Source organism: Triturus cristatus, chromosome 5_2 (genome assembly GCF_964204655.1).
Source record: "Triturus cristatus chromosome 5_2, aTriCri1.1, whole genome shotgun sequence".
Taxonomy (NCBI): domain Eukaryota; kingdom Metazoa; phylum Chordata; class Amphibia; order Caudata; family Salamandridae; genus Triturus; species Triturus cristatus.
Window position 1 is genome coordinate 1,077,340,890 of NC_140588.1, and position 288,358 is coordinate 1,077,629,247.

The following is a 288,358-nucleotide window of genomic DNA, read 5'->3' on the forward strand; positions in this document are numbered from 1 at the left end:
GACCAGGACTGGAGGAAAACCGAAATGCGAATCGGAGCAGCTAAGGAGGTGTTGGCAAGCAGAATCAAGCAAAGTGCAAGGGCGCACAGGTAGGAGAAATTGTTAAAAAGCACAGAGTAATTCAGCCACACATATAAAATGTAAAAAGTATTAAAAATGTAGTAGCAGGGCAGGGAACCCTGAATCCTACACCTGTAAGCTGCACATGTCCATTTACATCGGGAATATATAGGCTAATGCCTATGATGCAAACTGGATCGCTAGCGCAGCTGAGGAAGCGGAAACTGTGTGGGAAACAGGGGCTCAAATTAGATCATAAATTCAAAGGTGTCCTGAACAGGGGCCCCCAAAATATGTTTGGCCCAGGGCCCCCCAAATCCTTAAGATGTCCCTGAGTACTTTGCTGTCACTGAGATTACTTCTCCAGGCAAAAATGCTAGAAAGGGCTGTGCTAGTTCTGGCAAGTTCTTGTATCTCCTGCCCGCCCCCCCCCCAGCCCCCGTCGGTGAATATACCTCACTGGAAACACATTGTTCATCTTCAGGAGCACACAGCAAGACACTTTGTTCTTGGTGAGGGACTTTATAGCAAACAAGCCCAAAAGGAGTTCTAAGTAACTAACAAACTTGAATTCTTCTTCCGTTCATCTTCTCCCCATGGAGATACTTCAGCATCTGGCTCTATAATCTTTTTTTCTATAAATCTTTTTTATTAAACATGCTCATCACATAGTACAAGAATTAACAACATATGGCAGTTGCAGGAAAACGGCACAGGAAACTGTTGTCAAAAAAGGTAAATGTTTGCTTTACACACTGGGTCAGGCAGTTATTCTACAATCAGAATACAAGAGTGTACAATGGAATCATCTTATATTTACTCTCCTTCACATTGACAATGAAATCCAACACTGGCGCTAGGGCAGTCATCTAGTTAAATCGGTTCCCGATACATTTTCCAAAGGCCCCATATTTTCTCCCATTTTTTGGGGCAACCCCTGCTACGGAACACCACTTCCTTTGCTCTCTGCCACCAATCGAGATCTTTTACCCATTCTGGCACCAACGGCAGGAGGCGCGCTCACCACTTCTGAGCAATGTTACTTTTCGCCATCCCAGCCGCCAGCGCCAACCATATATGGGCATGCCTGGGCCAGTCCATCTCCCCCTGTATCATCAACCCTAGCCATTTTCGCCTCAAGTGAGACTACTACCAAGAGCACCTCCGACATGACTGTGGTTATATTAATCCAATATTGGCATACTAATGGGCACTCCCATAGGATGTGATAGAAGGAACCTGTTTGTCCACACTCTCTTGCACATAGGGCTCTCTTACTGCTCCCTGTTTGTGGAGAGGGTGCGGGGATAGCATGTCCTATGAAGAATCTTGAGTTGTATTCATCTAAACCGCTCTCGTATCGCTATGTCCCAGGGGCCTTGAAGGGCTTCCACTGACTCCTGGTCCGCTATGTCGCCCACATCATCAACCTAAGCTGCTCACAGGGGGTCCAACGTTGGGAAAGTTATTTAATAGTTTTTTATAAATCACTGAGACCCCTTTGTGAGGAATCGGGTCTCCCAACAGGAGAGAGGAGTCAGGCAGGTCTGTTCCTTCTTGGATGTGCACCCTTAGAGCGTGACCCAGTCGGTGATAGTATAATGTCTGGGACTCTGCAAATCAAAATTCCTGTTTAGGGTATCAAAATAAATAAAGGCTCCAGATCTCCAGATATCAGCAAGGTGTTTTATTCCTATGTTTGCCCATCGTGAGAAACCGGAGAGGTTGGAGACCTCTTTCAGTCTATCTCTGTGCCATAGGGGAGTCATGGCCGTCAGTACCTCACGGTCCCCCACATGAATGTCAGCTTCAGTCCAACACTTTACCACAGTAGACGTGTGGCTGGGGAGGCCCCCACCCCCTACAAGTATATATATAATAATTTCATAATTATTACTTGGCATTGCGTCTCTGTCCACCCTATAGGCTGGCTCATCCCAGCTCGAGTACACCCAATCATTAATCACCAACAGTTGTGAGGTCCAGTAGTACTTCTTGATATCTGGCAGTGCCAAGCCACCATTGTATATCCCCCTCTGGAGTGTCTTAAGAACAATACGATTCCCCCCCCGCCATAGTAACGTACGGAGCTCCTGGTCTATCTGAATGAAGAGGGTCAGGGAGATGGAATACAGCGTATTTTGTAACACATAGAGAAACCTCAGGAGGGACATCATTTTAAATATGGCCGCCCTTCTCAATAGAGATAGGGGGAGGGTACGCCAATGAGTCACATCCGAACAAAGTTGCTCAATCTGCGGAGCAGGGTTGTGTTCTAGGAAATTAGACTGGTCTCTAGTAACGAATATGCCAATGTATTAAAAGCCCAGTAGTTCAATCAGGGCCTCACATTTTGATGGAAGACTTGGGGGGGGAGCCCGAGTGCGGGAAAACCCACAGATTTAGCCCAGTTGATCCTGTAGCCTGAATAGCTACCAAACAAGTCAAAGATGTGAAGGATGCGGGCTATCGAAACATATGGTCGAGAAACATACAGTGGAATATGTTCGGCGTATAGGGAGAGCTGCTCCTCCCAACCGACTGTCGAGCGAATCCCCCACACTAGTGGTTCAACCCTGATCCAAGCAGCAAGAGGCTCCAGTGCCAGTGGAAAAATCAGGGATGATAGCGGGCAATGTGCCTGGTGCCCCCCTAAGTAGAAAGCATCTGGACAACGCACCATTAACATTCACTCTTGCCAATGGGTCTTGATATTGTAGCCTTATCCATTCACAAAACCCCGGGCCGAGGCCCAATCTGGTGAGGATGGCAAACAAATGCGACCATTCTATATTATCAAATGCCAGGCAGACGTCCAAGGCAAACAGTGCTGATTGTGGTGTCTGCTGTTGGGCAGTCATGTGTAGAACCCCGTACAGCCTCCGCAAATTATGGCGCATAATCCTGCGAGGCATAAAACTGGACTGATCTATGTGAATAAATGAAGCAGGGGCCGGCATCAGTCTAGTCGCCAAAATGTTGGCCAAAACCTTTGCCTATACATTAAGCAGGGAGATCGGTCTGTAAGAATTCCATTCCTTCGGAGGTTTCCCAGCCTTATGAAATACCACAATTGTGGCTGTACGCTGATCTTCCGGTAGACGCCTTAGTTCCTTGGCAGCCCTAAACATCTCGAACATTAGAAGGGCCACTTTATCTGTCATGTTTTTGAAAATTGACAAACAGAAACAGGGAAAAAAAGGTTTCTTTTAAAAACGGGGAAGCCCGTCTTCACCGCGAGAAGAAAGGATAAAATATATCACTCCAAACCACGAGGAAGTTGAAAGAAGTGGGTTTTCAGAACTATAAAACGAACAAGGGGCCAGGAATAGACCGCCAATCCAAAAGGAAAATTCCTGAAGTGTGAGACAAAAGTATGTGGTCTTGATAAAGATGGGACTATCAGTCTGAAACCATCGAAACGCGTCGACGCTGTGGATAGCTCAATCAGAGAACAAATACAGATTACGTATATACAGATTTGTCAACGTATAATGTACTGTATTTCCAAAAATTTAATCTGATGGGCACTCGTAAAGAGAAGTTTGTGAATCTTACAATTTGTGTTTTTGTCTCAACGTTATGCTGGTCATAATGGTGTTATAAAATTTCTTTCATAAAATTTCTTTTTTTATGTGATTGTATTGAAACTGTATTGTATTTTAGGAGGTTTTTAATAATTCTGATGTTTTGTTTAATGAATTTGTATGATTTACAAGGATGAATATACTTTTTTTTAAAAATAAAGAAAAATTCAATTCCCAAAGATAAACTTTCTTTCTGACGTAATACTTAATGCTCTGTTAACTAGTAAATCAAGGGAACATTTCCTTTTATCCATGTTTTTGAAAAGCTCCACTACCCTCCCAGATTGCATGGTCCCAATGAACGCCACCACCTCTTCGACCATAAGGTCTGCCTCAAGGGTCTTCGCAATCTCACTAGGGAGAGTCTGCAGGGAGAAATCGTTTAGAAATTCATCCCAATCTGTTCTTGTTCTGCTGCTAACAGGGGACTACAGGTTGTCATAGTAGTCGGCAAAGGTGTTGGCAATACTTGTCGTGTGTAGGGCTCCTGCCTCGTCTCTAACTCTCACTAACCATGCTCTGTCTCTGTCTCTTTGCTCCAGCCAGGCCAATAGTTTGGAGGCCTTATCTCCCACATCATTGTGTTGGCGCTGCCTCACCAGAGTGTAGGACCGTGCCACAATGTCAGCTAGGGACCGCAAGTCCTGTTGGTGCAGCTGTAATCTATGGTGTACCTCTGGGCCCCTGCCGCCCGCCACTTCTGCTTACAGGGGTAGAATGTCATTCTCAATGTCTCTACTTTCTATCTTCACCTCTCTTTTTCCCACCCACTAAGGCCTGGGCTTAGCCTGGAATTACCGCCTTAAATGCTTCCCAGAGTGTGCATAGGCATAACACTGATCCCTGGTTTTCTAAGTAATATAACCCTGTTGATGCGTGTCGTTTGTCTCTTATCTCTTCATCCCAGAGGTACCAGTGATCGAGTCTGGGAAAGGCGGCCTGATTTCTTACTGGGCCTCTGAGAGTGACTCCCACCGGTGAGTGATCTGATATTCCCCTTGCATAATGTCTAGCGTCTTCGAACCACCCCACCTGATCATGATGAGTAAAGAGATAATCAAGGCATGAAAGGGAGCCATAGGGGGCAGAAAAGAATGTGTACTGGGATTGGTGAGGGTTATGGCATCTCCAAAGATCCGTCATCTCCATTTCTGATATAAAGGTCGGAAGAGTCCCTCCGTTTGAGCGGCCCTGTGTTATCCCCATTCTTTCCTGAGTGGGGTCCATAACAGCATTCATACAGCCTCCGAGTAGTAGAATCCCCACCGGTAGCTCCAAGAGGAGAGCTCCCAGTCTAGGAAGGACACCTGCGTGGAGCCGGAGTGGGATATGTAGGGAGCATAAGTTTAGGGAACGACACTCCCACATACCCAACAGGACCGCGTAGCAGCCCTTGGAGTTTAGACACTACGAATGGAAACCAAGTTTTGACTAGGATGCCAACCCCTGTGAGTCTGTGGAGTAGCCTGCATGGGCCTGGAATTTATATCCAAAGCGGCCTAGTGCTAGTGATTGTCTCTTAAGTGTGTCTCCTGAAGCAGGACAAATTCGGGAGAGTGATGTTTGATATGTTGGAGCACGAGGGTGCGTTTGATTTTGTTGCCCAGCCCATTTACATTCCATGTCCATATGAGTGCTCACCTAGTTTGTTCCATCAGTTTTGGTATTGTTAAAGTCCTCGGGTGTCAGTGGAGCATCTATGTGCCAACATTCTTACTGCTCCTGCTACCTCCAATCTCTGTTCGCGATGAGCATTTCCATATAACTTTACAATAACTGCAAACATTCCCAGCAAAACTCCCCACCCTGCCTCCCTGCACAGTGAGTTGTAAACATCCCACTTCCCCAACCTGCAGAGTGCCTGTCACCCCAACTTGTGCATGGAACAGTGGGAGGATGTTACCACCGCCGTCATCACTTGCGGATAAAGATTGTCAACAATGAACACCCCTTTACATTAGTATTTTAACCACTTCACTTACTTCTGTGCGGGTTCGCTTTCCTTCTCCTTACCACCCCCTCCCTGCCCAAAGCACACCATTATGAGACATGATCTGTTAATGTTTAGACCGGTCCAGGGCCCACTCTCTGTTCCCAAGGGCTAGATTGGGATATGAGATTCTACAACTCCGGATTCTCGCCCGATCCAGGGCCAATCTTTTTGTTGAGTCGCGTTCCACTTTCCTCCAGCCCGGAAGCCAGTCCCATGCATTGTCTGGAGTTCCAAATTGATGCGACCTGCCCTCGGAAACTATCCGCAGTTTGGCCGGGTACATCATCATGTACTTTATATTTTTCTCTCGGAGGGCCTTCTTGATGGAGTCGATAGTCCGACGTTGGCGCTGTACCTGAAGTGTGAAATCTGGGAAGAACGTAACCGTCTCATTTCCGAATTGTAGATCACCATGGGACCTGGCTGCTTGCAGGATAGCATCGTGGTCCCTAATGTTAAGGATACCTGACCCTATTATTATGTCCAGGGAGGCTCCAAGCATTGCCCTTCCATTCCTTCCCTTCATGTGATCCAGCCACCACTGGGACTCCATTATGCCTTCCTGAGATAACTGTTCTAGCTCAGAGTTTCTCACTCCTCTCTTGAGGTGAGAATCCCTCAACCTCTAGAGGGCCCTGTTGTGTAGAGTACCTCGGAATGTAGCCTGAATTGAAGACAACAGGAGTCTTACTATTCTGGCCTGCTCTCTCAGCAACACACACAGTTGTTGCTGACATTGATCCATCAGCAGCAGGTTGTTCAAATAAATCATTAGTCTGATGCCCGTCTGAAATACTCCACCACCAGCAGTAGTAGCTTAGTAAAGCACCAAGGGGCCAATGATAGTCCGATCGTTGGTGATAGAAATTCATACTTCAAAACAAAAAGAGAGTGAGGAAAAGTAGGAAGGCTGCTTGTCCTGTTCCCTGGGTAATCATTAAATAAACAAATTGGACAAGTCCTTGGTAGGTGTAAAGGTCATGGTTCGTGACCTGTACCTACGCAGAAGGAGCGAAAACAACTGTTTTTTGTTTTAAGAAACCCCTCACCCACCTACCTAGTGGGTGGCATGCTTCATCATCGGGGTCCAGCTGGATTACCGAGTGTAATCCAGCTGTGCTTCTACGCCTGAACTACAGCGAAGCAGGTTTTTTTTGTGTGAAGTGTACAGTGCTATGTGCAGTGAAATTATATGCTAAAAATGTCTCTAGGAAATTCCCTTGTGAAAGTTTTATTGAAAGGGCCCTAGGACATGAGTTAAAAATATTAACAAGATATATTGAAGGTTTTTAGTTTGAACCGTTATATCTTGATTATTAAAAATGTGGGTATAGGTCTACTAGTTTCAGCCTTCAAAAAATGTTCAAGAGGCTTTCGTCAGGACCATAGGTGCGTGACCCAAAAATAGGGCACATAAGTGTGAGTATCAACGCACGCCCTACAGTGCGTTGTGAGTGTAGTGGGATCTTGTTACTTACAGATCCTCTGCAGCGTATACCTGTGAAGGAGAAAAGCATAGTAAAACTTGTATTGTCACATTTAATTTGTTGGTATATCATGCATGTCTTATTTGTGGTGCGCTCCTATGTGCATAGAGTAGTGGGGACTGGTATGTAGAAAGCATCATGCCTGTGACTTGGTGGTGGCATGCATGATGACTATTGGTGAATGACCAAGCGTGGCTACAATGTGCCCCGATAGTTTTAGGTAGATAACACAACCACCCGACTATTATATGTGAGTGATGTGTTGTGTAGTTGTTAACTGTGGATAAATTTCTTAATATAATACTCAGGATACGTTAAATTTTTGCTCCGAGCGAAAATACGCGTTATGGCACCTCATATGGTGTATTTTGAAAGAACAAATACGTAACTAGTGATAGCGCATCATGAAGCCCTAGAAAACATACAACATGGAAAGACATACGGGACGTGTTAACTGACAAACAAACAGACATAGGAATGGCCTCACTTTAGTTCAGTTAATTAACTGCATCATGGATCCGGTTTACAAAGATACGCCCGGTATTTTGACCCTGAAAGAAATCAACAGAGTACCCGGAAACAGTATTCGCGGGAAACCTTACGGGCTTTTGAAAATGAAAAGGATAGTCGATAAACGACTTGTGTCTTTTCCGGGGGTGATGCCTTTGATTACTCACATTTGTCTCCGAGCTGTAGAACCTCTGAACCTACGTTGTAGTCCGGATCCCGCCGTTGTGGGATGCGGAAGTAGTGGATTAATCAAGTAGGAGGTTTCAATCACGTGAGAACGTGAATGCGTATGTGAAACTAGAGCGCTCACATACGGCTTTGATGGCACACAGCACATGCGCATTTCGGTGCCGTTGGTGAATCCTCTTTTCTTAGCTCATTTCCGTTGCCCTCCCTCAGTTGAAAATATACTTAAAAGGACAGTCACACTGTTATTTGAAGAAAACCTTTTAAAACTAGTTACAGGGTTAAATGACCGACATGGGGGCATCAATCTAAATGTGAGGAAACTCTTGTATTTCGGCAATGTAAATCTTTGAGCACTTGTAGAGTCTAATGTTAAGTATGGACAGGGGACTGTCCATAACTACCATCAAGTGTGTTAAAAATGAGGTTGTCTGGGGTTTCTACAAATCGTTGGGTGAGTTTCATTTAGCCAGAGAAAAAGGAAAATTGTAGAATAAGCACCCACGCCTGACTATTTTCGTTGTATGCTATTCCATGGTACATTATCGTTCAGCCCATTAATATGAGTTGAGAGTCTATATACCCAGCGTTGTTCCTTTTCTAATAACAGATCTTGTATGTTTCTTGTTTCTGAGTCTAGTTGTTCAATGACAACCCAGGTCATGTCATTGGTAGTATGTCCCTCAGTTAAGAAGTGATCTGTCAGTTTTGTACTGTTGCGTTTGCAGCGGATATTGCTGCGGTGTTCACATATTCTGGTCTTTATTTCACGACTTGTCATGCCTACGTATCTGAGTTGACAAGGGCATGTGATTAGATAGACCACGTTTTCCGAGTTGCAATTAGTATGTCTTCTGATGTGCCATGTTTTCCCTTGTTCCAGATGTAGGACTTTGGTTGTTTTTGTTAGGTGGCAGACACTGCAATTACCACATGGGTAATGACCTGTGACGTTTGGTAGACCCCAGGCGTTCAGCACTGTGTTGCTTGTTGGGATCTGTTTTTTGGGGCATGTAGAAACCAAACTGTCTCGTAGGTTTTGTGACCTTTTGTAGGAGAAAAGTGTTTTTTCCCATTGTAATGTGCCAGATGTAATGATTCTCCAATTACTCTGGATTAGTTTGGCAACTTTGTTTGAGATAGCATTGTATGTAGTCACGCAAGTCAGAGGGGGTGTGGATTCTGTTCGTTCTCTTCTTTCCAGTAGGCTTTCCCGGTTCTGATTTCTAGCTCTTTTTTGGGCTTTCGTGATAATATGGTTAGGGTATCCTCTATTCTTCAACTTTGAGGAGAGGGAATCTGCTTGTGATTTGAAAACTGTTATTTCGCTACAGTTGTGTCTCAATCTCAGATATTGGCCGTATGGCAAATTTTCCCGCAGTGGTCTAGGGTGAAAACTTTCAAAGTGTAATAGGGAGTTTTTCGCCGTAGGTTTGAAATTAGTTTTTGTACTAAGACCCCCATTGAGTGCCTCTATGTCTAGATCCAAGAAAGTGATACTCTCTCTACTTATGGCATGTGTACATTTTAGGTTGGGGTCCAAGGTGTTAATCCATTTCAAGAAATCATGTAGTTTATGTTCAGTGTTCGACCAGATTAGGAGGACATCATCTATGTATCTCTTATAGAATGTTATATCATTAATAGAAGGTGAGTGGGGATTGAGGATATGTTTTGCTTCAAAATTTGACACATAGAGTCCGGCCACACTCGGCGCGAATGTGCTGCCCATTGAAGTACCGTATTGTTGAAGAAAAACTCCCTATTACGCTTCATTGCCGTTGGAGGCAGCTCTGTCGAGCGCTAAGCCGGCTTTGAGGTGCGATCGGAAGCGCGGACACTGAGCTTGTGGCCGGCCCGCTTCTCGACCAACTCTCTCCTTGACACCGCTTAGCGGTAATTTCTTCCCCACATGCTTTAACAGCGCCACCTGCTGGTTGGATTTTCTCTCGTTCGAGAGTGCTGTGTCGAGCACCGGAGAGGGGGCTGCCTAGATTATCTTTTAGGCGTTGTTTGTGTTCTCACCCTCTTGACTATGTCTTCTTCTGAAGACCATGTTTACTCCTCCATTCAGGAGGCAGAAGTGGAATGACCTCCTCAACAACTCCCTCCTGCAGTGGACCATGCCCTCTCGCAAGCCATCTCTAGGGCGCTGGCCCCCCTGCAGGATAGGGTGGATCAGTTAGCCAGAAGTATCCCAGGGATGTTTAGCGACCCTAATTCGGCGGGGGCAGGTCCCAGTGGCTTTTAGGGGGAGTGTAGGCAGGCCATGAAGCTTCAAGCGGGGCACTTAGAAGGGTTTGACAGGTTGAGAGAAACCTTCCTGAAGAGTGCGCGAATGCTCAAACATGCACCCTGCCGGGAGGAAGAGGAACTCGGAGAAACTTGCGACTCGGTCTCCCTAAATTCGGACCCCGATGGCGGTCTTTCCCTTGAAGGGGAGGGTGTGTCAGAGGGGGATATCTCCTCCGACGAGGATAAGGACTCGGGTCGTCCATGGCGCCCAGGTTCCCGTTCCTCTGAGTCCCAGGACGGGGACGGGGGCCATTCGGACATGTTTGAACCCACGCAGATTTACCATCCTAGGTCATCCAAGTTGTTCCCTGACGCCAAGGTGGCGGAGTACGTGGCGGCTAACATTCGCCAACCTCTGGAGAGGGACGTTAGAGATCGGATGAGGGGAGAATGTCCCCGGCCTTCGCTCAAAGGGAAGGTGGCGCATACTCCAGAGATAGATGAAAAGCTTTGTACATTTTTCGCCAAGTATATGCGAGACCCCAAAAAGGGTATAGATAGATCCTGGAGAAATTGTCAGGATAAACTCCTAGACATGGTGGGGCCCTTGACCCAGATCATCCAACTGGCTGAACGCTCTAAAGAATCTGGAGACCCTTTGTCTACGGATATAGTCGCAGGCTGGGCGCAGCGAGCAATTTGCCTTCTTGGCAACGCAAACTGTGCCCTGGCAGCAGAGAGGAGATGATCTCTCCTTATAAAGATTGATACGAAGCTAGGGGACTTAGCTACCTCTGAGGCGGGCCCCATGGCTCAGGGTAAACTTTTTGGTGAACCGTTCGTTAAGGAGTTGAACAAATTTGTCACCACTTTTTCGGCCCTGGACAAGGCTCAGGCCTCTATAAAAAAGATTTTTCCAGGGTGTGTTTTTGCCGGGGCAGGAAGAGGCAGGGGTCGCTCTTCCGGCCGTTCCCAGCAGCAAGGCCCCTCCGGTAGAGGTCAGCAATGACGGAATAATGGCTGGAACGACAGTCGCCAGGGAACCTTCTATCCCAGTAGAGGTTCCGGAAGAGGGAAAGGTCGGAGCAACAGAGGTGGTGCGAACGCCCCTGGAGGTCCCTCTGGTAAGGATTACCCTTTCTTCCCCTCACGATCTAGGGGGGAGGCTCCTACTCTTCCCTCACAATTGGGGAAAGATCACATCAGACCCGTGGGTATTGCAGACAGTAAGGGGTTTCCACATAGACTTCTACGGCACCCCTGTTCAGACGATGCGCCCCAGACCTTCACATTTCTCAGCAGAAGAGGAGAGTTTGATAGAGACCGAGATTTCGGATCTTCTAAGGAAAGGAGCTGTTTGCAGGTTGGTACTTCATCCGAATGGTTTTCTCAGCAACCTTTTCCTGGTAAAGAAAAAGGACAAGGGCTTCAGACCGGTTATCAATCTAAAAGAGTTCAACGAGTGGCTGGTGTACCACCACTTCAGGATGGAGGGGATACATTTACTTCAGGATATCCTCCTTCCGGGGGATTGGATGGTCAGAATAGACCTGAAGGATGCTTACCTGACGGTTACCATTTTTCCCCTCACAGGCGATTTCTCCAGTTTGCCTGGAAAGGACAGGTTTTCGAGTTTCGAGCGTTGCCCTTCGGCCTTTCTTCAGCTCCGTGGTGCTTCAAGAAGCTGTTGTGCCCAGTGGTGGAGACGCTCCGCCAAATGGGGGTGAGAATGATTATCTATCTGGACGATATCCTGATTTTGGATCAGTCTCTGGTGCATCTCACCCAGAACGTGACCATGACTATTGCATTACTTCAAGATCTGGGTTTCGTAATCAACGCTCAAAAGTCAGAGTTGCGTCCAGCACAGCTGAAGGTCTTCTTGGGTTTTCTCATAGACTCCGTCTCGGCTTCCTTGAGTCTAAGGGAGCCAAAGGTGAACAAGATATGGAAAGAACTGTCACAGGTTCTACGGAGAGACAGGATTTCGCTGCACAAGCTTGCCAGAATAGTGGGCCTGCTCTCCTCTTCGATCCAAGTCCTATTTCCCGGCCTATTGCATTACAGGGCTCTTCAGAGATTGAACGGTCAGCATCTACGGCGAGGTCTGACCTATTCAGAGATCATCTCATCATCGGAGGAGGCCAAGACTGAGCTTCAGTGGTGGATTGACCACATGTCGGCCTGGAATGGTCGGGCGATCTTCGGGTCGTCCCCGGACTTGGTGATCGAGTCGGATGCCAGCAGAGCAGGCTGGGGAGCCCGATGTGGCAACATATCGATGGGAGGCAGATGGTCGGAGGAGGAACTCCATTTGCACATCAATTGTCTGGAACTGCTGGCGGGATTCTTTGTGGTGAAGTCCCTGACCAAGGACAGGATCTCTTGTTGCATCCTCTTGAGAATGGACAACGTGTCAGAGGTGCAGTACATCAATCGCCTGGGCGGTCCTCGATCTCGGGCCTTATCCAATATGGCGAGGGACTTCTGGCACTATTGCCTCCAGAAGCAGATCTCAGTGATGGCAGAGTACCTTCCCGGCCTGCAGAATACAGTGGCGGATTGGAACTCCAGGAATTTCTCGGATTCCAGCGATTAGCGACTCGATCGTGCAGTCTTCCTGGCTTTGATGGCCAGATGGGGCCCTTGCAATCTGGATCTTTTTGCTTCACGGTTGAACCACCAACTTCCGCTCTTTGTCAGCTGGAGATCCGGAGGCCACAGCGGTGGATGCTTTTCTGCAGGACTGGTCGAAGGAGTATCCTTACGCTTTCCCACCTTTCAAGATGATACCCAGAGTGGCGGCCCAAGTTCGTCGTCAGGTAGCGTCCATGGTGTTAATTACACCAGTCTGGAGATCACAGGCCTGGTTTCCGACACTAATGGAGTTGTCGTGGGATTGTCCGATTCAGCTGCCCTCATTTCCTTCAATTCTCCAGGATCCCCGGGGGGGCCTTCATCCTCTAGTGCTTCAGGGCCATTTGCAACTCATGGTGTGGAAGATTTCAGGGGACGTTGGAAAGACGACCAATTTTCTTCAGACGCTGCAAACCTCATCCAGCAGGCATGGGCATCAGGAACGATCAAGAAGTATCGCTCGGATTGGCGACAATGGCATCATTGGTGTCTGGAGAGACAAGTGGATTCCATGGGGGCACAAGTTACTCATATTTTAAGTTTTTTGGCAGAATTGTCTCAAGAAGGCTTGGCATACCGGACGGTTAACTCTTTTCGTTCGGCCATTTCCGGAGGACACTCTGAGATCGAGGGCAGACCGGCAGGGGGACACCCCTGGGTTTGTAAACTGATGCGGGGCATCCGGTTGGCTAATCCTCCTGAGCCTAGATATTCAGGCCTGTAGGATGTCAACCGGGTTCTGAGACTCCTGTTTGGTTGGCAGGATAATCAATATCTGTCCCGCAAGGAGCTGTCCGCTAAGTTAGCTATTCTCCTATGTCACATCTCATGTAAAAGAGTGTCAGATGTCAGAGCTCTAGACATCACGGCTAGGGTTTTTACTCCGGAAGGAGTTACCTTTACCATTATACGGAGGACGAAAACCAATATCAGGTCAGTATCGTATCCCTCCTTTCCGGATCATCCTAAGTTGTGTGTGGTGAGATGCATTAAGGCATACAAGGAAATGACCTCGGAACTTCGGCCACCCGGAGAGAGGCAGTTGCTTATTGCCATGCAGAAACCTTTCAAAGCGGTTTCTTCCCCTTCCATCGCCAGGTGGGTACAATGGGTTATGTCTGAGGCAGGAGTGGATGTGAGTAGGTTTGGTGCACATTCCACGAGGGGGGCCATGGTATCAAAGGCTATCCAGGTAGCTGGTAGATTGGAAGATATTATGAATGCGGCCGATTGGTCGTCTGATTCTACCTTGAAGAGGTTTTACTTTAAACCTATCTCGGAGGCGGCGTCCCTGGTTGCAAGTAAGCTTTGAACTTGCATAATCCTCGCCTCCGTCCTGCCATAGAATGAAACATTTCCTAGCTTACGAGAAGGAAAGTTTCAATTCTATTAAGGACTAGGAGGCGAGGATTATCCCTCCCTGAGATTAATTTCATTATCTTCCCACCCTGGAGATTTTTCGTTATTAGTAGGTAAGTTCTTCCATGGATTACTGTTGATCAAGTACTTACATGTATTGTTTGTGATTCATGGCCTATGTCATTGCATTTAGTGCATTTGCTATGTTATTTTCTGATTTGGTTATGCTTCTCATGGACATTGTGAAGGTCTTGGTATATACCGGAACTGGGTAACAAGATAATTTCTCTATTTCAGGGAATGATCAAAAGTTTGAATTAGGCAGTAATCCCAGTTTAACACCCTCCAACGAAGAAGAGGAAGCGGAAGGGACGTCATTGAAATATATATTGTGGACTGTCACTGGATTGGACTGTTGTTACCATGGAGACTACCTCCCTATGGTTCATGGGATGTGTAGTCTATTGTGTTTATTGTTTTTTTTATAGGATGTTCTTTTAACCTGCTATGCAAAATAAAGTGAAGGAAGATATGCTTAATCCTCGCCTCCTAGTCCTTAAGAGATCTGAAACTTTCCTTCTTGTAAGCTAGGAAATTTTTCATTCACCAGATGCTGCTCATAGTCTGCTGCTGCACCACCATGACTGAAGGAGCAGGTGACACGCCCCCAACTCCACCCAGAAACAACTTGACACCCTTGCAGAGGGGGCCCTGAAGAACTATAGCCAGTTGCAGAGTTCAGCAGGGAGTTGGGTAAATCCCAGATATTAAATGCCCTTACATTAATATGTCTGGATTATAACATTTTTTATTTTGAGTGACTTCACAATTTCCAAATAATGTTTTAATATTCACATCACAGATATTTTTAAATATAAATAAACCTATATCTTTTCAAATTGAACTTGAAAAGCAAGGTAAAGTTAAACCATATTTGATGCTGAGCTGCTGTGTCTAGCCTAACAATAAACGTCATTGAAGAGTCTAAAATCACACTTAGAAATCTGTAAAAGAAGGCGCCCACCTTTTAATGGTATAAGCCAGTGCATGCTCAAAACATAATTAAAATATGTATCACGCACGTGTGTATATATATATATATTCACTTAAAAAACCATAGGTTTCACACATGTTATAGTTAGGTGGATATTTCACTCGTAAAAAACCAATGAAATTCCCCCGTTATAGTTAGTTCAGATAACTATAACTCGCGCGCCCGCAATCCACTGCTCATGACATCACATATTACATCACTCATGACATGGTCAGTGGCATCACTGATGACATCACTGATGACATCATCCTTGTGATAGAGTGGCGGTCGCACGAGTTATAGTTATCTGAACTAACTATAACGGGGGAATTTCATTGGTTTTTTACGAGTGAAATATCCACCTAACTATAACATGTGTGAAACCTATGGTTTTTTAAGTGAATTTGCAAGGTTTTTTAAATGCTAATTCCTAACTACAACGTGTGTGAAACCTATGGTTTTTTCAGTGAATTTGTACGGTTTTTTAAATGCTAATTTATTTATGTATTATTTTTTTTTTTATATATTTATTTTACAATAAACTACGTATTAAATTTGTTTTTGTTTTTTTTGGTTTTTCACTGTGCGTGCACGGTGCGCGCACCCCCGCGATTTAAAATAAATAAATAAATACATTTTCTGCCTTCGGGGTCCTTCAGGGTCCCCCTGACAAAGGCTAGGGGGTCAGGAACTCTCTACCCTGCCCCCTTTTCACGTTCGCCACCTTCCTTTTTCACTCTTGCACTGAAAACAAACAAAATGGCGGCCGACACTTCCTGATTTCACCGATTCGAACGTTGACTAACATGTAACCACCAATCAGAATTACGCTCGCGCACGTTAGAATGCTCGCACGGTGCGCACACGGTGTGCGCACCCTGCACGCGTATAGATATTGATATGCTTTTAAATGCTATTTTCTCAGGAAATACTGAACAGATTTACACCAGACCTGCAAAAGGCACTTCCTTGACCTTATGGCTACCTCTCTGCCAAATTTCAAGTAATTCTGTTCAGCCGTTCGGGCTGTAGCTGTGTCTAAAGGTCCTACGGGAAAATGCATGGGGAAAACGCGTTTTGGGACCCCCCTTTTTTCTCGGCCCCTACTTGACGAATCACCCCGAGACTTTCAGGGTAGGAGCTGAATGGAGCGCCCCATTAGTTTTGAAAATTTCGCGAGGATTCATCAACCGGCGCAAAAGTTATTCAAAATAGAATTTTCAGATTTCCTATGGAAACACGATCCTAACTATAACTATCTACTGGCGACCGCCAGTAGATAATCACTGAAAAAAACATAGGTTTCAGGCACGTTATAGTTAGGAATTAGCATTTAAAAAACCTTAAAAATTCACTGAAAAAACCATAGGTTTCAGGGGCGTTATAGTTAGCTGGACTTTTCACTCGTACAAAACCATTGAAATTCCCCCGTTATAGTTAGTTCAGCTAACTATAACTCGAGCGCCCGCAATGCACTGCTGATGGCGTCACATATTACATCACTCATGACATGGTCAGTGACATCACTCATGACATCACTGATGACATCTCAAATGACTTCACTGATGACATCATCCAGTGAATGTGTGTTTTTCTGAAAATTACATATGTTTTATATATGTAATATCTCAAGGTCGATGGAAGAATAAATGGGTATATAAGTGTCTAAATGGATGATTTGTTTTTTAAAAATTGATTGTATAACTGACTGATTAAGTGCATCTTAGTGAATACATGGCTTAGTGAGTAATGTTTAAATATGTAAATATCTGTATCAGTCTCTCACTTTGTGTATAAGTGGCTGCATGGGTTGGTGAGTAGCTACATGAGTGTCTATATAGGTTATTAGTAGGTTTCTTGAGTATCAGTATGAGTGTCTGTATGGTTCAGTGGGGGGTATTACGTAGTGCATAGGTGCATGAATGAGTGACTCACTGTTTGTATGTGTTGAAGACAGAATGTGTGCAGGACTGTATGGATGGATGAGTGTGTGCATGGGTGTGTTAGTGAGTGAATGACTGTTTCAATAGTGTCTTTATGAGTAATTACATATGTTTTAAACTAGTATATGTGACTATTGGTGTATATAAGTGAGTATATGTGAGAGTGAGAGAATGGAAGAGTTCCTGTATGAATAAGTATGTGTTTCTATAAGTGATTGTTTAAAAGACTAAGTATGTGTAAGTTTCTGTAGAAGTAAGTGTGGTGGTGTGTATATAACTGTATATGCAAGTAAATGGATGTTTGATTCTTTACCAGTACAAGTGAATATGTGTGTGTGTAACTCGATGGATGAGTGGCGTTGTGTAACAGGATGTATAGGTGTATGACTACATATGATGAGTGAGTACATGTATGAGTGAGTGTATAGGACTGTTGGTGAATGAGTGGATGTGTATGTGGATCTTAGAATTACTGAATAGGTTGTTGTAACTGGTATTGGTATGTCCATTGTTTTGAAAATTTTAGTTGTGTGTATCAAAGGTTATATTAGGGGGAGAGGAGGTCTGCCACTCTATCACAAGGATGATGTCATCAGTGATGTCATTTGAGATGTCATCAGTGATGTCATGAGTGATGTCACTGACCATGTCATGAGTGATGTAATATGTGACGTCATCAGCAGTGCATTGCGGGCGCGCGAGTTATAGTTAGCTGAACTAACTATAACGGGGGAATTTCAATGGTTTTGTACGAGTGAAAAGTCCAGCTAACTATAACGCCCCTGAAACCTATGGTTTTTTCAGTGAATTTTTAAGGTTTTTTAAATGCTAATCACTAACTATAACGTGCCTGAAACCTATGGTTTTTTCAGTGAATTTCAAAGGTTTTTTTTTTTTTAAAATAATTTTATTATTTTCGATTATAACAGTACATTGCATTAGTATTCGAGTATATAATTGTGCCACATCATATAACAATTTCGCACTGGACGTTACATCCCACCCCTCAACAGCACTTCTGCGCAGTTTTCCTTTTCCGACATCCACACCCCGAAAGTTCGTCCTTCAAAGGTTTTTTAAATGCTAATTTCTAACTATGTCTACAGAGATAGGACATGTGAAGAAAGAAGAAAAAACGCACAGAAAGAAAAAAAAGAAATGCAGAAAGAAGCAACAGGAGTCCTCAAAGACGAAGAAAAGTGCAGGAAGAAGGATAACGTGCAGAAAGAACAAACAGAAGAGCAGAAAGAAGCCTTGTTGCAAAATCATCCTTAACTTTTTCAGACGGATACTGGTGATAACTGAGTCTGACTGAGCAGTCCTAGAGCCAGTGCTATGTTAAAAGACACTCAGAATACAGTGAAAACACCTACATACACTAGGGAACACTATGCGTTGGGGTCCCCCTGTGATTAGCATGACCTCCTCTGTAAGCCCCTAGTATATAAGAGGGAAGGGGATTAAAACTACCTCTTAAAAAGCACCACAGGGCGTGTTTGCACACGTCACCTCTGGCCCCGTCCCCTCCCTTCCCCACTGTGTAAACACGCCCTGTGGTCATTTTTAGTTGGGAGATTAAGTTCCTTTGAATCCTGAGGGCCCCTATGGTCCAACTAGCCCACTAGGTACCTCCAGTAAGCGCCACAGAGCTGCGTTGCAGAGAGGTGTAAAAAGTGGCACGGCCTGGACCACCTCTCTGCAACGCAGCTGAGTGGCGCTTACTGGAAGCACCTGGTGGGCTAGTTAGCCCCCAGGGTCCCTCAGGATTGAAAGGGAATTATTTCCACAACTTAAAACGCGCCACAGGGTGTGTTTGCACACGTCACCTCAGGCCCCGTCCCCTCCCTTCACCACTGTGTAAACGCGCCCTGTGGCCGTTCTAAGTTGAGAGATTAAGTCCCCTTGAATCCTTAGGGTCCTTAGGGTCAAACTAGCCCACTAGGTACCTCCAGTAAGCGCCACAGAGCCGCGTTGCATAGAGGTGTAAAAAGGGGCGTGGCCTCAGAACACCTGTCTGCAACACAGCTCCCTGGCGCATACTGGAGATACCTGTTGGGCTAGTTGGCCCTCAGGGACCTTCAGTATTGAAGGGGAATTAATTCCCCAACTTACAACTGGCCAGGGGGCGCGTTTGCAGAGTGCTGCAAGGAGGGGGTGTGGCCTCCGGCGCGATTCCGGTCTTTTATTTATTTATTTTTTTTTAAGAAGGCGGGCTGTGTGACCCCCCTTCTTTTTCTAATTTATTGGCCCTGGGGACCCCATCCCCCAGGACCTGCACCCTAAATTTTTTGTTGATTAAAATACATTTGGAAGGGGGCCACGTGGCCCCCCTCCCAAGGCCTTAATCGGTCCCCGGGACCCCGACCCCCGGATCATGGCCTTTTTTTTTTTTTTATTCTTTAGGAGGGGGGCTGTGTTGCCCCCCTCCTTAGGCCACTTATGGCCCCGGGGACCCCATCCCCCGGGGACGGCCTTTGTTTTTTATTATTTAAAAAATATATATATTTATAGAAACACCTAGGACATGCTGGACAAACCGTATGTACCTATCACCATGACGATTTGCGTGATATTCATTAAAAGGCGACTATGCATACAATGAATCCACGTGGAATGTATTTACACCGCTAGTAAAGCTCTGACGTGTCTGACGCCCTACCGTGCCTAATCCCGGCGCCCCCGCCGGTGGGTACTCTCCAAGTAGACACCCTTGTCGTTTATTTATACAAACATGGGTAGCTATTGACGGGCACATTTAATACACACGCACACCAAGCCATTCAAAGGGGATGCGACAAAAATTCGACCAAATTATGCAAGAAACCCCCCTCATGGTTAATAAAACACACATCCACCGCCGGATATGTAATACTTTTTATTTTACTCTCTGGAAAGTAGACGAACCTCACTTGAGAGTCACAGCGTGCTCCTGGCTGAGCCCAATGCTGTGTTACATCCACCAGTGCCTGCCGAGTGCCACACACCTCTGTGTTGTATTCCACCAGCTAGTGCGTATGCTATGACACTCTCTAGCCCATGTGCACTGTAACACCACCCCGTGAATATGTCATGCCACACTTGCCTTCGCACGGGTTATATTGCCCAATCTAATGTGCCTTCTTCGATGCCTATGTTATAACGCACAGCGCTATGCCATACATATTACAATCTGGGATCCATATCTTTGTCACAGTGCATATGCAACATTACACTCCCCAGCACATATTTTATATTACAACTTTAGAGACTAGTTAGGTTACACAACACTGCCCTGTGCATATTACACTCCAAGGCGCATATCGCATAGCATGCGATAGTGCCTGTGCTATCTCGCGCTCTCCAATGAATCTGTCATTGCGCACAATGTATTGCATATTATATTTCACGCCCCGGTTCATCTTATATCACACTTTTTGGTGCATAGTTTATACCATACACTACATCTAGTTTTCATTTTCAATCATGCTCTCAGGACTATGTTCTATATAACACTGCGTCCACCTACCCTTTTCACGGGCATTACATTTTGCGATGGGGGTGGAGGGTCAGGGGGTGTTTCTGCCAAGTGAGCCCGGTGTCACAGTCACAAACGTCCTCTTCTTCCTGAATAAAAGTGAGATTATGCTGCATACTTGTTCATATTTTAAGTAGTTCGCACAGACACAAATTTTAAAAACAATAAAGTTCCTAATACCCACCTTCTCTGAACAGTTAGCTTGCTGCCCCATCCACCTCCTCCCTATCCTCTGTTGTCTGAATCCATGGACTAGCCTCCTCCCTCCTGCCATGCATGGTCTGATGTGCTGCCACTGCCTTCCATTTAGCATGATGTACCAGTCCACTCCTCCTGCCCTCCATTGCCCAATTCTATGGCCCATCATTGACCTCCTACTTAGCCTCTTTGCTTAGCTTGCTGCCCCTATTCTCCTTTCCCCTGACCTCCGATGTCTTTGTGCATGCCCCTGCTCCATCCTTTTTGCCCACCATGTTCCATGGACCTGCCACTCCTATCTACTCTGAGTGTTCTGTTGAGCTGCCACTCCCCTCCCACCTGCCTAGCATTGTCAGATGACTGTAACCTGTCCCTGCCACCTCCACCCTGCCTGTCCACATGCCATGCCCCTATCCCCTTCCTCCTGTCCTCCATGGTCCATTTTACTGCCACACCCTTCTGCCCTCCCTGGTCTGTTGTGCTGCAACTGCTCCTCTTGCCTGCCCGTGCGGTCTGTTGTGAGGTCCCTTCCTCTGAACTCTCTTGTCTGTGCCCAGGTCCTGACCCTCCCTTCTATCCTCCATGGTCCTTTTTGCATGCCCCTGCACCCTCCTTCTTGCCCATCATAGCCATTGTGCTGCCACTAACCCTCCCGCTTGCCATGCATGGTCTTCTGTGCTGCCATGGCCCCTCCCACCTTCCCTGTATGGTCAGCTAGCTGCCCCTGACCCCCTCCCACCTTCCCTCCATGGTATGTGTGTATGCCATCATAGTCTCACTGTTGCTCTCCATGGTGTGTCTTGTTTCTAGTGCCCATCCTGCCTGACCTCCATGGTCATCTTGCTGTTCCTGTCCTGCCCCCTTGCCCCAGCCCTCTGTTTCCATGTGAAGACCCCCTATTCCCTCCCTCCTGGCTTGTCTGTTCCATTGTAATGCCCCTGATCCGTCCCTCCTGCCCTTTATGGTCTGTTATGCTGCAGCTTTCTCTCCTGTCTGTCCATTATGGTCAGCTAGCTACCATTGCCTCTTTCCCCTCTGTTCTCTGTTGTCCATGTGCATGGTCCTGTCCCCTCCCTATTGCTTTCTATGGATTGTTGTGCTGCACTCCCGTCCCACATGCCCTGTGTGGTGTATTGTGCTGCTGCAAACCCTGATGACTGCCCTGTAGGGTCAGTTTGGTGCACCTCTCCATGTCCCTTCTGTCCTCTGTTATCCGAGTCCATGTCCCTACCCCAATTCCTCTTGCCTACCATGATCCAATGTACCATACTTGCGAACATTTTGAACTTGGTAAGAGGGAGATTTTGAAAAAAAACTGGGGTATTGATTTTCCCCTTTGAATTACATTGAAAAAGAGGAGATTGTAGACAGGAGACAGATCAAATAAAGCGCATTTGAGCTTAAAAACATTGGACGTTTCCTGGCTGAAACGGGTCTGTTGGCATGTATGGTTGTACTACCACTGCCTCTTCCTTCTGCCCACAATGGTCTATTATATTGCCGCAGCCTCTCTTGCCAGTCCTGTATTGTTGGTTTGTTGCCCCTGCCCCCCTTTCCACTGCCCTCCATAGTCTGTTGTGCTGCCACTGCCCTTCCTGCCTGCCCAGTGTGGTCAAATTGTTGCCTCTGCACTCTCCTACCTGCCTTCAATTTTCAGAGTCCGTGCCCCTGGCCTCTGCCTCTCAACAGTATCCCAATGAACAACTAGATTGCTAACATTCTATATTTAACACAAAAGTTTGGAATGCCTGACGTCATCTTGATGTAATCAAAACTGTAATACCTAGAGCATTTCCTTTAGAAATTACATATTTGAGAGGGTCTTATTTTCATCAAAATTATGGTTAGTGCTCTAAAAAACTAAAATGAGGACATATTTTCTGAGTTTTCAAATAGCAACAAAGAACTTTTAAATTATTTGTAATCTTTATGTTTTTTTATCCAGTTGACCACTTGATTAAATGTTGCACTTAGGGGAGAGGATGTGGTGTTACTTCCAGAGCTGCAGACTTTGCAACTGGGGAACCGGGTTGGAGTTTCTGCTTCAGCTCAACATTCTGTGATTCTGGTCAAATCACTTAATCTCCCCATGTCTACAACCAAAATGAATTTGATCTTGTGTGATGTAACCAATGCTCATGTAAAGCACTCCAATACCTGACAAGTCTGCACTATATAAAACTGCAAATACACAAAAAATAAGTGTTTTGCACAATTCTGTCATTGGGCTACATGTGGGCTACATCTGGGGATATTTGTACTGCATTTGGGCTCTTTTGTCTCTGGTGGCCATCTTGGGAGATTTATTTGTTATGAAGTTTCCTAATATTCTCATTTACTGCAGTCTCCTCAGTAGGAAATGCTTTCAGTTTTTTACTTTGATTCAATCAAGAAGGTATTCAGATATGTCACACATTTGCCATAAATTCTGAATGTTAGCACTCTAGTTGCTCATTAGATCACTGTAGTAAAGCTACTGCTCACCACGGAAGTCTGCTGCTGGTATTAAAAGTGCATGTTTCAGCCTGCATGTCAGAATTATTTTATGAAATAGAAGAGGATTAGAGAAGTCAAAATGTGCCCTAATTTTTCCTTCTGCAGCACTAATCATAATTTCTATGGCAAAATGAATCCCCTCATTTTGTTCCTTTGTAAATTAAATGTTTTAAGTGTTACCACTTTATTCCAATCAAGATGGCTTCAGGTGTGCCATACTTTTGTCATAAGTAAGACTGTTAGCGCTCTAGTTGTTCGTTAGAAAACTCTGGGACATTCTGTCATTGGGCTATACTTGGGACTACATCTGGGTGATATTTGGGCTACATTTGGGCTCTTTTGTCTCTGGTGGCCATCTTGGGAGATTTATTTTTTATGAAGTTTCCTAATTTCCTCATTTACTGCAGTCTCCTCAGTAGGAAATACTTTCAGTTTTTTACTTTGGTTCCATCAAGAAGACATTCAGATGTGTCACTCATTTGCCATAAATTCTGAATGTTAGCACTCTAGTTGCTCATTAGATCACTGTGGTAAAGCTACTGCTCACCAGGGAAGTCTGCTGCTGGTATTCAAAGTGCATGTTTCAGTCTGCATGTCAGAATTTTTTTATGAAATAGAAGAGGATTTGAGAAGTCAAAATGTGCCCTAATTTTTCTTTCTGCAGCACTAATCATAATTTCTATGGCAAAATGAACCCCCTCATTTTGTTCCTTTGTAAATTAAATGTTTTAAGTGTTACCACTTTATTCCAATCAAGATGGCTTCAGGTGTGCCATACTTTTGTCATAAGTAAGACTGTTAGCGCTCTAGTTGTTCGTTAGAACACTCTGGGACATTATGTCATTGGGCTATACTTGGGCTACATCTGGGTGATATTTGGGCTCTTTTGTCTCTGGTGGCCATTTTGGGAGACTTATTTGTTATGAAGTTTCCTAATTTCCTCATTTACTACAGTCTCCTCAGTAGGAAATACTTTCAGTTTTTTACTTTGATTCCATCAAGAAGGCATTCAGATGTGTCACACATTTGCCATAAATTCAGAATGTTAGCACTCTAGTTGCTTATTAGATCACTGTAGTAAAGCTACTGCTCACCAGGGAAGTCTGCTGCTGGTATTGAAAGTGCATGTTTCAGTCTGCATGTCAGAATTTTTTCAATGAAATAGAAGAGGATTTGAGAAGTCACTCAAAATGTTCCCTAATTTTTCTTTCTGCAGCACTAAGCATACTTTCTATGGCAAAATGAACCCCCTCATGTTGTTCCTTTTTTAATTAAATGTTTTAAGAGTTACCACTTTATTCCAATCAAGATGGCTTCAGGTGTGCAATACGTTTGTCATAAGTAGGACTGTTAGCACTCTAGTTGTTCTTTAGAACACTCTGGGAAGCTGCAGTAGAACACAAAGGAATCAACTGACAGTCTCTGCCCTTGTTGGAAATACATTTTTTTACTGAGAATGTCAGACTTCATTCTCACATGACTGAGAAAGATAATGTGAATTTACAGAAAATATGCTCTCAGTTTAGCTTATAGATCACCTTCCAAACCTCTATGGGAAAAGCATGAGAAAATAGTTTTCTCTCAAACATGATTCATGATATCACAGCAGAAGGCTTTTTCACATGGTAAAATCACCTTAGAACATACCACAATTCCTAAAATGAGTATGGTACCATCAACAAATGATTTATAATGTAACTAAAGTCTTAAAACCTTCTATTAACTGCAATGCTTTTTGATGAGGTACTATCATGTATATTGGTCCCAAGATGGCTGCCAACACTTCTTGGATGAAGTACTGACAGCCAATCAGATCTCACGATGAGATGTGTGGTTAGGCTCCGCCCAGATATATCTATCTTTTTAACTCTAATTTTCTCAGGAACTACTGAACGGATTTACACCATTTAAGCAAAAGGCATGAGTCTGAACTGAGGACTACCTCTTTGCCAAATTTGGTGTAATTCCGTTCAGCAGTTCGTTCTGTAGCTGCGTCAACAGGTCCTTTGGGAAAATACATGGGAAAAACGCGTTTTGGGACCCCCCGTTTTTCTCGGCCCCCGCTTGACGAATCACCGTGACATTTTCAGGATAGGAGCGGACCGGAGCTGGCCAAAAGTTTGGAAAATTTCGCGAAGATTCGTCAATCGGCGCCAATGTTATTCCCAATAGAATGTTGCGGATTTCCTATGAAAAATAGGTCCTAACTATAACTACCTACTGGCGACTGCCAGTAGGTAATATATACACACACACACATATATTTAGAAATATATATATATATATATATATATATATATTCACTGAAAAAACCATAGGTTTGACACACGTTATAGTTAGGAATTAGCATTTAAAAAACCTTGCAAATTCACTTAAAAAACCATAGGTTTCACACATGTTATAGTTAGCTGGACATTTCACTTGTGAAAAACCATTGAAATTCCCCCGTTATAGTTAGTGCAGGCAACTATAACTCACGCGACCGCAATCCTCTGCTGATGACGTCAGATATTACATCACTGTATTTAGACACTTATTTACCCATGTCTTCTTCCATTAATTTTTAGCTATACATATATTACAAATATTTTTTTTTCAGAAAGACACAGATGTCATCAGGGGAGTTTCTTTAGTAGGTTCAACCTGATTTTGACCTGTTCAATTGTGTAGAGAAATGGCTGTTTGCAGGTTCACCCTCACTTTTTGCCCCCATGTTTTGATGACCTAGGTGTTTGTTTTTAGCCCTGTAATGCCCTGAGCCCCACTGTCTGCGTCCCAGTGCAGGTGCCCTGATCCCTCAAAAGTATGTGTGCCATTGGCTAACCCCTGATTGGCGTACCTAACTTACTATAAGTCCTTAGTGTATGGTACTCCGAGGATCCAGGGCTAGTAAGTTAAGTGGTCTGAAGCATATGTGCCCCCACTGTTAGGACCAGGTGAAAACATGGCTCTATGTCTGTCACCGCAGCCTAATTGGGCAGCTTCCAGACTGCCAACTTGACATGACAAAATACCCCATTTCCCAGGGCAAAACCGTCCTTATTAATTCGTATAAGCCACCCCTAAAATAGTGAAAATATGAATTGCGTTTTCGGTGTAGCGGGGCTGGTAGTGTGGAACAGATTAATTTTAATCTGCTTGGTGCAGGGTCACCACTCTTGCCACGGTTCCTTATCAAGTAAGGAGTAATCAACAGTGGAGCGAAGTACAAAAAACCATAGGTAATTTACTAAGCATTCTGTAACGCCCTGAACGTCTCAGGATCGTTTAACAGACACGACAATGAGGACGCAACCACTAGTGAAGGGTTAGTTGTTTTAATGAAGGCAAATATAATACAAAGAATAAACAAAAGTTATAGTCACTGGAATCCTCCAGGCTAAGTACGTTACCAGCCCACAGCACGGATGGTCCTAACCGTCCTCTGCATATACGCCGGTCCCGGCGTATGCCAACAGAGGGCAGAAATGAAATGGCCGACAATGCCAATCGGTAGGCTGTGAGGGGCACGAAGAGTGTTGGGGAGAATCGAGGAGTCAGGGAAACACCCAGCCGGGGTCTCTACCTGAAGGGAGCAGCCGCTCAACCTCTTCCTCAGACTGCACCGGGACGCGGAGTCACCTCCTGGTGATGCGTCACCGATACCCCAATCACAAGCAAGAAGACTGAACCGAGAGCAGCCGCTCGATCGATCCTGTGGACTTCCGAGTCTGTAACGCGGCAAACACCTCCTGGTGTGCGTTACAGCTGGCAGTCCCTGTGTCTCTGGTCGGGCTGGGAGTTACGACTCCAACCAGCAAAAGCGCCACTGCGCTTGGACTCAGCCGAGTCAAAAAGCGAAGCTCAATGGTTGACCGGTAGAGCTTCCGGGTCCTTCACAGGTGACGATGGGGCAAGACACGGCCCAGGGAGTAACGACTCGACCTACCTCCGTTCTTGCCTTACTGGAGCACCACTCCGGAACACTGCTCTTCACGAAGCAGGTACGTCGGTGTGAACACAATATCCGACAGCGTTGTACCTCCCGGTTCCTCCCTTTATAGGGAGTGTTTTCCTTGAGTTATGTAACAGCTCTCCTGTTTACATAAGGGCGTGTTTCCTTGAGTTATGTAACAGCTCTCCTGTTTACATAAGGGCGTGTTTCCCTTGAGTTATGTAACAGCTCTCCTGTTTACATAAGGGCGTGTTTTCCTTGAGTTATGTAACAGCTCTCCTGTTTACATAAGGGCGTGTTTCCCTTGAGTTATGTAACAGCTCTCCTGTTTACATAACCTCTCAACCGCTAAGCATCCTGGGAGATGTAGTCCGTTTTCGCCGGTTACCGTTTTCCTCCCCTCGTATGACAGGAATTCTTGACAGTACATCCTCCCTCTCAGCGGCTCCCCACGGGTCCAGCGCTGGCAGGAAAACGCCGATGGAACAAGGAGACCAAGCGCGGAGCATGAACCCCTTCAGCCGGTTCCCATGAATGCTCCTCCGGGCCATAGCCTTTCCACGCAACCAGGTACCACAGCTTCCCCCTGCGCCATTTGGACGCCCGTATGCCCGACACTTCATACTCCACCTCCGACTCCACGCATACCGGCCGAGGTGTCCCAGACGGCTTGGAGGGTGCTGGTTTGAGCAATGATACATGAAAGACAGGGTGTATCCGCAATGACTGGGGCAAGCACACCTTCACGTTCACGGGACCCATACACTTGGTAATTCGATAGGGGCCCATGTACTTGGGATGGAACACACTGTTCTTTCGAAACCTCATGTTTCTTGTGGATATCCAGACGTAGTCTCCAGTGCGGTACAGTGGCCCGGGCCTTCTCTTCCTATCTGCCGCAGCCTTGTATCTTTTCTTGGCCTCTATTAGGACAGCCCTTGAGCGCATCAATGTGTCTTTTATGTGTGCCACCCTGTCCGCTGTGGCGGGAATCCTGTCCTCTCTGAACGGATGTAGAAATGGCAAGAACCTGGGATGTTGGCCATAGTTGCTATAGAACGGAGATGACTGTGTGGAGCTGTGAGTGGCGTTGTTATAGGCTATCTCTGCAACCCATAGCAAGTCGACCCATTCTTCCCTGCCCTGGTCCACAAAACATCGCAGATACTGTTTGAGCGTTTGGTTCAGGCGCTCGGTTTGGCCGTCCGTTTGAGGGTGGTAGCTGGTGGACAGGGCGGTCTTAACATGCAGCGCAGTGCACCAAGTCTTCCAGAATTGCGCAGTAAACTGCGATCCCCGGTCCGACACGATCACCCCAGGTAATCCATGCAGTCGTACCACATTCTTTAGGAGTAGTGACGCCAATTCCCCGGCCGTAGGGATTCTCTTGCAGGGGATGAAGTGCCCCATTTTCGTCAAGTAATCCACCACCACCAGTATTGCCGTCATCCCCTGGTCTACCGGTAGGCCCACCACGAAGTCCAGTGATATGCTATCCCATGGTCTATCCGGGGTTGGAAGTGGATGTAAGAGCCCTTGGGTTCGGCCATGGTCGGCCTTCATGGTAGCACACGTAGGACACTCCTGTCCCCACCTCCTGACATCCACTCTCATGGTTGGCCACCAGAAATGCCGTCCCATGCTAGCCACCGTTTTTTCAAAGCCCAAATGACCTGCGCATGGAGAGTCATGGCACCAGATGAATGCTTGTTTCCTTAGCCTAGGCGTGGGTATCAATAGGCACCTGCCCTTCAGGGGTATCCCGTCCTTCAGCTGCCATTCTCTGTGACTGAGGAGCCACCTCCGCCATGCGAATGACCTGATCCCTCTCTTTATTCCCCTCAGGAAAGTATCCGGTTGGATAACCCCCAATACCATCCTCGGGGAAATGATGGAACGCTCGGTCGCAGGCAATGGTTCCTTAACTGCAGATTGACGGGACAGGGCGTCCGCCTTTCGGTTTTCCGTCCCCGGCCGATATGTGATGCGGAAGTTGAACCTCGCAAAGAAGATCATCCACCGCAGCTGCCTGGGAGAAAGGTGTCTAGTGGCCGTCATGAACTGTAGGTTCCGATGGTCCGTGTACACCGATACCACATGTCTTGCCCCCATCAACCAATGCCTCCATTCGGTGAAGGCGTCCTTGATTGTGAGAAGCTCCTTCTCCGCAATATGGTAGTTGCGTTCGGCGTCGTTGAGTTTGCGGGACATGTACGCAACGGGATGAAGCACCCCTGTGTCGTGGTTGCGTTGGGACAAGATAGCCCCCAGCGCCACATCCGACGCGTCCGCTTCCACCACGTAGGGGAGATCCGGATCGGGGTGAGCCAACACCGGCGCCTTACCAAAGGCGCTTTTCAGGGCCTCAAAGGCTTTGTTCGCTTCAGGGGACCAGACAAACTCCTTGGACTTCCTCAGTAGCTGTGTGATTGGGGCCACCACTCCTGAAAATCCATCTATGAACCGCCTGTAAAAGTTGGCGAAGCCAATGAAACTTTGGACGTCCTTCACGCTTTGGGGCACCGGCCATTCTTTCACCGCCTTGATCTTTCGTTCTGCCATCTCCTGTCCCTCTGGACTCAGCATCACTCCGAGGAATTCCACGGATGTGACGTGGAAGTCACACTTGCTGAGTTTACAAAACAGCATGTTTTCCCTCAGCTTTTGGAGCACAGCTTTGACGTGGTGTACGTGCTCTTCCACACTGGACGAATAGATGAGGATGTCGTCGATATATACGACCACGTAGATATCCAACTCCTCTCTGAATACCTCATTCAAAAAGTACTGAAAGGCTGCCGGGGCATTGCACAGACCGAACGGCATGACGAGGTACTCAAAAAGGCCGAACCTGGTCTTAAAGGCGGTCTTCCACTCGTCTCCGTCCCTCATGCGCACCAGATGGTATGCCCCTTTCAAATCCAACTTGGTGTAGAGACGAGCTTTCTTGACCTGTTCCAGAAGTACACTGATGAGAGGCAAGGGGTACCGATTTTTTATGGTTATCGCATTCAATGCCCTAAAGTCCACACAGGCTCTCAGCTCCCCATTAGCCTTCGGGATGAAGAAGAGTGGCGAGGCGGCCGGAGACTTGGACGGGCGGATGAATCCTAGCTTGAGGAGTTTATCCAGGTACCCCCGGAGATGCACGTTTTCAGGCTCCATCAGGGCATACAGCCTGCCGCTGGGAACGCTGGCCCCTGGCACCAGGTCGATCTGGCAGTCAAACTGTCTATGTGGTGGTAGCACTTCCGCCTTCACCTCATCAAATACATCCTCAAAACTGTGATAAGCCTGGGGGAGAGCCACATCTTTTTCTGCCGCTGTAGCCACCGTCTGACTCCCGCTCTCATCTGCGTCAAGGGATTCCGTTCTTATTCCACAATGCAGGATGCAATACGGTGACGTCATTTCGATGCGATGTGTTGGCCAATCCACAAAGGGGTTGTGTTTCTGTAGCCACGGCAATCCCAATATGACGCCATATTGGGGCGCTCGGATGATGTTAAAATCGATTTGTTCCAAATGGTTCCACCCATATCTCATCGGAAGGACCCCCGTGTGCTGCCCGATGGGCCCTGTCACCAATCGCCTTCCGTCTACAGCATAGACGTCTTCGGGTACAGCTTTGGGAAGAAGCACTAGCCCTAGCCTGCATGCCTCGTTGTGGTCCATAAACATGCCAGTGGCCCCTGAATCCACCATGGCCACAACGGGTATCCACTGGTCATGCACTCCCACGTGCACCGTGATAAACAGGTGTCGTTGTCCCTTAGTGACCGAGTTGGAAAGTGAAGGGATGGATGAGTGACTCCCAGATGCCCCTTCTCTGGTCTTGGAGTCCTCTAGTTTTCCGCCGGTATGTCCACCACGGCTGTTACCGACCGGTTGGCCCGATAACGTGACGTCTTCGGTTTGGCAGGGCATTCACGTACGTAGTGGCCTTTTTTGCCACAATATAGGCACAATCCTTGTTTACGGCGTGACTCTTTCTCCGTGGCTGTGAGGCTCGCTCGTATTGCGCCGATGTCCATGGGTTCTCCCTTGGATGCGGTGGAAGTTTCAGGACTTCCCACCGTCACATAGGATGGAAGGGATTTTCCTTTTCTCCCATGATCCCCCTTTCTTTCACTTAGCCTATGTTCCAGCCGTAATACCAGGTTGATAAGGCCCTCACATGTCTTGGGTTGAGGGTCAATATGAGCCACGGCGTCCTTGAGCTCATCGCACAGCCCTAGATGGAAGAGCGCCGTCTGTTTAGCAACAGGCCACTTGGTTTCCGCAACCAGCCTTCGGAACGCGTTGAGATACTGCACCAGGTCGTTGGATCCCTGTCTCAACTCAAGCATTTCACGGTCCGCCGTGTACGAGTCAGCCCGTCTGTCGAATACCTTCAGGAATTCCTCGCGAAAAGCACCCCAATCACATAAGAGGGGGTCGTCCCTGCTCACCAGAGGTACGGCCCATTGTGCCGCGTTTCCCGCCAAATAGGATATAAGGAAAGCCACACGAGCCTGACTCGTGGGGAACGCCTTTGGTTTGCACGATAAATGTAGCGCCACTTGTGTGAGGAATACCTGCACTGTGTTAGGATCCCCACTGTACCTCTCTGGTGTCGCCAAGGGGATGGCTACCGGCATTTCCACTACTACCGCAGGGGTCTGATTCGTGAGGGAGGTGCTGGGCGTGAGCGGGTCCAATTGGATAGCATCCAGTCTGGCTTTTACATCGGCTGTTTCTTGCCTAGAGGCAGCCACTTCAACTTGCATGGCCGCTAAAGCAGCCAGCACATCATCAAGTGTTGCCATGTCTGTTATCGACCGGGAGACAGTTAGTGTTATTAAGGTCGGATATTTTGTAACGCCCTGAACGTCTCAGGATCGTTTAACAGACACGACAATGAGGACGCAACCACTAGTGAAGGGTTAGTTGTTTTAATGAAGGCAAATATAATACAAAGAATAAACAAAAGTTATAGTCACTGGAATCCTCCAGGCTAAGTACGTTACCAGCCCACAGCACGGATGGTCCTAACCGTCCTCTGCATATACGCCGGTCCCGGCGTATGCCAACAGAGGGCAGAAATGAAATGGCCGACAATGCCAATCGGTAGGCTGTGAGGGGCACGAAGAGTGTTGGTGTAACGCCCTGAACGTCTCAGGATCGTTTAACAGACACGACAATGAGGACGCAACCACTTGTGAAGGGTTAGTTCTTTTAATGAAGGCAAATAAAATACAAAGAACAAACAAAAGTTATAGTCACTGGAATCCTCCAGGCTAAGTACGTTACCAGCCCACAGCACGGATGGTCCTAACCGTCCTCTGCATATACGCCGATCCCGGCGTATGCCAACAGAGGGCAGAAATGAAATGGCCGACAATGCCAATCGGTAGGCTGTGAGGGGCACGAAGAGTGTTGGGGAGAATCGAGGAGTCAGGGAAACACCCAGCCGGGGTCTCTACCTGAAGGGAGCAGCCGCTCAACCTCTTCCTCAGACTGCACTGGGACGCGGAGTCACCTCCTGGTGATGCGTCACCGATACCCCAATCACAAGCAAGAAGACTGAACCGAGAGCAGCCGCTCGATCGATCCTGTGGACTTCCGAGTCTGTAACGCGGCAAACACCTCCTGGTGTGCGTTACAGCTGGCAGTCCCTGTGTCTCTGGTCGGGCTGGGAGTTACGACTCCAACCAGCAAAAGCGCCACTGCGCTTGGACTCAGCCGAGTCAAAAAGCGAAGCTCAATGGTTGACCGGTAGAGCTTCCGGGTCCTTCACAGGTGACGATGGGGCAAGACACGGCCCAGGGAGTAACGACTCGACCTACCTCCGTTCTTGCCTTACTGGAGCACCACTCCGGAACACTGCTCTTCACGAAGCAGGTACGTCGGTGTAAACACAATATCCGACAGCCTTGTACCTCCCGGTTCCTCCCTTTATAGGGCGTGTTTTCCTTGAGTTATGTAACAGCTCTCCTGTTTACATAAGGGCGTGTTTCCCTTGAGTTATGTAACAGCTCTCCTGTTTACATAAGGGCGTGTTTCCCTTGAGTTATGTAACAGCTCTCCTGTTTACATAAGGGCGTGTTTCCCTTGAGTTATGTAACAGCTCTCCTGTTTACATAAGGGCGTGTTTCCCTTGTATGACAGGAATTCTTGACAGTTGGGGAGAATCGAGGAGTCAGGGAAACACCCAGCCGGGGTCTCTACCTGAAGGGAGCAGCCGCTCAACCTCTTCCTCAGACTGCACCGGGACGCGGAGTCACCTCCTGGTGATGCGTCACCGATACCCCAATCACAAGCAAGAAGACTGAACCGAGAGCAGCCGCTCGATCGATCCTGTGGACTTCTGAGTCTGTAACGCGGCAAACACCTCCTGGTGTGCGTTACAGCTGGCAGTCCCTGTGTCTCTGGTCGGGCTGGGAGTTACGACTCCAACCAGCAAAAGCGCCACTGCGCTTGGACTCAGCCGAGTCAAAAAGCGAAGCTCAATGGTTGACCGGTAGAGCTTCCGGGTCCTTCGCAGGTGACGATGGGGCAAGACACGGCCCAGGGAGTAACGACTCGACCTACCTCCGTTCTTGCCTTACTGGAGCACCACTCCGGAACACTGCTCTTCACGAAGCAGGTACGTCGGTGTGAACACAATATCCGACAGCGTTGTACCTCCCGGTTCCTCCCTTTATAGGGAGTGTTTTCCTTGAGTTATGTAACAGCTCTCCTGTTTACATAAGGGCGTGTTTCCTTGAGTTATGTAACAGCTCTCCTGTTTACATAAGGGCGTGTTTCCCTTGAGTTATGTAACAGCTCTCCTGTTTACATAAGGGCGTGTTTTCCTTGAGTTATGTAACAGCTCTCCTGTTTACATAAGGGCGTGTTTCCCTTGAGTTATGTAACAGCTCTCCTGTTTACATAACCTCTCAACCGCTAAGCATCCTGGGAGATGTAGTCCGTTTTCGCCGGTTACCGTTTTCCTCCCCTCGTATGACAGGAATTCTTGACACATTCAGAATGGGTCTCCATCCAACGAGCACCATGGAGTTACTCAAGGAAAGGAGCACACTTGAACAATGGCTACATGGGTTTTTATAGGGAAGATCACAAACAAAGAACACCCAGAGGTAAATAGAACTTTGGAAAGAACACACAAATGAGCTAAGGCAAGAATCTGACAGCCTCGGTGTCTTGTGCAATTTCTACGTTTTAAGACTGAACAACAAAATGTGCTATTCTGAGTAGACTTTACTTAAGGATTAACTATTGCCTGAAAACCTTCGAGCAAGCTGACCCTGCATGTTTACACAGCCTACAATGTCCCAACCTGCAATTCTTTACCTAATGTTTATACAGATGCGGCGTCAAGTAGAGAATCAGACTGAAAGTAGGGCAGGCGTGAAGAATGGATGAAGCATAGCTTAATCAAAAAATGAAAGAATCAGATTTTACATTTTCACAGTAGTCTCATTGACTAACTTGGAGTTTCATTAGCCACCGCGCTCAGTGCTAACTTCCATATGGGACCACAAAGATATTACTTCAAGAAACCAAATTTATAGTTACATTAAACCCAACTCATTACTATGATCGGATTTCGGGTAACTTTAAATTGTAAGGGGACTTTAAAAAGTCACAACTTTGTTGCCCAAATCTCCGAAAGCCTTTTCTGTCTATCTGCAGCAGTTAGTACACAGAGGAGATTGGTGGCCGGGTAAAGTATGCGCTAGGTCGTAAAGAATCACAAAGTAAAGAAATAATTTTCTTCAAACTGCTCAAAGGATAATAAAAAACGGCCACCTAACGTTTCTAGATTTGTAGACAGCACTCTACAAAAATATGAACAATAAAGGTAATATCCTGAGCAATTGTTCAATATAGAATATAAGTCCACAAAAGTATTTCAGTAGAGATCTTCTCCAGTTCTTAATCTTGTTTATTCCAAATTCAGCATAGTTACAGCAATTTCCACCAGAGAGCAACATCAGCCATCAGAAAACAACTTCAGTCAATGCGTGTTTCGTCTAGTGGAAATAGCCACTGACTTCCCCAGGACTACAAATAAACAGGTAAATCAAAATTATGTCAAGTTAAACCTCAAATTAATATTAGTGTGGTGTCACTCCAGATGTGGCAGAAGCAGGGACGACAAGAGCAGATAAGTCACCCAAAAGTAAAAGTTGTTAGTTGTAAGAAAAAAGGTGGGTTGGTCTTCAGTGGCACTGATTGTTGCTGGAGTTCTGCAGGATAGCAGCTGAATGTCTTCAGTGGAACCGATTGTTGCTGGAGTTCTGCAGGATAGCAGCTGAATGTCTTCAGTGGAACCTGATTGTTGCTGGAATTCTGCAGGAAAGCAGCTGAATGTCTTCAGTGGCACTGATTGTAGCTGGAGTTCTGCAGGATAGCAGCTGAATGTCTTCAGTGGCACTGATTGTTGCTGGAGTTCTGCAGGATAGCAGCTGAATGTCTTCAGTGGCACGATTGTTGCTGGAGTTCTGCAGGATAGCAGCTGAATGTCTTCAGTGGCACTGATTGTTGCTGGAGTTCTGCAGGATAGCAGCTGAATGTCTTCAGTGGCACTGATTGTTGCTGGAGTTCTGCAGGATAGCAGCTGAATGTCTTCAGTGGCACTGATTGTTGCTGGAGTTCTGCAGGATAGCATCTGAATGTCTTCAGTGGCACTGATTGTGGCTGGAGTTCTGCAGGATAGCAGCTGAATGTCTTCAGTGGCACTGATTGTTGCTGGAGTTCTGCAGGATAGCAGCTGAATGTCTTCAGTGGAACCTGATTGTTGCTGGAGTTCTGCAGGAAAGCAGCTGAATGTCTTCAGTGGCACTGATTGTTGCCGGAGTTCTGCAGGATAGCAGCTGAATGTCTTCAGTGGCACTGATTGTTGCTGGAGTTCTGCAGGATAGCAGCTGAATGTCTTCAGTGGCACTGATTGTTGCTGGAGTTCTGCAGGATAGCAGCTGAATGTCTTCAGTGGCACTGATTGTTGCTGGAGTTCTGCAGGATAGCAGCTGAATGTCTTCAGTGGAACTGATTGTTGCTGGAGTTCTGCAGGATAGCAGCTGAATGTCTTCAGTGGCACTGATTGTTGCTGGAGTTCTGCAGGATAGCAGCTGAATGTCTTCAGTGGCACTGATTGTTGCTGGAGTTCTGCAGGATAGCAGCTGAATGTCTTCAGTGGCACTGATTGTTGCTGGAGTTCTGCAGGATAGCAGCTGAATGTCTTCAGTGGCACTGATTGTTGCTGGAGTTCTGCAGGATAGCAGCTGAATGTCTTCAGTGGCACTGATTGTTGCTGGAGTTCTGCAGGATAGCAGCTGAATGTCTTCAGTGGAATTGATTGTTGCTGGAGTTCTGCAGGATAGCAGCTGAATGTCTTCAGTGGCACTGATTGTTGCTGGAGTTCTGCAGGATAGCAGCTGAATGTCTTCAGTGGCACTGATTGTTGCTGGAGTTCTGCAGGATAGCAGCTGAATGTCTTCAGTGGCACTGATTGTTGCTGGAGTTCTGCAGGATAGCAGCTGAATGTCTTCAGTGGCACTGATTGTTGCTGGAGTTCTGCAGGATAGCAGCTGAATGTCTTCAGTGGCACTGATTGTTGCTGGAGTTCTGCAGGATAGCAGCTGAATGTCTTCAGTGGCACTGATTGTTGCTGGAGTTCTGCAAGATAGCAGCTGAATGTCTTCAGTGGCACTGATTGTTGCTGGTTTGCTGCCATCCGTGTGTGTTTGGACTTGGACATTTCTTCAAAGATGATATTGTTTCATGACTGATTTTACTGAACTGAAGTTACTCTTTCGTCTGTGGAGCGGCAATCTCTTATTTCATCTAAAGACTTAAGAACTGCATTCAGTATTACTCAAGGAAGTTAAAGGACTAGGTTCCACATGCATGTATCATCATCACACTGCAGAAGAGGTAGACGTGAGACTAAGATTTCACAACCCAGGCAAGCCATTCCATTTCCAAGCGCAGCTAGCTGCGTAGTGCTATCCGACTTTAAAAGGTATATCATACATAGGATATGAAACAGCGGGAGATAGTTCATTTCAAGAGAAGGTATAGTAAATGTTGCTTGTTTGTTCTCTTCAGGACTCAAATGCATGAGAAGCTTCCTTATCAGGCCCACGAGAGGGAGCTGTGCGGTGACTTGTGTCTTTCCCAATTCCCATTTGCCCCTGTGTTCTCGGGAGTGGCTTTTCCCCTCCTCAGTGTACAAGGTGGGCAAGATGGAGTAGCGTTGAAGTCCAGACATCCCCACAGTGGAACAGTGTGTCTCCCCCCTCACACACTGCCCAGGTGTCATGGATCCAAATCTTACCCTATAAGCAACATAGCATTAGCTCCTAATGCCCCACAAAAAGGTACATTTAAGCCTCAAACTGAAAAATATACTTTATGTCAGCAGTTATCAGATGCTTATCATTGCTTAGGTTCATTCCAAGCAGTTAAGAATTCTCCACCAAATGAGGAAGGTCATTTAACCAATTCCTCTGTGTCACAGTCTGAAACTGCTGCTTCAGGGCCAACTAACACGTTTCTCATACGACCACCGCAGTTACGTCAGTGGTGTCATATCTGACCCTATTGGCAGCTCCTGGAAGCATTTCTGTAGACTAAAAAATCATGACAATTCATAACTCAACGTGGTTTGTATTTTTTGGTGGGCTGGCTATCACTGTTTACTACTCCAGAGGTCAAAATGGCATTATTGGGGTCACATTTAACTTGGGGTGCCACACTTTAGTCATTGTCTTTAGTTTCTCTAACTAGCCCTTTACTATATGATGTGCAACAATTTAAGGCTTCTTGATCTTTGATAGCAGGTCAGTAGCCAAAACCACAGAGTTAGAATTACTGGAATCAAAAGAGGATTTGAAAGATTTATGAGTTATTTAGCACAGTTTCAATGCTTGATTTTCGAAACAGGATGGCCTCAGGAAAAAAGCGCTACTCTTTTTTACACACGGCTCAGTGAAGATTTGAAGGATATGTTATCCCAGGTACCGAACAGACCTTATGACTGTGATGAGGTAATAGTTTTGGTCTTAGAAATGAATAAGAGTTTGGCAGGAAATAAAGGTGGGAGAAGGCGAAGTGAGTTCAAGCAAAGAGCTTGGTACAGATCACTTTTTGATACACTTTGGAGAAAAGTAGATGTTTATCCCCAAAACCCACGCAGATTGGAACCATACATCAACAACTATCAAAGGAAGAAAAAGAGAATCATAAGACGTGGGGGCATATTTATGAGAGGGTTGCGTCACGTTTGCATCATGCGACGTGGTACATGCATGACGCAAACCTCTAAGTCAGATTTTTGGAGCCAGACAAAGCCACTTTGCGTGGTTCTAAGTGGTTTCAAGAATCTGGAGTAATGCAATGCAGAGCAAATCGCTGCGTTGCGTTACTCTCCCCTGGGAAGGCGTTCCATGGACACTGCATCGGTATTTCCATGCAACTCCCATAGATTTGATGCATTCCCAGGGGAGGCGTATCGAGGAGAAATATCTCCATCTCCTCGTTTCTTCCTTGTGCCCCTTCCTGCACAAACAATCCCGCATGCAATGGTGGCACCAGGGTGCCTGCATTGAGCTTAGGCTGCCGAAAGGGCGCCAGCTCAAGGGAAAGTTCAGGAATGCGCTGCGTTGCCTTAAATACGGCACGTTCCTTCCCTTGCCCTGTCAAGCAGCGCAGTACAGGTAGGTGACTTGCTGCGCTGCGCTGCGTGACTTGGCCATTAATATGATCCTAAGAATCTATTTTTGTAGATCTGACACACATTTTATAAAGAGTTGTTGCATGAAATCCAAGCGTCTGCATCAGGGAAAGGACAAAGCTTAGAGGAAATTGGGGTCTTCTCTGTGAGCACCTCTTTATCTTTGATCCCAAACAATTTCATGTTAAAAGCCGTTCACGTGGATTGAGCTCACCTTATATTAGATGTAACATTGCCGGATCATCAAAAGACCCATACTCCTATGACTACTCTAGCTGACCTAGGAGCGACAGGGAATTTAATAAATTGGAAGTGTGCGAAGATATTAGTGTTACATCAGAAAAATAAATCTGAAGTTAAAGCGGTTGTTGATACTAGGTTTACATCAAGACCCATCACACATTGGATAGTGGAATTAATCATGACCTGTTTCCAATTTATTTAGGGATTAGCTTTGCTGACTGTGCATTATCCAATCCTTAAATGGGAATAGGGTGGTGCACCACTGGCATATTCGCACTGCCAATCTGAATGTCGGGCAAAGTTGCAAAACAGAGATGCAGAGATGGCTGCCCCTGAGAGATGTTTGGTTCTGGCCACACTTTCCAAGGACAGCATTGAGCCGCCACGTTAGCTACACTCACCATGATGTCACTTATGTCTAATTAATATTTAGACATGTGTTTGGTAAAAAGAAGGTGGAAACACGACCACCCCATCGCCCCTTCAATTGAATGAATTTGGAACCATGAGCAGGTGTACCATGCAGCCAACTCTGCACTGACAGAGACAGAGTATCCCCACAAATATCTGAATAAATATCTGGCAAATTGATATATTCACCCATCAAAGTCCCCTGCTGCCTCCTCTTTGTGCCCTAGTATGGTGGTGAGTTACTCACCTGCATAGATCAAGGAGCCTTGAATCTAACTACAGTCAAGAATCGCTACCCCTTACCTTTAATTCTATTCATGCTTGATCAAATTTAGATAGTAAAGATTTTCACCAAGATTGATCTGAGAGAGGAATTGGGCAAAGGAACTAGAAAAATGTATGATTGCAGAAAAAGAGGTGTTTAAATCTAGAGGCCGTCCTAAGAAGTGGGAATAAAAATGGAGCAAATGGAACATATATCGGAGGGGACTTGTGTATCTCTCCTACTAAAGAGATGGAGATGACTAAACACGGTGGGTATACTATGGACGAATCTCTGTTAATCACTGTTAATCGCAATGTATTCCTGCACTTGATGTAACGAGGCTGTAATATATGAATACAACTGTTGATGATTATCAGATTTTTTAAACTAATGAAAATATCTTTACAAAAAAAAAACTTTGATCTGAGAGGTGCGTACCATCTGATACATGTACGAGAAGGAGATAAATGGGAGACAGCTTTTCATTCTAAGTTTGGCCTATTTGCATATCAAGTTATGCCTTCGGCTCACGCAACGCATCAACAGCATTACAATACTTTATTAGCAAGATCCTTTGTGAGAGCAATGATAATTTTGTAATCGTCTATATTGATGACTTTCTTATAAATAAGATCACATCCATCATGCTCGAATTAAAATACAAAGATTGAGAAAAAAACTGTTAAATGCCAAAGACAAAAAAAATGTGTTCTTTCCATTGTAGCACAGTGGAGTTTTTAGGCTTTAACATTTCTCCAAAAGGGCTTCAATTGGACAACAAGAATCTTAAGGTTATCCCGGATGGCCATTTCCTCAAAATATGAGAGATATGTAGTGCGGGATTTGTTAATTTCTACTGTTAAATTATTCCTACAGTTTTAAAGGAAATGACTCCTATCACCAGACAGCTAAAGAAAGGGATTCCGTTCAAGTGATCTGAAAAGGCAAATGAAGCCTTACTAACCCTTAAGAAGTATTTCGCCACTGCACCCATTCCACATCCCCAACAACCACACCCTGTAGAAGCAGATGCTTCAGATGTCAGTCTTGGAGTAATTCTGTCCCAAAGGTTACAGGGACGGGTCAGTTAACACCCGTTGGCCTATTTCTCTGAAAAACGAACATCAGAAGAATTAAACTAAGCAATTTAAAGAACTCTTAGCTATCAAATCTGCCTTTCAGAAATAGAGGTATGATCTTTCTAGAGCAGCATCTGCAGCCGCGCTATATACGATCATCGAAATCTTACCTTCCTCAAATCTGCTAAAACGTTAATGGCACAACAACTGAGATGACCTTTCTTCTTTGATGAGTAAGATTTTGTTATCACCCTTCACCCGGGATGCCAACATGGAAAAGCAGATGCATCATTGAAAAATCAAGTGAAAACATAATTGTAGCAAATTCTAAAAGTGAAGATCCAGCATTATGGAATTAATAAAGGGGAAATTGACTTTTGAGTTCATTGCTCAAAGGGTGGACACAGATGAACACAATAACTCAAAGGTGGTTTATTGTGGTACAAAGAGAGAATTTATGTACCCACTGTTGAGTTACATGTGGTTAGTGAAACCCATGACCCCTTTTTGCTGATCATTTTGGTATCACTAAGACTGAGGAACTAATTAAAATACATTTCTGGTGGGAGTGTTAACGACTGTAGGAATTGCTGTTAGCATGAGCTAAAAGCCATGTTGTTCCTGGCAGCCATTATAGTTTAGCCATGTGCTCACCATGTGCTTTCTCCCTCTTCCAGAGCCTTGCACATGCTCAGAAAGACCTGTAGCTGCCAGAATGCACCTGCTCCTAGTGTGTAACTGTCAGGCTGTTCTAACTGATGTCAGCAACTCATTACTCCTCCTACTTGTTGACTGTGCATTTTCTGTATGACCATCTATGTGTGTAACTCTTCTCATGTGCACTTGTACCGCCTCCTTTTGAGCCCCTGTGTGGGTATATAAGGCCCCTGTTCTCTGTACTCCTTAGACTGTCTCATACAGTGGCCTGAGGGTACTGTGTGACGCAGTCTCCCTCATGTGAGGTTAATAGATATTTATCTTTGATATGACAGCTTCTGTGCCAATCTCTTCTTTGTTGGTTCAAAGGACCAGGTGTATAAGTGAACCCCTAATAAGGTTTTTATTTCTTCAGGAGGTGTCAAGAAAGGAAGTACAAAGGAAGTACAGGAACTTGGAAGTTCCTGCCTGAAATGTGGACTCCATTTTGAAAAGAAAAGAAGATATCCATGCCTAATGATCTCGCCGCCATTTTGAATTGGGGAAGAGGCTGAGATAATTACCAGTGACTTCCGGTTCAGCACAGAGTATGGAACCTGCGTTTGTGATGTCTTCATCGATGCAGAGGCCAACCTGCCACCTGCTCATTGTTTTTATTTAGTAATAGTATAACTCATGTGCTCTTATTTCCATTCATCTGTATTGAGACAAAACTGCCTAAAAGTGTTCTCAAATGTATACATTTTACCAATATATGCTCCAACTGATTGAGGGTGGACGCTCTGGTCTGTTGAAAGCACTGTTTGACTTGCATACTTATACTTGCATACCTTTGCATTAAATGCTTGTGTTTTTTTACAGTTAGAAACCATTCTTTAAAAGAAATCTACCAATTATGTAGTTGATGGATTATGTGACGTTTGTGGTAAATCGGGTAAATACATAACTTTGTAAAAAACATAGCACAGCAGAATCGCATAAAATAAACTTTGCAGTGACTGGAGTGCTGTGGTTCCCTAGCTGTCCTATTGTAGGTATCAGTTTCAGGTGCTTTAATAATAATTTAGTAATAAAGTGAGCCAAATATATTTCTGTCAGCCACTTCCTTCCACATTCTCTGTTACCCCCAAAAACCCGAAAGTGCCAAACTTTTGATAGCAGTCTCAAGTTTGCCATGTTTATTCCCAATGCTGTAATAAAATTCCTATTTGTAAAGCGCAAACGTATCACCCTTTAAGGGTTTCAAGGCGCTGGGGGCCGTCGGGGAGATTAAGTGAGCAATTGCGCAGAGTCACATGGTGCTGAGCTGAGCTGCTGCCGGCGCCAGGGATGAACCGCGAGCACCGCACTTTGGAGTCACCAACTCTGGCTGCTGTGCCACACCTCTCCATCCACTCCGCTGTGACATTGTGAACCAAAATGTCTCAAACTTATCCCCCAGTGCGTTTACCTTAGATTTCTAACTGGCCATTGCTGGTATTTGATGTTTTTTATCTTCTTTATCCTCATGTACCTCTCTAACGCTGCTAGTGATTCGCCTTCTCAGATTTACTCTTTATCTCCCAGAAGTTTGCAGATACAGGCCTACGACCCTCCTATAGGTTTCTGACCTATACCTGTGGGTGGGTGTACTGCTCGATTTTCCCGGCTCTCTTGTGATTAAGGGGACTAATGTGACTTCAGTCTCTTTCCATCCAAGTCTAAGGGTTAGAGTAGTGTATAGAGCCTATTTATTAGGCACTTCGACATGATCCTGTGTTCTTCCCCATAGATTAGGGTTTGCACATATATCCTAGAGGATAGATCCGTTAAGTATTAGGGGTAATCTGTTCTATAGTGAGGGTATTTCATGGAGTCGTGCTGAATCCAGGCCTGGTAGGCCTTAAACGGGAGAGACTCCATCTTTCTTTCCTCTCCGGCAGCTTGGAAAGTTTCTAGGTCGAGGGTGATGTTTTAGTTATGAGGTGTTATTCGCTTGGAGAGAACCGGTTCAGGCCGGCCCTTATCGAAGGATTGTATTTTTCTTCATACCGAAGACACTACATCAGGCCGGCCGGCTGGGAACGTGTCCTTGGTACGGGGAGGTACAAGAATTTGGTGGGCGGCAGGTTACGGGCTGGAGTTTTCCATGAGAAAATGCACCTCTATATTAGTGAAAGTCTGAGGCAGATACTGGCACTTGCTTTTTAGTCCGTAGGCGGCACCTGGCCGTTAAGCAGTAAAGCTACTACTTATTCCAGGGAAGACAGATGACAAGCTCGAAGGTGGAGAAAAACCGAGAGATAGATATTCTTCTAACAGAATAGCCAAAGAAAAGAGAGTAGCCGATGAGGAAGAGGTCCCAGTGACTCGGAGAGGGAGAAGGGAGTAGATCCGTGACTGCGGAGGTGTGACTTCCAGGCGAAGCCGAGGCACAGACGAGAAGGGAACCTAGATGACCATTGAGTGCAGGCTACATACGACCAAGGTGATGTCAACCCCTTTATTATTAGAGTGTACAACTTAATCTATCGCTTTTCTTTGCAGGTCATATGTAATATGTATTATGTTCTGTGAGTGTGTATGTAGTGACTAAATAAAGTATCCAGTTTGTAGTGAATCAACATGTACTGCGTGTTCTTGTATAAGAGGGTAGCCTATTCTTCTAGTCAGTTGTAACTTGATATGAACAGATGTTAATCCTGATCAGGTAAGTGATAACTGAATAAGGGAGAAAGGAGCCCCTCGAACTGGGGAACAGGTTGTGCTCAACTAGCAGTCTTTGTGTGATCTGATACATAGTAACACTGGTTCCCTTGGTGTATGTCATGGTAATTATAGGATGAACTTGTGAAGGCTGCCGTCTGGGCAGGAAGTCCTGGGTCCATTTGGGACCGCGAGGCTAAGGCTGCCGTCTGGGCAGGATGTCCTGGGTCCGTTTGGGACCGCGAGGCTGAGGCTGCCGTCTGGGTAGGAAGTCCTGGGTCCGTTTGGGACCGCGAGGCTAAGGCTGCCGTCTGGGCAGGAAGTCCTGGGTCCGTTTGGGACCGCGAGGCTGAGGCTGCCGTCTGGGCAGGAAGTCCTGGGTCCGTTTGGGACCGCGAGGCTAAGGCTGCCGTCTGGGCAGGAAGTCCTGGGTCTATTTGGGACCGCGAGGCTGAGGCTGCCGTCTGGGCAGGAAGTCCTGGGTCCGTTTGGGACCGCGAGGCTGAGGCTGCCGTCTGGGTAGGAAGTCCTGGGTCCGTTTGGGACCGCGAGGCTAAGGCTGCCGTCTGGGCAGGAAGTCCTGGGTCCATTTGGGACCGCGAGGCCGCCATTTGTAAGAGGTCTTGGTATATATAGTAGGAATTCCCTGTCCTTAGGTGGTATATATATATGTGGTTTTAGGTGTGAATAGGCCCTAGGGAGGGGGGGGGTAACGTTTTGGCGGGGTTAGAGAGGCTCTGTTGAGCGGGTTCTATCTGATCCGAAAACCCAAGCAGAACAGTGGGTTTGATTACCTGCCTCTCCTGCCTACATTCCCCCTGTGTCTACACCCCTTCAGGATTTCATCCTTTGCCGCTCTTCACACTGGTATTTACAGCCTTGGGGTACTGAAATGTCTTTTCTCATGTCTTCCTTCTCCCTCCTTCTCTGTATTTAAGGCCTTGTGGTATCTAATCATCTCCCCTCTCCTTTCTCTTACATGTTTATACCCACTTTGGATTTCATATCTCCCCTTTCAATCTTCACTTTCGGCCTTGGGGCATTTAGATGTATCTCTCTTATCTCCCCTCTCCCTCCTTCCCTGCATTTACAACCTTGTGGTATTTAAATCTTTCTCCTAACTCACTTCTCCCTCCTTCTCAGTATATATAGCCTTGTGGTATTTAAATACCCTGCTCCCTTCTTACTTTGTAATTTCATATCTCCCCTGTCCCTTCTCCCCTTTCATTGCAGCCGTATGGTATTTAAATGCCTTTCTTTTATCTCTCCTCTTCCTCTTCTATATTGTAGCCTTGCAGTATTTATACATCTTCCCTCTTTCTTCTCTTGCATGTTTATGCTTCCTATGTAATTTCATATCTCCCTCCCCCTCCTCCTCTTTCCTTTAAGCCTTGTGGTATTTAAATATCTTTCTCCTAACTCACTTCTCCCTCCTTCTCAGTATATATAGCCTTGTGGTATTTAAATATTCCCGCTCCCTACATACTTTGTAATTTGATATCTCCCCTCTTTACTTTCGGCCTTGTGGTATTTAAATCTCATTCTCATAACTCCCCCCTCCCTCCCCTGTATTAATAGCCTTGTGGTATTTAAAGATCCCGCTCCCTTCTTACTTTGTAATTTCATATCCCCGTCCCTCCTCCATTGTACTTTCCGCCTTGTGGCCTTTAAACGTGTTTCCTATCTCCCCCCCCTCCTCCTCTATTTAAATATCCTTCTCATGTGTCCCCACCCTCATTTCCTCTGCTGGTAAACTCCACTGAGCTATGAATACTAGGATGACCAACCGGCATGGGTGCAAATTCAGGACGGTGAGTTTAAAAATTCAGGACAAGGGTCAAAATTCAGGACACAAATTCAGGACAGGAGGTCAAAATTCAGGACAAAACTTCGGGACAAAAGGTAAGTTTTACAGACATGTCAGAGGAGGTTCCTCAATAGTATAAAAGTGAGTAAAGAGACAACCACTTAAGTACAATTCAAAATAAGTTTATATTAGGTTGAGACAATCATGCACTTCACGGTTTTTCAGTATGCCCGCAGCTTGCTACCTTAGACGATTCAAAACTCGCATCTCGCTCCAGCAGGTATTAGGCACTAGACAATGGTGAACCACACCTGAATACAAGTGGGGCCACTTTTATTGTTGATTGGAAACTACTGGATATACAAGGAACTTTGCAGTGCCAGTCCCCAGTAAGAAAACCGCCCCTCCCCATCCTCCTTTCCAGCCTCCAACGGGAAACACCCGATGCCTGGTCCGGCCAGTCCGGCCTTGCTACCACCCTCCAATGTGTGGAAATATGGATTTTTCTGGTCGGTTATGTCCCCTATCTTGGACCCCAACGGTTCTATGTGCATGTTACAAGTACATATATGTTCCCTCCAGTTCCAGTTATGAAGACGCAAATACATGTGCGTCCACCGTTAACATGTCCTCTGTCAGATCCGCCATGAATAGGCCGGATATTCCATTCCTAAGTACGAAAGGCCACCGGCTTTATATGGTTCACTTATGCCATTTTACAGTCCAGGCAAGTAGGCCCTGATTCTGTCATCAAACTCTTCTTGCCTTCTGCCTCTGAAAGCTCCAGTCTGAGCCTGCAACTGTGACCATGAACTTTGTCTCGTTCTCTGCGCGGCTCACAAAGCCTGACATCAGCCTATTCTCTGCCAAGAACTGTATTTCACCTTCGAGTTATCTGCTTCCCCCTCAGCCAATGCATTCCTGCCTAGTAGTTTAAGTAAACATTCTTCCAGCTACCGAGCAAAGGGCCCGGCTTCTCTGTCTTTATACAAGTAATTCATAGCCCTGTTACTGTGGAAGATTCCTGCCCTCGCATCTAGTGTAGACACTTAGACGCTTGTACACGCACGCACAGTCAGTATAGAATAGATTCTGTCCGAGAGTCCTTCTTTTGTGGATAACATAGTTCTTTAAACATAGGATGTTAGATATGATTTGGGATTAGGTTGACTTGACCCCCCAGACTTTTCGTCTCCACATGTAGAGCTAAACGTCAAGTCCCCTTCACCCCCTAGTTGCACGTCAATCACACGTCATGCTGCTGCGCGCGCATCTATGCCGAGTATTATCTTATAGATCCACCTATATATGACATCATAACCAATTATGTTTCTTTTTACTCCTTATTACGCCCATTTTCGGTTACGCATATGAATCGTCATTTTCCTTATCAATTGTTACGCCTACCGTATTCGCTTCATTGTAATGTATGTTCTATAAAAGTCATTTCCTGTCAATAAAGTATGTACTTCACTTCCTGAACCTCCGTGGTGATGGAACTTGGAGCAACCGATTATAATCGATCATTGGAATAAAGCCCATTCCGAACCTCTAATACCACGGATTCTGCCTCTTATTTTACTGAGCTATTTTATTATGTTTCTGTATCAAATTAAGTCCCGGTAAAGAATTTTATTTACCACATGAATGGCGCCCGAATAGGGACACTTTCTCATCTCACGCGCCGGCGGTGAGTTGCAGGCCCGGTCTCCTGCCACAGCTGGACGGACAATAACGCGTACCAGCAGGATTTCCTGTATCTCCCTCCGGTCAAGCGGGGGCGACTGAGGCTGCGATCAACACCCAGACGAGGCGGTCAGAAGTGCGAAGTATCCCGACCAGAGCCTAGCTGAGAGAGCAAGATCCGAGGTATACAGAGGCCCACCAGTTCAAAGTCGAGTCCAGTTTCCGACGAATCGAGTCGAGTCCAGTCCGGTCCAAGTTCAGTTTCCGAGGCCTTCCGTTTCCGAAGCTACCCGGTGAGTACCATTACTGGGGAGGCATTTCCGACGTGCACATAGGTTGTGCCGGTCAAGACGGGTTTGGGTACACAAATCCGGTCTGCACTGTTTTAGCAGTGTATATGTACTGTTTAGCAGTATATCAAGTATTCCGAAGTATCTAGTTATTGTCAAGAATTATGCTTGGTGATTAGTTATGCAGACGATCATCATTGTTGGTTAATTTAAAGGTTGGAAGAAAAATGTTTAATGTTTAATGTTTAATGTTTGATGTGTTAAACGTCCTGCATATTGTGGTATGAATGGTTGTTCATTATTGTGCTTTTGTACTAAGTGTGTTCAAGATTAAGTATCAGATCAGTTCCCAATATGCCGCTCTTTTCGAAACTAAGACAGATCACTACAAGAAAAGGGGTACTCGAAGAAGCCGTTCCCATTCCTCCTAGGGACACTCCAGGGTACTTCATGTATCATAAACATGGCTTAGACGCTATATTATTTCTTGATTTATGGGTAGACTACACCAAGGAATTACCAGAAAGTCAGAGGTGGCCCACAGCGGGAACCTGGGATGCAGAGTGCATCATGAAAGTCGAGGAAGAGTTATGGAAAAGGAAAGTCAGACAGTCACAGAAAGATGCCGTTGAGTTATGGCGTAAAGAATCTCATAGACGTACAGAAAAAGCACGTAGACAGGAAGAGAAGAGTAAAGAGAATTCCAATAAAGTTCGAGAAAATCTATTAATTGAGGAAGGGATCCGAGTGAAATCAGAACAAGTAGACAGACAAAGAAATGCCCTTATGAATGGTATGTATCCCCTTCTGGCCGAAGGATTACCTAAAGCTACTCCAGAAATACCGAAAGACTTGCCGCCCCCATTATTCCCAATAAAGGTACATCCTAAGGGGCATCCTAGAACCGCAGAAGATGTCTTTCTCTCCTCATATTTAGACGACGCAGCTCCCGAGTATGCTAATTCCGCCCCACATAGACCGCATACCAGGGAGGTTCAACGCCAAGACCCAGTACCAGTATCCCTACAGCAACAGATCGTGTCACAAGTTCCGGCAAGCACATCTGTTTCTACATCTGTTCCCACAGCTGCTTCTATAGCTGTGTCCACACCTATAGTTGCTGTGTCACGTTCAACGAATCCTTTCACACCCGACACCCCAGATGGGGCTGCGGGAGGTGCTAGCAACATTTTTTCTACGCCACCCAGGATAAATAAACTTACCTTTCAAGAGTCAGCACATTCACGTACCCCCAAACTCATAAATGCCCGTACGCTTAAGGGTTCTTATAGATTGTAGATATGACCCTGTGCCCGGCAAAGAGGACGAAATGATCATGGCATCATTACGTATCAGACGAGCCGCAGTGTATTTAGGGAAGTTACCAGGAATGACGGCGCATCTAGATAAAATATATCATTTTGTCCAAACAGGGCGAGATCCAGAATGTATTAACAGAGCTATGGAATACCAGAAAGTGGAGATACAGGGAGAACTGTTACGTTTCCTCATAAATTGTGTGATCAGAAATGAAGACCGACCGGGGGTAGACCCGGAAGCAATGCAAATTCTTACTAGATGGAGCCAGAATATATCAGAAGGTAGACATGATAAACAAAATTGTATAATAGCCATGGGCCGAAAGATCCGTAAAGAAATCGAACGCCTACACGAAGAAAGATTAGCGGTAGACGAGTTCGAACAAAACGAGGAGGAAGGGTCTGGACTGCCCGCAGGACAGTCAGACACCATAGCCTATGTAGGTAGAGGAAGATCTTGTAATAGTAATAGATGTCCTATTGACCCGATACGTCCGATATGTTCAGATAATAACAGGAATTTCCAAATACCTATAATTAACATCAGGTCTAACGAGCATTCGTTCCAAGCCGCCGACAAACTACTCCGAGAACGAAGGGGTTATCATTTCCTCGATTCTATGGATGAACAAGATTTAGCTAGGGCAGCTGTCCATTGGGTGGACAGTCCCGGAAAATATAGTGATGATACAGTAGCACGCACATTTTTGAATCTCACCCCAGATGAACAGCGGTTAGCTGGGATTTATATGATTCAACAACTCCTCATACTATATCAGAGTCAGCATTCGGACCCTGGTCCCTTGCCTGACATATTGACTGAATTGCTCATGAATAGATGGAGAGGTTCAGGTACTAAATTAATTAAAGAAATTCTAGAATCAAGAAAGCAGTACATTCTTTTTGTATGTTCAGAACATGTTTCATTACCCATTAAGGAAAGAACCACGTTTTACATGGATAGACAGAATCCTTTACGAGAAGTACACCCAATAAAAGGCGAGGACAATGAGTTTAAACGCGTATTTGTATATACGCCCATATCGAAAATAGAATTGTTAGAAATGAAGAAAGTGGTACCCAGTCATGACAAAGATCCAGCGGGTTTTCACCGAGAAATTAAAGACATGTTACTCATGGGAGAGTATACCTATCCCGACATTATGACAATATTAAAGGTATTGATGCCTGCTGGCATTTATGAAAAACTCAGGGAAAAAGAGTGGGAGGTAGGAGACCAAAAGATAGAATGGTCAGTATTAGAAGCAGAAGAAAAGGCCCGAACTGCAGGAGCAGGACTTGGGGATAAAACTAAAGCACTACCAGGTTTATTAGTACAGGTACTGCCGCGTTTATTAACTACGAAAAAGGAAGATTGGGGTACAATTTCAGCCTGTAAACAGAAGCAAGATGAAGACACTAGTGATTACTATGCCCGATTTGAAAAATGTTTTGGTATAAATAGTGGCATAAAAGCAAGTAGCGAATCATACCCACATCTGTTTGTAACAAAATTAGTAGAAAATGCTCTGCCCCAAGTAAAGAATAGAGTATTAAAATTCGAGAGTACCTGGCAAGGTAACACTCCATCACAAATGTTACAAATGTTACAATACCATCACAATAGAATTAGAGAGGAACAAGAACATGAACACAGACGCATGAAAGACACAAAAATGAAAATGCTAGTTTCTCAGACAGTTCCAGCTGAAGGACATAAGAAGGGTATGACACATTCCGGTGATTCAGCAGGACCTGTAAAAGGGACATGCAATTATTGTAAAAAGCCAGGTCATTACGTACACGATTGTCCAGTTTTGAAACATAATATCAGCATAGGTAAAACACAAGAAAGACCACGGCCACCTAGACAGGACCAGAATGAACAAGGAGCTCCGCAGCATGCACAGGCCATGCCAGCTCCACCACAGTCTATACAGTTTGTGCCAGCTGCACCAGCGCTGCCTGTGGCTGCCACACAAACCACGACACGACAACTGTACCAGACCGCACAGTACGACTACCCTGATTACCAACGATACGCATGAACCAGCCTAGAGAGGGAAGTTGACTTACCACTTATCGAGATTCCTGTAGATCAAGAAGGACCTTATGTACATAGTGAATTATTAGGCCAAGACAGAAAAGTTTTACTCGATACAGGGGCAAGTCGAACAACCATAAAACGTAGTGAAGTTCCAGGGGCACCCCTCTCAGGCTCTCAGAATATTTCCCTTGGTTTTTCAGGAAAACCTATTGTTAATGACGTATCACAGCCTCTTCCACTTACGATAGGACCTCTGACCCGAACTACAGATTTATTGCTTACTAAATCATGTCCAGAAAATCTGTTAGGAATAAAAACACTGAAAGCTCTAGGAGCTATAATATGTTGTTCTCCGGAAGGAGTAAGATTGTTTGTACGTGATTTTAAAGGTCATTATGTGTCTAGAGACATGGATCCCCGACTACAGACTTTACCAACACATCTATGGGCACAAGGCCCTACTGATGTCGGTTGCATGAATATTACACCGTATCGAGTCACATTAAAGGCAGGAGTGGTACTACCACGAATGCGACAATACAAGTTACCGCCAGATGCTGTAGTGGCTTTACTGCAAATCATTGACGAGCTCATTGCCCAAGGAGTAGTTGTAGAAACCGACTCCAACATATGTAATTCACCGATAATTCCGATTCTTAAAAGAACAGATCCAAAGGCCCCGCCAGTATATCGATTGGTTATTGATCTGCGCGAATTAAACAAATGCATTGTGCCACAATTTCCTGTGGTCCCAGATATCTCGTCATTACTGACAGCTATTGATTCCGAAGCAACATTCTTTACTGTAATCGATCTCAAGAATGCCTTTTTCAGCGTCCCAATAGATCCGGAAAGCCAATATTTGTTTGGATTTAGTTTAAATGGACGTAGCTTTAAATTCTCACGCGCACCTCAAGGATTTACAGAAAGTCCCAGCATCTATAGCCAAGCACTGAAACGAGAACTCGACAGTATCCACATGCCAGTTAACACTGCTCTGCTTCAATACGTCGATGATCTGCTGATCACCGCGAGAAGCGAACCGGAATGTGAAAAAGCATCACTGACAGTTTTACAATTTCTAGCCGAAAAGGGGCACAAGGTGTCCCCTTCTAAGCTGCAATTCTGTGTCCAGCGAGTTGTTTATCTTGGACACTCGCTGTCCAAGGAGGGAAGGCAGCTTACATCCGACCGCATTCAGTTAATAGCCAGCATGCCAATACCCAAGACACAAAAGGAGGTGCGGGCTTTCATAGGCCTCACTTCATATTGCAGGCAGTGGATCCCTCAGTATGCATTTCTAGCAAAACCACTCATTCAGTTGACAACACAGGAGGCAGCCACATCGACTGTTCTCCCTTGGACTCAGGAACATACGCAAGCTTTTGAAAGCCTAAAGAAAGCTTTATGTCAAGCACCTGTTTTAGCAACGCCATGTTACAGAAAACAGTTTACACTCTTTGTTACAGAACGCGAAGGTACTGCCTTGTCAGTACTCACACAGGAACAAGCAGGAGCACACAAACCATGTGCTTATTTTTCTAGTACATTAGATCCCGTAGCTCAGGCTTTGCCTGCATGCCTAAAATCAGTGGCAGCGACAGCTTTAGCAATCAGACAAAGCGATGCCATAGTGTTAGGACACCCACTGACAGTTCAAGTACCACACGCAGTAGAGGTTCTTGTAAATAGAACGCAAACACAACACTTGACTATAGCGCGACTTACAGGGTACGAACTTACATTGTTTCAGCCACATATAGAAATCAGACGCTGTAACACATTGAATCCTGCCACACTTTTGCCAGTAACTGGAACAGACCCACTATCCCATGACTGTATTGAAGTTATTACTATAACGACGAAACCTAGACAAGACTTAACGGATGTCCCATTGTCTGATCCAGACCTAACATTGTATGTAGATGGTTCATGTATGAGAACAAATACAGGAGAGTTAGTGGCTGCTTACGCAGTCACAACAGATACTGAAGTCATTGAAACTAATCGCATAAATATCTTGTCAGCTCAAGCCGCAGAGCTTATCGCTCTAACACAAGCCTGTATTCAAGCCACAAATAAAAAAGTCAACATATACACTGATTCACGTTATGCATTCGGAGTTGTACATGACTTCGGCGTGCTATGGCGAGAGAGAGGTTATTTAACTTCCCACGGTGCCCACATTCAGCACGGACCCCTCATTCATGCCTTATTAGATGCAATACATCTACCCACTGCAATATCAATTATGAAATGTAAGGCTCACACGAAGGTTACTGATATCATTTCTCAAGGCAATGATCTAGCCGACAGAACAGCTAAACAGACTGCTCAAACTCAAACCTCCGACATGACAAAGACAATAGTCCCGATGTCGACACATTGTATGACAGTTAAAGATCCTACTCTTGACGTAATTGACATACAGACACATGCTACACCAGACGAAATAAAGAAATGGACTGAATTAGGAGGGATCCAAACGGACCAAGGATGGATGATGAAGGAAAAGTCTGTGTGGTTCCTTCCTGATTCAATGGTCCAAGTTATAATTAACACTATACATAGTCCAGCGCATCTAGGAGAAAAAGCTATGCTAGATAGCATTCAACACATTTGGTTTAATAAACATTTACGAGCAGCAGCCAAACAAAAGGTCCGTACCTGTATGATCTGTTGCCAGTTCAATCCAGGAAAAAGCGTTCCCGTAGAACAGGGTGGATTTCATCCTCCTGATCACCCTTTTGAAGTACTCCAGATGGATTATATCCAGATGGAACGATGTCGAGGATTCAAATATGTTCTCGTAGTTGTCTGCGCTCTGTCCCGTTGGACGGAGGCATACCCGGTTTCAGATTACACTGCCCCGACTACTGCCAAACAGTTAGTTCGAGAATTCTTCCCACGATACGGTTTACCACGTGTTGTTCACTCAGATAACGGCCAGCCGTTCTCATCCGAACTAATGAAACATGTTTCACTTCTGTTAGGTTATCAGTGGAAATTCCACTGTGTCCGACACCCCGAAGCAGCAGGTCTCGTAGAAAGACATAATCAGACCCTGAAAATTAGATTGTCCAAAATATGCAGGGAGAAAGGTGTCGACTGGGTAGTAGCACTACCAGTTGCACTCTTTTACACAAGAATGGTAGCACACTCTCGAACAGGGCTATCCCCGTATGAAGTGATCTTCGGCAGACCACCAAATATGTGGGGGACGCCTATGCCACGCAAAATAACTGATATTGACTGTAATATGCTGACAGATTACTTGGCTTCCTTGATGTCTGCACTACAATCTTGTCGTTCACAGGTAGCTGCAGCCTTTCCCGACAATACTGAGGTGAAACCCCATGACGTAATTCCGGGGGACCTCGTCCTTGTGAGGAATTTCGACCGAAAGACTCAGCTGGAGCCCAGGTGGAAGACACCCAAGTTGGTCTTGCTGACCACAAGGACAGCCGTGAAGATCGAGGGCAGGAAAGGATGGGTGCATTCAAGTCATATCAAGAAATTTCATGGACTTCCTTCAGATGTAAACAGCCCACCTCGTGTGTCCTCACCCATTGACTCAAAACTACCTTTGGCTGAAGCCACCAGTAAAGAACTTTATAAGCTGAAACTTAGACCCAAACCGTCGGACGATTTGATTGTTTAAGTCCTCTCCTAGGTGAAGCGGTTGAATCTGTCTCCGACATGTATCCCCTAGACATGAATCATGGACAGTCGCGAAAAATAATGAAACGACAGGCGTATTGTAAATCACTGCGTAGCCATTGCATAGTGACATTATTAATCTTGTTTTTCTTAAGTCTTTTTATAATTACTGCAAGTATATTGTTGCACATATATTACCCTATTGCCAGAAATGTTTACAATGTTACTGCTGAACATTCTTTTAGTGACTTACCCCCGCATGAATTGTCTTATAGACTTGCGCTGCGCAATAACACTTTCATTAGTATGTTACATCATTCCCATCAGACTAGTAATGCAACTAATTGTTGGGTGTGTGGCCGACTCCCTCCCTATCAGAATTATGAAGGAGTCCTGCCTTTCTTTCCACATCCGTTTACACATAATGGCTCCTGTGGAGCATGGTTTAGTTTAATGAATTCCATAGACTCAGATACAGCCGTTTACCAAGACCATTGGGTATGGGGAAATCTGAACCTAGTTTTATTCAAAGTCTGTTACCCTGACAAGGAGGGTCGCCCCAAAGGAACAGGAACTGATCTAGAAAATGAAGTATATGGATTAGGTAACTTTACACCTAATCTCATGATTCTAAATGTCGAATCCGAAGTTGAACTAGTTTTACCAACAATGTCAGTATTCCCAGCGAAGGGTGAATTGTGTGTAAGAAAGGTTGGTTCCATACATATGGGCCATAGTAAATGCACTACTACAGTAGAATTCAGTGATCAAGGCAAATCTTCATTTAGAGCTTCTCGCCACTCCTATTTTATATGTGGTCAGACTGCATATATGCGTCTACCTCTAGATTGGGATGGTACCTGCTACATTGCATTCCTTTTGCCACCTGTTTTCCTAGCTCCTCCTGATTATTATAGAAATATTCATTTAGTACACAACAGAAAGCGGAGAGATCTCCCAATTGTCGATTATACTGAGACGGCATGGGACAAGTATGTAGATTTTAATAAAGGCATCTTTCCCTATATAGGTACTGTTACTAATAGCAAGCTGATACGTAGATTAACTAGAACCCTTGAAGCAGTAGTGAATGAAACTATTTCCGCCTTAGGCAATTTAACAGAAGAGCAGTCTGCTATGCGGATTGTTGTGCTTCAAAATCGTCTTGTCCTTGACGTCATCCTGGCTGATAGGGGCGGAGCTTGTAGGGTCATCGGATCAAGCTGCTGCGTATTCATACCAGAAAATTCGCTATCTGTATATAAAGCCATAACTCGCCTTCATAAGATTGTAAGCCAGATACACCAGAACCCAGGCACTTGGACTTGGTCCAGTTGGTTTTGGAGTGTGATATCAGCCTGGGGATGGAGAGTTCTATCCTTCCTAGGTATTGGCCTTCTCATACTATTCAGTTGCTGTCTATGTCTACAATGTGGACCAGCGATCTGTGGTCTGTGCGCCACATCGTGTATTCCACCACCAAGATCTCATTCGTCACGGAAGAAGAAAGAAGAACAAATGATGCTATATGAACAGATCAATGGATTAATGAAAATTGATATCTCTTGACGGGCAAGTAGGGGACAAGGAGGGAATGTGGAAATATGGATTTTTCTGGTCGGTTATGTCCCCTATCTTGGACCCCAACGGTTCTATGTGCATGTTACAAGTACATGTATGTTCCCTCCAGTTCCAGTTATGAAGACGCAAATACATGTGCGTCCACCGTTAACATGTCCTCTGTCAGATCCGCCATGAATAGGCCGGATATTCCATTCCTAAGTACGAAAGGCCACCGGCTTTATATGGTTCACTTATGCCATTTTACAGTCCAGGCAAGTAGGCCCTGATTCTGTCATCAAACTCTTCTTGCCTTCTGCCTCTGAAAGCTCCAGTCTGAGCCTGCAACTGTGACCATGAACTTTGTCTCGTTCTCTGCGCGGCTCACAAAGCCTGACATCAGCCTATTCTCTGCCAAGAACTGTATTTCACCTTCGAGTTATCTGCTTCCCCCTCAGCCAATGCATTCCTGCCTAGTAGTTTAAGTAAACATTCTTCCAGCTACCGAGCAAAGGGCCCGGCTTCTCTGTCTTTATACAAGTAATTCATAGCCCTGTTACTATGGAAGATTCCTGCCCTCGCATCTAGTGTAGACACTTAGACGCTTGTACACGCACGCACAGTCAGTATAGAATAGATTCTGTCCGAGAGTCCTTCTTTTGTGGATAACATAGTTCTTTAAACATAGGATGTTAGATATGATTTGGGATTAGGTTGACTTGACCCCCCAGACTTTTCGTCTCCACATGTAGAGCTAAACGTCAAGTCCCCTTCACCCCCTAGTTGCACGTCAATCACACGTCATGCTGCTGCGCGCGCATCTATGCCGAGTATTATCTTATAGATCCACCTATATATGACATCATAACCAATTATGTTTCTTTTTACTCCTTATTACGCCCATTTTCGGTTACGCATATGAATCGTCATTTTCCTTATCAATTGTTACGCCTACCGTATTCGCTTCATTGTAATGTATGTTCTATAAAAGTCATTTCCTGTCAATAAAGTATGTACTTCACTTCCTGAACCTCCGTGGTGATGGAACTTGGAGCAACCGATTATAATCGATCATTGGAATAAAGCCCATTCCGAACCTCTAATACCACGGATTCTGCCTCTTATTTTACTGAGCTATTTTATTATGTTTCTGTATCAAATTAAGTCCCGGTAAAGAATTTTATTTACCACAAATGGTGCCCCTCATCTTCACATAGAGCCTCTCCCATGTGTATTTAATTTCTTTTATAGTGCTACTCATCCCAAGTATGTAGGGCAGGGTGTCAGAGTGTGTTACATAACACACACATCATGTAGAGACAATGACTCATGTAAACGTGAAAATCAATGTATAGGACATGTTACTTAAGTTAATGGGTGCTACAAGGTGTAATCATTCTTTTATTTATCTTTCAGTCTTCACCATTCATTCTGTCCTTCCATCTGTGTGCCCATCTATATCCAAACATATTCAACCATTTGCAAACCTATCCACCATGTATCCTTCCATCCATCATTTCACTCATCCATCCCTCCATCCACTCTTTCACTCATCTATCCATTATTCATCCATCCACCCTTTCACCCCATCAATCCATACACTCATCCATCCACTCTTCCACCCATCCATCTATTCACTCATCCATCCAGCCATTTACCCTTTCACCCATCAAGCCATCCTTTCACTTACTCATCCATCCACCCAGTCACGTATCCTTCCACCCATTCACCGACCCATCCATCTACTCATCCACTCATTAATCCATCCATTGACCCTATCACTCATCCATCTAGTCACTCATCCATCCATCCTTTCTCTCATCTATCCACCTTTTCACTCCTTCACTCATCTATCCATCCTTTTGTCCATCTAACCCCTTCCACTCACTCATCAATCCTTCAATTCACCCTTTCACTCATCCATCCATTTACCCTTTCACTTATCAATTCATCAATCCATCCATCCTTTCACTCATCCATCCACCAATTCACTCGCCCATCATCTACCCTTTCACTCATCCATCCATCCTTTCACTCACCCATCCACTCTTTTACCCATCCATCTACCCTTCCACCCATACATCCATTCACCTTTTCTCTCATCCATCCTTCCACTCACTCACTCACTCATCCATCATTTCTTTCATTATCTATCCATTCATCCTTTCATTCATCCATTCACTCTGTCACTAACCCATCCAGCCATTCACACATTCCTTCACTTATTTACTCACCCACCTTTTCACATTATGAGCTGAGCCTTTCTCTGCAGAGTTGCAGACAAAAGAGGCCCATCAAGAATTTCACCTTGCTGTAGTTCCTATAGCAAGGGGTGGGGGAGGGTTCACTATGCCCCTGCACATAGGAAATCTGAAAACTTAGAAGTCATGAGTCATGTATGATGCACAGTGCCAAGCGATGAGGTGACTGTGACATGGTGTTGTTTCCAGGGCTTTAAGTGGAATGAAAAAATCTGGGGGGACTCTTCAATGGGGGTGTTCGATGTAATTAAGGGCATGGCTTCAAACACCTAGGCTAAAAATCTGTGCTTAGCATAGTGTTCCGCATGACTGGTATTATGTTGTTTCTGTCATTGCATCCAGATATATAATACAGTAAGTATCATTACACCATCAACAAGCCAGGACTAGTGGCTTTGTCAATGGTTGTTAGTTGCTTGAAATAAAAAAGCAGCAACTATGGGTTTGTTGAATTTAATATTGAAAATGCGTCAGTTCTAAAATGATGAGACAGCGAAAGAACTATAACCCCTTCTTTTTAACTTGTTTCACCTGCTTCTTTATAAACTGTACTCTCACGTTGCAGCGTGGGCCACCTGGCATGGGCGTTTTACCTTTTATCCATCTAACAGAACGCCCTGCTGTACACTGAGGCAGGAGGAGGCCGCCACATGCTTTAACAGCCCAGACTGGCCCATTCTCGGTCTGTATGTGGCACTCAGCCGCTCTTGTGCACGAGGAGGAGTGCGAGGGGGCCCCCTCAGGGGCTGAGGCCTCTCGCAGGGGAGCAGTGATGCTCCCTGTAATGGCCATAATTACGGACAAACGGCGTCCGTAAAAGGGATCCTCACGGACAACGGAAGTGAAGGCCACATTAGGGACGGTCCGTGAAATTTACAGACGGTTGGTCACCCTAATGAATACCTCTATCGTGCCTCCCCTCTTCCACCTCCATTCTTATAGCTTGGAGATGTTTAAATGTATCTCTCGTGTTTTCTCTCGACTTTCGACACTATACTTACAGTCTTGAGGTATTTAAATATCTTCCTCGTATCTCCCCTCTCTCTTCTCCGCTGACCTTGAACCATGAATAACTCTATTATGTCTCCCCTCTTTCTCCGCCCATTCTTATAATCTTTAGATATCTAAATGTATCTCTTGCGTCTACACTCTCCTTTCACCCACTGCGCGTATACTCTCACACATTTACCCTCTCCCTCCCCTTCTCTATTTCGATCCCTTTGGATTTAAATGTCCCCTTCTGTGATGACAGCCTGAGCCTTGTGGTATTTAAACATCTCTCTTGCGTGTCCCCTCTCTCCCCTCCTGTGTCTTGTGTCCGACAATGCAGTACAAGTTCCCAGGCAGCACTGGAAAACGGCGTGGCAATAACACTCCCCAATGTTATTCCCCACTCCCCAATGTTATTCCCCACTCCAGCTGTGGAGCCGGAGCCGCCTTGTACCGGTGCAGCAACACCGCTGCTTATACCAGCTTCTGATAGCAGTACACCGATTAGCCCAGCAGAGGGCGCCATAGGCATTCTTATCATTTGCTGAACACTGGCCGCTGTTATTGTTCCTGCATGCGCCGAGGAGAGGTTCGTGGTTGCGTTTAGGGCACACACAGGGAGACATTATCCCTGAGTGAGAGATCATGTGTTTTCCATCTTGAATATTTAATCTCCTTGTAGTATCACCCTCTGACTGGGAACTCTTCAGGGCGCAACGAACATTGCGCATTGGTCCAACCGGACATGCGAACCTTGTCCAATCAATTGGACTCGAGGAATGTGACGTCCGAAAGGTGTCTAGGAGGCTAACGGCAAGCAATGTGGGCACACCCAGAGATAGGGTCTGTGACGTGCGGGGGCGGGAGGGCAGAACACTGGTCATTTCTTGCAGACAAAGGCTATCGGTGCCTGTGAGATTAATATTACTTTGATTACTCACCGGTAACCATCGCTCTAACTCAGAGGTCTTCAAACCTTTTGATGCCGGGACCCCCCCTGTCAAAACGTTTTAGGTGTAAGGACCCCCTCCTCATCATTGCCAACTATCCAGCGGCGGCCGGTCAGGTAAGCGTGGTGGAGCGAACTAGGGGGCGGCAGGGATGGAAGCAGACAGATGACGGAATAAATAGGTATTATTTCTTTATTTAATTATACCTATTCGGTTGTCTGTCAACTTCCCCGCCCACCTCACCTCGCTTATCTGAGCTGGCCGCCACTGCAACTATCGACAACCATAAATGCCCCCTGTTCCCACAGCAAATCATTTTTACATTGGGGAAATAAATTAAACTATGTTTAGCAAACCAAAGGTCAATCATGAGGGGGGGTTTCCTCTTTCAATGTGTGCTGCAGAATGCAGCATACATGGAAAGAGTACAAAACGAGGAGAAATGAAAAACATTTCTCCTCGTTACGCCTGCTGTGGGGAGGCATAAAGTTTTGGCGCTGCCTCAGGTTTACATGGTTTTCAAATATGGGGCAGCGTCAAAATCCACGGGTGTTGCGTGGGAACACCCACCGCAACGCCCATGGAACGCCTCTTTGACGCAGAGTGAGGCAACGCAGCGACTTGCGCTGCTTTGCCTTACTCCATATCTATGAGGCCATGCAAAGCCGCGCTGGGTGACTTTGCCTCGCCTCATAGATATGATTGAGACGCTTACGCCGCCAAAGTTTTTTTTTAAATGACACTCCGGCAGCACAAGCCTCTCATAAATCAGCTCCAAAGTAATATCAGACCATAAGTAATGCTTTTTTTTGTTGCATAACAGTCTCTCAACTCCTCCTCGGGGTACTAAGCGCTCTGTAAATACAGTTATGATTAAAAGCACCCACTTCACATCTCAGTTGATAAACAACAGGCAAAAAAACAAAAACACATCTTTGCCCTCACAATGCTTGGAGTGATTCGAGCAACTACAGCCAGAACCCCTCCCAAGCATCCTTTACATATGCAGATTAACTTCTAGCACACATTTGCTTTTCATTCAGGCAAGCAGGCACCCTGGAAAGAAGGCTTGTTAGAGGGATTGTTTTACCTGTCTGCTGGGCCTCTTCCTTTTACAGCACATGAGACTCAAGTTACTTCAGCTGAAGTGTTTTAACAATCGCAGTGTTTTTGTCCAAAGGAAGAGCACATGTTTTGTATACCAGGCAGAAGTTAGGCCTGGAAATGCGCGACCCCCTTCCTAGGACTCCGTGGCCCCCCTGTGGGTCACGCTCCACAGATTGAAGACCTCTGCTCTAACTGGACTTTCTAAGTCCTGTTCCTGACCTCACAAGATTTGTCAGCCCCCTGGAGACAGGCACCCTGCTTTCTGTCTGAAAGAAAGTGATGTAAACCTCTCCAGGTGTGCCTGTCAAGGACCACCTCTGTCTATAAACCTCCTGCACTAGTAGTGATTTGATGGCGACATTCAGGTGATGCATGTCCACACACAGCCTTAGCACACCAGGTTGCTTGGGATTTAGAGTTACTGGTATCAACAAGTCACTGAGAGGGGTGACAAAATGTTACTGAGGGGGTGACAAAATTGCAAAAATATGTGTAACTATCTTTTTTTCCCTTATTTTAATAATTTAAATGGGGGGGAGGGGGTGTCATGAAATGTTCCACACCGGGTACCACCTGACCTTGCTACGCCACTGAGTTTAGGCTGACTCTTACAGCCTCAGCAGTTCTTCCTCTACCTTGGGTTAGAGGTTGAAAGCCTAGTCGTCGATGTTGGAGAGCCATGGGCTGCACTGTGTGATCTATGAGGGATCATACTTTACTTCATCTTAGGCACCCAATGCCTTGGAATAAACACTGAAAATTCTCTAATAGTCCTTCAAGTTTGGCGGCGTGCACTTGGAATTCACACTGATGAGCTGTAGCACCTCTGCAGTTTGGCAGCTCAGCAGCATCCTGTACCTCCGTATGTGTCATATACGTTGGCTCGTGTGACAGTGTTGTCACGTGCAAAGGCCTGCTAGGGTAGAAGTCTTGGATGACCATATTCACACGCCCTTACTTTCATAGGGTGTACAGTTTTCCAAGCCGTTATACAAGTGCAGAGCTGCCACATTACGAAGACCCCTGTGTTGACGATGGCAATCACTGGCCTCTTACCGATCAGTACTTGACCCTATGGGGGAGAACGTGATTTAGACCTCGCATCATTGACGTGGGTCTCCCTTCCTCTTTTCGCTTCCTATCTTTTATGTTGGCTGGATTTAGATGCTCTGGGCCTTGTGCCACTACTAATCAGTGCCACAGCGCGAATGCTCCCTGTGTAAAGATGACTGTATGAATTGGGATAACCATAATTGGCTCGTTTGGCTTCCCTGTCAGTCCCTAGTATAAGTGCACCGTGTGTGCCCAGGGCTGGTAGATCAAATACTGCTGGTGGGCCTGCTGCGCTGATTTGCGCTACCCACCGAAGCAGCTTTTAAAGTATGTCTGTGTAGCATGTTCTAATAGCGAGTTACCCTCCATTTCACTGTTTACTATTATGAGGCTATCTGTTCTCATAGGCCAGAATGGGCAGGCTGAGTCTTACATTCCATAATTCTACATGCCCCCAGGAACCTGATGGGAACTTCGAGTTTGATATGTTTATGCTCAGGACATTGAGATACACCTTTTAGTAAGAACCATTTATATATCCCGTGTTCGAAAAGGCCTCTTCTAGAAATGAGGTATTTTCTTGCCTAAGCTTTCCTCTAGGCTTTGCTAGTATGTGTGTTGGCCGTCTGGTTTTGGAGCAGCAGGGTCAGCTGGGTCAGACCTGGCTGGAGAGAGAGATCGGCATTCAGAGCATGGGGAGGGGTAACTCTTTGATCCGAGCAGGGCTGCACCTGGCAAGGTGAATGATGGCTCCACCTCCCACTGGGTGTCTGATAGCAGACCCCCTGATTCTCAAAGGGCAGGATGTCGCCTCATAAACCAAGTGCTCCCCGACCCCACGGAACTGGTTCTAGCTGGATTCAGTGATTTGTGACCTTAGAGAACAAAGACATTTTAGGTATAAAACGCTGCGCTGAAATCTTTTTCAAGTGTGTTCCTTCTGGATGTCAAGACGAAACTCTGTCCGAGAGAACAGAGGAAAGGACTTTGAAACTTTCACCAAGCTTGCTGAAGAAACTACCCGAGGGCCTGAATTGAGAGCGCCTCCTGCTGAAGTCTTAGGTACATAAGACTTCACCCTGTCAGCCGTCATAATTCCTGTGCGAGGGATTCTACTTGGAGGTGAGGCCTCCGTCGAATAATCCGGAGCCTCTAGTTCTACTGTGAGGAACACAGACTGATAACCCTTGTTAACTCTGTGTGGGCCGCTGCAGCTAAGAAAGAGCTGTAGCCGCTGAGTGCCCGCCGCTGTGCCAGCCTGGTCGAGATCATCCTTTGTCCTGTGGGCCGCCGCAGTTAAGAGAGAGCTGTAGACGCTGAGTGCCCACCGTTGTGCCAGCCTAGTCGAGATCATCCTTTGTCCTGTGGGCTGCCGCAGCTAAGAGAGATCTGCTGCTGCTGAGTGCCCGCACTTGTGTCAGCTGTGCATCATCGTGACTTGTCCTGTGGGCCGCCGCAGCTAAGAGAGAGCTGCTGCCACTGAGTGCCCGCACCTTTGCCAACTTTGCATCATCGTGATTCGTCCTGTGGGCCACCGCAGCTAAGAGAGAGCTGCAGCCGCTGAGTGCCCGCACCTTTCCCAACTTTGCATCATCGTGATTCGTCCTGTGGGCCGCCGCAGCTAAGAGAGAGCTGCTGCCACTGAGTGCCCGCACCTTTGCCAACTTTGCATCATCGTGATTCGTCCTGTGGGCCGCCACAGCTAAGAGAGAGCTGCTGCTGCTGAGTGCCCGCACCTTTGCCAAATTTACATCATCGTGATTTGTCCTGTGGGCCGCTGCAGCTAAGAGAGAGTTGCTGCCGCTGAGTGCCCGCACCTTTGCCAACTTTGCCTCATCGTGATTTGTCCTGTGGGCCGCCGCAGCTAAGAGAGAGCTGCTGCCGCTGAGTGCCCGCACCTTTGCCAACTTTGCATCATCGTGAGTCGTCCTGTGGGCCGCCGTAGCTAAAAGAGAGCTGCTGCCGCTGTGAGCCCACCACGGAGCTGCACAACGAGAGTCATCGCACCACCAGCCCAGGCCACCGCAGCCGTGTGCTTCTGCCGCTGAGAGCCCGCCTGTCCCCGAGTGCCCAAATCATTGTGAGTGCACGTTGCGGACCACTGCAGTCAAGAGTTGTGGTCACTGGGAGTCCGCCTGTTACCGTCTCCGCTTCTTTGAGAAGCTGCGTGCTGTGTCCCCATCCAACGGCAGGTATCTGGTGTGCAACGGGTCGCGGAGACCCAGGCCTTGAACTCAGTCAGTGCCACGTTCTGGTGAATACGTTATTGCATTTTTAAGTCCATATTGATTTACGTGCATTGTGGCTTGTTAAAACGCTTTGAGAGTCTTGTGTTAAACCTTAAAGATACTATTTGTCTATACCTACCTGAGTTGTGTCCTTTTGTGGTGTTGTTACTGCCTTATTGTGCATGATCATAAATGCTTCACACACTGCCTCTGAGATAGGCCTAACTGCTCGTCTACGATACCACAGGGTTGAGCAGGGGTTATCAAAGGGGGTAGCCCACTTGCCCTGACTTAGGAAGAAGGGTCCCTATTTGGACATTGGCACCAGCCATTGCGAACTAGAGACCCCCATTTCTAACATTGGCGGTCAGCGGTGAGGATCAGGACTTGCATTTATGATCCACGTACAATAACTGGTAGATGCCTCTAGTGAGTGCAGACCAAAGCGCAGCCACGCACGTTTTTTTCCCCTCTTCAAATTGTTTTTGGGTTGGTTGTTCTAGTATTGAATTGTTGATCGCAGCCATGAGTATTGCTAATATGGGAAGGCCAACATCCAATGCTGCCAAAGGATCTCACCTTTGAGGAGGAAAGATTAGATACCTATACTGCCAGACAGCTGAAGTCATTTTGTAAGCAATTCGCAGTCCCCGTGATAAGTCTCTCTAGGAAGGAGGAGTACCAGAAGGCGCTGAAGGCCTGGTGGGAAGCGAGAGAGTCCGCTGGGGATGAGGTAGAGAATGTTGGAGGGCAGCAGGATGATGCAGTTGGGGGGGAGATAGAACACCCTCCAATCCAGGTACTAGTATATCCCGAAGGAGCCTGACCCCAGAAGAGCTGGAGGACAGGGAGAGAGATAGGAGGCATAGTTTGGAGATGGCTAAATTGGAAGGTCAGAAGAACCTTGAGAATAAGAAGTTAGACATTGAGAAGGATCGATTGTCAATTGAACTTGAGAAAATGAGAATGGAGCATGAGAGAATGTTAAGAGAGATAGAGATCAGGGCGAGGAGTGTCCTGGTCTCCCCTCTGGTGGCAGCATACCTTTAGTACCTCCTGAGAGTGGAGTTTATATTCCTAAGGATGTCATTAAGGATTTGCACAAGAGTGAGGATATTGGGCAATGGTTTGCCGCATATGAGTTAGCAATGGTGTCCCACCGGGTCCCCGAGAAGGATTGGGGAGCGGGATTGTGGGGACGCTTTTTGAGTGATGGCAGGGATGAGGAGAGCAGGATGGTGTATGCCCATATGAAAGAAGCTTTGATGACCCGTTATGGTTTGACCCCAGAAATGTACAGGCAGAGGTTTAGAACCTGTAAGAAGTTAGAGGGTACCACGTGGGTTGAATATGTGTCTTTTTTCTGCAGAGCAATGGATCGCTGGGTAAAAGGTAGCAAAGTGAAAACTTTTGAGCAACTGTATGATTTGTTTGCGTGGGAGAATTTTTCTAGTAACTGTTTTCCGGAGCTACGCCAGTACCTGATTGATAGCAAGCTGACTAAACCTAGGAAGCTTGCTGAGGAGGCAGACCGCTGGGTGAGCACCCGGGTCCGCAAAGGTTTTGTGGGAGACTTCGCCAGAGGTGGGCAGGGTCCCCAGCAGAGAAGTGGGGGGGACAAGGGTGAGCCAAGAGAGTTCCAGAGAGGGCCCCAAAGTAATTCCCAAGGGAACCAAGCAGTGGTGTCCCAGCCTCTCCCTGAGAAGCCAGTGTCCCCGACAGGTAGGCCTGTTCAGAGGGGGCCACTCACTTGTTTCAAGTGTGGTCAAGTGGGCCACCGGTAATAAGATCCCCAGTGTCCCCAGAGGGACTCCAATGCATCCCCTCGTGCACCACCCCGTGCACCATCCCGCCAGATTGCCAGTGTAGCCCCGGGGGGGAGGAGGTAGAGGTCCAAGGAGGGTGGGATCCCGTAGAGTTAACCCTTATCTCGCTAGGAGACTTTGAGAAGGTCCCTAACCCCACACTGACTAATTACACTAAGAAGGACCGGCAGAGGGTAACCATCAATGGCCATAGGGTGGAGGCTCTCAGGGACACCGGAGCTAGTGTGACTGCTGTCAGCTCGTGGTTGGTGTCCAAAGAGCAGGATGTCCCCCATGCATTCTGCCCCGTAGTGTCAGCAGACAGCCAGTGTGAGGTGGCTCAGGTTCCTTTCGAGTGGGAGGGGTCTCAGGAACTCTTTCAGTGGCTGTGAGGCCCGCCATGCCTGTGAGGCCCGCCATGCCTGTAGACTGTCTGTTGGCCAATGATCTAGAGAACTCCCCGTGGGCTACGGTGGATAGAAAGTCTAATTTGGAAATGTTGGGTCTGCCTGAGTGGGCATGTGTGACCACTTGGTCCATGACAGCTCAGGAGGGTGTTCAGGAGGGTCTGAAGCCTGAAAGTATGGCCCAGGCCTCTGCCTTAAAGAGAAGGGGTAGAGGGTGTGGGAAACCGGCCCCGTGGTTCCCACGGTCCCGGAGGGAGCAGACCTTGAGGGGGATGCGCTGGAACCTACAGGGGAACAAGTGGCTGAACTGAGGGATCTACCAGAGCAGACCTATTGGCAGCAGGAAGGGGGGGCCCTCCAGGGAGGAATTTTGCAAGCAACAGAGAACCTGCCCTTCTCTTTAGGGGGTGCGGCGACAGGCCGCCGCCCAGGCAGCAGGTGATCAGACATGGTCACATTGGATCTATTGGGAAAATAACCTCCTTTACAGCGAGCCTAAGGTTGCTGAGCCTGGGTCAGCCCGTGTGCTGGTTGTACCCCAGCGCTTCAGGACCTTCCTACTGGGGTTGGCTCATGATGTGCCACTGGCCGGACATCTGGGGCAGACCAAGACCTTTGAGAGGCTGGTCACCTACTTCTATTGGCCCCAGATGCGCAGGAGCTCAGATGCTCACTGCAGGACATGTGAGACTTGCCAGGCAAGTGGGAAGAGTGGGGGGAAGATTAAGGCCCCACTACAGCCCTTTTCCGTTGTAAGTACCACATTCGAGAGAGTGGGCATTGATATTGTGGGGCCTCTGGATCCCAAGACAGCCATGGGCAACAGGTTCATCCTGGTCTTGGTGGACCATGCCCCAGGTACCCTGAGGCCATCCCGCTCAGGACAGTGACGGCCCCCGTGGTTGGACGGGCACTGATGGGGATTTTCTCCCGTGTGGGATTCCCCAGAGAGGTGGTGTCCGATAAGGGAACTAACTTCATCTCCAAGTACATGAAGTCTCTGTGGGAGGAGTGTGGGGTAACGTATAAGTTCACCACTCCTTACCACCCCCAGGGTAATGGGCTGGTTGAGAGATTCAACCGGACCCTTAAGGGCATGATTATGGGCCTAGGTGAGCCCATGAGGCTTAAGTGGGATGTCCTCTTGCCATGCCTGTTGTTTGCTTACCGTGAGGTGTCACAGAAGTCCTTAGGGAAAAACAACAGTTGATGGACAGAATGCAGAACAATGTCATACATTCACCCCAGTACAGAGATCTGGGCCTAAATCCATCGTTTTTTTGCTCACCATGCCGTTCCAGTTTGAACCCAGCCATATGCAAATCAGTCTTGACCTGTGCCTCATGGGAACAGTCCAGCCCGAACTGCCAAGCCAGGTCCTCCCTGCACTGGAAACAAGCATCCTAGGACCGGTTTCGTGTTTTCAACCCTCATCAGCCAGGATAGCTTGACTTCCAGTGGCATGGAGAGCACGGGACCCACTTCTGGGCATACCCTTCCCACTCGGGGTGACAAATGCAAAAACAACAGTTGATGGACAGAATGCAGAACAATGTCATACATTCACCCCAGTACAGAGATCTGGGCCTAAATCCATTGTTTTTTTGCTCACCATACCGTTCCAGTTTGAACCCAGCCATATGCAAATCAGTCTTGACCCTGTGCCTCATGGGAACAGTCCAGCCCGAACTTCCAAGCCAGGCCCTCCCTGGACTGGAAACAAGCATCCTAGGACTGGTTTCGGGTTTTCAACCCTCATCAGCCAGGATAGCTTGACTTCCAGTGGCATAGAGAGCACGGGACCCACGTCTGGGCATACCCGTCCCACTCGGGGTGACAAATGCAAAAACAACAGACGCAGGTGAGAGCCTTCTTAGGACTCACGGGGTACTACAAGAGGTTTATCAAGGGATATGGCAACATTGTTGCACCCTTGACTGAGCTGACTTCTAAGAAGCAGCCAAAGAAGGTAAACTGGACTGACACCTGTCAGAAAACTTTTGACGCCCTGAAGACTGCCATGTGCACCGCACCCGTCCTTCAGGTGCTTGACTTTTCAAAGGAATTTGTTGTCCAGACAGATGCCTCAGAGCATGGTATAGGGGCTGTTCTGTCACAGATCAATGAGGAGGGACTAGACCAACAGGTGGCCTTCCTAAGCAGGAGGTTTTTTCCCTGGGAACAGAGGTGGAGTGCAATTGAGCGTGAGGCATTTGCTGTGGTCTGGGCGCTGAAGAAGCTGAGACCATACCTATTTGGGACTCACTTTCGGGTTCAGACAGAACACAGGCCCCTTAGCTAGTTGATGCATATGAGGGGTGAGAAAACCAAGTTGTTGAGGTGGTCCATTTCCCTACAGGGTATGGATTTCATGGTGGAACAGGCCCTGGTACAATGCTGACGGTCTGTCCAGATTTTCCTGCCTTAGTGAGGAGAACTCCCAAGGGGATGGTTAGTTCTCCCCACATTTCAGCTGGAGGGGATGCGTGTTAGACCTGGTATCATTGACGCGGGTCTCCCTTACTCTTTTCGCTTCCTATCTTTTATGTTGGCTGAATTTAGATCCTCTGGGCGCAGTAGCTAAGAGAGAGCTGCTGCCACTGAGTGTCCGCACCTTTGCCAACTTTGCATCATCGTGATTCGTCCTGTGGGCCACCGCAGCTAAGAGAGAGCTGCTGCTGAGTGCCCGCACCTTTGCCAACTTTGCATCATCATGATTCGTCCTGTGGGCCACCGCAGCTAAGAGAGAGCTGCTGCCGCTGAGTGCCCGCACCTTTGCCAACTTTGCATCATCGTGATTCGTCCTGTGGGCCGCCGCAGCTAAGAGAGAGCTGCTGCTGAGTGCCCGCACCTTTGCCAACTTTGCATCATCATGATTCGTCCTGTGGGCTGCCGTAGCTAAGAGAGAGCTGCTGCCGCTGAGTGCCCGCACCTTTGCCAACTTTGCCTCATCGTGATTTGTCCTGTGGGCCGCCGCAGCTAAGAGAGAGCTGCTGCCGTTGAGTTCCTGCACCTTTGCCAACTTTGCATCATCGTGATTCGTCCTGTGGGCCGCCGCAGCTAAGAGAGAGCTGCTGCTGAGTGCCCGCACCTTTGCCAGCTTTGCATCATCATGATTCGTCCTGTGGGCCGCCGTAGCTAAGAGAGAGCTGCTGCCGCTGAGTGCCCGCACCTTTGCCAACTTTGCCTCATCGTGATTTGTCCTGTGGGCCGCCGCAGCTAAGAGAGAGCTGCTGCCGCTGAGTGCCTGCACCTTTGCCAACTTTGCATCATCGTGATTCGTCCTGTGGGCCAGCGCAGCTAAGAGAGAGCTGCTGCTGAGTGCCCGCACCTTTGCCAACTTTGCATCATCATGATTCGTCCTGTGGGCCAACGCAGCTAAGAGAGAGCTGCTGCCGCTGAGTGCCCGCACCTTTGCCAACTTTGCATCATCGTGATTCGTCCTGTGGGCCGCCGCAGCTAAGAGAGAGCTGCTGCTGAGTGCCCGCACTTTTGCCAACTTTGCATCATCATGATTCATCCTGTGGGCCGCCGTAGCTAAGAGAGAGCTGCTGCCGCAGAGTGCCCGCACCTTTGCCAACTTTGCCTCATCGTGATTTGTCCTGTGGGCCGCCGCAGCTAAGAGAGAGATACTGCCGCAGAGTGCCCGCACCTTTGCCAACTTTGCATCATCGTAAGTCAACCTGTGGGCCGCCGTAGCTAAGAGAGAGCTGCTGCCACTGTGAGCCCACCACGGAGATGCACGACGAGAGTCATCGCCACCACCAGCCCGGGCCGCCGCAGCCGCGTGCTTCTGGCGCTGAGAGCCCGACTGTCCCCGAGTACCCAAATCATTGTGAGTGCACGTTGCGGACCACTGCAGTCAAGAGTTGTGGTCACTGGGAGTCCGCCTGTCACCGTCTCCGCTTCTTTGAGAAGCTGCGTGCTGTGTCCCTGTCCAACGGCAGGTATCTGGTGCGCAACGGGACGCGTAGACCCAGGCCTTGAACTCAGTCAGTGCCACATTCTGGTGAATACGTTATTGCATTTGTAAGTGCATACTGATTTATGTGCATTGTGGCTTGACAAAACGCTTTGAGAGTCTTGTGTTAAACCTTAGATAAAGATATAGTTTCTCTATACCTACCTGAGTTGTGTCCTTTTGTGGTGTCGTTACTGCCTTACTGTGCATGGTCATAAATGCTTCACACACTGCCTCTGAGATAGGCCTAACTTTTCCTGCTACGTTACCACAGGGTTGAGCAGGGGTTATCAAAGAGGGTAGCCCACTTGCCCTGATTTAGGAAGAAGGATCCCTATTTGGACATTGGCGCCAGCCATTGCCAACTAGAGACCCTCATTTCTAACAGCTTGGAAAATATGTACTGTCTCTTCCCCTTTATCATTATCCATGCCACCATCCTTCAGATCACCTACAAGAGGGGTGACGGCATGCATCCTGTTTGCTGAGTTTCTTTTAGGGGTCGGGGAGAGCGGAAGACTTTTGCAAAATGGTTCACAAGGGGCAAGCCAGGAGTCGCAGCTGCAACCCTTGCAACAAAACGACAAGAGTACCGTTAACGGAAGGGAGAGAATTCATCATAAAAGAATGGATTGACTCTAATAGCAAATTCTGTATTTACGTGATAATCTGCCCCTGCAACCTTCCATATATCGGCAGCACAATCAGACCATTACGGACCAGGATTCAGGAACACTACCGCAACATCCACAAGCATACTTCAGGCCACCCACTCACTGAACATTTTGAAGACAGTCACCCTCACAAAAAAGACTTCCGCTTCTTTGGTTTGGAGGTTGTACACCAAACTAAGAGAGGGGGAGATCGTGAACTCAAACTACGGAGACGCGAAAGTGAACTAATAATGAACTACAAAACCACAAATCTGGGGCTCAATAAGGATGCGGAAATGCATGTATGGTTGGGAGATGATTAGCTACTCCATGCAACCACATACAGGTTAAACCGCCTTCCTTAACCCAAGGACACCACCACCTGCCTCTCTTAACACCTTCTACCAGCGGCTCCCTTTATGCAACCAGAGAACACACAGCGTGCCTCTCTTGAAATGCTATTTATTCAAATATGAGCCCATGCCAAGATGCAAACCCTACGACTATTTGGCGTTATTATGCAGAACTGAACATAATTATGCCCCCCTTTTTGATTTTCAGAGGTAATTGATATATGTCCTGAAAATACAGAACACTAGCAAAATTCTATATGTATTACATGTCTGACACACCTTGTTATTTTTCCCTAAGGTGCCACCTAGTCTAATACTTCTACCAGCATACCTGTCTCTTCCAATACTTCCTTCCCCATTCTAATATGGCGATCGATAATACCGTCCCGCTCACCCCCCTGTTAATCTCCTTTCAGTCTACACCCCATTCCAATATGGCACCCAGCGCAAGCACCTTGTCCCTTCCGGGTTACTAGCCGGAAGTTCTTACACACGACTCCCATATCACTGCCCGCTGCTACCGGCTTTACACCACTACCAAAGCCGCAGATGCCCACAGAACCTGGCATTTAGCCGAGACCGGAGGTAAGAGACACAATACCACCAAACCCCCCCCCCCCCGATACCCTACCAGGCTTCCGCCCGTTAATACGCTTTTATAAGTTTGTTCTCCCTTGTCCTTTTTTTCCCTACTTTAGAATCTTCGGGTTCACAAACCCTCTTAGTAAGATACCTCTTTACGCGAATACCCGGTAAGGGAATCCTGATCCCACTATGCACCTTATATGATATTGCTCACTTATTCAGCTTAGAGCATGCGTATGCCTTGCAATACTCTCCACATACATTCGAATTCCGCATAGGTTAGCATTCACGATCGACCTCACTACTTACAGTTTGTCGAGAATCTAAGAGCACCTTTTACACTCTGTGATAGCTCCACTTTCCAAACCACGTGCTTTTTTCTATGTCTCAGACCGTAGCTACCGAGATGCTTTCCACTGTATAATTATATTCCCAATTGGTTTTTGCATGTCACTTCATTCATCATAACTAAAAACACTATGTTTCGTGACCCATGACGCGCCTCTACCTCGACTCACATTAAGTCACCGATTCATTACTTTTGGTGCCACGCACCGATGTACCCGCTCATATTTAGATGTAACTAATGTAAATTTCCTTTCTTTCATCTCGTGCCCGACCCGGCCACCTTGATGCTGCAATCCCATTTCATACTGTAAATATACACTTATCTCTTACAATTGCATGGCGATTGACATCTTGCCTCTGATTTAATGTATACTCGTAACGCTGGTCTGATTTGTGACTATCTGTAATTTTTCACATGTCTATATAATTGATTCCATGCGTTACATGATCGCGTCATTTCATCATAATTTTTGGAACGCATAATGACTTATCTTAAAACTGTTGACTCTTTCGACTACCCTGCTCCTGTATGACATACAATTCCTTTTCCTTCTGTCTTTAAATGACCGTTTGACTTCGAATATATAAAAAAATGTTTTCGTTATCATGTTATTTTTCGCAAATATGCACCTTGTCAACCGGTATTTGTTTTGATTCTGTCTTGCATACGCGCGCTGCTCCCTGAATGTTTACACTATATTATTTTCTCCAATCTCTGATGCGATTATGTTTCCAACTTACTGTGCTCAAACTGTCGTGTTTATGCTACAATTATATTCTATGACATGGACTCCTGCAAATGCCAACTTTCTCCGCCTAATATAACTATCTACTTGTCTTTTTCCACCTTCAATATCCGAATCACATCACCTATTCTTTCCTTACTAACTAACTATATTCTGCACAACTGTTCTATTATACTCCCATAACCCCTACCTTACCTCCTTCTATCTCCCCCACCTATATACTCTCCTTCCTACTCACACCAAAAACTTGCTGTAATAAACTTTGCCAATCCCTCGCACCTCAACTCTGATCCCTTTTTCACTTTCTTTCCCCTTTCTCTTCCCTTACTTATTCCTACTCACGCTTTGATTCTGTACCTACCACCCACTATTATGTATATGATATACACTTGACTTACCAAACCCTGTCTTAATCAACCCTTGGTGTCACACTGTCTATGTACAGCCCTGAGGAAGCCCCAGGCCTGATGACCAATTAGGGGGCGAAACACGTGTTGGCTGTGCCATCCCTTCTTCTTTTCCAGCAGACGAATAAAAACACAAATTTCTTACCCTCATCATCTGATCTACTTGCATCAATTGGATATTTTATCCTAAGTAACGGAAATGTATACTCTTGCCCAGATACACCTACAAAATCCTACTTCAAATTAGGGGGATAGGGGCCTCTCCCCCTGTTTCTGGGCCAGAACCAGTATAAGAAGGATACATGCTTATTAAATGACGAGTAAGGGATGAGGATCTTTTTCCCCTCACCTACATGCAACAACCCTTGAATGACGTCCATAGAGTCTTGAAGCTCGAGCGGACACTGTAGAGGTCTGTTTCCCCACCAACTGAACTTCCCAGCAAACGGAAAGCGATGTTCTGCCTATGGGAAAGTGAACCATTTTGCAAAAGTCTGCAGGCCTTCCCAGCCCCTAAAGGAACTTACCAAACAGAGGGTGCATGCCGTCATCAATCATGCAGGTGATCTGAAGGATGGTCACATGGACAATGCTGAGGGGGAAGAAACAAGACATATTTTGCATTCCATAGACCAAAGCACAAAGATATCATGTTCTTCCCCAAAGTGTCAAGCGCTGATCGGTAAGAGGCTAGTGACGGGCATTATTGACACAGGGCCACCATCAATGAGACAGCAAAGCAGCTGTGTGACACGTCATCTGTGCACACACCATCCTCTCCTACATCAATGGCAAGGAACTCATACCCTCCCTTTTGGACAAGACCCCAACACAAGAAACAACTTCACTGCTTGCACGAACGAAGTCACTTACTGGGGGAAAGCCAACTGGTTCAAACCCAACATTGACAAGACAGAAGTTGTGATCTTCAGCAAGAACACCTCACCATGGGACTCCAACTGGTGGCAGGACGAACTTGGACCCATACCCAGAACCCACACCAGGAACATTGATAAAATCATCGATGGCAAACTGGACATGACTGCATGCGTCAACACCATTACTGCATCCTGCTTGCAGACCCTGAAGGTGCTGGGAAAGAACTTCAAATGACTGCCAAGCAACACTAGAACAACTGTCACTCACACCCTAGTCACCAGCAAATTGGACGAAAGCAACACCCTCTACTCCATGATCACCAAGCAACTCACTAGAACACTACAAACCATCCGGAACTCTGTAGCAAGACTCGTTCTTAACCTCCCACACAGAACTCTTATCACAGCGCACCTCAGGGAACTACACTAGCTCCAATGCACAAACGTGCTCATTTTAGACTCCTCACACACATTCAAGGCACTACACAACTCAGGTCCCACCTACCTGAACAGTTGCATCTTCTTCTACCACCCACCCAGACACCTACGCTCTGCAGGATTCCTACTCACCAAAGTTTCACATATACACAGAACCAGATCAAGAAGTTAGCTGTTCTCTTACATCGCCCCTAAAGTGTGGAATGGCCTCCCCTTCCACAACAAAGTCTCATCCTCTCTTCTTGTCTTCTGTAAGAAGCTGAAGACCTGGCTTTTCAATTAACCAACCTACCATTGGCAGAGCTATGCACACGTTTTCAACACCTAGATACACTCGCTAGTGATAGCGCTCTTTATAAATACGCCAACCAATCAATCAGGGAATTGTTAAGCGCGCTACTCACCTGTGAGGGTCTCAAGGCGCTGGGGGGGTTGGGGAAAGCCGCTCCGGCTAGTCGAAGAGCCAGGTCTTGAGGGCCTTCCTGAAGATGTGCAGAGGGGGCGCGTCTGATGTCGATCGGGAGCTCGTTTCAGGTCTTATCCGCGATATAGGAGAAGGCTCTTCCACGCCTTCTGGCTCTGCGGATGCGTGGGGTTTTGGCGAGGTCGGCAGATCAGAGGTTTCTCTTGGGTGCGTGGAAGGGGATTCTTTCATTGAGGTATTGGGGTCCGGTGTTGTGGAGGCATTTGTAGGTGTGTGTGAGTAACTTGAAGGTTACCCTCTTCTCGACGGGGAGCCAGTGGAGGTTTCGCAGGTGTTGTGAGATGTGTTCTTGTCGAGGGAAGTCGAGGACGAGTCTGGCTGCAGTGTTCTGCATGGTCTGTAGTTTGTGGAGCAGAGACTTGTTGATTCCGGCGTAGAGGGCAGTTTTCAGTCTGCTGGTGATGAGTGCGTGGGTGACGGTCTTTCTTGATTTTGGGGGGGATCCATTGTAGGAGAGTAGGATCCGCTTCTTATAGTTACCCCCACTTTTTGCTGATGTTTCACTATTTTTCGACTTTAGTCTGGCTGGGGCCCTGCTAACCAGGACCCCAGCATAGCTGCGTCTTCTCTAAATTGATTACCAGTACTTTAGGTACACTCTAGATTGGATTCTGGGGTATACTTATAAGTCCCTAGTATATGGTATTCTATGTACCCAGGGCATAGGTACCCCAGAGGCCTACCAGGGGCTGCAGCATGTATTATGCCACCCCTGGGAAGCCTTCCAAAATGACACCACAGGTCTGCTACTGCAGCCTGGGTAAGGTGGTGCATGCACCCCTTACTGAGATATAGGTTCACTATATCTCCTCATATCACTGCACATGTAAACCTATCAGTCACCCCATGGCAGGCCTTAACAATCCTGAAGTCAGGGTGCTGGGTTTCATGTGAGAAGGTGCCCGTGCATGAGCAGAGCCCCTCTGCTGATTTTGGAACCTTTATTCCGGGGTTGTTTGTGATGCAGCCAGACCATATACTCTTAAGTGCATTATAACCAAACGGTAAATGCTAACTTTGGAATGGCTGCGTGGAAACATGTCGTGTTTGGTGTCAAACACCTTGGAATCATACCCCCGCACCATTAACTGGTGTGGGAGTATGATCCCACCCTTCTAGAGGGAGACATGACAGCACTGGTATACCCGGTGCCAGCTAACAGAGCCCTGGCATCACAAAATGGATGCTGCCAGCCACAGACACGAATCTGCCCTCATGCTGCTGGACGAAACTCCTGCAGGGGAGTCCTGAACAGTAGGTTTCCTGTCACAGGGAGGTGTCATCACCTCCCAGACAGGCTTTAGTGTATTGGGGCTGGGTGGGTGCACTCCAAGAGTGCGTTGAAGTCTGCACTGGGGGCACATTTGGTGTCCCTGTGCATAGTCCAGCTCAAACCAGTTGTAGGGGCTACCAGCCCCTGCTCTGCCATGAAACTGGACAAACGAAATGGGTGTAGCCACCCCTCTTTCCTGACCCTCCCATAGGTGGGTCCCTAGAGTTTGTCCCACCCCTTCCTTGGGTATAAGATAGGAACCCCTGGCTACAGGACTTAAGATTTAACTAGATGAAACTCTGATACATAATCCTGGAACTTCGATGATCTACATTGAACTAGATGACTGAAGAATCTCCCTTGGAGTAAAGGAGTTACTCCCCTGCAAGGCAGGCACCAAAGACGCATCTGACCAGTTTGCATCTTCGAAGCATCTGAGGACTCCAAAGAACTTTGTAACACAGGAGGTGGGTTTCCGTGGTTTTAGAGGTCGATCAGTGCCCACAGCAAGTCTGAGGCCCATATTCCTCGTGGTGACCGTGCAACCCGAACCCCTGGACACCGCGTCACTTTGCAGAAGCATCAGCTTTCCACCAACTCCTGCAGCTGAGCTTTGGGTTACTTGTAGCACTGACCCAGAGCAGCAATTCCACCGAAGATTGCCCGCTTACACTCCACGAGTGTTCCGTGAGCTGGCCCTTTGTGTTTTCTCTTGAGGTCCCTTTGCGATCCCTGGTCCGTCTACTGGTGGGTCCCTGTGAAGGCAATTCTAACTTTAATTGGGCTTACCTGATTGCTCCAGACGTGCCCTGACTCTCCATTGCTTGGGGAGTCCCCAGGACATTGCTGGTCCGCACCGAAGCATCTCTTCTCTTCATGCGTGGGTTACTGTTGCCAAGGCTTGTTGGGTTCAATCCAAGCACCGACACCGCAGCACTCGACATCTTTCATGGAACAGCTTGAATCGAGCCCCTGGTCATCATCGATGCCTCCTGGTCCTCGTGGCTGCAGAGTCAAGCTTCACCTCTTCGCACCTGAAACACCCGACATCGGTGGGCATTCGTCTATCGTGCCCCTGGTCCTCGGCAAGTGACCCAGACTCTGTTCCCTCTGCTTTCAGGTTCTTCTGATCTTTGATCCAGGCTTGGATCACACCGGAGGCTTGGATCACACCGGACACTTTTCTTCTTCCCGGCAGCAGCACTTTGCAGCAGATCGCCATTGAAATCAACGACGATTCCCGACACCATTTGACACCTATGCACCCGGCTTCCCTGGGTGAGGTAACTCGAGTACTCCGGTGCTCCCGTGGGTGCTGTTCCTAGAACCCCCTAAGTCTAAAGGGTTTGCTCAAATTCCTCTCCTAAATGTCCTTAACTTCTAAAATTCCAACCGGACTTTCCCATAGAATAGTATGGGGCTCGCGCCTGTGTTCGTTCTCACACTGCACGCATCCCCCGTGGGTCTCCTGTGTCACTACCTTGGGTGGTTCCTTGGGGTCTTAGCGATTCTACGTGCTCTAGGCACTGTGTCTAGTCAAGTCGTGGTTCTTATAACACTTTCTTAATATATGGTTTGGTCTGCCCCTAGGGCCCATTGTATAATGTGCTATTTACTGTCATTTTAGAACTGTATTATTGTGTATCTTGGACTCTAATCTGATAAAGAGATTAGTAGTGAGTGTTTTGAAATAAATACATATATTTTATATATACCTTGTGTGGTTCTCCTTTCATTTAGTAATTCAAGAGGTTATAATCTGGTAAACCAAACTGCTTTACACTCCTTCAAGACTTAGCCTGAAGGCTGCTCTCCATAGCTACCACTAGGATAGCTTTCAATAAAGTTTGTATTTAAACCTATTCCTCAATAATGGTTGTTTGGACTAGTACAAGGTGCCCACTATAACTAGTGGACAGCATATACCAGGCCAACTTCTCACAACTTTACACCCAGGGAAGGGGTGGGACAAACTCTGGGGACCCACCGCTGGGAGGGTCAGGACAGAGGGGTGGCTACACCCATGTCCCTTGTCCAGATGCGCGTCAGAGCAGGGTCTGATAGCCCCTGAAACCGGTTTGAGCTGGACTATGCATAGGGACACCAAATGTGCCCCCAGTGTAGACATCAAAGCACTCTCAGAGTGCACCCACCCAGCCCCAATACACTAAAGCCTGTCTGGGAGGTGGTCACACCTCCCTGTGACAGGAAACCTATTGTCCAGCCTCTCCTGCCGGAGTTTCATCCAGCAGCAGGAGGGCACACTCGTGTCTGTGGCTGGTAGCATCAATTTTGTGATGCCAGGGTCTGTAAAGCTGGTATAGGGTGTACCGGTGCTGTCATATTTCTCCCTCGAGTAGGGTGGAATCATACCTTCCACACCAGTTACTGGTGTGAAAGGTATGATTCCAAGGTGCTTGACACCAAACACGACATGTTTCCATGCAGCCGTTTTAAAGTTAGCATTTACCGCGAGGTTATAATGCACTTAAGTGTATATGATTGGCTGCATCACAAACAACCCCGGAATATAGGTTTCGAAAGCCAAAGAGGAGTTCTGCTCATGCCTGGGCACCCTCTCACATAAAACCCAGCACCCTGCCTTCAGGATTGATAGGGCCTGCCGTAGGGGTGACTGATAGGTTTATATGTGCAGTGATATGGATAGATATAGTGAACCTATATCTAAGAAAGGGGTGCATTCACCACCTTACACAGGCTGATGTAGCAGACCTGTTGTGTCATTTTGAATGGCCTCCCAGGGGTGGCATAATACATGCTGCAGCCCCTGAGAGGCCTCTGGGGTACCTATGCCCTGGGTATATAGTATACCATATACTAGGGACTTATAAGGGTACCCCAGAATCTAATCTGGAGTGTGCCTAAAGTACTTGAACAACCAATTTAGGGAGAAAGCAGATAGACTGGGGTCCTGATTAGCAGGATCCCAGCCAAACTAAGTCGAAATCCAGTAAAACACCAGGCAAAAAGTGGGGGTAACCATGAAGTCAGATTCCACCTTCCTACATAACTTCCCCCCCCCAAACGAAAGGAGATAAGGCTAACCTTGGCCAGTTGAGCCTTTATTGACTAAGTGGCATATAAAGAAGATCCTGCACTAGCCTGGATACCACCTGTCTTATGGTCCACTAGGCAGTCCCTACCCCTAAGGGTAAGGGATGGTCTCCAAAAGTGGGGATTTCTACCTGTAGTGTGTTGTGGCAAAGTAAAAGGCTGGTGGGGTGTCTGAGTAGAGAAGTGAGGCCCTAATAAAGTTGGTCTCAGCTTCCTCAGATCACTGGCCACTATGGAGGCCTTTCTTTCCATGACTGAGTTGTATCTGGCCCTAAGGGCCAACCTCTGGCTTCCTACAGCTGGGGGTTGAGTCCCTTTGGTTGGAACACTGGAGGGACATGGTAGGTTTGGAACCACTTGGTCCCAGGTTTGCCTTTGCCGAACAGAGTCCATCTGGGGGTGGTCCCTATTCAATGTTAAGAGGGATCCCTCAGTGTGTTGAGGAATTTTCACCTGGCTAGGGCTACTGGACTGGGTGCCCCTAATCTGTTGATGGGGGGATTCCTCTGGGCAGTTGGCTTTTAGGGCTCCACTGACCTCCCTGACCTCTGCAGCCCTAGGCTGATCAAGGTAGGGTAGTAAGGGGCAGGTTACCTGCTCCAGACTGGGTACCACCTTGGAAGGACCCCTGCCATCAGGGGTGTTGTCAGGACAGGCCTGACCACCTCTGGGGCAGTTCCTTCACTAGCGGTAGGATCAGCTCCCTGAGGAGGCTGACCCTTACCTATAGTCTGGGGGGAAGAAGACTTTTCTTCAACCCTTGTGCTCTCTTGTGGAGTAGAGTGGGCCATTATTAAAGGCTCCATCACTCCAAAATGTCCCTGGGGTTGGGCTGTGGCCCTCAGAGCCCCACCAACTCTCTCAGGGAGGCCTAACATCCTTAAATGGGCCTGGTATTCAACTTCAGCCCAGGCTGAAATTTCCAGATCATTACCCTACAGGCAATCTACAGACAAGTTTGGGGACACTGCCACTCTCTTTGGGCCAATGACCCCTCCCCAGCTGAGATTGACTATGGCCATGGGATGATCTGTCCTGATACCATCAATGTTGTTCACCTGTTATTTAAACTCAGGTAAAAGCTGTTGAGGGGGGACTAGTTTCCCTGTCACCATAGTGACACTAGCCCCTGTGTCCCTGAATGCCAACGCCTTTTGACTATTGATTAGTGGCTCCTGTCTGTACTTGCCCAAGGAATTGGGGCTGACAGTAAAAGTGGCATATCCCATGCCACCATCACAGACTGAGGAGGCCTGTGAGGGAGACCTTTCTAAATAATGGCCCACCTCAATGCCCCATGAGAACCCACCTAACTTTTTGGGTGCACTACTACCAACTGGGGGGTTACTACTTGTAGTACCAGGAGGAGTGGTAGTATTGCTTGGACGAACATTTTCCTTGCTGACCTTAGGGCAAATGGGATCATTTTTCCAGTGGCCAGGTTTCTTACAGACATAGGTTTCTTTTCAGGGGAGGAAGGAGTTTGGGACCCACCCCCAGAAGAGAACTTTTGGGGCCCTGTAGTGGATTTATCTTTTGATTTATCCCCACCTTTCTCTTGGGTCTTGGAAGAATCTTTCTTCTGGTCACCATCCTGATTATTTGGCTTGACTCTGGTTCTGACCCATTTGTCTGCCTTCTTTCCCAATTCTTGGAGAGAGGTCAGATCAGAGTCCACCAGGTACTGGTGTAAAAGCTGGTTTTGACAATTATTAAGGATCTGCTCCCTCATAATCAAATTGTACAATCCTAAAAAGTCATGCACCTTGCTGCCATGTATCCAACCTTCCAGAGCCTTAGTAGCACAATCTACAAAGTCAACCCAGTCTTGAGTCTGTGCTTTTTGGGTATCTCTGAACTGCAACCTGTATTGCTCAGTGGTTAGGCCAAACCCATCAATCAGAGCACTCTTCAAGACTTTGTAATTATCAGCATCCTCTTCTCTAACAGTGAGGAGCTTGTCTCTACCTTTGTCTGCAAAGGAGAGCCACAAGATTGCTGCCCACTGCTCCTCAGGGACCTTCTGTACTTTACAGGCCCTCTCCAGAACAGTTATCCATTTGTGGATGTCATCCCCACTCTGGTAGGGAGGGACAATCTTGTTCAGGTTCCTATGGTCATGAGTATGTTCTCTATCTCTAGGGACACTGTTGCTGCCACCATGGGGCTCTAGCCCCAACTTTTTAGAAGCTTTCTGAAGCTCCAGGGATTCCCTATCTAGGGCAAATTGCTCTCTCTTGATTCTGAGCTTAGCTCTCTCAAAGTCAAGCAGTTGGCACTTCTTGTCATAAGACGACTCCCTTTTATGAGAAGAAGTCCTATGAGAAATAGAGGTCCCTACAGAAGTACCAGAATGATTAGATTCCTGAGAAGGAGATCTTGATCTTCTTGGTAAACTGTTAACCCTTCCGGGTGGGGTAATGAGAGGACCACTGAGGTCTTTTCCCTCACCTTCAGGAAGAATTGGATTGTCCGGGTTAGAATCATCCTGATCCTCCCAGCTAGCATCAGAGTCCAGGTCATAGAGGTTGTCACCTCCTGGCCTTTCCTCTTCTGCTGTCCCACCCAACTTGCCTGCCTCATCAGACCCTGGGATCTTTCTGAGGTCATCTAAAAGCAAAGCCTCTTTGAGGCGCTGAGTTCTGGGGGCATTCCCTGTCTTCAGTTTCCTAGCTGTACACATACTCCTCAATTCTTAGAATGGGATATGGTCATACGTAGTGGTCAGAGCCCCACTGGGTTCTGCCCTAGAAGACATACTAGTGTTATGTGGTGTGCCACCTACCTAACCTAGTGGGAACTACTAAACTCTCTTGAGTTGGAGAAAGGGTGTGCTAGACCCTTGGCTTACCAAACTCTAAGTTCAGTAGAACTTACTTTATTCTAGTCTTGATTATATGTACCTATGTACCTATTGTGGTTTTCAGTTAGTCACTCAATGAGATTATCTGGTAAAGCAATAGCAAGCTTGAATCCCAACCACTGCACACCATTGTGAGAAGTTGGCCTGGTATATGCTGTCCACTAGTTATAGAGGGCACCTTGCACCAGTCTAAACAACCCTTATTAATGATTAGGCTTTCGACAACCTTTATTGAAAGCTATCCTAGTGGTAGCTATGGAGAGCAGCCTTCAGGCTAAGTCTCGAAGGAATGTAAAGCAGCTTGGTTTACCAAATTATAACCTCCTGAATGACCAAATGATAGGAGAACCACACAAGGTACATATAAAATATATGTATTTATTTCTAGACACTCTCGACTAACCTCTTTATGAGATTAGAGAACAAGGCACACAATATTACAGTACTAAAATGTCAGTAAATAGCACAATACACAGTGGGCTCCAGAGGGAAACCATATATTAAGAAAGCGGTATAACAAGAACGACTTGACTATACACAGTGCCTAGAGCACGTAGAATCGCTGGGACCCCAAGGAACCACCCAAGGTTGTGACATAGGGGACCCGCGGGAGACGCGTGAAGTGTGAGAACACAGCCGCGAGCTCCGTACAATCCTATGGGAAAGTCGCGGTTGGAATTTTAAAGATTAAGGACACTTAGGAGAGGACTTTAAGCAAACCCTTTCAAACTTTGAAGGTTCTAAGGCCAGCACCCATGTGAGCACCGGAGTACTTGTGTTACCTAACCCAAGGAAGCCGGGAGCATAGATGTCAAATGGTGTCAGGAATCTTCGTCGTTTTCAATGGCCTGATGCTGCCAAGTGCTGCTGCCGGGAAGAGGAGAAGTGTCCGGTGCGATCCAAGCCTGGATCGGGGCTGAGAAGAACCTGAAAGCAGATGGGACAGAGTCTTGGTCACTTCACAGTGACCAGGGGCATGATACACGAATGCCCACCAATGTCGGGTGTTTCAGGTGAGATGAGGTGAAGCTTGACTCTGCAGCCACGGGGACCAGGAGACGTCGACGACGACCAAAGTCCGCAGGATGTCGAGTGCTGGGGGGTCAGTGTCCGGATTGGAGACCAACAAGCCTTGGCAACTGCAACCCACGTGGTTAGAGAAAAGATGCTTCGGTGAAGACCAGCAAGGTTCTGGGGACTCCCCAAGCAATGGAGAGTCAGGGAACGTCTGGAGCAACCAGAAAAGCCCACTGAAAGTTAAAGTTCCCTTCTCAGGGACCCACGGGTCGACGGACTAGGGATCGCGAAGGGACCTCGAGAGGAATCACAAAATACCAGCCCACGTAACACTTGTGGTGTGTAGGCCGGTAATCTTCAGTGGAATCACTGCTCGGGGTCTGGACTACAAGTAGCCCAAAGCACAGCCTCAGGGATGGCCAAAAAGCATATGCGGCTGCAAACGTGCACGGTGTCAAGGGGTTCGGGAGGCAAGGTCCCCACGAGGGCTGTGGGTCTCAGGTTTGCTGAGAGCATGGGTCGGCCTCGGGGAAGCTGGGGAACCCACCTCCTGTGTTGCAAAATCTTCTGAGTCCTTCAGGAGCTGCGTAGATGCAAACCGGTCAGATGCGTTTCAGGTGCCTGCCTTGCAGGGGAGTAACTCCTTTACTCCAAGGGAGATTCTTCAGTCATCCAACGTAGTGTAGATAGTTGAAGTACTTGGTTTCTGTAGCAGAGTTTTGTCCAGGTAAATATAGAGTCCTGTAGACAGGGGTTCCTACTTTATACCCAAGGAAGGGGTGGGACAAACTCTGGGGACCCACCTATGAGAGGGTCAGGACAAAGGGGTGGCTACACCCATGTCCTTTGTCCAGTTTCGTGCCAGGGCAGGGGCTGATAGCCCCTGCAACCGGTTTGAGCTGGACTATGCACAGGGACACCAAATGTGGCCCCAGTGCAGACATCAAAGCACTCTCAGAGTGCACCCACCCAGCCCCAATACACTAAAGCCTGTCTGGGAGGTGGTCACACCTCCCTGTGACAGGAAACCTATTGTCCAGCCTCCCTTGCCAGAGTTTCGTCCAGCAGCAGGCGGGCAGACTCGTGTCTGTGGCTGGTAGCATCCATTTTGTGATGCGAGGGTCTGTAAAGATGGTATTGGGTGTACCGGTGCTGTCATATTTCTCCCTTTAGTAGGGTGGAATCATACCTCCCACACCAGATACTGGTGTGGAGGTAAGATTCCAAGGTGTTTGACACCAAACACGACATGTTTCAATGCATCCGTTTTAAAGTTTTGAGTATAAAGGGTGTAACCCAAATATACTACCTGACCTGGATCAATAAGTACAGTACAAAAAGTTGTGGTCGTGGTAGCAAAAAGCTTCTTTTTTGGATAGTAAATAGTAGTAGCAAAACACAAAAATAATTTGTTGTGGCATAAGTCCAATTTATTTACTTTGTGGAGAAGTAAAGCACCTAATGCGATTATATTCAAAGCATTATCAAATAAAGGCAACGCCGTTGCTCGTTATGGTTATTGTGCAATATATTACAGTGCTCTTGGTGCAAATAGGAAAAGAGGGAAGGGAATGGGTGTTAAGTGGTAACGTGTGGGTGGAGAACACGGAAAAGGTGTTTGTGACATATAAACATCAACATTGCATGATATGAACTTTTCCAGCCTTTGGTAGGTCAATTGTTCCCAACAATACACATAACTCTAATGGCCAAGCAATTATTTATAAACAATGTCGCCAGAGTTTGTGTTGTATGAGTGTTGTCGACGTTTCGACCCCTGTGGACAGGACTGAATGTTATCCTTGCGGTGGGGTCTTCATCAGGACTGGACTGAGAAGAGCACTTAGAGAAAACGACGGGAAACCTCCGCCGTGAAAATGGAAGGTGTGGGCTTATAGAAGCTCTTATCCAACTATGCGTGAAAATATGCATCAGTATCAGCTTGCAAATGTATAGGGAACAATCCCGTTGTTTCTGACTTTCAGAGCGATCGCCAGGAAAGTCAGAAACAACTGGATTGTTCCATATACATTTGCAAGCTGATACTGCTGCATATTTTCACGCATAGTTGGATGAGAGCTTCTACAATCCCACACCTTCCATTTTCACGGCAGAGGTTTCCCGTTGTTTTCTCTAAGTGTTCTTCTCAGTCCAGTCCTGATGAAGACCCCACCGCAAGGATAACATTCTGTCCTGCCCACAGGGGTCGCAACATCGACAACACTCATACAACACAAACTCTGGCGACATTGTTTAAATAAATAATTGCTTGTCCATTAGAGTTATGTGTATTGTTGGGAACACTTGACCTACCAAAGGCTGGAAAAGTTCATATCATGCAATGTTGATGTTTATATGTCACAAACACCTTTTCCCTTCCCTCCACCCACACGTTACCACTTAACACCCATTCCCTTCCCTATTTTCCCATTTGCACCAAGAGCACTGTAATATATTGCACAATAACCATAATGAGCAACGGTGTTGCTTTTATTTGTTAATGCTTTGAATATAATCGCATTAGGTGCTTTACTTCTTCACCAAGTAAATAAATTGGACGTATGCCACAACTAATTATTTTTGTGTTTTGCTACTACTATTTACTCTCCAAAAAAGAAGCTTTTTGCTACCGCGACCACACCTTTTTGTACTGCCGTTTCAAAGTTAGCATTTACCGCGAGGTTATAAAGCACTTAAGTATATATGGCTGGCTGCATCACAAACAACCCCGGAATATAGGTTTCGAAAGCTGCAGAGGGGCTCTGCTTATGAATGGGCACCCTCTCACATACAACCCAGCACCCTGCCTTCAGGATTGATAAGGCCTGCCATAGGGGTGACTGATAGGTTTATATGTCTAGTGATATAGATAGATATAGTGAACCTATATCTAAGTAAGGGGTGTATGCACCACCTTACACAGGCTGCTGTAGCAGACCTGTTGTGTCATTTTGAATGGCCTCCCAGGGGTGGCATAATACATGCTGCAGCCTCTGAGAGGCCTCTGGGGTACCTATGCCCTGGGTATATAGTATACCATATACTAGGGACTTATAAGGGTACCCCAGAATACAATCTGGAGTGTACCTAAAGTACTTGAACAACCAATTTAGGGAGAAAGCAGATAGATAGACTGGGGTCCTGATTAGCAGGAACCCAGTCAAACTAAGTCAAAAACCAGCAAAACACCAGGCAAAAAGTGGGGGTAACCATGCAGTCAGATTCCACCTTCCTACAGTCCGGTACACTTTTTTTAATTTAAAAGAGCACTGCTGTGCTTTAAAACATTTGATGGGTGGATACCAGCACTTGTGAAGAGAAAACAGGTACTCCTGGAGTACCCACACTTCTCGGCACAACTGCAGTACTTCTAAACGTACAATACCCACACTTCTCAGTACATAACAGGGAGCCCGGGCAAGTACCACGCATTAGGCGTTAGAGTAACGCATTTTAATGTGGTGGTTCGCATCACCGCATTAAAATGCATTATCACGCATTTTAGTGCCTGTTGTTCACCTGCAGATGCGTGCCCCTGAGTCAATAGAAATAAGCAAGTAGGGACTGCGACCGCCGGTTACAGCAGTGCGGCGTCGGAGAACTAGGACAGTTGTCTTTTTTTCTCCACATATCTGCGTCGTGACTACTTTAGGGGAAGAAATGAGACATAACCAATCAAAAAAAGAGATGTTTAAATGCATACCGTGACTGTACAGTGTCACGGGTGGTGCTGTGCTTAGCTGTGTGTGCCATTTAAAGTCACTTACGTGTGCAGACAGACAGGGATTTTAAAGTTATTTAGCAACTGAGCAGCTCTCTGAGCTGTAGCCGGACTCGCCACTCAGTGCTTCCTGACAAAAAGAAAAGCCTAGACATTAAATCAGAGGAACTGAGGGGCCGGAGGTGAGGCCTGATGATCTTTCATTGCACCCACCACTTCCCATGAAGGAGCACTTTACAGCTTGTCTGTGCCACTAACTGATGAACTTATGTGGTGTGTATTCACTCAGTACCTGAAGGGGCATGTAAAGCCTGTGTTCATTAGCTACTGAGACACCGCCACTGCTGCATGTCTGTCTTGTGGCATGTAGTTCCTTCAGTGATCGTCAGTAGACTACGTGATTTTTCCGGGGTGGCACCTTCCCTATTGCTGTTATTCCACAAAAAGGCGCCACCCCCATGCTACTGACCTTTCTTTTTGGTGGTTTCGTCAGTGCTTAATTTGAGCCGGTGGTTTCCGGTGCTCAGCACCAGGGCTCCAAATTATGTATTGATAATCTGCTCCGAATTTCCTGTTCCATCCATCCCATTCGTGAGGAAGTTTTCTGACTAGTAGCGCATTCAAATCCAGCGCGTTGGCTGATTGATTTGTCACTATATTGTGTGGATCTAACAATTTGGAAGGTTTTTGAAATAAACCAGTTTGAAATTCATCAGAGATGCCTATGAACCTTTTTTTTCACCAAACCATTACTTTATTTTTTTTTAAACATTTTATTTTCATTGATAAAACAATACAGAAAATAACTTGGTACAATAGGTAGTGTCTTTTGCCGTATTAATCCATTGCAGGTCAATTACACAGGTAAAGCAGTGTCACAAAATGTCGTAATTTACATATTGGGATGTACCAAAGAAAACTTCTGGAACGCCGATCCCAGCCACTGTTATGTCCCCTTCTTGGACCTAGTGGGTTAATCGCTCAGGTCTGGATCCGAGTCTGGTGCTGGAGGAGCACAGATGTTACCCCCGAAATGAATTCCACCTACCCCATACCCGTTCCCACTTTTTGGGACACCCTCTGTGTATAAAAACTGCTTTTTCGGCCACCATTGAGCTATCCATGTCTTGACACCATCGTCTCTGCTGGGGGGCTGCTGGTACTTCCCAGTGTTGTGCGATATTATGTTTTGCCAACATGATCTCCAGAGTTGCCCAGTCTTTTGCTGCGTGATTTAGGTCAGTTGGTTCCCATATATTGAGGAGGCACCGTTTTGGTTCCGGAGGAACCTGAAAACCACACACCCACGTAATTATGTCCATCACCTCCTCCCAGTAGAGTGTTATGTGTGGGCATTCCCAGAGTGTGTGGTAGAATGTGCTCCTTGCCCCACATCCCCGCAGACAGAGAGGTGTCTCCATTTGTCCCGCAGGGCTAGTGTGGGGTCTTTCTGATTATTAATATGTTTACGATAAGTGAGGGAAATGGCCCTCTTAGTGAGCTGGTCTGTAAGGAGACAATCCTCAAGTGAGGATGATTCGGGAAGAGCCGTGCCTCTAGGTATTGCCCTTGTAAGTGCATGCTTAATTTGTGTGTAGCGGAATAGTTCTGTGTCAGCCATTTGATATGTCGTCTGTAGTTGAGCAAAAGCCACTACTTCTCCCTTTTTCCACAGGTCCCCAACTCTGGAGATACCAATCAGGTCCCATTGCGCGACCCCCTTATTGTTGCGGAGTGTACCAAGTTTTGGTGTATCCCACAATGGTGTGAATCGTGTCATGACTCCCTCCCATCCGAGCGCCCGTTGCGCTATGAACCATGTGCGTATTGTGTGTGCAGTCGGACCCATCCAGGCGTCTTTTTTGTTCTTGTGCTAAAGCGCCCTCAGAGGTCCCCCAGTCCCAAGAGCATGCCGGTCGAGCCGGAGAGCCAGTTCTTCCTGAGGGGCACGAAGCCATTGGTTTACTATAATAAGTTGTGAGGCCCAGTAGTACTGCTGTGTACTAGGCAAGGCTATTCCACCATCGTACCAGCTCCTAGTAAGTTTGGACAGGGCTATGCGGGGGGTTTTCCACGCCAGAGGAGCAGTCCCACTTCAGCCTCGATTGCCTTAAAGTAGGAATCAGGGACCGGGGTGGGTGTATTTTGCAGGGCGTATAGAAATCTCGGGAGAGCCATGATTTTGAATAGGGCTGCACGGCCCAGGAGGGTCAGGGGTAGTGTATGCCAGTGCTTTACGTCGTCTTTAAATTTCCGGAGGGGGGGCCTGAGATTTTGCTCATAAAATTGAGTGGGATCTGGAGTAACGTGGATACCCAGGTATTTAAAGCCGTCCCTCCCCCGCTGTATCGACACTCCCCATGGTAGACGTGGAGGGGAACCGTGGAGAATAAACAGAACCGATTTCGCCCAGTTAATCGTGTAGCCCGAACACCTGCCATAGGCGGCACATATGTCTAGTAAACAGTTGATGGAGCGGCTGGGGGAGGACATATATAGTAGTATATCATCCACGTACAGTGATATACGGTCCTCCCACCCCTCCGCCCATCGCAGCCCTCGTATCACTGGGTCATTCCGTATCCAGGTCGCCAGGGGTTCAAGCACCAGGGCGAATAGGAGCGGGGACAGGGGACATCCCTGTCTGGTCCCGCGCCCCAGAGGGAAGTCCTCTGAGATGCGCCCATTGACAACAACATGCGCCAGGGGTTGTGTGTATAGTAATTGAATCCATGCACGAAAATTGGGCCCAAAGCCAAAGCGCCGGAGTACTGTGAACATAAAGGGCCATTCCACCCGATCAAAAGCCATGCTGGCATCTAGTGAGAGAATGACTGTGTCCTCTCGGATAGTAGGCATTCGAGCCAGCACCCCGTGAAGCCTTCTTAAGTTCATTGCCGTGTTGCGGCCGGGCATAAACCCAGACTGAACCGGGTGGATAAGTGACGCGAGGTGTGGCTGAAGCCTAGTCGCCAGCGCTTTTGCTAAGATTTTCGCCTCTGCGTTGAGGAGTGAGATAGGATGGTACGAGGCACACTCCTGAGGCACACTCCTGAGGGGGCTTGCCGGGTTTTGGGATCGTCACTAGGGTCGCTGTCCTTTGATCTTTGGGCAGTATTCCCCTATCTAGGCTATCTACGTACATTTTCAGTAAGTGGGGTCCCAGTCTTTCTGCATCTGTTTTATAAATTTCTACGGGAATGCCGTTGGGACCGGGGGCTTTGCCTGATTGAAGAACCCTAATTGCAGCAATGATTTCAGCCGCCGTAAATGGCTCTTCTAATGTTTTGGCATCTCTGGGTGTCAAAGTGGGCAACCGAATGTCTCTGAGAAATTCTAAATTCTCCGCCACTGTGGCGTTAGTGGATGGTGTGTAGACTGCCTTGTAGTGGCTTGCAAAGGCCGTCACTATATCTTGCGGGTCCGTTACGTCCTCCCCAGAGGGTAAATGCAGATGGGCCACCCAACGACAGGCGCGCTCTTTCTTGTCCAGCGAGGCCAGCAGCTTACCAGCCTTGTCCCCCGTCTCATAGATTGTATGTTGTGTTTTCCGGACTCTCACCTTAGCTTCCTCCCATGTGTAGTCCCTATACGCTTGTTTGGCCAGATCTAACCTATGTGTAGTCTTGATGGTCTGTGTTTTGGAATGTTCTTCTTCTGCCAGGCTAACCGCTCTCTCTAGTTCTAGCACTTGGTGGGCCCTGTCATGTTTGTGCGATGTTATTACAGATATTGCTTGCCCTCGTAGGACCGTTCTATACGCCTGCCATAGAATACTAGGGGAGTCAACAGAGTGCGTATTTTTATGGAAGTATTGTTCTGTGGTTTTTCGCAGCTGTTTCTTAAGTCGGGACTTTGAGGTACCCTGGGTGAATTGGATAAATGCGTTTACGTCCCACGTGCTGTGATGCATATGTCACTAACAAGGGGGAGTGATCGGATATCCCTCTAGGGAGGTGCGTGATCTCCGAAACTGCTGCTAGGTTTGTCGGGGATGAGAAGATGTAATCTGTCCTGGAAAGACTGTTGTGGACACCTGAGTGGTACGTGTATTGACGCGCCGCCGGATGTTGTGTACGCCAGACTTCTATAAGGCCCATCGCGTCCGCAAAGTCCCATAAATGTGTAGGGAGCTTCCCTAGATCTCGCGCTGGTAACCTATCCTGAGAGGCGTCAAGGACTGCGTTAAAGTCCCCCCCTATAAGAAGTTACCCGGGAGGTAGGGTGAGCAGGAACTCACCAAGAGCAGAGAGGGCCAGGGCATGCAGTGTGGGCGGGACGTATACTGAAACTAAGTTGTAGGCTCGTCCCTCCCATTAACAGGACAGTGCCGCAAAGCGTCCCTGATCATCCCTCTGAGTGTCTTGTATTATCAGGGGGCAGCTTTTACGTGAACTCGGAGTGTATGACCATTTTGAAACCCCATCGGTCGAGCCCTTTAGTAGAGGTCCCTACTAAGTGGGTTTCCTGCAGGATGACAACAGATGGGGTGTGTCTCTTAAGATGTTGTAGCACGAGCCCTCGCTTGATTTTATCGCCTAGGCCATTGACATTCCAGGATATGAGAGTGAGGGGGGAGGCAGGGTTTACGATTGTCGTCCACACTTAATTGCGAGGGGCCGGGCAACTCGGCGCCCCGGACTCTAAGGCCGTTCTGCGACACTGGACTTGTGTATGTGAGGTGATGGATTCCCTGCGTGTAACCCCAATGTACCTGGTACCAGCCTACAACAACTGATCAATTCTAAAAAAAAAAAATACAAATTCCAACAATACCAAACTCAAATTCCCCCCTTTCCACCCCCCACCCTGCTGGACGGATTTCCAACTACCCGCCACCCCAACTGTGCAGAGCGCTTTAATCCCATGAACAGTACTTGCATGTAGGGGGAGAGAGTATCCCGGGCACGCCAGACATCCCTTCCCTTCAGGACGTTGCAAAGGTTTTGTTATTGCGTTAATCAAGGCATGTCATTATCGGTTCACTGCTGTTTCGGAAGGGGTTTGGAGCGGTGCACCACCAATTTACTTATCAATACAGCACACCAAGTGGTCAGTAGTTTGTACTCAAAAAATCTTTATTTTAAATTAATTGTCCAACAAAAGCCTCAGCCAACGCGTTTCGTTCAGATTGAACTTCGTCAGGGCTGCAAGAGTATGGAAAAACATAACATAAATAAACGCACCACACAAAACATTTAAAAATTACATTAAAAGACACATTAAAAAGTAACACATACTAAGAGAATATGCACAGGACAAAAAATGGATATACCCTAAGCACTCAATACATAAACATAACCATACAGAGCAATTTTATGCAAAACAATACATAACAATGCAAATAAAATGTCATGTATATATATTATAGTATTACATTAGTAACAAAGGAGGCATAAGTATGCCTATGTGGTTCCAAAATTTATATATTCTGAAGACCCTTTTTGCTTGAGAGTATGATTCAATGAAGAGTGCCCCCAACTAAAACATAGTTCCTATATATGTGATGTTATATCTGAATGCCCCATCTAGCCACGTGTAATATTAAAATATTTCATCAGAAAATAAGGGGGGGGGGCATATGTGTGCCTATGTAGGTCCAAAGTTGAATTTCCTGAAGGGTGAAGCGCACCCCAAACTGCAAATAAATTCTTATACATAGAGTAAGCAAAAGCAAACTAATTAGGACAAAAGGGCAGGAAAAAATTATGAGAAACAGTCCCCCATAGGGAGACACGTACCATAAGTGAGAATGCGAATATAATCCAAAGGTATGACCACTGTCTATGTAGACAAATATCCGTCTCGAGAGGAGCTGTAAAAAACGTCGTACTTTTCAAGTAAACAGTCCTAATTGTGCTTCCAGTGCCACCTTGATAAGGGCACTGTACACGATTCTGTCAAGAAAACAATAACAAAAATAGACAAAAATCAAACAAAAAATAGACAAAAAATAACAGAAAATAAACCAAAAATATCGAATCAATTCCAAAGATATATGCATATATATATAAAGTAGGAAACAGACCTAATGTAGCTTTTGGGCGAAGCAGAAATAAAATACCACTGGGGCGTGAGATTTAAACAGGACGTAATGTCAGTCCAAAATGATGAATCCCACTCAAAAGTATCTGACCGGAAAGTACAATAGCAGTCCGAAAACATCCTACTTGTAAACACTAATTGGAAATTATAAACCCAAGGTTCCAAACCAAAACATGGTAACAAAAAACACGTAGTAACATAAACAACATGTAGATGGAATTGCCAATGGAACTGACATTAGTTCGACGAAGTTAACTCAGGACAAGTTGCATTCCGCCCTCGTATAGTGCTACTACACCAACGTACGTGAGGCAAAGCATCCGCCATGTTGACACATATATAAGAAGAACCGTGCCATAGCACAAAAAGGAAGAAACAAATGGGAATTCCCTTTAACAAGCCCGTAGTCACCCGGACTCTAAATGTTCCCCAAAGGAGAGTCAAAAACCAGGACTTTGATAAAACAGCCCCCAACCCCATACCGACAGATTCAAATGGTTACCAAAAGTATCACCGCATACCTGTAACTCAATAGAAGTCCGTGCTCTCCCCTCAGAGTGTCCCGTATCGTAACCGAAAAACGCGCCAAACTTTAAAAGGAGATGTACGTGTGCAAACATAGACGTGCGTCGGCAATCGTGGGCGGGCGTGTGAAAGGTGGCCAATGTGATCCCTGCATTATTGGTTTCCCTGGAAACCAGGGTGTATACCAAAGGTTGAAAAAACGGACTTGCGTTAGGGTAAAAAAAGAGCGTCTAAAACGTCAAAAAGCGTCGCGAGTTGTGAGCGGGTGTGTCGAGGGTTAGCCAATGTGATCCTTGCATTAATGGTCTCCCGGGCAATCTGGGAAGACAAAAAAAAAAAAAAAAAAAAAACAACGTCAAAGGCTCAAAGCGCGCCAAGTTTTAAAGGGAAATGTGCGTATGCAATCATAGCGGTGCGTCGGAAGTTGTGGACGCGCGTTTGGAAGGTAGCCAATGAAATCCCTGCATTGTTGGTCTCCCGGGTAAAAAAGAGCGTCTAATACGTCAAAATCGTCGCAAGTTATGAGCGGGTGTGTCAAGGGTTAGCCAATGTGAACCTTGCATTAATGGTCTCCCGGGCAATCTGGGAAGACAAAAACACCAAAACAACGTCAAAGACTCAAAACGCGCCTAGTTCTAAAAGGAAATGTGCGTATGCAATTATAGCGGTGCGTCGGAAGTTGTGGACGCGCGGTTGGAAGGTAGCCAATGTAATCCCTGCATTGTTGGTCTCCCGGGTGAGAATCACACAATAAAGTGACCTAAGAACATTCTATCACTCATGATAGAAAAACTCATTTACGCTAGCAGACTACACACGCGAAAGTAGACCATAGATATCTGGAGATATAAAAAAGGGTGTCACACGGCTACCTGGAGACCGAATCTAACGAAGGAAATGAACAAGAAAATCCGTTCTACGGTTCGTGGAGCGAAAAAACTAATAAACTGAAAAAATATACCTGAAGGATATACAGACAAACCATAGGTCATATAAATCTACAGATATATTTAAGGTTTCATAATGCTACCCGGAGACAAGAAGCTGGTGCAATACAGACATTCAAAGAGTCCACGGTCCTCACATAATTCCAAAAGGTCATAAATACACAACCCTAGTGCATATCTCATCTAAACAGATAAGCTCATGTAAGGAAGTAATGGAATTCATGGTCTGAGTTGTGCCCCATAGTAACCGACCGTAATCTACATATCCATTTGGATTCAGTTTGTCTCAGTGTGAGGTCTCTGTTCCCTCCTCGTTTGTTCACAGGAATATGGTCTATGCCACAGAAAAGGAAGGACTTGTCACCCAAATGTACTCTATTGTAATGCTCCATCATGGGGTATCGTGCGTCATTGTTAATAAGGGCTCGTCGATGTTCTTGAATACGAGTCTTCAAACACCGTGCTGTACTCCCCACATAAACCTTACCACACGGGCACTCAAGTGTGTATATTACGTATTTGGTATTGCAATTGATGAAGTGCCTGATGTGATGTATCTTATCAGTGTTGAAACTAAATTCTTTGCATTTATTACGTCCAAAAGTACATACATTGCAAGAGGTACATGTGTAAAAACCAACCGGCGGTTTAGGTAACCAGGTGCTGGGTGTCTTCTGTGTGGTCACATAACTCGGACATAAAGAACTTCTGAGTGTACGTCCCCTTCTATACACCAAGGAGGGTTTTCCACTAATATTGGGGCGTAATGTAGGAATATCCACAAGTAGATGCCAATGCTTCCTAAAGGCTTTGAAAATTTTGGCACTATGTGCAGTATAATTCGTGAAAAAACATATTTTTTCTCCGGTTTTGGAACTGGTGAGCGAGTTCCTGGAAGCCCCTCTATCAGTTTGCATAAGGGTCTGGGATCTAGGTAGTTTTAAGACTCTACGCTCAGCTCTGTCAAGTGTACTAGAATCATATCCCCTATGTGTGAAACGCTGTTTGATATCCTTAATGTTCTCCCTGAATCCTTTTTCCTCGCTACATAACCGTCTGGTTCTGACCATCTCCCCATACGGAATGTTGGCAATGACGGAGCTGGCATGTGCACTCGAAGCATGCAAAATACTATTGCATGCTGTTTTTTTTCTGAACATTGTGCTGTGTATTTGGCCCTCTTTAATGTAAAAATTAATATCTAAAAAATCGATATTTTCTTTGTTGTGTGACATTGTTAGTTGTACATTAAAGGAGTTGTTGTTGAGGTATGCTAGATATTCCTTAAGCTGGGTTTCTGAGCCTGACCACAGACACACAATATCATCTATATACCTCCCCCAAAACACGATGTAATTTGTCCAGGGGGAGGCATTCCTGCTCCATGCGTGCTCCCTCTCATACCACCCCATGAAGAGGCCGGCATAAGAGGGAGCAAACCTGGAACCCATGGCCGTACCTTGGAGTTGATGGCACCACCTTTCATCATGTTTGAAAAAATTATTCGTGAGAATGAGATCAATCATTTCCATGATCATGAGGTTATAGGAGTAATGGTCAGCCCCTTCCTTGTCTAGGTAATGGCGAACCGCCAACAGACCCAATTCCCTGCGGATGCAGGTGTATAGTCCTACCACATCCAATGTGACAAACATAAGGTCATCGGACCATACAAAACCATTCAGTTTGACCAAGATGTCCTTACTGTCTTTAAGGTAGGAGGGAAGATTGACGACATGCTTTTGCAATGTAATGTCAACGAATTCAGATATTCTTTCTGTGGGAGATCCCACACCAGAGATGATAGGTCGGCCCGGGGGGAACTTACCTCCCTTGTGTACCTTGGGAAGGATGTATATACAAGGGAAGCGTGCCTGATAGATGTAAAGGTATCTGAATTCATTGTCAGTTAACAGGCATTCATTCTTCCATTCTGTCAATCGGCCATTAATAATAGCCTGTAAATCTTTAATGGGGTTATACTCAATGGGCTCATAACATTGCTGATCTCCTAGTTGTCGTGCGATTTCCTCCATATAATCCTTGATGTCCATTACCACCACATTACCCCCCTTGTCAGCCTCCCTAATCACAATCTTGTCATCCTTCTGTAATCTTTTCAAAGCCTCCCTCTCTGATTTGGTCAAATTGTAGTGGTGTTGTGTATGTGGGCTAGTAATCTCCAATTTGGATAGCTCCTCAGTGATCATTTCTCCAAATCTGTCTATATTGGGATGATACCCCCCTTGTGGTACAAACTTGGATCTACATTTCAAACCTGTATCCCGATTGCAATCCTCAGAAATTTCCAAATCATTCAAAATAGTTTGTATGTCAAGCATTTCATCATTCTCTATGGATAATAAAGTTTGTACATGTCTGATATCCTCAATGGTTTTGTCAGTGCCAGAAACATTTGAGACATGAGGGACAGTATGGGCTGTTTGCTGTGAAAAAAACTCTTTTAATTTCAACACACGAAGAAATTTGTATAAATCAACATGCACATCCACTAAATCACCGTATTGTGTTGGACAAAAACCCAATCCTTTCTTAAGTACAGTACATTCACTCACATCTAGTTCCCTATGTGAGAGGTTAATTATTTGAAGATCCATTTGTGGATTCTGGGCAACTTTCAAACTAGTATTAACCCCCGTGGTGGAAAGTCTAGTTTGGTTCAACGGGACCAAAGTCCCATCTGTTATTAATCCTTTTTGGAGCGTAGTCGCATATTGTGACTGTCTGCTCTTCCTGTTGCGCCTCCCACCTCTCCTTGTTTTCTGGGACCCTTTCTCTGTTGTCTGTCGCCCTCCCTCAATCTTTCCAATTCCTTCTGAAAGTTGGTTGCTCCTTCCCCTAAAGGGATCTCACTATTTGATGGAACTGAGCTATTGCTTTCGTTGGAGGTGTGAGGTTGTACTGCTAGATCTATTATCCATACTCTCTTCTCTGACTCTTTTTCTATCTGCTACAGTGTTGGTATTATCATACTTTTTCGCAAAAGTATATATTCTGCCATCCCTATAGTCCCTGTCGTCTCTTTTGATTTTACGCATCTTCTTGTCTCTCAGGTATTGCTGATGTTCTTCTATTACTCTATTAAGAATAGCATAATTCGTCTCTACTAACTCCTTACATTCCATAGCTTCAATTACTTTTTCTAACTCATCAATTTCTTCCTGCAATTTCTGCCCCTTTTCACTTGCATGTTTAATTAATATCCTCATCATGGTCTGTGAGGATTTTTCCAGGTTTTGTTCCCACTCTCCCAATAGTACACCACTTAAATCCTCAAAAGTGGGAAAAATAAGGATTCGTAGCCCCCTGGGGATTTTGTTGTTGTCGATGTATTGTTGGAGAGTCACACCGTCCCACCAGCGGGCAAGTTCTTGTTTCTTAATCCTTTCAAGTTTGACAAAACATGAACGAAATCCTGTATTTTGCTGTTCCACAATGGGTGCAGAAGTAACTGCACTGAATCCTTTCCCAAATAGGTCCTGTGCGATCTCTTCTCTTCTGTCGATAAGTTTGGGCATATTTGTGTTATGTTCACTGCTGGATCACCACGGGCGATCCGCGCCAGGCCAGGTCTTTCAGTAGGAGGCGAGCAGAGGTGTCATTTTAAAAGTCCGAACTTTACTGAATTAGTGACAGGCATCCAGTGAGGGTCAGCCCTCTGCATCTGTGTGGCGGCAGTTGAGTTCCTTGTCCATGCGTCTCTGCCCATGTGTCGTTGCTTCCGTTGTTTGACGTTGTTGTCGGCCCTTGCCGTTTGCAGGCCTGTTAACTTGTCGCCAGCCTAGCAGCCAGTCATGGGCATCCTCTGGCCTATTGAAGAAGAGAGTCTTACCGTCGGCCACTACTCGGAGTTTCGCTGGGTAAAGCATGGAGTATGCCAGTTCTCTGCGCTGAAGTTCCTTTTTGACCTCTAGGAAACTCCTTCTTTGCTTGGTGACTGCTGCTGTGTAGTCTGGATAGAAAGAGACAACAGAGTTCTCTATGCGCAGAGGCGGAGCCACTCTAGCTGTTTGGAGAATGGCGTTGCGGTCCCTAAAGATGAAGATCCTGGCCAAGATCGACCAAACCATTACTTGAATAGATTTGTGAACTTTGTGAACCGAGGCACTCCTTTCAGGATAGGTTATGAATTCTGGTTGATTAGTGGTCCAGTGGCGGTGGGACCATTGAAAGGTGAGCGTGCATGAACTACTTAATTGACTAACCGGTATTACACACCAGTGCGCACACCTCCTAGCCCTCACCGCCTATTGAGTTGGATGAATATTAAAAAATGACAATTACCTGCAGCCCAAACCATTCTTATAGCTTTGGGGGCCTGAAATAGTCCAAATTGTCACATTTGTACGAGTGTGATGGTTAATAGTTGTGTTGATACTATCATTTGCAACATAGCAGGGCCAATGTGTGGTGGAATCTGCAGTGGCCTCCTGAAGAGAGCCCTGGCACTTATTTGTTTACAAATTAAGCTCTGTTCCGGCATGATTCTGAATTCTGCCTAAGAATCATGAGCGCCGGCATGATGATCACCACTGTAATACAGTATGTACAGTGCTTCTCTATCTTCGACGCCCAGAGCCAGAATGGAGACGTTAGTGCCTCTTAAGTCGGTCGGTTCCTCACTATTCAAGGTAGGCTTAGAAGCCTTTCAAATAAAAAAAACGGCTATTAATATTGTTCATGGCCACAGTAAGCCACCTGTATTACATAACTTTCTGTTTTTGTTATTTTGTGCATGTCAGGGATCATCAATTGCAGCTCTAAAGCATGTTTAAAGTGCTTCCTACATTATACCCTGAGTTTGTAGTATGTTCTAATGAGGAAGAAAATAATGGCTTTTGTGATTTTTTTTTCTTCTAATCTTGTTATAGTATAATGCGAGTTTCTGGTTGCTCATATGGGTGTTATTTATTATATTTATATGTTTGCCTGGTCTTAACTGCTTAATTTTGCTCACGAGAAATGTGTCACTCATAGTCTTTGAATGTCACTCATAAGTACAGTGAAAAATAAAGATGTCACACATCAGCAATCTGAAACCTTGGCAGCTATGAACAGGTACTTTAAATAGTAACTCAATATACTTGTATACTTCCGTTTGATGAAGGGCGTGGGGGAGAGGATTTGGCCTTGCGGCCAGAGCAGCGGAGCTTGGAACTGGGGAGCATGTTCGAGTCTTGGCATCGGTTCCGCATTGTGTGATTCTGGACAAACAACCTAATCTTTTGGCGCCTACCTACTAGAAATGAACGTGTTCTTGTGTAAGTAAGTGGTGCTCAGGTAAAACGCTCCCATACTTTCGCGCTCCCATACTTTCGCACTATATAGATCTGCTAAAAGGAATGGGTGAGCTTGCTGAGCACTTCAAGCGCAGGAAGTTATCTTCTTGTCTTTCCGCACGTGTTAGAGACAGGGTGGACGTCTAGCAGCACCATCTCAAGAGAACGCGTTTATGAGGCTTTATCTCTCCATCTGCACCCGGTGGCCTGCACCCACAGGGAGGGAGGCAAGTTTACAGGCAGTCACGCGTTGGCACGGTGCATGACGGGACTGTGTTATATCACAGGGCTGAGGCTTGTCTCCCAGGCGCTGGGAGTTGTAGTTCCCTCCATCACGTGCTTCTGTTTCTCCCGCTTCCTTGGTGCCAACAGGTGAGTTCACATGTCGTCATTTCCTGGCGTTTCCTTTCGGGATTTGTAGTTCAGTGGGTGGATAGCCTATTTGGGTGTCTCATGCTGCGGAAACTTTTAAACTACGTCTCCCGTCAAACCATGCGGCCAGTCTAAGCGGAAGTGCGTCATTACGCGTGCGTGGCCGGGCACTCGCGACCTCTTTAGTAAACAGAGACGTCAGCCAGCGGGTTTGGGAGCAAAACAAAAGGCACAGTCCGCAAGGGAGCCGGGGAAGAAAAACGGGGAGAGCTGCCTGGGAGCAGGGGTATTGCAAGGAACGGGAGCCGCATGGGTGTGGGGCGTGCGACGGTCTGCCGTCAAGTGAGAGGAGAATTCGCGCTCCGCGGACGGCTGTGACGTCACTGAGACGGGGCCAGCCCCTGGACCCGGGGTTTACCTGTGCTGGGTACCCAGGGGTCATGGGGGTGCACTTGGGCTCAGTGAGAGAGACAGACCCCATCTGAGGAATAGAGAGGGACTACAGCGCCTGATGAAGCTCAGATCCTGCCGGGGCGCTAGATCAGACCAGTCACCCTGGCTCCTTGCGCCGAACCGGAGCAGCTGTCAGATCATCGTTGCCCACCAGCACCCAAGCATCAGCTGGACCGTCCCTAGCGCCTGCAAAAGCACAGCACTCTCAACCTAAGCACTTAAACAGCCCAGGACCCAATCAGGACTTCGCCTCCCCTGGATCCAGCACTTAAATGAACGCCAGCACTTTATTTACCAGAGCCGTAGCACCTTTACAGAAGCTAATCACCGCCCTGTTGGCCATTGCACAGACCCAGAGCATCAGTGGAACACGTACATCCAACCTGCTGCAGGGGACCGGACCTCGGCCATAATCCCCTCTCTCTCTGTTGGAGTTCAGGCCCACCGTCACCAGAGCACTAGCGACCTTGGAGGCGTCCGGTGTGGAGGTTTTCCTACTTCTTGTCCCCAGTACACACTCATCGCCGCTTCTGAGCCTCCTTGTACCGCCCTAGCACAACCTGATCTCTGTAACTGGGGCCCACGGCCGAGCTGAGGAAGAGGCGCCGGAGACGTGCGCTCTGCATCCTCCAAGGTGGAGGTGTGTGTGAGATGGTGCCTCCAGCACCCTCGGAGCCGGACGATCTCCAACCCCTCTAGGCTGCGCTGAACCCACGTGAAGGATACATGTACATCATAGCCCTCGGGCCACCGTTGCATGGGGTTTACAGAACGTGACATTGCACAGATCTGCAGTTCTCCAGAAGTCAATCCCGAGTGTCTCTGATCCTCTGCCTACTTTGTTAGCCGCGTGTTTTCACCGATCACATCTTGGTTGAAGCAGGATTTATTTTGCCTCCTGGCTCAAGTAGACTGAAGTTTCCTCTCTGCTGCCATGGTGGGTCCAGCCACCTGCCATCGGTGAAGTTAACGGGGCGCTGAGGTTCGAGCTATAAACAAGCACTTGTTGCACCCTTGGTTTCATTGACGTTATCTCGAGGGTCGCCGAGATGGAGGAAGCCCTGGAGCTGGGCGGGGTGGACATTGACCCTGACTTCGAGCCTCAGAGCCGGCCCCGATCCTGTACGTGGCCTCTACCGAGGCCGGACTTGTCCATTGTGAAGCAGGAACCTCCGTCCGAAGGGATCCCAGTGGACGAAGCTCGGTGCGATGGCCAAGAGGCTGTTATCTGCCCGCAGAATGATTTGGAAAGTAGAGCCGTGGCAGAGGGCATGGCAGGGGTCGGGGGAACGACCCCTCGGAAGGGCGGCTCTCGGCGCAACGCCTGGGGCAATCAGTCGTATGCCGAGCTGATCAGCCAGGCCATCGAGAGCTCCCCGGAGAAGCGGCTCACCCTTTCCCAGATCTACGAGTGGATGGTGAAATCCGTGCCCTTCTTCAAAGATAAAGGTGACAGCAACAGCTCCGCCGGCTGGAAGGTACGCTTTCCCTTCTTTCCTCTTTTAAAAATCTTTGGTTGCTGCAGTTCTAGTTCACTGCTTCCCATGTAGGTATCCATGCTAAGAATATGTTCGTATTTATGTCAGGTTTTGATTCCTGCATGCCCTCTCCCGTCTCTGTTAAAAGCTTGGTTTACTCCAAGTGTTTCCCTGGCAGTTATGCTGGCGCCAGGGGAATAACCTAGGGATTGTGTGGATTTGGGTGCGCTGAAGCGAAACCTTTTTGGTATGTGCTGGTCTAGTGTTGCGAGTGAGGGGGTTCAGTCGCAGGGAGCAGAACCGCCCGCTGTTAAGTCACTAAAGCTCCCACGCTGTTAGGCTGTGGTCCCGCCTCGCTCGGCTTGTACTGAGTGTGCGGCCCCTGAGCACAGCAGAGATATCCATGCCAGCCGGCCGTTGGGGAGGGGAAATAGAATATCGTTTTAGCAGAGTGAGAACAAGCCACAAGTATCTAAGTGACTCCTGTATTCGGATGAGAACGGTGTCAGCGTGGTAGATTAAGACCCCACAAAGAACACACCACTTCCCTTCAGAACTACCCACCCTTGCCGTTTAAACATCCCTAGGGAGGAAGCCTTCAGGCCAGCATCACTCTGAGGGAGGCAGAGTGATGGAGCGCAGAGGACATCAGGCCACACATTACTCAATTCAGAACAACTTTAATCGATCTAGTTAAAAAGCATAGATCATAAAAGTATATACATTAAAATGACATTTCTGACCATAAAATCTACTGGGGAGTAAATATAAGAAGTACCTTTTACAAACCTTAGTCAGTAGCACTTCAAATTTAACAATTCCCCAGTATACTAAATTTATGTAATTGGTATCGTTACTCAATAAAGTGAACACAGTGCAAATTCAGCTATCACGATTCCTATAAAAATCACAATTGATATATGGTTAGATATTACAGTGAAAACGACTGACGCTGTCATAAGAACGATAAAAAGAGACAAATTAATTCTTGTATCAAATACATAGTTTCCTAAATGATGTTGATGCTTAGTTAATGAGTTATTAAAACTTAGGCTGCTATTAATTCTAAAAAATGTGTCCTCCGGTTACAAGCCCAGAGGAATGACGTGACAGAAAAACAAGCAAAAGGATCATTAAGCTTTTTTAAGAAAAACAGGGTGATGCGACATTGTGTAAACTTGTCGTTTAAAAGCTGGAAAATGTATCTAGATCTTTGTTCTTTATAGAAGTGACCGAAGAAGAAGACATGACGGTCAGATTGTTGAGAGGAATTGGCACAAGGCCAGAGTATAAGATCATTAAAGGAGAACTTTTTAGCAGGGAACCCCAGCATTAACAGGATTAAATTTATGCGAAACCTCAAAAGAATAAATCTATGCTGCAAGTTTCTAACTTTTTCTAAGTATGAGTACTCGCCCTCGATGGTGGGTGGGGGGGTCAATTGATACAACATTGCAACGGGTTTTGCATGATACCTTTCCTTTCTCTCATAACCTGCTTTTGCTAAAAATAATACTTTGAGTCTATGTTTTAGAAAATTAGAGCAGGTACTCAGGTTTGTAAATAGTTCAAGCACACCTAAGGATAACGGCATAGATTTAACATACAGCCACCAGACAATTTGCTGTACCTGATCCAATGACAGTTTTTTTTGTTTTTTTTTACAGTCTGAGTTAGGCCTACTGTGCCTCTTTTCCAGAGGCAAGTCTTATAATGTCAGTCACGTAGGGTAAGTCAAATTCTAAGTGGCAGACATAGTTTGAAAAAGAGCCAGGGTGAGAAACTACCCTCTTAAAAAACATCCTCTAACTTTTGAAGAGAATCTATTGATGCTGTTCCCCAGAGCCCTATATGTTGTGGCCGAAATAGTTTTAGCACCATAGATTTTTTTAATAGTCTCAATGGGTGTTGAGCCCATTTTCTTGGTGAAACTAGAACCTAAACCATTGTTCGCTCCATTATTAATGCCCTATTATCCACCATATGTGACCAGGGTTGTTTATTGTCCAATAATACCAGTAAGTAGGGGAAAGACTCCACTACTTCCACTTTTCGATTTCCAATATGTAAGGCTGGGAGCCTTTTAGAGGGGGGTAATCCTGTGGCTAGAACAGAGGATTTGGACTTATTTAATCTGAGGTCCAGCGATGACATGACACTCACATAGCCAGGACAGGCATAGCTCTACAGCGCCTATTAGGACAGCATCCTCCACGTATGCCAGGATCAGAAGTGTGGCCGGAGGGAAAGGGGACATCTAGTGTGGCGCCAGTCAGGGCGGCCTCCACCCCATTTGTGTAAAGGGAACATTAGAATGGGGCACATTACTCATCTTCCCTCCACAGTAGCAGTACAGAGCACCCCCACCATGAAGGGCTCGGAGCTTGTTGAGCAGCGGATTACCCCGCCTTCTGCTTCTTGACGGCCAAGCAAACAATGACTCCCAGGGAGAGGTAAGCTGAGGTTCTGGCTCGGCTCCAGGAGCCCTAACTCGAGCTGACAGCATCCTTGGCATGTAATTCGATCAGACTAAGATAAAAACTCTTCATACTTAAATGCGTATTTTCGAACACACTGAAGTATTTCCCTTTGGGACATTAGATTGCGTTGAGAGGCATTTTTTGGTAGTGAAAGTTTATAAACATGAGCTTAGAACCCCTCCCCCCTTCCCCCCCCCCCCATCACTATCCTGATGACAATGTCGTTATTGAACTAAGAGGCACTCATTTGTCATTCATGCCCTGTATGTGGCCTAGGTTCTTAGTATGGATGGAACATTAAAGTATATTAGAACATTGGAAGCTCCATTGAAAACAGCGGAGTGCTCCGGGCTTATAGTGGCTGGTATAAGCCCGGAGCTCCAACATTCCAATGTTTCTTTGTTCACAGCTCTGGCTGTGAACAAAGGCTTCAGGGAGCCTGAGAGGATTTCAGTCCCCTCGCGCTCCCTGAAGGCTTTGTTTAATTTGTTAGAACATTCTGCCACCAGAGGGCAGAATGTTCTAATAGCCTTATAGCCCTTCGTAGCAGGGCTATACCGGCTATTAAAGTCCCGCTGCTTTGTTAAAGGTCCTCGCCTTCGGCTCGGGCCTTTAACGATGCAGCGGGCCTTTAATAGCAGGTATAGCCCGCTACGGCGGGCTATAAGGCTATATTACAACATACATAAGAGTGGTTTTTGTACAGCACACTTCCTGGGCTGATGTATTTAACGTGCTGTCAAATGTGACAAACTAAAACGAGCTTTGGCAAAGCCAGGTTTGGCATTGGCTGCCAGCATTTACCATTTGTCAATGCTTGTTTTATCCTGGCACAGTTTTTAGGTCTGTGAGCCAGCGCATGCGCTGCTCTGCGAGAAATTTAGTGTGTGGGTTTCAAAGTGCTGCCACAGGCTTTTGGTGGCCTAGAGCGTGCGTTCACGCGAGCGTGCGTTCACGCGAGCGTGCACGTGTGCAGCCGCCGTCTGTCTTTGATCGCGATCACTTTCGCGGGCCGCGTGGCCGTGTCGCTTTCGCGGCCAATGCTTGTTTTAATTGTTACTTGTTATCTGTTACTACACGATTTCAATTAATTGCGAGCGTTAGTGAACATTTCGTCCTTTATTTTTTCTTTCAGATTTGAAATAATAACCGATACTCTACCGCCATCATGTGGCTAAATATCTCAAGTGCAACATAACATAGAGAGTAGGTCAAATATCCAGAATGTCTCAAACTCTTCAGAGAGTAATTTATAAAACCAAAACCAATTACTTGTCCATCACGTAGCACGGTTAGGCTAATACAGTGATAGCATTTTTAGGACCTGTGGTCGCTATATTCAGAACTTATCAGATAGCTGGTGTAAAAGTTTGCTGTACAAAAAAGTAGTAGGGAGAAATCCAACCACTTTGCAAAATGAGAACGTTAACAGATTACATTTTATGTATTTCGTACACATTGCTCAAAGTTTCTTATATCTAAACTGGTTTTGCGCCCTATGATTTATAACATACAGATGTTAATGTGTTGTCATGCAAGCATAGACGTCGATTCACCAAAATACCAAGGGTAGTGGAAGTGACATCACTTGTCCTTTGTCAATAATGACATCACAGGAAGTGACAACATATGGCCTTTCTTTACTCTTTCTAGCCTCTCCCACCTCTATCCCACTCCCATCCCACTCCCGCATCCATCTTTTCTCACATTTCGCTGTCTCTATATCACCTCTTTTTTTTACCCTATCCCCCTCACCTCCGTTTTTGCAGTTTCTTTTTCACCTATCTTTTTATCGCTTATTTAGTTCACCTTTTGATCTTTTTTTGTTTCTTTAGATTCCCTCCCCTCTCTTTCTCCGAGTTCTCACACACCAGTCTGCCTCTTTTTCACCTCTCACGTCTCCCATTCTCTAACTCTTTGAAATGTCTCTTTATGATCTGCCTGCCCTCTTTTTCTTACCTGTCTCTCTCATCCATCCGTCACATTTTTCTCAAACCAGGCTCACCCTCTCTTTCTGTCACTTATACTGTCTCTTTATCGTCTGTTATAGCCTGTGTCTTTCCCTCACCTTCTCAATCTCCCTTTCATATAGGGTTTTTTTTTGTCGGTCACCTGTCTCTCTTTCTCTCACGCATACAAACATGCACACACCTGGAGAACAAGATAACTCAGTCAACTTAACTGTGGTTTCATGACGTTTGAAACTGGGTGGTGTGCTTAGTACATGGACACTGTATTTGTCTTTCTGTCACCGACCTGCTACTCTGCAGTGTCTGCCTCCTGTCTTCTCTCTGTTTCCTCTGGTCTTCTTCCCCTAGTCATTCATTCATTCTCTGTCTCTCTCTCTCGCTTTCTGTCTCACTCTCTCCTTTCTCTCATCTTTTACATATGCTGATTTTTCATCTGTCGCCATATGTGCTTAACAGCCAAAGACATGGAGACGCTTTTTTACCAGTGCTATGTCCACTACGAAAATATGTAATTATATTGCAAGATTGTTGCTTTCTGCCATGAGCTTGTTTTCCATGCTTTCTTGTACTGCAAAGTTAGCTAAGGGACACCTCAGAGTAGAACACACCCGACACGAATGTTGTGTCATTGTCAAGTTTCAGATGGACACATTTCGATTCATTGTAGCCCTGTGTTCCACTCCTGAACGCATATCATTCTCATAAACATTCTAAGTAACTACTGGCTACTAAAATTAAAGAAGGATCACAAGACCCACTGTTTCATTTTTGTTTGTCAGACCTCTCATGCCAGGGGTCGCAAAGGCAGTGCCAGGAGTAGCAGGGGCATGTCAGGGGTCAACGCTGCAACCCCTGGCGACCCCTTAATGATGTCCATTAACGCAAGGCGTCATTTTACCAAGTTTGAATGTTGTCTACATATGCCCTTTGATGCCCGCAAATACGGATTCCTCATAGGAGCATACATCACCCTTTTGAGTAGAAGTGAGCAAGTCACTGAAAGCTTGAGCAGCAGGCCTAGCTCTCAATCAATCAATCAGGGTTGGTAAAGTGCAACTACTCATCCGTGAGGGTCTCAAGGCGCTGGCTGAACTCGAGGTCATCTTGGAATCTTGAGCAACAAGCATTGGTCTAGCTTTTGGAACCTTATAAGTATTTAGTTATGCAGCACAATATCCTTGGTGCAAAATCAACTGTTGCATGGCTAAACACTTATAAGGTCCCAAAGGCGAGACCTGTTGGCTATGCCAATGCTTGTTGTTAAACTTTATTGTTGGGCCCATACCAACATAAAAATAAAATGCAAAAAGCAAAAAACCTTTTCAGTCTCAAAAACCACAACCTGCCGTATGGTCCAAGGCACCAAAGGAAATCCCTTTGAGTGCAGATGTGCTCCTTGTGAAAGTGCAGAGTGCTGGGACTCAAGAGAAGTGGACTGACCTATACCTATGCAGTATCTGTAGTGGAGGGTAGAAAAAGGCGATCAAGACAACAGTAGACTAATGGGTGAAAAGAGAGGTGTCTGATCGCCCCTATAAGTATGTTCGGTATTGGTAACATTAAAAAAGTCTCACTTAACTCCAGACATGAAAAAAGGCACAGTGAAATTGGCTGTGGTCTAGGATCATACATTTGGTCAAGCAGGTTAAGAGAGGCTGGTCTCAGGTTTCCTAGTTACACGATTTCACCACAGCACGAGTCTCTTTTCCTCTCTCACCCATTTTAAATCCAAGGTTGATAATTTGTCTTGAATTCTTTGTGTTAAATAAATAATTGTGTAAAAGGATCCATCAAGTTGAAACCAGAAGATTCTATAGAAAGTTGATTAAGGGAGCTGGTACCACATGAGCACTCTGCCTGTTTTTGGCTTGAGGTTTCAAGAGTGCCTTAAGCTGAGCCGAGCTCTTAGCTCGAGTCTTCAGAGGCTCGCACCTATACTTTTGTACGGTAGTTTTAGTTATTGTGGGTCACGCTGCATAAGCAGCAGTGATTCTGATAATCTCACCACTGTCCTGATGTAGCACCCAGTGACCCCTCAGACTGGAGGCTGCACATGTCGTCATGGTTTGTATTAGACATACAAACAAAAATTGGACAGTGGACCAACTTCTAAATAGGCACCAAACTCAGAATATGAACCAATCAAGTAGCAGAAACAAAAATACTTTTGTGTGCAAAACAACTACAGCGCCCTCTGTCCAAAGGCACCACCCCGTTCCTCAGGGTCAAAAATGCAAAATACGTTTGTATTAAGGTTGTACCACTTTATGAATATATATGAAATGGTCCACATTTGATCCAGCAAGTAGTTGAATATCCTTCTTTATTATTTTTTCAAAACTCTTTTCTTTTTAATGAAAGAACCACTGCCAACGCGTTTCGTTCTCGAAAGAGAACTTCTTGAGGGCATTTGTAGTTACCACGGAATGTGAGGCATGTAGATATGACACTGCAATCCTGATTTCATAGATGAATGACATCCCGTGTTCCCAAAACAGCTTATTCGTTGTAGAAATGCTGATAATATTTGGAAGATAACGATGATGTCTTTGAAGATAAAGTGATACGATAGTCACTATGATATGTCAGATGAATATCTACATCTAGCACATACCGTACCTGTGAGTAAGGCATGGTTATTCCGATGAAGCGCTCGACACGTGGGGACCCGTTCATATTTTTAAACGCGGTTCCGCTTAAGCCGTGTTTGACTATTATCGTCTTCCATAGCGCCGTGAGTTCGAGAGGAATTATCATGTTCTCGACCTCTTTGAACCGCGTTTGAAATACAAATGGGTTCCCCACGTGTCGAGCGCTTCATCGGAATAACCATGCCTTACTCACAGGTACGGTGCGGGATGTGCTAGATGTAGATATTCATCTGACATATTATAGTGACTATCGTATCACTTTATCTTCAAAGACATTATCATTATCTTCCAAATATTATCCGCATTTCTACAACGAATAAGCTGTTTTGGGAACACTATGTCATTCATCTATGAAATCAGGATTGTAGTGTCTTATATCTACATGCCTCACATTCTGTGGTAACTACAAATGCCCTCAAGAAGTTCTCTTTCGAGAACGAAACGCGTTGGCAGTGGTTCTTTCATTACAAAGAGAAGAGTTTTGAAAAAATAATAAAGAAGGATATTCAACTACTCGCTGGATCGAATGTGGACTATTTCATATATATTCGTAAAGTGGTGCAACCTGAATACAATCGTATTTTGCATTTATGGTATGTATTAGAGGCTGCAAAGATCCTTCTGAAGTGAGGTGACTTCACTATCTGCTGTTAGATGGCTATAATGGACTTATATGAAAACAAAGTGAAATAGAGCGATTCTGTCCTTAGACTGAAGTGGGCCTGCACAGTATGTGGCCGCATTAAAACTATTGTAAACCCATAAAATCTTCGTCTCATTAAACATTTATCAGGACTTCCGAGCCCCTCGCCCATTGCCCACCTGCCCCACTCAACCATCTATCGTTGTGAGTTGGCCCTCTGGCCCCTCTGAGTTGGCCCTCTGAGTTGGCCCTCTGGCCCCTCTGAGTTGGCCCTCTGGCCCCTCTGAGTTGGCCCTCTGGCCCCTCTGAGTTGGCCCTCTGGCCCCTCTGAGTTGGCCCTCTGGCCCCTCTGAGTTGGCCCTCTGGCCCCTCTGAGTTGGCCCTCTGGCCCCTCTGAGTTGGCCCTCTGCAGGGCTCGAAAAATCTATTCGTCCACTCGCAATTGCGAGTAACCTTTTTATCTGTTCGAGCTATTGTTAGCACCTACTAGTTCCATGAGTGAAATTAGGCTGGAAAGGAGCAAGTGTTCTGTTCAATCAAACTGAATGAGCAATAAATATGCCATTAAATCTTGTTTTTATCTTGACACATTTGCTGTCTGTTCAAGGAGAGAGTTCAAAAATCAGTCTGCCTTTATACTAACTGCTGCTTTAAAAATGGATTTTATATTTCTCTTACTAGAGTTAGAGGTTTTTGTCCAGTGAGCTGTCTGAAGATGTCAGTTATTTTTCTCTAACACATAACATTTAAATAAATAGCCTGTTAATCAATATTACAAATATGTCCAAATATTTCCGGAATTATGAAAGCACATTTTTTCATAATTAAGGCGTGTGATGCAAACAAAGTGTTAAATAGGAGCAAAACAAACCAGAAAACTTTACTTGGTGATATGCAAATGACACATATTTGCAGAAAATTTATTTCCAAACATTATTGTTTGTAGACTATATAGTTTTATCAGTAAAACAGCATGTCCGTAGGAAAGTTTGTGGCCATTTCAAAGTAAAATTTGCTGATTACAAATGACCGTGTGTTACCACTTCATGGTATAATTATGTATTTATTAAAAGTGATAGTTTTCAAACATGATTTGAGAAACCATCCTGCCCCCTCCCTAATGACAATGCGTTAATGAATTGGGAAAAGCAAAACCAAAGGGGATGATGGACGGAGTGTTGAACATTGCAAGCACTCGCCCCCAGTCAACTGATCTGGGTTTAATCCATCATCATTCTTTAGCTCACTCAGCCACCCCAGTTCAGACATGGCCATATGCAAATCAGTCTGACCCTGACTGTTCCCATGAGGCACAGGGTCAAGACTGATTTGCATATGGCTGGGTTCTAACTGGCATGGCGAGCAAAAAAACGATGGATTTAGGCCCAGATCTCTGTACTGGGGTGAATGTATGACATTGTTCTGCATTCTGTCCATCAGCTGTTTTAGCTTTAATGAACTAAGAGGCAGGTCAGGGGTCATGTGTATCCTGTGGCTAGATTTGTATTATATATGGGAACAAAGTTTAGTCTATTAAATCAAACAAAATAGCTTTTTGTACAGTACACATGCTGAGCTTGCCCATTTGAAGGGGCTGTCAAATGTGATAATGAAGAAAACGTTGGCTCAATTAATTCAAATAGTTGCCCACGTACACGTCATTTGAAACCAGTTTATGGGTCAATAGTATTGCAGATAGGTTGAGTAAATTAATTGTCACTAGACCTGCAGGTCTAGTAACATTTTTATGGTTTTTCGAAGCCTGCTCTGAGGTGGCCCTATAGTCCCTCTGAGGTGGGAGGGTGGGCTGGTCCCTCTGAGTTGGGGTGGGGGGGCTGGTCCCTTCTGAGTTGGCCCTCTGAGCCTTCCTTCCATTCCGTCGCCCTCCAGCTGTTGAGTGCTGCATCGGCTCTTGGCCTCTCCTATACGCGTTCTCATGCCCCCTTACTGTACTTCCTACATAGGCCCCTTTCCCAGTTTTCGCCCCGTCGTTTCATTGGCCGCCCCTTAACTTCCCTTTTCTCTGATGCCCACCCACACACTGCCCCGTTTTAGTTTTACACTGGTCTGTGTTTTGTTGGTCGTTGCAAAGTAGTGTTGGCAAGTTTGCAGTGCATGTTGTGTGCATGGGCCGTCTCCTGCGCCATGTTCAAGCAGCCCCAGTGGCAGGCATGTTGTGTGCATGGACTGTCACCTGCACCTTGTTCAAGCAGCCCCAGTGGCAGGCATGTTGTGTGCATGGACTGTCACCTGCACCTTGTTCAAGCAGCCCCAGTGGCAGGCATGTTGTGTGCATGGGCCGTCTCCTGCACCATGTTCAAGCAGCCCCAGTGGCAGGCATGTTGTGTGCATGGGCCGTCTCCTGCACCATGTTCAAGCAGCCCCAGTGGCAGGCATGTTGTGTGCATGGGCCATCTCCTGCGCCATGTTCAAGCAGCCCCAGTGGCAGGCATGTTGTGTGCATGGGCCGTCTCCTGCACCATGTTCAAGCAGCCCCAGTGGCAGGCATGTTGTGTGCATGGGCCGTCTCCTGCACCATGTTCAAGCAGCCCCAGTGGCAGGCATGTTGTGTGCATGGGCCGTCTCCTGCGCCATGTTCAAGCAGCCCCAGTGGCAGGCATGTTGTGTGCATGGGCCGTCTCCTGCACCATGTTCAAGCAGCCCCAGTGGCAGGCATGTTGTGTGCATGGGCCGTCTCCTGCACCATGTTCAAGCAGCCCCAGTGGCAGGCATGTTGTGTGCATGGACTGTTACCTGCACCTTGTTCGAAGCAGCCCCATTCATGTTGTGTGCATGTACCCTGTGCTAAGCAGGCCCACTGCATATTGTGTGAATGTACCCTGTGTCAAGCAGCCCCAGTGGCAGGCCTAGTGCATGTTGTGTACATGTACCCTGTGCCAAGCAGCCCCCTCCGGGTGGCACGCCTGGCAGCGTAGCCCCTCTGCGCACCTTTACGTGCCGGGGGCTCCTGGCACAAGGGTGCGATTCTCTGCTCCTGCAGTGACTAAGCCCTTGACGGGCCGCATTCCTGGCTCCCTGGAGAAAGGGTGCTCTGTGCCCGGCTTGGCCGGGATTGCGCCGTTTCTGAGAACACATTGTGCCGCTGAATGAAGGGGGAGGAACGTCCTGGAAGGGGCTCCGCGGTGAGCGACCAGAGCAGGGCATCACATGAAAGGCCTGATATGTGAACACAAGCGCCCAGTAATCCAGTGACTGGCCGTTTCACGGCGCTGCCGCAGGCCTGGCAGGGCGGCATCGGTGCCATGGCAATGCATGGCGCCTCAGGACTTTTGCAAGATAGCTACATGCTGCCGGTTAGCTTGATACCAAGATCATCTAACTTTGGCACGCTACGAGACCGATTCCCACGGAAAGGGGAATCGTTTTCCAGTATCCCGGGGTCTGTTGAAATGAGGAGTCTGCTTGCTCAGTTGACACTCTCCCCAGCAGACCGGAGTCCTACAGACTCTCCCATGGCACACCTGCCTTCGTTCACTTCCGGTTACATTACTGGAAGACTAATCGCCACGAAGGTTATTTCTCAGAGAAACGTCCTCTGTTAATTTAAAATCCACCCAATAAACCATTCTACAAGAGCCGCCCTTTCAAGAGATAATGTCCACCCAACCGCCTCCCCTGAACCCCTCCAGGTGTCGAACCTTAGCCATACTCCCGAGAGCATCTATTGCAGAGTCCCACACCTCCTGTGTCCATCGGGAGTGTGGCGACAGCAGGGGCTTCGGCTCTGCTCTTGCTGTCCAAGCCGAGCTTCCTTGTGAACAGCCCCCGCACCTCCAGAAACCTCATCAGCCGGATGCTCTCGGAGGGGCGTGATTTAGGGGAGGTTGTGCTCTGTGTAGTTGCTGCCTAAAAGGGTTCAAAACAGCCAGCACGTGAGTCCATCTACCCAGAGCAGGGTCTTTAAAAACCGCGACGGTGCATCACGGATTAACCACTCTTAGTCTCAAACCGCCCCTTGTTTATCTCAAATAATGGTTCTGAGACACTGACCACGCTAAGAGTGATATCCAAAGAACGATAAAGCAGGTGCTGGCCATTATTAAGGCGCGTTTTTTATGATTGACAAGAAACAGATGGGATGGCTTCGAGGTGCCTCAAAAGTACGTGAACGTTATTCAAAATGGTGATGCTGGTCACTTACATCCATGAATGGGTAAGGAAGCTTTCATGCATTCAAGACTGGCGCACGGGCACAAACCTTAAGTGTTTGTGCGGCTTCTAAGAAATGTGCGCCCTTCAAATGTAGAAAATGGCAAACAATTAAAACGACGGCGCACGCCGTATATATGGAACTAAACATGTTTACTGTATTAGTGAACTTAGTCACACAAGTCCACGCAGCCTTCTCAAACAGCATCTTTTAGGTCAAACTTGTGGTCTATTCTCGTGTGTGGTTTATTGTTGAAAACCGGACCCCCCTGGTGAGCTTTACCTCTGGAGCACAATCCAGACATGCCTGTGTGGCCAGGAGGGGATGCCTGAAGCAGAGCAAACGTCTTCTGACTAGAAAGAAGGGAATCGCCCATCCTCCTTTGATCCAGGGAGACTGTGGACGCACACTCGGGAGGAGACTTACAAAAAAGGGACGCAGCACAGCACCCCAAAAGGTTGCGGGGCGGGAGCAGGAGAGCACCGTATCTTCATAGGTGTATGCATATCCGAGCACACACGAAAAAATCGTCATTTAAACTGAGACAAGTGCATTGCACAGTATAAATTGAAGATAGATTCTTGTGTTTTAATTTTCTTTCTTATCAACCAAAGAAAGAAAATTAAAATACAAGAAGCTATCTACAATTTATACTGTGCAATGTATTTGTCTTAATTGAGTCAGCGACGATTATTTTGTGTGTGCTCGGATATGAGTACAATTGTCACATTTAATTTAAATAAAAAAATAACTCTTTGCGTATATATTCAGTTTATAAGCAGATATTCATACTAAGGTTGTGGTAATATATATCTGAATGATCTGTAAAAAGAATGTTTAGTCTGGTCTGGGTTCATGGCCAAACCAAAGAGATAAACATGTTTTGAAAATTCCTAATTTTTAAATCTTTAAAAAAAAAATCTGGAAAACAGCGATTTTGTGTAGGGGAAAAGGCTGCAGCGAAAGAGATTGAAAGACTCCAATCCTGGGTTCATGTGGACTTTGAGTAGTAATACTAAAAAAGTTTAAAAACAATTCAACAATTTCCTGAGCACCAACAAGTGTAGAATACAAAAATGTCCGAGTTCTCTTGTTTCCAATTTGATTTATTTCATCAGAATTCCTCAGTTTCACAAGTTTTCATCTTCAGATATAGCCAACGCGTGTTTCATCAGAAACTATGTCCTTACATCACTGACTTCATCAGGGCTATAATTAAACAAACAAAGATATTCTAAGACCCTATTTATAAATCTTGTCTTTCCTTCACCAAACACCCTGGTGAATATAAATCCCAAGATAGTTATTGGAATTTTACAATTCACACATCCATAACCGAAAGAGGGAAAAACTCTATTAATCAGGAGCCACAGTGCCTTTTACAGGGAGGGTATTATTTACAAGGATGGACCACCTTTGTGGACATTCAATAAAACATTTCAGTGAATAGCTTCTCGTCATGCAAACCGAAGAATAAACTGTGTATTAAAAAAGACACCTGTGCACCCCAAAAGTGAATTGCACTCCATTCACATATTGATGGTCGGGCTCACCTTCGCAAATCAACATCGAGCATCAAATCTTTATATCTTTCCTAAGTAACGAAATACAAGTTAAATGTGAATGTTATGTTACACACAACTCCTCTAGAAAACGATTATTCTACTCCAATATTTTGTACAGAGTCCTCCCCTTAATTCTTTTCTGCCTTCTTTCCCAAAGTAAAGATTAGACCACGTATTGTTCAGCCTATAAATAATAAATATTAGTAAGAGCACTACTCAACTCTCCGAAAATCGCAAAAAGTCTTCACTTTACTTCACGTAACAACTGTTCTCACACTACAAATTCCACACATAAAATTTAAACAAATAGCTATTTCTATATCACACAATTATAAAAGCTACAACCAAAATCCTCCTTTAAATTCCTATCTTACCCACGCACCCATTGTGTATACCAATACTGTTAAAAGCTCGTTCGATACCATAAACACCATAATGTTTGCATATATCTCAACCATGAACGCTGACCACTCGTAACGTTCAAGAACACTTTATACTTCCATATTCAAATCTATTTAATCATATCCTGCATCAGTTCACCAAATGCGTTCACAATCGTCTTTACATACCTCTTTGAGCGGAGAGTACTCCATACATCGTTCCGGAAGGCGTGGTAAACCAGTACCATTTTTGGTTCTGCTTTACATAGGGGACAGTGACATCGATCAGTAACTATACAGAAACAGTTTTTATGTTTCACTAATATTAAAACCCAATACTTCCCATTTAAATCTGTAGTATTCCTCTAGTTCATAGTACAATTACGGCTTATTTATTTATATATAGAATAATTGTTTAACGCAACCACCTTGCCCAATATGGCCGCCGTCAACTTGTCACCAACATGGCGTTTCCATATATTTCGAGTATCACTCATCATAACTAAGTAGCATTTCCCGTTTTTGCGGGTATCCTTAATATGTCGGAAATCGAATTGAATATTTTACATGTGTGTTCTTACTAACTCCTAAATTATAATTTTTAGTTGGACGATGTAAATAACGCTACAAATAGCCATAGAAACCACAATATCTCCGTGTTCTACTTATCCAACATGGCCGCCTTTGGCTTCTTTGTGCACATTATTATGGTAGAACCAACATGGCATCTTTCAAGTATGTCCCGTATAATTATATAGATGAGAAGTTAGAAATCAATAGCATGTAGTGGGGTTGTCACAAATGGGTCATGATAATTCTTTGATTTGTGGATTTTGTGTATAAAATCTTCATAACAACTACTAAAATAACGGTCATGGTAATATTGTTTTTGGGCTGGATGCTTTCAGTCTGCATCTGTGGGCAACAGTGGCAGCCCCTTTCCCTTGGAGCACTGAATTTAGGAATTGTTCATTCTAGCACAAACAGGGAATATTTTATGAGTTTTTTTGCAAGTGACCCTGCCACTTTTTGGTTTAAATTTCCTTTAAAAAGTTTAGTTTCTTTTGTAACAGTCGAGGTAAGCCAGTTTGTGTTTTAAAGCTTGGCACCTATAGGTGCGCATGCACAGACACAGTGGCAGTTTCTCATGATCATACACCACAGTCGCGTGAAATGTGTTCAATCATGTAGCGCAGTCATATGGTGTGTGGACTATCATAGTACGGTCATGTGACGTGCAGACTATCATATAGTGCGGTCATGTGGAGTGCGGGTGATTTACCTCTTTTTGTATTTACGTCAAAAATGTGGGCATTAAATCTCATTGTCTTGCTTCATAACAGAAAGAGGTCCATGCTTTTAGGCATTCTAGGTACCCGTTAATCGTTAGGGGAAGAAACTTGGTAGACCGTGTCCTAGTGTAGATTCTAAGGATAAACCAAATGTCTTCGCTGCTGGGAATCCATGCGCCCTTCTATTTGGAGGCCTTAAGTAGTTGCTTCGGACAGCAGCACCTAAAAGTGCTTGGGCCTGAAAAACGTCACAAGGGAGTTTACCCATAAAGTGGTGTTTTCGTCTTCATATGGCACAGTACTCTACCTATGCAAGTCTTCGCTGCAGCAGCAATGCTCGTGTGGTGATGGTTATTATGTGAATGGCTTTCACAACTTCATTTGACAAAGAGATGAGAGAAAGAGCAGTGTTAACGTTTAAAAAAAAAAAAAAGAAACACCGATTCAAATAGAGAAAAGAGCAGGCTTTTCTTCCTGTCTTGTCCCTGCCGATGGAAGCCCCATTTTGGGGTGCTTGGTAATTCTAAAGAACAGTCTTGTTTCACATACTCCCTATAGACCCATGAGATCACCCACTCTTGGCGTGCAGGAATCGAAATTTAAGTCATGGACTACCTTCTTGCTGTGCCCAGAGCTCCCAACCAACCCGCTGCCGGTGCAGGGGCTCTCCCGGCGTAAGGAGGCCTTCATTTACTTCATACGTCACACTCCTGTTTATCCAGTTGCTAATCCTTTATGGAGCGTTGCCAAGTTGTTAGTAGCAGAACCTGCTACCTTTTAGTTAAGGTGTTTGTTTTCTCACTTTAATGTTTTACCTCGATCCCCTGCAGTTGTGGAACTCTGCCTTCATTAGAAACCCAGCTTCTTGGAATGTTTTTTGTGTGTTTCCTTGTGTGCAGCTATTTTCACCATGATTTCTTTCTCTTCCGTTTGCTATAAGTTTATGGTATTGTTGCTTACCTTTTTTGAGTTCATTTTCAGTGGCTACTGCACATACACTTTCTCTTCTGTCTGCAGTTTTGCCTTTTTTTTTAGGTCTCGCTGAGCCCAGCGCATGCGCTGACTCGGAGAGGCATTTTGTATGTGCGTTAAGTGCTGCTGGCTGGCCTAGCGCTTGCGTGCACGTGAGCATGCACGCACGCAGCCGCCATGCGCTAGGCCAGCCAGCAGGACTCGGGTACGCCTTTAGCGCATCATCGCGCTCTTTTTCGCTTTCACAGCGATCGTGATGACTTTCGTGTTTTGGAAAGCATGGGCCGTGCGCGCACACAACTCCCGCTGCGCGCGCGGCCAATGGTAATTGTTGCTGTACTCTTTCCTTCCACCTCTTTGTTAGGCTCACTCCTCCAATACCGCCACCCCAGCCGTGCGTCTAAACTCTCCCCAGCTCAGCCGCACATATTGCTCTCACCATGAGTCCGCGGTAGTAACCTCCTTATTGGCTACACTCCTTACTCATCTACACTATTAATAAAAGCATGTCCCGCGAAACTGGTTCCCATAATTACATATGGTGACACAATTTGGTTACCATATCGTAAAAAACCACAGTGGAATTCAAGAGGAGCAGCGGTACAAAAAAATGTTGCGTGAGATCATGCGCTCGTGATATGGAAACTGGCCGGGTGACTCATGGCGGTACTTCGCGCGCTAGAAAATGCTGCATGGCAGGTCCAATAAAAGTAAACGGTGCCCTGGTGCTCGTTCCTCACACGCTGCCTTCACTACCCTGACTAATGCCGGCTCAATGACTGGCAAACAGAAACAGATACAATTGGAGTATTTTTATCCTGGAATCACTGGAACCTGACTAGGGACAACAGGACGGGACATTTAGACGCTAATTCATGCATCATTGAGCACGCTATCAGAGCCCCACAGCGAATGAGTAACGTGTAAGCATTTCCCAACCATTCCAAAGACACAATACATCACCCAACCACAACCAATGAGGCTAGCTGACAAAAGCTTTCTAGCCAATCCAATGACATCAGTTCTTCGAAACAAATCCAAGATCGCCACACTTTCACAGGCCAAATAAGAATGTTTCCTCTTACTTAATTGGCTGTGAGCACCGATGTGCCTTGTGCCATAAGATTTGCTTTCTTTTCTCAGTAATTACGGGACAAAAGACGTCCGTTAAAGAAGTGATTACGAACTGTCCACTGAAATTCCGAACTGGTTTTTACTTTAGGAGCCTGTCATTGAAAGTAAAGCTCCGGCGAAGACATGCCTTTGTTCAACACCAACCCTTACGATCAAGATGTGGTTAAGTGCTACCTCTACAAGAGGAAAGTCTACCCCTTCCCACCCAGATGTCCTGTAGTGCCTACCACTTCATGTGAATCGCTCATTGGCTTGCGGTTGTCAGGAAGCGTAATTGCTCCCATGCCAGTGTGCAAGTATGAGAAAGACGTGTGGCTGCTGTAGTTTGCAATTCACTTTCGATTCAAACTACATTTAGTTCTTTCTGTTTGTATAATTTGCGGATCTCTAACTTTCAGAAGATGGTTCTTACTTGTACTTCGAGACCATTGTAGAAGGCCTTTCCTTAAGGTATTTGGGCAATTTCCAGTTTCGTCATATACATATGCATTAGTCTCAGTTATTTTGCTTTGGCCAATTTAGAGTGCTATGAATTGTCATTTGCTTGTTCTTCTCTTTTCACATCACAGTTAACAGGGTGATATTAATGCATCTGGAGGCGTTGACAATGTTCTTCACTCGAGCTTTGAGCTGGTTTCCTCCCCACAGGAGTGGCGTAGATCCTTTGTTTGTAATAGTGCTTGTTTCATTTGGTATAAAATCTCGGGTCTCTTTTGGTTGAGCCCTGTTTGGATGGCCCCAGTTCTGCTCTCGTCCATATGCAGAAGACGTTCAGCCTGCCAACTTTGAGGGCTGCCTGATGAATTCTATTATAACCTGTGGCCAGGGGGCATTTTGTGTGCACCAGAAAGAGAAAAATCGACATCTATGCTTCTCAAAACTCTGAAGGAGTAAGCTGCATGCCCCTTCGCTCTGCCTAGCAAGAAAATGCCTCTAAACCAGGGGCCTAGGTGGGGTGACTTTTGTCTAGCATGCTACCCCTGCTTGTAAGCTCGGTGGTGTTGGAGGAAGAGCTCTACATTCGTCTTTGTCATTCGTCTTTGTCAGTAGCGAGTCCTTACTCCCTTATGATGCATGTTGTGGTGCTGGTAATGCTATGAAAGGTTTGCGTGTCAGAGCCTACAATCGTCATCTAGTGGCTTTTTAGTGCTTTGCCGAAGCAACTGAGACATTATACCAGTTTACTCTATAAATTAATCTAATCCGAGCTTGATGTGTTTTTAGAGATTTAAGATTTTTATAAGCTTGTTGCCTGCAGCGTTCCAGAACCCAGCAGAAGAACCTATTTTTCTTATATTGCAGAATATAGCAGATTTAGAGAAGAGCAAGCGCAAGGCTTTACCAGTCTAAAAGAGTTTGAAATTTGTTGGTGTGTTCATGCAATTACACTGTCGCCGGCAGCATCGTCCTCCTGTCACGGTGGAACAAAGGCTCTCCCTACCAGCACCCTTTGACAATTTCTTGCCAGATTCTGCAGTCTCAGGAGAAATGATTTTTTTTCATATCAATTAGCTGGTTAGCTGTTCAGCAAGTTTCATTCCTGTTCTTCGATATATATCTGAAGGGATTGCTCTGTCCGATATGCAAAGCGTAAATATCCAATCAAACATTTAAGTGATAGCTGATGAGCTAGTTACTTTCTTTTTGCTTTAATAGAAAACCATAACTCACTACATTGCAGTTTTTACAAATAAGTCAGGCCCTTTAAAAAAAATGTCTTCATTTATAAATGATGGAAATGGAATCACTTAAACATTACTAATGTATATGGTGAAATCGTTTTTCCAATTCCTTGCAGCCTGGTGTCTGTATTTTAAAAAAAAAAGTAAAGTGTGTGCATTGGATACTTTAATTTATTCCTGAATAGTCATTTATTGGCAGAGTGGGCTTTGGTCAGCTCGCTTCCTGCTTACGCAAGCACTTTGTATGCTTCTGTTTCACCATGCTAACTTGGGTATCTGCAGAGTACAAAATTCTTTGTAGTCTTAACTGTGAGTTTATGAAGTGCCAGTTTCTCTTTATTCTCCGGAAGCCTTCACTTGCTGCTAATAAATGTTTTTTACTTTTGAGATATTGTCTCTAAAAGATGCCTCCAACAGTTTAGGAAAGAGACCTTTTAGTAATGGGTACAGCTTTCCTGGCAAAAACGTGCACGCGTTGTATTGCTTCCAATGGCAACGCGTGCACGTCTGGCGATTCACTTGCGGGAGCGAGCAGCTGGCGCCATATGTTATCAATTATCGTACCTTGCTGCTCGCTCCCGCAAGTGAATCGCGCAGGCCCCCTCCTCTGTCCCCTCCCCCTGCTGCCGCGCCCGCTTGTTATTAACTTTGAGCGCTAGGCGCTCGCGCTTGTCTTTACTTCGCCTGAGTTCCAGCCTGCGGTTGGGTGCGCTTCACTTCCTCATACTAAAAGTAAAGCTCTCGGGACTCGCCCTCAAGTCACTCCTGAGCCTCCTCCCTCATCACTTCTATCGACTTCACTACACTACCATGATCCCGGCGCGGGTCCTGTGGGCAGTGGGCTTGATGTGCTGCACGGGTGAGTTGTGTTTTTTTTCCAGTGCATTTCGCAAGTTTGCACTTCATTTTCTTTTTAACTTGAGGCGCGCACGCGATCTTCTTTCCGCTCCTGACTCCCTTCCTTTCCCTCACTTTCACTTCTGCTGCGCGCGCACCACCACTTTTGTTGTTGTCTCAGTTTTATATAGCTCAAACTCGATCCAAAGCTATCAGAGTGCTTTACATGAGCGCCAGTTGCAATACAGACGACAAAGGGACACTTTTTTTTTTTTTTTTTTTTTATGTACGGTGAGATTAAGTGACTTGCACTGCATTACAAGTTAAACTGTCTGCGGTAATCTGATTTAGATGCTATGTCACATCAGATGTATTGTATTATGGTGTTACTTTTAAAAAGCGTGTTTTACCTCATTGCATTATCGGATGAATTTAGATGAACCCAGGCGTGTGTACATCAGTGGCATTGAAGGTGTGCCGGGATTCATTGGTGTGAGAGCGCTCTCTTTGCCCGGTTCATAACGGTGGCATTCCACACAGTAAACGGGTAGGTGGTTACACTTACCTTGTTTGTACTGGTGCCCGTGCACACATGCTACGTCACAGCCAGGACACTCAATCCAGGCTGCCACCTCCAAAGAGAATAACTGGCGTCGACAATAGGTGCTGAGACCCGAGAGAGGACGGTGACTTCAGTAGGCAGGTCCGTTCTTTCGACAGACAGTCTCCTGGCAAAAATAGATTTACGCCATGATCCGTTCACTTCCCTCACTGTTTTTCCATCTGTCCCTCCTATTCTTTTTGTTGTGGTCTCAGTTTTATATAGCGCAAACTCGATCCGAAGCTATCAGAGTGCTTTACATGAGCACCAGTTGCAATACAGACGACAAAGGGACACTTTTTTTTTTTTTTTTTAGGCACGGCGAGATTAAGTGACTTGCACTGCATTACAAGTTAAACTGTCTGCGGTAATCTGATTTAGATGCTAAGTCACATCAGATGTATTGTATTATGGTGTTACTTTTATAAAGCGCGTTTTACCTCATTGCATTATCGGATGAATTTAGATGAACCCAGGTGTGTGTAAATCAGTGACTGTGTGCTAGCAAATAACCTTCACGGAAAACCAGCAAAACCTGTCCGTCTTACCTCCGTTTGTGAGATTATCCTCTAGGTTGTGTCTCGAAGGATTTATTTTATTTTTCAGCGAAGAATGCTTTGACAGTTTGACTCCTCAACGGCCAATGTGGTAAAAACAAATATTGGCAAAGCCAGTAGGTCTGGTATTGTATAACCACCTTTTGGCTTTGTCATGAACCTTTTGGTCTGCGAGAGCACACTGCCCTTATAGTATGGCAGTGCAGGCTGATCAATGAAAAAAATAGCCTTTGATTATTACTTTCCTGCTTGCCCAAATTTCTTGATATTTTAAAACGACTTCAACTCATTTTGCTTGATGTGCTCAATTTAACCATCTCTTGAAATTGTAAAGGTTTCAAAACTGCCTTGACACACAGAAGAACAGACAGCAGAAACCATTATGTGAGTTTATTATCTAGCAAGGGCCTCCTAACACCCTGCTTGCCTATCCAGCTGTTGTACATAGATTCTACAAGACATCCTTAAAACATTCCAAACACTGTTCTAGATGTGCAGGGTCATAGGCTAACGTGGGTGAGAAAGATACCACATGGCTGTGTGTTGAAGCTCTTGATAACTGGACTGAACATGCTTTGTTTTAGTGAGTGTGTGGTTCATGTATGTACTTTTGCCCTCATTATGTTTCATAGAGGTAATCATGTAAGTGCCTTCAGTACACTGACGTATTAGGTCTAGGTTTTTTTCAACAAAATCCCAAACTAGTAAACCCTACTTCCATGTTCGAACACGTTGTTATACAGGGCAATAACTTCATCTCAAATCTTTAGTTCCCGTATATGTCAAGTTGGGGTGATGCTTCTTCAGTCACCCAGGCCAGACCTTTCAATATCCTAATAGATCAAGGAGTTACCATGATGCCATCATTTCAGCAGTGTTGGAAATCCGATAATACGATTTATGGTCCCTCTGGAAACTGTTCCCGTGTTTGGCCTATTCTCAGTCCTTACGATGGTAGCACTGGTATTCACACATGTAAACTAAGCCCATGAAGCTTCTCTTAACTGTTTACCTGTTAATGCAATGTCAAAAATGATGGAACGATGCTGAGCTTTGATGCCCTTGTTCTAGGTTCATTGCATTGTGTCCCTGTGGCTCCTTGAGTAGTGGGTATGTTGTATCCTCAATAGGAATGTATTCTTCAAAGCATAGCCCCTCCAGAGATTCTCTGACTCTTGTGCTACAAGATGAACAGAGATGAACTGAGAACAAGCATTGGCATAGCCAATAGGTCTCGCTTTTGGGACCTTATAAGTGTTTAGCCTTGCAACAGTTGATGTTGTTGCACCAAGGATATTGTGCTGCATAACTAAATACTTATAAGGTCCCAAAAGTGAGACCTATTGGCCATGTCAATGCTTGTTTTTTTTAGCTAACAGTTGAATGGAGTGATTTCATTGAGATAGGATATTTAAGCTCCTGAGGCAGACAACAAGTATTATTCAAATCTGTACAAACATTCACTTATTAGGTTAAGTGGCAAATACAGATGATTCAAAGTCCAAATCTGTGGCTCTGAGCGCCTCCGTTTGTGCCTGAGCTGCTGCTCTGACTTAAGCACAGGTGGTGTAGCTTCAAACTCTGTCTACACTCCAGCTAAGAAGTGAGGCTTGGACCTCAAATCAAATTGCAAAAGACAAAATAGGTGCAGCACGACCAATCATCTTTGTAGTTTGCATGCTCTGTCCCTGTTTTTAAAATAATTCTAGCTTGACTGTGATTCAATGGTCTGTATGTGTTGGTGGTCTGTGTTTCGTGCTCATGGGGTTCAGAGGGGATGCTGAGTCAGCATGTCTCCTTAATGACCCTTGAGCCTACCCACATGTTTGAATTTGCCTCCTGTTGCATTGCACTGAGGTCTCCAAACTGGAGTGCTTCGCTTCAAAACTGGACGCAGAAATGGAGGGGACCCAGAAATTATCCAAAATACAGCTGAATTTATTATTTTTTTATAAATGGGGAAAATGTGCTGCAGAAGAAAGTCTATTTTTTTTTCCCCCTGCAAATGGTATCAACAAAGGGTTTGTGGTGCTGAAATCACCATTTTCCCAGCTTTCAGGGACAGGCAGACTTTTGTCAGAAAACCAAAATCTTCTACACAGTTTTGGCATTTTACTGGGACATAGCCTATTTTTGCAAATTTTTGTGCTTTAAAACTCCTTCCAGTTAGTGGTAGAAATGGGAGGTTTGGAGGGGATTCTGGGTTGGAAAACATTGGTGGATCCACACAAGCCATACCTCCCTGGACTCCCCAGGGTGTCTAGTTTTCAGAAATGTGTGGTGTTGGTAGGCTTCCCTAGATGGCCGCCGAGCCGGGGCCAAAAGCCCAGGTGCCTTCCCCCCCCCCCCCCCCCCATTCCTTTTCAACACCAGGTTGTTTTCTGATAGGTAATTTTGAAGTCTCCACAGTACAATTTGGGCCATTACCTGTTGGGGCCACTATGCCTACCCACACAAGTGAGGTACCATGTTTATCGGGAGACCTGGGGTAACGGTGGGCGGGAGGATATTTGTGGCGGCACGGTCATCCCACAACTTTCCCACACAGAAAAGTGAGGAAAATGTGATTTAAAAAACAAACTCAATTTAAGGTTTGCAGGGGATTCTAGGTATGAAAATGTTGGGAGATCCACTCACGCCACACCTCCCTGGACTCCCCTGGGTATCTTGTTTTCAGAATTGTCAGGGTTTGGTGAGTTTACCTAGACGGCCGCTGAGCCCGGGATCAAAAACGCAGGTGACCTCCTTGGAGAGAAAAACTAGTCGTTTTGTGATAGATTGGCGGGCACTTGTGTTTTTGGTCCCGATGGGGGTCCAGGGAGGTGTGTCTTGCGTTGAACCCCCTCTTCCCCCCCTCCCCCCCCCCCCAACATTTTCCTTCTAAGAATCCGCTGCAAACCTCAAATTTGGCTTAAATCAAATTTTCCTCTTATATCTGTGTGGGAAAGTTGCGGGATCACTACACGGCACAAATTTCCTACCACTCAGCATTCCCCTCAGTCTCCCGATCAAAATGATACCGTACTTGTGTGGATGGGCCAAGTGCCTATCACATGGGGGTGCCAAAGACGTGTAGAGATTTAAGGGGGCCTAAAGCGGGTCCAAAAGGGTAGTTTGTTTATACGTTTTTAGGCAGACTCTACTTTGGGTACCCACACAAGTGAGGTATCATTTTTCTCGGCAGACCAAGGGGAATGCTGGGTAGTAGGGAACTTGTTCCTGCGCGATGATCCTACAATTTACCCACAGAAATGTGAGGAAAAGATGGCTTTGTAAATAAATTTGAGAATTGCTGGGATTCTGGGTAAGAAAACGCTGGGGAAACCATGCAAGCCATACCCCCAGCCAAGAGTCAGTATACGCACACCACCATCCATTCACACCGCCAGCCAAGCGCCATCCATTCACACCGCCTGCCAAGCGCCATCCACACACAGCGCCAGCCAAATGCGCTCCATGCGCAGTAAGCCAAGCAATATCCATACACAGCCAAGCAACACTCACGCACTCCTCCAGTACAAGCGCCACTCACGCACTCCGCCAGCCAAGCAGGACAGGACTGGGAACAGCAACCAGCCCTGGCAGATTGCTGATCGACCAGACCTGGGAGGGCGTGCTACTGAAACACTGCTCCTGCTTTTGTTGATGGGGCCTGATAATGCTGCAAAACTGGCCCCCAGTGACAAAACCACCACCCGCGGCTAGAAAACTGACCCCCACCCCTCCTGCCAACCGTGGAAACTCCCGGTGCCTGCAACTGCCAGTCCAGCCCTGCAGCCAAGCACATTCCATGCACACAGATGGCCAAGCACCAGTCCACATACACCGCAAGCCAAGCACCACTCCACTCCACTCCACTCCACTCCACTCCACTCCACTCCACTCCACACACACACACACACACACACACACACACACACACACACACACACACACACACACACACACACACACACACACACACACACACACACACACACACACACACACACACACACACACACACACACACACACACACACACGCACCAATCTACACACACACACACACGCACCAATCTACACACACACACACACGCACCAATCTACACACACCGTCAACAAGCTCGAGTCCACCCACACCATTAGCCAAGTGCCGGTCCACACACACCGCCAGCCAAAGGTCAGTACACGCAGACCGTCAGCCAAACTCCAATTTACACACACACAAACTCTTCCTGGTTTGTAGTGGTTTTCTGCCCCCGCTTGGGTGGAGATGAAAATCAAAATATCACGGAAACAGTCAAAATGTGTGCCTTAAAAAAAAAAACAAAGGGAGTGACCCATGTCTATGGGGCTTCTCAATGGCATGCCCATAAACATATCCTTGGTCCCTAGTGGGCTTTCAGCCCCCTTCGCGTGGGGTCAGGTATGGGGCTATTGCCCCGATCTGCCCTTCGGGGGGCAGAAAGCCTTATTTGGCGATGAGGGCATTAGCATGCCCATTTTCGGCATTCCCCCATCCCTGTGTGAAAAAAAAAAAACTCTCTGATGCCTAGTGGGCTTTATGCCCCCCGCCCCCCACTGGAGGCAGATTAGGGACTATTGCCCCCATCTGCCTCGTGGGGGAGGCAGAAAGGCTGTGGCAATTTTTTTTGGTTGGGGTGCGAGTTAACTTTGGCAGCCCCCACCTCTATGTACAAAAAAAACCAATCCCTAGTGGGGGGGGCAGAAAGACTGGCATTAGGCGGGATGGGGGCATTGACTTGTCCATCTCGGGCAGCCCCTACCCCAGAACCAGAATGTACTAAAATAAAATCCCTGGTGGCTAGTGGGGGCAGCTTGGGGGCTATTTCCCCTGTCGTGATGGGCATGCCCATCACGGGCATCTCCCATCCAAATTATGCTCACAACAAAAAATCCCTGGTGGCTAGCGCGCTTTCGGGTAGATTAAGGGCTGTTGCCCCCATCTGCCTGCCGGGGGTGGCGGGCAAAGATTGTTTGTGACCAAAATACTGGGGGGAGCAAAAGCCCTTGCTCAAGGGGCCGCTCCCTAGTGGGTGGATCTCTGCTTGGGAATCGCCGTCCTGAGGCAATCGTCCAGCAGGGATCCACTAGGGAGGAGTACCATTGGAAAGGGGAGAATCTCCTCTTTCCAGTGATACCCCTCCCATCTGCCTTGTGCTCAGGGTTGGGGGGTGAGTTTCAGTTTCTCCAAAATGACGTCAGCGCAACGTGCGCCGACCATTTCGGAGAATGGTCAGAACACCCTTTGGAGATGGGTAAGCTCTTCGCCAGCTACAGAGGGTATTTTGATAAAAAGGAAATCCCTCCTGGTGCCCGCAGCAGAGGGATTTCCTGTGTCGTGTGCAGACGGCCGAGAGCCGTCCGCACCGAAGGAGTTTAAGTGATAGGCCTACATCAGTGGGGCATCTTGGTTTTGGAAGACTAAGCTGATCCTAGAAAGGGGAGCTAGTATCAGGTTAGTCTGCAGCCTGCCAACAAGAATGAAGAGCAGCAAGTGGGTAGGATAGTCGACAGGTAGATTTCTAGCTGAGTGTTGACTGTGGCAAGTAAAGAGAGAAATGAGAGGCGCAAGGAGTAAGCGAGGGCCTTAAAGTGTGGTATTGAGGCTGTCGATCGTTATGGAGCTTAGGATTGTGAGATGAAGCACAGGGAATATCGAGGAGTAAAGACTTAGAGGGAGGCTGTAATGGAAAGGGAGTGCAAAGAGGAGGGCAAGTGCTGGGGCTAATGATGGTGACAGGATGGAGCAAAAGATGAGCAAGCTGGTGCCTGCTGTAGAGATGGAGTGTAATTAGCAGGGGTTTATGCTCCTAAGTTCGATGCAGTAGGATGTGGCAAAGAGGTGTGGAGCGGTAATAGAGAAGAACCGAGTACTAAGAGAACCTGAATGGAGAGAGCTACAATAGACACAAACAGAGTAATAATGCCAAGAAGGATGGCCTAAGAGAGATGAGGGGGCAGAGTTAGTAAAGGAGCGGCGTGAGTAGAGGCGTCTGAGACTAAACTGAAAAAGAAGTGTAAAGAGTAGGGGCAGAGAGGCTGGGATTGAGTCCGATAGAGAGAAGGAAGGGGCGTGGAGCGATGGTGCAGAAGGTTAGGTGCTAGTACTGGAGAAGGAGCTAGAGTATAAGACAAGCGAAGGTGGAGTCAGTTAAAGAGTGAGGTAAAGAGCGTGGAGAGATGGAGACTGAAGGGTAAGGGCATGTACTGGTAAAGAAGCTGGAGTATAAGATGAGCGAAGGTGGAACCAGATAGAGAAGGAAGGAGAGATGGAACGGAAGGGTAGGCGCTAGTACTGGAGAAGAAGCTGGAATATAAGATGAGCAAAGGTGGAACCAGATAAAGAGAGAAGGAAGGAGAGATGGGACTGAAGGGTAAGGGCATCTACTGGAGAACACGTGGAAGTATAAGACCAGCGTAGACGGAGCCAGTTAGAGAAGGAAGGAAGGAAGGAAGGAAGGAAGGAGGGAGGGTCGGCGGGGAGATGGGAAAGAAGGGTAGGAGCTAGTACTAGAGAACAGGCAGGAGTGTAAGATAAGCAATGGTGGAGCTAGTTAGAGAAGGAAGGAAGTTGGAGAGATGGGACAGAAGGGTAGGAGCAAGTACTGGAGATGAAGCTGGAGTATAAGACGAGCAAAGGCGGAGCCGACCTAAAAAGAAAAGGATGGAGCGTGGAGAAATGGGACAGAAGGGTAGGAGCTAGTAATGGAGAAGGAGGTGGGAGTATAAGACGTGCAAAGGTTGAGTCAGATAGAGAGATGGAAGGAGCGTGGAGAGATAGGACAGAAGGTTTGAAGCTACTAATGGAGAGCAGGATGAAGTATGAAGAGTGGGCAGAGATAGTAATGGAGAAAGATGGAGTGTAGAGAGTAGGGGCAGTTGAGCTGTAGTGAGTAATGAAGGATGGGATTGTGTATGAATAGTGACCTGGCCAGAGGGGGCAAATATACTACAATAAGATAAGCGAGGGTGAAGCTAGTTGCCGAAGGACTACGTGTGAAGAAGAGCATGGAGGAGCATGAAGTGATAAGAAGCAGAGGTATGGAGCTGTAATAGAGAGGTTGAGAAAATGAAAGAGGGCGGTTAGGACTCTTAGTAGAGAGCACTGGACCGTGAAGATATGAGAAGTAACAGAGCAATGGCTATAAAAGACTTGTATGGAGGGCAAAGAAACGACAAAAGGCAGGAAGGGAAGAGGAGCTGTAGTTAAGGTGCCAAGAAAGATATAGTGTAAAGTGATGAAGAGCTGCTTAGATGGGAATTTGGACAAGCAAGGAGTGTGAAAAGATAAGGTGGACTGGGGAAGAAGCAGCTGTCATAGAAACTGAAGTGGATAGTGGGAGTAAGAGGAGAGATAAGAGGTAAAGCATACTATTAGGGGCAGAAGTTGAGGAGGAATGAGGTAGAACTTAAGGGCTGAAGCAATTATTGGGAAAGAGATGAACTATAAAGTGGTGCAAGAGGAAAAAGGATCAGGGATGGTAATGGAAGGATGGACTAGAAAGGGAGTAGTAGATACGCGAGGTATAGAGTTTGAGCTTGCAAGAGAGAAGAATAGGACAACACTGAACACCTTTTTAATCTCTGAGATTTTTGAAGTGAGCTGAATGCTCCAACATATCTAGACAGATCTTTAATGCCTGCTTCTCCAAAAAGCAATGCATTTGCCGAAGGACCTTCCTCTTTTGAAGCTAATTGAACCAATTTACGATCTATTTATTTTTAAAATAAAATTTCTATTGAAACAGTGATCCGCCCACACAGTTTTGATAATGTCAATCACTTACAATCAATTAGTATAAATTTCCCATATGATCCAATATATATATATAATGACTTTGGTAGTATCACATGTCCTCATCTGAGTCCCGACCCTTCTCCGGAGGTGTACAGATGTTACCTCTATATACATTCCATTTACCCCATACCTTTCCCATTTCTTTTGACATTTCCTGTTGACAAATGTGGCCTTCTCCGCTACCATGATGATATCCATATCCCTACACCAGTTAGGATCTATTTGTAGTTAAATACTTTTCCTCCTTTCAATGGAGAGAGCAGTATTCGCATTTCCAAGTAAGCAGAAAACCCTTTGAATCAAGTCACATAACTGTACCACATCAATACTGGTCTTACAGACATAAGCCTCCTCCGTGATGTCAAATATCTTAGACAAAGGACCAACAACATCTAATGATCTGTCCTGACAGGACTTCAAACCTCGATCAATCCCCTTTCTTGGGTCACGACCCCCTTTAGCAATAAACGCTATAATGTTATTGACAAACTCCGGTGTAACCAAAACCTTATTATCAATAGAAGGGCGAGGGCACTCAGATCTGAGTCTAACTCACACCTCCTTTGGTATCTCCCTTCTGATCCAGTATTGTATATACTCTGCCACATAATCAGAAGGAGACCATTCCGGAGACAAAGGGTGCTTAATGCGTATAGGATCAAACATACTCTCACCCAATGGGTCCAAAAGATTTTGTTAACCCTCCTTGCATGAGGTGTCTTCTTTTTGAGAAGCTTTATGATGTATTAAATCCTCTTCCGAATCGAAGTCTGAAGTACAACTTAAATCTACCTCTGCACTGCCAGAGGATTCATCACATAAAACAGACTTATGTTTGCGCACTATTTTAGTCGCGTCATCTCTCGGGCCTCTTTCTTGCCCATCTTTAATGCCTGAGGCATCATCAACTTGCCTGTCGGAACAGCAAACATGTTCTACCATAGTAGATCTCTTCCTCTTACCCAGTTGTACACTGGAAGACGCGTTTCCTTTTACGTGATGCCTTTTTATGTGAGGCATGAGCATTTTTATTTTCTGGCGCAGACCAGAATCTTTCCTCCTCTTGTCTAGTAGACTTAAATGCTGCCAGTAATTCTAACTTCCTTTCCATGCGAAGACACCTCTGTGGTAATTTTTTCAATTGCTTTGTTAAACTTGTCTTCCAAAGAACCCTCTCCTTGTTCCATTTTTAAATACTAAACTTCAAACCAAAAAACTGTAATTTATTTCTTACAATAGTTAAACACAATAGTTAAACACCACAAAGCTACTAGCCTACTATAAAAGCTAAAGAAACAACTCCTCAACAAATATTCCAAAATTCCTTCTTACAATATACTCTTTCACATAGATATATAATTCCTTGAAAATTAAATATCCTGTTGCTCACAAAAATAAACTGTCACCTTCAACAATAAAAGCGCTAAACACCGATCGAGCTCTTCACAAGATGTATTAGTGTGAGGAAAAAAACGCCATTTCCAAGCAAATCTATGACGCTACTACAGTAACAAAAGACCAAAACTAAATTTGATCTTTCCAAACGCGTGCGCGCACACATTCGCACTCGTGCACACACGTTCCTTCCGACCACGGAACAGGAGTCAGTATGTGGTCGTCAGAGTAGCGCGAGGTAAGAGACACGCATGCGACCCTCTGTAACCAAGGTAACCTAGCGTGAGAACATAACGGACAACTGCTAATTTTAAATTCTACTTTTAATATTCGATCATATATACACACCCGGACCAAAATTAAACCCCATAAGGAGGCCTCCCTAATGAAGACAAAACTAACAGCTTTCCATAAAAGTGAAAAAACATTGAAGCATGCACGGTCATTAAAATATCAAGCTCTGCCTCATGATTCCAAAAACGTATAACCCGTTTAAAACATACTTCAAACCCCCAAATATAATCTGTAATTAACTCGATCCCCTAAAAATTAAATCATTCTTTAAAATGTTAAATATTTAAATCCATTTTGTTTCTTGAAAATGTTAAAACATTTAAAGGGTGTCCCAGACAACAATCTTAAACTTCTATACACCCTTAAAACCAAAGAACCTTAAACTTTTCAAACTGTTAGGGGGACATGAAAATGTACTTATCTCTTTGAGCAGCAGCAATTGAAGAAGGAAGAGGACAGGCTGCTTAAGAGTTTTATTGTTTCTGGAATGTTGTTCAAAGTTATTTATTCTCTATTCTAAGAACCTTTTAACATGCTGCTGAATGGTGGCAATAAAGGATTTATTACATAATGTTGGCCTCTGTGTCGTGCCATAAAATCTCCAGGGAATTCTACATCTACCTCCAGACAATATTGAGAGTATCCACTCTCACAACAGTCCACCCTCTCCTCCGAGCTTGCGCATTCAATCAGAAAATATACAGCGGCTGACCTATGAATGAAAAACTGTAACAAAAGGTCAACATCCATCAGTTTCAGTACTGCCTCTTGACGCTGTTGCCCTTCTATGCTCTGAGCTTCACTTCCTTCTTTCCCTATGTATGTATGTTTGTGCAACAATATAGGACTGACCTAGCTACAAAACCACGGATCGCTTCACAGTTTGGGTTTGTACACCAGCAAAAGAGGGGTGTAGTGAGGGAAGAGCAGGTTGGCCAAGACTGCTGGAGGAACGACACTGGGCAGAAAAGGGGAATCCCATAGGGCATAGTGGGAGGACTTTCTCGATTCAAGTGACCGATTGATGAGGCATTGCTCTTGATAGTGAGGACCTTGCTTGAGTTCTTTTCTAAAGCACAGGATGGGGGACGCTGGACAAAGTTTTACTGTGATGAAGTTCTAGACTCTTGGCGCATAGCAGGAACACTTTGTTGAAAAAGGACATAATGCCTCTGAAGATAATGTATCACATGTCATCCAAAACCGATCCCCTGATACCCCCATGGGTAGAACATCGGACTTGGTGAAGGAGCAGTGAAATTAGTTTGAAATGATGGAGCTAAGACAGTTCACTTATCGAGAGATTGAATTAATGGCGTTTGTAAAGAGAGATTGAGTATTGAAAGGCAGAATGGATGAAGTTAGTGAAGAGGGATCAAGAGGTAGAATGGGTGGCGTTAGTAATTGGAGATGGATTAAGAAGAGCCAGTGGGTAGAACACTGAAGTTTGTAAAAGAGTATCGAAAGTAGATTTTGAACGTATAAATTAATAAAAAAGGATGAAATATTGGGGCATAGAACGGATGGAGTTGGTAAAGAGGGATCGACTATGGAGAGACAGAATGGATGGAATTTGCAAAGAGTGATCATCTATTTAGAGGTGGAATGGATGGAGTTAACAAAGACAGATCGACTAAGGTAGAGCGGATGGAGTTCATAACGAGGGATTGTGTACTGAAAGGTAGAATTGATGATGTTAGTAGAGGGATTGTCTATTTAGAGGTAGAATGGATGGAATTAGATAAGGGGGAGTGGCTCATGAGGTAGAATGGATGGAGTTAGTTACAAGGGGTTTTATTTTGAGAGGTAGCATGGATGGGTTCAGTAAAGAGGGATTGTCTCATGAGAGGTAGAATGGATGGAGTTAGTTACAAGGGGTTTTATTTTGAGAGGTAGCATGGATGGGTTCAGTAAAGAGGGATTGTCTCGCGAGGTAGAATGGATAGTTAGCAAAGACAAATCGACTATTATGAGGTAGAATGGATTGAGATCGTAAAGAGGGATTATCTATTGAGAAGTAGAATTGATGGCGTTACTAGAGGGATTCTGTGGAGAAGTTGGATGGAGTTAGCAAAGACAAATCGACTATTGAGAGGTAGAATTAATGGAGTTAGTAAAGAGGGATTGTCTATTGAGAGGTGAATGGATGGAGTAAGTAAAGAGGGATTGTCTGAGAGGTAGAATCAATAGAGGGATTGTCTATTGAGAGGTAGAAGGGACAGAGTTTATAAAGAGGGATGTAGCATTGAGAGGACAGTCAGTAAAGCAGGATGACTTAGTAACAAGTAGTGCTAGAAAAAAGGTAGTAAATAGAGGTCCAGTGTACATAGAGTGGATGTACAGTTGACAGTCTGAAGAGATGCGTGGAGAATGAAGAGAGGAGCGGTAGAATGGGTGTACCTATTAAATGGGATGGAGGGGTCTGAGGTCTTCAGTGCAACCCTCCAAGTAACAGATTGTTTCTTCTATTCAAGCAGGAGGCTTAAAGCTCTTGGGTGCTAGATTCAAAGCCTTTTAAATGGTACATAACTGAAAACTAGGCTTTGTTGGAGCTCACATTCATGTTCACTTTTTATCTGTGACAATTTTCTGGTATTCATTTCTAGCACATAGGCATATGTAGGCCTTCTCATTCTGAGCCATCCGGCAATTCTGATTTCATTGGGGATCTTCAGAGCTGTAGGGCTGGTAATCAGAATTGTACCACAGTAGCTAGAGTTTGGACAAAAACACCTGGTATTTTCAAAGGTGGACTGGAGCTATGATGCCTCCAGGCCATAGAGGTGCCTGTTGTACATCTGTACCAGGATTTTGCATGGTTGCTACTACGAGATGGCACTCCCAACCGGATGTTGTCAGTGCCCTCTGCTTCTGCTGTGATTGACTGCCTCTGCTACTTAACCTCCACAGCACCCATAGAACTGCTCGAACGGCTACGCCTGTTTATTCTTTGCAGATAATCCGTAGCCTAAAGCTCCCTGAAACCAGCAGGTGGAGCCTGTCTTTGCACCTGTTAACTTGGCATGTCCTGAAGAGCGGCTCAGGTATTTGTTTCTGTTGATATGAGTCCAGGAGATCAGGGCGTGGTGTGGGGATTACCTTTCGCTTCACCCTTTGAGGTGTTCCTTGCTGTCTGTTCCAATACGAAAAGTAAAATGCTGAAAGTCCTGATCGCTGTAATGCCAACTGCACTCAGATGACTGAGTCCACTGAGCTAAGACTGAATAGAGTCCTATTGTTGTGTGGCCGTGTTTGTGCACGCGTTGTACATCCTAAAAAAGTACATTTGTTACTTCTGTTTGTCACCCCTTGTTACTAGCGCAAAATTGAAAGGGTAAATGCGACTTCGTTCAGTCTAGAAAACCTGGAGCGCAGAGGTTGTCTGGTTCTGCCTCAGGTTTCGAGCGGCTCTCTATATTGGACTGCGAGAAGATAACTGCTTTAACTCAGAGGACATATCTGAGTCCAAAAAAAATAACGTTCGACGTAGTCCTCACCTGCTGATGGACTGGGATGACAGTGGCATTGAGCTTGGAGATACCGTTTTTTGAGCCCATGGAGGGAGCTGCCCCTTTGATTGCCAGGAAGTGTCGTCCTTCAGTTTGCGAGAAGCCTGAAGAGGTAATCCATCCCTTCCATAGACAGTTAAAGGTAGGCTACCCAACCGTTCGAGCCACTCAAATAGGGCATTCTAACCTGGTGTGGGCGAAGGCCTCCTGATTTGTTGCAATCGTACCTTTGGAGGGATCTACTCTCCTAGATTGTATGGTGGGTAGACCCCTTTAATTCATGGAGGCCGTGTCCTCGGTTCTAGGGCTTGAGCTCAAAGTTAGAGCCTTCTCTTTTCTGATTCATTGTTCCTTTAAGTAGGGCATAACTGCTAGTGCTGAAATGAGGAAAGAATGGCCTGTTTGCTTCTAAAGGCTAGGTTAACACAATTGCTTGTTTCCGTCGCAGGATCTGATGCAGGCCATAAGAGCTCAGAGGCCTAGCAGCTGCTGTACAAATCCACACCCCGATTCATTGGTCACTATGAATTAGCCGTCTCCTATTTTCAGCCATTGAGAGCAGCTGTACCTGTGGTAGCAGCTTACTGTTGCCAACCATAGCTGGTCTGGAGCTGCTGCTACATTGGACCTCTAAACTACATTTTTGAAAAATCAAGTTTGACTAAGCACCGGATAAATTAAAGAAGTTGTGATAATACTGATGGTCTCAATGCAGATGTTTGTCTGCCATCCGGGAGGAGCCGGGGGACCAGCGTAGAATATGTACCTTTGGGATGGCTAATTAGACCGGTTTCAAGCATCTGAGGATGATTAGGGCTCTAGTTTTCTACATAAAAGTAGTAATTGGATGAGACTGGGATATATGCGCCTTGCCGCCCTAGACCAGCATGTCTAACCTATCACAGGAGATGTTCTGGAGGCCGTTATTCGACAGAAGACACAACAGATTGCCTGGGCTCACAAGGGATAGTGACCGACATTGGCAGAAATTCGGGTCTAAAATGTAAAGTTTCATGGCAGAGACATTTTGATATTGTATGGAGCATATAGACATTGGAGCTAAGATGTGTGCTTCATACTTGACAGTATGTGCTCTAGTGGCAACTCATGGGTGAATTGAGATCAAATATGCGCATAGATTTTAAAATGAATTACTAGCCGTGATTCAGAGAGAAGCCGGTAATGGCTTAATCTCAGGGTTGGGAGAAGTACACAATGGCATTTCAGAGGTTTGAGTAAAGGGAGAGCGGTGTTATTAATCATTTTCACTTATGCTTAGATGAGCGAGTAGCTATAATTGCATCTTTGCAGTTGATGCGTATCTTGGTGGGCACTTATATGATTTTTTTTGTGCTGATTAATGGCAGACAAGTGAATTGGTACCCTTGAGCCACGATTGGAGGGGAATCTGAAAGCGATAGTGGAGTTTTACTTGATTGTGAGGTAGCGTTCTTTGAAGAGTTGTTTCTTCAATTGTTTTCTAAATAGAGCAGGGTTGCGACACTCTTGATGGGTGGAGGGAGGTTTTTCCAGATCCTGGGGTGCAGAGTTGAAACCTGTTGTCTTGTCTTTTGAACATCTTCATCTCTATTGTTGTGCTGCCATGCTTGTCGGTGTGCCCAGAGCCATTGAAGATGCCGGGCTTTTTAGCCTGGTATGCGGGGCTGCTGGTCGTGATGACTACTGGAGTTCCATCAGGGTGGGGGTAATATGGTCCTATTTCTTTAGGTCTTTGATGGGGCATTCTAGAGCATGTACGCCGCCATCGTAGAACCGTGTCGAGTCTGGGAGGTCCTGGATCCTAAGAGCTCACAGGTGGCTCCAGCAACTCAATGTCAGTTGGTAGCAGTTCAACAAACAAATACAGGAAATAGTGACCTGTAAATGAATGACACGTCTCTAGAAAGATGAATGTTTGAACTGATCATGGAAGATGAATTGTCCGGGAATCGTGGCAAAGGACTGGTAAGAATGCATGAACACCTGTTCTGTGATGTAGGAATGTGAAGCCACTCTGCAGAATGAGGCCAGCAGGCAAGAGAACCTCTGCATCGAGGGCAGGATTGATGTGCTGCACCAATGGAAAGATGATTGATGAACAAGGCATTCTTCCTTCGACAACATGTTGAGCAGTAATGGACAGTGTGCTCTATAAAGAAGACATAGTACGTCTTGGGGCCCAGAGTTAGGAAATGTAAAGATGGAGTCCCTACACAATAATAAAGGGCGGGACATAGAAAGAAAAGTCAGATTACTGGAGACACCAAGGCAAAAGTCGCAGCATTGCTGGAATGATGAACAATAACCATGTTTAAGTCTTAATCCAAGGGGGCAGGGGGGTGTATGCCTCATGATGGATTTGGGATCGACTATAGAATCCATGAAGGCTGTTACACCTACGGTACGGTGTTGCATTGCTGCGTGGCTCAGTTAATATGAATTGCATTTGTAATACATTTTCACTTCTGCTGGGATTTGCCCATGGAAGCAGCGACCAGCTGAATGCCCTGATCATCGGGGGTGACTCGTTGTCACAGAGGACAGAATGCAGGAGGGGGGCCGTCAGGCCTTCATCTGCGAGCTGCATAAGGAAACTGTATGTCTGCTCCTGACCAGGAGGTGCATCTCCCCTGCTAGGCTACAAGCAGTGTAAATGAAGTTAGAGCCAGGTGAACAAGGTGTGACGCTTGGTCACAGAGGACAGAATGTAGGAAGGGGGGCGCCAAGCCTTCCACCTGCAAGCAGCATAAGGAAACTGTATCTAGGCTCCTATCGAGGAGGTGTGCCTCCCCTGCTAGGCTACAACCAGTGTAAATGAAGTGAGAGCCAGGTGACCGGCATGAGACTCTTGGTCACAGAGTGCAGGAGGGGGGCCGCCAAGCCTTCATCTGCGAGCTGCATAAGGAAACGGTATCTAGGCTCTTGACGAGGAGGTGTGCCTCCCATGCTAGGCTACAAGCAGTGTAGATTAAGTCGGAGAGATGTGACCCAGGTGTGATTCTAGGTCACAGAGGACCAAGTGTAGTAGGGGGGGCGCCAAGCCTACATCTGCGAGCTGCATAAGGAAACTGCATCTCGGCTGCTTGCGAGGAGGTCTCTCCCCTACTTGACTATAACCAGTGTAAATGAAGTGAGAGCCAGTTAACCGGGGTGTGACTCTTGGTCACAGAGTGCAGGAGGGGGGCCGCCAAGCCTTCATCTGCGAGCTGCATAAGGAAACTGTATCTAGGCTCCTGATGAGGCGGTGTCTCTCCCCTGCTAGGCTACAAGCAGTGTAAATTAAATTGGAGCCAGGTGACTGGTGTGACTGTTGGTCACAGGTCAGAGTGCAGGAGGGGGGCCTCCAAGCCTTCATCTGCGAGCTGCATAAGTAAACTGCATCTCGGTTGCTGACGAGGAGGTGCGTCTCCCCTGCTAGGCTACAAGCAGTGTTTGACGCCTGCTGGAAAGGATGATGCGAACGGGGTGCTCGCGTGGTGATCTCACCCCTCCATCCGAGCGTTCGGGCCTCTTTCCCCCCCCCCCCCCCCCCCCCCCCCCCCCATTCGGTGATAACTCGCACCAGCAGAGCAGGGTTCGGTGCTTGTGTTGAGAACCCAGGCGAGAAAAGCGTATTCCCGCTAAGCACTCCTACGTGGCATTCATCTGACATTCCCTTCTCGCTGCCCACATCTGGAAACTGCAGCCCTCCCACACCTGAACGTGGTAGCCGGGGTGAGTTGGAGACAAGGAAGTGTAGACCTTTGTCAGCAGGCTGTGTGAGATGCCCCCTGCTAGGGGAGAGATGAGGGTAATCCTCATGTTTCATGAACTTGCATTTCTCTTTCCATTTGTTCTATTATGGATTGGCCTTTGAACAGTTAGTTGATTTACCTTTCCTGTAGGCCTTTAATGATCAGAACAATCTTATTGAGTTTCCGGTGTGCCTATAATTAGGACTTTAGCATATGGCAGTGCTTCAAGTGCCAGTGTCCATGTTGAATAATGAAAATAAAGTGTTTAAAATGATGTTGGGGGGGGGGGGGGGGAAACGTCGAGCGGGACGGAGACCACATGGAAGGCCCTGCCACTTCCTCCCTCCGTGCCCGATTAATTCTATTTCTTTCGGTGCACTGCGCCTTTCAGTGCAGCTCGGTTCTCCCTGCTCAGCATACCAACAAACTTGGTTTCTGTGCCTGGGGTCGTGTCCTAGACCTAGGGAAGGCCCCACTCTGCGCTCAAATTCGCACTGTTGAGCTGCTCTGTCTTACTCCGGAAGTACAAGATGGATAGCTGACCCTCTCTTAGCCTCTGAATAAGGTTCGTGTGCTTGCTTTTGTGGTCCGGTTTTAGATTTGAGCGCTTTTTGCTCCTTGGTTCCAAATACTAATGCAACTCACCCCGGCTGTCATGCAGAGTAGTGCCTTTATGCTGTCACTTGAGCCAGAAGCACTAGTGGTGTGCATCCCAGCCAACCGTTTCTCAAATGGATAGACTTTCTCGGGACCAGCTATTTTTATTTATTATGATTCTTTTTTTAAACCAAGGTGTTTTCAGACTCTTCATGTTGGGCAAACACCATTGAGCTGTGCGCACAGAGGGGCTGCGTTATTAGGAATTGGTGCATTCGGGTGCTGTTAGTTTTGCCTAATTTGCAAAAGTTAACTCTGCTTGTAAATAAACTTTCCTGAGGCTTGCCTGAACCGAAGTTATTGTTTGGTTAACGTAACGCACTCCTGCTTCCTCCTGACAGAACCATACATAGCATACGTTTTATCTGAACTGGGCCTCTCTTCCTCTAATGCTCTCCTCCTCTGCACAGGGTAAGGTGGTTTGGGCAAGGCGACGAAGCTCCAGGGTAGGTGGTCTTGGATTCCCACGGCCGTGTCTCCACACCCAGCTGGGAGGCTGGCAGGCCTTGACCCTCAGTCCTGGTCACAGACTGAAGTCTTGCAGAGATTCTCCTCCTCGCGCAGCCCTACTGGCTTGAGAGTTGATAATATTTGGGGTCTCAAGCTTCCCTCCTTATAGTCTGTTTCCAGGCATCAAGTGTGATTTAGAGTCTGAGCCTCTGAAGTTTATGCGGGGGTGGATCTGCTTCTGTTTGAAGTGGCCACTCTATCCTCTTCCTCCAGAAAGCAGTCTGTGACCGCAGGAGCGACTCCAAATCTGACAGCCCCACAACACCCGCCATGGGAGTGACCAGAGTTCACACCTGGATGTCGCCCAGTGATGTGTGTATTAAAAGGTTAGCCCAGGGCCTCAGCAGTACTCTTTATTATTCTCCTATCATCCCTATTCCTTGTGGCCTCTCTGAAGGAGCACCCTTTGAAGTGTACATAAGCCGGGCTCACCCTTCTCCAATGTGTACCACCCAGCTACAGGAATGCAGCAATACACATCTGTCTGGGGGTGGAGGGTCCCTCTACCTCCTCATCCTTCACCATGCAGCCCTGGATCTCCCAAAATGCAACCCAGAGTCAGCTGTATTGTTCACAGGCACACGCATATACCATACACACACTGTACACCACTTAATCCTTCATGTATTGTCCCTTTCACAGGCACGCATACACCCAGCACATGCATGTAACATACTCGCACCACACAGTACTGCTTTATCTTTGTATTGCACCATTCAGACACACATACATCCAGCACATGTACACCACACATGCATTGTGCACCCCTATACAGCAAAGAGTTGTAGGCCAACTTTAAACGAGTGAGCCTGTAGGCTTCACTCCAGCAATGCAGGTAAAAATGACTTGTTCAGTCCTGCTGATTACTACCCTGGATGCTGCCACAACCATACTTGTGTTGCTTAACTCCTGGTGAATGTAGTCCCGTTCACCACTTTGATGGCAGCACTTTGGGCAGCCCCTACTAGTCTAACAAGACTGAAACCTGTGAGACAACCCTATGTCATGGTGCACAGGTATGATCTGTGTTTGCCTCTGACAACAAAAATCAACATTCGGGATCCAGGTACGAGGACATTTGGTGCACCCAGGGCAGAGGTGCACATCCATTACCATGCAGAGGACGTTTCTGTCCCAACAAAACTTATGTTTATCATTGTGGGAGTGGTGACATGTGTTCTGTCCACAGAAGCCTTGCTTTATAATGGCGCAAAAACCTTGGAAGTTGCAGAAGAAAGAGATGTGGTATCGGAGTATTTATCACAGGCACACAGCACCTGTTCCAATTGTGACCCTTGATTCTGCTGACATAGATGCCTAGTGTGGATTCGGGTGGAGTGACATCGGCAGAGAGGCCACACTGGTAAACAATTGGGCTGCAGCAGAGACAGTTCACAACGAGGGGTGGGACCCGTGGTGCAAGGATGCATAAAGAGACCTTGGGGGACAGCAGAGGGACCGACAGATTGCTGCATTATATTTCTAGACCTTGCAGGAAGTGGCCGCCGCCTGCTCTGAAAGGGTGTGTGTCAGTATGTATTTACATATGCGAAAGCTTGCTACATTTTTAGCTACGAGTGGTCTTGTGGGGTTTATTTCTCTCTTTCATATTAGCGCCTTGGAGAGTCCAAACCGCATGGGCAGGCAGGTGCTGCAGATACTTGAGACAGGCAGGAGGTGTTTTCAAACGTCTGCTGCAGCTGAGGCGCAGAACCCGATCCACTAGCTTGCAAGACATGAAGTCCTCTTTGGTACATTCAGCTGGCACAAGGCCAGCCCTCGAACCTAGACCAGGGATGACAGACGTGTATTTTACATTTATTAGTCTAATTCTGCATCGGATCCCACACATTACTTCTAGCTTCACTCCTTTTTTGGCTTTGCTTAATTCCAGTTTCTGATAAACTAGACTTGGCTGATAATTGTCTATGATCTGATATCCACCCCGAAGTCTGCATTCTACATCATTGCACATGCAGAGGTATGTGTTTGGAACCTTGCATTCCTCGTGGAGCTGGCTCAGCCATTCATCTTTCTGAGGTTGAAAAGTTGAGTAAAGACATTTGTTCTTGGGCGCCAAGACACCTTTCAATAGTGGTGTGTCCTGTTAAAATATCCATCTCTTTGTTGGTTTGCTATTTTTAGATCTGGCTTGAGCTGAGCTCTTACTAAAAGTAATGTGCTCAACCTAAAAAAAAGCTTTCAGGAGTACTACAGTGGTGCTTCGTCCCCACCCACGTGTTGGTCGTCAAGAGTACATGTTTTGTTTGAGCAGAGGTTGTGCGCTTCCAAAGGAAAAAAAAAGGGCTTTCGCCAGCCATGTCACTTACCTACGCTTCTTTGAAGACAAATGTGCAAGTGAACTAATGCTAAAGTGAGCTGACCTCTGCTCATACTGTATGATGTAAGCTTGTGGAAGCAAAAAGGAATGATGGACAAATGGGTGCAGAGGATTCATTTTAAGGCCGCTCTACGTGTGTGTATGGGTGCGTGCGTGTGTGTATATTCTCTCTCTCTCTCGCTCTCTCTCTTATATAAAAAAAATCTATTTATGTTTGGTATACAAACCAACTTAAACTGCACAAACATTAGAAATTCTAAATGTATAGTTCTCTTAAATGTTTGATTTCTGCACCACTAACACAATTATTTGTCTTATTTGTGCCAAACCCACCTTAAGCTACACAACTAGAATACATTCCAAAGTTTTACTTATCTGTTGAATTTCATTTATGTACCACTTTTAAATTACTGTGTCGTACTTATACCGTACATTTACACTTGCACACCACCGTTAAATTAATATCACTCACGCACCTCTGTACACAGTCTTGTCACCTCACTTACCACACTAACTATAATTTTTAGGTCTCGGCTAGCGAAGGCTGCGCTTGCGCAGTCTCGCTCGCGAGATTTAATGACTTTGAGAAGAGGAGCTTGCACCCGCCCCTCTTCTCCATTGGCTGGCCTAGTAAATGCTGGCCAGCCATTGGAGAAGCGGCTTGTCGCGCAAAACAGGCCCCGTCTTTTTCGGATTGGGAAGCGTGTTTCTTCGTTGCTTTTCGCAGGGTGTGTTTTTCTCTCCTCCAGCCAAGGGCAAGAGTAGAGAAAAAGAAACACGCCCCCGAATCCGAAAACGCCACTGCGTTTCTCCGAGGCATTTCTGCTTCGCCTCGGAGAAAGGCAGTGGTGTTCAGGGCGATTCCCTTTAGGACTGGCAGCTGGGCTCGCTTGCCGCGGCAGCACGTAAGACTTGTTCCTCCTCCGTGAGTGTATTTATGAGACTGGATAGTGTGTGCTTCTTCACAAAGTAAAATGGTATTTTGAGAGTTATGGTACAGAGGAAAATGAGGGCAGACTTAGCCTTTGATTTTGCTAACGGAGAGACAACGTGTATTACTAAATTATACGGCACGTTATTTGCAACATGAAATTCTTCTAGTTCGTTGAAATGTTCTTTAAATACAGGTAAATGAAACGATGCTTTGTGGACTACGCTTCTACATCTGTAAGGAGGCAGGCTACACCCACAAAACGCCAGTGTTTCGACACCCGTTCCCTCGCTTCTCCAACACGTATCCTACATCACCACCCGTATCCCTTACTCAACTAGACGTATAATTACCTTTATGCTTCTCTTTCTTTTAGAAATACTTTCATTATTTACTGCGCAGAGTTACAACCTGCACGCTCTAGTCGAACCTTACCTAACTTACTTAACTGACACCACGTGACATTTATTTCCCCCAACCAATCATAGCCGCGGGCTAATTGTGGCCGTAGCTTCACGCATGACGTCCATGTTTTGACATACGGGTCAGTTTTTACTCCGCCTGCTCTGGGAAGTTTGAGGACTTCCTTTCCCAGACTGCTCTGCTCCTGTGACGTAGAAAACGCGCCCAAGGTTTGAGCCGAGGTGGCGGGAGTCCGGGCACGGTAAGTGAGTGAGGACTAACCGTGCAGTATTCATTATGAGCCTGCTGCGAGACGGTCTCTAGTCTCTAGTGAAGTGAGCTGGCAGCCAGAATCTCTGGGACCCGTCTGTGGTCACGAACGGTTGAGCTGCGTGCGTCAGACGCTGATTTCTCCTTCTAGTTTGAAGAATGATTTATAAAGGGTGTTGCATATACTCCTTTTTTTTTTTCCCTCACACATGTAATTCGATACAGCGGTAACCTGCCTTTCTTTTCTCCGGTTACATAAAGGAATGTTATGTTTTGAAAGTTCCATATCGCCTGTCTCTGGCAGTTAGACCTTTGCAGAACTACCTGTAACATCTGCTCGGGTCTGCTATACTTATTCATATTTATTTACAGCTATTTTATATAGCGTGAACTTTACCCTAAGGTGGCGGAGCACTTTACAATATAACGAAGTAAGTTACATAAGGAGTGAGGGTCTTATAGGATCCTCTTTGTCGAATTTACATGTTAACAAGTTACAATGGACTTTAATTTATTACAAGATACAATTGCGTTTATAAAAACGAAAGGTGACACAATTAGGGTAATGCAGGTACAAAATACATATTTACAAAATTGAGCTCCCTTGAATGTCATGTGGCCATGAGGGTCATGACCTGGAGTGAATTATTCATAGAAGTGTCTTTGGAAGAGAAGTGTTTACATCTGTTTTGAAAGTCCGGACGAAGGCGGTGTTACGAAGGATTGGAGGTAGCAAGTTCTAGATAGTAGTTGCATGACCTGAGAAGGATTGTGCCATAAATCTTTCCCTTTTAAAAGTAGGAGGTTTGAGCAGTACATTTTCAGCATTGCGTGAAGGTCTCTGCACTCTATTCAGCAGAGCGGGTGCTGTGGTACAGCGCAGTTACAGTGCCGCTGCAGCCCTCACTCTGTGCTGTATTCTGCACGGATCTCAGCCGTTCCTGCACTCCTGCCAGACAGATCCGGACACAGTAGTCCAGCCCAGTGAGGGATTCCAGCTGTTGCCTCACTCCCTCTGTCTGCAGCGCTCAGCCCTCTGCCCTCCGTTTAACTGTCTGCCTCTCTAATGGCCTGGAGTCTTGACAGGAGGTGCTCCCTGGCATCTGCTGCCAGAGTGCGCAGTGTTCAATGCCTTCACTTCCCCTCTTAGGTCCCGAGGCCCACCAGACAGCACGCCATGAGAAGCAAGCAGCTCAGCGGCTGCTCCAGCGGGGCCGGGTGCTCGTCAGAGAACTCGTCCTCATGGTCATAGGCTCTAACAGGTCGGTTGCTTCTCACAGCATTTGTTTTGTAAATACGTGAATGCTCGCAGTGTGGGTGATTTGTCTTGGTTGTCGGCCCAGTCTCTTTTTCTTTCTTTCTGATGTTGGCATTTAACTCCTTTGTTTCTCGTGCCTTAAACACTGTTAAATGATGATGTATTGCTAATCTCGTCACAGGTGCTGGAAGGTTTGTGGAAGCCACTGTGTGTGTATGTGGCTCTGTGTATGTGGCTCTGTGTATGTGGCTTTGTGTATGTGTGGGTGGCTCTGTGTGTGTGGGTGGCTCTGTGTGTGTGGGTGGCTCTGTGTGTGTGTGTGGCTCTGTGTGTGTGTGTGGGTGGCTCTGTGTGTGTGTGGGTGTGTGGCTCTGTGTGTGTGTGGGTGTGTGGCTCTGTGTGTGTGGCTCTGTGTGTGTGGCTCTGCGTGTGTGGCTCTGCGTGTGTGGCTCTGCGTGTGTGGCTCTGCGTGTGTGGCTCTGCGTGTGTGTGGCTCTGCGTGTGTGGCTCTGCGTGTGTGGCTCTGCGTGTGTGGCTCTGCGTGTGTGTGGCTCTGCGTGTGTGTGGCTCTGCGTGTGTGTGGCTCTGCGTGTGTGTGGCTCTGCGTGTGTGTGGCTCTGCGTGTGTGTGGCTCTGCGTGTGTGGCTCTGCGTGTGTGGCTCTGCGTGTGTGGCTCTGTCTGTGTGTGGGTAACTCTGTGTGTGTAGGTGGCTTTGTGTGTGTGGGTGCAAATGCAATAGGTCTCGCATTGGAGAGTGATTAAGCTATTGACATTGTAAATAACAATGCCGTTTCTTTAAATGTTTTAAAAACAAAAACATAAACAAGAATGTCATGAGCAATGCCAACAGCTCTAACTTTAACAATGCCGAGACCATTGCATTGTAAATGCTTGTTGTAAAGGCAGTCATTAGCAGCGACTAACGCCGATACGATGTGATAGGGCAGCAAGTGTGAGAGGGGGGGACATAAATACATTAAAATCAGTGGTTCCCAAACTTTTTCAACCCGTGGCTCCCGTGACCCATTGGCCATTGCCTGTGGCTCCATAATGTTATTTCTTTTGGAGGGTGGGAGGGGGATGTAAGCCTAGCCTCGGGAGCACTTGCATTTTTCTCCCAAAAAATAATTGGGATGATGCTGATGAAGGTATTATAATCGTATACGCAGGGTGTTTCATATTACTAAGGCAGCGCCTCTAATAAAATATTCATAGTTACAATTCTTTGCCCATGCCTTTTTTAGAGTACCTCTCAATTTTTTTTTAGCCCACTTACAGAGCTAGATAGCACCCTTATGCATGTAGACCCTGTTGGAAACCGGGCAACCGGGTTAGCGGTCACCAGGTTCCCAGCACAGTGGTAGCTTGGCTCGAGCGGTTGGGGGTCAGGCACCGTGTTAAGCGTACGTCACACCCTCACAATAACCATGCGTTCATCCGTTCCAAAAACGACACTACACCGTAAAAATTATGGAAGACAAGATGAAAATATATATGTCTTTATCTTATTTTTTCTTAGTTGCAGGTTTCATAACATAAATACAATACAATAGGATTTTCCTTCAAAAGAGCAGGTCAAATAAACAATACTACTTCTGAATTTCCACAAATAGGTTCAGGTCATCATTAAGCAAGGAATAAATAGATGTGCAATAAATACAGTCAGACAATAAATACAGTGCAGGAATAAATTAGTGGAAGACAATAAATAAAGCACCTTCAATAAATAAGGTAAAACAATCAATGACAATTACAGATCAGGTCATTTTCATGAGGTCACTTGGCCTTACTTTGCCCATACACAGCTTATGGTCATTTGGATGGCATGGGGGTGTCCCACCTAGATTGGTCAAGGCTGGGGCCTAAGCTGAGGCAGAACAAGGGTAATCTAAAGATCTGGCCCTCCAAACTACACAGCCCTTTACGGAGGTCACTGTACCAGTCTCAGTTCACCCCTGGCACTCCCAGGCTGGTCCTAACACCCCTCTAGCCCCTAGAATGGTCTTTAGGGCTCCACGGGGCCTCAGACGCCCCCTCTACCACTTACTGTCCCTTCCTCGACGATTGGCTCCGCTCGGCGCCGTGTCGACGCCGTGAGGCGGCTCCGGATCGATGTCGCTGGGCGGCCTCGACTCGATGTCACTGGGCGGTCTCGACTCGATGTCGCCTTCCAGCGTCGCAGGGACACGGTCTCCCCGCTCCCGGGTGTCTCCGGAGTGCGATCTCCACTCCCGACCTCCGGCGCGCTTCACCTCAGTTTCCGGCGACTCCGGTGGGCGGACTTCACTCCCCTGTCGACGCCTCACCTCGACCTCGGGTGACTCCCTACTCGACCTCCGGCGCCTCTCCACGACCTCCTTCGGCGCCCTCACTCGACCTCTGGTGACTCCCTACTCGACCTCCGGTGCCTCTCCACGACCTCCGTCGGCGCCCTCACTCGACCTCTGACGGCTCCGGGTACGACGTCTGCTTTCTGTCAGCGCCGCTTCTCTACCTCAGGCCCCAGGTCTCCAGGCTTCTCGACGTCAGGACTTCAGGAGGACACCGCTGAACAGGTCAGGAGCTTGCTGTTCTTCCTCTTTAAGGCCTGTTCCAAATGTTCAGATCCTTAAGATGGTTCTTCTGGTCTTGGTCCCACACAGGGCTTTAGGCTGGGCTTGGTCAGTAGGGACTAGCATCAAGGGTGGGTTTCTGGACCCCACTGCAAGCACTGGTTTCCACCCCTGCTGCCTTACTCCGACCTCCTTCTATATCTGTCCTCTCTCCTCTCCAGTCAGATGCCAACTGCCACTCTGAGATGGCCTCCCAACATTCTAAACTGCCTCCCACTATCACAGGATTCTAGAATGTTCCAGGAGGTTCTAGAAACCTCCAGTGAGTTCTGGTTATGTCACAGGTGACAATGGGTGGCCACCATTTTGTGTCTCAGGCCCTCAGACAGAAGTTCCAGGGGTAGGGAAAATGGCTCCCTGACCCTGCATCAACACTAACAAGTCTGGTGGTTCCCAAAAAGGAAAAATTATAACCGGGTTTGAGGCAGAAGTGGGACAAAATAAATAATGATGAGGAGGGACCACCCAAAGGGCTGACAGGTCTAACAGACCCCATTGCCATAGTGTTTCTGTGCATGCACAATATTTGCATGCACTTCCCGTTCTACCCATCTCATACGTGCCAACACACCTATCTCAGCATGTCTCACGATATTGTAAACTACATGCAGCTTTATTTTTGCTGTCTCCTCCCTAAAAATGCCTCCAAATCAATGCAAGTAAAATAAATTCCTCTGATTTACTTATTGATTTTAAACGTCCCTCTTTCTTTCTTCCAAATGTTGGGCATTGTGGTGTATATGGTGTTTTACTTCCCTGTACTCAAGGAGAGAGCAGGCCTGTCTAGAAATTTGTGTATAGCCGGGTCTGGGTCTGGTGGCTCAGTGGACTAATGCGTCTGCTGCAGGGGCCTGTGTTCGACCTCATGGTCACAGGTTCAAATCCCGGCGGGTCCACTCAGCCTTTCATCCATCTGAGGTCGATAAAATGAGTACCATTGAGTTGGGTAACAATAAACATCTGTTATTCAGCGCCAAGATACCCGTAGTGGTGAACGTGCGCTTTACAAATACACGTGTTATGTTATGTGTTACTGAAAGAAATGTGTACTGGAAGTACCTATGATTATTAGTATTATTAAATATTGACATTTGTACTTTAGTTTGTTTAATCGACGGGACAACTGTACTTTCATGAAAACTTGCATTGGTGTAAAATGCATTTGGGAAAAAATGAAACTATTAATGAGTCTTACAAAATAAATCAGGCATCTTCTGCTAACTTTGGGAGTGTTGGAACGTGGGGATCCAGTGAAATATGGAGGTCTTCTCCCTCGACATGCCATCAATTAAGCACTACGTTTACAGCTTTAGGAATGTCACTTACAAATCATCTACATCATGCGTTTAAGTCTAATTAATTTAACTAAAGCCAACAGACCCTTCAACATTAAATGCATTAAAGTGCTTGGTGTGTGGCTCCCCAGGCTAGGTTTGGCGGCTCCTCAGACACACCACTAATTAGAGAGGCTTCTCTCCCAGAATGCTGTTCGTTGACGCCATCTGTGTGTGGTCTGCAGATTGCTCACAAGATCTGTCTGTGGGCTGTCTCGTGTGTTTCTCCTTCTCATGCCGATACATTTCTATTAGGCATCAGTACACCTTGTCATGCAAGGCGCTGTGAAGTGGCAGTAGCAAGGGCTATGTAGGAATCCAGGTTGAAGGCGAGAGGATGACATCCGAGCCTGGAGCCTCAACTTCAAGGAGTGAGACAGACAACTATGTTGGTAGCCTGGAGACATCTGTGTCTAATGCACATGCGTCTGTTCAGATGCACGTGCATGAGGTAAACAAATGTGGGTCTGCCTGGACACAGCAGTCCTGCTAGTTTCCAGCTTCTGACATCATTGACAAAAACAGCATATGAGCGCACCTGCTTTGTGGTGTGCTCAAAGAAATGTGCATTACGATTTGTAGTGTTTACCTGCAATACTGTGATTTAAAAATGAAAGCATTGCTTTACCTGACGGCCGGTCTGTGCAGTGTCCCTGTGTGCGGTGAGGGCGTCTGGCGGAACCCTCTGTATTAAATTAAAATAAATAAATAAATAAACTGAGCGCAGTGTCCCTAAAGCAGGCGCGCGCCCAAGACACAAATAAAAAAAATAGCAGCCGCCATTGTCCCCAAAAGTGGCCATAAACAGAATAGTGCTGACCCCCAAGATAAAGCCGACCATGTACGGAGCCAAGTAAAAGATCCAGTCATCAAGGGCGGTCACAAATGGAGATCAGGTGGTAACAAGGAGGGACTAACAAATCTCATTATCAATCGGAAGCCAGCATTTACCTAGGACAATGACACCAGCCAATCAATAATATGGCCGGAGAGAAGGCGAGACTTATACAGCATACTCGACTACCCCATGCCTCGCAGAGCGCACAGTGTATGCACTCTGCCGCTAGGCTCGACCTAAAAACGTGCAATAGTAATAATCATACGATGGTTTGGTGGTCACTGATCCTGGGGCTCTGACGGTATTGGAGAATGAACCATGTGCATGTTCTATGTAGAGAGTAACCATAGTGCTGTCTCATATTTCTGAGCCCGATTAAGTGGTTGGAACATCAAAGTTGGTGGGGAGAATGGAGAAAAAAAGACAAATACAGCTTGTCCAAATGCACCTTAACACAATTTTTATGCTCTTGCTCTCCTTTTTGTCTCATAAAATTCTCTTCTAAGAATCTAGTTTCAGTGGTCACTCTCTTCTGTCACCAAACCACGCTCTGTGTCCAACATGCCACACAGCCCCTTTACCTTTGCTTACTAGAGCTGTTGTCAATGTTCAGGCCACATGTAGACAACAAAAACAATACTTTTGGAAAAACGCCAGAAACGTGTTCCGGCCCACATAACATCAGGGGCCGTATTAAAGATTACTGCTCCGGCGCCAATTGTCCCCGTGCGCCAGAGTATGCTCACGACAAGATGGCATTACAGAGGATCGGTCTGTAATGCGCCGTGATGTTGGCGCAGACTTTGAACTCTGTTTGTGTGTTTACGTCTGTCCGCATAATATATTGGCGCACAAACGCATATAAACGCAAACCTACTGTGGCGCACAGCGACAGCACCGGCGCAGTCATCTGTAATACGGCCCCAGGTGATTAGTGAATGTGAGCAACTACGGTGCGAACCGGGTTTGAGTTACGGGACCGGTTCTTCCCATGCCTCACAAAAAAAACAATTCAAGTACTTGTCGAGCCTTATCAAATAGAACAATAGCAATACAGAAACAAAATGCAGAATGCCCTACAAGTAATTAGCAGTACCAAATGAACTCTCTCAGGGTGAACAAAGAGAAACCAAATACAAAAAAAAGGAGCTTTGGCATAGGTTCTTCCCGTGCCTACCAAAACACCCACAATTTAAATGCAAGTAGATCCATAGCTAATTAATAAATTCATAACGAAGTAGTCCGATTTCACTCGTGTCCTGTAGGTCTGACACCTTTAAGCACCGTTTCACTCACATAATGTGGGTTGTACACCTTGAAGCACAGTCTGACTCGTGCAATGTGGGTCTGACTCCATTGAGCGAGTCTCACTCCTCGGATGTCGGTCGCATTGAAGGACACGCTCACTTGTGTAATGTGGGTCTTACACCTATACGTACAGCCTCATGGTGGGATGTGGGTGTAGCACTTTGAAGCACAGTCTCACTCGTGGGATGCAGGTGACACCTTGGAGCACAGTCTCATTCGTGGGATGTGGGTGTCACACATTGGAGCACAGTATCACTCGTGGGATGTAGGTCTGACACCTTAAAGCACAGTTTCACCCACGTGATGTGTATTTTACACCTTGAAGTGTATTCTCACTCCGGTGATGTGGTTCTTACATCTTGAAGCTCCGCTTCGCTCCTTGGACTGAAGCACAGCCTCACACTTGTGATGTGGGTTTGAAACCTTGACGCACTGCCTTCTTCGCTCGATGTGGGCCATGCACCTTGAAGCACAGGCTCACTTGTGGGATGTGGGTGCTGTGTCACACACTGGAGTGCAGTCTCCCTTGTGGGTTGTGGGTGAAGAAGAACGTCTCAATCTATCCAGCCTCGAAGGCCTCTTTCACTTTAATTAGGCGCCTCTAATCCCAAATGCACCAACATTACATTATAATACACATATCATGGGATTGCACGAAAATTCGCCCTTTTTGGTCTCAAACTGAAGATTATTTGAGAAAATACTCCTCTACTTAACTGCTCTCAAACCACGGTTTTCACTATTGCACGATGCATCAGGCTCACCCATTTCCTTTCATATTTTTAAGTCGCTTTCTACAGTTCTCGGTTTGGCCAAAATTAATATCTTGTAGTGTAAGACTGATACTATCCCGACGCTTAATTCTTGGCTGAAAGATAGGTTAGATGTGTCTCAGTTTGAGAAAATGATTTATAAATTGAATGATAATTTACAATCCTTAGATCACACATGGGGTCCTTTTCTTGATGCACAATAATCCTGAATGTAGTTACTCAATGTTATACAGTTTGCTCTACATTTCTCAAGATATTTATATGTATTTATATTGACTGATGCTCTAGTTATTCAGCTTGACAAATTGTTTTACAGTCTTTATATGGTATCTGATTTTTTTTTTTCTCTCTATTTTTCTGCCTTATCATCATCTTCGTTCTCTACTTATTTATGACAATTGATTGGTATTTTCTTCTGGTCTTTTTGCTCAATATGCACTCTTTGTGCATAAGTTATGGTCTATATGCGGTTCATTGTATGCTATTTCCCTTTATTTGTAAAAATGTAATAAAGAATTGAGATTTTAGAAAAGGAGCTGACCACTGGAAACCAAACATACCCGATAATGTATATCTTCCAAATTGAAACGTCTAAAAACGATCGGTCATTCAGTGTACCTCTTAAATTAGTTTAAATACAACAGAATGATGTTCTACGATTCCGGAATATAAAAGATGGCCACTTTTTTCCTTTTTACATTTGATTTTTAGGTCGAGCCTATCGAGAGCGCGTATGTGCTGCTCGATCTGCAAGGCATGCAGTAGTTGAGTATGCTGTGTAAGACTCGCCTTCTCGCCGCCCATATTTTTGAGTGGCTGGTGTCATTGTCCTTGGTAAATGTTGGCTTCCGATTCATTATGAGGCTTGTTAGTCCCTCCTTGTAACCGCCCTGTCTCCATTTGTGACCGCCTATGATGACTGGATCTTTTACTTGGCTCCGTAAATGGTCTTTATCTAGGGGTGATCACTATTTTGCTTATGGACACTTTTTTTTTTTTTTAAATTTGTATCCTGAGTGCGCACCCGCTTTAGGGACACCACGCTCAGATTTATTTATTTTAATTTAATACTGAGTGCGGCATCCACTTCTGGAACACCGCGCTCTGTTGATTTAAAAAAAATTTTTTAACTGTAATACTGAGCGCAGCGCCCGCTTCAAGGACACTGCGCTCAGTGTTTAAGTTTAAAAAAACAACAACAAAAAAACACTGTGTCCTTGAAGCGGCACCGCGCTCAGTTTTACACTTAAAAATAAGTATTTGCAATGCAGTAGGTCTCGCGTTTACGGTATTGGCATTGTACATGACCATGCCTATTATTTACGTTTAAAAAAAAAAATCAAAATAGTAGGCATTGTCATTTACAATGCTAATAGCTTAAACTTGCGTAAATGCGAGACCTATTGCATTGCAAATGCTGGTGGTTGTTGTTGCTGCCCAGCGTCTTCGTTACTGTTTGGCCATTGTTGTTGCTTGTTAATGCAATATACTATGGTGGTTTAGTGCAGTTCAGACGCGTCTTAAAGTCCTAAAATGCTGACGAGCAGCTGCTTGCAACGCTCGGAGCACCTGCGGCGTCCTTTTAGTTTTGAGACCGTACATGAACACAACAACATGTGAGAAAAGTGTACATTCCTGCTTGTTAGGAAGCTAAGATTGTGTCCGAAGGAGCGGAGTGATTGATCATGGGCTAAGGGGAGCATTTTCTTCCTGCAGCTTTGTGGTGGGTGTGTTTGTGTGCTGCCTACCATCACCCAATTCCATTAGCCAAGCGCTGGCTTTGTCTAGAATAATGAAGTGATTTTATTTACTTTGCCTGCTATATTTTGTCAGAAATCCCCTGTTAGGATTAATGCATCTGATTTCTAAAGGGGTTTCTGGGAAAGGAGAACGTGCAATAGGCGTTTAAAAAAAAAAAAAAAAAAATTCACACAATCAAAATAATTAAAGTTACAGTTCTATTCAACCTAATCCCTCTATTTCCTCTGAAAGGCTAATGAAGTTGATAGAACTCGGATTTCTTTTGGAAACTTATTTTATGCGTCAGGAGTCTAAATGTAATAAGCACTTTGTGCAACTTGGCTGTTTTACCCCATACCACTGTGGCGTACAATATCTCTCTGCCTTTTTGCTGTGGGGGCGGCTGATGTATTAAACAGCCAACCCCGTTCCCACGATTATAAAAGGTGTTGCGTAAATAAACTTCAGTGGAAACTAACAACAATTTCATTATTGTCATGGCTTCCTTTTTGTCCAGGAAAATTATGACACTGCAAGCAGTTGACTGAGGCAAACATAGCGCTGTTTAAAAAAACAAAACAAAAAAAACTGATGCTCCCTGTATTCTGGAAAGTGTTTCTCTTACTGAAAGGCGCCTACCACGTTTCTCATTTGCAAGGTGCAACCTGCTTTAAATAAGGCTAGGAGGGCTCTCTAGAAATAAGATTAATGCAAACCAGAGTTTTACATATGATTAGTAAGTTATTGTTTACTTAGCTATGTACTTGAAACTCGGTGCATGTGATCTGTGCCTCCGTATATTAGATAACCACTATTTGCGAAAATGAAGGTGACACTAAACAGTTACATATCGTAGACCCCTCATTCAACAGAAACCATCAGGCAGACTCGCACCGTGTAGCAACAGCACACAAATGGTATGTAACAATAAAACAATATATAAATATACAATACACAGGGTTGTATGTAAAATCTTTAATAGTAAAGTGCTACTGATAAAAATGATTTATAAATAGCTGATTTAGTATTATTACAAATTAAGGCACCACATGAATCCAACACCAGCTCTGATTCTCTATATAATTCAGAATCATCAAGCCAACAGTAATAACCAAACAAGCTCAAGCCAGCCCGAAGGACAGGCTGCCAGGGTGGTGCTGTGCAGATGTGATATACATTTGGGTTTTGCTCTGCCCCCAGCAGCATATTGCACTTGAAACCAACACACAGCATTCAAGACAGTTATTAGACAAAGCACTGACTGAACACTCAACAGATCTCAGATACGGCGTTGGGTGCCACCAAGCTTACAACAACCCTAACCATAATAAACTATTAACACTTCTAACCGAACATTTTGATTCGTACACATATATCCAACATAGATTCACATACTTGAATCATTCCCTGTTGTCGATGTGGGAGTCCCACTGTAGCATAGTAAGCAGTAAGACTTGTACTATAGGCCATAATGGCAATAAAAGACACTTTATTTAATAGCCTATCTAGGTCCTTTAAAAAAACTTGGCATATATCCAATGGGGCAACAGCTTTCTCTAGAACAGTCCAGACAGATTGAAACCCTCAGATTTCCTACCGCATGTTGTGTGAAGGGAGTCTCATAGAGCTCTGCTCAGTTTTTCTTCAAATTGTTCTGTATTTGATATATCTTTACCATGTCTGACTTCAAAAACAGGTCTATTCAAATTCTGCTCCTCTTGTGGGGAAAGACTTCATGTTTACCCTCACACGAGGTGAAGGAGTGCAGAATTTGCAGCGCTTTTTCTACAAAAACTCTACGAGACAGAGCAGGACAACTTGTATGGCTGAAGTCAAAAGCCCAGACATCCAGCGCTTCTCGTGAGGACAATGACTCTTTTCATGCCACCCAAAAAAAGGTCAAGATCCTGTGTCCATGGGGCTTCAGAAGGTAGTAGTAAGGCCTTAAAGAGTTCCCTTGAGAAAGGAGAAAGTACAGCTTCTCTCCACATGGGCGGCCTCATTCCATCCCTTTTCTGCTTCTGACAAGAAAAGGGAAAGACCGATGTCTCCTTCCTCAGAGCTATCGACATCAAAATGGCAAAAATCGCCGAAGACCCTGTAGACCGCATCGATGAGGACGACAGGTACATCAACATTGTCGTTTAAGACTTCGTCGTGCAACTTGATGGCAAATACCCCTGCCGTCGCTGCAGTGGTTAAAGCATTGTCGAAGGAAGCTCGATCCTCTAAGTCAACGAAAGCGGCGTCCATAGAGATCCAGCCACGCCAAAGCCGTAGTCGAAAGCACCATCCACAGAGACCTCATCGTCTGCAGTAATTCTGCCGGTGAATGCATCAATGTGTCGAAACCTGTACCATCGATGAAGAAATAGTCAACCGATTTACTGTCAGCACCTTCACCGTCCATGGAGACACCGTCGATGGAGGTACACTCACCTAACTTACCGTTGACGGAGAAGATTAAAGCAACAGAAGCGACAATTCAGTTGTCCTCTGCATCAGTACAGAAGCAAGTCCCGCCGTCTGCGCACCAACTCTCATCGTTGACGGGACCGTCAATGAGTAAAAATTACAACAAAAAAAATCTAACACCAAGAATAACCTCTACAAGCAAAATATATCCTCTTTTGCCTAGCCATTTGCTAGATGAAGAGGGGTCTTATTGGGATGCCTACAGTCCTCTGAACTCCGTGTAAAGTGTCAAGATGATGACTCAGATGACAATGATGACCACTAGTCCTAATATTACGGTCCTCCCAGACATAAACATTATAGCTGTCAACAGCCCTGGAGAGATCAGGTACTCATGCCCACCTCATTGTTGAAAGACTTGCAGGCTGTGCTGCAGGTCTATGAAAGGCGCTTTCCTGCCAATCCACTTGAACGAATGGCAATACCTATTCTGCCTATGCCACCGGCTACACCAGTAAATACGGCACGTATCGTACCAGTAATGTCGCCCACATTTAATGTTCCTACCCTATGAGATGACCATACATCCTCTGAGGACGAGCGTGAAGAAGGTGAAATTCAGGAACACCAACCAGCAGCTGATGAATGGGAGGACTATTGATTCCTACACCATCTCCTCGCCTCACCCAGCAGATTCTTCCCCGGAGGACACTGGGGGCTTTCATAACTTAATGGTCAGAGCTGCGGCAAGAGTCAATCTCCCCACGCCCATTAAGCAAGCCGATTTTGCTTCCTGCATAATTTTTAAGGAGAAGGCTAGAAAGTCCATGAGTACAATTCGGGTCATTGATTACATTTGGGAGCGAGGTATAAAAATGAGGAAACCAGCAACGGTTGCCTCAGTCCCACCTCTCCTTGATTTAAAAAAAAAAAAAAAAAAAAAAAAAAAGCCACAGATGATTCTCCAGCCTGCCTTGTTAGCCTCCCCAAACCAGATTCTGTTATCTCGCAACCTGTGCAAAGTTGTTCTAAGGATCCGTCCACTCCTATTTCAACACCTACGGCTAAAGAAGGAAGATTCCACGATAATATAGGGAAGAGGCTCTCCCTTGTGTCGGCTATTACAGTCTGCGCCGCAAATTCCAAAGATTTATTAGCTCGCTATTACCGACCGATGCAGTTAGATGTCAACAGCCTTCTTGGCCTCATTCCTGAAGACAAGAAAGAGGAGGCACAAAAGATCATGCATGAGGGAAATCGCACATCTTCAGAGATTGATAGCGCTCTAGACATCGCCTCAACTGGGTTTAGACAGCTCGCAGGGGTGGCTACTCTAAGACGCCAGGGCTGGCTCAAGGCTACAACATTTAGACCAGAGGTTCAAACATAAATACTTAATATGGCCTACAATGGTGAGTCCCTATTTGGGAAACATGTCGACAAAGCACTGCTTGCGATAAAGACCTATACGGAGACCACCAGATACCTTGGCACTTTGCAATAGCTCAAGTTTCACTTTCGTGGTGCCAAAGGAAAAGGTTTCTCCACCTGTAGAGGAGGATACCAATGACAACAGCAGTATCAGCAACAGTTCCAGTATAGAACAGGCGATCAACAACCCTACTGCCAACAAATCTTCTGCGGCCTACAACAAGCAAAACAACAAGGCGTAATCCGGTTCCTCAGGGTCGCAACACCATGTTCAGGTACTGGCTACAACTCCTTCCAATCAGGTGGGTGGAAACATCAACAGCTCTCTCTCACCATGACGGGAGATAACTTCGGACAGATGGTTGTTGGATTTGGTAGGAAACCGAAACATTGTGGAATTTGTGCCGAGATCTCCAGACAACCCTTCAAAAGGAGTGCATTCACGTCGCCATCACTTATTATGGAAAGAGGCTCTGATTATGTTAGCAAAAGGATAAATGGATCGAATCCCTGCTCCACAGAAGAACAAAGGTATCTTCTCCGGTTTCTTCCTTATATGAAAGAAGTCAGGGGAATGGCGATCCATCTTAGGCCTTTGAGCGCAAACGGTCTCTCCGTATGGTTTCTCTTTCCAAAAATCTCCATCTCTTGAACAGCTGAGATTTCATGACTTCCCTGGATTTGCAGGATGCTTATTTTCATATCCCCATACATACAAAGCATCGAAGGTATCTCCATTACAACGCAGTCGGTGTCCATTTTCAGTATAGAGTCCTCCCTTTCGGGCTCAACTCCGCCGCAAGAATCTGTACAAAATGTCTTGCTCCAGTGGCAGCTACACTTCTCAAGCTAGGTCATCGGGTATTTCCCTACCTCTAAGACTGGATGCTGAAAGCTTCCACACAGCAATAATCTTCCAAGACTACAGAGGCATACCTGGCATTATTTCAGAATTTGGGTCTCGCTGTCCACTATCGGAAGTCCTTTCTCATCCCAAGGCAAGAAATAATTTTCTTAGGAGCCAACCTCAATACCATCAACAAGAAGCCTGGAATTAGCAATCTCCCAGAGAAAGTCTGTTTGTGTGGTTGTTCAGATCAGTCCTGGGCATGATGTCCTCTGCCAAAAACCTAGTCCCACGTGCTCGACTAAAGATAGACCTGTGCAGGAGGAACTTAAGTTACAATGGGTAAAGTAAACTGCAACTAGCTCATTCGACGACTTCATAGATGTCACCCCTATAATGCAAGAAATATTGACTTGGTGGTCCCAACTTCCTCATTTTATCTCAAGGTCCTACATTTCTAAATGCAACACCAGATTACATAATCACCACCTATGCCTCTCTAAAGGGCTGGAGAGGCCTTTTAAAGGACCTCAGGATTCAAGGAAGGTGGTCGCTATCCCAGAAGTAACTCCACATCAACCTCATGGAGTTAAAAGCAATTTTTCTCTCTCCTCAAGTCTTCCTCCCACGTATTTCAAGAGCTTGCACGCTGGTTCAGACAGACAACATGGCCAGCATGTCCTATATAAAAAAAAACAAGGCGGCACAAGATCTTGCCCTCTTTCTCAAGAAGCTCAAGCCCTCTGGAGATGGTTAGAGACGCACCAAATCACCTTGAAAGCACTGCACATGCCAGGGATCAACAATACACTAGCAGACATTCTCAGCAGAACCATGGACTGTTGGTATAAATGGGAACTAGATTAACAACCATTGATATAGCCAATAGGTCTCGCATTTTTGGACCTTATAAGTATTTAGTTATGCAGCACAATATCCTTGGTGCAGCAACATCAACCGTTGCATGGCTAAACACTTATAAGTTCTCTAAGGGGAGGCCTATTGGCTATGCCAATGCTTATTATGGATGGTACTGTTTGGATCAGCAGCGAACAAGTGTTCGCACACGTGTGCTTGGGTGTGTGGGCGTTGATCTGTGTGCATCCTTTGTTTAGGCCTCTATCTTTTTAGAGACCGTATCTTGGTGTGTAGTTGGTTTTGCATGTTGGAAGTAGCCGTAGTCAGGGCGTTGTACACGTTTGTTGTTCATGGCAACCATGCATGGCTTTGCTATGCAGCTGTGCGAGGCTGTTCATATAAATGTTGTTTGTATGTCTGGAGTGTTTCAGCTTTTGAACCCTAGGCCACACGTCTCTGCGCTCGTTAGACAATGATGAGTGTGCTTGTGTGCAGTGCATGATCAGTTCGATTTTAAGCCACAACTTTTTTTGTTTGTATTTATTGCCCAATCTCGTTCTTTCATATTAAACTGTTTTTTCAGGGCGCAGCTGAGTTGCTTTGCACATTTGCCACTTATTAAGTGTCAGTGTTTCCGAATGCCACTATTTTATAAATACTGAAGGAAATAAGTAGAGGCCTTGTCGGGTATATTGGCATTTTTAATATCGTGGGTTCAGTCAGTGGCTTTGCACACGGATAGTTTTCGGACGCTCTCCAGGCCACTGCCTTTTACAGGACACCCGCGGATGTGTGCACGGGTCTCTGCGAGCGCATGAGGCTAGTTCAAGGATTTGCAACCCTCACACATCTTCTGCTTCTACATCAAAGCCTGTCGGTGATTTCCAGGGCGCGATGAGCCAGATGATGTGGAGCCAGAAACTGTTCCACCCGCGGCGAGGGAAACTGCACGCCTATTGAACTTCATTTCACCACTGCCAACCGCACGACAGGCACTTCTTCAAAGAGCTCTGCTTCCTGCAGGCGACTGAAATGTAAATACGATGATTAAAAAGTCTCCTTGTCTCGCAGCAAACCTTTACAGGACAGAGTTAGACCACGCTAATTAAATAAAAAGAGGGTGACAATTAACACATTAAGAAACGGAGCCACGAGACAGAAAGACATAGGAAGGAAAAACAAACTAGTTTCGCTTTCCTGTCAAAGGGCGGGAGCCCAGAACTGGAAACGGGGCCCTGAGAGGGAGGGCGAGGGTGAGACAGGCAGGGGAGAGAGAGTAGAGAAATGTAAACAAGCGTGCGCCACTCTAATTATAAACAGATGGCCCCTGCGCACTGCTGCTCACTCCCGCAAGGTGGATGCCGCCACACGTACGTGTTAGAAAAGTGCAGACCGATTCAAAAGGTAATCTCCTAGGGCAGCGCATGCGCGCTGCGCTAGGCTCGACCAAAAAGGAGCTAGAGGGGATTTTTACAGGTTGGGGCAAACCAGCACTCCATCTTTTTGCAACCAACAAGAACGCAAAATGCCAACTTTTACGCCTGTCCATATCCACTTTATGGTCATGCGGAAATGCCCTTTCAGTGATATGGTCAGGGATTTATGCCTACATATTTACCTCCTTCCCTCTCGTTCTGAGGATTCTCACCAAATTGGGGATGTTGCCTCGTTCCCATAGCGCCCCGGTGGCCCAGACAACACTGGTTTACCCAGCTTCTCCTGCTCTCTGAACCCCAACCCATCTAGCTTCCCAAGAAACACAACCTTCGAACAAAGGTCAAATTCTCCATACCGAGCCAGCATCTCTTCAATTGCATGCATTGCTCCCGAATACCATGAATTCTGCAATCTAGATATTTCTCAAAACTGTAGAGACATTCTGGCCAAAGCCAGAGTCGACTCCATCAACAAAACATACAAGCTGAAGTGGAATAGGTTCTGCTTGTGGTGCGGAGCTTCCAGTATTCATCCTATGGAATAGTCGCCGGAACAAGTTCTTCCCTACATGCTATCTCTAGCCCGTTCAGGCTTGGTGCATTCTTCAATTAAGGTTAATCTAGCAGCAATATCTAGATTCAGGCATTCCTCTAATTTGATTTCTCTTTGTTCATCCAGAGTAATTAAACAATTCATGAAAAGGTTATTTAGAACCTTCCCTCCTGTTAAAGCCCCTCCACCAGAATGGCACCTCAATGTGGTTCTCTCCAACCCATGAAATCACCATTTGAGCCGATCCACAGCAGATCTCAAGTTCTTGACTTGGAAAGTTGCTTTCTCACTGGCCCGTTTGCCAACCAGAAGAGTTGGTGAACTACAGGCCTTCACTATCCAGGAGCCTTTCCTCCATTTTACTGATGAGTATGTTATGCTATGTACAAACCCTAAATGTGTACCCATGGTGCCATCACAGTTTCACCTAAATGAACCTATAATTTTGTTTACCTTTTTGCCACATCCGAATTTTCCTGCTGAAGAGTCTCTTCACACCTTGGACATCGAGAGGTCTTAAATTCTATCTAGAAAGAACTATGCAATTCAGAAAATCTGATCAGCTGTTCATCTCTTATGGTCTCCATAACAAGGGGTCCGCTATCACCAAAGCTACCATTGTCAGATGGATAGCTGCTACAACTCAATGTTGTCATTGTAAGGCTGGGAAACCCCTTGCAGCCAAACCAAGAGCACACTCTGCACGGACAGTTTATACTTCTGCAGTCCTGTTGCCTGCATTCCATTGAATAGAATTTGCAGACCGTCAACATGGAAGAACGCTCATGAATTTTTCTCCACACTACTTCTTTGAATCAGCCCACAAAAGTGATGCTGCTGTGGGGCAAGCAGTATTACACCAGTTATTCCGCTGAGGTGAGCCTTCGAAACTGTAAGTGATTTGGCTCTGTTTAACAAAAAAAAAAAAACTAATAATAATAATAATTTACATTGTTTTTGTATATCACAAATTGATGTATAACGTGTTACATTAATACCTACATGGGTATGTTTATATGAATAATGATGCATAACTATACAGTTCTGGACTGCTTGCTACTCTGATTCAAGCTTGTGAATTTATGAAAGATACCCCTACACTGTTTAAGGACATGTTACTTACCTGTAACTACAGTTATTCAGTATTGGTATCTTTCAAAGATTCGTGTTTTATTCCCACTAGTGAATGACAATCTGAGGGTTTTAGCCTCATTCTGGGGTGCTGTCCCCTGATTGGCTGTATGTAAATCTGGTTCGTTAAGAAAAAAGAAAAAAACACCTAGATAGGCTATAAAAGTGTCTTCTGTTGCCATTATGGCCTGTGGTCTTACTATGTCTACGGGGAATGATTAAAGCAAGTGAATCTATAAAAGATACCAATACTGGGTAACTGTGGTTACAGGTAAGTAACTTATTTTCATCTCCGGTTCACCACCTCACTCTTTACAAAAGAATATATTGCTCCACAAAACACACAACATAGTAAAGCCAGCACTGAGCAGCCTGTAGTTATTACAGTTGAGGGAAAAGCTATACCCTTATAAAGGCAATAATGCAATCAGCTACCATATACTTCTAGGTGGACAATCTGGCTACAAGTTTTCCTGGATGGTGTAGCCAATTTAATAAATCCTCTGCCTACATGTGTGAAGCACCACTGGCCACTATGACGCAATTAAAACAAGCTATGGTCACAACAGCCGCATATAAACTACACTCGCCCTAAAGATCTAGCTCAAACCACCAAAAATGAGATTCTGGTTTGTGATAGAATCCTGGAGATAATTGCATTTATGCACACAAACTCCTACAGTGATAAAAGACCGAACTAATGGCAAAACGTGCTGTACGCAAATCTGTACACCATGGACTACCATAGCATAGAATGCATTGCATCACATCACCTGACTTTGCTAGTCTATTTTAGTAATTTTTTTTTATCCCTGGGAGTTTCCATAGGGTGCCTTTATTCATTGGCAGTTTCCTGAGTGGGTGTCCCAAAGCAGAGGTGGCAGACTTTCTTTTAGCATACAAGTACATTTTATTTCCGGGAAGAGAGGCCATGAGCGTCTTATTTACCAGAAAAAGAAGTGTAAGCAGGGCCTAGCTCATTATACATGGGTCAAGGTTCAGGTTCAAAGACACTTTATTCGGATAACATCGTATCCATAAAAGCACAAAAACGCTACAAAAATGTGCAAATAAGACAATCATGATAACCATAGCAGCATACAATATACAGTGATCATAAATTCATTGGAAGTTAATATAAAAGCTCAAGAATTAGACATCATTTGAGGTGCTCGAACTGCAATGGTCAAGAAAGTGCCTATGCGAAAGACCAACTCATCATTGTCCAAGGTGAGTAATTTTAAATAAGCGTTTCCCAAGTTAATAGGCATATGTTTTTTTAAAATATGGAGATAAAAGCCACTTTATAAACTTTAAATAATATTTGCAAAAGGACAAAAAATGCACAATGGTCTGGCTGCTCTGGCTGCTCTGGCTGTCTCACGGTGAGGGGTTGTGATCAAGATCAGGATGATAACCAAGGGGGAAACATAATGCAAATTTGATGGTGCCAGCCCTTAGGCGAAACAAAAGGCTCTTCTCCCAATGGCTCATTAGCAAGGTGATCTACATGGTATTTCAACAGGTTGATGGGCAGTTTTCATGTAGCAGATGGAGAAAAAAAAAATCTCTTCTTTACGTGCTTTGCAGGAAAAAGTTTCTTCAGTAAATTAAAGACAGTCATCTGTAACCATGGGTATGGTCATACTCCTGAACACTTTTCTCACTTCTGTCACATGATGTAACATTTTCCTTTTTACAGTAACCCGAGTAAAGAAGTGGTGATCTTGTGACTGGCATACATTTGTTGACCGCTTTCCCTCAAACCCACCCTAACATCCTACTTTTTTTACTCTCTCTTCCCACATGTCTTCCACCCTTCTTCCCAATATAATTCCTACAGACCCACTCTTCCTTCCTTTATCTCGCTCTCCTCATTCCTCCCTTCCTTATTGACCTCCTTAATCCCATTACTTAAAGACTAGAAGACATTTTTTATGTTCATTCTTTTCTTAATAGGGTCGTTCATGTGTACATAATGTCTTCTAGGATATATAGTAACAAAAATAGCGATTCTCAAAATTAAATGCCAAGAGAATCTGAATTTGATTAAAGACACAGATGCTAACATTATGCATTATTTCTTTAATGAAACTCCATGCAGCACGCGAAAGTCATACAAAATCAAGAAATTCTTCCAGAACAGAACTTTAATGGCATATAATCTCGTGCACGTAACACTCCGCCTCTTTGAAATGCGAAAGAAACTCTTCCTTCATGGACTTACAAAGAAATTGAATCCACTGGCAGTCTCCAGAACATCAGGAGAATTCAGCTTCATAGCTGAAAGAAGATTAAGAATGCTCTGGCAGCGCCAAACGCCAGAAAGATGAAACTTCATACAGGAAGTGAACCATTGGACATTATCTGAAACTAAAGAGGAACGTTAATGCTCCAGCTTAAGATGACTTCCAAAATTGTTATGCACAATAAATCGTGAGATAATAAAATGATTGCTTGAAAACATAACATTTTTTAAAGTATTTTTTCCTTTTTTGGGTCGAGCCTACGAGTGCATGCGCTTGCGCATTCGTCTCATTTGTGAGACACTGCTATATACAGAAACGGGCTTGGAGACCGCCCGTGGCTTACCATTGATTGTCTACACATCACTCTTCGGTACTGGATCCCTAATTGGCAAGTACAGCCAAAACTTAACTTCCAATGCTGGCTGTGTAGCAGGGACCGGGACAAAGTACAGATTAATTCAAGTTAAACTGTGTCCGTCCGCTGTTCCAAACGTGATTGAGGTACTATTTCTTGAGCCCACTCTGCCACCTTGCTGCTCCGCCCACAGCGATTTCTGTCACAAATTTCTCTTCCCCCATGCCGCATTCTTGCTTGTCCCGCCACCCAGTCATCCTCCTCCCGATGTCGCTTCCACATGCAAAAGACACTGAAGTCCTTTAGGTGAACAGTAAGTAGCCTGCGATCGGCCCAGATAAAGAGTCCTCATACCAACAACTTTACTCCTCCACCTAATCCCTCCTTCCCTCGTATCAAGCTCTGCAGCTCCAGCCATTCAGCAGATGACTGGAGCATCCCATGCAAGCTTCCAGGTTGGTCAGCCTGCATGCCTGTTGTGTAGTAATACGTGGTTGGGTCTTTTTCCTCCTCTAAGGACAATTCTTTTCAGCTGTGACAGGTTTCGGGTTTTGTTTCGGGTTTTACTGCCAAACCCCACCGCATTTGTAGTTGCTTCATTCATCCTTTTGATAGTGGTGCATTTATTCTGAACACCCCTCACCGGTTCATCAGTTAAGTATGGCCATGTTTAGATGGATTGCTCCCTCCTGTGTCACCATGGCTGCTTGCTCCGTACCTCCCCTGCGTCATGGGGTCTTGCTTGTTAATTATCTGTTTAAGTAAAATTGGCGTCCGTCTCTCAGGGTTTAACTGGAGTACAGTTGATTGTGCAGTCTTGGTAATGCTGTTTATCTAGGTTTCACTGTATAATTATTATTCGCGCACATAGTGGTTAAGGAATTCTCTACTTGCTGTGTTTCTTTAACCCTAAAAGCTGATATAACTTTCTTTACCTACTTAAGTGTTTGCATCCACATCCTAGTGTTTATCTGCCAACGCAGCAAAATTGTCTTTTAGCTAAACAAATCTTGATTCTCTGAATGACCGGTGATTGAAATATTATTATATGTTTGAATAGGAGTGATCAGACTTTTGCATTCCAGCTGGTGGCGTCTAGCCTCTCACACCGTGACACTCTCATCTAAGCAGCTGCCATCTTGGAGAGGTGTTTGTGATTAAGTTAAACAAAAACATGGAAGATGGCAGCCATGCGTTCACACTCGTAGCCAGCTTTCAATGGTTTTTGCCAAAAAGATGGCAAAAATAAAATCGCGTTGGCAAAGTCTGTTGCTCTGCGTCCTTGTGTCATAGATGAGACCTTGTCCCCCATGTGAATGGACTCTCATAATGCTGCTAGTAATTGTCTCTTCCTCAACACGGCTTCAGAGCCAAAAGAGAGTGATGCAAGACACAAACCATGTATAATGTAAACACTATTTTGTTAAATATGGCTTGAGAGCCTCACTCGCAAAGCTGCTCCAAAAGGTTTAGAGGTTTAGGGAAAGTTAAACTAGGAAGCCTTGGTATTTGGCAGGCCTGGCTTTAGGCGGCACCAGTGGCAGGCTCCTAAGAAATACTCTGGGCTCCTGTGCTTGTATTTCATCCATCCGTTTTTGGCCAGGCTTATATTTTACTTTTCATTGCTCCATCTCCCCTTTCTCTTTACCCCACTCATTGTTGATGAAGGTTTATATGGCGCAAACTCTACCCGGAGGTATTGCAGCGCATTACGTGCGCACCAGTTACATTATGTAAGGTTATATTCAATTATTTGTAGTTTGTTAGGCAGGGAGAAATAAAGTGATTTGAAGGATGTTGAGCGAACGCCAATAATAGGACCACAGGCGGCAGCTCTGCCCACTCTGCTACATCCTCTCCCCTGAGGAAAGAGTTGCTTTACTTTTCGTGTGCGTATCTTCTGACCTATGCCCCATCCCCCTATTTTTTTGCAGGTTCATATTTTACTTTTATTTCTGCTGGGGAGAACACATGTGCCAGTCGATGGGCAGTGGGACACCGCTGGTGTGCTGCGCATTCTGTGGGAAGGGATGTGCTGCATTTCAGCTGGGGAAAATAAACCAGAGAACACACCCCCCCACTCTTTCCAGGGAAGAAAAAACAGGAGAAATCGTTGTACTCATCATGGACACTGGTTGAGCCTTGTCCACATTATGGGATTCCCCTTGCATGATGGGGATAGAAGGTTGCTGATGCTCCAGGCTGAATGCCCCTTTCGAAACCTTTGTCTGAAGTGGGACCTCTGGTAGGCTCGGCCGGCAGAAAGTCCCCTTCTGCCGACTTAGCCAAAAACTCCATGACTGAAACCCTCCTTGTGTTGGTTTGGGCTTTTTCGAGGGCCGTAAATGTTTTCACATACTTACCCAGAGTCTTAATCATATCCTCCCCAAAGAGGAGGCCCTTGGGGCTCTCTGAGGGTTCTCTCTCTGCAAGGTCACTCAACTTCGGATTGATCTTCATCAACACTACTCTACATCACTCGGTGTTGAGGCCAGCATTGGCACTCCAAAGAAGGAGCAATGCTCTTTGGCTACAACCCCGAGTTGGATACGCCTAAATCGAGCTCCCAACATCAGCTGAAACCGAAGATCTGCACCCCGACATCTCCAAGAGGGAAACTGATGCCTCAAAGGTGATCGGCGGCTAACGGACCTCTCTCGATCTAAGGACACCCCATCTCGGACCCGTGAGAGTCCCGACTGCCCCGGAACTGGACCGCTGCTTTCACATAGCTGGCACGGGCAGACCTACGAGAAAACTGTGCGTGAGCTGCTGCTGAGCTCTGCAACGCCTGACCTCAAAATGTAATAGTAAAGGGAACCAGGCTCGGCTAGCAGTCAGCAAGTAATTCATTGACACTCTAAGGTGGACACTCGAGAGTCCCAACCTGCAGTGATCACTAAACTGGCACTGGGGGGGGACTTCAGATAACTGACTACGAGCCACTACTAAGCTCCGCAGCGCCTGTCCCCAAAATGGCCGCCCGACGTGGATCCGATAAAGGTAACCCGGCATGAGCAATAGAATACTCGTTACAAGAAAGCACCCCACAGCGGACACTAGAGCCCTGACCTCAAAATGGCCGCACAAGATGTTGTAACAGTAAAGGAAACCAGGCTCGGTTAGTGGACTGCAAGTAAATCAAAGACACTCTAAAGTGGACACATGAGAGTACCGACCTGTAGTGATCATCTAACTAGCTCTGGGGGGACTTCAGGTAGTAGACTATCTTTCACATAGCTGTCACGGGCAGAACTACGAGAGAACTGACCGTGAGCTGCTGCTGAGCTCTGCACCGCCTGACCTCAAAATGCCCCCTCAAAATGTAATAGTAAAGGGAACCAGGCTTGGCTAGCGGTCAGCAAGTAATTCATTGACACTCTAAGGTGGACACTCGAGAGTCCCGACCTGCAGTGATCATCTAACTAGCTCTGGGGGGGGACTTCAGGTAGTAGACGATGATCTACTGCTGAGCTCTGCAGTGCCTGTTCCCAAAATGGCCGCCCCAATGTGGATCGACAACGGTAACGCCACATGAGCAGTAGACTGCTCGGGACATAAAAACACCACACAGTGACATAAGAGAGACCGGACAGATAAAGCCCGTAACGATTTTCAAACTGCGGAAAGTGGACCACGAGCTACTACAGAGCTCTACAACGCCTTTCCCAAGATGGCCACTTGAACCAGCATTAGTAACCCATAGCTTATGCGAGTCCTCCACGGAAACTGCCGCCTTGTAAAGCGATCCAGTACTGAAGCACAAGACTAATAACTTCTGGAAAATCACACTACCGCCACTGGGCAATCAATTTAGGAGCAATCAAGGGACTCTGCAACGCCGGACCTCAAGATGTCCGCACAGAAGTAGTATTTCTCACCGAGGAACAGACTGCTCTGGTGAGTCCCCTTCCACCCTAAATGCTCCCTATACACCCCGTTCCTGCTGGCCTCTAATAGAATAAGCAACGAACGCCCCTACATCAGAGCCAACCACCTTCCCAAACCAAAAAGCACTCAGGCCTGACCCTAAAATGGCTGACAAAAAGGCTCTTGCAGCTTAGAGACTGCAAAGACCCTCTGCTACTTAGAGAGAGTCACTCCATAAGGCTACGCTGGCTTGCCTCTGCTCCACTTCTATCTATTTAGATACCCCAGCTCTACTTCTATCTACTTAAGCCCACTAACGAGTCACCGACCAACTCTAAAAAGGGGCTAGTCGTCCCATATCTGCGTCCAGACTCCTTAATCTCTAAAAAGAAGTGACGTTAGCCCGCCACATCCCTGTCTTGCTGCGCCTGTCCTCACTCTACCAGACCCATACTGCCTGACCACCCGGTAGCTTCCCCAATAGAACTCCAGGGGGTCACGGAACTCGAAATTCAACAGCAAGTCAACTGCAACTACCCGCTCCACACCTGAAACGATATGACACGATGCGCACTTCAATGCCCCCACCGCTCATGCACTCTTCCTGCCTCCAGGGACTGCAGGCGGGCAGCAAACCGACCAACCCCTAAAGAAGAGGCTTGACCACGCTACCAGTCCCGTCCACCACCACAACCCACCCGACCCCTGTGATAGCGTAGCACACCTAGCCCTATAGGAACTAGTCCCACCCCCAGCTTAGTTAAAATGCCTTCTAGCACGACAACCTACGCCAACCCCCTCACGTCGAGCTACGTAAAACCGCACGGCCCGAACTCCTTCTCGATTAGTCCCTTCCACCCCCCCCACCCTCCCCCAACCTCTCACCCAAAGCAAGAAAAAACTTCAAACATAAACTGATCAAGCAATACCCAGAATCACTATTTGCTGACATATATCACTGCTCCAATAAAGGCCATGTAAAAATGGACCTCATTTTTCACACCGAAAGACCCGAAAAGTGGATCTCCACCCTCAGATCACAACTCTAAATCACCAAAACTACCAATACACCCCTTAGTTGCAAACTATCATTCCCTATCTCTGACCGTACGGCGAGAAGCGGGGACACTGCTGTGACCATCTATTCCAACGGCACACTCCTGATTCAAGCAAACAACGACAACCTGAGACACCACCAGCCCCTCTTGCATCTAGAACAAGACCCCCCTCCACTGCTGGTTCATCGCCGCGAACAGCACCCCGCTCATAACCTCCCTCAAGCTACTCCGATCGCCCTCAATGTACAGTCTAAGACTTCTAACCACCTTCCTATACCCACCTGCAAAAGAAAGCAGCCACCACAACATGACCCCCGTACCCCATGCCCCTCTTCACCGACAACACAAGAATTACCAGAAGGCGACACAACAACGTCAGGCGTTCTCCCCCTCAGGAAGACCCCGCCCAGAATCCATCCACCCCACCCCACCCCAAGATCAGACGGGGCACCGGCTCTCCCTGCTTGAAAGCCAATTGGCTATTATAACACAGGGCTTTAACGAAATCCTAAACAACCTCTCTATGCTTCGCAAGCCCTCCAAAAACCCCCACGGTACTCCCACTGTCTCCAACCCTACACACCAAAGGCTCTCCAAGGCTACGCGATCCAGTCGGACCTCACTCCCCCCTCCTGAGTCATACACTGAGCCCAGAAGAACCAAGGAGGCTATGTCCCCGGATGAAGCGTCCGAGCTGTCCTCCTTGTATGACACCCCCGCTGCTTCTAATCCATGATCCAGGTAATCACTGGGTTCAGAAGAGATCACCCCACTCTGAAACACTGACGACCCCTAGCCTCCATCATCAACATCCCCATTGCACCTATAAGAAAAAAAAAAAAAAAAAAGACACCACCGACCATCTGCATGCTCATAAACTGCAGATCAGCCACCAAACATGCCACAGAGCTAGCAGAATCCATCCTCATCCATGACATAGACCTAGCCTTCATCACCGAGACCTGGTTGAACGACAGCTCGCCTCCAATCATGGACACCCTTGTACTCCCAGGCTTCTCAATCATCAACAAAGACCGCGAAGACCAAATAGGTGGGGGTTTAGCAATCGTTCACAACAACTTGTCTGTGACCGAAATAGATACCTTCAACTACAACACCTTTGAATGCCTAACCGCCAACATCAACACCACCAACAAAATACTGCAATGCCATCTCCTATACCATCCCCCAGGCAACACCACCACATTCACTGAACACCTGTCAGACCTGGTTGCACACTGCTCACTCCGAGACAACAACAACCAAATTCTGGGTGACCTCAAAGTGCACTAGAATGATAAAAACAGCTCACCAATACAAAACCTGAACGAGCTACAAAGCAACAACCTTACTCAGCACTGCTCGGAAGTGACCTATAAAAAAAAAAAGGTGCAATCCTGGTTGCCATCATCGACCAACATGATGCAATCACAATAGACCACATCTTACCGGTCGACTGGTCAGACCACCACTTAATTCTATTCCACATTACGTAACCGATCATGTATCGACCTCCCATCCAAAAAAAACCCACATGGACGAGAAACCTATCACCGATCAACATGGTCGATCTAGAAGAAAAGATAAGCACGCTCCTGCCAATCTCCCCAGACGATTTCTGTTGTGGAGAGCTCCCATCCCATTTCAACACAACTATGTCGTCCATCTTAGACCAACTTGCCCCCCTGAAACTGAAAAAAACTAGGAATATTCCTTCCAGATCCTGGTTCAACACTGACATTAACGCTGAAAGCAGACAACATAGAGCTACAGAACGTATGTGGAGACACAATCCCTCCACAAGCCTCTGCGAGCAACTCAAAGCAGCCTGAAGAAATTACAAAAAACAGAACCATGAAAAAAAACAACTTTTTCTGCACTGCCCTTAATGCGAAAAACGGGCCCAAAGAACTTTTTAACATCATCAGGCAACAAACTTGCAAGACCTCTGCAACTTCAGTCCAAGCCTCCAAATACCTGTGTGACAACTTTGCCAACTTCTTCAATGACAAAATCACCAAGATTGAGCTATCTCTTGGCATCAACCTCTATCCCTCCTGCAAAAACCCAACCCCAACAATCGAAACCACCACGAGCAAGCTCCCCACGAAAGCCTGGAAATCCTTCGACCTTGTACCTGAAGCTGAGATTCTTAAACTGATCTCCTCCTCCAAGCCCGCATCCCACACCCTTGATCCTATACCCACCCAATTGACCAAAAAGCTGAAACTCTCACTCGCCCCACTCTGGAGTGAAATCATAAACAGCTCCTTGAAAACCGGCATCATACCAGACTGCCTCAAAGTCGGCCAAGTCACGCCACTATTGAAAAAGCCAGGCCTAGACAACACCGATCTGAACAACTTCAGACCGTTTTCCAACCTTCCCTTCCTATCCAAAATCCTTAAAGTGCGTTCTCATACAACTGACTCAGCACATAGACATCAACCTGCTAGATCACCAATCGGGCTTCAGAAAAGGCTGTAGCACTGAAACCATGATCCTTAACATCGTGGATGACATCCACAAATCTCTTGATGCTGACAAATGCTGCCTACTCATCCTCCTGGACCTATCGGCAGCTTTGACATGGTTGATCATAATCTACTCATCAAGGCTCTTCAAGACCGAGTAGATGCGGATGAGGTGGTCCTACAATGGTTCTCCTCCTTCTTGCACAACCACTCCGTCAAGGATAAAAATCAAAACCTTTACGTCCTACAGACACCCCGTCAACAGAGGTGTCCCCCAAGGCTCAGTGCTCTCCCCTCAACTGTTCAACATATACATGGAACCCCACCACCCTTCTCAAAAAAGCCAACATCCCCTTTCACCTATACACAGACGACACCCAGATCTACTTGGAAACCCCCTCCATTAATGACATTCTAAGACTCGACAAAACTCTTAGAGAAGTTCAGCAGTGGCTAGCAACAAACCACCTTAAACTCAATCAAGACAAAACCGAAATCCTCCTCATCTCCATCAAAGAAGAAAACCCTCAAATCATAGAGTGGCTGAAAACAATCAATGCTCTCAACGGTAATCTCACCCTGGATAACTCCGTAAAATCTTTAGGAATCACCCTCGACCCAAAACTGAACATGACCAAACACCTTAAGATTTCCGCAAAGTGCCTTCCTCAATTTGAAGCTTCTCAACAAAATTAAGCCCTTCATCCCACCCAAGGACCTCAAACAAGCCACCCAATCACTGGTGCTATCTAGACTTGACTACGGAAACGCAGTCCTCACCGGTACAGCTCAATCCCACCAAACGACTCTCAATGCAGCTGTCAGAATGGTCACCGGAGTTAAGAAATATGACCACTTATCTCCCGCACTCAGAACTAAAATGGCTCCCAGTCGAAATGCGTGCCAGATTTAGAACTGCTTGCCTCGCGCACACAGCCCTGCACACAGGGAAACCGGAATACCTGGTCTCAACTCTTACTCATCCCTATGAAAACACGCAAACAAAAATCCGCTGCACGATCCTTCGCTGGCACGCACCCAAAATCTGGAACTCCATCCTTATCAATATCAGGACTATCCCTTCCTTCATAAAATTCAGAAGTCTCCTAAAAGACCTCTACTTCAACCGTGCCTTCCCAAACCGAGAATCGCTGCTGAAATGCACAAACCTGAAGTCTGCAGTCACCCTACAATGTTCCACCACATCCTACCTCTTCCTGCACTTTACAACCCCTTGACAGTGTTCCGCCACTATCTACCTCATCCCCGCTCCCTTACCCCCATCCTCGTTCCCTCTTCCCAGAAGGAGGTGTAACCCAAGATATTGTGCACTCATCGATGCTATCTCAGGACCTCCCTACCTCAATGATGCACAGCACACTGAGTCTTTCGAACTTTTATGTTTACCTTTTTATGTGATTTCTGCCTTAAATCTGTTGTAAAGTGCTCTGATATCCTCGGGTCTGGCCAGCGCTATATAAAAATCAGAATAAAAAAATTAATTTACATCTACAAGGAGCTAATTGACGTGTGCCTCCTCCGCCATGTCAATTATTCCCTCAAGGGGACCCATCACGTCAAGGAGGCAGTCCTGGCAGTCTTTTAGGGACTTTCTTAGGATCCCTACCAAGCCAAAAGAGAAAAGTAGTGAGCTCCCGCATACATATTAGGGGTTAGACAAACATTTTCTTGGATCACTGGCCTTGAGCATGCAGCTCTTAGAATATTGTGGGCTTCTTTTTCTGGAGGGTTTCTAATCTTTTGCTTGATGAATTTTCCCACCTGATCCTGAGGCCACCACTCGGCACTCCTAGAATGCCTGATATTGTGTGGGGAAAACATTTCTTGCCCCCAAAGGGTCCTTCACTATCCCCTTGGAGGTAGACTGAACCTCGTTCTCTGTAAAGAGGCCACCCAAGCCCCCCAAACCCCCCCCCCCTGGTCTAGGTCAAAAATATATTAATCTAAGAGCCCCTCACTCGAATGTTCTTCCTCTTCCATGTCAGTAGCCTGTGTGCCATTATGGGCACTTGAGTCAGATGTGCCGCATCGGACATCTTTAAAATTTGTGCTGCGTAGGACATCCAAAACCTTTGAAGTGCTTAGACCTCCCAATCTCTTCGAGGTAATGAACCTCCTGTGTATTTTGTGGTGATTGAACCTCCTGCATTCCTCATAGAAGAAGCCCTCTCAATGGGCTTTGTTTTCCTCATTCTCGTGCCCTCTTTATCACCATAATTAGTCTTCCCCTGAAGTTGAACCACGTCCAACCTCCTCATCAGAAGTCAACTGTCTTTTGTTACCCATGACTTGGTCTTTCGTAAGCCTTTTAATCAAATTCTTATTTATTTTGGCATGCGGGACTATCTATCTCCTGATCTGAAATTTTAAAATATATAAAGTAGAGGTACTCTTTTCAGATCCAATTTAAATTAATATTAATATAGATCAGCAGAGAGGAACTCTTTAAAATTAACTTTCAATTACCTTGGTAACCAGAATAAGGGGTATGTGTTATTTTTTTTTTTTTTTTTATATATATATTACTAGAAGGGGCAATAACTAAAAAAAGATGAGAAGGCAAAATTCTCAAAATACGATGCAAAATGTGGCTAGATGGTACGACTCAGTGAAGAGCAGTGTGCCGGTGAAACAGCTGATCATGGAGACATTGTAACTGTCAACTGTTTCCGTGACATCGCAGTGTCTCCTGGCGATCAGCTCTGTCCCACTTTATTAATAGGGCCGTAGCCCATTATAAGATGGCGGCATGTTAAGCACTGGGCCGGGATAGCTGTTGCCCAGTGCTTTTCTCAAATATTTTTCCAGACACTTCGTGTCCCTCTGAGATGCGTCTGGTGAATTACGGCCTGAATTATGTGAAGGCTGATATTTGTGGGGGCCGCTGGCATGTACAGGCGAGTCCCCTTGGCAAGGATAGGAAATACCTGTGGGACCCACAGAGGTTTCGAACCCATTGGAGTTTGGGTTAGAGATGTCTGGAGGAGCCTCTCAAAGCCGCAATCAACTAACCGAACCGGCTGGCCCTGCCAACACCATTGTGGGAAACACACCAGCGGAAAGAGGGTCGGGGCAAACCATGTCCGTGGTTAAATATGTCAGTATCAAACGCTCAAATATCCAAAGCTCAGTAAAACTAAACAAAAGAGAAATGATAATCATGTGCTTAAGGATGTTAATATATTGCGGGGTAGTATAGCTTAGTGGGGTTCACGTGCAACCAGTCGGGCCCTAATTCACCGTGCAGATGCAGGATAATCTGTCAGGTGGTTACACCCCAAGGTCCACCAGACTTAAGGAACAATTGTGAAAAGAGACAGATCCTGCTAGGTATAACTTAGTTCTTGGAATAATTTTCCTAGATTCCAGACATTATGTGCAGAATTCCATGATTTATTTCCAACCAAGTGATCGAAATGATACAAGAGACTAAACAGCCGACAAGTGTTTCACCCTTGTGGCTATCCAGCCGAGTGCTTTTTCAAGGTTGATATGTACATCATGGTGTCATAATGGTAGTACAGTGTACATAAATATATACAGGTTGGTTGGACAAATATAAAGTACAAAGAAGTAAATGGGACAAAAAGGAAAAGAAGTAGGGGAAACCAAGAAGGGGAAAAGGAGGAATAGAAAAAACAATTAAAGTAATGGTCACATGTTAAGTCATGTGTTAAACCTAGGCAAAAATCCCATCTGATGTATACAACTAAGAGTACCTGCAATATCTTCTATCCTAGCGAACAACAAACACATCATTTTTATGGTACGGTTCAGTTATGCATACAAACATGCCTTTTTTTATGTGTTATGTTACTACAAACATGTGAACAATCAATCAATGGGCGTTTGTAAACAATGACTCCGCTTTTCAGAAGCAAGTGTGGTCCCCTTAATATCATTCCAAAAACACCATGCGTTAGAGGTACTTTCTAATCTGTACCCAATGAAAATCCGAAGTGAAAAGATGTATCTAAAAAAAGGTCCCTTGCCATATATCTGAGACTTTCAGTCTGTAGGAGCTTACAAAGGAAAGAGTGAAAGAGAGAACCAGCATTGGCATAGCCAATAGGTCTCGACTTTGGGACATTAGAAGTGTTTAGTCATGCAACAGTTGATGTTGCACCAAGGATATTGTGCTGCATAATTAAATATTTATAAGGTCCCAAAGGCGAGACCTATTGGCTATGCTAATGCTTGTTTTGTGAAAAAGCATTTATACCATTTTTTGTTTTGTTTTGTGTGTTTGGTTTTTATGACCGGGGGGGGGGGGGTGCTATTATGCTCTAACGTTGCCAACTGAGGAGGAGTTTCTGTTACCCAAAGTACCGTGGACATCTGGTTTGTTAACATTACCAGAGCCGAGAGCTCACCATGGGACAATATTTGAACGCCTGGGTAGACACTTCAAACAAGAAAACAGCAATTTTATAAAAGGGAAGCGCGAGCCTATGTTTTGGGGCGCGTCTGTATGTGTGCGTCCTTAAGCAGAACCCGTAAAGGTTCTGAGTACAACCAGAGCCATGAAAACAGCACCCTCGATTTTAAAAGGTACAAAAGCTTCACTCAATCACCCTGCAGCTGCTTACGCAGCATCGACGACCCTGTTATTTGTTGTACGATATGTGGATTCATTTGTATTTTCTTTACATAAGAGTTCACAGGCTAACAGTTTGCAGAACAATGCTAAGTGACGTTTCCTGTTGACCTTAAGCTCTTCAAATAAAACCAAGCCGTTGCCTCTTGAAGAGTGCTGCATTTCCATAAAAGTGTGTGGGTTCTGCCAGGACATCTGTGTTCTGCAGCCCTTTAAAGTAGCTCAGTGCAAAATGTTTTTCTGATAATACTAATGTCCTTATTTGAACACAAAATAATAGTTATTTTGAAAAAATATATGAATGTTTATTTGTGTTGCTATAATCTTTTATTTCCGTTGAGGCCGTAGACAGGAGATTTCCACTAGCATGTACTGAAGAGGATGTGGCATAATGGCAATTTTTATGTACTTTGGTGCTGGGAAGCAAGGTTCTAGTCTGACTTGAGCGTATTCGCCATTCACATCTTCTGAAAACAAGGTGCGCATGCATTTCAAATAGATTCCAGTGCAAAATTATCATATGCTACAGCAACACTGACAAGCATCTTAACTGCAAGCCCTGTTTCCGTTTGTTAGAGGATGCCAAGCATTGGAGTCACTGCAGCTTACAACCGAATGCAAATTGTAGAAAAGTTCAAGTGACTGTGAAGTGAAAGTAGCTGCGCGCGTGTTTGAAATCTGACAGATTGCAAACTGCGCGCTGCTGCTCGTAACCGCAAGCCGTAGGCCTTTTCACACGCACAAGCGTGTGTAAAGTCCAGAGCGATTCCAAGAGGTTGTTTTACTAGAGCAGCGCATGCACTGCTCTAGGCTCGACCTAAAAAGGAACATTTGAGAGTTGAAAACTTAGTTGTAATTCTAGTTCTCTCGTAGCTGCTTCCAATTCATAAACATCAAGATATATCGACCAACGTATGAAATCTTTGAATCTGTTCCCATTGATGAAAATTACATTTTGCAAATTGTAACATTCCAAGCGGAGGTCCCATTTTACTTTACAAAGCAATAACACCTAAAATTGAGCACTTTATAGGGTATTACCGTCCACTTTCCATTTAGTCTAACAAAAAATACATTAATAGCCCCAACTGACACTTCACTGAGCAATGCTACTTTACAGAAAGAATGCCTCGATATACCATCTCCTACTTTGTATGTCATTTATGATAGAAAAATGGAAACAAGCTTCTCAGTCAAATGAGTTTCGTTGTGCTTAGTTTACTCTAGTTGCATGGTTTATATAAAAATACAGAAAACATTGACCTTTGCAGGTAGGTTTTTCATGAGACTATTTTCAAGAATGAACAAAGTCTATGAAAATGTGATTACAGATCCCTCACATAGTCACTGCTACCGTTTGTATTGATTAATAATGACATGCTATTTACAGCTGGTAGAAACATCAGATATGTGGTGTATAACTTTACAAACACCAGTTGTTTTCATGATGTATGGGATGGCTGCTGTATTCTGTCCAGGGTCAAAGCTTGGTAGCTGCTTCAGAGTAGACTTGATCCAAGGTTTGGAGAATTCAGGCCTGAAGATGGGGACAAACATTCTAAATCATTGAAAAGTCATAATATTTCTTGCAGAGTGAAGTGTTGCTAATAACGTACTTACTAAAAGTGTCATGGTCTTTAATTTCCTTGCAGTCTTTGATTCCTTTGCTAAGAGGATGAGAGATTTTCCTGGTTGTATTAGGGGATTCTGGTTGGAGGGTACATATGAAACCATTCTCTGAGCTAGATCATAGTCTTTTTATGGAATTCTGGGTAGTTTAATCTGTCTTGAACTGAATGCAGGGAGTAATTGAGCCCCATGGAAACACCTAAGGCCTGATTGAATGGGTCCCAACTATTTCAGCTGATGATTAGCCTTGCCACACAATTTTGGACAGTGTGTAACTTTTTGATCCCTCTTGTTTAGAGGCCAGAGTACAATGTGTTCTCATAGTACCAGCATGATAAAACGCTTGCCCAATCAATGATGCTCTACCTTTTACTGCCTATGGATGTCAAAGGTGATCCAATCGGTTATATCCATCAATTAGAAGCGTGTATAGTCTCAGTAGAAATGCAGCATTCACAAACACCGAAAAACATTTTTTTTTTGGTGTATTTAGGGTGTCGCACATATCCGTGTTAGCACAACATGCCCTTAGTATCATAATAAATTCCAACGCAAGATGTTAGCATATTACTAGTAAGTCAAAACCACTGCATTATCCCTTCTAGAAAGGTACCCGATCAGAGAATGCAATATGCAAGCTAATTGACAGAGTATGAAAGTTCACGATCACATGGGTCAAAACCGTAAACTGGTAACATAAAGCTAAAGTGAAGAAAACAATGACACTCCTGTAAAGAGATTATGTGCTGTGAGTATCGTGCATAGATACAAATCTGTGCCGTCTACAATGAAGAAACACTGTAGAAGCTACTAGCTTTAGTCAACTGTTCTTATTAGGAAGTTCCACATTGTCTTCCCTTGTATGACGAGGAAACTCCTATTAACTGAACATGCCAAAGCCTTTCGCATCAAAAACAGGAAACTCTGACAAATCCAGCTAAGAAACCCATTTACCGCTATGCTAAACCTTTTGCAGCTAGTAGCAAGTAAATTGTTTCAGGGAGGTGTAAATGAAAGACAATAGACAGATAATCTTGCACATAAGTGCACAGAGGGTCTTGGCAGCAATGAGAAAATGTAACAACCTACAAAAATCATCCAAATGCAACATCATTCACCAATCGGCCTCGACTTTCCTCAATACGTTGAAGCTGCCCTGCCAACTATTAACTGGTTCATATACCTTGGGGCCTAGCACCAGGGCTACTGAACCGTTTCAGACGAAAGACACAGTGGCTCAATCCAGAAACCACCAAGCACAGTTCACTGCTGCAAAGGGAGCGTCTGCATATGGGCGCTCCTCTCTATAAAGACATGTGCCACAGCAGACTTGGGCCCATACCCCGTTCAGTGGCAGTCCAACAACAAACAAAAAGATATTGATAGCAATTTGCTTTCTTCTTATGGGCGTGAATCGAACAGACCCAAGAGGATATTATTAATCTACATTAACATGTTTAACATGTCTGGATTGCAGTATTAGTGTGCTTTACGTGTTCTGCATTCTGATGGCCATCTTTACTTCCTCATTTAGCTTCTTAAGTATAACATACTTACTATTTCCATATCATTACCTTTTACAAGCAGCAACAAAACCAATTGAATGGACTAAAGCAAACCTCTAACTAAAACCACATCAGAAGCCACGCTACTCTACAAAGACAGAGCTTGTTCAGTTGATAACGAGTTGTTCGAAAATGAAGACAAAAAAAAAACGTACAAGCACCTGCTGGGTCGTGGCATGCTGCTGCACATATGCAACCTGCGACTGGTCTGTACAAAGTCTCTGGAAAAGAGAATCGAGGGTTACGCGTTAAACAGAGCTCATGCTGATTTCGTACAATTTTTAAAGAAAACCTACTTCACTGTACCACCGGCGGCTATGTTGTAATAACAAATGTGAGAAAGTGGCTCTGTATATACTGTTCCCTAATAGGTACAGGGTGTACAGAGTCCACAGTCCCCCAGAGGCTGATAGAGGTCAAAGTTAGGTATGACCTTACTCTCTAAAGTGGTAGCTTAGTCGAGCAGTAAGGCAGTACCAGAGGACAGTGTAAAGCATTTGTTGTACACACTCAGTCAGCAAATGGTCTCACACACTCAATAACTGAACTCTAGGCCAATGGTTTATATATATATATAAAATATATGCTTGTTTTATTTTTAGAACCACAAAGGGAATAAAAATATACTTTCTCAGAATGAGAGGTTGAATATAAATACTTTTGCAATAAGCAATAGATTTTTGTAAATAGTCAGTTGGTTGCAATAAACAATCCTATTTCCTAAACATAACAATGCATTGAGCTCAATGGTAAATTCAGGCTATTTGTAATAAATTACTTTTCAGATTACTTTTGGAATTCCAGGTCTGGCTCCTAGATCCAGCCCTGGGACAATATTCAGAATCAAGTGGTGAAAGTCGACTTAATTACTGTACTGATTTTTAAATAATATTTAGCTATTTCAAAAGTTGACACTTAGAAAATATTTCAAAGAAAACATTCAATGGATCTCTATGGCAAGAAATTCAAGTTGCAGGTAGAGTACTTTATCGTTACTTTTGTGATCCAGGTCTGAGTACCTAGACTCAGCACTGGGGTCTTTATCAGAAACAGATAAGTAATTACGTTTGCAGAAATTGTACGATTTTAAAAGAATATTTCAAGATTGCAGAAATCAACACTTAGAAGAAATTTCACAGAAAAGCAGTCAATGGTTTCCTATGGAAGAAAAAGGAGTTAAAGGTAAGTGTAGTTGTGGGTACTTTTCAGAGTCAGTGCTGGGCACCAAGATCCAGCACTGGGAGCTCACCTAAGAGCAGGTGAGTAAATTCGTTTTTGGTACTCGGCTGTTTTTTGGTGAATATTTTGAGTTTTGAAAAGTTCACACTTAGAAGAATTTCCAAGAAAAAGCCAGCCAATGTTACCCTATGAGGAAAATGAAGATCGCGGTTTAAGGGTAAGTTCTCGACTGGCAGAGTTGAAGTCCTGGGCATAGACTCGGGGGTCTCCCAGTGTCAGGTAGGTACAGTCAGTTCACCCTCAGCGGTTTCAGGACGGCCGGGTGCAGAGAGAGTTAGGCCCAATGTTAGCCTATGAGGAATAGGGGGGGCCTGGTTTGGTGGCTGCTGACTAGCAGGCCACGCGGCTGTGGGAGCTGGGCTCCTGGTCACTCACTCAGGACAAGTGGGGAAGTAGGCTAGTGTAGAGATTGCACTGCCAGGGCCACTCGGGCGGCTGGGTGCAGGGTGCTTTTGAGCCGTCGGGCGCTCAATGGAAATCAATGGGAATGTTCCGGTTTGGAAAAAGGCTGCAAGCTCGGGGACGAGGATGCTTCAGGTGCCACCACCACTTCGAGAGGTAAGTTGGGTAGTTGTAGGTTAGGTGGGTACCCCGGGATTGGGCACAGGGGGCCGCAGGGCGCCGGGTGCAGGGGTGCCTTTTGATGTCGGAAATCTTACCCTCTTGTTGATCGCGGTTGGGGTGGCACTCTGTTCTGAGGCTGCAGGCTTCTTCCGGAATGTCGAGGGGGGTCCTTGGGTGCTGGACTCGGGGTCACAGTCGCCGTGGGGTCGTCCTCAGGGTCTTTGTCCACTCCGGCACTGGCCAGGCTTGGCTGGTGCAGAGTGTGCTGGGTTCGCGGTTCCGGGCTGCTGCCAGGGGTTAGAAATAGGTTTCTGAGTAGAGCCTCTACTCATGGGAGTCCCAGGGGCTTAGAGCCAAAAGGTAGCCAGGTCCTCCGGGGTTTGGTGAGGTTGCTGGCCACGAGAGATGCCGCGCTGGTGCAGGTCCGGGAGTCGACAGGCCGGTAGGGCTGGGGCCAAAGCAGTTGGTGTCTTCTTCCCTTTTTAGCAGCTGCAGGGCAGGTCTTTATTCTTCTTGCTCTTCTTGTAGTTTTTCGAATCTGGAATCTCGGGAAGGAAGGTTCAGGGTGCCCTTAAATACTAGATTTAGGGGCGTTACAGGTAGGTAAAGGTCAGAGACCAATGGGTCCTTGTCCTGGGGTGGGTACACCCCCTATCCTGCCCCACTCCTGTGGGAGGGGGGCAGTAGCCTAATCCTGATAGGGTAGGGCCTCCCATCTTCAAGATGGCGAGAGCCCGGAGATGTGCTTCACCTCGCCACCCCCACCTGTGGAGAAGTGTGGCTCAATGATTAGAGCGGCAGACCCTGATGCAGAGGTCTAGCCCGGGACCAGGGTTCAATTCCCCGCCTCGGCGGGTCTTGGGCTCAAAATTCCACGGACCTGATAATTCTCGCCTCGGTGCCATTCTAATCATGGAGTCCCACTCTGCAACTCTGGGCAATAGCTTGCTTAATCTCCACAACGGCCCCCACAACGCTAAGGATGCCTGGCCTCCACCTTGGGGGTGCCCAGGAGTGGATGCCTCACAGGGAAAGCCAGGATGGGTTCCACAGCGGTATTCGTACAAGCGCCGAGAGACCTCTGGGTAGTCGTGCGCTATACAAGTATCCATACATTTACATTTACCTGAGGGGTGGGGTGGGCAGGCTGGCACATCCCCTGTCCTTGTATGGGGTTTCCGGCCAAGCTTCCCGCCAGAGTGGGGGGTTGCAGTGGCCTGGGGAAACTCCTACAGGCGGCAGGCCTTTGAAGCTTCCCTTTGCTCATCCTGGGGGAGGAGATTTATCACCTCACCCAGGATGTGCATTGTTGCAGGCCCGGGAGAGCAGGGGCTCTCCCACCCAGGGGTCCAGCAACGTGTCTGCTGTGTGGATTGTAGGTTAGTTGTAAGGGGGCATCTCTAAGATGCCCTCTGGGGTGCTTGGTACATTAAATCTCACACTGGCATCAGTGTGGGTTTAATGTGCTGAGAAGTTTGATACCAAACTTCCCAGTCTTTAGTGTTGCCATTATGGTGCTGTGGAGCTCGTGTTTGACGAGCTCTCAGCACCATGTACTCTTAAATGGCAGTACTGCACTTACAGTGCCCGGGAATGGACCTGGGTACTGTAGGGGCACAGGGCTCCTGCTCCTGTGCCCACACCATGGGCATAAGGCACCCAGCCAGAGGGGTGACTGACATATGCCTTGGCAGTGTGGGTGTTGGGCATGGCACACAGGGATGTGTGCCATGTCGACTCTTCATTTTGTCCTGCACCCAGACACTCAGCCTGCAAAGGCAGTGTGTGTGTGTAAGGGTACAGGGCCCCTAAGGGTGGCACAATGAGTGCTGCAGCCCTTAGGGGCCTTCCCTGGTCACAAGGCCCTGGGTACCTAGGGTACCATTTACTAGGGGCTGACATGTGGCCAGGGTTTGCCAATTTGGAGTTTGTGTGTTTAAGGAAGGAACATAGGCCCTGGGCACCTGATTGGCAGGAGTCCAGGGTACACTCAGTCAAAGTACATTCAGAAATTTAGCAAAAAGTGGGGGCATACCATGCAAGAAAGAGGGCACTTTCTCACAACAAACATTAAAGACATTTCTACCTAAAACAAGGTATCTTTTAGACGAACAAATAAACTAAGAGCAGGTTGTTATATTGCTGCATTTTAATTATCAATTTAGAATGGCATAGTAATGTCATAGTATGGAAAAATCACAGAACTAGATCAGGAGACTTCAATGTACATGGTTTAATGTCAAAGAAGATTCAGCGATGTTAAAAAAAAAAAAATTTTTTTTTAAAACTGGAGCGCAAACCCCAGCTCCTGGGATAAGACTAACCATGTTAAAGTTGACTTAAAAGAAGATATGAAATCATATGCCCCAGTGTCATTTTTCGTGAGAACTGGACATCCTTCCCCTTTAGGGAAAAGAGAAGAACATCCGACAACTGTGCAATGGTATTTACAAAAGCACAGCACCCTGCTAAGAATAATTAGGGTATTCTACACATGGATTGGGTAGAACTTGCTCAAATGGCTTCATCTTCTAATTTTCCATAGGACCGGAGAGAACAGTAACATTTTTGCATTTTTGTTGCACTAAGTGCCATATTCTAAATCAGCAGAATTTGATGCTAGAGCGGTACTCCAATCAACCCTAGCTTTCCTGCATTTTTCCAGAGCTCTACATGAGAGTTCTGTCATAGCCAGTCTAGATGCATTTCTTGTCTCCACTCACGCCTGGGCAACAAACACAAGCACTGAGAGAGATACCTGGTGGCTGAGGGTACAAGCAGTTTTAAGCAGACTTATGGTGCACTACAGAATGCAAAAAGTAAACATAGCGCACATTCTGAACTGAATCACTGAACTGAATAATTTAAACACAAATGTGATTTTCAAGGATAATTGATGTGTTGAACATGCATTTGCACTGAATATTTTTATAAGCAGTTTCTGCTCTGTGAAAGGTCAACCAAATGCTAAAATCCAGGGTATTGTGCTCTCTAGCCACGCCTTGACTCTGGCGTAGTGACCCAACCCCTAGTGTCACCGCTCCTGAATGCACTTTACCCCACCCTCCGTGACTTTTTGCCCCTCACTGACAAACCGTGTTGCTTGCATCGCTATTCACAGCCCAAGCCTCAGAGCAATGAAAGGGGAAAGCCGAGGACCCCCCGCCTTTAACCAGTACATGTTACTGCCCATGTGTGTGGTGAGAGTCAAAGGGGTGCGAACAGAGCGGACGTAGGGATAGAGGATGAAATATTGGGTCAGAGGGTGCTGGCGGAATGCAGGAGAGAAGGATATCGAAAGCAGCAGATGGGAGACCAGAAAGAGACTGTAAATTAGGAAACATGTGAAACTGCTGCAGGAGTGGGCAAGCAAAGCCCTGCAGCAGTAGGCCGGGTCGTCCACCGCAATAGTGAGCTCAGGCGGGGCAGGTGTCTCTAAATGACACTCTACCCTACTGCAGCGAGGATCAGAGACTAGACTCGAGGGACAAGAAGAGAAACCGTAGCGCTGCAAGTGACTGGCATAGTACTGCAGAAGTGAAAGTTAGAGAGAATGGAAAAAGAGCAGCGCCTCGGCAACTCCTGCGGGTAAAAGGAAAACCAATATCAGCTGAATTGGTTAACCTCATCAGATCATGTGATAATGTGGTAAACAGGAGAGCAAGACTGCACAATTCCGTCTGCACATACCTCTCTGTGCCTCCCCGACCTTTGAGGGAAGCTCCAATACCACTGCTGCCCTTAAGAAGAATGTATGGTGTGCTCCTGCTTCTTGCGCTCGGCGCTCAGGTCATCTGCTCTGAGGCTCTGTAAATTGAGCTTTATTATGCAGTCAGTGGAGGCCGTGAGCGGAGTCTTTGAATCGGCTCTCCCTTGTATTTATTGTTAATTAATAAAATACCGTGAATCAAAGTAAACGAACACAAACACTTACCACCACGGCGCTCAAAGTAAACAAGAGAGCTTGGCGGCCGTGAAGAATGATGAAACTGGGTATAAACGTTGCACGTGAAGTAAACAAAACAGGAACACATCACTACAATCCACGAGCAGAGACAAACAAAAACCAGCATTGGCCGCGAGACGCGATATGTGGTGGGGGAGAAGCGGGAGTTGTGTGCGGGTGCAAAAAGGAAATAAAAAAAACACGCAGGCTGGCGAGTTGTGTGCGCGCACCATGACGAGAGAGGAAAGCCATATGGCGCCTCTGCTCGTCATTGTGCGCGTAACCGCACACTCGAGACCAGCCAAAAGCGTGTGGTAGGACTTTTAAAAGCCCACACACTAAATGTCTCGCAGCGCATGCGCTGGCTCAGCGAGACCTAAAAAGGAGTAAAAAGCATTGTAGTATAATCTGCTTTCTGTTAGGTCATGGGGGGTGCAGAAACTCTTCTGTATTGCCGAGATTGGGACAATTAAACTATATAATTGCTGAGTTTAATGAAGCACTAAGGGTTCTCCTCAGAAGAAAAAGGGTCAGTTAGAAAGTAATACACTTCTGTATTGTCATGGTTAGGGCAGCGAAAACCCAAAGTTGCAGAGTTTTAGAAGCACCAAGGGTTTTCCTTGAAGGTAAAGAGTCAATCAGAAAGCAATCCTAGGCTCATTACGTTGTTAACAGCATAATGCATACTAGAGGTTGGCTACTAACAGTCGCAAGAACTCGAACATGGAAAATGAATGACTGCTGGATTAGGAGCGTGTGTCCTGCCTAGAGTTACTTACCTCGGTCCTGTGGAGTATAGATGGACGGTATAGTAAGGTGTCTCTACGGTCCATACTGTCTTTCCCGAAAGCGCGATTTTTAATTGTGTGCTAAAGGATGTTTACATAAATTGGAAACTATGCAGAACTCTAATAAAGAGCTTACAAAACAAGCATTCTTAAAGACATAAAATGAAGGTACTTATGTGTGTGGAGCTGCATTTTTAAAAGGCAGGCGATTACATGCTTGAGTTTAGTATATGCCATGAAAGTTGTCTTCTGGAGTAGTTTCTTTCTGATGTATGACTTTCAAGTGCTGCATGGAGTGGCATTAAAGGAATAATGCACAATGGTAGCCTCCGGGCTTGTAATGAAATACTTATAACACTTTTTCATTATAACTTTTCAATATGAAGGCAAGATCTATTGGCTTTGCCAATGCTTGTTCTTTATTCTGTTTATTTTCTCTTGATTTCTGTGTTTTGTAAATGTCACTATACAGCCACTTAAGATCGCTAGCCCACCAGGCAGATACTGAATGGACGTGAAACTGGTTTGAAAGGTGGAGTGTTTTCTCATTGGGCGATAGGAATGTTCCGCGACCAGTTTTGAGTGCTGTTGCCGCCATTCCCCCGTCTACAAAGACTTACGAGCAAGCTCGGCTGCTACTCTTCATCACTGCAAGGAGGTAGAACATTCCCTGCTTTCACAGCAGGGGCAAGCAGTGTCCTGTCTTTACTTCGAGATTTGGAGCATGCCCGCTCTGCTGGTTTTTGTACTTGTTTTTTGGATTGCACCAAGGGCACCTTTAAATTAAGGCAGTGTGTGGCCCCCTCTGCCGAAGTCTAGCACATAGCTTTGTGATCTTGCTGAAGACCGCAAGGAGCTGCACCCTGATGGAAGTCCGGAACCTTCTCTGGCTGAAGTTGCTCTCTTGGACATTAAATCAATGACTCAATCACATCTACCTTACCTTTATTTTCTGCAGTTGCCCCATTGCACTAGGGCAGCAGTGTGAGCCGAAGGGGTGTCGTTCTCCTTGTATGGACCTATTATTTTTGCTGGTCTTGCTGCACCTGTATGGTTGTTGTGTTATGTTAGTGGCACTTGTTATAGCACAGCGAATCATCCCTGGAAGAATATCTCGTCGCTTAGCTGAACACAGACCAGCGAAACTAATTCAAATTTAAGTGCCCTGCTAAAATAACCACGTTTTTAGGAGTTTTTTTTTTTTAACTTTCCAAACTCCTACATAAACAGAATTGAAGAGGTAGTTTGTTCCAGTGGACGGGGACAAGATAGGAAAAAGACCTCCTGCCGAATCTGCCAGTACGAATATGAAGAATTTGCAAACTGCTTTGTCTTTAGATCTTAACAGTCTGCCTGGTTATAGTGTCAGAGCCTATGTTGATGATAGGATGATGCATTGCCATTTAGTGCCTTATGAGTAAGGCAGCTTAACTTGAAGATGAGCCTTTTCCTCATGTGTAGCCAGCGCAGAGAATGCAAAATCTGAGCAGTGGAGGAACCAGATGGACGTTTACAGACTAGACTGGCTGCCATTTTCTGCACCACCTGCAGTTTAGATAGCAAAGTCTCATTAGCCGCTACCAATAGAGCATTGCCATGGACTAGGCGACTTGTGATCAAGGCTTGAACTAGAGTTTTTCTCGAAGTTGGAGGGAGCCAAGGAAATACTTTTTGTCAATAGTTGCATGTGGCACAGCAGGAGCCGCAAATCGAGGATACGTGTTCTTTCATATGTGCTATTCGAAGGGAGTCACGAGTGAGTGGTGATCGATCTGTGGGCAAGGAGGGCGTTGGGTAGGTCAAATGTGTGAATGTGATGGTCAAGCGTGGTCGATTGAGTCAGTGCCTACTAGGGGACATTTAAGATGTGGCATAAAGGATTTTTCAGCCCCTGGGGGTTCTGTAGAGGCTGGTATTTGGGAATAGTTGTTTTCCTCCCCTGAGGTTGGGTGTCTTTATGGGTAGTCTTCACTGATTCTGACCCAATGTTTTTTGGTTTTGTTTGTTAGCAGGAGCCCAAGCGTACCTCAATCCAGCGGACATGATCATTCCAGAAACCACTGGTGATTTATTTGTCGCTTGGCCGTGCAGTGGCTGCATCTGATCATGTACCCCTCATGAATATACTCTGATGCATCAAGTTCTTGGTCATACTTCATTAACTCCCATCCAGTTCGTTTACCTGGTGTTTGAGTCTTTTTCTTACTTTTCTGTCAGCAGGACTAAATGTGCTAAACATTTTGAAATGTCAGTGCTGACCTTAGTGTCCAGGTCGTGCTGTGGTATCCTGGACAGTGCAGATGCACTTAACCAGATGCGATACAAGTGTTCAGCTACAGGCGGTAAACTTTGTCGGGGGGGGAGGGAGGAGCATAACACCATTAGATGGTTTAGCAAGAGGAGATCCGGCCTCAGAAGTGCTCCTTCATGAAAATTGAGCACTTCTCGGACACCTTAATCACCTGCCAGAAATACTATTAGTATTATTGACTGTAATTTGTATAGCGCTTTTTACCCTGGAAGGCGTCGCAGTGGTGGACATCCTACGGCCTAGAAGCTGTGTTCAAGACCTCGTCAACAGATTTTCTCTTGATGTCTGCTGAGGGGGTGATGTTGTAGAGCATCCAAGGAAAGGAACTCCAGTGGCTCCACCTTCTGTGCTGGTATCTTTTCTCTTTCTGAAAACACTTGCTGCTTTTTGGGTTTGCCTACCAAACATGTTTGTAAGCAAAAGCCTCCATTTGATCATACCAAAAATGTACGTTGGTCTTGGAGTCCCATCGGAACATAGCACTGGTAAAAGGTATTGCCGAAGCCAATGGGCCGAAAAGTGACACTTATTGGCATTGCTCTGTTTGGAAGTGGAGTTTGTTGGGCACCGCTCTTGCTCACAGACGGCTCCAGAATGCAATGGTGCTCCCTCTCAGTGCTTCTCTTCGCCCAAGTTCTGTTTTCAAGATTTCCTGTTTCTTTTTCATTTACAGACTTACAGTTGAAAAATGTGACCTCTCTTGTATGTTGTATAAAAAGGTTATGGGTACAATCTGTTCTTCCATAGCTGGTCTTTGTTCCTCTGTACTTCCTGTCGGATTATCACTTGTGTTCAATGGTGCATGGAAGATGGCAGCTGTTGGTGTAAGAGGCCCTGTTACAACGTGCTCTTCTAAGTGCCCGTTTTGTCATTTATGACGGGATGAATTTGCAGCCAAGTCTCGTATTGGTATGCTGTAAACACAGTTACCTTAGAAATTACATGTAGAGACCAGGAAAAAGTGGTTTCACTGTCTCCGATACATTTACTTGAACAATTACTTTTAGATGGAACTCGAACACAATGTTGCTCTTAAAAGTCATTCGATTTTAGTGCTTGGAAACCCCACATTCTGCGTCCCTCCAGGTCTGGCCCCCGGTGTACCACTGTCGTTCTAGCCTTTAGTGGATGTAGATCTGCATAGTACTTACTTTAAATTCCTTCAAAGTTTACTTTAAAAAAACACAAAAAACGAATGGTTTACATTTATTGTCCTATTGCTCACTAATATCACTATTATTGCCCTGGATGCCTTCTCGGAACCCTGTGCTTGATGGTCGAGACAGTTGTATTCTTGTCTGTTTTCTAGAAAAATAGAAAAGTGATGAGTGAAGTGCTTAAATTAATGTGTCCCTAGTAATTACTCTGACCTATTCCAGCCATCAGCCCTTTTTTGTTCATTACAACACCCCAGACAAGAGACCACCAGCAGGCAAATCAGACCTGCTCCAGTAAGAACTGACCAGCCCGAAATATCAGGCGAGGTGGCCTTCAGAAGGGAATACAAGCAACCTCTGGCGGGTTTATGCCTAATTTAGCCTCACCGTGAGCACAACTCACACATCTGTGCATACTTGTCACACTTAGGACACCTCCTGTAGAAAAGAATGGATGGGTGGAACGCTTGAAATGAATATCAGCCACTGGTAATTATTAGAACTGCATTCCAGTCTATTGGTTTTGTGCCCACTAGGCACATCAAATATTTACTAGCTGTATGCTGATCAGATTTCTACTTCTTCGCTATGAACAATTCAGACTGTGATATTAGGTGCTCCCTGTCGACAGGAAGACCAGTGAGACGTTTCTCTTTTGACAATCATGGATGCTTTGTATGCGCCTCCACACTCCAGGGCATTTTTAAGAGCGGTTTCATGCTTGTCTCTCTTCCTCATCTGGCTCCACCTCAAAAGCCCTGAATCCCAGGTTTTGTTGTTTGGGCATGGAGGGAAGCTTTTAAAAAGACCATCCAATATTGCTTATGTTGTAAAGATGGACACGAGAACAAATCAGTCACATCCTAGAGTATAGGAAGTTGGCAGAGCCAGGCAGCCTTTGGGCCATCCTTGTGTGCGAGTGGACTGTTTCCAGAGCAGATCTTTAGTGTTATAACCGCATCGAACCTTTTAGAGCCTACTTTTCCCACTCGCAGCATGAAGGAAAAAAAAATTGAGCGTATGTCGCAGATGTCTTTCACGCATGTATTTTGTTGAATACATTGCTTAGTAATACTGGCTCTAGATGCCTTAGTGTTCCTGCTGGATGCTGCCATCACCTCCGACTCCCCGCTCGCTATAGCTGGCTCTTGTTTGCTCCCGCCCACTGTGCCCCCACTGGCTCTTACCTGTGCAACCCCGCTAGCCGCCTCCTTGGTGTCCCCGTTGGCTTTCTGCGCTGTACCCGCTGCTTCCACCGCATGCCCTTGCTGCTGCCACCTCTCTGCCCCCACCTGCTGCTGCTTGAAAGCAAATCATTTCCTCCTCCTCCTCCAAGACTGTGATTCCACAGGTGTGGGCAAAATCACAAGCGCAACAGAAACAGCCCATTGAGAAATCATTATAAACACTACAACCTTTGCTACCCTCAGCCAGTGCTTGGACACCGAGCATTTGATTGTAGTTTCACTGAGTTGCATATAGGATGGTCTGACTAGGGCATTTATAGGTCCATGGTAAAGGTTTTTAGGTCTCGCCTAATCTATCCCTTAGGGATGGATAGGTGAGATTATAGTAAGCAGTCCGAAAAGTCTACCTAGCTGCGGATAGCGTACAGTTCATGTCAACACAATCACGCGCATTGTCAAGAACTGCCACAACCACGCGCATTCTTTACAGCTTTCATTTTCTACCAGACACTTTGTGCGCGCGCGCTGCGCTCTCCGTCTGTTACCACACGCATTCAGCTCACCAGGCTACACACCCCCTCACTCACCATATGGTCGCACGCCTTTTCTATGATCGCCGCCGCGCGTTGTCACAGGCTCCTCTCCGCCCACGCGTCTCTCCCCTTCCGTCTAGTTCCGCCCCGCCTTCTCCGACTGACTACTTGACCTCGTGCTTATGAGTTTTGCATGCGTCTATTATATTTACTTTGAATGGTTTTGTTTTTTTTCAACTACCCATGGGTCTCTCCTCTTCCATGTAGTTCCCCTCCGCCTTTTCGTTCTCGCATCTTTTTCTGATTTTCGGCTTTGTGCGACTGTCTACTTGACCTCGTGCCTATGAGTTTTGCATGCGTCTATTATATTTATTTACTTTGAACGATTTTTTATTTATTTAACTTTACGCACCCAAACACATTCATTGTTTCCTTTCCTTCTTACATTCTTATGCGGAAAAAAAATCACTCTCCGCAAACAGCACTTTTATCCTGTTTTGCTGTCTGCCCTCGTCTTAAATAGTTTCCAGCCTCTGTGTTCTGCTTTACACATCCAAACACTTATGCTTTTGTCTGAGTTTCCTGCTTACATTCTCATGCAAAACAAACAAAAAATCACTCTCAACAAACAGCACTTTTATCCTTTTATTCTGTTTTTGCCTCACACAATGTCCTACACACACTAGACCCCTCCAAACTGCCACCTCACCCACTACCCTACACACATTAGCCCCCTCACACTCTGCACCCCTTCACCCTCAAATACATAGGAATACAGTTTACTTTCAAGGCACTACAGTCATTTACGTGAGCCACTGTCAGATTGTGTATTTTTATCCATACTAATACAACCTTTAAAGAAAATAGAAATACAGTTTACTGACAAGTCACTAACCAACACGGCCCCCCTCTCACACACAATGCCCCCTCACACAGACCACACACAGTGCCCCTTTCACACAGACCACACACAGTGCCCCTTTCACACAGACCACTCGCACTTACCCCTCCACACAGACCACTCACACTTACCCCTCCACACAGACCACACACACACTGCCCCCTCACACAGACCACACACACTGCCCCCTCACACAGACCACACACACACTGCCCCCTCACACAAACCACACACACTGACCCCTCCTCACATACTGACTCCTTGACACACTGCCCCCACATACACTGCTCACACATTACCCACTCACAGTACTTTAGGTCACACACACTGCACCCTTACACCCCTTACACACCCACAGCCCGCACTTACACACTCACACTGTGCCCTCATACTATCCCCCTCACACACTGCCCACTTACACACTACCCCCTAGTTTGTACGATGTCAGTTGGTGCCTTTTCTAAATTTTAACACAAACGTTACAGGATCAAAGCATTTCTAAAACGCATCAGTAGATTTTGGGGTTTTTTCGTCGGTTAATGTCTATTGGTGCTAGGGGTTTTGTGCTTTAAATTAGAATTATTGTTTAACTTTATTTAACAAATGAACAAAGTTCACACTGCACCCCTCTCACACAGACCACAAACACTTACCTCTCCACACTGCCCCCTCACACAGACCACACACACTGCCCCCTCACACAGACCACACACACTTCCCCCCCCCCTTTCACACAGACTACACACACTGCCCCCCTTTCACACAGATTACACACACTGCCCCCTTTCACACAAACCACACACACTGACCCCGCCTCACACATTGACCCCTTGACACACTGCCCCCACATACACTGCTCACACATTACCCACTCACAGTACTTTAGGTCACACACACAGTTCGCACCCTTACACACTCGCACTGTGCCCTCTTACACGCTACCCCCTAGTTCGTACAATGTCAGTAGGTGCCTTTTCTAAATTTTAACAAAAAACAAAAACGTTACAGGATCAAAGTGTTTTCTAAACCGCATCAGTAGATTTTTGTTATTTTCGTCGGTTAATGTCTATTGGTGCTAGGTGTTTTGTGCTTAAATTAGAATTATTGTTTAACTTTATTTAACAAATGAACAAAGTTCACGTGGACGTTGCGGTCTGAAAATCATGTGGTGTGTGCGCACGCCGCGCTCTCCCTCTGTTGCCACACGCATTCAACACACAAGGCTGCACCACCCTCACTCTCCATATGGTCGCAAACCTTTTCTTTGATCTCCGCAGCACGTTCCCACAGGCTCCTCTCTGCCCACGCGTCTCTTCCCTTCCGTGATGGCAGATAATCGACAACGAGTCCAGTATCCACCAGAATGGCTTACTAGTATTTATTTACCAGATAGTCCCTGTGCCCTGTAAACTTATCCGTGACACAAAAGTCATTTAGTGCCCAATTTCCAACGTGCCAGTATTGAAGCTGTTTAATGCGTGGAGCTATATTGGGAAATAGGTTGGGCCCACAATACCCCATTCACAAGCGAGTTGACCCTGGACACTCCAGTGAGGAAGTTGGTCGTCCACTCATCAATGAGGTTGTTCCCTGGTGTACTATTCAGGAAAAGTGCTGCCTCTCTGCACTCCATTTCACAAGTAAGAACACCCCCCAGAGCTCAAATCCGGAAGCGGGGGGCTCACAGCTAAGTCAGATAAACTAAGACCATGACCGGTAACTACAAGGCTTGGGGATGCCTTGCAGTGAGAAGTACCACTTGTTGTGCTGACCTACACGCAAAGGTGTCAAACTTTATATAACCCCAAGGACGGGCTGTTTTGAAAACCTAATCGTCTTTAAAAAATCCACTTGTCACTTTGGATGCTGCACAGTAAGGTGACAAATTATGGCAGTGTTCTCCGTCTATCAGAGCTTTTATCGTTCTGTGGGAGTCTGTTTGGGCAAGTTTGGATTCGGGCAGTGCTCCGATTTGGCCACCTTTCCACGACTCTGCACACAGGGCCTAGACGTAGGTGGGATGCGGTAGTTGGAATGCCGTAGTTGGAATGCCCTTTGAATCTGTTCACAACCACAAGGCTTTTCACCAACTCCTTTCCAGTCACTTCCCACATTGGAAAAGATTTGAAATTTACTTCAGACAAAAGCAAGAGTAAAACCTTTTCAAGGGTGGGTTAACATGGATTGAGGGCCAAATGAATTTGCAATTGCTCAATAGATTTTCACAAGAGAGAATAAATGTGTATTTGTTTATGTAAAAATGGTATTCACAAAACTTTGCCAGGAGTATGCTTCTGAGGCCGACTTCTGTTAACGTTTGTGAATTGCTGAGTCTTAAACCCCCACCAGGAAAAGGACATATACCTTCACGGCCACTTTTGTAACTTTCATCAAGAGGGCCCTTGATTGATTTTTTTTTTTTTTATGCTGCCCATAACACTTTACATAGATTCTGTATTAGTAATCTTTTTTTAGGTCTGCATTAGCCAAGACCTTTTGATTTTAGAAAAGTTATATTTAATGTACCAAATTATATGGGCTTTAAGCCTGCCCCCCCTCGTCCATTGTCTTTTGTTGTCATTCACATTTTCTTCCGCTCACTGCTCTGTACAGCATGGGTCATTGGGTAGCCCATTACAGCCATTGGCTACCTTCATTCTTAGTGACTAAATCCTTCACTTTTAAAAGGAGTACACAATGCAGGACGTGCAGGGACTACTGTGGCAGTGTATGCTGTTTGAAACCAACAAAACATATTATTATTTTTAATATCGGTGCGGGTAGCGGAGCTCTCATAGCACTGTTTGAAAAAATAATTGACAAATAAAACGAACACTGACGAAGCTAAAAGGTTGGCAGCCAAAGCTGGACGGGTTGGTTTTGCCAATGCTTAACTATTTGCATGCATCAAACACCTTTTACTAGTTAGTGCCTCAGAGAAATGGTATTTGAAATTGCACAATAGTTTAGGAACCCTTTTTTGGCCAAGTTGAATTTTTTTTTTACTAACTACTTTAAAAGTTAACTTTCTCTATTTTTGCTTTCATGCTTACGAATGTTTCACATAAAATCGGGGAGGATTTTCAAATCCGCAAAAGTGGTCTGTTTGGAAAATATTGCAAACACGTTTTCATACTGGAAACACTGATGGTAATGCAAGCTGAGCTCACTGCATGTCCTTCGAGCACCCACACTAATAGTAAAGGGTTTGCCTTAATGAATCGTATGTAAAAGTTTGGATTCTTATATATGCAGGTACATGCCATATTTTCGGGGGCTGCAGACCGTCCTCTTTCGCAAATTCGTAGTGTGTTGCTGTAAAGTGGCAGCAAATGGGCTTTTTGCCGCTCTCATTGACTAGTCCAGTAACACTCTAACCCAGACTAGCTATTGGGGATTATTATATAATCTGTGTACAGGAAACTTACTCTCATGATAGCTTGAATGTATTTGGGGTCATTGTATGCACAGTCCGGCTATCCCTTCATGTGCCGGCAGAGCAAATAGGGATTTAGCAACTTTAGTTTCAGTTAAATTAACACAGCTGGTGGTGAAGGAATTATTGTCCTGGTCTATCAAATGACGCTTTTAGAGATTCCCTGTTCCTTTTGATATTGTATCGATTAACTTTTAATGTAAACTTTTTCATGACTTTTTCTATTGAGATTATGGATGATTTAGCGGAAAATATAGTAAAATTCCTTGATAAATAGAAAAAAGTCCTATTCTTATGGGTGGGTGATTTTAATCTACTTCTGTGTACCGCAGGTAACCGCACGTTGTATAGTTTAACTGGCCTAGAGGGAGAGGAATTGACCCATTTTAAGCATGTCCTGTCTGGGAGGCTCTGAATGAGATTATAACCTCCAGGAACTTTGTTTATGTAAGGGACTGGAGGATTTCAGACAGTCCCTGTTCTCCCTCTTATAAAGCAAATGGAAACTGTAGCGATATTGGTCCTATTCTTTTAGCTTTTGATCTGATGCCCTATTGCAAGGCCACAATGTTGTAGTTAGTTTTAGCAGGGATCCTAATCCTCTCTTCGTTTGCTTGGGTCCGAAATTAAAGGATAATCCTAGTAGGCCAGGAAATGGTATGTGCAGGAAATAAAGGAATTAGAATTAAATGGGATGATGTACAAGGAACATTTCCAGGAAAATCTTATCTCTAAAATCAAGCGATGGTCCCGGATGAGGCCCGAAGAAAATCATAGCAGTCTTTAACTCAGTTTGTACTGTAATTTCTTCTAACCTGCTTGGAGATAAACATGTAAAAAAATAAACACAGACCTGGTTGGTTTAAATCTATGTGCATAGATGCCCATGAACAATTAAAATTAGCACTTTAAAGAAAACCACGATTTAGGAATTAAATAATTTCTGCCAGGAAGGCTGATGAGGAAATCTTGGTTAAAAGGAAAGCAGAGATTAGAGCTAAAGCCAAGGTGGATTTAGAGCGGCTGGGAGCCTAAAAGACTGCAGCGTTCTGGAAACTTGTTAACTATCCATTTTTTTCCCCAGCAACCAAAAACCTGGGATTGAATCTTTCACTCCAGTTCAGACATTCCAACATTTATGACCCCGTTAAATCTGAACTGAATACTCCCAGTATTGTGGGGGTCTCCATGCAGGTTGGGGGGGATGGGAGGCGGGGAAGTTGGGCAGGGCATGCGTTAAGGATGTTATTCACACAATCGAGTCAAGCCCTTCAGGAAAAGCCCCGTACCCGGATGGAGTCCCTATGGACATGTATAAGGAAAATACTCCTCTTTGGGCCCCTGTTCTAACTAATATCATAAGAGTTGTTCTAATAGGGGATGTAGTGCCCTCATGGAAGGAGGCAGTGGTGGGGCCTGTTTTTTTTCTTTTTCTTTTTCTTTAAGGGAAAAGGCAGCAGCAACAGGGTAGAGTCCAATCTTCCTTTTAGACTGCTTGTTTAAGAGTTTATGCAAAAAGAACAAATGGTGGACAGAATTCAGAACAATGTCATACATTCACCCCAGTACAGAGATCTGGGCCGAAATCCATCGTTTTTTTGCTTACCATGCCATTCCAGTTTGGACCCAGCCATATGCAAATCAGCCTTGACCCTGCGCCCAGTGGGAACAATCCAGTGGGATGGGTATGCCCAGATGTGGGTCCCTTGCTCACTGTGCCACTAGATTCAAGCTAGCCTGGCTGATGAAGGGTAACATACCCCGAAACCGGTCCCAGGATGCATGTTTCCGGTCCAGGGAGGACCTGGCTTGGCATTTCGGTCTGAACTGTTCCCATGAGGCACAGGGTCAAGACTGATATGCATATGGCTGGGTCCAAACTGGGGTGGCGTAGTGGACAAAAGAACGATGGATTTAACCCAGATCTCTTGACTGGGGGAGAATGTTTGAATCATTCAGCATTCCGTCCATCATTTGTTGCAGTTACATGTTAAGAGTTTAGGAAGAACTTTAGTTTCCAGATTGGAAACCTGGTGGAGGAGAAGCAGATTTTATCTAGGTTTGTTTGGCTTCCGTCCTGGGGTAGGCACACTAGGGTAGTCCCCCCTAATCTCCACCTAATCATAGGGAAGTATTGTAAGGCCAGGAGAGGGTCTGTTCGTTTAACCTTGATGGACCTCCTCTGTACCTTTTTGTTGATTTAATCGATCTGAACTATGGGGCTGCTTGAGGAGAATGGGTTGATCTAGCCATTATTGACTTGCATCTGGATACCCTGGCAAGAAACTGATATGGAATGGATGGCAAACTCTCTGCTAGAGTCCAGATTGGGAGTTGTCAGGGATGTATGCTTGCCCTGTTGCTCTTTCTCCTATATGTAAATGGGTAAGAGAAGCACCTGTGTCAAGCTGGCAAAGATATGCCACAATTGGGGAACCTTTCAATCCCGGTTCTGCTATATGCGGATGGTGTGCTGCTACTTTTTTCAAAAAGCAAACGGCCTCCAAATGTTGTTAGATGATTTCAATTCCTTTATGAATAATTTTGATCTTAAAACTAATTTATCAAAATCTTTCATAATGAAAGTGGCGCCAAAACATTAAACGTGGAATTTCAGCTGGGTAAGATAAAAATAGCCAAGGTCACACATTTGGGCATCCTTTTGGATTCCCTCATGAACTGGGAATCTCCACGTAAAACGAGCGCCCATCTACTTCAGAAATCCAAAAAATGCATTTTTAACTTCACAATAAATTGGGTCAAAAATCAATGAAGGAGTTTATTAGAATGTATAAAAAGCAAGTGTGCGGCCACATGGACTTATGGGGAAGGGGTTGGGTGTATAATGTAGCTAAGCTACTACAAAGGGTGGAAAATAATGCATTCTTACAAAGATTTTGGGCGGACACAATCTACTTCTTTCGTTTCATTCTGAAATAAGGCTGGACTTCATGACAAATTGGTTTAGGCCTATTGCTACTATGGTTAAAGATTTGGGGATTGCCAGAGGGAAGCTTTACTAAAGAGTTTTTATCATATTGTCTTTTAATGGATAATATCTCCGCTATCCCTGGCTTGTGTGTGTGTGTATATATGTAAAAAAAAAAAAATGTAAACAAATTTTTATTCGGCAAAATAACACATATAATGCAGACCTCTGAATCCCAGAGACAACTGCCGCATGTACCATACAAAAGATATCAACTTTGACCATTTTACTCATTTAAAACAGGAGAATCTGAAAAGCAATACATATAGAATCAGCCCCCCATGCACCGTCTCCTCATTCCTGAAAAGCATATCTCTAAACCAAACTGCCACTGCTCTACTTAAAGGGCCAATGATAAAATGTCGGCTCCTGCCATGGAGATAAGGGCAACCAATGAAAGAATAAAGACAAAAAAAAAAAAAGGCCCACAGATCACTCCAGATCCCGTGTCCGGGCCTCCGCGGTGGTTCCAATTCCAAGCATCGATAATCAGCTCAGCGCTTCCAGATCTTAGTGCTTACGGGGGCACCCCCTAGCTTCAAAGATGGGAATCTCAAGACCCATGCAGAAGTCCAAACCTCTCTTCCAGACCGAGGGAGCCACCACCGCCTTCCAGGCTCTAGCTAGGTCTCTCTTCGCTAATGGAAGCCTGAGAGCATAAGGTGGCGCTTATAAATATTACCCCTGATCCCTTCCATCACATGAAGGAGGACAAGTTTCGGCGATCTAGGAAGCTCCCATCCCAGAACCAAAAGGCATCTCCTTCTGTGGAGCCCCACAGAGAGACCGGCCTGCTAACTCGGTTCTCCGGTCTATGCATAATGTTCAAGGTCGGGTAACTGCCTGGTCAACCTGACGTCAGTCCGCCGATGTATGTGCCCGAGAGATGGACCCCTCCCGGTTCATGGCCCCCGCCGACTGCGAACGACGCCTGGACTTGGAGCGCCTTCTCCCTCGGCCCACTAGGATTCCGGGCCAGCCCGCCTGAAGAAGAATCAGATTCTCTTCCCGGGGAAGTGTGAGGGCGCAACCACACAGTTTCATATGTCGAATTTAATACCTCCTCCGGTGTGTCAAAGAAGTGAGTGCGGGACCGGTAAACCATACGCAGCCTGGCCGGATAAAGCAAGGCATAGGGGAGTTTGAGTTCATACAGACTGGCCTTGGCGGCCAGGAACGACTGCCGCCACTGCTGTACTAACTTAGTGTAGTCTGGAAATATGAGAATGCGTGAGTTGTTGAAGAGCAGCGGTTCCTTCGCTCGGGCCTGCTTCAGGATAGCGTCCCTGTCATGGTAGTTGAGGAGCCTGGCAATGACAGGCCGAGCATGGGTGGGGTGGGGGGCCTCTGCATCAGGGCCCTATGTGCACGCTCCCCCACAAAACAGGTCGAAAGTTCTCCGGAGGGGGTATCCAGCCTTCCAGCCATTCCTTAAGAAAGCGCTCCATATTTCCCTTATCGCAGTCCTCTGGGAAGCCGACAAATCGCATGTTGCGTTGCGCCCATCCCTCCACGTCCTCCACCCTCGATGCCAGGACCCGCTGTGTGGTCTCAGCTGGGAACCCCCGAACAGTCTCCACGGGCGTCGGACCACCGCTCCCACCAACACCAAGGTCTCAACTCCGACTGCGTTGCAATGGAAGCTGGCCGTCCCCCCCCCCCACCCCAATCCGTCACTCGTCTGGCCGGCCCAGTGAAGCCCACAACGTTGGGTGCAGGTGTTATCCTCGGTTACCCTCCTCACCGCGGCCCAACTCAGCCGCCGATGCCCCCAAGTCTCCACCCAGCCGAGACTGCCGAACCTCCAGCAGCTGTGCACAGAAAGAAATGGAGGGGGAGACAAAGGTAGGGCCCAGATATGCATGAAGGCCCCAAACATCGGAGGGCCCCAAATGCTAACGCGGGCCCCCGCACAGTCCAGGCCTCGCACACCTCACAGCTCCCCACTCCACGGCCCGACACGGCCGCTGAGCCCTATAGGCCTTCCCCCCCCCCCCCTCCCCCCGCAAGTACCCTCAAAGCCAGAGGGGTGCCCGCCCCATGCGGCGCCCCCCCTGCACAGAGCACGGCCGAACGCCAGCCGACCGCACCCAATATGCGAGGATGAAGGGGGAGGATGACAAAGCAACGGGCACCGACACCACCTGTACGCCAGTGGGCCGTCCCTCAATGATGGACCAAGCTGCTGAACCCCCAGCCGAGTTGCACGCAAAGGAAATGTGGGGAGGGGGGGAAGCAGGGAGCCGGATGCCCAGAGATAGTGGCAAATGTGAGCCCCCGCCCAGCAAGGTGTCCAAAGACAAGGGGAGTACTCACTGAACCCAGCCCTCTACTGGGTCTGAAGGCTCCCGTTGCGACCAAGGGCCCCGGTCTGGATTGCGGCCGATCCACCGCTTGCGTGGGGACGCCGCACCAAGATGGCGACCGTCCCCTCTGCGATGTCTCCCCGCCGTGGCCTGAAATGGCCGCTGAGCCGTCACGCACCTTCACAGGATACCTCGGAGCACACCAGCTCCTGCAGCGGAGTCGCGTCTCAACAGTGCTTGCCAGAACACCAGGCAGCAGCGCGCGGCTCGCTGACACCGCCGCAGCGTCTCCACTCCTCCGCCGCAGAGTCAAGCGACCTCTGAGCGGCTCCCAGGGCCGCACCACCCGCAGGCCACGTTTTCCTCCAGGCACCTCACGGCTGACACGGGGCACCCCACGGCGCCGGATTCAGCCCAGGCGACAGTCCGCAGTGTTCGCTTGAGACAGAGCTGCGCCAGGATCAGGACCAGGACCGGAGAGGCAGGATATCCAAAGGATCACGGTGAGGCTGGACGGAGCGCACTTAGCTCACGTCTGTCATGATGGCTCACCAAGCCACGCCCGTCGTAAAGTGTTTGTTTTTTAGGTCTCGCCTGACCAGCGCTTTAGCGCTGGCTCTGGCGAGACTTATAGTAAGCGCGTTTTGGAAGTGCAAACAGTGGCTTTGCAGGCCTCCAACTACAGTGCATGTGACCCGTCCGGGCGCGCGCACCATTTGGAGTCCTGCAACCACTTGTTTGCTTTCACTTTAGCCGTGATTCATCGCACCATTTGGCAGCCTGCGTGCCCGCCCCCACTCCCCCTCCCACTCCGTCAGCTTCAGTGCGCGCTTGTTTACTTTAAACTTGTTATTTTGAGAGGGCGAGTACCGGTGTTCCGTCGCTTCCATCTCAGTTTCATGTTTCCATCTCAAGCACTGGAGTAGCCTTGATGGTGAAGCGGAAGAAGTTCAGCAATTTCTTGGTTAGAGGCACGAGCTGCTGTTGCTTTCACAGATTGGTAGCACCCCAATTGCTTGGAGTTATTCTCTATATTGAAAATGAATAAACGTTGATTCTTAAAAATAAAACGAGGAAAGGCTTGTTACCCTCGCGCTAATCCACGGCCTGATTCTCTCTCGTTACCTAGCAACGGACTGACATAACGTGCCTGGTTCTAATTTTGAATTAAGTGCAAAAACACAGATGCGAATTTACATTTTTGAAACTATGGAAAATCCTAATCAATTCGGGTTCGTTCCCATAGAAAATAAAATCTATGCTGAGCTGGAGCCATGCCCCAGCTGATATTGATTATTTGAGCAAATGAAGGGAAGATGCAACGCTGCCTCCTCGCCAGGCTGGGGGAAAGTCACCCATCCCCGTCCAGGAGCATGTGATCTGAGCTGTGTGCTGCCAGGGCCTGGGGGGAGCCTGGAACGTGTTGGCAGCTCAATGCTGAAGGAATTAAACAGCGCTGGAGGGCTTCTTGGAAGTCCAATCGCAAAAAAATACATTTATTCAATACAGATGTCGAAAATGTCTTCTGATAAAGCAGCAATCACAAGGCTGCTGCAGATGACAGCGGTAACTATGCCCGGACATTATTTTTTTTTTTAATGAATGGTGGATTAGGGGAGACATAGTGAAGCTGTACACTGAAACAATAAGCATTTGCAATGCAATAGGTCTCGCAGCTGTTAAGAGTTTGAGCTATTGGCACTGTAAATGGCAATGCCTTTTATTTATGTGTGGGTTTTTAAAACATAAATAAAAGGCATTGTCATTTACAATGCCAATAGCTCAAACTCGTATAAATGCGAGACCTATTGCATTGCAAATGCTTGTTAATAGCTTGTTCATTCCAGAGATTTTTTCCCACCCCCAATAGCATAAAAGCAGATTTTAAAAGCTTGATTAAAATTCAGTTTTTCAGTTAGCGAGCCCAAATACGTCTCCGGGACTTCCAAGGTGTGCATTGTAGTTTAAGCTATACTCGTATGAAATCTTCCCCAGGCCCGAGTATTATTCACATAACATTCTGAGCACAGAGTATAGATTTTACTTGACGAGATTCCGTTTTAATATTTAAAAAAAAAAAACATTTTCCGGAGTTTTATATCGCGCGAACTTGACCCGGTATTGGGTATCGGAGCGCTTTACATGAGCACCAGTTACGTTACACAAGGACACATTCATTTTTGTTAGGCATGGGGAGATTAAGTGATTTGCCCAAAATCATAGGATGTTGAGCGTCATTACTGAGAAATCGAACCTTGTTCCCAAATCTGAGATCGACTGCCCTAGCCTGTTCGGCCACATCCTCTCCCCATTTCATGGAGGCATTCTAAAAGAGGGGAACTTGGTTTGCTGTGCTTCCTAATTGTCTTTGTGAAAATGCTGCCAACCAAAGGACATTGCACTTCATGCTTTTTTGCCCCTTGAATGAATACCCACAGAATCGTTTTTTTATTCCCAATTTTATGAGATTCCAACTTGTGGCAGCGTCAGTTAGCTTTTGAATTTTGCAACACCTAGGCTCATTGCATATGTGATGCTGTTATTTGTTGAGATGCTCTCTGGCGATTAGGAAGATCTATGGGTCTTCGGTGTGATTATGTTCTACTTATGGCTGTGTTTTTTTTTTGGTTTTGTTTTTTTTGTTGTTTTTTTTAATAAATATTTATTTGAGGGATTTGTGATAAAATTGGCCACCAGGGGCTGTATTATACAAAATGTCGCATTTGCCTTGTTTGAGCCGGTCGCACATTTCAAAAGATGTGCTTGGCACTAACAAGGAGAGTGTGCCGTATCCTATTGAATGTGCTGCCCCCAAGGCAGCTGTGAATTCGTGCTGCCCTGGAGGACAGCGCATTCAAGTGAAATATGGAGCGACTTCGAAGCCGCTGCTCTGTGTTTCACTGTCCACACGGCAAGCCGCCTGCACTTTTAATAGGCGTGAGAGATCCCCTTGCAGGTGGGTGCAGTGAGTGACTGCACCCACCTGCAAGGAGATGTCTAGCTGGTTCATAGACCCCCTTCAGAGGGCTTCCATCAGGGGGCACACTGACAGTGGGGCACTGTCAATGCGCCTCCTGACAGCTTCTTTGCCTCTGCACCTGCATCTATAATATGGCACAGAGGCAAATAGATTCCCTCATTTGCATAGGGCCACGCCCCCATGCAAATGATGGAGCGTCCTTTGATGATAGCGCTCGCACTATCTGTATTAAAGAAGGGACTACCCAAGTGTCTGCGGCCCCCCTCTGTAATACCAAAGTGACCCGGGCCGCACAAAGCTGGGCGCAAATGCCCGTTGCACCCCCTGGACACTTTGTATAATACGACCCCAGGAGGAGAGTTGAGTGCTTAGAAAGTTGATGTTCACATTCGTCTTTGTTTTATTGTTTAAATACGTATAGGGATTTGTGTTACTATCATTAAAGTGCAGCGCACTTTATGTTCACTCGTCTATGTAGGGAGGTTAACTGAATTTAGAATAGATAACTTAGCCTAGCTCTAGAAAAATTTAGCCTTGTATCTGTTATTGTTAGTTTTTTTTAGAATACTCCCAGATTCTTAGGATGTGATCTGGACCGTTGTCTGAATTACATAGTTACTTTTGATATCGCTGTTTAACAGTGGAATGCATTTATACTTGAATGATGTTTTAGATGCATGTTTTCTTTTTATTTTGGTGCTTTTATTGCTAGTTCCAGCCAAATAAAGAATGATGACTGTCTGAGTAGTTCAGTAGACAAAACATTTGTTGTCCTTGACCGAAAGCAATGTGTCCTGGACGTGGGGCGGTAGTCTGCTAAAGGCCCTAGCGTCATTATTTGAGCTCTTCCTCCACGTGTATGCCATTGAGCTCTTCCTCCGTGTGTGTGTGTGCCCTCATCAGGTGTTGTGGGTGGTAGTGTGCTAAAGGCCCTAGCGTCATTATTTGAGCTCTTCCTCCACGTGTATGCCCTCATCAGGTGTTGTGGGAGGTAGTGTGCTAAAGGCCCTAGCATCATTATTTGAGATCTTCCTCCGTGTGTGTGCCCTCATCAGGTCTTGTGGGTGGTTGTGTGGGAAAGGCCCTAGCATCATTATTTGAGATCTTCCTCCGTGTGTGTGCGCCCCCATGAGATGTTGTGGGTGGTAGTGTACTAAAGGCCATAACATCATTATTTGAGATCTTCCTCTCTGTGTGTGTGCGCCCTCATGAGATGTTGTGGGTGGTAGTGTGCTAAAAGCCCTAGCATCATTAGATTTAGACCTTCCTCCATGGGCATGCCAGTGAGCTCTTCCTCCACGTGTATGCCCTCATCAGGTGTTGTGGGTGGTAGTGTGCTAAAGGCCCTAGCATCGTTATTTGAGATCTTCCTCCGTTTTTGCCCTCATCAGGTGTTGTGGGTGGTAGTGTGCTAAAGGCCCTAGCATCGTTATTTGAGATCTTCCTCCGTGTGTGTGCCCTCATAAGGGTCTTGTTGCTGGTAATGTGCTAGGTTTTGTTCATATAAACTGTGTGATCTCATCCACTGCATGTTTTTAAGCACTCGCTTACAAGAAGCCTCATGGCTGAATTCTGCAGGGCTGCCCTACTCGGGCAGGTTACTGCCCCTGAACACTGCTTGTGGCACCCTACATTCTTTTGTACAAACTCGGAGTCAAGGTTGTCAGGGGCCACTTGTAGTAGCCATATCTTACACCAACATGCTTTTCTGGAGCCTCATTAGCACCCGTTATCTCCTGTAGTCAAACATTGGCTGGTTGAGGGCAAGTGTTGAAGGCCTTCGTGGTGTAATAGGTTACACATTGTTCAGCGTTAACTGTGCACTCATCGCAGCTGAATGATATTGCCTGCAGCTCCTCTTGCTAGTACCCACAGTGGTCACTCATTACCTAAGAATTACATATTGTACATGTAGCCTCATCGCTTCTTGAGCACACGTCTGGTTATATAGTGAAAATGCCATGCTCGCTTTTCTGAAACTTAAATATTTCTATTAGCATTTCTTTTATTTCCTCTATTTAAATCTGATGTTGCTGTAGGTGTGATTGCGTCACCATTAGTTAAGTTGCTTCTTTTGCGTTTAATGTAATCTCTTTGAAAAATCCTCCGATCTTCTGCTTAACATTTGAGGGAGCTACTCTGTTCTCTTCCTGCATCTCTTCGGTGCTCTCGGAGCCCTGTGTAGAGACTTCTCAAGCATCTCTACATATTGCACACTATTGCACATGCTTCTGGTAGTATCGCCATGCCCCCAAGTATGACTGTGCAGTGGTGCTGCATTTAGTCTTCATCTTACACTTCTGTACCTTCCTGGCTACATCCAAGCTCCCTGTGTCAGCTGCTCACATCTGCAACTTAATTCCCACACCTAACTGTGCCCATGTGCGTTTAGCTCTGATGACCTACTACCTGTAGCAAATGGTCGTTAGCGGACTTTTGATAGTTTTGCATGTGCTTGTCAGTGTTTGCAGCAATCTAGTGTCCTCAGCTGTGTAATGTCTATTGTTGGCACACATAGGGGATATAGTGGCCTGAGATGTTTGTGTGTTATCTGCAATCTGGTCTATCTGCAACCAGCTGGTTACACCTGGCTACTGTTGGGACTTTGTGAATACTGTTGGGACTTTGGGAATACTGTTGGGACTTTGGGAATACTGTTGGGACTTTGGGAATACTGTTGGGACTTTGGGAATACTGTTGGGACTTTGTGAATACTGTTGGGACTTTGTGAATACTGTTGGGACTTTGTGAATACTGTTGGTGTATCTTCAACCTGCTGGTTACACGTGGGTACTGGTTGGACTTCTGGCAGTGTCCACACATTTTTCATTTTGTGACTACATGATGTTGGTGCATTCCTTACCATCTTTGGGGTATCTGCACACACTTTGCTGTATCTTGCAACCCTGGTGGTGCATGCACATTCTTTACACCATCTACAAACTAGATATGTTATGGGCGCACTAGTGTTGCTGTCAGCAGAGACCTGGGGGGCCTTCCTTCGGCAACGTCACTCTTCGCATTGTCTGCTTACCCCTGGTGGCATCAGCTCAGTCCCATCTCCTGGCAGTCTCCACACACTTACCTCATTTGCTGAAGGTTCATGGTGGTTGGTGTCTTCTTGCTCCTAATAGTATTAGCACAGTGTTGGTGACGTCCTCACCATTTTTAGGTCTCGCCTAGCGACGCAGCGCATGCGGTGCTCACCTTGGGGAGATCTATTGTCGTCGGTTTTGAGTTCGGAAGGGGGACAGGAGCTGTGCACACGCCCGAACAGCCTGGCGATGTGCACGTGCGTTTCCTCTCAGACGATTTCAGCTACTGCTTGTTCTGCAAGTGAGGCGCATGCGTCACTTCACCCTACCTTCAAGTGAGCGGGCTTGTGCGCCCTGACAGGCGATGTGCACGTGCGCCCCTGAGAGGAACCGCGTCCAGGGTCTGTTTCAGGTGCACACGTTGGGGGGGGAAGTTGTTGTTTTTCTAGACTGTGGACTTATTTATGCCTGGTCGTTTTAAACCCGTTACCAACAAAACACAGAAACTGAAAAAAAAGGGCTCCCCTCCCCCACCGCACCCCAAATGTTTATAGCCCATCAACATTCTTTTCACTTTGGTATAGAGAGCACCTGGTGCATACTGTTCCCTGGGTAGAGGTTTTGGCTGAACTTTCACGGCGTCCTTCCACATCACTACGCGTGTCCGTGTGCCAGTTGCGCTCATGCCGAGGCCAGCTCTCGTGCTCTAAGCAAACAGGAGACCCTACTGCAGTACCACATCCGCCAGCGTTAGCAATTTAGCAAACATCCAGCCGCCTGTCCAAAGGCAAACATTCCTAGAGAACAGCCCGTGCCCGTCTGTGCACGCGCGGGAAAGGGAGCTGGCAGACAGATCAGGTTTCAAATCACCATCTTCTGGAGGGCCACAGACCCTCCAAGCCCTTCTTGACTGCCAGTTGCAGATGGCTCGACCTTCTGCCGCCCACGGATGGCTTGTCTTGTCCATGACAGTTCTCTGCCACCACGCCTCAAACATTGCCAAACATAAGTAAAAACTACACACTTCATAAAGCACCACAATCCTTAGTGTGACGGCATGGGGTTACAGTTGAATTTGGGAGGATTGTTATGTTCCAAGTGCATTAAATACCCCAGCCCCTTTGTGAGACTGACCCTACTGCACAACTAGACCGAAGACGCCACAGGCTCTACAGATGCCTGTAAGTTACTTGCTTTTCATGGATAGGCTGCATTTTGACAATGCATCCAAAGTCTATGCGTAAAGCTCTAAGAAGGCCATTAGCGGACGTACTTGGCGCTACACAGTGCAAAAAAATAAATGTATTTATCCATTGTATTGTGCACCGACTGTATAGTTTCATGAGAGCACCAAATGCAGCTGATATTTTGTCCTTTGCTTTGGGGTGCTTTCCACATGGGACCGAGGTGCTGGTAAGAAGCTTACTGATGCATTCGACAAAGATTCATATATTCCAAACGCACCGAGAGCTAACATTTCTGAGAAAGGTGTTCGCGGGCCCAGCGCGTAACCTTAAACAAGCTCTTGCTCAACCCAAGCCTCTTTCACATACCGAAACCCCTCCACCGTCCCGACAGCTCCGCCACGGTGCACCGCAGAGCATTGACTGCTATATTGTCTGCACTTGAAGCTTTACTTAATTCTCTTAGACCCCCCCCAGTTCTGTTTGTCATTTCCACGCCACCCAAACCCACCTGGCCTCAAAATAGAAGAGAAATAGACGACACCACTATTTGCCCCTATTTTTGGGAGGAGGGAGAAAAGGCTGCTTTGCTTAAGTGCATTTTTCAGTCACGGGGCCCTCCCAGATTCATATTAGAAATATTCACAGCCCTTCGGCTGTGATTTCCTAAAACAAGCATTGGCCTAGCCAATAGGTCTCGCCTTTGGGACCTTATAAGTGTTTAGCCATGCAACAGTTGATGTTGTTGCACCAAGGATATTGTACTAGATAACTAAACACTTATAAGGTCCCAAAGAGGAGACCTATTGGCTATGCCAATGCGTTTAAAAAAAATAAAAAAAATTTAAGGACAAGCAGTGCTATCAGGCTCCGGCTGCCACTTAGTCCACAGCTTCCCACGTAGACGCTGCAGCCATCTTTGAATGGTTTTAAAGCCCATTCAAAAGCGGTTGCCAGTGTATGTGAATCCCTATCTCAACTGTGAGACTGTTCTCCGGCTTCCCAATTCTATTAAATACAAATTATGTAAAAAGAACATCACTTTCTGAGCTGCACGGCTCATCCTACCCACGTTTCACGCGCAGATTTGAAATACTGATGGTTTAAGCTTACCGGAATACAACTGGTAGAGGGGCGTAGAGAGAGAGAGAGGGCGTAGAGAGAGAGAGGGGCGTAGAGAGAGAGAGGGGCGTAGAGAGAGAGAGGGGCGTAGAGAGAGAGAGGGGCGTAGAGAGAGAGAGGGGCGTAGAGAGAGAGGGGCGTAGAGAGAGAGAGGGGCGTAGAGAGAGAGAGGGGCGTAGAGAGAGAGAGGGGCGTAGAGAGAGAGAGGGGCGTAGAGAGAGAGAGGGGCGTAGAGAGAGAGAGGGGCGTAGAGAGAGAGAGGGGCGTAGAGAGAGAGAGGGGCGTAGAGAGAGAGAGGGGCGTAGAGAGAGAGAGGGGCGTAGAGAGAGAGAGGGGCGTAGAGAGAGAGAGGGGCGTAGAGAGAGAGGGGGGCGTAGAGAGAGAGGGGGCGTAGAGAGAGAGAGGGGCGTAGAGAGAGAGAGGGGCGTAGAGAGAGAGCGGGGCGTAGAGAGAGAGAGGGGCGTAGAGAGAGAGGGGCGTAGAGAGAGAGGAGGGGGCGTAGAGAGAGAGGAGGGGGCGTAGAGAGAGAGGAGGGGGGCGTAGAGAGAGAGGAGGGGGGCGTAGAGAGAGAGGAGGGGGGCGTAGAGAGAGAGGAGGGGGGCGTAGAGAGAGAGGAGGGGGGCGTAGAGAGAGAGGAGGGGGGCGTAGAGAGAGAGGAGGGGGGCGTAGAGAGAGAGGAGGGGGGCGTAGAGAGAGAGGAGGGGGCGTAGAGAGAGAGGAGGGGGCGTAGAGAGAGAGGAGGGGGCGTAGAGAGAGAGGAGGGGGGCGTAGAGAGAGAGGAGGGGGCGTAGAGAGAGAGGAGGGGGGCGTAGAGAGAGAGGAGGGGGCGTAGAGAGAGAGAGGGGGCGTAGAGAGAGAGGGGGGCGTAGAGAGAGAGGGGGGCGTAGAGAGAGAGGAGGGGGGCGTAGAGAGAGAGAGGGGGCGTAGAGAGAGAGAGGGGGCGTAGAGAGAGAGAGGGGGGCGTAGAGAGAGAGAGAGGGGCGTAGAGAGGGGCGTAGAGAGAGAGAGGGGCGTAGAGAGAGAGCGAGAGAGAGAGAGGGGCGTAGAGAGAGAGAGAGAGGGGCGTAGAGAGAGAGAGGGGGCGTAGAGAGAGAGAGGGCGTAGAGAGAGAGAGGGGGGCGTAGAGAGAGAGAGAGGGGCGTAGAGAGGGGCGTAGAGAGAGAGAGGGGCGTAGAGAGAGAGAGGGGCGTAGAGAGAGAGCGAGAGAGAGGGGCGTAGAGAGAGAGCGAGAGAGAGAGAGGGGCGTAGAGAGCGAGAGAGAGAGGGGCGTAGAGAGCGGAGAGAGAGGGGCGTAGAGAGCGAGAGAGAGAGGGGCGTAGAGAGCGAGAGAGAGAGGGGCGTAGAGAGCGAGAGAGAGAGAGGGGCGTAGAGAGCGAGAGAGAGAGAGGGGCGTAGAGAGCGAGAGAGAGAGGGGCGTAGAGAGAGAGAGAGGGGCGTAGAGAGAGAGAGGGGGGCGTAGAGAGAGAGAGAGAGAGAGAGAGAGGGGCGTAGAGAGAGAGAGAGAGGGGCGTAGAGAGAGAGAGAGAGAGAGGGGGCGTAGAGAGAGAGAGAGAGAGGGGCGTAGAGAGAGAGAGAGAGAGGGGCGTAGAGAGAGAGAGAGGGGCGTAGAGAGAGAGAGAGGGGCGGAGAGAGAGAGAGAGGGGCGTAGAGAGAGAGAGAGAGGGGCGTAGAGAGAGAGAGAGAGGGGCGTAGAGAGAGAGAGAGAGGGGCGTAGAGAGAGAGAGAGAGGGGCGTAGAGAGAGAGCGAGAGAGAGAGAGGGGCGTAGAGAGCGAGAGAGAGAGAGAGGGGCGTAGAGAGCGAGAGAGAGAGGGGCGTAGAGAGCGAGAGAGAGAGAGGGGCGTAGAGAGCGAGAGAGAGAGAGGGGCGTAGAGAGCGAGAGAGAGAGAGGGGCGTAGAGAGCGAGAGAGAGAGGGGCGTAGAGAGAGAGAGAGGGGCGTAGAGAGAGAGAGAGGGGCGTAGAGAGAGAGAGGGGGGCGTAGAGAGAGAGAGAGAGAGGGCGTAGAGAGAGAGAGAGAGGGGCGTAGAGAGAGAGAGAGAGAGAGGGGGGGCGTAGAGAGAGAGAGGGGCGTAGAGAGAGAGAGAGAGGGCGGAGAGAGAGAGGGGCGTAGAGAGAGAGAGAGAGAGGGGCGTAGAGAGAGAGAGAGGGGCGTAGAGAGAGAGAGAAGGGGCGGAGAGAGAGAGAGAGGGGCGTAGAGAGAGAGAGAGAGGGGCGTAGAGAGAGAGAGAGAGGGGCGTAGAGAGAGAGAGAGAGGGGCGTAGAGAGAGAGAGAGAGGGGCGTAGAGAGAGAGAGAGAGGGGCGTAGAGAGAGAGAGAGAGAGAGAGAGAGAGAGGGGCAGAGAGAGAGAGAGAGAGGGGCGTAGAGAGAGAGAGGGGCGTAGAGAGAGAGGGGCGTAGAGAGAGAGGGGCGTAGAGAGAGAGAGAGAGGGGCGTAGAGAGAGAGAGGGGGGGGCGTAGAGAGAGAGGGGGGGGGCGTAGAGAGAGAGAGGCGTAGAGAGAGAGAGGGGCGTAGAGAGAGAGAGAGGGGCGTAGAGAGAGAGAGAGGGGCGTAGAGAGAGAGAGAGGGGCGTAGAGAGAGAGAGAGAGAGAGGGGCGTAGAGAGAGAGAGAGAGAGAGAGAGAGAGAGAGAGAGAGAGGGGCGTAGAGAGAGAGAGAGAGAGGGGCGTAGAGAGAGAGAGAGAGAGAGAGAGAGAGAGAGAGAGAGGCGTAGAGAGAGAGAGAGAGAGAGAGAGAGGCGTAGAGAGAGAGAGAGAGAGAGAGAGAGGCGTAGAGAGAGAGAGAGAGAGAGAGAGGCGTAGAGAGAGAGAGAGAGAGAGAGAGGCGTAGAGAGAGAGAGAGAGAGAGAGGGGCGGAGAGAGAGAGAGAGAGAGAGAGAGAGGGAGAGAGAGAGAGAGGGGCGTAGAGAGAGAGAGGGGGGCGTAGAGAGAGAGAGGGGGGCGTAGAGAGAGAGAGAGGGGGGCGTAGAGAGAGAGAGAGAGAGGCGTAGAGAGAGAGGCGTAGAGAGAGAGGCGTAGAGAGAGAGAGGCGTAGAGAGAGAGAGGCGTAGAGAGAGAGAGGCGTAGAGAGAGAGAGAGGCGTAGAGAGAGAGAGGCGTAGAGAGAGAGGGGCGTAGAGAGAGAGGGGCGTAGAGAGATAGAGAGAGGGGCGTAGAGAGAGATAGAGAGAGGGGCGTAGAGAGAGAGAGAGAGAGGGGGGCGTAGAGAGAGAGAGAGAGAGAGAGAGAGAGAGAGAGGGGGGGGCGTAGAGAGAGAGAGAGAGAGAGGGGGGGGCGTAGAGAGAGAGAGAGAGAGAGGGGGGGGGCGTAGAGAGAGAGAGAGAGAGGGGGGGCGTAGAGAGAGAGAGGGGGGGGCGTAGAGAGAGAGAGGGGGGGGGCGTAGAGAGAGAGGGGGGGCGTAGAGAGAGAGGGGGGGCGTAGAGAGAGAGAGAGGGGCGTAGAGAGAGAGAGGGGCGTAGAGAGAGAGAGAGGGGCGTAGAGAGAGAGAGAGAGGGGCGTAGAGAGAGAGAGAGGGGCGTAGAGAGAGAGAGAGAGAGAGAGAGAGAGAGAGGGGCGTAGAGAGAGAGGGGCAGAGAGAGAGAGAGAGAGGGGGGCGTAGAGAGAGAGAGAGAGGGGGCGTAGAGAGAGAGAGAGGGGGCGTAGAGAGAGAGAGAGGGGCGTAGAGAGAGAGAGAGAGAGAGGGGCGTAGAGAGAGAGAGAGAGGGGCGTAGAGAGAGAGAGAGGGGCGTAGAGAGAGAGAGAGAGAGAGAGAGGGGGGCGTAGAGAGGGGGTAGAGAGAGACACAGATGTTGGTGGGGTAAGGAAAGCACTGACTTCATTCGAAACCGAGGCGCACTTCCATTTTTAGAAGATGCTGTTTTTCAATTAGGTGGATCAAGCGAGCAGAATTAGTCGTCCATGCGCTTTCTGGCGGCTTCCAATGAATAGCACAAACATATATTTGTGTTTATAACCGAGTTTAGCTGAAAGCCGGCTTGTAATGTGTTTGCGTAAATGTCTACCAAGAGGCACCTACATAATGCTGTGCAAAAAAAAGGCACGCCAAGTTTGGGACTTCCAGCCAGCGCTATTAGTAACTAGATGTTGAGATTGAGGGTGTGGGTAGACATGTGATCTGCGCTCTTGAAAGCATGCGTTTTCTGCCAAGATTTGGACTTTATAACGTGTTCTCATTTAAGATGGAAATAAGAGAGCGGGAGACACAGACACCGAGACCGGGAGTGCTGCGTGCGTGCGCAGTCTGCTCATTTGCAAGCACTGCACTCGTGCTTGTGGCACGCCCCTGCTCGCTCCCGCAAGGTGGTTGCCGCCACAAGCACGAGTGTGCTTGAAAATGACCATAGTGGCGGCTAAAGGTCCTCTTTAGCAGCGCATGCGCCCTGCGTAGGCGAGACATAAAAAAGGTGGACATTTAAGTGACTTCAGTAGTAAATGAATGTGGTGAACCCACACAATTAGGGGGCCCTCTGAGGAAAATAAAGAGAATTATTATACTAGAAACTCAATCAAGGTGAATATGTATTTTCAGCACCTCGTAAAAGAAGCAATTTGAACCCCCAGATAAAATACTTACTGTCAGGGACACAAATAAGCACGAGTCAATCTGACAATATGACCATATCGCGGGGATTCCAAACCAGGCTGGCTATAGGTTGCAGACACGCATACGAGAAGTGGATGGTCCTAAATGGGTAGAGCAGTAGTTCCGGAAAATGCCATCCACTTCCCCACACCACCGCGAGAGACCGTTACTTATTTATCGAAATAAACAAACCCCACCTCCCTGAAACACCTACGACGTGGGCTCTACTCACCTGCTAAGGCACCAGGATGCTACCACTGTTCCGCTCACCTCCCGCCTCCTCAGCTTCTTGCAGTGAACAAAGCTACACAGGGAAAAATCGGCCGCGCCCTGTGGCAGGGCGTGGCTTGTGTGGAGCGTCACTGCACAACAATGGTGGGCGCAGCATACTGCGTGAAATAAAAACAGGACTAGGACGTCTACACGAGATGTACCAGCCATCAGTCTCCCTTATTAAATGAAAATATAATGTCTGATTAGGAGAGAGTATGAATGCACAGCACAGGTACAAACACTATATTATGTCAGTACATTAAATAGAAATTATTAACATCAGAGCACCATGCCTTATGACCAGGATTTCTTTTTTTTTAAATGGAAAATAGTTTTTTTGCTCACTATAAGACCTGTTTATTTCGAATACATATTTATGTCGGTTTACAGAAAAAGTCCGCTACTACGACTTGTAGTGCAGTTACAAAATGTCAAAAACAAGACGACCTAACATTCAACATGGCTGCCAAAATTACTGCCTGCTCCGAAAGCTTTGTGGGCCGGCTCTAGGGTACATAGCGACAAAGTCTGTCGCCACAAGTTGACGCAAGAAACAGCTGAGGTTGAGACTGAGTGTGGAACCAAAACTTTCTCACCTTCACAACTCTTCTGGAATGAGGAGTCGATAATAAGGAATTGAAACTATCATTGGATAGATTCCTGACGTGGTGATACCGCTGACTTGCTTTCCAGTGTTAAGGGCTGTGTGCAGTGTGTTGGGTATATGCACCGGACCGAGTATACATTCTTGCGCATTGTACAAGTACAGGAAAGTCCTGCTCAAAAGCAAATTGCCATAAATACATCGCGCTGCAATTCCTGCGTCCACGGAAATTGCTGCCAGATGCACGCACCGTATTGAAAAGGTGCACATGCACCCACCATCAGTATCTTCTTTATTCCACGTTAAGTGGGAGGGCTTTAGAGACAGGCAGGGCACCAATAGTGGGGGTGGTGCGCACGCAGTCTGCTCTTTTTGGAAGCACATACTTGTGTTTGTGGCGCGCCCCTGCTCGGTCCCGCAAGGTGGATGCCGCCACAAGCACGAGTGTGTGCTTCCAAAAAGAGCAGAGCGACGGCTGAAGGTCCTCCTATGCAGCGCATGCGTGCTGCGTAGGTGAGACCTAAAAAAAGATTTTTATTTTTACCTTGTTGTAATCAAAAACGACATGAAGTGCTACAAACCCAGGGCACCCGTAGAATTGGGGCATGCAGGACTGTATATTGGTTCTCTTTCGGGGGGGGGAGGGTTGAAAGGAGATGAGTGGCTCACAATTGTCGAGGCCACAAAGGTCAGCTCACATCTGAGCAGTAGCAGGCACTGCACATGGGGCCGGCCATGCTGCAGACACCTTGGTCCCACTGCACAACTCATTTCAACCCATGTGTGCGAGTATACAATTGCGTTTGAATAAATAAAAGGCATTGTCATTTATAATGCCAATAGCTCAAACTCTCTCAAAGGCGAGACCTATTGCATTGAAAATGCTTGTTGTAATGTCTGTTGGGGTCTGTAAATCCCGGTTTGTGTTTTTCCCTGACAGCAGCTGCACACTTGTATTGATGTCCCAGCATTCCTAGTCCTGTCCCCATTCTTTTTTTCAAATGGCTCTTTATTTGGTTTCCAACTTAATCCTACATTTCCACAAGATATGCATCAACATTTATAGATGAGAAAAATACACAACGTGATCAATTTTACAGGAACACCTCCAATATCCTTTGCCTATCATCCTGATAATACTTTTTCTTTGATCAGACGGCTTAACATAGAGGCTTTAACATAACTTCATACAAAAACAAACACCATGAAAAAGTGCAAGATTACTCTGGAGAGCAAATACATTAACAAAAGGCTGTAAGACCCACTTGTTGGCACCACTGTTGTGCTGAAACAGCAGTCAAAATAGGCATGCCAGTGCTGCCTCGGTACTACTGAAACAATTCAACTGTGTATTGCGTGAGTAAATGTTTTGACCTTCCCTTCAGGAGCAATCCAACCACAAATTCACCTAAAGCATGCATTAACGTCTATCTTGAAGGGCACCCAGTTTGGTCATAATTTCATCCCAGGCTGGACATCCCATAACAATGCCTCGAGTTGGTCGCCACCCCTGCTTTCCAACCCATTGCAATCTTTAATTTTGCCAAAATCTACAACAAGTCTATAAATATACAAGTCTGTACATTTTCACCGGTCCTAGATAACTTACACAACAGTAGAGCTTTTATTTATTTTATTTTAAAGGTTTTATATAGCACTGGCTAGACCCGGAGGTATCGGAGCGCTTTACATGAGTACAAGATCATAGTTGCAGGTTACAGCGTTACAAAGGTTACACAGTTATTAGAGCATGGCAACATAGCTACTTGTAAGGTCGAGATAAACAATACGCACATATACGCAAGGGAAAAAGCAGGCAAGGGCAGAGATTCAGGGGAGGGAGTTAGGAGCAGGGGAAGTAGACAGAGAAGGAAGGAGGAAAAGAGGAGGGGAGTGACACAGCGTGGAAAGGGGGGGGGGGGGCGATGGGGTCACAATCCGGTAGACGAGTCAAAGCTGCGTCCAAAGTCCAGTAAGCTGTGATCATAGCGGAAGTGGCATCATTCCCACATCTCTGTTGCGAGAGGCTCCCTTTACGCAGTGGACTCTCTCAGAGGGGTCTCTGAGACTCCAAGGCCTACATACTGGATCCTTCCCCAAAAAGGGGAGAGGGAGTGCTTTGGCGAGGGGGGGCCATACCATACCTCAGTTGTGAGTGGCTCCCTTGGCGCTGTGGACAATCTCAGCGGGTTCACTGAGACTCCAGAGTATAAATATTGGATCTTTCCCCAACAAGGGGAGAAGGAGTGCTTAGACAAAGGACAGGGGGCTAGGCGGTGTAGCAGGTAAGGGGAGAGATTAGGGGGAGAGGGGATAGGAGCGAGCGTTTTACATGAGGAACACTAATGTTACAATTTTACATCAGTGACAAGTTACATAAGTATCAAGAAAAGCATTTAAAGAACATAGGGTACAAGGTTAATGGAGCAAGGAAGGGTAAGGGGATAGGGTAAAGGGGTAGGAGGAAGAAAGGACGTAGAGACTAGGGGAAAATCTGCCCAAGGTACAGCCCGGGGGATGGGGAAACGAGCCCACAACCAGTCACCTCTTTAGCTATTTGATAGCTCCACTGGGCATTGGCCAATTCGCTTGGTCTCTACAGTGTGGGGTAAGTTCCGCAGGTTCGAATTCCTGATGTGTAAGCAAGTTAGGGGATAGGTTCAAGATCTGGTCAATGTCCAATTATTGTCCCAGGGAAGTAAAACAATGTGGTGGGCACCACTATGGCAGACATCTTTGGGTCAGGCAGGGGACTATTGATCTTAGTGTAACATTCAGCCATCCCCAATTATATCTGTCGTTCGAGTGGAGGTGATTGAAGAGCGGAGAGCAGCTTTAGGCCAGAGTCCGTGTCCGCTAGTCTCTCATGGAGGAGAGTAATGTCGTGAGGAGGCAACAAGGGAGAGACAACCGCCATTATCGGATCAGGCGGGGCGTCTCCTATATCCCTCTCTTTTGCAATAGGAACTAGTTGATCTATATAATGATGGAGCCATGAAAACGAGGTAAGTATCAAACATGTCGGATGCTCTACGCGCCATTAAGATTGCTGAGACAAGTGTGGTAGAACTGGCGGACAACTTCATGCTTTGTAGGACTAGTAAATTAACGCAGGGGCTGTAGGAGGGTGAGAAACGACCCCCCATGATATCCGCTGAGGAGCTCTTGCCAGGAGAAGCTGTGTAGATGAGGGAGGATCCCCGGGTGCAGCGTTAGATCGCCCAGGTCAGCTTGAATGTCGATTTTGTTTTGGGCGCCAATTTTGGGGTCAGGCGTCGGTCACCATTATCCAATGTTTTTAGTGTGCAATACGCCCTGGCGCTGTTTCAGAAGCAAGCCAAATATCGCTCTCAAGGTGGGTATTTATTAGAGTGTGCACAGCACCTCTGCGCTGTCAACACACTTTTCGGATGTCTGAGGGAGCCCTAGCTGCTAGATTGTGGGGCCGTGAGGAGCCTGGGGTCTGGGACGGTGGAGCGCCAAATGGCTTCAGCAGGGCAGGACTGGCACCGCAGGCCGCACCCCTTGCCGCGTACCCAGCATCGTGCAGCGGGGGCTAGTTAGGGCGCAAAAGTTCACAAGTGTCAGCAGGAGTTTCCGCATCCCAAGCAGCCGGCCAGACCTGCTAATTATGTGGCCATATAGGAAGCCCCGATCCGGGAAGGCGCGAGGGGCCGAGGTGGCCGGCAGCGCACAGGCACGGGACGAAGCAATCAAGCTCACGGGCAGGGGAGACGACCAGTAGTTTCTGCAGTACAGGGCAATGTTGACACCACAATTAGAGCTCAGTGCAGTTAGCTATGTTCAGCACATTGGTGGAGGTGTTATACTGCAGGGGGCCCAGCATTACTTGTAGGGGCTCACTCCTGTAGTCCAGCCAACCGGATCCGGTAGCGGGACTGTAGACTGGGGAAATTAAGGTCGGGAGGGCGCGAGGGGCTGAGATGGCCTGCAACAAGCAGGTCCGGTTGCAACAGATAAGCGCACAGGCAGGGGGAGCAGCCAGCAGCCCGACACCCCGCTTGAGCAGCAGCCCCCCAGCGCTCCTCACCACTTCAATGTTCTGATATCGGGCGTCACAGATCTCCAGGAGTGAGACGTTGCGGGCGATCGTCCGGGCTGCTAGCAGCTACGTACGCGGCGGAATCCGGATCAGATCAGGAGTTGCCCCCAGACGAGTGCCGGCAAGGTTTTAATTGAGGAAAGGACCTGCATCCAAAACTGCCCTTTTACCCCACGGTCTCGCACCATATGATGAATGTCGGCCTGAAGGGCCCTTTATTGTGTGCAAAGGTCAGAGGCACCGAGTATATCTTAGCAATCCTGGCATGTGCCTGGTAAGACTGGCGTAAATAGTTAATTTGTGTATACTTCAGTGACTGACTGCTGCAGATTGACTTGACGTATTCCAGCATGCAGGACCATTCCCTATCAGTTTCTCCAACAGTTCTTTTTTAAGGTTAGTCCTCCGTTTTTTCTTGACAACTGTAATATCAAAGTAAAACGCCAGTGCAAGCATGGAGTGCAGCGTCAACACTCCTCTTCTACCAGACCCGTGTGTCAACATTAACACTAAGGCATGGTTCCTTGATGGCCCACCAGCATCCAAACCCCAGGGGACTCGCACTGCATTCACAAGAGCCATAAAGGCAATAAATTGGCAGCACTCCAGTTTAAACTCCTTCTGAAGTAATTCAGAGGTGCAGAGTTCACCATCCCTTTAAAAGTTCCCCACCATCTTGATCCCTCTGTCTGACCATGCTGGCTTATCATATGTGCCAACTCCACCTCTCGGCCTCCGAAGGATCCAGAAGAGTATCTCGGGAGTACGCTATTAGTATGGCGGTATGCATTGCGCTACGTGGAAGGTTCTAGGGTATGCGTGTGTTTGTTTCACATCAGCACTTACAACCCACTCATCCCCCTCAGGTATTTTATCACCTCCACGCCTTCCACATCTGTGGCCTCATATCTATCGCATCGGCCATTATACCTGCACTGAAAAATAACCTTCATAATTAGGAGTACTCCTACCATCCCCATCTAATAGATGAATAGCCTTCCCCAGCCCTATAGCAAAGCACCAAGGAGTGAATTTACTTCTCTGAAATACCCTGCTGGAACTTTCGAAGGGAGGGCCTCTAAGTGGTACGAGATGCAGCTTGTCTCGCTGCTGTCAAGTCCTTACTCAAACTCCATGCAAACCACTTTCCTGCATGTAATTTTGGACACCTAAGTAATCGAATCAGCTTCCCACTGAAGTGCAGTGTTGAATCGGTGTCTTCCATCTTGTGGGATATCATTCCTTTGAGGAATTTCACACGACTTCTTCCAGCTATTTTTCGGGCGAGACATTTGTGCATAATGACCTAGTGGTCTGTATCATCTGATTCTGAACATATGATATAGCAACTTCACACCCAATCAACAAATTCATGAATGCTATTAAGAGCTCATCGTTACAATGATCACAGGAGCAATAATAAATCACGATTTCTATTTCAAGTATTTGCTGTTAACTTCAGTCACCTCATGTGAGGAGGAACCCGAGAGTAATGCCCTGAAACCCCGTTAACTTTCCTTGAAACCGGAGGCATCATGGACCAAGGAATGCTCGGGGATAGCAAGGGTTAACCTGTTGCTCCCGACCTCTGCCCTGCAGGAAGAAGCAGGTGGCTCCGCGGAGGAGGACCAATCCGAGACGCCGGAAGGTGAAGAAAAGGCGGATACGGAAGACGCGAGGAAGAAGCAGGAAGATGTAGCCAGGAGAAGCTGCAGGACGCCGAAGCAGAGAAGATGGAGACGCCGGGGAAATGGGATGGCAACAACAGCGAGAACCAGGACAAAGGAGAGGAGTGGTGTGAGGATTGGTGGATCCTAGTTCCCCCAGGAGGTGCGAGAACGCCGCCGCAACTCAGAGTTGCGGCCAGGACAGTGAGTGAACCGAGGGACCGCGGTACAGAAGAAACCAGGGGAACAACAAGCCTGGATATCAACTCAACGAGAACTCCTTATTTCCTCTCAAATTTTCAAATAAAATGGAAACATTGCTAAACACATCAAGCCTCCTAGCTTCTATTTCCGCCCATCCCTCCCACACCCGATTTAAATCCAAATAGTCATCAGTTAACCTAGGAACAGGATAGCTCCAATGTTTGCCAGTTCACTGAGGAAAAATTATCTCAGAAGGATGAAGTCAATTTCAAAATAAAAGCATGTAGTACAACTATTGACTTGTGATTCAAAGTCTCAGTGGTGGCGCACAACACTACAGCTGCAGTGCTGACTCGGCCAGAGTAACAGTGTTGAGAAGCAAGGTTTTGACTTTTCGGTTTCCTTCTGTCTGGCCTCTCTCTGGGCCACCAGGGCACCTCTTCTGCAGTGCTCCGGGCCTCATCCAAAATGGCCAGCTCTTACCAGACCCTTTTAATGCGCTCTGCTCTCTGTTGCTCTACTTGTGCTAACCTTGTGAGTATCCCAATTTTTTATTTATTTTTTTCGCTGGGACCAGATTTGAACCCTGGTGCCTTTGCATAATTTTTCTAGGTAAGTCTTGATGAGACAATGGCAGGGATAAGGACTTTCGAAAAGTGCTGCCGGGCATGCTAATAATCAAAATCATCCTAGATGCCTTTGCATTATCTCTTTCAGGACCAATAGGGGTGCTACCCTTAAAGAGAAGTACTTGATATATAGCTCTAACTCCAACGGGTAGAGAGAATAAGTGCCAAGTATACTTCCATTACCCCCACTGGCAACCTGTTGTGCAAGGAAAATATTTACCCTGGTTGTAATGACAAACTGCTGAAATCTTAGGCACAGTAGGAGCTGGAGTAGGTCTCACTCTGGAGATTCTCCCTCTGCAGCCTCTTTTGCAGTTTCATCTGCCTCCTGGTTCTCAGTTACCCTCAAACCTTCTGGTGGCCCAGTAATTTGTCTTCGCTCCACAATGGGGTACATTTGAATTTGCTTTCTCCTGATTCTCTGTGAATTTGTTTGTGGATTTAGCTTTCTAAGGACAAATCTAAACTCCAAGTCTAGAATGGTACTCATGTTGGTGTCCCTCTTTGGTGGCTTATTCCAGATCTACAGCCACCACCACCAATTCAACATATTGAGAATATTGATGTACTGTCTGGCCATTATCACCTTCTTAAAGTGCCCTAACTTTCTGGCTACACACCTGACAATCCCTCACTTGTAATGTGCACTCTAGTCTGTGCAGCTTGCTACTCTGTATCTGGAGACTTCGTCCTGTATTTTGTTCTGTGACCCTGCATGAGTACCACAAACTACTAGACCATGTATTGTTTTTGAGATGAAGATATATATTTGCTTTTACCCTTTTTCATTTTTAATTGACAAGGACCCATCCGCATCCCCAGCAATAAAATGTTGCAGAAACCATGATAAAGCAAATATTGACCAAGCCAAAAGGGTGGTGGTTCACTCCTGACCTGTTGGCTTTGGCAGAGCTAGTTTATTTTTTTTTCAGCACTGCATAGTAGTGCATGTGTTTTCTTGATCCCTCCCCTTGTTCTCTATGGTGCTTGTCTCCTTCACTTCCCTGCTCCTACACTTTCTATGTTGCTTTACCCAACAATCCACAACACCATGTTTGATAGTTGCGTCCTAAGACCCTCATTACATCATAATTGGTGACTCTAGTACAAGCTTGGCTCCACTTGGCTCTATCCATTGCCTATTGTTACGGTTTGTATATTGGGCCCTGAACATTACTGTATGCCCTATTTTTACTGTGAGACATCCGTTGGCGTATCTATTAGTTGAAATTTCACCATTAACATTGCTACTTTGATGTCTAGCAAAAATATGTTCCTCTCCCTTACTTGCGCAAACGTGCATTGTTCTCTAATATGACATTTCTTGTTTCTAGACACTGCTTAGTTGGAATTCTTAGGACCGTACCATTCTCCCACCATAGTTCATCGTTGGTGGTTAATACCTGTTTGCAAAAATTAGTTTGGGCACTTATTCAACAGTGTGGTTGCTTTAGTGTTTGAATTTTAGACTTTTTTTTGTTTCACATGCTCTGCCTGGCTGTGAGGGAGTTCATACAGAATTGTCAGGTGTCCTTTAGGGGTGGAAATAGGAATGGCGAAAGCTGATTACATTGGCACAGGGTTTAAATTGTTGAAAGTGTTGCATCATGTGACTATTTTCCTGTGTCTTATTTTGTTTTTTCTTTTTGTTTAGAACTCGATCAGACACAACCTATCTCTTCATAGCAAGTTCATTAAAGTCCACAACGAGGCAACGGGGAAGAGTTCCTGGTGGATGCTGAACCCAGATGGTGGCAAAAGTGGAAAGGCTCCCCGGAGACGGGCTGCTTCTATGGACAACAACAGCAAGTTGCAAAAGGCAAGGAGCAAGGTGTCAAGGAAGAAGGCCACCATGCCAGCTTCTCCAGATGGAACAGCTGACAGCCCAGGCTCTCAGTTCCCGAAGTGGCCCGGCAGCCCTTCCTCTAGGAGTAACGATGACTCTGATGTGTGGACAAGCTTCCGGCCACGGACAAGCTCTAATGCGAGCACCATCAGCTCTAGGCTGTCTCCCATCATGAATGATCAGGATGACCTGGCTGATGAGCACCTTCATCAGTCTCTGGTGTTCTCAAGCACCTCTACCAATGTCCCTCCAACAGTAACTGAAGAGCTGGAGCTCATTGATGGTTTAAATCTCATGTCACCCAGCTCCTCTATTCTCCCAGCCCAACAATCCGTAAACAGCAGTCTGATGCCAAGGAGCGCAAGCTTCTCTTTGCGACAGCAAGGCACAGCCAGTCATGCTTCGTCATTTGGTAACTCTTTGTTTAACCCTGTAGATATCTCACTGCAGCGTTCTGCCAGTCACTACTCTGGCTCGCAGACACTGGAAGCCCTCTTGACGTCAGATTCGCCCCCTCCCAGTGATGTCATGATGACACAAGTGGATCCCCTCTTGACAGGGAACCGTATCAGCAGCCACAACCTAATTTTGTTAGGCGGATTTACCCCTGAAAACAAGCAGCTCCACATGGGGAGTATGCAAGGGCAACAGCAGACCTCCTTGGGTGTCCTTTCTCTGCCAACCACCCTTACACTGTTGGTGTCACCGCAGAACACAGCAAGCTTGTCTGTTTCGAAGGGTCTGGTTCAGGGTTCTGCCAGCCCTGCAGGCACCTTGGGTACCTTGCCGCCTATGTCGTCTGCTGGCACGATGTCATTCAGCAATGTGAGAGAAGACAAGCTGCCCACAGACCTGGACTTTGATATGTTCCTAGAGAATTTGGAATGCGACGTAGATGATATTATCAATAGTGACCTCATGGACGGAGATGGTATTGAGGGACTAGACTTTGAGTCCACGTTGCACAGCATGAACTATCCCAACACTTCACAAGCCTCTACTCACAGCTGGGTCCCCAGCTAAGGCTTGAGTGAACGTGAAAGGTAAGAGTGATGTAATATATAATCCACATTTGTAAAGCGCGAACAATCACCCGTAAGGGTCTCTAGGCGCTGGGGGCCATCGGAAGATTATGCAAGCTATTGCCCAGAGTCATATGGTGCTGGGCTAATCTGCCGTCGGGGATCGAACCGTGATCCCCAGATTCCGGAGTCAGTCGCCCTGGGCGCTGCACCACACCTCTTCCTAGAGTTATCTGAGCCTCCGGCTAGCAGTGTGACATTAATGATGTTTTAATAATGGCCTGGGTTTGCTTTTGTTCAGCTGTTGAAATCTACAGCTACGTAGGAGGGCCTTTTTTATATGGAAATCACAAGATTTGCCTTGAAGGAGAATTGTAGAATAGTAGATAAAGATCCTAGACCAAGCAGGGGATGCTGTTAATATCTAACCTATACTCGTCTGAGTTGAGTAACCGTGTTCTTCTCATTGTTAGGGTTCTCTCTGTCTTTATTTTATTTTTAGTGTAAGATGGGAACATGAAATGCTAAGTTGTTTTATCCCTTTTTAATTATATGTACATTGCGAGTGTGCGCATACAAGTCAACGAACCTCCCTATTCACTGACCCACCAGAGTGAATTAACTCTCAATCTGAGAAACTACAGAAGTGGAGCTAACTCACTAACCTCACTAACAAGACTGCCACTAAATATGAAGCTGTCTGGCTCATCACCAACACAGCTCCAGCGGTTATGCGTGAAAGTTGTTGCTAACCTGGGCCACTTTGAAGCAGCTGTCCAAAGCATATGCAGGTCTCGCCTAGCCTTAGTCTTGGAATAGCATTGGCTTGGGAAATTACATTCCCTCTCTATTTACTTTTGACCATGTGACATGCACTGTTACCAGAAATATGTGTTGTACCCATTTTTGCTGAATCTTTTGTACAAAAGAGAGTAGGACAGTTTTCTTTCATCTCCAGAGATTTTTTGCCAAAAAATCCTTTCCATGCGGATTTCCAGGCATAAAAACTGTGGGACCAAAAATATCCATCTCAAAACCACTTTTTTTTGAGTTACCCTTTTGATGGTTTATAATCTGTTTATTAAAAATGTGTGAAAGTTATCCCCTTGCCCTGTCACAGCAGCCTTGTGCGCCTGGGTGTTTTGGAAAAGATAACTTGATGGTTGGGCTGTAAGACCACTCAAATCTTCAGATGAGTAAGGGAACATAATTCTGGTGGTATAGGACTGATGATTTGTTTAATGTTTGAACACGACCATTTTTGATTGTGCTTCACACTGGTAATTTGCCTGCTTCCAAGCACACCTAGTTTCAGTAAACAAGGTAACTAAGCTACCCTGCCCCCATTAATCAATAGGAGCATGACTCTTCGGCTCCCTCCTGCGCCTTCTGGTTGTAAGTAACCAAGGTCAAAATGTACGGAGCCTTTATGTGTTCGCAAAGGGTCCAACGTGCAGAATCGGACCATTTGCAACCGCAAAAATGCCTTTTCTTATGTGCAAATCTAAATTATTATTATTAAGTTCTTGCATGGCGCCTAGCTTTCCATAGTGTTTCCCAGCTCTTTGAGGACAGGTGAGACAGCTTAGAAGTGAGACCTAAAATAACCAGTTTTTAAATTCTTTGCGGAAAGTGGTTAGGGAGGTGCAGCATCTCAGACACTCGGGGAGAGTATTCCATAACTTGGGCCCAGATAAGAGAGAGAGTGACCACCGATCCGGATGGAACTGTAAAGAGGGATCGATTCCTCGAGTGCAAAGTGTAAAGGGAGTGGTAGGGCACAGCAAGTTTTTGCAGGTACCGAGGTCCCGAGCGCGAGTTGAGTTTGTATGTGAAACAGAGTGCATTAAAATAATTCGCTTGTCAACTGAGCCAGTGAAGGCAACGGAATGTTCAGTAAGCCAGAACAGAAGCCTGGTGGCAGAGTTCTGGTCCATTTGATGCCTCTGAACACAGCCTTGTCTGTCCCCAAGTACAGGATGTTGTCGTAATCTAACCTAGATAGTATCATAGCTTGGGTGACAGTTCTTTGGGCAGAGAAAATAAGTCTTATGGACCACTCGCTACTCTTAAAAACATTTAACATACACTTCTCATTTGTGGGGGGTTTTCAAGTCATCCCGGGCTGTATTTAAAAGGCCACCATCCCTGTGATTGCTGGGAATCCTAGTGGTTCTCAATTTGCAGCCTACTTCATTGATATTCTTGAGGTAGGTCGAATTGTGACAAACTAGGATTCAGTAATCCCCAAACTGACCTATTAGTACATAGGTCGGTTCACAAATTACTACACTGTAGGAAATTGACCCTTTTTGCATGGTTACCCCCCACTTTTTGTCTAACACATGATGCACTTTGACTTGGTGTGCCCTGGGTCCCTGCTAATCAGGTTTCCAGGGCCTGTGTTCTTAACCAAAGCAGTACCTTTGTGCCCCCAATTGGCTCCTCTCTGGCCACAGGTAAGCCCCTTGTAAAAGGCACCATGGGACCAAGGGCACTGTGACCAGGGAAGGCCTCTTAGGGCTGCAGCACCTATTGTGCCTCCCTTATAGGCCCTGTACCTTAACACCCAAACACTGCCATTGCTGACTGCGTGTTTTGGTGCAGAGAAAAGGGAAGAGTGGACATGGCACTCATCCCTCTGTGCCATGCCTGTAATCCTCTGTCTGGGGCCTAGGTAGGTCACCCCTCTAGAAGGGTGCACTAGCCCACAGGTGAGGCCATAATGTCCAAGTCCATTCTTAGACATTGTCAGTGTAGTAAAGCCATAAAGATTATATGGTCTGGTAGTTGGTCATTACGAACTCCACAGCTTCATGATGGCTTTACTAAAACCTGGGAAATTTGGTAGCAAACTTCTTAGCACATTAAACCCACACTGATGCCAGTGTGGGATTTAATGTAAAATGCACTCCGAGGGTATCTTAGAGATGCCCCCTGAAAAGCGACTGCCCTGGTGTGGTTCCTGAATGGCTGCCTGCCATTTGCCACCACCCGACTGGTTTCTGGACCCCTGGGTAGAGAGCCTCCGCTCTCTGGGTGCAGAAACAAAGTCCATCCTGGGCAGAGGTGTCATGCCTCCTCCCCCATGGTGGGTTGGGTTCATGAAAGGGGAAGCTTCAAAGGCCTACTGCTTTTGTACGCTGACCCTGCCTTTTGCTGCCCCAGCAACTGGCTCCCACTGGTTCTGACCCCCACTTTGGGAAGGAGAATCGGCGGGAAAACCGAGCTAGGAGGTGAGGTGTGCCTACCTTTGCCTATCCCACCCCTGAGGAGCGAACCCAACAAGTCAGAGGCTTATGCCCCCCTCCCACTGGAGGGTGGCATAATAGGGGGTGCACTCACACCAAGGAAGGTGCCATTGGTCCCAACTTGCTAAGCCCTGTAACACCCGTAAATTTAGTAGTTAGGGGCAACCCTGAACCTTGCCTCCTCAGATTCGAGGAAGAAAGAAGGATGAAGAGCCATGCTGACCCAGGAAGAAGAGGGCACCTACTGCTTTGGCCCAAGCCCTAGCGGCCTGTCCTGACTCGGACCTGCCTACAGCGAAGAAACCGGCATAGCCAGCAGCCGCCCAGAGGACCTGCCCTGACCTCACCTTACAGACTGTCTCCTGTGAGCACCAGATTTGCTCGACAAAGACTCCAAGATCAGAACCCGCAACCAGGCGGCTCTGCGGTTTTGCACCCAATGCCAATGGCCTGAGTTAGAGTGGCCCATTACCACGAGGAGGTCTCCCCAGTGACCCTGACCTGGCATCTGGTGATCCCTGACCTCCCTCAAGCTTCAAGACGGCGCCTGCAGTCTCAACCTGACGGGTCCCTGCCCCCTGAAACTCCCACCACCACCCGGAGCTGGTAAGAAGACCAGACGCCAAAAGACAACCCTGCACTTGAGTCCCCACGGCCTTGGGTGGCCCATCCAATATCCTCCAAGAACCCTACTTAACTATCCAGCCATTGGTCGCCTTCAGGATCTCTCCCTGCCCGAGCCTGCAGCCTCTTCGCCAAACCAAAGGTCTCCATTGGCATCATCCTTGTCCCTGATGTCTCCTTGGCACTCTGCACCCGGCCACCCTGTGCTGCTGGTGGTGCAGCTCCTGTGCTGATTGTTGGCTCATGCAGTGCTGACCTTTAACCCCAGGAGTTTTGCTCCCACACTTGAGTGGCCTGCTTGTAATCACCTCCTGACCAAAGACCCTTTTAGCCCCATTGGCTAACGTTGGCCCCCTGCACTCTGTACCCGACCGCCCGAGTGGTGAGATTTGAGGGCCTACCTAGACCTTGGGGAACCTTGGTCCTAACCCCCAAAACTCTCACCTGTAAGTTGCTTACTTACCTGTAAAACCGATAACCATTTTTCTCCCGTACGAACCCATGTTACGTGTTTTTTTTTTTTTGTTGTTGTTTTTTTTCCTATAACGTTCTCTGTCAAGTTGAACTTTTGTATGGAAAGTAAGACGCAGTCTTGCTTACCTTGTATTGTGAGATCCCCGGTGTGATATCTAGGCATACCACCCCGAGGTGTTGTAATCTAAAAGTAATCCAAAAGAATTCTAAAAGTAATTCCTGTGTAATTTAAACTGCTTTTTGAACTAGTAGAAACCTGTAACGATTGTAAATCAATTACCAGTTGCACTTATTGGAATTTTCTATGATTGAAAGTACAGTTTTCCTACCTGTACCAAGTCCGGCTTGGCTCTAAAAATAAAACAGAAGTATATATTTTTTTATACTTACCTGATTGGTCTGGATTTAGTCTTAGTGTATGCCATCAGTTTTGATTGAGTGAATACAATTAATGCTTGGATAAGCCTTATTGAGAACCCACACTACCACAAAGAGAGCTGTTAATACTTACTTAATTTAACCTCTGCAATATCTCTGGGGACTCCCTGGACTCTGTACACACTATACCCTACTTTTGTATAGTATCAATAGAGCCAGCCTCCTACACACACTGGTCTCAAATACTGGTTGCAAGTGCAGCCAGTATTTTGCAACCAGTTCTTCGTGTATCTGGACCCCAGTCCTACAAATTGGCTCACACTCTTCCTTGTCAGCAGAACTCGCACCTGAGCATTATCCCTTTATTCTTCTCAAGTTGCCAGAGGACGACATTGCAGCACTGCTCAGAACACTAGAAAAACTACACAAAGTTCAGATGGTCCTAGTTTTTTTTTAAAAATTAAATTGTGAAGCTATTTAGAAGTTTTAAAATACACTATTGACACTATATTGGTGGGCTTATTCTTGCAGCTTAGAAACGTATGCTACTTCAGCATAGGAAGCATTACGCAGTGTAGATGTTTCTAGAGCTCAGAAGTTCTACCTGCAGAGGTTGAAATGCTTCAGAGCATGTATTTCAAATATATGGTCCTCTTCCTCCAGTGCATTGTGTCTAAATCCACTATAGGCAGGTGGGGAAGTCGTTTGCATTTCAAAGTCCTAGGACATTAGAGTAGTTTAGGTGCTCTAGTAGATTTGCGCTCTTTTCACCAGAACAAAGGCAATATCACTGGCTTTGAAAAGCTATGAGTTTTGATAGATCTTGTTTTGATAACGCCTTGGCCGGTATGTGCTATGTACCCCTCACAGCATTAGCAATAGGGCCCCAAACTATTGGTACAAAAAGTATTCAGCAGAGTATGGGAAATGTATCTGAAAGGGGATCCTTGTACTCTCGTCCTTGCTCTCCCTCTTTCCAAACATTCACCCTCTTATTTAATCTGTGCTGGAATATTGCGTATCTGAAAACGCATGTAAGTTGGTCGCACACAGCTTTGGGATGAGGCTATCGTGAGCGAAGGCTCAACATTTTTAAGTGATGTCATTTTTAGAGCTGGTAAAAAAAACACCCACTATCTTAGATACTCTGTTTTACATACTTACTGCCTCATTTCCTCAGCCTCCGCACACCCACTTACTAATGAGTGCCCATGTTGTGGCTAATAGCTCTTTCTTTAGTTTAAATTGTTAGTGTTTAATAGACACTTTACTGTTGCAGGCAGCAGCACGTTTGTTTGTACTGCTTTCCTTAACTGAAAAGAATGTTCCAGTCGCCAGGAAAATCTACTTTTGGCTTTGCTCCCTGGAGTAGTGTTTGTTTAGTGGCCTCCCACCTACTCACCAAGAGCTAGAAAGGACTAGAGATGTTGAACAATTGATACCTTATGTTAATGATTTCTCCTTATGTTTTTTTTTATCTAAAGATTTCATCAGACCATCCCTGGATCAACTATTTCATCTTCGCTTCTCAGACACGAAGTAATGTCCTTGGAGAACTAGACAGCATCTGTGGCAGTGACAAGGCAATTGTGCCCACTCTCTGGAGGCTTTCACCCAGTTGGAACATCCTTCAGCTTAGCAACTAGGATATTCGTTCCAGATATGGTGTGGGTCTTCCTCCTGTGGCCACCTAATACGCCCACGCTTGAGATGGCTCTCGGAACGCACCTTGATTTATGGACAGCTCACCATTGTGGTGTATGGATGGCTACTGACTCCAAGAGCGCCTGCTCAGCGTTGCTTGCTTTTCTTCTGCACAGAAGAGCACCAGCCATCTTCTTTGCCCAATGCACTTAGGTGGGGACAGGGCACCACCATAAACCAGCCTTTGCCCTCTTAGGTCTCCTGCTCTCAAGTCCTAGAGGAAGGAGGGTCGTTGGAGATGTGGAAACAGGATCAGAGCTAAAAGATTCACTTGTAATGTGTACAAGAATGTATGTGGACAATTTCTGGTCAATCTGCAGAGACGGGTGGGTCATGTATTCTGTGTTATAAGCAGACATTGGACAGACAGCATTACTTCCTGAAATCCTCCTGTTACTACAGACTGTCAGGAAAACATGCTAGCTTGCCATCATTTGCCCTTTTAACTGCCTCCTGCTGTGTGATTGCCAGGGACTGTTATTTCTTTGCAGGCTCAGAGCCATAACTGCAATACATTTCATTTTTTCACAGGATACCAGAAGCCTTTCACAGGGTCGCATTTTGGTTGTGGCTGAGTCATTCAAATGTAATAACGAGTAGAGGTGCATCCACGTAGGCACAAACGACTACACCATGGACAGCCAGTTTTGATCCAGGATTGGTGACTTGGGCTGTTTTCAGAGGTCCTTTCCCACCACTTGTGTGGAGGTGAAGGCCTTTTTATTTTGTTTTTTAATCAAAGGTACTGAGGGTAGGCATGCCTGCCACAGCTGCCTTGTGTCGGTGCGGTGTTTGTAACTGATTATAGTACCAGGTTTATAAAATGTGGTGGGGGAGGGGATCTGTGAGTTTGGCTTTCATCCCTCCCTCCCGCGTAACCTGTTGATTTTTGTATTTTTTAAAGATCTAGTTTGATCATTACCTTGTAATCTACCAGTAAAAGTAGCTGCAAATAACAAGAAAGCTTTTTTATAAACTTTTAAAGATATAGATCACCTATTTTAATTATGAGCATTATTAGGCAAAAATGTAAGAGAATGAAAACAATTTTCTACTAAAAGTTTGTAATTTTGTGTAGAATACTTTTTGTAACTTTGATAATGAGGTGAACACTACAGAAAAGATTCAGGCATAACCGAGGGGGTTACAGACCAAGGGGGAGTCTTGGAAAATAAGCTACGAATAGATGCAATTCAGTTGATAGAGTCAGACTTTAAGAACGCTTGTTGGCTAGTGCTTTTGTAGGATCATCAAAACCTGTATCTGGCTTCTTCCATCTTTCCTTTTTTATTTTTACTTGGACCCTTGTATATTATTGCCTGTGTTTCCTAATGATTTTGTGACGTGATGTTCCTTCCTCAGCAATTATAAAAAACATTACTGTATTGCCACCCCTCTTGCATCCCTTGTCTTTACTTTTCTGTACAGCAAGGACACCAGTGTCATAGAGTTAGCTGGAGATGGTTCTAGTGATGCACTTGGACCATCACTAAGGTGCACATTTCTCCCCGATAGTATGGCAGACTGCAGTTCATTTTGAAAGCCCCGGCATCCGATTTGTAATGATGGGTAAGAGACCAAGCTTAAGAATCTCTTGACAGTGTCACTCCAAAGGAGTTTAGAATGTATGTGCACAAAGCAGTAGTTTTATCCTGACCAGGATAGGTGAGCAGGAAGCATGGCAGAAGGCGTTCATTTCCTACTAGGCAAACCCCATTGCTAAGCACTTCTCCTACTCCTATTCCCCCCTGAACAGTGTGATAACTGACAAACAACCAAGCCTCTCTGGCCCTTAAGGGGCTGTGTGCTTGTAACTGTACTAGCTTAGCTGCTGTTTTCAGTTTTCGCCATATTGCTAAATCTCTACACCTTTCCTAGATTACAAACTATTCACCTCTACTATTGGACCACAGGGCATTTCAAGTCACAACCCAAAACTTTTAAGACATTTAGAATTCATGAAATCAATTTTAATTCTATTCATCAGGGGAGTGAATAGCACGTTGAAAGATACGTTACAGTGAGTAAATTGCTATTATTAAGTCATTTGCCATGTACAGCACAGTAAAGAAATTCATTCTTAATACAGAACCTTTCTAATCTTGTCCAGAAGTCCTGCAGTCCAGCTAATGGATTTTGAAAGAGGTTGCAGCCTACAGATTTGTGAATTTAAAAGCGTTATTACTTAGCTTTCCACCATGCATTGTGGAGAGCCCACACTTTTGGTGTTTAGAAATGGCTACTACATCCCACCGTTATTCTGTGGTGACTTTGGCTTCTGCTGTAGTTTTCCCATGTATAACATCAGACCTTGGTAGGCACATTGGTTTCTGCTTCCAGTAACTTTCTTTTTATACATGTTCTTGTGTTGTAAGAGAAAAAAAAGTGTTACTAGGTTTTAATCGAGTCACAGACTGCATCATCCCACCAATTAATTAATGAGCTTCAAAAAGCATATATGAATAACCTATTGTTTGTACCATGCATGTTTAATACGTATGCTCTGCATACTCCTGCCATCAAGTGTTGGGCGTGAATGTTTGCAACTTGTTTTTGCCAAAGAGCTTTTAGGTCACAAGGTGCTGTAACCCCTCCTTCAGTTCACCAGGACAAAGATTCCACCTCAGATTGTGTTTTTTTTTTTTTTTTAATGCTTTTTTGCCACCATCGGGTTCAGATGTTCCAGTGCAAGCCCCAGGACCGACTACTACGTTTCGCTGGTCTGACATGCAATATATGTGCAACCTCTGTCTCCTGACCTAGAGAAGTTCATTAGCTTAGTGTGCAAGGCGTTGCAGTGCAAAAGAAGCTGGACACACGAAAAGATGCAATGTCAAGGTTCCGCAACACTGGACATTTTTGGTCCAGAGAACATCACCAATGCTGAGGGAGTAGAGCTAGTCCTGGAGGCATTCAGCTGGCATAAGGGCAGCAGAGCGAGGAGGTGCTGTCCTCTGAAGTTTTGGAAGCAGAGGAACAGGAAGAACTCCCATTTCTCGCACACAAAGGCCTCAAGACAAAAACAACCCCTAGAGCTTTCATGCCACCACAATTGGTAGAGGATCAGCTCTCCAGTGACAGATGTCATAAGTGCCCTCGCATCAAGTACCGAGCACTACTCCGGAATAAGTCTAGCATCAAGCCTTGAGGTAAGCCACAAGAGCCTCTTGATTCTAGAGACCACCTTCACACCAGGAAAGTCTGACAAAAGGGCTTCAAGCCTCGAAACTCACTGATGCTGGCCTGACCCCTTAGCCTCCACAAACCGCACTTGTAAGTTAAAATCTGCTTCGAACCCAGCTCTGAAACAAAGCCTGTACTTTGTGCCAAGAGGCCTTAGTACCAAAGTTGGACTCTAGGAAGACACGACAACCCCCTCCCCCAACACCTGACCGCACATGCAGCACCTCCTCAGCCTCACACACCATCAAATGTTATGTTATTTGGAATTTGTGAAGCGTATTATCACCATGCGGTCTCTAAGCGCTGTGAGAGGGTACTACCGTAGTCCAGGTGGGGGATGGCGCACGTTACTGCGTGCCCCAGGCCTCCCGGAAGAGAACTGTCTTGAGTTTTTTCCTAAACGGGAGCAGGGAATGTTCCTTTTGTACATTCTCAGGCAACTTGTTCCAGATTTGGGGGATGCAGGTGGAGAACTGTCTCAGACATGCACACTGCAACCTCCTTAGTCATCAGAATCTTTCTTTCACTTAGATCACTCAGACTCTGACCACAGAAGCACTTATGACCCACAGGACCTATACCATGACCCCATAATACCTAGGAATGGAAACAATTCTTGGGAATATCACCAGGTAGATTCCCAAGGCAACCACGACCTTGAGCCCTATCCAGTCAAGGCTGCTCTAGTGCATGAAACTGCGGTATACCATGATATTATTATTCAAAGGACAGCACAACATAGCAGAGTAAATGTACACTTTGTGGAAGAAGTTAATTTATTCTTTAAAACCCTCTCCAGGACCGAACAGTCGTCCAAGCACCTCTCCATGCTAAAAAGGATGATTAAATATCCCACAGGGAACTTTAAAGACACAGTCTAGGACCAAGCTGTAACTTCAGGGGTCGTAAAGAAATGAAAGGCTGACCCAGTGTACATCAGGTGGCGGATTATGCCAGACTCTTGGTGCATGCTGCAAGATAAAATGGTCTCCTGGTAGGCAACGGGAAGATCTTCCTCCAGACCAAGAGAGCAAGAAGATTGAAACGGCATGGATACAGGTGGCTGTGGGGGCATCCATGCATTGGAGAATCGCCTGTTTACTTGGACTGCTCTCCAGGTATGATTCCACAGCTGGGAGGCGAGTGAGTCGTTGCTCAAACACCTCTGAGACCCATTACAAAAGAGCGCAGGAAATGGATGCGGAAGAGAAGGCAATCTCCAACGCAACCATCAGGTGCTCACTGGAATGTGTCAACACATCCTCCTGGGACATAAACATCCGTGTGCTCCTCCGACGCCACGCCAGGCGATGGGATTCGGGCTTTAGGCCAGAGGTGCAGCACCAAATTATCAGTATCCCATTTGACGGTGAGCACCTGTTCGTTCTATGATCGATTCCATGATGGAAAAGATGAAAAAGGACACAAACTGCTGAGGTGATTGGAAGGCAGATGTAGGTATCTGGGTATGCATTACACCAAAGACCTAAGCCAAGAAGAACCCCATATCATTAACCCTTATTTACAGACTGGTATGGAAGCAGTAGCAGTCTTTTCAGTGCGTGCAAGGAGCATAAGGCAAACCGTAGCAAGGGGGTTGAGGTGACTCCCAACAGGGGCACCACCACCACTAATCCGTGACTTGCCTGTTATTCATTTCCCATGAATACCTGTTTGGGGAGGAAGATTGAGTTTCTTCCTGTCACAGTGACCGGAAATAAACTGACAAATGGGTACTTTCAGTAGTATAGCTGGATACTCCATACTATGCCACCAAACAAACCTCCACGTCGCTATGCAATGAGTTAAGACCGCCTATGACTTGCAGGAGGATGTGCAGGTGCCCTTAACCAAAGGTACCAGCGAATCTGTACCCTCTCACCAACTGGGTCAAGGACTTTACTCCCTCTACTTCCTCAGCCCTAAAACGGATGGAACTGCATGTCCGGCATTAAACCGGTACATACTGTTAGAGCTCTACAAGATGACTGCCCTGCAAGTCAATTCCCCCCATGATGACCCTAGACATGGATGCGTACTTTCCCATCCCCTTTCATCCAGTGCATCACAGCTTTCTGTGTCAAGTGGACAATACTGCCCATCCAAAGTACTTCGCTTCAGTGTCATGACATTCCAAGGGTGTTTACCAACTGTTTATTGGTCATCGCTGTGCACCAGCGCATAACCACCATTCATGTTTACTTACCTAGATAATAGGTTGACAGTGACTAGTGCACACTCTGGCCACAGTCTCTGTTTCACAGGCTAGGTTTCACAGCCAATGCCAAAAGGTCTTCTTTCGAGCCACAACAGATTCAACCTTTTCTAGGATCTATCTCCTAAGCTGCATCACAGAAAAAGTCAAATCAAGAGAGATGGATGGGATTCCAACAACTGCTGCCTCTTTTTCAGACATTGTCCATTCTTGGTGAGGACATTCATTAAACTGTTGGATGGTGGCCTCATACATATCCATAGAGCTGCCCGCAAGATTACACATAGGCCTGTTAGAGGAGTGCTTAGCAAGGCCATGATCACAAGCAGAGCGTCAATGTAAATGTCTAGTGTTGGCACGGCCTAGAGCCCAGCGCACACTCCTATGGTGGAACAGAGTAAATGTGTTGCTGGACAAGCCATTCCTGGGCCCATTACCGCAAGTGATCATTACCACAGACACTTCACTCATAGGGTGGCATGCACGTCACTGTGCAAGAACAACAGGCAATAGAGTTTGGACTGTGCATTTCTCTCTTTAATTATAGGCAAAACAGTACTCATCAAAACAGACAGAACGGTGATGTACCCAATTGAGACTGCCGTCCCTGCTGCCAGTGGAGTGGATAGCAGTTTTGTGGATGTCTTCACCATGACACATCAGTAAGCACAGTTATGGGAAATGAATCCCCAAATAGTTGATAATTGCTTTAAAACCTGGGCAGTCCCGCAATCAGTCTGTTTGCCACTGTGCAGAACACTAGATGCCAAATCTTCATCTCCAGGTTCCTACACCCACAGTCTATGGGCTGTGCACTATGGTTGAACTGGTCAGGGATGCTTGCCTACTCTGTTCCTCTGATCCCATACATTGTCAGCAGCAAAATGCAGCAATTATTAATGCCCCTCATTCTTGTGGCACCAGCTTAGGTGAGATAGCCTTAATATCCCAGGCTGCTAGAAAAGTCCGTACATCCCCACGGGAGGTTAGTACTTGAAGCAGACCTGCTGACTCAGCAAGAGGGTCAGCTCTGACATTCGGACCTCAGTCAGTTGATACTAGCAATCTACCATCTGAGGTCGGAGTTTTGCTTACTGTAATCTCCCACAGGAGTCTGTGCAAATTTTGCAGGAGGCTCATAAGCCCACAATTCATGTCTGCCAAGCTGTGAAAAGGACTACAGATGGACCCTCTGAAAGCGTCAGTTCAGAATGTCATCCGCTGTTAATTACATTTGCATAAAGCAGGGTTGGCGTAGACTTCTCTTTAGTTCCATTTGGCAGCCACTAGCAGCGTACGTGCACAACAGGAAGCATGTGTCAGTTATTAAAATACCTGCCGTTAAGGAATTCAAAGGTCCTTCCTCCAAAATCTCCTCGAAGCCATCCTGGAGTTTGAATATAGTTTTAACAAGGTGGATGGGGGGGCCTCCTTTTATACCACTTTATTCTAGTGGTTTTGCAGTTCTTGTCTTAAGTGGTATCATTTTTAGCAGCTATCGCCAACTTAAAATAATCGGTGAGGCACTAACAGTGGACAAGTATATGGAGCCCCATCTCACACCTGTAACCCACTTGCTGCCTTACACCTCTAGAAGCAGAGGAAACAACACCTGACCGGTTTTACACTCCTGGAGCTAAAAAAGCACATCACCTTAAGAGTCCTGGGACTTGCATCCAACTTGCTTGTTAGCCCTGGCAGTTTCCTCACAGAGTTGGTTCTTTTTTAAGCATATGCTAAGTCAAGGGTAATTCTTGTCTTTCATACCTTTATTTCTTATGGTAGACACACAAAGCTGGGGAGAGCAATGGGTCGTGTACCACTTCAGTGAAGATTCATATCGTGCAGAACCATACTATGTTTTTCTACATTGTGGAATCGTCGCTAATTAGCATAAGTGTTACATTAGAATAGCTAGCATATCCTCCCTTATAGTAACCTTTTGCTATAAAGGGGAAAATGTTAGCGACCCTTTCAGGAGGAAAGTTAACCCTTCAAGTAAAAAATTAGCCAAACAGGTTTTTAAGGAAGCTTGACCAACTCTAGAGTGAGCTAGGTGATGCTGTCTAGTAAAGGTATGAATTGAATTCCCCGTGGCGGCTTTGCATATATCTCCTTTTGAATGATTTGTGGTCACTTCCCCTGGTTGGATGTGTTTTTCGGCTTGGTTGGAAGAGGTTTATTGTGCAACTGATAAAGATTGAATGCTAGAAATAATCGGCTAGCAATAGTGATTGTTTCGAAATGGCTAAACCAGTACATATTGGACCATAATTTGTGAGAAACTGGTTTGTTTTCCTTAATGTTTGTCTTGTGTAGGTACAAGTTTAAAACCCTCCTAACATCCGGGCAGTGTTTTGCTGAAGGTGACTGGCAGAGTGATGGAATGAATTTTGAAACTCAAATACGGAGGTGCAAATGCTCTCTACTATATTGGAGTGAACAATGGCCTCTAGCTCACTAGCTACATGCTCTTGTGATAGCAGCTAAAGCTGGCAGTCTTCCATTCTTCCTCAAAAGATGCTGCAATGAAGCTTTGTGAATGGGTCAACCCTCCCAGCGAAAAGTAAAGTTAGCATGTAACAGTCTACCGTGAATTCACATTACGTCATGCCTTTTACAATAGATGACAAACAGCAATCTGAAGATGCTGTCTACAGTTTGAACCATTTCTGTCAGACATAATGACGTATATGAACTTAGTCTATGATCGGTTCACCTACAAAAACGTTTAATATTAATGCTATGCTGTCCGGTGATGGATGATGCACAACATGTGATTCTAGAATTTCCTCAGGCTTCAGAACAGTTTTGTTTTTATCAGACATAGGTGGTGTAAGACATGGATTTTGCAGCGCCAAAGACATCTGTTTGATGTAGCAAATCAACCAGCCTTCCAGTATGCAAGATGCACTTCTTTACCAACGGTATGAATGCATCGGTGCAGTTTTTCAGACCACTGGAACCACAAGGGATTTTAATTATTGCCTCATAGAAATAAAAATAGTTTTTCATTATTAAAATGGCAGTTAGTATTCCCTGGTTTGCACACAAACTATTTCAGTTTACATTCTACTAGCATAGCATTGAGGGACATGGGGGAGTTAAAGTTTTTAATGGATGAAACGGACTCTGTTGACGCCAAGCATGTGCCCCACAGAATGTCACTACACCAACAATAATCCATTGGACTATGAAAATAATGCATGGTAGGCATGTCTGAATGTAATCTTACACACATTTCTGTTTGTCTGGCTAACTCTCAACCTAAAATATGTGGTAAAGTTTGTTGGCTGCACTCTTCCTTGCTCTTACTTTTGACATACAAGAGCAACATCTCCGAACACAGCAGAGATCATGTGAAAAGTTTTATCTGTCTTCTTCATCTCCAGTTGACTAACCCTCTATTGAGCTGTGAAAAAATCTTTGACCTCATGAAGCAGGAGACCATGCCTCGCTGAGGTATATAGCTTGTGTTCCTTTGCTTCCGTTGTTACGATGCTGCTGTTTACAAATAAGCTGTGCTTTGGTCGTGGTCTTCTTCTCGGTTCTGTATTTGTTGTGCAAGTAAGTGTAGATTGAAAGTTGAAGGGGTCATTCTAAGAGTGGCTTTTTGGGTCCCAGCCGCAGGTGACGTGCTTGATTTTGGAACGGAAGTATTGCACAGTTTGGTACCAGATGGATGCCGCTACTTCCATCAGACAGAGCTTGAAAGCGCTCCCTGCTCCCATCAGGTGTGATTTGGAGGTCACCTGTTTGAATCCTGGTAAGGACAACTCCACCTTTCTTCCATCCAAAGTTGATTAATTCAGTACCATTAGTTTGAGAAATAGTACACTTATTCCTTCCAACTCTTAGACAGGTCAAGACTGTGGTATTTACTGCTACTTAAAAGTACGTTCTCGTTGAGAACAGGATTTATAAGGTGGCTCTTAATCAGTAAGCAATAATGCGCCAATTCCAAATCGATGACTGATGCCAGATTTGACTGAGTTTTATTTCACCATTTCTTCCCTCTGTAAAGCTGTACCTCAACATCCACCCCTCCTGGTGGTTGTACTGCCTCTTTGCTTATTGATCTGGCAAAAAGTATGGGCCACATATATATTTTGTGTTGCTGTTGGTGTCCACTAGACGAACGTTCGTAACTTCCTGCTGCGGTGGTCGCTCTTACATCCTTCATGAAAATCGACAAGGCTAACTGGTAAACAATGCAATGGTAGAGTGTTTTCAAGATTGCTTGTTAGTGTGGCTCAGTGTGACATCACAAAAGTCTCTGAAGCCATTGTAGAAGCATCTCTACTGGTGTGGGTATGTGGGTAGTAGAAAACAGCCCTAGCATCCTTGAAATGAGGAATTCAGAGTTAGTTATTTCTCACCCCAACTTGATAAAGTCCATTTTTGTTTCCAACAAAGTTTTTGCTGGTTCAACTTCAGCAAACCATGAACGACTGCCCAGACATTGAAATCATGTTTTTGAAAGCAAGGGCTCTTCTTTGAAATTGGGATTCTCTGTGCAACATTGCTCTTACATGACTAATTAATTCTTAGGGGTGAGCGAAGTACTCCCCCCCCCCCCCCCCCCCCCTATCTTCTGATAAGGACTTGAAGTTGGTGAATGCTGTTCAGTCTTGATAAAAAGCAGCATGTATCCAGCCCCACTGTGATTCGTGTGGCCATGTTTTATCTGCTTTTTAAGCTGAAGGATAATAAATGTTTAGGTCCTTTTTGAACCACGAGATCCAGGGTGCAGTCGTTTTCAGACAGTATCTCACATTTTGTATTTTATGGCAATCGATTCATTGTTTTTTTGTGTTTTAGCACGGATATTTCTATGAGCTTGAATGTTTGTTTTCACTGTGATGATTTGTTGGGGCACTCTGGTGCTGCAGGATCCCCTTACATCAGATGTAACTTGTTAACTCACTCAGTTGCATTCAAAATATTGTTTGCCACCAGAAAGTTAAGTAGTTCAGAATCTGTCCTGTTTTTAGTGATAATCTTACTGAAACCTGTTTCAGTGGCAACCCTTGGCACAGAGTATCAGAATGAAAGCATTACTCGTTGGTGCAGGTTTCGATGGTATGCAAGTTAGTTGACTGGAGAAAATATTGTCTGTAGCGTGAGGCAGATCGCTTTTACTATGCCAAAGCTTTCTTTTTAAGTGCTTGCAAACCTTACATATTGGTATTAAACCCTAGGGAAATTTGTTGCTTGTATTCTCAAAAAAAGTTTATATATTTGTGCACGAGTGAAGAATGTATTTTTCAGTTGAAAACCGGTGATATTTGGTACTTGTCTTGCACTTTATTTTCCTATTTGCCCCAACGAATCCCACATTCTCTTCATTACAGTCATGACTAATTGTCGTCTTATCTACCTCGGCAGGATAAATGCCTGAGCCGACTTAGCTGGTATTTGAAAACTCAAATGCTGGACATTTGTGTAGACCTTATAAGTTTGTGCTACAGACCTCCTAATGTAATCCCTGCATTGTACGCTGTGTTACTTTACATGCCAGTGGTGTATCTGCCCATACCCAATTGTTCGCAAGTTTTCGTTTGACGTGATAGAATGTTAAGGAGTGCTTTTTAACCCCTTCGCTGCGGCGGGAATTCCGCCGCAGCGCTGGGGGGTGTGGGGGGGGGGGCAGCGCGGTGGCGCTGTGCTCATGACGGAGCCACTCCGTCATGAGCCACGGTTGAGCTGTGCTCATGACGGAGTGGTTCCGTCATGACTCCGCCCAGTTGCATTGTCCCCCCGCACAGGCGGGGAAACAACGCCGCGTGGGCGGAGCGGCCGCCAACGGTCGCGGCATGACGGAACCGCTCCGTCATGAGCACACGGCAACCGTGGCTCATGACGGAGCGGTTCCGTCATGAGCGGGGAAGGGGTTAAAAGATGGACGAAGGGTAGGTGGGTGGTCCTGACCTAATGGAGATTTGTTGGTGTACTTTATGGTTTGAATGATGCTAAAGAGCACATCAGGTCTTTTTGGAGAGTTCGGAGAATGTTGGGGCATGTGAGGCATAGTCGACAAAAAGAAACTTGAAATGTTGATTTCCGCAGCCTGACACCATGTAATGAGTACAGTTCTGTCGCGAGATTAGAGCTGCAGAGATGGTGCAACATCTGGTCCGCATCTCACTGTCAACAAAGACAAGCCATGGCATCTCTCTAGAAGGGCAGAAGTGTAGAGGGTTACAACTGAGAGACTTAAATACTTCAGAAGAATGAAAATGTAAGAGGAGGCAAGCGTGTTTCACTTCTAGTACAGTTTCTACTTGAAATGGGTTTGAAGATCAAATTACACTGAGCGGTAAAAAAAAGTAGTTATTTGAAGAATGTATGGCAGCAAAATCTGTCCCAGAATCTGTTAAAGGCTGTGTCAGAGGGATTTGGTGGTCTGTGCTGTCAGTCTGCTGTCAGTTGCATGTACAGTCTGCAGTTTTACAGCAGGTGCAGATAATTGTCAAGCTGGATGGCCTAGCCTGAGAAATCGATTATCCGTTTCAGTATGCATTAATATAAGTGCTTTCACTCTGATTAGAACTAAAAAAAATCCCTCTGGTGTGTCCATAAATATAGAGACCGATTGATACAAGATGGCCAACTCACTGTAGAGAAAGTACAACAGTATATTGCTGTTTCTTTTGTTAGTTTTTTGATATACCTCTCCGCCAAACATGTATCTTGCCTTAGGTCGCATACAGTGAATTCTGAGGCTGCTTACTCCAGAGCAGACACCATGGCTTTACTCTATCACCTGCTCAAGTCAGCCAGATAACGGACAGCAGTAATCCATTCACATCCTGTTCCTTTAGGTATAAGAACATTTTTAATTTAGCTTTTTTGCCGAAAAGTGAACCAAAGTAAATGGTCCATGACTAAACCCCAACATCAGAAAAGCTTATTATACTTGTATACAGGCGCAAATGTGAGAAAGCATGTACATTACATTGATGTTTGTAATTCAAAGTGAAGCATACTCACAGACTTGATGTATTATATTGTGCAACACACGCATTTGTCTCCTTGACATAGGAAAGATGTTTTTATTCACCAAATAGATGGATCATCCCTCCTACCTCCTATTTTTACATGCGATTCTAGGCCAGACTGCTCCTGCCTTGTTGTTGTATTTTCAAATCTGTGTTAGCTGTGCTGCATTACACAAGGATATTTGCCATTTCTATCACTGTGTAGTTATTTTTATTCACACTATAGGAGACACTATATTTAAGTTGCAAACTTGAATTGCATGGAAGAAGTTTACAAGTGCATATCTCCTGTACCCTGTGTAGAGTTTGTTCCTTTGGAAAAACGTTTTTTGAACCATCGTCCATCTGTCCAAAGCACTGCAATTACCGGGCAAGGGAGAGGAGCACATCGGTCAAGCTCTCAAAACGCAGTCTGTAGAGTTTGCGGTTTAAAATTGTTTTAAGCCTGTAAAAAAAATCCCCAAAAAACCCAGCAGGCAGCCATTTTAAAGAGGCTGGCTCAGTTTCCATATGCAGTGGAAGGTTTGCTGTTTTTTTGCCAGAGTCTGGTCATTAGTGAAGCACCCCATTTGTTTGTTTTTGTTCTTTAATTTTGTCATTTTAGTTATGGTCTTGTACTTTGCAAAATAAAAATCATATTGACACGTTAATTAAATGTTGTTCTGGTCCTATATGTTCTTTTGCGACTTTATGCAATGTTTTTGAGTTTAGAATGCTTTATTGAGATAATAAACCAAGTAAAACATCAATACATAGTCCTATAACAAAAAAAGATAAAAACTAAGATCTGTATATGACACTAAGGCTAAAAGAGAAACACCCACGAAAGGTGAAGCCTTTACAAAGAGTAAATGCATTTTAACAATTTTTGAAATTAGAAAAGTGAAGAAGAGAAAAAAGAAAACAAAGGGGGGAAGGAATATAGCAGAAATATAAAACCTTAAGAAGGATAAGATAGATAATAAGAATATAAATAGATGAAAAATTGGTTAATGGGGACCATAATAAGTCTTTTTTGATCAACAAAGAAGTGGAATTGGCATATGCACAATCAAGTATGTGATGATGGGGTAGGAGACCTGATCCGCTTGGTCTCCGACAATGTAACCAGACCGGCATATTCACACATCCTCTGGGACTGCCCTTTCATACAACAGTATTGAGAAGAAGTCACCTGCCAACTCGCAAGGACATGTGACAAACCCATTCAACCCTCCCCCAAACTCTGCCTCCTCAATATCTGGGAGGCTACTGACCTCTCACAGGCGAAGCAGTCGTGGGCCACGATGGGCTGGACTATCGCCAAACGCAATATCGCCCAAAAATGGGGGGCGGTCATGACTCCACGATTAAGTGATTGTGCGAAGGGCATGGACTGTGCCATGATTGCAGAAAAAACAGTGTTGAAGGGACTGGGATGCCCAAAAAAAATGGGGAAAATGGAACAAATATAAGGGGGACATTTGCATTTCCCCTATGGTGGAATTGAGAAGGGAGCGACAAACGTTGATGGCCTGATTGGGAGAGACTATAGGAACCACCCCACTGGGCAGCCAGCAATAAGATGTTATTCCAAACGGACCAGTTGTGTGTTTTCTCATATTTTTGACTCTGTTGCACTGTTGCAGCTTTAGAAGAAGGGGCAACCACTGGGGACAGCTGATCTATGTACTCCTGGTCCAGTATATGTAGTGGAACATTGTAGATATTTTATTTTGCTATGCCAAAGATGACTGTATTATGCCTTGCACCGATGCATTCTTGTTATCAATAAAAACAGTTTAAAAAAAAAAGTCTGTGATGATGACGGAGTAGGTTCCACCAAGCTTGAAACACAATTTTTGATGACTCCTTCCAATTGGTGGTAATTATCTGAAAAGAAATTGCTAAAAATTAATACATTTACCCACATTTTGCTGGGCTTTCCATATAGGCGAAGAACTACCCCAAAAAACATGTTATGTCAAAAGGAACATTAGTTGATAAAATATCCTTCAATTTCAGCCAAATACGAGACCAGAAATGTTTAACCAAAGGGCAGTGAATAAACGTGAAAAAAATCACTATTCTCATGGAACAAGACCAGCATTTTGAGGAGTCTAACAAATAGAATCTGTGTAAATCAGAAGGGGTACAAAATAGTCTGTTTATAGAAATAATATACAGTCTGTGTTGTACTAGCTGAACATGAGGTGTGAATTTTTGACCAAATGGAGTCCCATATGAGAAATGAAAATTCTTGTGCCAAGTCTTTTTTTTCCCATAAAAGTTCGAATTTGGGCTTAGTTCTGGCATTCACAGGACGGGAAAGTATTTTGTACATAGCAGCAGCTTTAAATTGAATAGAGAAGTCCAAAGGAGGAGAAGGAGTTGGGTCTGGTGTAGCTGTGGAACTTCCCAGGGAAAAGTGAAGAATCCGAGAATCCTTAAGCAGAGGGTAGTGAGGTGCATGTGTGGAAGAGATAGCATAAGAACTCTGAATCTCCGAAAAATCCATAAAAGATCCATCTTTCAACAAATGTTCAAGTGTAATAATGCCTTTATCCATTCCTTCCAAAATAGAGCTCTGTTATTAATCTTTAAATGTTTATTGTACCTGATTGGAATGCTTGAGATATAATCTACAGAAGAAAGATGAGTTTTAAGCAAGGAAATTGCAAGAGCTATGGAATGTGCAAAAATAGGAGAAGAGAAATGCTTCGAGGGCTAAGTAAGTAGAGTAGCAGAGATGAAGGAAAAAGGTGTGCAATAAGCTTGTTCTAACAAGCTCCATGCCGTTATGGGAGAGTGTGTGGAATCAGATAAGAGGGTCCATATCTGTTTTAGGGTAAATGCAGAGTGATGGGGTCTAAGGTTCGGAAAATGTACTCCTCCTAACTCCTTGGAAAGTTGTAGACGAGAAAGAAATCCTGGCCTTACGATTGTTCCAAAGAAATTTGGTCAAGGAACGTTTAATGATGCTAAAAAAGGAATTGGGAAGGGATACCGGAAGCATAGAAAGAACAAAGTTAATAATTGGGAGGAGCATCAGTTTGATCGTAGCAATTCTACCCCACCAGGATAAGAAGAGCAGAGACCAACTGTCCATAAGATCTGAAAGTTTTTTGAGAGTATCAGCATGATTAATTTTAATTGGCTCCTTGATATTAGCATAAAGAATACCTAAACATTTGATACTTTTGGAATTCCATTCGAAACCAGTGTCCTGAAACATATGTGGAAGACAGTACATATTTAGGGGCGTGACTTCGAATTTATCAATATTCAATTCATAGCCGGAAACTGTAGTCATCTTGTAAAAGAGAAAAGAAAGCCGGTTGGGAAGTTGACGGATTAGAGATATATAACAAAATATCATCCGCATATGCTGTAAATTTAATGTCAATATTAAACTGAAAACCGGTATATTGTGATGTACGTTTGAGTTTTTCTAAGAAGGGTTCTAAGGCAAGAATAAATAGAAGAGGGGAGAGAGGACACCCCTGCCTAGTCCCCCCTAAGGAGTGGGAAATATTTGGATTGGCAACCATTTACCCAAATGGAAGTGGTGGGGGCAGAATATAGCAACTGGATGTATTTAGTAATGGGAGGGCTAAAACCATGCTACTTCAATGTGCCAAAAATAAATACCCAATTAACCCTATCAAACGCTTTTTCGGCATCTAATGTAATAGCAGCTATAGGAAAATCTAGTTTCGAAGCCAAATGGATAATATTAAGAAAGGTTCTCGAATTATCGGTGATAGAAACATCCTTTGACAAAGGCTGACTGATTTATATTGACTAGATCCGGGATTACTTTATTAGTGCGAAGGGCAAGTAATCTAGCGAAGATTTTAGAGTCCGTGTTGATCAAGGAAATGGGCCTATAGTTTTTGCAAAGTGAGGGGTCTTCACCTTTTTTAGGTATTAGACATAACATTGCCTCAGTGAAAGAACCACGTGAGGCACCAGTGGTGAGAAAATGATTAATTAAGGAGAGTAACTGAGGAACCAAAAATTGTTTAACGTGAAGAAAAAAACGGACGGTGAAACCGTCAGGTCCCGGTGTTTTATCTTTGGGCAAAAGGGTAATGGCATCAATGATTGCCTGTTCTAAGATGGGGGCATTTAAAGATGAGGGATCAGTATGATTCTCAGAAGATTTAGAACCATTTTGAAAAAAGGATTCAATTTGATCGGGAGAAGGGGAGGACTCTGGAGTATAGAGAGAAGTATAATAATCAGTAAAACAATCGAGGATTTTGGCATCGTCAATATGTCGAGCTCCAGAATTATCTGTAATGGCCACAATTTTGGATTTTTGTTTTTTGATTTTAAGATAGTTGGCTAAAGATCTACCTGCCTTATTCTGCCCACCATACATCTTGGCATTAAATTTAAGGAGATTGTTACAAGCAGAATCCCAAGACTGTTTATTATATTGCAGTTTTGCTTTGATAAGGTCAGACAAGGTATCAGGACAATTGGTGGTGAAATACTTGTGTTCTAAAGCTTTAACTTCAAAATAGATGTGGCATCTAAGAAAGCCTTTTTTTTTCGGGACACAATCTATTCTAAAACCCCTTGCAGTAGCTTTGAAAGCAACCCAAATAAAATGATATTGAGAAGCAGAAGCAAGATTATGTTGAAAAAGTTCTTGAGCAAAAGACGTAAATTGTTCAATAAATTGTTCCAATGCCGGGACGTAGTGGGGACAAAGGATAGTCCATATCTAAAATGATGGGAGCGTGATCAGGGATGAGAATGGAGCCAATTTCTGCATTAGTCATGAATTGCAAGACAGGTTGTGTAAGGAAAATCTAATCTATTGCGAGAATGAGATCTGTGTACGGGGGAGAAAAAGGAAAATTCGAATACGTCCGGGTGGGAAGTTCTCCAGGTGTCAACCAGTCCTCTAGAAGTGATAACCTTACGAAAAGTCTTTTGCATCTTGTTGGGGACATATTTCGTTTGACATTTCCAGTCGTGGAAGGGATCCATAAGTTGGTTACAGTCACCACCTACAATCAAATTCTCAGCAGCATGTGAAGAAAGAAGAGGAGAGAAATAGTTCCAAAAAGATAAGTCAATACCATTGGGGTCATAGACATTGAAAAAAGAAAATGTAATGTTATTAACTTTGGTGTTCAATAACCGCCATCTACCATTTGTGTCTTTGAAAATCATTTTACTGGATGAATTTAATGACTTATGAAATAGAATAATTACACCATTCTTGTTGTTCACAGCTGGGGAGCAAAAAATGTCTCCCACCCATTGTTTACGCAAAGAGCAGATCTTGTACCTTAAGATGCGATTCTTGTAGGAACGCTACATGACATTTCAATTTAGCAAGATGAGACAATACGCGCTGTTTTTTAACAGGATTGCGAATACCTGTAACATTCCATGAAACAATACGGAGATCTTTAATCAAGAAAACGTTTTAAAATTAGGAAAAAATATAACCAAGAATAAGTGAAAGAAAAGAGGTACAAGATCGTACAAAAAAGTGATCAGTAAAAGAGGAGAAGAAACAAAGAGAATGGAAAGAGGAACCTGTAGAAACCAATCTGGAACAGAGAATAGAAAATGACCAAGAGGAAGGAAAGTAGAGTACATATCTTGATGTAAACTCTGAAGTAAAATGAGTGAAGAACAATAGGATACCATGAAGTAAGGGTAAGCAAAAATGAATGGAATGGAATAGAATGAAAAACAGGACAGCAAGGGAGTAAGTGGGAGAGAGAAAAGAAGGGAGAGAAATAAAAGAGGAAAAGAAAAGGGGAGCTCAGTCGCCCTGTAGCAGCTATCAAAGAGAAGATGACAGGAAGCCAAATGGCTTTAGTCATAATGAACAACAAGGAGAACATTGATGGAGGAGGCGAGAGACAAAGTAGTAAACATAAGAAACAAAAAGGAAGGGAACTTACCAGACTAATGGAACAATGCAACAGAATGAGTCATACATAACGAACAAACTGATAACTCGGGTTTAAGTGTCAGCAGCGAGACTGTACAATTATAACCTAAGAAACAGGGGAGAGAACAAACAAGAAGACAGTTAAGGTTTGCTCAGTTCCATAGCTTCTCCTTTATGTATATGGATGAATTTCCGAAGTTCAGCTGGATCCTCAAAGGTAATCGTCCTGTCCTTATAAGTCACTTTGAAGAAACTAGGATGAATAAGGCCATAATGGGCGTTCATGGATCTCAATGTTGGCCTGAGGTCTAGAAATTCCTTTCGACAGTTGGCTTTGCGACATCCTGACTGAAAAAACGCGGACCGCAACATCTGTTTGTGCTGTTTAGCAGCACTAAGGATTGCAATGAGGTCAGAATGCAGTAAAAAAGTAAGCAATGATGCCCCTTGGTTTGGTTGCAGAAGATGCGCTCGAAGGGCCTAATCTGTGTGCTCTTTAAATGTTAAGTTCCATGGGTTTTGGTAGACCAACAATTTGCAGAACTTGAGTTTTCAAGGAGGAAATCGTGTCTGAGCCTTCAGAACCTTTTGGAATACCATAAATGTGTAGGTTGTTGCGCCTATTACGATTTCCTAAATCCTCTGAGACTTTTTTAAGTTGAGTAACTTCTTTAGTGAGGATATAGACTCCGGCGACAACGTCCTGTGCATCACTGATTTTTTGTTCCACATCTGAGATTCTTAACTCAAGGCCGGACCATTTATCTTCAATCCGCTGAAGTGAGGCAGTAGTTTCCGTCATGAAGGGTCTGATATGGCGCAGCTCTTCCATGATGTCCTCTAACGTCCGAGGCAGAGGTGATTTCGATGGAGAGGACGTTTCTTTTTTAGGCGCGCTTATTAGTATTAACCGCTGAATCTTTGCGGCCTCTAGCGGCTGACCCAGATGCCCCATGAGGCTTACTTGAATTTGGAGAATTCATGGCAGGGCACTCAGAATAGAAGGCAAAATATTTATTTATTTTTTATTTTTTTTGTACATAAATTAATCCCGGCACTCTGGAGTCATATAATATTCTTAATGGTTATTAGCCAAAAAAAGAGAAGGACACAATGACAATAATGAAAAACTGGCTACGGAACAGATTAGGTCCTCACAAAAGTATATGTCAGAAAGCAATTTAATACATAAGTTTTACAGAAAGGAAGAACACATTCATGAGCAAAAAATCAGAACTCCCTAGTGTATTTAGTTCTAGTTGTTATTTCGTGAGAGGGAGACTTCAGTTTTCTAAATCTTGATACGGATGGATGACAGCCGACACGTGTTTCGTCACGTATAGTGACTTCCTCAGGGCTGTGAAGAGAATGTCAAGATCTTAGTTTACACCAGACACCATCAGTGTGTCGATTTGCACATTAGTGATTTGGTTCAATCTGTTATTATCAGTTCTATTATGAGAAATACACAAAATATGGGAGTTTTTAAGATGAAAAGAATGGGAGAAGAGAGAGAGAGAAAAACGTGAGTTGGTTTGGAAGAGTGCTAATATGGAAACGAAAAAAGAGAGTGATGTGACCAGTAAGGTAATTAGATTAGAGGATTAGATTGTCCCCATCACCACATCCGGTGTGAAGAAGGTAGAACGTTGAGTCCCAAAGTGGAATATGGGTACTGACCTATGGAAAGAGTCTTTGGACGCTTTATATGTCAAGCATAAAATTGAACTTCTGTTGACGCGCAATATTGAGTGTAGATAATTTCGAAAGAGGACTCTGACGTACGATATGGTTCTGTTAGGAGTATGTAATGGAGAGCAGAGGTTTGGAAATAGACAATAAACAGTAACACACTATTAAATGTGACTATAGTCAAAATATAAATTGAATAATTAAGAGGAAAGAAAATATATATACCCAAGAATTTTAGAACCTAGTAAAGGTTCGAAGAAACAAGTTTTGTCGCAAGAAAGTCTTCTGATAATTGTATCAGTTGTCTGTTGGCAGTAACAGATCTTCCCCAGTAATTTCTACTGATAATAAGAAACAGAAAAAAAGTGGTATTAATTCGGTTTTATCAGAAATAAAAAGTAAAACTAGGGTATTATCAGGTTTAGAAGAGTCTAAAATACTGTACCTATTGCTATAGAGAAGATCGACCACGAATAAGAAATTCACAGTTCTGATTCTTGTAACCTTAAACGGAAGTGGTTCATATCTCAGTGAAAGTTATTGGTGTCTTACGGCTTTATTTGGAAAAGAACGAGTCTCCACCAAGGTTTCTGGAGATGATATAAGACAACATAAGCATGTATATAGAAAATAGACACTTTTTACTCTGGAAGTTAGGGATCTTGTATACAATACCTAATATTCAGGGATGCTGCACCGTGATATGAAATTAATTTATGAGACTGAATCGATGGGACGGTCTTCGTGTAGTCGTCTATGTAGTAATTTCTAAATAAAGAAAATAAATAATGGAGAAGTAAGTTCATCCAAGGATGGATTATATGTTAAAAGGACCTAATATAAGAGGCCTCCTTACTTAAGTTATTTGTTGGCTTCATCATATTAGGTGAAGTGCACGAACCGGCTCTGGTAAGCCCTGCGAAAAACAGTGCAAAACGAAAATGCATTGTTTAAAAACATGAAGATAAATCGTTAAAAAACAAAGCAAGCCTCACGTGATATTATTTAAAAAAATATATTTGTTGCGGACATCAGTTATGGAATTATGTTCATAAAAGGTATCACAACCATAAAATGAGCTAAGTATGTAAGTTTGTTATTGAGCAGTAATATTGCTAATTAATGGCCTTCTCGTGTTCACCCAATGACATTATTTGTTATGCAAAAAAAGGAAATACAAAACGGTATATTATTGGACCGCAAAAGTGAAGGTGTTTCTAAGTCATGAGCAAGTATCCATTACAGTATAGACAACAAGTAATTCAGTCATAATGCGTTCGTTTCCCGTTTATAAGATAAGTGAGATGCTGGAACGTAGTTGTTGCAGCTCATTTACATTTGTATTATGGCATAATTGTCGAGGGAAATAGTTGTTATTATCAACGATATAACTAGTGAAAGATAATGATTGTCAAAGTACACCCAAAATGGGAAATGTATCTCATGGCCATCTACCTAAGGGAGCAATATTCCTTGAGACGGTATCTAAGACGCGCTTACCTCCTAGTATAGTGGTTGTTGCCCGGAACTTGACTCCCGTCCCTTCGTATCGGCAATGGACGTAGGGTCAACAAATAGTAGCCTCTTATACTAGGGAATCCGAATTTGGCGCGAAATTGACACGTTCTATAACACGTATTAAAAAAAGTAAGATGGTCCATGATTGGCCATCTAAAGTTAAGATGTCGAAGTAAGGGCGGCCATCTTAGAACAGTCAGAGTTGTTTATAGGAAAACATGGTTTGTAATACTAAAACAATCCATGATTGGCCATCTTAACTTACGTGGTTCTGGAATGGTTATGTCCCAGAGGATCTTGGAACAGTAAATGTTCCTTCGTGTTTCAAGTATGGATACGTAATTGGGAAAGGTGGCACACATATTTTGAAAGTTCTAGTGTCAAAAATTCTCATAAGGGGTTTTTCGCATAGTACTTCATTAGTAATTCTAGGTAAGTTTAGAAAAGATATTTGGTGTGATTTGGTTAGGAATATAATAAAATATGTTTGCGGCGAACACGAGTGCATATTTTTAGTCATCTTTACCGCATTTAGGTATTTAGTGTGTGTGGTGAGGCCAAATAGTGATAAAAATAGAAGTATCGAAGAGAAGAAATGGAGAGTTAAGTGAAAACGGAACACAGGAAGAGATAAGGCTACCTATCCAATTCCACTAGGGCGCGTACATGAGCGTACTGTTACATACACGTATTCTTTGAAAGGCATTAACATCAGTGACACAATTCATTCCGCTGACCAAAACAGTATGATACATAGTGTATGAGCTCAATATAGCTAATGTTTACGATAACACAGTAAGAGAGGAGATAAAAGGCATATGCATTTCACATTTTACATGTTTGGACATCTTTGACAACATTCTATAGTTTCAGAAAGTTGAGATTTATAATGGTAAATGATGCCTCTTTCAGTGGCTGTTTAGGCTAAGAAAACATGCATCTCTTTATCAAAATTAATGCCCATTTCGACCGCTCGTAATTTGATAATCCACAGAGCCTCTGTTTTCCTCAAATTAAGAGTCCTGTCACCACCCCTTGTACCAATGGTAGTGTGAGATATTCCATGGAACCTGATTTTATTCAGATCTGCTAAGGTGTGATGGGAATTGAAATGGACCGCTAGTGGGTAGCTAGTCAGGTTATTACGTATTGCCCTTAGATGTTCTTGCATTCTAATCCTGAGAGGGCGAATTGTGCTGCCCACATATATTAGTCCACAGCAGCAAATGATGCAGTATACCACAAAGTTGTATTGCAGTTTATAAATTGTTTTATACCATGTTTTGTTGTAGTGTTGTATTGGAAATCGGTTGTTTTGTTAGCAGCGAATTGGCACATATTGCAATTAGCACATCTGTAAAAACCAGCAGGTTTTGCAGGTAGCCAGGTTGTTTCTTTCTTTTTAGGTGGTAGATAACTAGGGCAAAGAAGTTCTCTAAGAGTGGTGCCTCTTCGGTGAGTAATCATCGGGTTGTTGGCCACATGTTTCTCTATTGTTGTGTCTAATTTTAGAATGTGCCAATGTTTTCGAAGAATATTATATATTTGGTGACTGTGTGTATTGTAATCTGTCACTAAGGCGATTTTTCGTTCTCCATCCTTATTTTTGGTTTTACGTCCGGATGACAATAATTTAGATCTTGGTGTATTTAGTATTTTGTTTTTAGCATGATCTAAGACAGTCCTAGGGTATCCCCTTATGGTGAATCTGTTTTCCAATTTGTCAAGTTCCATCATGAAAACTGAGTTGTCACTGCAGTTTCTCTTTAGTCTGGTCATTTCCCCCATGGGGATAGAGTTGATTTGGGACTTGGGGTGTGCACTGTTGGCGTGTAATACCGCATTGCAAGCTGTTGGTTTCCTAAAGAGTCTTGAGATGATTTTCTTTTCCTTCACATATAGAATTACGTCTAAAAATTCTATTTCTCGTTGGCTGATCTTATGTGTGAAGTTGAGATTGTAGGTGTTGTCATTAAGATGTGTTAGTAATTCTGAAAGTAGTTCTTCACCACCAGACCAGAGAATGAAGATGTCTATGTACCGACCCCAATAAACTAAATGTTCTATGAGGCGAGTATCAGACTTTTTCCATAGATGGTTTTGTTCAAAATGGCCCATATAAAGATTGGCATATGAAGGGGAAAATTTTGATCCCATTGCTACCCCAACCGTCTGTTTATACCAGGTGTCTTGGTGTAGGAAAACATTGTTTTCTAAGATAAGACTGGTTAGATCTAGGATCATTTGAGTGTGTTCGAAAAATGTGGCATCCCTATGTGAGACAATCCGCTAGGGCTGAGAGGCCTTTTTCTAGAGGGATACAGGTGTATAAAGAACATACATCCATCGTCACAAATGTAAGGTCATTAGTCCACTCCATGTCTTCTAATTTGCTCAGTAGGTCTCCGGTATCCCTTATATAGGAGGGAAGGTTGTGTACCAATGGTTGTAGAAAGACATCTACGTATTCTGAGATGTGTTCCGTAGGGGAACCTATCCCGGATATTATTGGTCGACCCGGAGGGAAGACACTTGGTTTGTGTACCTTCGGTAACATGTAAATGCAGGGAGACCGTGGCGTTGGATTATAGAGGTATCTATATTCCACTTCAGAGATGAGACCTGATTCCCGCCAAGCTGTCAGTTTGGTGCACATTAATGATGTAATCTCTTTTAAGGGATTCCCAAGTAACTTTGTATAAGACAATTCACCCATTAGTTGTCTTTCAATTTCTTGTATGTAATCCCTATCACGCATGACGACAATATTTCCACCTTTGTCTGCTTCCTTAAAGATAACATCTTGCTTTGTTGTGAGATTTTTTAAAGCCTTGTTTTCTTCCTTACTGAGGTTATACGTAATGTGTCCACGGTTGCGATTGTATCTATCTTCAAGTCTATAGAGATCGGATGTTACCGCTTTGTGGAAGGTATCTACCACATTATCAGCATGTAGATTGGGCATAAATGTGGACTTTTGTTTAAGACCACTGTCCAAAGATAAATCAGGCATGATGTCTAAGTCTAAGAGAACATCAGTCATAGTAGGGGGTGTGTCGGAGAGGTCGTCAAGGGATAGTAAGAGATGTATATCTTGTATTTCTTTAATAGTTTTGTTACAGGGGATTGGAGCTGGTTTTATAGAAAGCACCGGTACAGTTTGGTTTGCAAAGAATTTTTTTAATTTTAGTTTTCGAACAAATTTAAATACATCTACATGTACACTGGTGAAATCAGGTAATTTTGTAGGGCAAAAACTCAAACCCCTACTGAGAACTTTAGTATCAATTTCAGACAATTCGAGATCAGACAAGTTGATAATTGATACATTGTCATTGTTAGCAAAATTAGATGTACATTCTGTCACGATAGGGGGTAGACTCAGTTCTTCAGATTCCGGGCTGCAGAGCGAGTGGTGGCTCCTTCCCTTGGATTTTCGTTTGTTGCCCCCCCTCCTGGTTTTTTTTAATTTTGTGGGCCATAGTTCGTACGATTCCCTTTGCGATAACGTGCCATTTCCTCTAAAAAAGAGGATGAGTTTATTTTGTGTAACGTATCAGTTATAGTCGGTTCAGTTTCTTCTTCATTAGTGGTCTCACTGTGTATACTAGATACATCCGATCCACTGGTCGAAGGTACTGTGCTAGCTGGCTTAGGAGGTTTGGTGGCATTTGACTGTTTCGGTTGTATGTCATCGAACTTTTTTGCAAACGTGAAAACTCTGCCATTTTTGTAATCATTGTCGTCCCTTTTTAGTTTGCGCAATTTCTTCTCCTTGATATACAGTTGATGTGCATTAAGCACATCTTTCAGAATTTTGTAGTTTTTGGCAGTTGCCTCCTCTAGGTTTAAACCTTTAATTTCTGTCTCTAATTTGTCTATTTCCTGTAACAACAGCTCTCTTTTTCTATCTGCATGTCGTATCAAAATGTCCATCATTCTATATGATGATGAAAGATTCAATTCTTCCCATTCCTAAGCCAGCTAGCACAGTACCTTCGACCAGTGGATCGGATGTATCTAGTATACACAGTGAGACCACTAATGAAGAAGAAACTGAACCGACTATAACTGATACGTTACACAAAATAAACTCATCCTCTTTTTTAGAGGAAATGGCACGTTATCGCAAAGGGAATCGTACGAACTATGGCCCACAAAATTCAAAAAAACCAGGAGGGGGGGCAACAAACGAAAATCCAAGGGAAGGAGCCACCACTCGCTCTGCAGCCCGGAATCTGAAGAACTGAGTCTACCCCCTATCGTGACAGAATGTACATCTAATTTTGCTAACAATGACAATGTATCAATTATCAACTTGTCTGATCTCGAATTGTCTGAAATTGATACTAAAGTTCTCAGTAGGGGTTTGAGTTTTTGCCCTACAAAATTACCTGATTTCACCAGTGTACATGTAGATGTATTTAAATTTGTTCGAAAACTAAAATTAAAAAAATTCTTTGCAAACCAAACTGTACCGGTGCTTTCTATAAAACCAGCTCCAATCCCCTGTAACAAAACTATTAAAGAAATACAAGATATACATCTCTTACTATCCCTTGACGACCTCTCCGACACACCCCCTACTATGACTGATGTTCTCTTAGACTTAGACATCATGCCTGATTTATCTTTGGACAGTGGTCTTAAACAAAAGTCCACATTTATGCCCAATCTACATGCTGATAATGTGGTAGATACCTTCCACAAAGCGGTAACATCCGATCTCTATAGACTTGAAGATAGATACAATCGCAACCGTGGACACATTACGTATAACCTCAGTAAGGAAGAAAACAAGGCTTTAAAAAATCTCACAACAAAGCAAGATGTTATCTTTAAGGAAGCAGACAAAGGTGGAAATATTGTCGTCATGCGTTATAGGGATTACATACAAGAAATTGAAAGACAACTAATGGGTGAATTGTCTTATACAAAGTTACTTGGGAATCCCTTAAAAGAGATTACATCATTAATGTGCACCAAACTGACAGCTTGGCGGGAATCAGGTCTCATCTCTGAAGTGGAATATAGATACCTCTATAATCCAACTGTGGTAAATAATTTAATTACCGGGACTTAATTTGATACAGAAACATAATAAAATAGCTCAGTAAATAAGAGGCAGAATCCGTGGTATTAGAGGTTCGGAATGGGCTTTATTCCAATGGTCGATTATAATCGGTTGCTCCAAGTTCCATCACCACGGGGGTTCAGGAAGTGAAGTACATACATTATTGACAAGAAATGACTTTTATAGAACATACATTACAATGAAGCGAATGCGGTAGGCGTAACAATTGATAAGGAAAATGACGATTCATATGCGTAACCGAAAATGGGCGTAATAAGGAGTAAAAAGGAACGTAATTGGTTATGATGTCATATATAGGTGGATCTATAAGATAATACTTGGCATAGATGCGCGCGCAGCAGCATGACGTGTGATTGACGTGCAACTAGGGGGTGAAGGGGACTTGACATTTAGCTCTACATGTGGAGACAAGAAGTCTGGGGGGTCAAGTCAACCTAATCCCAAATCATATCTAACATCCTATGTTTAAAGAACTATGTTATCCACAAAAGAAGGACTCTCGGACAGAATCTATTCTATACTGACTGTGCGTGCGTGTACAAGCGTCTAAGTGTCTACACTAAATGCGAGGGGGTAGGAATATTCCATGGTAACAGGGCTATCAATTACTTGCATAAAGACAGAGAAGCTGAGCCATTGCTCGGTAGCTGGAAGGATGTTTACTTAAACTACTAGACAGGAATGCATCGGCTAAGGAGTGAAGCAGATAACTCGAAGGTGAAATACAGTTCTTGGCAGAGAATAGGCTGATGTCAGGCTTCGTAAGCCGCGCAGAGAATGAGACAAAGTTCATGGTCACAGATGCAGGCTCAGACTGGAGTTTTCAGAGGCAGAAGGCAAGAAGAGTTTGACAGAATCAGGGCCTGCTTGCCTGGACTGTAAAATGGCATGAGTGAACCATATAAAGCCGGTGGCCTTTCATACTTAGGAATGGAATATCCGGCCTATTCATGGCGGATCTGACAGAGGACATGTTGACGGTGGACGCACATGTGTTTGCGTCTTCATAACTGGAACTGGAGGGAACATACATGTACTTGTGATTCATACATGAAACCGTTGGGGTCCAAGATAGGGGACATAACTGATCAGAAAAATCCATATTTCCACATTCCCTCCTTGTCCCCTACTTGCCCGTTAAGAGATATCAATCTTCATCAATCCATTGATCTGTTCATATAACATCATTTGTTCTTCTTTCTTCTTCCGTGACGAATGAAATCTTGGTGGTGGAATACACGATGTGGTACACAGACCACAGATCGCTGGTCCACATTGTAGACATAGACAGCAACTGAATAGTATGAGAAGGCCAATACCTAGGAAGGATAGAACTCTCCATCCCCAGGCTGATATCACACTCCAAAACCACCCGGACCAAGTCCAAGTGCCTGGGTTCTGGTGTATCTGGCTCACAATCTTATGAAGGCGAGTTATGGCTTTATATACAGATGGCGAATTTTCTGGTATGAATACGCAGCAGCTGGATCCGATGACCCTACAAGCTCCGCCCCTATCAGCCAGGATGACGTCAAGGACAAGACGATTTTGAAGCACAACAATCCGCATAGCAGACTGCTCTTCTGTTAAATTGCCTAAGGCGGAAATAGTTTCATTCACTACTGCTTCAAGGGTTCTAGTTAATCTACGTATCAGCTTACTATTAGTAACAGTACCTATATAGGGAAAGATGCCTTTATTAAAATCTACATACTTGTCCCATGCCGTCTCAGTATAATCGACAATTGGGAGATCTCTCCGCTTTCTGTTGTGTACTAAATTAATATTTCTATAATAATCAGGAGGAGCTAGGAAAACAGGTGGCAAAAGGAATGCAATGTAGCAGGTACCATCCCAATCTAGAGGTAGACGCATATATGCAGTCTGACCACATATAAAGTAGGAGTGGCGAGAAGCTCTAAATGAAGATTTGCCTTGATCACTGAATTCTACTATAGTAGTGCATTTACTATGGCCCATATGTATGGAACCAACTTTTCTTACGCACAATTCACCCTTCGCTGGGAATACTGACATGGTGGGTAAAACTAGTTCAACTTCGGATTTGACATTTAGAATCATGAGATTAGGTGTAAAATTACCTAATCCATATACTTCATTTTCTAGATCAGTTCCTGTTCCTTTGGGGCGACCCTCCTTGTCAGGGTAACAGACTTTGAATAAAACTAGGTTCAGATTTCCCCATACCCAATGGTCTTGATAAACTGCTGTGTCTGAGTCTATGGAATTGATTAAACTAAACCACGCTCCACAGGAGCCATTATGTGTAAACGGATGTGGAAAGAAAGGCAGGACTCCTTCATAATTCTGATAGGGAGGGAGCCGGCCACACACCCAACAATTAGTTGCATTACTAGTCTGATGGGAATGATGTAACATACTAATGAAAGTGTTATTGCGCAGCGCAAGTCTATAAGACAATTCATGCGGGGGTAGGTCACTAAAAGAATGTTCAGCAGTAACATTGTAAACATTTCTGGCAATAGGGTAATATATGTGCAACAATATACTTGCAGTAATTATTAAAAGACTTAAGAAAAACAAGATTAATAATGTCACTATGCAATGACTACGCAGTGATTTACAATACGCCTGTCGTTTCAACATTTTTCGTGATTTTCCATGATTCAGGTCTAAGGGATACATGTCGGAGACAGATTCAACCGCTTCACCTTGGAGAGGACTTAAACAATCAAATCGTCCGACGGTCTAGGCCTGAGTTTTAGTTTATAGAGTTCCTGACTGTCGGCCTCAGCCAAAGGTAGTTTTGAGTCAATTGGTGAAGACACACGAGGTGGGCTATTTACATCTGCAGGAAGTCCATGAAATTTCTTGATATGACTTGAATGAATCCATCCTTTTCTGCCTTCAATCTTTACGGCTGTCCTTGTGGTCAGCAGGACCAACTTGGGTGACTTCCACCTGGGCTCCAGCTGAGTCTTTTGATCAAAATTCCTCACAAGAACGAGGTCTCCCGGAACTACGTCATGGGGTTTCACCTCAGTGTTGTCGGGAAAGGCTGCAGCTACCTGTGAACGACAAGATTGTAGTGCAGACATCAAGGAAGCCAAGTAATCTGTCAGCATATTACAGTCAATATCAGTTATTTTGCGTGGTATGGGCGTCCCCCACATATTTGGTGGTCTGCCGAAGATCACCTCATACGGGGATAGCCCTGTTCGAGAGTGTGCTACCATTCTCATGTAAAAGAGTGCAACTGGTAACGCTACTACCCAGTCGACACCTTTCTCTCTGCATATTTTGGACAATCTGATTTTCAGTATCTGATTATGTCTTTCCACGAGACCTGCTGCCTCGGGGTGTCGGACACAGTGGAATTTCCACTGATATCCTAACAGAAGTGAAACATGTTTCATTAATTCGGATGAGAACGGCTGGCCGTTATCTGAGTGAACAACACGTGGTAAACCGTATCGTGGGAAGAATTCTCGAACCAACTGTTTGGCAGTAGTCGGGGCAGTGTAATCTGAAACCGGGTATGCCTCCGTCCAACGGGACAGAGCGCAGACAACTACGAGAACATATTTGAATCCTCGACATCGTTCCATCTGGATATAATCCATCTGGAGTACTTCAAAAGGGTGATTAGGAGGATGAAATCCACCTTGTTCTACGGGAACGCTTTTTCCTGGGTTGAACTGGCAACAGATCATACAGGTACGAACTTTTTGTTTGGCTGCTGCTCGCAAATGTTTATTGAACCAAATGTGTTGAATGCTGTCTAGCATAGCTTTTTCTCCTAGATGTGCTGGACTATGTATAGTGTTAATTATAACTTGGACCATTGAATCAGGAAGGAACCACACAGATTTTTCCTTCATCATCCATCCTTGGTCCGTTTGGATCCCTCCTAATTCAGTCCATTTCTTTGTTTCGTCTGGTGTAGCATGTGTCTGTATGTCAATTACGTCAAGAGTAGGATCTTTAACTGTCATACAATGTGTCGGCATCGGGACTATTGTCTTTGTCATGTCGGAGGTTTGAGTTTGAGCAGTCTGTTTAGCTGTTCTGTCGGCTAGATCATTGCCTTGAGAAATGATATCAGTAACCTTCGTATGAGCCTTACATTTCATAATTGATATTGCAGTGGGTAGATGTATTGCATCTAATAAGGCATGAATGAGGGGTCCGTGCTGAATGTGGGCACCGTGGGAAGTTAAATAACCTCTCTCTCGCCACAGCACGCCGAAGTCATGTACAACTCCGAATGCATAACGTGAATCAGTGTATATGTTGACTTTTTTATTTGCGGCTTGAATACAGGCTTGAGTCAGAGCGATAAGCTCTGCGGCTTGAGCTGACAAGATATTTATGCGATCAGTTTCAATTATTTCAGTGTCTGTTGTGACTGCGTAAGCAGCCACTAACTCTCCTGTATTTGTTCTCATACATGAACCATCTACATACAATGTCAGGTCTGGGTCTAACAATGGAACATCGGTTAAGTCTTGTCTAGGTTTCGTCGTTATTGTAATAACTTCAATACAGTCATGGGCTAGTGGGTCTGTTCCGATTACAGGTAAAAGTGTGGCAGGATTCAATGTGTTACAACGTCTGATTTCTATATGTGGCTGAAACAATGTTAGTTCGTACCCAGTGAGTCGCGCAATAGTCAAGTGTTGTCTTTGCGTTCTATTTACAAGAACCTCTACTGCGTGTGGTACTTGAACTGTCAATGGATGTCCTAACACTATGGCGTCGCTCTGCCTTATTGCTAAAGCTGTCGCTGCTACTGATTTTAGGCATGCAGGCAAAGCCTGAGCTACGGGATCTAATGTACTAGAAAAATAAGCACATGGTTTGTGTGCTCCTGCTTGTTCCTGTGTGAGTACTGACAAGGCAGTACCTTCGCGTTCTGTGACAAAGAGTGTAAACTGTTTTCTGTAACATGGCGTTGCTAAAACAGGTGCTTGACATAAAGCTTTCTTTAGGCTTTCAAAAGCTTGTGTATGTTCCTGATTCCAAGGGAGAACAGTCGATGTGGCTGCCTCCTGTGTTGTCAACTGAATGAGTGGTTTTGCTAGAAATGCATACTGAGGGATCCACTGCCTGCAATATGAAGTGAGGCCTATGAAAGCCCGCACCTCCTTTTGTGTCTTGGGTATTGGCATGTTATCTATTAACTGAATGCGGTCGGGTGTAAGCTGCCTTCCCTCCTTGGACAGCGAGTGTCCAAGATAAACAACTCGCTGGACACAGAATTGCAGCTTAGAAGGGGACACCTTGTGCCCCTTTTCGGCTAAAAATTGTAAAACTGTCAGTGATGCTTTCTCACATTCGGGTTCGCTTCTCGCGGTGATCAGTAGATCATCGACATATTGAAGCAGAGCAGTGTTAACTGGCATGTGGATACTGTCGAGTTCTCGTTTCAGTGCTTGGCTATAGATGCTGGGGCTTTCTGTAAATCCTTGAGGTGCACGTGAGAATTTAAAGCTACGCCCATTTAAACTAAATCCGAACAAATATTGGCTTTCCGGATCTATTGGGACGCTGAAAAAGGCATTCTTGAGATCGATTACAGTAAAGAATGTCGCTTCGGAATCAATAGCTGTCAGTAATGCCGAGATATCTGGGACCACAGGAAATTGCGGCACAATGCATTTGTTTAATTCGCGCAGATCAATAACCAATCGATATACTGGCGGGGCCTTTGGATCTGTTCGTTTAAGAATCGGAATTATCGGTGAATTACATACATTGGAGTCTGTTTCCACAACCACTCCTTGGGCAATGAGCTCGTCAATGATTTGTAGTAAAGCCACTACAGCATCTGGTGGTAACTTGTATTGTCGCATTCGTGGTAGTACCACTCCTGCCTTCAGTGTGACTCGGTATGGTGTAATATTCATGCAACCAACATCAGTAGGGCCTTGTGCCCATAGATGTACAGGTAAAGTCTGCAGTCGGGGATCCATGTCTCTAGACACATAGTGACCTTTAAAATCACGTAAAAACAATCTTACTCCTTCCGGAGAACAACATATTATAGCTCCTAGAGCTTTCAGTGTTTTTATTCCTAACAAGTTTTCTGGACATGATTTAGTAAGCAATAAATCTGTAGTTCGTGTCAAAGGTCCTATCGTAAGTGGAAGAGGCTGTGATACTTCATTAACAATAGGTTTTCCTGAAAAACCAAGGGAAATATTCTGTGAGCCTGAGAGGGGTGCCCCTGGAACTTCACTACGTTTTATGGTAGTTCGACTTGCCCCTGTATCGAGTAAAAATTTTCTGTCTTGGCCTAATAATTCACTATGTACATAAGGTCCTTCTTGATCTACAGGGATCTCGATAAGGGGTAAGTCAACTTCCCTCTCTAGGCTGGTTCATGCGTATCGTTGGTAATCAGGATAGTCGTACTGTGCGGTCTGGTACAGTTGTCGTGTCGTGGTTTGTGTGGCAGCAACGGGCAGCGCTGGTGCAGCTGGCACAAACTGTATAGACTGTGGTGGAGCGGGCATGGACTGTGTATGCTGCGGGGCTCCTTGTTCATTCTGATCCTGTCTAGGTGGCCGTGGTCTTTCTTTTGTATTACCTATGGCGATATTATGTTTCAAAACTGGACAATCGTGTACGTAATGACCTGGCTTTTTACAATAGTTGCATGTCCCTTTTACAGGTCCTGTTGAATCACTGGAATGTGTCATACCCTTTTTATGTCCTTCAGCTGGAACTGTCTGGGAAACTAGCATTTTCATTTTCGTGTCTTTCATGCGTCTGTGTTCATGTTCTTGTTCCTCTCTAATTCTATTGTGATGGTATTGTAACATTTGTAACATTTGTGATGGAGTGTTACCTTGCCAGGTACTCTCGAATTTTAACACTCTATTCTTTACTTGGGGCAGGGCATTTTCTACTAATTTTGTTACAAACAGATGCGGGTATGATTCGCTACTTGCTTTTATGCCACTATTTATACCAAAACATTTTTCAAATCGGGCATAGTAATCACTAGTGTCTTCATCTTGCTTCTGCTTACAGGCTGAAATTGTACCCCAATCTTCCTTTTTCGTAGTTAATAAACGTGGCAGCACCTGTACTAATAATCCTGGTAGCGCTTTAGTTTTATCCCCAAGTCCTGCTCCTGCAGTTCGGGCCTTCTCTTCCGCTTCTAATACTGACCATTCTATCTTTTGGTCTCCTACCTCCCACTCTTTTTCCCTGAGTTTCTCATAAATGCCAGCAGGCATCAATACCTTTAATATTGTCATAATGTCGGGATAGGTATACTCTCCCATGAGTAACATGTCTTTAATTTCTCGGTGAAAACCCGCTGGATCTTTGTCATGACTGGGTACCACTTTCTTCATTTCTAACAATTCTATTTTCGATATGGGCGTATATACAAATACGCGTTTAAACTCATTGTCCTCGCCTTTTATTGGGTGCACTTCTCGTAAGGGATTCTGTCTATCCATGTAATACGTGGTTCTTTCCTTGATGGGCAATGAGACACGTTCTGAACATACAAAAAGAATATACTGTTTTCTTGATTCTAGAATTTCTTTAATTAATTTAGTACCTGAACCTCTCCATCTATTCATGAGCAATTCAGTCAACATGTCAGATAAGGGACCAGGGTCCGAATGCTGACTCTGATATAGTATAAGGAGTTGTTGAATCATATAAATCCCAGCTAACCGCTGTTCATCTGGGGTGAGATTCAAAAATGTGCGTGCTACTGTATCATCACCATATTTTCCGGGACTGTCCACCCAATGGACAGCTGCCCTAGCTAAATCTTGTTCATCCATAGAATCGAGAAAATGATAACCCCTTCGTTCTCGGAGTAATTTGTCGGCGGCTTGGAACGAATGCTCGTTAGATCTTATATTAATTATAGGTATTTGAAAATTCCTGTTATTATCTGGACATATCGGACGTATCGGGTCAATAAGACATCTATTACTATTACAAGATCTTCCTCTACCTACATAGGCTATGGTGTCTGACTGTCCTGCGGGCAGTCCTGACCCTTCCTCCTCGCTTTGTTCGAACTGGTCTACCGCTAATCTTTCTTCGTGTAGGCGTTCTATTTCTTTACGGATCTTTCGGCACATGGCTATTATACAATTTTGCTTATCATGTCTACCTTCTGATATATTCTGGCTCCATCTGGTAAGAATTTGCATTGCTTCCGGGTCTACCCCCGGTCGGTCTTGATTTCTGATCACACAATTTATGAGGAAACGTAACAGTTCCCCCTGTATCTCCACTTTCTGGTATTCCATAGCTCTGTTAATACATTCTGAATCTCTCCCTATTTGGACAAAATGATATATTTTATCTAGATGCGCAGTCATTCCTGGTAACTTCCCTAAATACACTGCGGCTCGTCTGATACGCAATGATGCCAGGGTCATTTCGTCCTCTTTGCCGGGCACAGGGTCATATCTACAATCTACAAGAAGTTCCTTAAGCGTACGGGCATTTATGAGTTTGGGGGTACGTGAATGTGCTGACTCTTGAAAGGTAAGTTTATTTATTCTGGGTGGCGTAGAAAAAATATTGGTAGCACCTCCCGTAGCCCCATCTGGGGTGTCGGGTGTGAAAGGATTCGTTGAACGCGACACAGCAACTATAGGTGTGGACACAGCTATAGAAGTATCTATAGGGACAGATGCAGAAACAGATGTGCTTGCCGGAACTTGTGACACGATCTGTTGCTGTAGGGATACGGGTACTGGATCTTGGCGTTGAACCTCCCTGGTAGGCGGTCTATGTGGGGCGGAATTAGCATACTCGGGAGCTGCGTCATCTAAATATGAGGAAAGAAAAACATCTTCTGCGGTTCTAGGATGCCCCTTAGGATGTACCTTTATTGGGAATAATGGGGGTGGCAAGTCTTTCGGTATTTCTGGAGTAGCCTTAGGTAATCCTTCGGCCAGAAGGGGATACATGCCATTCATAAGGGCATTTCTTTGTCTGTCTACTTGTTCTGATTTCACTCGGATACCTTCTTCAATTAATAAATTTTCTCGAACTTTATTTGAACTCTCTTTATTCTTTTCTTCCTGTCGGAGTGCTTTTTCTGTACGTCTATGAGATTCTTTACGCCATAACTCAACGGCGTCTTTCTGTGACTGTCTGACTTTCCTTTTCCATAACTCTTCTTCTACTTTCATGATGCACTCTGCATCCCAGGTTCCCGCTGTGGGCCACCTCTGACTTTCTGGTAATTCCTTGGTGTAGTCTACCCATAAATCAAGAAATAATATAGCGTCTAAGCCATGTTTATGATACATGAAGTACCCTGGAGTGTCCCTAGGAGGAATAGGAACGGCTTCTTCGAGTACCCCTTTTCTTGTAGTGATCTGTCTTAGCTTCGAAAAGAGCGGCATATTGAGAACTGGTCTGATACTTGATTTTGAACAAACTTAATACAGTAAACACGATAATGAACAGTCATTCACACCACGATATGCAGAACGTACTTAAAACATTTAACATTTACCTGAGCAATCAATAATGATGACGGTCTAAGGAAAACTTAAACACAAAAACATAATACTCGACTTTAACTGATTTATTCTGAATTTATATACTTGATATACTAGATATACTGCTAAACAGTACAGATACACTGCTGAAACAGTGCAGACCGGATTTGTGTACCCAAACCCGTCTTGACCGGCACAACCTATGTGCACGTCAGAAATGCCTCCCCAGTAATGGTACTCACCGGGTAGCTTCGGAAACGGAAGGCCTCGGAAACTGAACTGAACTGAACTTGAACCGGACTGGACTCGACTCGTCGGAAACTGGACTCGACTTCGGACTTCGGGAACTGGTGGGCCTCTGTATACCTCGGATCTTGCTCTCTCAGCTAGGCTCTGGTCGGGATACTTCGCACTTCTCACCGCCTCGTCTGGGTGTTGATCGCAGCCTCAGTCGCCCCCGCCTGACCGGAGGGAGATACAGGAAATCCTGCTGGTACGCGTTATTGTCCGTCCAGCTGTGGCAGGAGACCGGGCCTGCAACTCACCGCCGGCGCGTGAGATGAGAAAGTGTCCCTGTTCGGGCGCCATTCATGTGGTAAATAATTTAATTACCGGGACTTAATTTGATACAGAAACATAATAAAATAGCTCAGTAAATAAGAGGCAGAATCCGTGGTATTAGAGGTTCGGAATGGGCTTTATTCCAATGGTCGATTATAATCGGTTGCTCCAAGTTCCATCACCACGGGGGTTCAGGAAGTGAAGTACATACATTATTGACAAGAAATGACTTTTATAGAACATACATTACAATGAAGCGAATGCGGTAGGCGTAACAATTGATAAGGAAAATGACGATTCATATGCGTAACCGAAAATGGGCGTAATAAGGAGTAAAAAGGAACGTAATTGGTTATGATGTCATATATAGGTGGATCTATAAGATAATACTTGGCATAGATGCGCGCGCAGCAGCATGACGTGTGATTGACGTGCAACTAGGGGGTGAAGGGGACTTGACATTTAGCTCTACATGTGGAGACAAGAAGTCTGGGGGGTCAAGTCAACCTAATCCCAAATCATATCTAACATCCTATGTTTAAAGAACTATGTTATCCACAAAAGAAGGACTCTCGGACAGAATCTATTCTATACTGACTGTGCGTGCGTGTACAAGCGTCTAAGTGTCTACACTAAATGCGAGGGGGTAGGAATATTCCATGGTAACAGGGCTATCAATTACTTGCATAAAGACAGAGAAGCCGAGCCATTGCTCGGTAGCTGGAAGGATGTTTACTTAAACTACTAGACAGGAATGCATCGGCTAAGGAGTGAAGCAGATAACTCGAAGGTGAAATACAGTTCTTGGCAGAGAATAGGCTGATGTCAGGCTTCGTAAGCCGCGCAGAGAATGAGACAAAGTTCATGGTCACAGATGCAGGCTCAGACTGGAGTTTTCAGAGGCAGAAGGCAAGAAGAGTTTGATGACAGAATCAGGGCCTGCTTGCCTGGACTGTAAAATGGCATGAGTGAACCATATAAAGCCGGTGGCCTTTCATACTTAGGAATGGAATATCCGGCCTATTCATGGCGGATCTGACAGAGGACATGTTGACGGTGGACGCACATGTGTTTGCGTCTTCATAACTGGAACTGGAGGGAACATACATGTACTTGTGATTCATACATGAAACCGTTGGGGTCCAAGATAGGGGACATAACTGATCAGAAAAATCCATATTTCCACACAACGCCACGGTCTCCCTGCATTTACATGTTACCGAAGGTACACAAACCAAGTGTCTTCCCTCCGGGTCGACTAATAATATCCGGGATAGGTTCCCCTACGGAACACATCTCAGAATACGTAGATGTCTTTCTACAACCATTGGTACACAACCTTCCCTCCTATATAAGGGATACCGGAGACCTACTGAGCAAATTAGAAGACATGGAGTGGACTAATGACCTTACATTTGTGACGATGGATGTATGTTCTTTATACACCTGTATCCCTCTAGAAAAAGGCCTCTCAGCCCTAGCGGATTGTCTCTCACATAGGGATGCCACATTTTTCGAACACACTCAAATGATCCTAGATCTAACCAGTCTTATCTTAGAAAACAATGTTTTCCTACACCAAGACACCTGGTATAAACAGACGGTTGGGGTAGCAATGGGATCAAAATTTTCCCCTTCATATGCCAATCTTTATATGGGCCATTTTGAACAAAACCATCTATGGAAAAAGTCTGTCACTCGCCTCATAGAACATTTAGTTTATTGGGGTCGGTACATAGACGACATCTTCATTCTCTGGTCTGGTGGTGAAGAACTACTTTCAGAATTACTAACACATCTTAATGACAACACCTACAATCTCAACTTCACACATAAGATCAGCCAACGAGAAATAGAATTTTTAGACGTAATTCTATATGTGAAGGAAAAGAAAATCATCTCAAGACTCTTTAGGAAACCAACAGCTTGCAATGCGGTATTACACGCCAACAGTGCACACCCCAAGTCCCAAATCAACTCTATCCCCATGGGGGAAATGACCAGACTAAAGAGAAACTGCAGTGACAACTCAGTTTTCATGATGGAACTTGACAAATTGGAAAACAGATTCACCATAAGGGGATACCCTAGGACTGTCTTAGATCATGCTAAAAACAAAATACTAAATACACCAAGATCTAAATTATTGTCATCCGGACGTAAAAACAAAAATAAGGATGGAGAACGAAAAATCGCCTTAGTGACAGATTACAATACACACAGTCACCAAATATATAATATTCTTCGAAAACATTGGCACATTCTAAAATTAGACACAACAATAGAGAAACATGTGGCCAACAACCCGGTGATTACTCACCGAAGAGGCACCACTCTTAGAGAACTTCTTTGCCCTAGTTATCTACCACCTAAAAAGAAAGAAACAACCTGGCTACCTGCAAAACCTGCTGGTTTTTACAGATGTGCTAATTGCAATATGTGCCAATTCGCTGCTAACAAAACAACCAATTTCCAATACAACACTACAACAAAACATGGTATAAAACAATTTATAAACTGCAATACAAACTTTGTGGTATACTGCATCATTTGCTGCTGTGGACTAATATATGTGGGCAGCACAATTCGCCCTCTCAGGATTAGAATGCAAGAACATCTAAGGGCAATACGTAATAACCTGACTAGCTACCCACTAGCGGTCCATTTCAATTCCCATCACACCTTAGCAGATCTGAATAAAATCAGGTTCCATGGAATATCTCACACTACCATTGGTACAAGGGGTGGTGACAGGACTCTTAATTTGAGGAAAACAGAGGCTCTGTGGATTATCAAATTACGAGCGGTCGAAATGGGCATTAATTTTGATAAAGAGATGCATGTTTTCTTAGCCTAAACAGCCACTGAAAGAGGCATCATTTACCATTATAAATCTCAACTTTCTGAAACTATAGAATGTTGTCAAAGATGTCCAAACATGTAAAATGTGAAATGCATATGCCTTTTATCTCCTCTCTTACTGTGTTATCGTAAACATTAGCTATATTGAGCTCATACACTATGTATCATACTGTTTTGGTCAGCGGAATGAATTGTGTCACTGATGTTAATGCCTTTCAAAGAATACGTGTATGTAACAGTACGCTCATGTACGCGCCCTAGTGGAATTGGATAGGTAGCCTTATCTCTTCCTGTGTTCCGTTTTCACTTAACTCTCCATTTCTTCTCTTCGATACTTCTATTTTTATCACTATTTGGCCTCACCACACACACTAAATACCTAAATGCGGTAAAGATGACTAAAAATATGCACTCGTGTTCGCCGCAAACATATTTTATTATATTCCTAACCAAATCACACCAAATATCTTTTCTAAACTTACCTAGAATTACTAATGAAGTACTATGCGAAAAACCCCTTATGAGAATTTTTGACACTAGAACTTTCAAAATGTGTGCCACCTTTCCCAATTACGTATCCATACTTGAAACACGAAGGAACATTTACTGTTCCAAGATCCTCTGGGACATAACCATTCCAGAACCACGTAAGTTAAGATGGCCAATCATGGATTGTTTTAGTATTACAAACCATGTTTTCCTATAAACAACTCTGACTGTTCTAAGATGGCCGCCCTTACTTCGACATCTTAACTTTAGATGGCCAATCATGGACCATCTTACTTTTTTTAATACGTGTTATAGAACGTGTCAATTTCGCGCCAAATTCGGATTCCCTAGTATAAGAGGCTACTATTTGTTGACCCTACGTCCATTGCCGATACGAAGGGACGGGAGTCAAGTTCCGGGCAACAACCACTATACTAGGAGGTAAGCGCGTCTTAGATACCGTCTCAAGGAATATTGCTCCCTTAGGTAGATGGCCATGAGATACATTTCCCATTTTGGGTGTACTTTGACAATCATTATCTTTCACTAGATATATCGTTGATAATAACAACTATTTCCCTCGACAATTATGCCATAATACAAATGTAAATGAGCTGCAACAACTACGTTCCAGCATCTCACTTATCTTATAAACGGGAAACGAACGCATTATGACTGAATTACTTGTTGTCTATACTGTAATGGATACTTGCTCATGACTTAGAAACACCTTCACTTTTGCGGTCCAATAATATACCGTTTTGTATTTCCTTTTTTTGCATAACAAATAATGTCATTGGGTGAACACGAGAAGGCCATTAATTAGCAATATTACTGCTCAATAACAAACTTACATACTTAGCTCATTTTATGGTTGTGATACCTTTTATGAACATAATTCCATAACTGATGTCCGCAACAAATATATTTTTTTAAATAATATCACGTGAGGCTTGCTTTGTTTTTTAACGATTTATCTTCATGTTTTTAAACAATGCATTTTCGTTTTGCACTGTTTTTCGCAGGGCTTACCAGAGCCGGTTCGTGCACTTCACCTAATATGATGAAGCCAACAAATAACTTAAGTAAGGAGGCCTCTTATATTAGGTCCTTTTAACATATAATCCATCCTTGGATGAACTTACTTCTCCATTATTTATTTTCTTTATTTAGAAATTACTACATAGACGACTACACGAAGACCGTCCCATCGATTCAGTCTCATAAATTAATTTCATATCACGGTGCAGCATCCCTGAATATTAGGTATTGTATATAAGATCCCTAACTTCCAGAGTAAAAAGTGTCTATTTTCTATATACATGCTTATGTTGTCTTATATCATCTCCAGAAACCTTGGTGGAGACTCGTTCTTTTCCAAATAAAGCCGTAAGACACCAATAACTTTCACTGAGATATGAACCACTTCCGTTTAAGGTTACAAGAATCAGAACTGTGAATTTCTTATTCGTGGTCGATCTTCTCTATAGCAATAGGTACAGTATTTTAGACTCTTCTAAACCTGATAATACCCTAGTTTTACTTTTTATTTCTGATAAAACCGAATTAATACCACTTTTTTTCTGTTTCTTATTATCAGTAGAAATTACTGGGGAAGATCTGTTACTGCCAACAGACAACTGATACAATTATCAGAAGACTTTCTTGCGACAAAACTTGTTTCTTCGAACCTTTACTAGGTTCTAAAATTCTTGGGTATATATATTTTCTTTCCTCTTAATTATTCAATTTATATTTTGACTATAGTCACATTTAATAGTGTGTTACTGTTTATTGTCTATTTCCAAACCTCTGCTCTCCATTACATACTCCTAACAGAACCATATCGTACGTCAGAGTCCTCTTTCGAAATTATCTACACTCAATATTGCGCGTCAACAGAAGTTCAATTTTATGCTTGACATATAAAGCGTCCAAAGACTCTTTCCATAGGTCAGTACCCATATTCCACTTTGGGACTCAACGTTCTACCTTCTTCACACCGGATGTGGTGATGGGGACAATCTAATCCTCTAATCTAATTACCTTACTGGTCACATCACTCTCTTTTTTCGTTTCCATATTAGCACTCTTCCAAACCAACTCACGTTTTTCTCTCTCTCTCTTCTCCCATTCTTTTCATCTTAAAAACTCCCATATTTTGTGTATTTCTCATAATAGAACTGATAATAACAGATTGAACCAAATCACTAATGTGCAAATCGACACACTGATGGTGTCTGGTGTAAACTAAGATCTTGACATTCTCTTCACAGCCCTGAGGAAGTCAAATCAAATCAAATCAAAAATCACTTTATTCGGTTTTGCAAAGAAGACCATAAAAGTTCATAGAAATACATTTCATACATTAGTTCAATTTAAAAAGACTGTTAAAAAATCATGAGTTTAAAATGCATTTTGTAAAATCATTAAAAGAAGAGGTTAGACTCTTACTACCAACCCTTGTAGTCTCTTCATACATTTGATTTTCAGAGATTAGACCTATGGCGTATGCAAAATTTCAAAAAACGTACAGTTGCTTTTGCTATCAATTCATTTTCTAGATATTGTAACGCCAGATAGGCTGGGCGACATTGGCGTAGACCCCAATATTTAAATATGGGCAATAGCCATTGTCTGCGGGGTGCCTCAAAAAATGTACAAAATAAGACTGTATGTATTGTCGACTGCTTTGATTGGGTGTCACAAGGGCACAATGACATTTTTGATGACCAATCATTTTGTGTGGGAAAGCAGACCATTAAGTGGAACATGTTGAACCTGAAGCGTGTCAGAAGTAGTTTTTCAAATTGGGTCATGTTATACAGCAAATAGGGTTCAATGGATGATACTGTTTGGACTAATAGACTTTGTTGTACAGAGGATTTATGGATTTCTTTTAGCAGACGTGTTTGATGCAGGTGTGATAGACATGCTTTCCTCAGATCTCTTTTGGAAATACTGTATAAAGATGATGGATCTGTAAAATAATGACTGTGTCCCATATCTGTAAGAAAGGCTTTTACATAGGCTGTCCATTTCATCCGCCCGTAGTGCTCCAGCGTCTGAATGTCTTGAATGATGAGTCTGGTTAAATTGCATTGTTCAGTGACCCAAATTCTTCTCCAGAGCATTATAGGTTGTGTTCTTATAATGTCCTCTAGGTGGTCTATGCCCAGCTCTTCGTGACAGGCGTATGTTGAAGAATTTTTCGGCAGCCCCAATAAGAATCTTAAGAAGGCATTTTCTATTTTTTGTAATTCAGTCACGTTTGCGTAGCCCCATATCCCTGCCCCATAGATAGCAGTACTGACACATTTTGCCTTGTAGATTTTTAAGGTTTCTAGAGGGGGCTTGTGACCCAGTTTTTGGACAAATGTTCTCAAGGCCGCTGTTGTTTTTAGAAATGATAGTTTTCTCGCCGAAATTGCCGCTTTCCACTTAAATTTATCGTCAATGACAATTCCCAGGTATTGGTAAGTGGGTGTTCTTTCCAGGACTTCCCCTTTCACAAATAGTCTTTTAGGTTTCATGTTTTTCCTCCCCGCATGCATAGTAAAAGTTTTTTTAACATTTAAAAACAAGTTCAAACTTAACATGAATTCACAGTATCTATCCAATTCTCGCTGCAGTTCCACAGATGTTCTCGCTAAAATGACCGCGTCGTCGGCATATAGCAACGCGGGTATATGCCGACGCCCGACCGATGGGAGGTCTCTACTTCCCTCAAGCAGTGCTGTCTCAAGGCCATTTGTGTAGAGGGTGAATAGAAAGGGGGCCAGTACGCATCCCTGTCTGACCCCCTTTTCTACCCAAAAGCTATCTGACAGTTGACCCTTTGTCCCGAATCGCACTCTGCCTGTTGTTCCAGTATAGAGTTCTCGTAGGAAATCTACAATAGGGGGATCTACTCCCATATTCAACAGGATCGTCCACAGCCTTGAATGTATAACACAATCGAAGGCTGCGGATAGGTCCACATACACCATGTGAAAGGCACTCCCCTTGGCCTCTAAGTATTTTCCTGCCAATAGGGTCAAGTTTAGTGCTTGATCCACAGTGCCTAGGCCTTCGCGAAAACCATATTGTATGTCTGATATGACATTGTTAGTGACTGCCCACTCCTGGAGTCTCTCGAGAATTATCCGACCAGCGACCTTCCCGAGAGAGTCCAGGAGGGAGATAGGCCTATAACAAGTTGGTGAGTTTCGGTCTCCCCTTTTAAAGATCGGGACGAGTACAGAGGTCTTCCATGATTTAATTAGGCCTTCTTCTAGGGAAGCGTTTAAGACATTTGTCAGGAGCGGGGACCAGAGTTCTTCCTCGTATTTATAGATGTCAACGGGAACCCCGTCGGGCCCCGGGGCTTTGCCTAATTTAGTGGATCTTAATGCTTTCTGTACCTCGTCATGCGTAAACTGCAGGTTTAGCGGATAGATAACTTGCTTCAGCAAGTCCGTTGTTTCCATATTATCTGATGGACTTAAACCAAAAACATTTGAGTAATGTTTTACCCATTCAGTGTTGGAGATCGCGACGTCAATAGAGGGTATATCCTCCTTCCCTGTGAGGTATGGTGACCTTACTATTTTCCAGAACTCAACACTATCTTTGAGTTCTGTACTTTTTTTTAGACACTCCCAGAGGTCAGTTTTTATCTCATGTTTTCTGTTTTTAATTGCTAAGGCATAGTCTCTCCTTAGAGCGATAATTTTCACCCTGTCTCTATACTTACTGGCCAATGCTTTTTTTAGTTTTACGTGTGCTTTCGTACAAGCTGAATTGAACCAGCCTTTCTTATCGCAGTTAATCTGTTTGCGGGATCTAGTTAAAGCCTTTTTTATTTTATCTGTGATAATATTGAAGCTAGCTATTATCTTGAAGCTTTCTGCCTCATGGTCTAGACAAAGTGATATCTCATTTTTACATGCTGTAACAATTGTTGAAGTGGTCGCTTTTTTATCAACATTTCCCCATTTTAGGGTGTAGCCATTAAGAGACCCCATCTCTAAATTTTGTTGATGCAGTAGAGAAAAAGTATCAAAGTCTTTTTGTTTTCTTTGTTCTCTTAGGGTGATTACAATCGGAAAGTGGTCACTTAAAGGATTTTTGGTTACTTCGAATAATTCTATAGTTGGACCTTTATGTGCTGAGATCATAACGTAGTCTATCAGACTCGTCAGTCCCCTGCCATTAAAGGTTGGGGAAAAAGGTACTTGAGGAGTTTTTAGTTCGTTTGCAAAACCCAGTTCTAATTCAGTTACAGCCTCATTCATTTTTTCACCTTCATGTGAATGAGTAAAGTGAGTGATCATATTTCCATCATCTTCTACTATCCCACATTTATCAGTATTATTGTTGTCACATAGATGGATGTTAAAGTCTCCACCCCATAGTATGGTGCATGTTTTATTAATAAATTTCTCTTTTAGGTTTTGTAAAGTACCAGAGATTTCTTGAAGAAGGTTAATTAGGTCGTCTAGTTTTTTGTTATTGTAAAAGTTTACAATAATGTATACTGTCTGTTTAGTTGTCTTCAAAATTACTATTTGGTAATTCTCATGTAGTTTAACTGGAATGATCTCTTCATGTTGTAGGGTGTTGGCTATATAGATAATTAGACCGCCACTGTTTCTGCCAGAAGAAGATTTTTTTGCTGAAGAAAGGAAAGTCTTATATCCCATTATATGCAGTGGGTCGATAGCCCAAGTTTCCTGAAGACAGATAATACTGCTCGCAGTTACTTGGTTTAGAAAATTAGGATTTGTTACTTTAGCCAGCAAGCCTGCTATATTCCAGAAAGTTAAAATTATTAAGGAAGTGCTTTTGTTATTGCAGTTTGAAATTTTCTTGATTAATGAGTTTCCATGATGTTGGTGGCTAATTTTTGATTCAGCTAAGTTAATTTCATCATTAGGTCCTATTTGATTTTGAGTATTTAAGGTATTCTCTGGTATTATGTTCTGCATGTCTAATCCATAAGTATTAGGGGGGCTTTCTGACGTCTGGCCTGCTGGGTTTAATGTATGGTTCACTGAGTCTACAGGGTAGATATTTTCTTGTCAATCGTTAAAGTCAAGAGTAGAGAGTGCAGCAAACCTGTTTTGAGTTGGAATACTATAAAGGTTACCAGGTGCTGCGGCAACATGTTGCCAACGAGGGTCCCTGTATTCTTTGTTTGGCATTATAGACAAATAAGGGTGAGATGTGAAATGAGGATGAACCTGTGGATGATGTCTATGCATGTGAATGTTTGGATATGTAAATTTGGGATACTGCTGTAAAAAGGGGGAGTTGTTTGCAAATATTGAATGATGATCGAAGAAAGGTGTGGCTAGGTTAGATTCTGTTGTTGGTACATCAGTGATCAGATGCCTATAGAAGTACCCCAGTGGGAGTAGGGTAGTATTAAATTCCCATACGGAAGGTGGAGGGGCTCTGGCCAGAGTTTTCTCGGCCCACTGTGGATTCTTGAAACTAATAGATACACAATCACCTTCAAATTTCTTTTTTAAAGGACCTATCCATCCTACTCTCTGTACGTTGTTTATTTCTGCTGTGCATTCTATCGGATAGTTACAGTTTGCTATCAACCAATGCAGGATCTTATTTTTCAAGGATGAGTGAGTTTCCTCTTGATCGTTCCTAAGCCTAGGCACATTCACTAAAATCAATACATAAGCACCACATTCGGGGGGAAAATTGATTCTTGAAGGGATCTGCCTTGAATTATATGGTGGATCGTGTGTTAACCGGGGTTTTTGAGAGTTTGTGATAGTGGATGTTGAATTATTTTGACTCTTTTTTTGTTCTTGAGATGATGTGGTCGTCTTTCCTGGAGTAGTGTTTACCGCCTGAGTACTAGTGGTTGTGCTTGAAGTTGGGCCACTTCCTGTGGTAGAGTTGTTTGTAGGCTTATTTTTGCTCACTGGAATGGATAAGTTTGGTTGCGGTTTTGTTGTACTAGTTACAGTCGATGTAGTTTTTTCTGTCTGTTTTGTAGTAGTAGTTTTACCGGTGTTTGGTTTTCCTGCTGTATTAGTAGGTACAATGTCTCTAGTGAGAGTCTTTTTATTAACAGCGATGAGTTCCTCAAGTTTCTTTTCAATTCTAGTCAGTCTAGATTCGATTGGTGAGATGTAAATTGCCAGGAGATTGCCGACGCTTTCTATCAGTTGATCATCTTTTATTAGCTTTACTGATGCGTCAAGGCTATTTACATACTCCTGGACCTTTTCCTGCATGGCTTCAGTTGAAGGGCCAGGTTGTTTAAATGTTCCGTTGGCTATGGGATACTTGATTGTGGTTTTTCTAGATTGAACTTTGAATTTTTTGCGTAATTTACCCACGGAAGGGATACTTATTGTTGGTTGTTGAGTCTGTTTACGAATGGCGCCCTCTTCGGTGGGTCTTATTAGTATGGGACTGTTTGGTTCTATGTTTTCCGGAGTAAGGTTTATGTTTAGATCTGGTGTCTTTTCGAGATCATTGCTCGTGTCAGAGTCGCACTCTATCAGTGGGTCTGTGGCCGATAAATTAATTTCATTAGGAATGGTGTGAATATCAGGCCGTGTTTCTTGCAGGCAGCCTGGTTGTTGTTCATGTTGTTTGACAGGAGTTTTTGCCAACAAAATGTCGCCAAGGGAGGAACGTTTAGTTGTTAATAGTTCATATGAGGCCCTACGCTTGGCAGCTTCTAAATCTTGTGAGACTCTTCTTTCAAGAAGAGAGATGCTTAAATCAATCGCGTCATGGGTTCTCGTAATAAAGTTGTCAATGGGGCCGATGATGGATGTACTATTTGCAGCAGCAGTTTTGCTTCTACTTCCCCTGGTAGACATTGCGATATAATTGTGGGCCGGGTGTGATGGCAAGCAGTGATAGGTGAAACCAGAGATCTCTCAATCAATCTGATGCAGGGGAACTCAATGTCATACAAGCAGTTTTGACTTAATATACTAAGGAGCGAGGGAGGAATTTTAGACACGTGTAGGTAATAATAGAAAAGTACCTGGAATAACGTAGGGCACAGATGATGATAGAGGGGTGTACCCAACCCAACCTCCTCGACCTCAGAGGGCCTCAGAGGGCCCGCCCTTTGCCCGGGCTTCGCCCGGCGTCCCGCGAGACGGGGATGATGGTTAATTTATGCGCCTCCTGGCGCCGAAATATCGCGGTATGTACCGCTAGGCCTGCTGGGTGTTGTGGTCCTGTGCCTGCACCACGCCCACACTCCGCTCGTCAGCCGGACTCCCGAGATGGCAGAAGGGGTCCCACGGCGAGAGGCGGGAGGCAGGAGGCGGGCGGGCGGGCAGGGTCTTAGAGAGTGTCCCAAGCGGTGTCCCAGGGCAGAAGACAGGCAGTGAAGGATTCAGGTATTTTTAACAAATGAGTCACAATGCAAATCCGTGTTTGTCCGTATGGGCAATCTTCCCTTACCAGAGCAGACAACCGAGGCTACCACTAATTCTTCAGTATAGCCGAACTTTTCTGCTATTTAGCTATTAAGCAACTAAAGCGAGCAGGGAGCCTCCAATCAAAGAACCTCGGCATGAATGTTTTCTCAGAGGGTCCTGATCTCCTCCCCAGGCAGCAGAATATTACGCGCTAATGAATTACGGAGTTCTCACCGCGATTCCCTCTTAACAAGTTCCGCAGAGCATCCACCAGGGCATCCACCGGCTTAACGCTGAGACAGAGTTTTCCACTGTGTTTAATTAACAGGCGCTGTGTGTCGCATCTTGGAATCTCAGCTCCTCCGACTCACGCCGAGGCCGCTTTTCCGTTCCGTTAGGCACTTGTGGTCCTCACTTGTGGTCCGACTCACGACGCTATCCTCACGTGCGCCTGCACTGCCGAGGCCGCTTTTCCGTTCCGTTAGGCACTTGTGGTCCTCACCTCCGCGTAGTCCATTCAGTGCAGCTGGTGGCCCTCGAACAAACCGTGGAAAACAGAAACACCAGGAACTATGCACACTTCTGCAGGAGCCACAGCCCTGAGGAAGTCACTATACGTGACGAAACACGTGTCGGCTGTCATCCATCCGTATCAAGATTTAGAAAACTGAAGTCTCCCTCTCACGAAATAACAACTAGAACTAAATACACTAGGGAGTTCTGATTTTTTGCTCATGAATGTGTTCTTCCTTTCTGTAAAACTTATGTATTAAATTGCTTTCTGACATATACTTTTGTGAGGACCTAATCTGTTCCGTAGCCAGTTTTTCATTATTGTCATTGTGTCCTTCTCTTTTTTTGGCTAATAACCATTAAGAATATTATATGACTCCAGAGTGCCGGGATTAATTTATGTACAAAATCTGTTAATTACGGGGATTGCTTTGCATGATACGTATAATTCAGCACTCAGGTAGTAGGGTGCTTTCTAATCCCGAGCGGCACCACTTATCCAATTTGTTACCGATTTCACTGTTTCTCCGGCAAGTATTACTATACACCCAATTTGATGTCAATGATTGCTATGATGTGCATCCTCTGATACATTACTACCCCAGTCTTTTGTAGAAGGCAAAATATGTTCGTAAGGCACAAATAAATACGAGGACAGTCTGTACCGGCTAGTATAGAGGAGTGCCAACTGACCGTGTGTGAAGGAGGACAAAGAGTTGCTGAGTAGCCTTAATGACGCAATGAAGAAAAAAGATAAAATCCAGTAAAAAAGAGCAAGTAATCATGTAGCATCTTGCTAAAAATGACCAAATATGAGATAAATTATACTTTTTGAGAAGCGTAGTAGCATAATAGCTGAAGAGGCAGTGAGTTGCGGGGAGACAAAATGGCAGCCGCAACAAAGACTGAGGGCCATATGTAGGTGGGCTAATACCGGTCAGTAATGGCCGAAAATCTGTAAATTATCTGACCGGTATTTAGCCCTTTGCGATGTAGGAGGCTGGATTTAAGGATTCAGTAATTTACCGATTTGTTATTTTAAGGAATCGGTGAATTACCGCTTCCTTAAACTCAATTAGCGAGCACTCAAGTGAGTGCATTTTTGGATTAAGGATTCGTTATTTGCCACCAACTACAAGTTGGTGGTAGATACCAAATACCTTTCCAAAAGAATTTTTGTGCTTTGTTAAAAGTGCCATGTGGCAGACATACATGCCTTTAGGGCATGTATGTTCGCCACATGTGCGCACACGCACGATTCAGGGGTGCAACATGGTGTCAATGTGACACCCTGTCACCCTTGAACATGCTCCCCCCTATTACCGATATTTACCAGGCCCATAGGAATGAGTGGGAAATACCGAATCGGTAATAATGAATATTACCAAATCTGTAAAATTTACCGATTGTTTACCTACATTCTATTTACCGATTCTTAAATACTGAGTCGGTAAAATTCGGTATTTAGGAATTGGTTAATAGAAATTACCTACATATGGCCCTGAATGAGGCAGAGGAAAAAAGGTGGTGAAAAAGAGACTAAGGTCTAAAAAAAAAAAAAACTTCCCTCAGCATGCAGCAGAGTTTCCGCGGGAGGAATTCATCATTTCCTCCTCACTCTGAGGCGAAAGTCAAGCCCTTCGTTAAAAGACGCACCTCCGTGTCACGGAGACGAATCACGAATTGCCACCGCCGCGAGCCTCCTACTTTATGCAATGTTGATAGTAAAGCGAAGAAAGTTAAATAGATACAAGCGTTTCCATGGCCAATATGTTGCGGTTTTAAAAAGCCAGGTTATTTTCTTTGTAGTGCTTTTTGAAAGTGCATGGGGGCACAGAAAAAAGCAGGGCGAGCAAGCAAATGCATGCATTTGCATGGAGGGTTGGAAAAAAAAAAGTTCTGCTTTAAAGGTAGAAGGATACAACTCAATCAATACTGAGTCCGAAATGCTCCAGGTTGGGACCAAAAACAAGACTAGGAAGTAAAGCCATCAAGACCAGACAACTGAGATAGACATCAAATCTGACCCAAAGTGCACTGGACGTATATTATGTTTTAGAATATAGGCCTCCTGCTGACAGAAAAAGCGATCTGGCGGCGAGACCTAACAGAACCTGTGAGCTCCCAAGCATGCTGCAGACCTTTTTGTGAATGTGTGTTCCAGGCTTGAATCTGACATTGTGAAAGTTTGAGTCATTCCTCTGACAGATGTGCGGGTGATTCGGTCATCAAATGGTACCTCTGAAGTGACTCCTCTTTGTGAACTGCACATGTTCAGTTGTTTCTTGTTGATCTGCATTCAGACAAGTTTACAGGTAAGGAACTTTGTAAACCCCTTGCCTTGTTGCCCAAGCAGTGGCCAGGGAATGAGTGTGATATCGAACTGAATGTCCAGTCATGAGACGGGGAAAATGAATTGTGCCAGTGTAGAGCCATAGACTTCCCCACCCGAAGTCACTCCTTGCTCTGCATCCGTGGTGCTCTTGTGGCACAGATGCTAGATTCCTTTTTAGGTCGAGCCTAGCGCAGCGCGCATGTGTTGCACTAGGAGATTACCTTTAGAAATTGGTCTGCTCTTTTCAAGCACTCATGCTTGTGGTGGCATCCACCTTGCGGGAGCGAGCAGCGGTGCGCAGAAGCCATCTGTTTTTGTTATTAACGTGGCCGCGCACGCTTTACTCTCGCTCCCCTGCCTGCGCCTTTCATTGCCAATTTGCACACGTCCTGGATATCACGCTGCATTCCCCCACCCCTTTTTGTTTTATAAAACTAAGCATTTCTACCAGAGATAGGCAGGACCTGCGACGATTTTTGTTTGATGTCTAAATTCTTTTTAGACTGAGCCATTAAATTTACCTGTATTTAAGCCCTTGAGAGGTGTGGGGGGGGGGGGGGTGTCTTGAGGAGGGCATTTTATGTTAATCCAGATGGTTTATCAGAAAAGCATTCTTAGAGGGTGCCCTGAGCAGTGTTTGGGTCTGCTGGTTACTCAAGGGTGCCGGGGACATCCGTGTGCTTCCATGACTCTGGAATCCTGCCCCAGTGGCCTTCAGCCACTCCCAAGATGGCATTTTGTTACAGTGGGTTCGGAAGAGTTGATGGTGTCCGAGACTCCAGGTCTCTTCGGAATCCACAGTTGAACTGTGTGTCTGGTGCTTTCACGACTGCAAATATCTCAGCCTGCCTTTACCACCCAAATTCATGAAATATACAACCTTCCCTTAATTCTTACATTTTTTCAATAATAATCTTAGTAAACCTCCCTTTTCTTTTCATTTGGGAGGTTTAAGGTAGTATTAGGGGTGTATAACTATTGCGGAATCGTATACTGGGTGTCCTTAGGGAGGACAGTGATGCAAGTTTGCGCTGATCTATCGCTTAGCCGTAAGAGCGGGTCTTGCTGCCATAATGTCTCCGCTCTGCGCCCTGGTGAACTAGTCCAGCTTGCCTTTGGTGTCTGTTTTCTAGCTGCAGAGGTTTGGCTGATGAGGCATCAGGACTGGTGAACCTAGAGTCTAGGCAGGAGGGCTGGGGCGGGGTCAAGTTCAGGTCATTCAAAGTCTGACGTGTTCTCCCTGCATACTGGTTGTACCGACCCTTGTGTGTTAATTCTGGCCTGTCCAAGGGCTGTCCTGCTTTTACTGGCATTAGTTGCGGTGAGGTAGGTTGAGGATGAGTCTTGCTGCAGTGTTTTGAATGGCTTGAAACCTGTTTCTGGAGCGGTTTTGTGATTGCTGCTTAGAGTACGTTGCTATGGTCGAGTCAGATGGTTATCAGGACCTGTGTGATTGTTTTCCCAGTGTTCTTTGAAAACCACTTGGAGATTTGTTCGCAGCATTCTCAGAATGTGGAAGTAGGTGGAAGTCACCACGTTTCACTGGGCGGCCATGGCGAGCTTTTAGTCTAGGATGATTTCTAAGTTTCTGGCGTTGGGGGTTGGTGTAGAGCTGAAGCCTAACAGCCACCAGGTGCAATCTCAAACGGAGGTTCCCTCCCCCCGCACCTCCCTCCCCGAAGAACGTATCTTTGTCCTTAATAATATTACTGGAAGGATAGTTATTACAAAAGTACAGGTGGACTTTCTTTGGTTATTCATATATACACATATATACATCTACACACATATACATGCTACACCTACATATCTGGGCTAGGTACTATTAGTACTTGCAATTTTTCATATACTTATGTCTCCTGATTATCGCAGCAAATATGTTTTATACAAGACTGACGCTGGACTAATAAATATTAATAAATGCTTATTCCTAACCACCATCCTGTGTGTTTTCTGAGAATAAGCAAGCATGAGTGACTGAGTTAAGTGCTATACTGTTTTCCACGATCCCTGAGGAATCAGGGATGTCGTGTTCAGTGGTTGCCACAAACTACCTACTCCACTGTAAGATAGAGGGGGGAGGGGTAGTTGCACTGTAGAGCTAGCTGGTCTAACAGCAGGGGGTGTCCGGAATCGGTTTGGACACCAAGCCCTCAGTTTAGGTCATCCAAAATGCGCAGGTCCTGGGGATTCCTAGGAACTACACGACATGGCGCCGCCAATGGTGGTTTGGTTCTTATATAATCAGTGAAAATCTGAGTAGTTCAGTCGTGCTTTCTCAGAAAACCCTACTCACACTTTTCAGAGATGTCTGAAGTGGGAAGGGAGATGTGCTTCAACTGAGCAGATATACCCTGTGTATTGGCTGAAGGTTTAAACAAGCTTGTAAGGATAAAAGGTTCCCACATTGTGCGAAAGCCTAGCTCTTAACTTTTTCTCTTCTCCTTTAAAAATGACTGACCCTGCGTGTAATTCGGGGGAAGACTAATTTGTAAACGCTCTCAACATTACAGAGAACTGCAGACATGCGGTAACCATCAAATTGTTAGAACACGGCATACCCGCAACAGGTGGCTGTGTTACCTTAGTGATTGAGGCACACGAGATGTTTGGATCAGAGGTATTCTATTCTTTGGTTCAGTTCCCACCTGCAGATCTTCAGACTAAATTGTACCACACATACATTGTAGTTGAAGCACCAGATGAATACATTCCATATGAAGACATTGAAGTTCTGTTAACTTACCAGCAGCACAGAAACTGGTTTAAAGGCGCCCTCCCACACACATCTGTTGTGAGACTCTGTCCACTCAGCATAGGAGAAATAATACAGGAGCAGAAGGTTATAAGTATGGCGTGCATGAGTCGTAGGATGATGTTCTTGGGGACATGTTTTATAAAAATCCACCCCGTATCAACCAAATTCCACATTATTGACACCAAGAGCCCCAGTAAAAGAATCACCACAGAATATAAAATTTGAAACAGTACCACATGAGGTAGGAAGAAATAATCCTTACAGAGAAACAGACAATACTCAACCTAGTAAAATGGCAAATGAAAATTCAGCTGAATTAGCCAGAACTACTTTAGAGTTAACTGAGAAGATTAGGGAATTAACTAAAAATATGGATGCTGAAACTGTTCCTGTAACAATAGGACCTGTAATGCCGATTTTTGATAAGCAAAAGGATAGTGAGCATTGTCTGACGATTCCTTATAACGGTAACAGAGAAAATGAAATACAAAGAAGAGATACAAGAGAAAATTCATGTGGACAAACGGTAGTAATTTCTGAACAAAGTACTCTTAAAAATTTGACAGTTAATCAGAGTCTGGCAAATAGAGCAATAATGACGACAGAGTCAGTACCAGGATCACCAAAAGGTTTAGAACAGACACGAAATGAAATGATTCCTGTAGGTCCTACTTCTGATGAATTAAGTGAATGGCTAAGAAGTTTACAGCAAAAAGATGCTGAACCTAGACCTTTAGATGTGTCCAAATTAAAAATAGTGTTAGAAAAATTAATAGTAGGGACTATTCCTACGGAAAAGTTACAAACCTATCAGGATGAAGAATTAATGTTTCTATGCAAAAGTATAATGTGGAGAGCGAGAAATTTACATGAAAGATTAGAAGAAGTAGCAAATGAAATGGG

General features: G+C 45.4%; 1 protein-coding gene across 1 annotated transcript; it reads left to right on the forward strand.

Moving 5' to 3' along the window:
- Nucleotides 1-101,543: 101,543 nt before the first annotated feature.
- On the forward strand, nucleotides 101,544-234,844 carry FOXO4 (forkhead box O4). Its single transcript, XM_085608410.1, has 3 exons — nucleotides 101,544-103,326; nucleotides 225,809-227,043; nucleotides 233,234-234,844. The coding sequence occupies exons 1-2, from the start codon at nucleotides 102,898-102,900 to the stop codon at nucleotides 227,021-227,023; spliced, it is 1,644 nt and encodes a 547-aa protein (XP_085464536.1). The 5' UTR covers nucleotides 101,544-102,897; the 3' UTR covers nucleotides 227,024-227,043; nucleotides 233,234-234,844.
- Nucleotides 234,845-288,358: the final 53,514 nt, after the last annotated feature.

Coding starts and splice junctions, on each gene's coding strand:
- FOXO4 (XM_085608410.1), top strand. CDS start 102,898: ATGGAGGAAGCCCTGGAGCTGGGCGGGGTGGACATTGACCCTGACTTC. Junction 103,327..225,808: donor ACAGCTCCGCCGGCTGGAAG/GTACGCTTTCCC, acceptor CTTTTTGTTTAG/AACTCGATCAGACACAACCT.